Source organism: Prionailurus bengalensis, chromosome A1 (genome assembly GCF_016509475.1).
Source record: "Prionailurus bengalensis isolate Pbe53 chromosome A1, Fcat_Pben_1.1_paternal_pri, whole genome shotgun sequence".
Lineage (NCBI taxonomy): Eukaryota > Metazoa > Chordata > Mammalia > Carnivora > Felidae > Prionailurus > Prionailurus bengalensis.
Window position 1 is genome coordinate 94,790,068 of NC_057343.1, and position 288,358 is coordinate 95,078,425.

The window sequence follows — 288,358 nt, forward strand, 5'->3', positions numbered from 1 at the left end:
TGGTCATCTGGATGGCAGTGAAATGTCTGTCATGTCTTTCGTGAATTTTCTAACCGGACTGGTTATTGCTTTTACTGTTGAGTTTTGAGAGTTCTTTATGTATTCTAGATATTAGCCCTTTGTCAAGTTCAAGTACCTTTTAGCACGTTACTCATGAAATACAAGATGACATTTTCACTGTGGCAGTGATAGAATAGTAACAAGCAGAAAAATAGGAAAGTACCGCTCTAATTCCCACTTTCTAATCCCACTCATGCTCCTCAGGGCAACCATTTTTAACAATTTTAGTTCAGATCTCTTTTTTAAGCTTCACATGCACAAAATCGGCTTGATTGCTATACATTTTTCTGCAACTTACTTTTCTGACTTCACATCTTGCCATGACAGAAAATACATAATTGTGTGACCGTTTGGCCAATCATTCAGCTTTCCCATTCTCCTGTAATCCAGAAGAAACAACAAACAACACACCGCATCTCCAGAAATCTGGAAGTTTAGAACACTGCTTCTGTCAGTGTTTGAAATCTTAGGTTGGAACAGAAATGGGAGAACATTCGGATGAGGACTGCCATGCCAGCTGATGGGAAGAAAGTCTTACACCACCCGTGTGGAGACAAGAGACTCAATTTCCATTAATGGGCTAACTGGATTCCTTGTCTATTAGAACTACTGTTTCTTCTCCAGTAAAACCACAAAATTGGACACAAAGCTTTCTCGGTGCCTTGCCATTTAAAAACATTTTTTTTCATGTTTACTTATTTTTGAGAGGCCTAGCAGGGGAGGAGCAGAGAGAGAGGGAGATACAGAATCCGAAGCAGGCTCCAGGCTCTGAGCTGTCGGCACAGAGCCCGATGTGGGGCTTGAACACATGAACCGTGAGATCGTGACCTGAGCCGAAGCTGGACACTTAACGGACTCAGCCACCAGGTGCTCTGTGCCATGCCCCTTTTAACATACAGCCACTCAGTTCTCCATGGAGGGGAAGCAGGGTCTAGGGTCTAGTGCAGAATATCGATGGCTATGCTCCCTTTTTTTTTCTACCCATCCACAATAGAAACCGACTCCAGGGCAAAAAATGAGCCATTCTCTCTCACTGCCTGGGAAACATGTATTTCCAAGTGGAAATTTGAGACCCATGCAGTCTGTAATATAAGTGAAACTCGAGGAGAAAGATTTTTGTTCTCTGAGCTGCTCTGCTCTATGCATGGTAACCATACATAGAGGGCTCTAAAAACTTCAGTATCAGGAAGTGGTCCAAACACTGGGCATTCTTGCCCTGTGGCTTATTAATGCCTTCTGAAAACTTCCACCAAGGGAGAAAATCTGCAGGACAAGGTGGACTCCTATGAAAAGAGCAGAGTATCCACCAAAGAAGGTGCTTGCAAGCAAGCCTGATATTTCAAAGCTGTTCTCCTGGCCTTGCAGGGTGTTTAATTACAGACGAGCAGGGAGGTGAGACGGATGAGCCAGGGTTAACGGAGGCAAAAATGTCAAGCAGCCTGGGACTGAGCGCTGGACACTCTGGCAATCAACTCAGTCCTGCCCCTTTCCCCATTGCCTGACATTTTGTCATTTGCTGAGCGGATGATCACAACCTCTGTGATGGGTTGATCTGACCTTGACTGAGAAGGTTTGGTTTCCGTGATGTCATGAGGACAACTGCAAACGTCTGTCACCCGCACAGAGCCTTTTAAAGGACAAGGTGGGGCAAGAGTTGCTAACATCCTAGGAAAACGTGAGAAGCTCTTGTGTTCCATGTTGTGTGGTTAATAAGTCCTGAAATGCTAACTGTCGTGCTCCAACAGTCCTAAATAATGAACATAGGTTGTCTCGAGTTGGCTCGGTGTTTCTTCCTTCTATGTGGAACATACCACATTAAGCTCGCAGGGAAAGTTATTGGCAAACATCGCATCTATTTTTAACGAAAGGCAAGCTGCTGCAGATCAGGCCAGATGCTTGGCTAAAAACTGCCTGCCTGTGTTCCAATCGCTTAATATACAACCGCTTGCAATACTGAAGTCCTCAGTATTTGCTTGTTCTTCTGGCCTGCCCTCCAGCTATAGGCATGAATTTGCCTGTGTTGGATTTTTTTTTTTTTTTTAGATAATTCCCTTTTTAGATAATTATCCCTTAGAAAATTCCCAACCCAAACACTGAAGAAGTCAAGAGTTACTCAGGAACTGGCTGCTTTTGGAAGCTGATAGACAAAAAGTGTTGCTAGGGGGCAGCAATCGGACTTTTTGAGGGGGAAGAGCCGTTAGGTCAGAACATGTATTTGTTAAAAGGGTTTGGGGACTGGGTGGGGGGACATGGTGAGTGGACACGGTAGGTCTTTAAGAAGGGTGAGACAAGAGCTTGAAAACATCTGTCCCCTAACGTTTTAATTGAGCTTCCAGCTCATTTGGAAAATTCTGGATACAGAAAAAGTACTCCTATGAATGCCACCGCAATTTCCATCTCCAAAATGTAGAATAATTTCATGTTTAACTCGACGTCAGGAAAATGTTTGAATGTTTTTCCTTATCGTTTTCTAGCGCTAACTGATTTCAAATCATCAGTTAGTTCAGAATAAAAGAGGAAATGATCACATCTGATTATTCTTAAGAATTAATTGCAAAAACAGACTTTTTGTTGCTATTGTTGCCTGTAAAGTAATTCAATGGCATTCATTCTTAAGAATCTGATTTGTATTTCTCACATCCTTTTCCGCATTTTCTTTTGTTAAAAACTTACCTGCAGGCACCTGGGTGGCTCAGTCGGTTGAGCATCTGACTCTTGATTTCAGCTCAGGTCATGATCTCGCAGTTCATAGGTTCGAGCCCCGCATCAGGCTATGCCCTGACAGTGTAGAGCCTGCTTGGGATTCTCTCTCTTTTCACTTTTCTCTGCCACTCCCACATGCTCTCTCTCCCTCTCTCTCAAAATAAATAAATAATAATTTTAAAAAACGTACCTGTTCTTCAAGGTCTTGGCTCAAATGCCACTCTCTTTCCTCATACGTTTCTCCTTTCCCGTGGCACACAGATGATTTTGTCTTCGGTAGGTAATTTTAATTTTAATCTTACCTGCTGTAACGTAAGTTCTGTAAGACCTCATCTGTCTCATTTGCTGCTATGTCTCAGGGTCTAGAATAGGTGCCCAGAAAATAATTGTTTCCCTACTTCCTCGTCTTTGCCACTAAACTTTATTTAGAGTCGCCCTACAGACTGCTGAACCATTACAGCCCTGCTCAGCCAACCCATAAAAATCTCCAAACTGCAGCAGATATACCCCAGGTGTACTCAGGATGGTCCACTGGGGTAAGGGAACATGATGGTTAATTTCATGTGTCCAGCATGGCCAGACTCTTCTGCCCAGATGACTTGCTCAAATGTCAGTCTAGATGTTCCTATGAGGGTTTTGGGTTTTTTTTTTTTTTCTAAGTAGGCTTCATACCCATTGTGGAGTCCAACATGGGGCTTGATTTCAGCACCCTGGCTCAAGACCTGAGCTGAGATCAAGAGTCTGATGCTTAACCCCTGACCTGTGCCCTGTTATGAGGCTGCCCTGTTATGAGGGTATTTTTGAGATGTGAGCAACATCTAAATCAGTAGACTGTGACTAAAGCAGATTACCCTCCATTCCATGATGAAGGTTGGCCCCATCCAATCAGCTGAAGGCCTTACAAAATAAAAAAGAATGAAGAAAGAATTCTGCATCCACAATGCCTTTCAACTCAAGATTGTAATATCAATTCTTCCTTACTAGACTCTTGCCCTATGACATTCAGACCTGTCAGTCCCCCCAACTGTGTGGGCCAGAAACTAGGGTCTGACTTCTAAGTATTAAGTCTGGCTACATGTTGATATGTCATTAAAATGAGGACGTTTTTATTTTTTAACTAGAAATCTAACAATGTAGGATCTCCCCAGGAGTTATATGCAATGCTGTACCTCAGAAGAGGCTCCCAAAGACAATAGGAAAGTTTTTCTCTGCCATATAGTATTTATGATATTATTCACGCAGAGGTTGGGTCAAAGAGCATACTCTCTTTGAGTCTGTTCATAGTTTCTGCTGAGACTATTTCTTAAGGAAAATATGAGCTCCATAGATAACTGTCAGTTTTGTCCCAAATATATTATACTTACATTTTAAGGAATAAGTTCTTACTCTAGAAAAATGAACACATTAAAATGTGGTATAGTGAAAAGAGCTTGAGCCTTGAATTCAGAGCAGTCTGGATTGAAATTCCAGTTCACCATTTCCCTGCCATGTAATCTTGGGCACGATGTCTAACTTCTGTGAATCTAGGTACCCACATGATATTAAAACGTTTGGTTTCATTTTTGGGGGGACTCAGTGAGATAATATATGTACCATTCAGCTTAGACACAAAATGGCCTCCTCACTTCAACTAAAATTTTAACCCCCAAACATGATCTAGCCTTCTACATTCTTTATGTTTTTCTTCATTGCATTTCTTATTTATTTACTTTATTATCTGTCTCTTTGACTACATTGAATGTAAAATGGTGCAGCCACTTTGGAAAGAATTTGGCACTTCCACATATAGTTAAACATAGGATTAATTTATGACACAGAAATTCCACTCCTAGGTATATGCCCAAGAAAAATCAAAACATGTGGGGGCACCTGGGTGGCTCAGTCAGTTAAGCGTCTGCCTTTGGCTAGCGTCATGATCTCACAGTTCCTGAGTTCAAGCCCCACGTCGGGCTCTGTGCTGCTTCACATTCTGTGTCTCCCTCTCTCTCTGTTCCTCCCCCATTTGCACTCTGTCTCTCTCTCAAAAATAAATAAAAGATTTAAAAAAAGAAAGAAAGAAAAATGTGTCCACAAAAAAATTTGCACATGATTGTTTTCTGCAGCATTTTTTAGAATAATAAAAAAACAGTAAAAAATAGTATAATTTGGGTGCAAGCAACCCAAATGCCCATCAGTTGTATGGCTAAACAAAATATTGCATATCCACACAATGGAATATTAACCAGCAATAAAAATGATTGAAGTAATGGACATCTGGGTGGCTCAGTTGGTTAAGCGTCCGACTTCAGCTCAGGTCATGATCTCATGGTTCATGGGTTCAAGCCCCACGTCGGGCTCTTCACTGACTGTGTGGAGCCTGCTTGGGATGCTCTGTCCTCCTTTCTGTCTGTCCCTACCCTGCGCATGCTCTCTCTCTCTCTCTCTCTCTCTCAAAAATAAACATTAAAGGGGCGCCTGGGTGGCGCAGTCGGTTAAGCGTCCGACTTCAGCCAGGTCACGATCTCACGGTCCGTGAGTTCGAGCCCCGCGTCAGGCTCTGGGCTGATGGCTCAGAGCCTGGAGCCTGTTTCCGATTCTGTGTCTCCCTCTCTCTCTGCCCCTCCCCCGTTCATGCTCTGTCTCTCTCTGTCCCCAAAATAAATAAACGTTGAAAAAAAAATTAAAAAAAAAATTAAAGAAATGAATTAAATACTGGTACATGCTACAATACGAATTAGCCTTGAAAACATTATGCCACACGTATTAGAAAGAGTAAAATGAAAACACAGATGACACCAGATGCTGGCGAGGATGTGGAGCAAGAGTGACTCTCCTTCATTTGCTGGTGGGAGTGCAAAATGGTACGGCCACTTTGGAAGACAGTCAGGTAGGTGCTTCCAAAAGTAAATATACTCTTTTCATATGATCCAGTCATCATGCCCCTTGGTATTTGCCCAAAGGAGTCGAAAACATGTTCATACATGGACATGTTTTATTTATTTTTTAAAAATGTTTATTTATTTTTGAGAGAGAAAGACAGAGCCTGAGTGGGGGAGGGGCAGAGAGAGAGGGAGACACAGAATCCGAAGCAGGCTCCAGGCTCCGAGCTGTCAGCACAGAGCTCAATGTGGGGCTCGAACTCACAAACCGTGAGATCATGACCTGAGCTGAAGTCGGACGCTTAACCGACTGAGCCACCCAGGCGCCCCTATAGCAGCTTTACTAAGAACTGCTAGGACTTGTAAGCAACCAAGATGTTCTTCAGTGGTGAATGACAGATAAACTGTGTTACACCCAGACAATGGAATATTATTCAGCGTGTAAAAGAAATGAGCTCTCAAGTCATGAGAAGACATAGAAGAAACTTAAATGCATGTTACTAAAAGTGAAAGAAACCAATCTGAAAAGCCTATGTGCTATAGGATTCCAGGTATCTGATATTCTTTTTATTATTATTTTTTTTTTTAGAGAGAGAGGCAGAGTGAGTGGGGAAGAGGGGCAGAGAGAGAGAATCTTAAGCAGGCTCCATGCTCAGTACAGAGCCTGACAAGGAGCCCGATCCCACCATCTTGGGATCATGACCTGAGCTGAAATCAAGAGTCAGATGCTCAACCAACTGAGCCACCTTGGCGCTCCTGTATGGCATTCTTGAAAAAGCAAAACTATGAAGACAGTAAAAAGGTAAATGATTGCCAGTGGTCGGGGTGGGGAGAGGGATGAATAGGTCCAGCACAGAGGATTTTTAGGGTGCTGAATATACTTTGTATGATACTATGATGGATCCGTGTCTTCATACATTTGTCTAGACCCATAGACTGTACAACATCAAGTTTACCAGTTGTAAACTATGAGCTTTGAATGAAAAATGGCATGTCAGTGTAGGTTCATCAGTGGTAACAAATGTACCATCCTGGTGGCAGATGTTGATAACAGGGAAGGCTAGGCAGGTGGGTGAAAGGGGGTTATGGGAAATCTCTGTAGCTCCCTTTCAATTTTGCCATGAACCTAAAACTGTTCTGAAAAAATAAAGGTCTTCAAAAATTTATGCTACGTGAAATGAGCCAAGCACAAAAGGCCACATATTTGATAATTCCAATTATATGAAGAGTCTAGAATGGGAAAATCCATAGAGACATAAAATAGATTAGTGGTTGCTTAGGTCTTGGGGGGAATGAGGTAACTAAAGGGTTTGGGGTTTCTTTTGGGAATAATGAAAAAGTTCCAAAATGGACTGTGGTGATGGTTGCACATATCCGTGGATGAATGATAAGCTTTAAATTGGTGAACTATATGCCGTATGAATTGTGTGTAAATAAAGCTGTTAATAAAAACTATATGTCCCCTTGCTGATTTCATTGCAATAAAATGTAAAATAAGGTTACAATGTACATTCTCTTTTCTGTATGACTTAGGACTTGGTTACTCTTGAAGAAGACTAATTAAACTTTCAAAAATGTCTTGATGGTTTAATGGATCAGATAAGTTGATTCTTCCACAAAATATTTATGATCACAAAAATATAAACGTATGTGTCTGACTAAATTAAATTGTAATAAGTACTATCTTTTAAAAGGATCATGTCTTGTAAACACCAGACAATACTGCAATTCATTTTGAATTATTTCACTTTCTGCAAACTTTTAAAGACCATCTGTTCAAATTTTAATACCAATAGCAATTCTATTATTCCACACTGTTTCAACTTGAATATTCTTTCCAAGATCCTTAGGGCTTGGACAAATATTAAATTAACTTATGGATAAACTTCAGACAACTGAATACTGGATATCTGGTTATCTGGATACTTCTAAAGAGAGTAAAAGTTAGAAAGACAGAAATTACAAAAGCAGTATAAACAAGTAATAGGTATTTTGTCTTGGTAAAGGTGTTTATTATGATGACAAATGTGATATCGTACATTCACAGTCTTATATAAATCAGTGACACAGGTAATATGTCTCAATGCCAAAATTTAAGCTTTAAAATCTTCATCTCATTTATATGGATTTGTGTATGTTTAAACCCACTTGGAGAGTTATATTAGAAATGGGAAAACCGGGAATCTTGTGAATAATTAAGACGAAAATAGAATTAAGTGACGGGGAAATGGTCCTTGAATATTCAGTCTGTTCTCTAAAAAAAAAAAAAAAAAAAAGCAAAAAAAATGCTATGTCTTATTTGGTGGCTTTTATGGAGAACAGACCTTCTTATCTCATAGACAGAGCACTTCCAGAGAGGCTCATAAATCTTCGTCGTTTCGTGCTGACTTCTTGGTTCACTTTTTGACTAAAATCTCTTATTTCTGGAAAAAAGGTTAAAATGTATCACTTGTTACTTACTGTTTGATTTACTCGTTCCTTCTGATTATTTGTGTGGCTAAAATTCCAGTAATGTTTTTGTCTTAAATACCTATAATGTATATACTAATGCTATACAATGTTTCTTTTTTTTTTTTTTAAGTTTATTGTGAGAGAGAGCAAGTGCGTGAGAGAGGGGCAGAGAGAGAATCCGCGCTGACAGTGCAGAGCCTGATATGGGGCTCGAACTCACAAACTGTGAGATCATGACCTAAGTGGAAATGAAGAGTCAGATGCTTGACCGACTGAGACACATAGGCGTTCCCTAAAATGTTTCTTAATAGTTATTCTGGATATTGAATTTCTCAAATCTAGGCTCCAATTATGCATAATGAAAATGTTAAGGCATTATTTTGTCTAAGGGTGTTATTTTGTCTTTCGGGGCAAAGAGAACTACACTCACAGCATTCTGAGGTCCCGTATTCTGACTTTGGAATAGATATATGTCATTTATTTAAGGAACAAAGCGTTTTATTAAAAAAAACAGGTCTTGGTCTGGTCCTGAATAAAGATGCTATTTTGTCTATTTTGGGGGTTTCTCAGGAGGCTTCTAGGACATGCCAAATATTTGTTCCAGGAATTTATAAAATGCATATTACTATAAATGATTAAGAATATGTGTTATATGTGAATATGTGGAGCATGCACAGATATATTGGTAATTAGCTCTACATGACAGTGAGAGCCATCCTGTTGCCAATTTCACATTATGAGACAAAGAAATGCTCTCAAATAAAAAACACATTACCTCTATAGATTAATTATATGCAAGTAAAATATTATGGATGTAAGTATATTCTTTTAAAAAAATGTTTACTGATTTATTTTGAGAGAGAGTGAGAGAGCGTGTGTGCAAGTGGGAGAGGGGCAGAGAGAGAGAATTTCAAGCAGGCTCCTTGCTGTCAGTGCAGAGCTGGATGTGGGGCTCGATCCCACCAACTGTGAGATCATGACCTGAGCTGAAACCAGGAGCTGGATGCTTAACAGACTGAGCCACCCAGGGACCCTGAATGTAAATATATTTGTATTTTCAGGAGACCTATAGTCATATATATTAAAAGAAATTCCACTTTTTTCATTCTAATGATTCTGGAGAATATTAATATATTCTATAATATTAATTAATAGTTGATAATACTAGCTATTGCCCAGAGCCATTCAGTTGTGTCATCAATAAATAGTTCCTGCTTTTCCGTTCTCGTTGCCTAAAATCTCCTGCTACAAACCATGGATCAGAGATTCTAGGCAAAACTTCAAGAGATCTTCAGGAAAGAACTCTTGGCTATTTGAGTCCACAGGAAAAGAGTCATGGATCCAGACTTGCACAAAAAAGCTGGCTTCATTGTTACAAAGATACACCTGTCAGACTTCACAAAGACTGACCTACAACTTCCATAACCATCAACCAGAAGCACTCAACCTCATAGAAGTAGGCTCTTGAACTAAGATTACCACACAAGATTTAATCACCTAGGGCTAAAACAACCAATTTCATTATGATTGATATTTTATTTATAATAAGCACATTCAAATTTAGTTTTTTTCTTCTTAATAACACATTAATAGCCTTAGGAACCATTTCCTACAAATCCTATCACTAATGATTGGTGAGAGGTTTTCCACTATCACTCTTTGAGCTAATATGAATAGGAACTCAATCAGTGAAATTTATTAAGTGCCTCTTTGCACATGATATTTTTCTTTTCCTTTTTAAAAAATTTTAATTTTATTTTTTGAGAGAAAGACACACACAGAGCACAAGTGGGGAGGTGGCAGACAGAGAGAGGGATACACAGAATTTGAAGCAGGCTCCAGGCTCTGAGCTGTCAGCACAGAGTCTGATATGGGGCTTGAACCCATGAACCGTGAGATCATGACCTGAGCAGAAGTTGGACGCTTAACTGACTGAGCCACCCAGGTGCCCCTGTTCTGCTTGTTTAAACAAGGAAACTATGATTGTTAATTTTACGTGTAAAATTGGCTAAGCTATAGTACCCATTTATTCAAACAGTAATCTACGTGCTGCTGTGAAGATATTTTGAACATGTGATTACTATCTACAATCACTTGACTTTGAGTAAAGGAAATTATGCTTGATAGTATGATAGGCCTCATTTAATCAGTTGAAGATCTTAAGAGCAAAATCTGAGGTTTCCCAGGAAGAAGAAATTCTTCCTCAAGACTGCAGTATCAGCTCCTGTCTGAGTTACAAGCAGGTCTGGCTGCCCTACAAATTCTAGACTTGCCAGTCCCCCTAATCATGTGAGCCAATTTCTTAAAATGAATTTCTTTGTATCCATATCTATCTTCTTTCCATCCATCCATCCATCCATCCATCCATCCAACCATCCATTCTATTGGTTTTATTTCTCTGGAAAACCCCGACTGATCCAAGAATGGATTTGTATAGAAGTTAGCTAAAATTAGAAGTACTGTCCATGCCTGTAGAAAAGAGGTTTTCTCTACGGAAAGCTGACTAAAGCCATTTAAAAATCAAATCTATTAACTTGATCCCATAGGACCACCACGTTGTACAATAAGGACCCAAAGTGATAAGCCTACACCAAGGCCTTTTTCAAAAAAAATAAATAAATAAAGCTTTTTGTTCTTTAAATAAATTATATGTATATATTGGTTTCAGGGTCAGAATATGAGATCTCAAAACGCCTTGAGTTAGCACAGTGGAGCTCTCTTTGCCCCAAATGTTCAGCTTAATTGCCGACCAGACATCTTATCCAGTGAGAGATGAGGCTGTCTAATGTATCACCTGCCAAGGAGTGAACCTTATTTTCCATATCAGACCCTTCTTCCAATATTGAATGCTCCAGAGAAACAAGGATTCCAAAGTCAGCAAGACAGTATAGAAAAAATGCATTTGTTTTAAAAAGCATAACCATATGGAGCGCCTGGGTGGCTCAGTTGGTTACGCAGCTGACTTCAGCTCAGGTCATGGTCTCACCGTCCGTGAGTTCGAGCTCCATGTTGGGTTCTCTGCTGACAGCTCAGAGCCTGGAGCCTGCTTTGGATTCTGTGTTTCCCTCTCTCTTGGCCCCTCCCCCGTTCACACTCTGTCTCTCTCTCTCTTTCTCAAAAATTACACATTAAAAAATTTAAAATCATAACTGTACATGACCACAATACAAGTTTGTCTTCTTCAGGAGACCACATTTATTTTTGCTGCAACCACCAACCCCCGTTAAAATGCTATTTCCTCTGTTCTCAGTGGAAGAAGCTTTTTCAAATTCATATTCATGTGTATTCAAAGCCTTCATATAAAAAATATCTAGAAACCTTTTCTCACAACAGTGCTGTGCAGTTAGTTAATTCCACGAAATACACAAAAGAAAGGGAGCAATGGGAGTTTGAATGACTTACCCAGTTTCAAAGGATTTTTACCTCTCAGAGCTCCTCTCAGTACCCCGGTAGAACAAGACTTCATTTCTAGCCTGTTGCTTTCTTTCTGTTGTTATTTGCATTTAGCACACTTATGTTCAATGGGGCACCTGGCTGGGCTCTGTTGGTTGAGACTCCGACTTTGGCTCAGCTCGTTTTCTCACGGTTTGTGAGTTTGAGCCCCACATGGGGCTCTCTGCTGTCAGCGCAGAGCCCACTTTCCAATCCTCTGTCTCCCTCTCTCTTCCCCTCCCTCCTTCTCTCTCTCAAAAATAAATAGACATAAAAAAAATACAAATGTTCAAGCAGTGAAGAAAAGTTTAGAAGACAATTAGCATGTTCATTTGCTAATGTGCCTCCCATCGAGTCATTTCCAGATCTGTATAAGCATTTTTTTAAGTTTATTTATTCATTTTGAGAGAGATAGAAACAGTACCAGTGGGGGACAGGCAGAGAGAGGGAGAGAGAGAGAATCTGTTGGTGCAGAGCCCAATGTGGGGCTGGAACTCACAAATTGTGAGAACATGACCTGAGCCGAAACCAAGAGTCAGACGCTTAACCAACTGAGCCACCCAGGTGCCCCAATCTGTATGAACATTTTGAAACAAAATCAGAGAAATGGCTTCTCTGCTTTATCATTCCCTAGGTTTTGATGCCTTGAACATCAACCACAGAAGTTTCTCTATTTAGAACATACTTTATCCTTTCCAAGGTATACAAATGTTACATTAAACATTCTACATCCTATCATAAGAAAAAAATCACTAAATCAAATACATGAATAAAAGCATGAATAAAAGCAAGTTGCCAACAATATTTATGTTAGTATATAATGGATATGTTGGTATGTGTATTTTTTTAAGTAGGAAAAAATCTTGAAGAATACAGAAGAGTTATCAGTGGTTATCTCAAAGGAAGTTGCTAAAATTAAGGTTAAGGGTAAAAGAGAATTTCTTTTTCAATTCTACATCAAAAACAGTTGGGAGATAACTAATTAATACTCTTCAAAAGAGTCAAGGTCACATGAAGGGTAAGGAAAGACCAAAATACTGTTCCAGATTGAGGGAGAGATAGGAGCAGTGGTAACTGAAGGTAACATGGTATTCTAGATTGAATCCTGAAACAGAAAAGACTTTAGTACAGTCTGTAGTTTAATTAATAGTATTGCAGTAAGGTTTATTTCTTAGTCGTGATTGAGTGCATCATGGTTAGGTAAGATGTTTGAAGCCAGATGAAGGATAGAGGGGAATTCTCTGCAACTCTTATGTAAATACAAACTTATTTCAAATTAAAGACTTTGGTTCAAAAGGGAAAAGGGAGAGGGGGGCCTGGGTGGCTCTGTCAGTTAGCCTCCAGCTTTGGCTCAGGTCATGATCTCACTGTTCGTGAGTTCGATCCCAGTGTCAGGCTCTGTGCTGCCAGCCTGCTTTGGATTCTGTGTGTGTCTCTCTCTCTCTGCCCCTCCCCTGCTCACAGTCTGTCTCTCTCTCTTTCAAAAATAAATAAACACTTAAAAAAGTGTCTTCTTTAAGGGAAAAGGGGGAGCTCGTAAAAAGCCACACCTTCCAAATCCCACCTCATACTTAATGAATCAGATCAAGCATGGAAGTCTGCACATTGAATATGCTCCTGGGTAATCGTGTTGCATGCCAGAGTTTTGAGAACCCCTGTTCCGTGTATTTTGAAAATTGTTTTAAACATTGAGAACCACATTTGAAAAAAAAACTCACAAGAACATATTTATGCATTACTTGTATAACTAACAAGAATAGTAGAACAACGTAAGTGAGTGGTTCTCAATCTTGGCTGTAAGAGTCACCTGAGGAGGGGGCGCCTGGCTGGCTCAGTTGGTCGAGCATGTGACTGATGATCTTGGGGTCATGAGTTCAAGCCCCATATAAAGTGTGGAGCCTACTTAAAAAAAACAAGGCCAAGAATCACCTGAGGGGTTTAAAAACAACAACAACAACAACAACACCCCAATGAACAGGGCACACCCCAAATCAATCATGTCAGAATCTCTGGGATGGGACCCAGGCATGAGTAGTGTTAAACGTTCTCCAGGTGATTCTTTTTCATGTTTATGTATTCATTTTTGAGAGAGAAAGAGAGAGAAAGGAAGCGCGTGGAAAGGGGACGGGCAGAGAGAGAGGGACACAGAGAATCCCAAGCAGGCTTTGCTCTGTCAATCAATGCAGAGCTCGAGGTGGGGTGCAATCTCAGGACTGTGCGATCATGACCTGAGAAGCTGCAACCAAGAGTCAGAGGCTTAATGACTAAGCCACCCAGGCGCCCCTCCCTAGGAGATTCTAATATGAAATCAAGGGTAATAACCACTGACTTAAACATTCAAATCCAAACAAAGGACAAAGGCAAGAAGAAAATATAGCCCACATAGTTGGCAGACCTTATCTTAAACAAATGGGAGATACTTTTTTTTTTTTTTTACTTCTTACTGCACTTAAAAAAAAAAAAAAAAAAACTTCCCCAATTCTCAGTTTCTTGTGCATTACTTTATATTCAGAAAAAGATTATTTTTAAAAAGAATGATTCCTTGTTCATAACAAAAAGAAAGTTCTCTCAGTTTCCATAAAGGCTTCCATTCTGTTGAGGCCAAGGACAAAGCACTAACGAGTCTTCTAAAGACTGGTTGGTGGAGGCATCTGCTCGGTAATTCTAGAAGGACAAAATTGCCCAACCCACCTATTTACACGACTGCAGCAGAAATACTCATGAATTAACTTAATCCAACACCCAGCCGGGTGACTGGACCAAGAGTTGGCATCTGACTCAAGGTAGCTTTGAGAAAACCTCCCTGGGATTTTTGGCATATGAGAGAAAATATAGCTAATCTCTCTTTGGGAGCCTGAACCATCAGATATTAAACTTGCTGAAATAAAGTGAGTACTTTGCTTTTTGCCAGTTACTGCTAAGTACAATAATACATCCATGTTCCCTTTGGCGTACGAAGATCAGAGAATTATGAAGTATGTATCCCATAAATTCATTGTCAACAGAGATTCCCTTCTGGGCAAGAGAGTAGAAGTGGAGGCTGAGGAGAATAAATTTCTTTCTTTTTTTTTCTTATTTTGTATATGTATTTCAACGTTTTTTAGAAAATTTTCAAAGACATAGGATCAGTTTGCTGCTGAAATAATTAAAACTCCATGAGCGTCAGTGACTTTGATCATTATACTTCCTGGAATTCTGTTGGAAGCTTTGAAATGTTCCCCACAAAAAGACAACGGCCTTCATTTGTTACAGAAATCCTTTTCTTGAAATCATTACAACTTAGAGTTGATGAAAAGAAGCTCAGAGGGAGAAGAGACATTAAAGTTGGGGTGTTTTACATCTGGCTGGCTCTGCTGGAAGAGCATGTGACCTTGATCTCAGGGTCGTGAGTTCGAGGTCCACACTGGGTATAGAGATTACTAAAAAAAATAAGAAAGAGAGAAAGAGAGAGAGAGAGAGAGAGAGAAGGAAAGAAAGGGAGGGAGAGAGAGAGAGAGAGAGAGAGGGAGAGAGAGAAGGGAAGGGAAGGGAAGGGAAGGGAAGGGAAGGGAAGGGAAGGAAGTCGGGATGCTTTAGGGAGATTTTCTCATTCTGTGGTCCAATGACTCCCAAGGATATATACAGACAGAATTCACGGAGTCCATAAACCTGGACAGGAATAACTGTCCCTTTATTTTCAGTAACACCAATCTGAAATTAGAATCTCCTTCAGTTAAGAGTGTAGACAGCAAACCACAGTATTAGACAAGAGAGTCTGTATCTCCAGTGGGAATCACAGATCTATTCATACCCATTACACTTGTTGCAGTATCTCAAAATACTATTACTGTCCATCGCTACTTCAAAATTAGAGCAGGTCATGGGCCTGCTAGACTGTAATTAATAAATTAATAAAGAAGCATGTATTATCATATTACAAATTTGACTTAATATTTGAGTATCTATTTATTAGTGATTGTTTTTATTTGTAGCTTTCTGGGTGGTGTCTTTAATGCATTTAAAACATTATTCTTGTTTGTTTGTTTCACTATAGCTGACACACAATGTGACATGAGTTTCAGGTGTACAACATTGCAACTGGACGTTATGCTGTGCTCACCACAAGCGTAGCCACCACCTGTCACCATTCAGCGTTATCACAATACCATTGACCATATTCCCTGTGCTGTGCCTTTAATTCCCATGACTTATTCATTCCATAACTGGAAGCCTGTATCTCATGCTCCCCTTCGCTTATTTTGCCCATTCCCTGACCCCCCGTCCCCCCATCTCTCCTTCCCTCTGGAAACCATCAGTTTATTCTCTGAATGCATGGGTCTATTTCTCCTTTTCATTTGTTTGTTACAACAGTATTCTTAAAAGGGGTGTGTAGGCATCACCAGATGTCCATGAGAGGTTCATGGCACAAAATAAGCTAAGAAGCTCTGCCTTAGAGCAAAACGAAACTAAACATTTAACAAATAAAAGCAATAATGGTCTTTTAGTCTCACTAAAAGAAAAGAGATGCACATCAAACAAATCTTTTTCATTTTGCAGAGACCTGGAACAAAGGAAAGAATTTTACCACAGTCGTCTGGAGATACACCATCTTCGTAAAGCTCTGGGAGATCTCTGGTTTAGAAAGGGGACCTAAGGGAAAACCAATTTCAACAACAAGGCTGGTATTTTTCCTCTTAATCCAGCAAGCACTATTGGACAAATTTTTGATTTATGATGCTTCTGTTCTTTCAAACCATGGAGAGGATGCTTTGCAATTCCAGTTGGATTTTTCCAAACAATGGACTCAAACTCCATCTTATCTTTCTGAATCTTAAAAAGGGGAACCAGGATCCACACGGTCAAAGTGATGTGACAGGTGCAAGTACTCAGTTTGGGAGTTCAAGCAAGATCATTGCCTAGAATCACCATGTTGAGGTTTATGGCCACGTCACAGCTCGCATGAAAGATCTGTAGAGGGACAACGTTAGAGGACCCAGTAGTAAGTCATTAGCACCTGTATGTCAGTACATCTCTTTGGCTTGAAAGAGTTCATGGAAGGATGGCAGCGAGGGAAATCAAGGACAACAGAATTTGGGGAGAGGATATTGGAGGAGGCAGGTGGGGAGAAGCGGCAATATCATGTGATGCCCTCAGCGTCCCCAGAGCATATTGTGCAATCGCTTTGCCTGCCCCTCGAGTAGGACACATGGTCTGTTCTTATGCTGAGTTGCACAATGAGAGATTTCAACACTTTGTTTTTACCTTCTCCAGGAGGACACTGTGTATGATGGCAAGGGCCCCAGGCCCCACCAAAGACTCTCAGAGTGTGCCCTGTGGACAGGAAGTACCATCTGGGAAACTTAGAAATTCAGATTCTCAGACCCAAACCTAGATCTACTGAATTGGACTCTCTGGGCTGGGGGCCCAGACGTCTCTATTTTAATAAAGCTTCCAGGTGATTTTTAGACACACCAAGCTTTGAGAAGCCCTGGCCTAGGCAAGAAGATGCTGCTGCATCACCTGGAAGCAGCAGTGTGATGTGGGTGTTTACTAAGTGGCCGCAGCTCTACAACCAAGGGCACCAAAGCCATGTTCTCACTGGACACAGGCCAAGGGGGGAAAATCCATTCGTTTTTCTTGAGCTGGCCCATACTACATTCATGCCAATGAGTTTGCAAAACATGACACACCCCCACTGTGACTAACTGTTTTGAAACTGTGGGCAGGAGGAAATGCTGAGCAGTTCAGAGAATTAAGGCAGAACAAGTTGTTTGCAAAGTCTGAAGCCTTTTTCTGCTCATTCGACTGGCTTCCTATAATATGTTGAGAGTCGGGACTGGCTATCACTCATGCTTTTATGACCAGCAACTGGCTCAGGGCCTCGTTGGCTAAAGCTGCTCAGTGATTGCTTGAAAAATGAATAAGTGAGCGAATGAATGAATAAATGGAATTAAATGGACTTTTTGTCTTTACCTTTGTGTGTTAGTGTTATATTGCCCCCAAAACAAATTACCACTAACTTAGTGGCTCAAACAACAAAATGCATTATCTTACATTTCTCCATGTCAGAAGCCCAGCATGGGCCTCACTGGGCTGAAATCAAGGAGTCAATAGGACCACATTTCTTTCTGGAGCCTCCAGGGGACAATTCGTTTCCTGGATCCTGCGGGTTGTTGGCAGAATTCAGTTCTTTCTGGTTGTGGGACCATGCTCCCGTTTCCTTGCTGGCTGGCTGGCTGTCAGTTGAGGCCTCACCGAGGTTCTAGACGCAGCCTGGATTCCTTGGCTCATGGCTTCCTTCCTCCAGCTTCAAGCCAGCAATAGGGGGTCGAGTGCTTCTCAGGCACTGAATCTCTCCTCCTTATTCCACCACATCCTTCTGACTGACTCTTCTGCCTTCTTCCGCTTTTAAGAACTTATATGGGTAGATGGGTATTACTCAGATAAACCAGGATAATTTCCCCATATCAAGGCTTATAATCTTCATCACATCTGCAAAATCCCTTCTCCCATGTTAGGTAACATACTTACAAATTCTAGAAATTAGGACATGTGCAGTTTTGGTGCACCATTATTCTGCCTACCACACTTTATTGGAAAACATATATTAAATGCATCTGGGGGTGCCTGGCTGGCCCAGTCGATAGAGCATCCAACTCTTGATCTCAGCGTCATGAGTTCAAGCCCCATGTTGGTTGTGGAACTTACTTTAAAAAAAAGAGGGGGGGCATTTGAATACCAGGAATTTGATGGGGAACAAGTATGATATTCTTGCAGCATGCATTAGCACAAAGTGTAAACACCTAGAATTGGCCTTTTGTGAGATGAGGAGTTTAGAGAAACATGTAGCTCTCCATCAACACCATTTTTAACCACTCACTCCTGCACCCTCTCCCCTCCCCCTTCCATACAGTGTCAGACAGCACCTGAGTTCTTAATCCTTCCTCCTCTCTCCTTTTCCTGAGTCCCAATAAAAACACAGCAGGAATAGTTAATGATTACTGACCTCTTTACTTGTAGGCCGAGTATTTTCACAGAAACCATCTCATTGAATTATATGATCTCGATTAAGTAATTGTATTCTCATTTTACAAGAAAAGGAGGCTTAGAAAGTTTACCTTATTCAAGATAGTAGTAGAGCTTAGATTCTAGCACAAGCCCTTCTTTTTAATCGTGACAGACACTACCTCCTTGTGACATTCCATTTTCACATGTCATCCACTGCAAGAAATAAACAGTGAAGCTAATTCAAATTCAAATATTCATTTAGCAAAGCTATTTTTTCACTGGCTGATATATGAAGAAGTCTGTAAAAGTCAGGGTTCTCAGAAAAACAGAACCTATAGGAGACAAATAGATAGAGGTAAAGAGAGAGAATTCATTATAGGAATGAGCTCGTGCAATTATGGTGTACGAGATGCACGATATGCAATCTGCAAACTGGAGAACCAGGAATACCAGTGGTGTCATTCAGTCCAAATCAAAGGCCTGAGATTCAGAGGGGCTGATGACACAAACCCCAGACAGAGTCTGAAGGCCTGCGCTCTGGAAGAACCAGGAGTGCCGATATCTGAGGGCAGCAGAAGATGAATGAATGTCCCAGCTCAAGCAAAATGAGCCAGTTTGCCCCTCGCCCACCATTTTGTTCTATCCAGTCCCTCAGTGGATTGGATGAGGCCTGCCCACACTGTTGAAGGCTCTCTTTATGCAGTCTTCCAACGCAAATGTGACTCTCTTCCCAAAACACCCTCACAGACACACCCAGATATAATGTTTCACCATCTGGGCATGCCTTAGCCCAGTCAAGTGGGGACTTTCATAACAATTTCTCAAGCTGTAAAAACCCCAGTGGTAAAAATCCAGGCATCTTGTGATAGACCAGGAGAGGAAATCAAAATATCTGGTTTTACTCAGTATGCAAACATTTATAAATCCTGGCAGAGTCAGAGTTTAGGAGAAAAGCACCAGACAATTCTTCTCCATCCTTTCTATGCCAGAAAGACAAAGTGCTAGTTGTACAGAGTTGTTAGGGAAAGGTCTCAAGAAACTGATGATTGCTATAGACCCAATACTGGTACAAAGTCCCTCACTTTGAGATTGCAATTCTATCCTTACCAGAATTGTATCCAAATTGGTCAAAATGCTCCCTCAAGGTGGGAGCCCACAAATGGGAATGAGAACCTATTGGGTAATGAGTTGTTTCGCCCCTCTTTTGAATATTTAACCATTCCTGTCTAGTTCCTTTTTAAAAATTGTTTTAAATGTTTTATTTATTTTTGAGAGAGAGAGAGAGAGAGAGAGAGAGAGAGAGAACAAGTGGGGGAGGGGCAGAGAGAGAGAGAGACAGAATCCACAAAGCAGGCTCCAGGCTCTGAGCTGTCAGCACAGAGCCCGATGTGAGGCTCAAACCTGTGAACCACAAGATCATGACTTGAGCTGAAGCTGGATGCTTAACCGACTGAGCCACCCAGGCACCCTCCTCTTTTTTTTTAAATGTTTTATTTATTTTTGAAAGAGAGCATTCGTGTCTAGTTCCATTAATTCAGTGACTCCTTATTCGTAAACATAGACTATTTTGCTGTTCGCAGACACCATGCTAGGAACAGAGGTAAAAGGAAGGGATACAAAGTTCAACCACAGATTGAGACACGCTCACCAGCCACTGATCTCATAAGGATAGTCTCATTTTTATTCTTATCCTGGATGCTACCTCGATCAAGAAACCCCCAAGGAAACATGGATTTATTTCTGAATACCTTGTTTGTTTGGAGGCCAAGTCTTGTCCCTGAGGTTCATTTTTTACAACTGTCCCATACGGGACAGAGAAGCTCACTCCACCTTTGCTTCACCATGTTTTATTCAGGAAAAGGAACTATGTTCCCGGAGAAGAGGGAACAGACTAGTCTCAGCACCCTGCTCCTGCCTGCCACCAAAGACTGTTGGCCCTTAGATTCCCCACTAGTTTTCCTGAAAGACGAGCAGGGATATCTAACTTTCCTGATACTTAAGACTTTTATTGAAGCCATAAATAACTACTTATTGTACCATGTGTTTACCATGTATATAATTTGCCAGGAGCAATAATCCCATAGCTGTGGTGAGTGTTTGCAGTTTAAAAAAATTACTTTTTTTGCATTAGCAGCACTGACCCTGTGAAAAATAATATAGATGGGCTTTTCTTCATCCATCTCTTCTCTTTCAGCACTGACTGACCTCTAAGAGACCAAGAGGACATAGGATGCTGTTGGATGCATTTTTTATAACTCCCAACTCCAAGCTCCACCTGCTCTAGAATGTGTTTTTCCCGGATGCATTATGTGCTTCTGGAATTAGTATTGCTAATTTCAAGCCCCTGCTTCATAACACTTCCTGTCCCGTTTGCCTCTCTGTTCAGAACTTAGCTTACTAACTCGATAGATAAGGAGCCAGCTAAAGGGCAAGGTCATGTCTTATTTATATCTGTATTCCTCGTGTCTAGGTTACTGCCTGGCTATACTAATAAACAATGCTGAAAACTACATCAATGATAATAGCATCATCATAATAACATACAGTTATATAGTGTTTACAGGGGTGCTAAGCAATTATTTATGCGATTTATAGAAACTAATTCATCTCCTCTTATGACAACTATATGAGACTGGCACTATTATCACACTCATTTTACAGATGAGTAAATTAAATCTGTGTGTTGAACTCATGGGGCAGCTGGGTAGCTCAGTTGGTTAAGTGTGGGACTTCAGCTCAGGTCATTATCTCGTGCTTTGTGGGTTCGAGCCCCGAGTCAGGCTCTCTGCTGGATTCTGTGTTTCCCTCTGTCTCTCTCTGTCCCTCCCCCACTCACACTCTGTCTCTCTCTCCCTCAAAAAAATAAATAAAAATTTTTTTTAATATTTTTAAAAATCTGTGTGTTGAACTCATGAATGAAAGAAGGGAAAGTTATCACATCCTTGAGACAAACCCTCCAACAGTGGGAATATGGAGTCTAGAAAGTACTTGAGAGTGAGGGGATGGGAGAGTACATGTCTTCAATCCCTGCAGTGACATAGTGCTCAAACAGTTTTCCAGGGATTTCCCTTTATCCATGGTCTTGCTGCAGACAACTCTGCTCCATCATTTTTCTGATTTTAAGGAGGTCCAGGAGCCATGGAGGTTGTAAATGCATTAGCTCAGGGAAGTGTTGTGGAGAGCTTACAACCAGCAATCCAAGGACCCAAAGGGAAGCCACCCTAGCCAGCTCTCAGGGTCGGTGGGGCGGTGCTACGCCAGCTTACTCCACTTGTCCACAGGGCCTCTGTATTAGTCCGCTCTGTTACTTAACAAATTACCACAAATTAGCAGCTTAAAACACACCCATGTATTACCTCATGGTTTTGGGGAGTCAGGAGCCTAGGGATGGCTTATCTGGATCTCACAAGACTAGAGTCAGAGCGTCGGGCAGCCTGCGTTCTCATCTGGAGGCCCGACAGGGGAAGACTCCGCCTTTCTGCTCACTCAGGTGGTTGCAGAATTTAGTTCCTTGCAGCTGTAGGCCCAAGGGCCCGGCTGCTTGCTGGCTGTTGGCTGGCACCTGCCCTCAGCCCCTTGCCACGTGGGCGTCCCACTAAAGTCCCATGCCTCTTCCAAGTCAGTTCAGAATTTCTAGAGTGAATATGCAAGCAAGATGAAATCTTGTATATCCTGCTATAACCCGTGAAGGGACATCCCATGGTCTTTGTCATGTTCTATCGCTAGAGGTCACAGGTCCAACCCGCACTCAAGCCAAGGACCTGAGTAACAGAAGATGGGATTGTCAGGCACCACCTGACAGCCTGTTTGCTACGGGACCCTCTGGAAGGAGGTTCCATGAGGTTAGGCAGAACTGTTAAGGGCCCTGCACTCACCCAGCAGGTGAGCGGGTGGGATCAGGGGCCCTGTCCAACGTACTCATAGAGGCATCTTGAGTCTAAAACAGTGCCCCTTCCTTGATTCATGTCTGTCCATGAATGGCTGAGCGAGTAACTTCTGGTATCACGACTGTCGTAAACAGAATAAACATGATGGGCAGGCGTGAGGCTGCAAAACACGCTTGCCCTTAGTGTGATGTGCAAAAGATGGTTCCTTGCCACTCTTCACTCCTAGTTAACTCATCTGTTTTCTGCGACAGAAAGTCTGGAAAGACATTGCTTAGAAAAGTGAGCCAGGAGATAAGGGAGGAGGACAAAGACCTGGTGTGAGGACACACTCTATGGTGGACAGAACCCCAGTCTGCCCGCAGAGGGGACTGGCTCCCAGGTGCCTGGGGGGTTGTAGTCCACTCTGCTCTTCAGGAATTTTGGAGGTGCTGCAAAAAATGTTAACAAGGGTGCTATGCAGTTCTTTTTTAAAGTACTTTTTCTAAAAGTTTATTTATTTATTTTGAGAGAGAGAGTTCAAGTGGGGAAGGGGGAGAGAGAGAGAGAGAGAGAGAGAGAGAGAGAGAATCCCAGGAAGGCTCCACACTGACAGCAGAGAGCCCGATGTAGGGCTCGAACTCATGAACCAAGATCATGACCCGGGCTGAAGTCGGACATTCAACCCACTGAGACACCCAGGTGCCCCAGAACGAGGAGCTCTTTAAGAGGTAAAAGAAAACACAAGACTTTTCCCACAGGGCCACCCAAGGTCTGTGAGGAGAAATACAGGGTTCAGAACTCAGCACATTTTTGAAACTCCAGCTGCAAAGAAACTTTCAGGCAGGATAAAGGATCTATTCACAGGCTGAGATTTCACAAAAATGTATGAACCAGAACACATTGTGTAAGTAATAGATAGGCCCTGCAATCAGGCCAGGAAAACCTCTCAGAGGGAGGGATTTATTCCCAAGAAGAAAGACGGTGGCCACATGAAACAAAAAAAGGCAAAAAAACCAGGGAGTAGTCAGTTGCCTTTTCACCCAGGATGTGGAGCCGCTTTTCATGCCCGGGGTTTCTAACATGCAGTCCTCATCTTCCCTGTCACGGGCACATCACACGAAATTATTAGAGGCTCCTGGGACTTGAGGGACCCACCATTTATCCAGAGGTCTGACGGCAGCTTTTTTATCTTGTTCTTTTTCCCCCTGCCCCTGCCTCGTGGCTGAGGAGGAGATATGTTACTCATTTCTAGCATGCTGCCATTACTCCTGGATGAACGTGTTGGATGTGGTCCTCAAAGACTGGCCTGTCTGGCCTAGGTTTATGATTATAGACGATATCCAAATACAAGTTCCATTTGAACTTTGGATACATGGGGATAGAAGAACTTTTCTCAAGAAACAGAATGTACAACGGCCAACGCTTCACAAACTAACTGGGGACAGTCTGAATTCCGGCAGCTAGCCGCAAAGGTACACAGTCACCGGGAGAATTTACCCTGCGCTCTAGGAAGGAAAGCCTTTGAGATGCTGGCTGTGCTGAATTCTTTGGGTACGCCATGAGCAGAAAGAATATATAATGAGCTTAATGGACTTAAATATTAACTGGCATTTTAGCAGAGTGTCATGCACGTCAGAGATGCTCAGAAAGGCCTGGGAGTGAGGGGGAAGATGGTGGTCAATGCTTGAAGTTAGAGCCTTAAAAAAAAAAAAAAAAAGTTTATTTATTTGTGAGAGAGAGAGAAAGAGACACGGAATCCCAAGCAGATCCCACTCTTAGCACAGAGGCAGACTCAGGGCTCTAACTCACAAACCGTGAAATCATGACCTAAGCTGAAGTCAGATGCTTAACCAACTGAGCCACCCAGGTGCCCCAAAGTTAGAGCCTTCTGGTGACACAGTGATGACAGTAAGGAAGCAGAGGAAAAGCGGGAAAGAGGAAAGAATGTAAGTGGGCATCACTTTAGGACTTAAGCACAGGACAGAGCTACCACAAAGAGGAAATGCTATTTTTGTGCTTAAGAAGTACAAGTGAGGAGGGGCACCTGGGTGGCTCAGTCGGTTGAGCGTCCGACCTCGGCTCAGGTCATGATCTCGAGGTTGTTGAGCGTCTGACTTCGGCTCAGGTCATGATCTCGAGGTTGTGAGTTCGAGCCCCACGTTGGGCTCTGTGCTGACACTTCGGAGCCTGGAGCCTGCTTCTGATTCTGCCTCCCTATCTCTCTGCTCCTCCCCTGTTCACTCTCTCTCTCTCTCTCTCCTTCTCTTTCAAAAATTAATAAACATTAAAAAAAATTTTTAAAAAAGGAAGTACAAGTGAGGAGAAGGTCAAAGGAGGGGAAATAAGCTTATTTGGGACTTGAGCAGGCTAAGAAAGAGATTTCTCTTTTGTCATTTAAGATAATCCAATGTATCGATCTCTTACCAAGATTACATAAAACTTCACTAAAATCTGTCCTCTAAGCTGACAAAATAACCAAGACTTTTCTGGACTCCCCTCTCCCAACCATTTGTCTTTGTTTGCTTGTTTGTTTGTTTTGTCACAGGAAGAATTTGGGTGGCCAGATTGAGGGGATGGTAAATGAGAAGACAGACGATTAAAGTCAGACAATCCTAGCTCTCTCAAACACACCAGCCTGTGCACGGCATTGGGTGTCACTGTCCATGGGCGATGAACTATTTAGCCCCTGTCCCCTTACTCAGATGGGAGGCATGCACTCTATAACAACTTTATGTGACTGTTGCTCACTGTGCCCCAGACTGGGGGGCGGGAGGGGGGATGCCTATACAACATAAATTCATCATCTCCCAGTTCTGGAAGCTCAAAGTTCGAGATCAGGTGTGAGCAAGGTTGGTTTCTCCTGAGGCCTCTCTCAGGTGTGCCGTGACCCTCTTCTGCCTGTGTGTGTGTCCATGTCCTAATCTTTTCTTCTAAGACACAACTCATACGAGACCTCATTTTACCTTAATTACCTAAGGACCCTGTCTCCATGTACAGTCACAATCTGAGGTATGGGTGGCGGGGCGGGGGGGGGGGGGGGAGGTCATTCGGCCCCTGGTCATTTGGAGGTGGAGACTAGTATGGGTTTTGAGTTTTGAAAAGTGCTTCTTCTTCCTTGTTTCCTTCCATTATCCTCGGAACACAGCCAGCAGCCAAGAGCTCTGTAGATGTGTGAGCGTTCTCGGTCTTCCTGGAGGCCAGGAGTGATTTCCAAGTTTGAGAACCCACTGCTAAATTAGGAATTGACCTCTTGTCCTGTGTGGAAGTTCAGAAATAGCCAGCAGGGTCCCAGAGAAGTGTTTCCCTCCTTCCCTTCTATGCTAAACTACACTTTCTAAGCAAATAGTGTTCCTACACAGGACCCTGTACAGCTGTCTCTTCGATGTACATCTGTCCTTTCTCTGAGAAACACAAAATCTTCAGAAATGGTATCTCGGTTTCCTAAAAGATGATGCACCAGCCATTGGCGATATCTGAGACAATATTACGAGGCACAAAAGCAGAGTATTAAGTTACATCGAGTGCAAGAGTGAAAAAGTTCCTTTCCATCATTTTTTTTTCAGTTCTTTGGATTAAATAAAAAAGAAAGTGTCAGGTCGGGGCGGTTTTACCTTTAACATCTGACCGAAATCGTTCTTTTGGACCAACAGAACAGACCTCAGGACAGAGACTTTTGCAGGCAAAAACATCCAGGAGGAATTAATAATGCTGGTTGCTCTCCATTACGTTTATTGTTCCATTTAAATTCTACCACTCTATCACCAGGGAGGTGATAAGTGTCCATTTATCTTCTGAAATTGATCTCTTAAAAACTGAGTTAAGAAAACGTTAAGGGAATAATGGCATAGGCAAAAATGTGCAAGCAAGTTGCAAATGACTGAAATTTGGGGACACCTGCTTTATTTCATTTAATTCTTCTAACAACCCTATAAGGTAGGTTCCATTGAACACATGGGGGGTTTTTTTCCACACGCTTTTTTAAAAGTTTTTAATTCCAATCAATTAACGTAGTGTTATATTAGTTTCAGGTGTATGATATGGTGATTCAACACTTCCATACATCACCCAGTGCTCATCATGACAGGTACACCCTTAATCCCCATCACCTATTTCACCCCTCCCCCACCCACCTTCCCTCCTGCAACCATTGGTTTGTTCTCTAGAGTTAAGAGTTTGTTCCTTGGTTTCTCTCTCTCTCTCCACCACCCCCCCAACCCCTCTACCTTTGCTCATTTGTTTTGTTTCTTAAATTCCACATATGAGTGAAATCAGATGGTATTTGTCTTTCCCTGACTGGCTCTAGTTCCATCCATGTCATTGCAAATGGCAAGATTTCATTCTTTTTTTATGGCTGAATTTTTTATGTTCATCAATCAATGGACACTTGAGTTGCTTCCATATGTTGGCTATTATAAATAATGTTGCTATAAACACCCAGGTGCATGTACCCTTTTGAATTAGTGTTTTTGTATTCTTTGGGTAAATACCTGGTAGTGTGATTGCTGGATCATAAAGAGGTTCTATTTGTAACTTTTTGAGGAAGCCCCATACTGTTTTCCACAGTGGCTGCACCAGTTTGCATTCCCACCAACAGTGCAAGAAGGTTCTTTTTTCTCCACATCCTTGCCAACACCTGCTGTTTCTTGTGCTGTTGATTTTTGACATTCTGACAGATGTAAGGTGATATCTCATTGTGGTTTTAATTTGCATTTCCCTGATGACAAGACGGTGATCATCTTTTCAGGTATGTCTTTGGAGAAACATCTGTGCATGTCTTCTGTCCATTTTTTAATTGGATTATTTGTCTTTTGGGTGTTGAATTGTGTAAGTTCTTTATGTATTTTGGATACTAGCCCTTTATCAATTATGTCATTTGCAAATATCTTCTCCCAATCCATTGGTTGCCCTTTAGCGTTGTTGATGAAGGGCAACAGTAAAGAAGAAACTGAGGCTCAAGAGTTGTTTGTTCATCTGGTTTCCCATCTGGTTATCTGCAGAACCAGAATCAACCTGTGGGTGTGTTTGACTGCAAACCTTAAGCTCTTAGCTGCAAAACAATACCACTTGTTCATTGGGCCCATAGCAGCTTTTTGAGTAAAAGAAGGCAAGTGCTTGAAGGAAAATACTTCAGATATGAGAATGTGACTAAGGAGGGCTAACACTGCTTGGTATGTGAAAAATCATTTCTTTTCTTTTTTTTTTATGTTCGTGCATTTTTTATAGAGAGAGAAAGAGAGAGGGCAAGCAGGGGAGGGGCAGAGAGTGAGGGAGAGAGGATCCAAAGCAGGCTGTGTGATGACAGCAGAGAGCCCAAAACAGGGCTCAAACTCTCCTACCACGAGGTCATGACCTAAGCAGACGCTTCAGCAACTGAGTCACCCAGGTGCCCTGAAAAATCATTTCTTTAGTCAATCAATAAACTCATAGTGAGGGCCTGCTATCTGTCAGCCAATAAACTTGGTGCTGCATTACAGCACTGTGATTTTTCTGGGAGTAACCAAAGATGTTAGTTCCCAGACAAGAAAAACAAAACTCAAAGCAAAACAGAACACAAAAACAGGGAGGTTTCTTTTTCCATGGAGATCACCAAGTGCCTTGAGAATGAAATAAATATCAAGGGAACACCAAGACCTGTCTGCAGCAAAGTGTACTGACTTTTCGCTCTGGCTCAGAATGTAAATATTAATGAACTTCTTTATAAAGGAATATTGCACCATAACTATTTTTCAAGCATGGGACTTTAAAGAAAAAGGTAGGAGGTTTGCTCATATCCAATCTCTGAGTTTCCGAGTATGAGTTTCTTAGCATTGGCAACGCTTCCAGGCGATTTTGCCAGAGAAGTAAGTCATTGTGGTCTTTTAAAGAGTTTACCTAGGAGGATTGCCAAGACAGAAAATTCAAACTGTAATGGGGACCAGCATCCAAACCCCTCATGCTTCCTGCACCCCCACCCACCACATCTTGTCATCCATTATAAAAAGAGGTGATCTAAGAACTCAAACCTGCTGGTTAGCAACTGACCACACGAGAATGAACAATTCCTAATTCCCTAAAGCACCAGATCAGCAGCAGGAAGAAGGGAATCAAATGCTTCTCTGCAAACCCTGTCTCTTTAGGGAAACTTCCATTGGTAGCCGTGTCCACAAGGCATCCACACAAGTCCAGCATTTAGTGGCCACAGGTTGGTTGCCCCTCTGATTTTGGGAACCTTGGAGACCTTCTCCTTTCTCACCTGGATCAAAGAAACAGTAGAATTTGCTCCTGAACAGAAGCCCTCTCTGTGTGGTCATTTTGGGAGTTTACTTCTACATCTTCTTTTTTTTTTTTTTTTTTAAGTTGTTAAAAAAATATCTATTTATTTTTGAGAGAGAGAGAGCTTGCATGAGTAGGGTAGGGGCAGAGAGAGAATGAGAGAGAGAATCCCAAACAGGCTCCCAGCTATCCACACAGAACCTGACTCTAGGCTTAAATCCATGAACCATGAGATCATGGCCTGAGCCGAAATCAAGAGTACGACTTTTAACCAATTAAGCCACCCAGGCGCCCCCTACATCTTCCTTTTATGTGAAGGGTTCCCAACTTTTTTGCATGTACCTGAAAACTTTTGGTTAAACATTCCCTGAGAGTCGGTCTCTATCCTGCAGTATCTTGGTACAGACTGCCACTCTTCAGGGGCAGAATTTTCTCTGCCTAAGCAAACATGATTATTTGGGTTTCTATCACACCATACTGTCCACTCGAATGGTAGATCCAGGCTATTTAATCATAAGAAGCTATTTTTAATACTCTCCAAAAAATGTTGGGAACCACCATATGATCACATTTGTGATCTACCATCGGTTGAGATAATATAGAATGACCAAAAATATGAAATAAAGAGTCTTTCTAAATGATTTTGACAGGTATTAAGCACAAAGTAACTACATACATTTTAAACAATAAAGCATAGGGGTGTCTGGGTGGCTCACTTGTTAAGCATCCGGCTCTTGATTTCAGCTCAGGTCATGATCTCACAGTTCATGGGATCAAGCCCCGCATCAGGCTCTGCACTGACACTGAAGAGCCTGCTTGGGATTCTCTCTCTCCCTCTCTCTCTTCCCTTTCTGTGCTCATGCACTCTCTCCCTCTCTCAATAAATAAATAAGCTTAAAAAAAATAAAGCATGTATGTCTAAGGCAAATTATTTATTCATTCTGATGAACAAATAGATTCTCAGGAAAAAAGCCTTCCAAAGAAATCTCCTGTCTACAGATTGAAAGCCATTATATTATGTTATGAACTCCTTGAGAAAAAAAGCTATGTTTTGTTCAGCTTTATATAACCTGATGCCTAACCCAGTGCCTAGCCCACAGCAGGTGCTTGGATAGGAAATAGATATTTGGGAGGTGTCTTGTTTTAGCTAGCACTGGTGACATTCCTTGAGCGCTTACCATGTACCAGGCACTGTTCTAAGCATGGTACATGTATTAAGTCATGTAACCATCAAATAACCCTGGGGGGTAGATATTATTACCACCCATATTTTACAGATGACAAAATGGAGGCTCAGAGATCTTCAGTAATTTATTCAAGGTCACGCTGCAAAGCATTTCTAAAACCAGGATACAAGGTAAGGTTTTATTATTTTTCATGCCTTTAAATGTAACTTTATGGAGTCCACAGCTATGGGGATGCCATGGGCCTTGGGCGCTGCTGACCAGCCATATTAATAGAATGCTCTTTGGACACATTCACGCCATAAGAGGAAGAATGAGTGCTCTTCATGAAGAGGCATTCATTTCCTTGTTTCTAGGCTACTAAGAAACAGTTTCACAAGCTTGTATCACAGGGTGTACATCCTGCCCATCCCTGCCTGATGTATTTCATACAGTAAGCCCTCACCTGGTTTCTAAGGGATTATAGGCATGAATGATAGAATGACTGAATATCTATTCCTAGAGGAAGACTTTCAAGGACATGGATTACTTTTTGGGCTGGGAGGTTTGTGATAACACTGTAAGCCCTTCCATGAACGAAGAACCTAAGTCTTTAGTTCTCATTCTAGATTTAGAACCCATACGTAAAGACAAAGACCTAAGGCAGAGAGAGGCGAGGAGGCAGAGGCCGGCTGCATACGATTAGCCTGACCCGACCGTGTCCCCTCAGCTCTGTGCACACAGAGCTGCAAAGAGCAAGAAACGTGGCCGTGCCCTGCCATCCAAGACCTCACAATGGATTAGAGCAGGTGGAACATGAACATTAGTAAACACAATACAAGCCAAGACATGACCTGTGCTTAAAAATAAGTAAATAAATAAAAGAACACAGAGAAGGATTTGAACCACGGACAAGGGCCAGAAGACTTCCAGCTAGGGGAAGCAGGAAATGCCAACTTCTGAACTAGCTGTGTTTTGATTAATAGAGATTAGAGGGGAAGGGCTTTCTACATAAGGGGAACTCTCTGTGGATGTGGCAGGGGAGGGCGGGAGAAAGGAACTGGCAGTGCATTCTAGTTGATTAAAGAGTAGTTGTACACTGACCAACTCTGGGCTAATCTTGATTTGGCTAGTACATTACTATATTTAAAAAAAAAAAAAAAAGTTTTCTCTGAACATCCGGAGCAAAGACATGGGCACTGTGTCCATCGTTATGGTCCTCCGCTGTCTGACTCTCCTAGCCATTCACATACTCATGTTACCTGCTGTCTCTGCAGCTTCAGGATGGGGACCCCTCCACTAGGGCAGAGGGTGTCTTGGGGCCTGTTGGGAAACTCAGGAATTGGTAGGTATTTTTAACTTGGAATGAAGGCAGGGAAGGAGTTGGGGGAGGGAGTGCGTGCAGGGAGGTTGAATTTGATAGGGAAAAAAACCGCACCTTTATTTTCATTGACTTCCAACTGAAATTGACCATTTAATGCCATTGTGAATGTGGGCAAAACTCCCATAAAACTATAAGCAGTATGTATTACTTCCTCACCAATAAAACTCACAGATTATTTCATTTCACATTACAGTTGCAGACATCTTAAGCCATCATTTATGCTTGTTGGCACTTTGAAATTATGTAGTAACAAGATTTATGCTAGATCTTGTTATGTCATGAGTTAAGAAAGAAGAACATATACTATGATCACAAATTGTGTAGGTATTTTGATATAATTTCCAGATAATCAGTTTACTTTGTATGTGTTTTCCTATGCGTTTTGTTTTATGCATTGAAAAACATTACTCTCGGAAGGAGTCCATAGTTTTTACCAGACCACCAAAAAGATTCATAACACACAATTAGTTAAAAACCTTTACTGAAGGTAGCTTGGGGTCATACAGTAGAGAGCTTTAAATATCTTCTTCAGCAGTGTGAATTTAATCTTATAGGTAAATGGGAGCCACTGAAGGGTTTTGTTTTCAATGTCAATTATTATTTCATCAAAAAGTAATTAAAAACAATTTGATTGTAGCATAATCATTTTTAATCAGTTGTATTGAGATATAATTCAGTGCATCCCTTTAGTGAGTTTTAAAGTGAGTTGTTTTTTTTTTCAATAAATGTTTATTCACTTTTGAGAGAGAGAGCAGGAGCAGGGGAGGGGTAGAGAGAGATGGGACAGAGGATCTGAAGCAGGCTCTGCACAGAGCCCGATGTGGGGCTTGAACTCATGAACCTCAAGATCATGACCTGAACTGAAGTTGGACACTCAACCAACAGAGTTGCCCAGGTGCTCCAAATTCAGTGAGTTTGGACATATGTGTGTATGTGTGTGTGTGTGTGTGTACGCATGTAACTACCACTACAATCAAGATCAACTTGGGTAGTAGGAAATAAAATCCCAGAATTGTACGTCCTGTTTTCTCATCCTCAAAGGACCCCCACTCTGGGCTCCCAAGGGTACCAGCACTTCACTGAGGGCCCCAGAACCCAAGCTCTGAGGAGGAAGCACAGTCTCAAAGGAGTTCAAACAGACAAAGGAATGGCATCTTGAAAATCAGGGACTTCGTTATAGATAGGACACATGAATGGTCTAAATGCCAGTCCTCAAATATCTACTTATGTAATGATTTATGGAACCACAAGATCACAACCTTTTACCGGTAAAGAAAGGGACAGCTTCTGCTCATCCATTCTTATCGGCCGATGTCATGGCTGCCATTAACTGTACTGGCACAGGAGTAATGGTATTTCTTCCATCGGCCACAACTTAAGCTATATCTTGTCGAAACTTCTAAAAACTACACACACTCATATAAAATTTTTTTTACAGTTATACCCCCTGAGATTCTGGGAAATCGTCCCAATTTGGTTTGTCAGGTCCTACAAATATTTACCAAGATGGCACAGGACCAAAAGTCATGAAACTGTTTGCATGAGAGCTTGCCTCTTCAGCTGTGGGAGGGCGGGCCTCCACCACCCTAAAATAATTCAGCCTTTTCTCTTTTAAAGACAGAGAAGCTGGCGGGGGGGGGGGGGGGGGGGGGTGGGGATCACTCACTCTCAAACAACTCTTCTAGTCTTCTTAAGGAATCTTATTATTGAGACCCTCCCAACATATCTTTAGGGTGTGAAATAAACTCAGAAAGAGGTGATTTTCTAGGAGAGTACATGTGGAGGTCTTTCCAGGTGTATTATACAAGTCTTCTGTCATGTACTCCCTTAATAGTCCCATAAGACAGGCAGGTTACACTCAATAAACATATTTTTTCTCATATAAAATCTATGCGAGAATGTTCATAAGCCTTCCATTGCACAATAATGTAACAACAATGATATAACAACATAATGACGATATAATGACAACAAAATAATGATGATAACGATAGAAGTGCTTTTCTTAACGTGGATGGTGCATTTTCCAGCATTTTTTTTGAGTTTGTTTATTTATTTTGGGAGAGAGAGGGGGAGAGAGAAAACCCCAAGCAGGCTTCACATTCAGCGCAGGGCCTGACATGGAGCTGGATCCCAGGACCTCGAGATCACGACCTGAGCCGATATCAAGAGTTGGACGCTCCACCGACTGAGCCACCCAGGCGCCCCTTTTTTTCACATTCTCATTAAGCTATTCTCTTTAGTGTTTTTTCCTAACAGCAGGTTTTCTAGATAATTTAACAAGAATTGCAGAGACTGGTCATAGGATTACTGCAGCGTCTGCTTCAGCTTTGGTTAATTAGGACACAGAACAAGAACGCTCATGGCTCGAGCTTTATCTCCCACTATCCCTCTAAAATGTGTTTTGTTTCCCTTTCCCCTTCACAAAATCCAGCATGTTCCATGACTTTTCTGCCCACTCTTAGGAAATACGCTGTCCTAGGTCACTTTACGTCACAAAACAGCTTTCATTGGACAATGAGAATGTCGATCCTATGTAACACACAGAACTCTTTCTGTGCTCTAGAGGATCTTTCCCCTCTCCTAGCAAGGGCAGACTTCAAGGAGCAGATGTGGGCATTTGTTCTCTCTCTGCCTGCTAAACATGGGTCCTCGGCCCCTGGGGTTAAAGGGAAGAAGGCAAAGGAGTACAAAAAGTTCTTCCTTGATTCCTGCCATTCTAAAGGGCTTTGTACTATCTGGCACAGCAGCAGTCTACATGGGATTCTCCCATGAGGACTACAGTGGGTGCCTTAGAAGTGCCCTTGATGGGTCCCTCCCACTACCCTGCTGGACAAACCAGTTCTCATCCAGTTCCTTTGGCAGCTTGTGTTTTGATCTGCCTCATTATCTCCTTTGTTCCCTGACAGCTACCCTACCTCAGAGCGTCCAGTCCAAATCTCCTATTTAACAAACTATAACATTCGCTGTTACATTAATGCTTTTATAGTATGGCTCCTTGTCACTTGGGTGGGTCTGAGCACAGAATGACATTTCCTTTCAGCCAGTAAAATTGTATATAAAAAACGTTGGCTGGGGCACCTGGGTGTCTCAGTTGGTTGAGCATCTGACTTCGGCTCAGGTTGTGATCTCAGTTCATGATCTCACAGCTTATGACTTCAGGCCCCCCATCAGGCTCTGTGCTGATAGCCCGGAGCCTGGAACTTGCTTCGGATCCTGCGTCTCCCTCTTTCTCTGCCCCTCCCCTGCTCACGCTGTTTTTCTGTCTCTTGAAAAATAAATGAATGTTAAAAACAAACAAACAAACAAACACAAGGCTGGCCTTGTTACAGTATCTGGAAATTTTCTTAGAATTACTACTTTTTTTTAAATGTTTACTTAGTTTTGAGAGAAAAAGAGAGAATGCAAGTGGGGAGAGGCAGAGAGAGAGAAGAGAAAGAGTTCCAAGCTAGCCCTGTGCCATCAGCACAGAGCCTGATGCGGGGCTCGAACCCACAAACTGTGAGATCATGACCTGAGCCAAAATCAAGAGCTGGACACTTAACCGACTAAGCCACCCAGGTGTGCCTAGAATTAACTAATTTTCAATCAAGGTTTTGCTTTGACTTCAATTAGAAACGGGTTATATGAGTTCATTTTGAGATGGGTTATAATATCTCTGGCACAGACATTGATTCTTTTTCCAATTTGTTCCACATTTTAGGTGTTCTTCTCTAAATAGGCATTCTCAACTTGGATCATCCTGGGCCTAGGCTTGAAATCAATTCTGTCTCTCCTCGCTGATGGAAATTTTCACATTGAGTTCATCATATTTTATATTTTTCAATGTAAAAATACAGAAGAGAGGGGCGCCTGGGTGGCTTAGTCGGTTAAGCGTCCGACTTCAGCTCAGGTCATGATCTCACGGTCCGTGAGTTTGAGCCCCGCATCAGGTTCTGTGCTGATGGCTCAGAGCCTGGAGCCTGTTTCGGATTCTGTGTCTCCCTCTCTCTCTGCCCCTCCCCTGCTCATGCTGTCTCTCTCTGTCTCTCAAAAATAAATAAACATTTAAAAATTTTTAAAAGAAAATACAGAAGAGAGTATGAATTCCAGTGCCCAATCCTGAGAAGAAATGCATTCTAGCTGAAGATCACTATACCATTCTTAGTCAAGATTATCTGTGCATCTTCAAGGCTCATCGGAGCTGTATGTTTTTAAATAAGAGTAGTATATGAGTTTTTAGACGTTCCAATCCATTTTCCTGTCTCTCACCCTGCCCTCAGCATCGTGTCAGCAACCACTGTGGTAAGTGCATCAGCTGGACTGTGGCTAAGGTGAGGAGGGTGTGGCCTCTAGGATGTAAAATTTATTTACCTTTTAATTTTTTTAATGTTTACTTATTTTTAGAGAGAGAGAGAGAATGGGGGAGGGGCAGAAAGAGAGGAAGACACAGAATCTGAAGCAGGCTCCAGGCTCTGAGCTGTCAGCACAGAGCCCGATGCGGGGCTCAAACTCACAAATGGAGATATTATGACCTGAGCCGAAGTTGGACGCTTAACTGACTGAGCTGCCCAGGTGCCCCTAGGATATACAATGTAAGGAGGTGCTCACTCCGGTGGTCCTGCAAGATCCGTGCCCTTGGGCCTTGCTTACCTTACTCTAGTGCTGTCTCTGTGTGTCAGACCTGCATTTATTCAATAACATTCCTGAGGACCTTCTGTGGTCCAAATACTGTTCCTGATGCTGGACATCCAGAAAAGAAGCAATGGGAGAGAAGTTTCTGCCCTCAGTGGGCAGCAGCAGGCGCCATGCAGAAAGATAAGGCAGAGAAAGGGAACAAGGAAATGCCAGACTGAGGCAGGGAGCGTCACCGGAAACAGGGGCATCCTTAGTGACAAAGCAACATTTGAGTGATGGCCTGAAGGATGTGACATGTTTTGGACCACGTGATGACAGGTTCAAAATATCTTATGAATTTGTTGCCAACAGTTTATGATGCCTCCTTCCCGTAAATATCCGGCTTCTCTTGACAAACCCAAAGATCTTGCAACACGGGAGTCCTATTCCTGGGTGACACAAGTGACATGGAGCAGAGAGGTCCTGGCTACTTTAAACCAAGCCAGGGCCTTTATATTGGGCAAGAGTGCCGTGGTTCCCCGAGTCTCCACGTGCCTGCCTTCCTCACTTGTATCACATACCTGTCCCCTGCAGACACTGGACGTTGCAAACCTTGCCTCAAATCCTTGAGAGAGATTCTCAAACCTGCCACCCTCCAAGCGGTAACTTGGAGGCTTGGTGGCTACTGAAATGAGAAGTGAGCTCACCGGATCACAGTGAAGTCACTCCACTTACTGAGGCAAGGAGGGCCTTGACATTGGACTCCAGCGATGAGTGGTGTTTACCTACTGCTTGTGGCTGGGGGAGACCCAGATACCAATGGGCCATTCTCTTGCACAATGACTGATATTCCCAGAACTGTGGTAAACTCCGCAGTCCTAATCTAGACACGCGCTAACTTTCCACCGGTCTTGTTTTTTTGGGTTTTTTTTGGTTTTTTTGGAGCAAAAGGAAAAAAATAAGTAAATGAATTCTGGGATGTGCAAGGCATGATTTTCTGCCCTAGCGGTATTTCAAGAAAACAAGCAGTCATGGGTCTTAGGGACCCCACCTACCCGCTGGCTTGTGTCAAGGACAGAAATTTTTCACGTGGGTGAGATGCCCATATCCTTCACTGAAACCACCCCGAGGAAGAAATCCGTGGTGACAGCACTGCAGAGATGAGGTGATGACCGAGTGCCATTCCCAGCTCACCAGGGGAGGGAAAGGTGTGTTGCCATAGTAACTAACCATCTCTCCTAATCTGAACTGGTTCAGAGGTGTTTTTGTGTCTGCAACTCTGCCTAAATCATAAGAGGGTTTTAAACTGAAGCCAGGTAGGTAGGAATGAGCTAAGACTTCTCGTCTCCACGTGTGTAAAAATCTCAAGTGTGAAACTGCATGAAACTGGTTTTGTTGTAAAAGGAACAGAGCTGGGGCACTGGGACTTTGAAGCAGATGCGCCACAAGTGACAAACGGGGTGGGAATCTGGATGTATTCCCATCCACTGACTGTATTTGCAATGGATTTAAAAACCTCAAACCCTCCCTAGTGTATGGAGTACATTATGTCTCTGCGTTATTTCACAATCCGATGGGGAAAAAAAAGAAAGAAATAGGACAGCATATTTTCAAATCTTAAATTCAGGTGAGGTGCAGGAAAACTGAATTTTGATGTTAGTAGAAATAAAAACCACAGGTTAAAACATTAGAACTATTTGTTTTTGGTTTTGTTTTTGTTTCCCAGAGGGAGTGTGCTAGCTGGAGAAGAGGGGCAGAGGGAGAGAGAGAAAAATTTTTTCTAATGTTTATTTTTGAGAGAGAGAGAGAAAGATAATGAGCGAGGGAGGTGTAGAGAGAGAAGGGGATAGAGGTTCCGAAGCAGGCTCTATGCAGATAGCCTGATTTGGGGCTTGAACTCACAAATTGTGAGATCATGACCTGAGCCAAAGTCAGATGCTTAATCAGCTGAGCCACCCAGGTGCCCAGAGAAGGGGAGAATCGTAAGTAGGCTCCACGCTCCAGGCTCAGCTTGGAGCCTGACATGGGGCTCGATCCCATGACCCTGGGATCGTGACCTGAGCCAAAATCAAGAGTCCAACGCTTAACTGACCCAGCCACCCAGGTGCCCCTAGAACCATTTTTAAAACAAGTTTGCAAATAACTCCTCGGCCATTCCTACAGCTTGAATGCTAAACTCACATGAATTGAAGGGAAGTTTATTTTAAGGTGACCCCTAGAAAGCTTGTGAAATGGGAGAAATTTCTCTTTGGTGTGCAAAATCTCTGTATTTTCCTTCACCTTTGGCAGGTTCCTCTCCGCCCTGCTCACCACACTGTTCTCGTGATCACACTCTCTCATGCTTCTGGCTCCCTGTATCAAAATATGGGCCAACAGGGAGACATGAGAAACTTCTCTTATCTTTTTAAAGAAGTTCTGGTTCTAAAGATTGCTTCTGATTTTAAGAGTGTGAGGGAAAGAAGGTCAAGGGAAGAAAGACTTTGTCCCCTTTGCACATTCTTATGACCTGTTTCTCCTCTTGAGCAAATTTTTCAAAGGATGCTGATCATTTCTGCAATGAAACGTTTTTGTGGTTTGCTTTTGGAAATCAAACATTAAGTAGCAGCATCTGGCCTGCAGCCTGTTCTATTAACTCACACCTGCTTGTTACATCCATCGTATCAGTACAGGAACTTGACAAATGTGTTCTTGTGACATCCTGAATAAATATATGCTTTAAGGGGTGCCTGGGTGTCTCAGTCAGTTAAGCATCCGACCCTTGGTTTCGGCTCAGGTCACCATGTCACGGTTCCGTGAGTTCGAGCCCTGCATCGGGCTCTGTGCTGGCAGTGTAGAGCCTGCTTGGGATTCTGTCTCCCTCTCTCTCTCTGCCCCTCCCTCCCTCACACTATCTCTGTCTCTCTCAAAATAAGTAAATAAACTTAAAAAAAAAAGTATGTTTTAATTATGTAGTAAACTTGAACTTGCAAAGAAAAGACAAAAGAAACCTTATTTCATCTTTTAATTTTTATTTATTTGTTACTATTTTTTAAGATTTTATTTTTAAATAATCTCTATACCCATTGCGGGGCTCAAACTTACAGCGCACAGATAAAGAGTCACATGCTCTAGTGAGTGAGCCCATCAGGCGCCCCCAAGAACCCCTATTTTAATTTTTCCATTAAAAAAAAAAGCCTTATCAGAGTTCTTTTTTAACCTGTATACCTTTTCATTCTTTTTCATTTCGCCTGAAAACAAGTTTGCAAAACAAGTTTAGGGGCCCACACACATAGCTTGAATACTAAACTCATATCAATGGCAGGACAACTTAATTTTAGTGTGACCTTCCACTTTAAGAAAGCCACATGTGAGAGAGCTTAATTTATTTTAAAATATCACTTAAGATGAATAAACCCATTGGGGCACGTGGGTGGCTCAGTTGGTTAAGTCTCCGACTCTTCAGCTCAGGTCACGATCTCATGGTTTGTGGGATCGAGCCCCAAGTCGGGCCCTGTGCTGACAGTGCTGAGCCTGCTTGGGATTCTCTGTCTCCCTCCCCAGCTCATTCTCAATCTCTCTGTTTTAAAAAAAAAAAAAAAAAAAAAAAAAAGCAATAAAGCGATTTAACAAGAAACAAATTTTAAAGATTGAGGAAATAACTTTGGGGGAGAGTCCCCTTCCAGTGTCCTGGAAATCACAATGACAACAGCGGGGAATTCTGCTTTTGCTGAGGTTTATCCTATTCACTTGTTTCCCTCCATGAATCATTACTAAGGGGCAGCAGTGTCTCAGGATGGCCCAAAAGCAGGTGACCCAGGACAACCCCTGTCCTCGAGGCTGTGCATTATGTGAGAAAACGACCACCTTTCCTCCACCTTCTGTGCCCGCACCCCTCCCCCTCCACTTCCTGCAGAGGGAGAAGCTTCTCTCCTCACTGCTGGTTCCATCCACTTGCTTTCTTCAACTCTCTCTCCTCCTTTTGAATCTCTTCCCTACTCCTGTTCCCTTCCTTTCCAGCCAAAACCTGTGCATATCTCCCCTATTCTGAAAAACCCCTCTTTGCAATATGCTGTCACCTCAAGTTACTACTGTCCACGCTCTGTCCCTACCAATCACCTTGAACAAATACCCTGAGGCTTCTCAAACACGATTGTGCATGTGAATCACCTGGGAAACAGTGTTAGAACACATATTCTGAGGGTACCCGGGTGGATCAGTCAGTTAAATAGCAGACTCTTGATTTCCCCACAGATCATGATCTCATGGTTTCTGGGTTCCCGCCCCATGATGGGCTCTGCACTGACAGTACAAAGGCTGCTTGGGATTCTCTCTCTCCCTCTCTGTGCCTCCCTGGCTCATGCCCACACACTCTCTTTCTCAAAATAAATACATAAACTTTAAAAAAAAAAAAAAAAAAAAGAAGGGCAGGCAGCTTCCATATGTGTCTCTTACATGTCTCTATCTCTGCCAATCTGTGACCAAAATAAGATGGTCGTAAATTAGACATATGAAGTCTGAGAACACGGTGGTGCTGGGACAACTGGCTAGTTATCTGCAAGATATAAACAGTGAAAGTTAAGGGGTGCCTGGGTGGCTCGGTTGGTTAAGCGTCTGACTCTTGATTTCGGCTCATGTCGTGACCTCACGGTTGGTGGCCATCAAGCCCCCCACCGGGCTCTGTGCTGACAGTCCAGAGCCTGTTCAGGATTCTCTCTCTCCCTCTCTGTCTCTGCCCCTCCCCTGTATGCAAGTGTGTGCGCACACCCTCTCAAAATAAATAAACATTAAAAGAAAATTATATAGATATGTATGTATATATATTTACACATATGTATCAACATAGAGGTATTAACATATACATATGCATGGAAAGAGAGCGAGAGAGCCAAGTAGTAGCTAAGGTGCCCACTGGGGTTGAACTGGCTTTGGACCTCGTGACAGCTGGATTGGATTCACACCAACGCACTTTGAGAATTGACTCCTCCCCGGAGCTTTACTTCTTCGTCTCTCCAGCTGCCTCTGCACTTCTGTGCCCGGGTGCACTGGTCTTGTTTCATTTCCTAGAACTAGGACTTCAATGTAAAACTTACTCCTTCACAATAACTCTGTTCCCTGTCAGCCTTTTGTGAGTTTTTGCTGACTTTATTCAAGGCTTCAGGGGCACTGTGATGATCCCTTAGATTCCCTCAGTCTTTTTGCTGCCTGATTTCCAGAAAGCCTTGGTGCCGGCCAACATCCAGCCCTGTGCATGTCTCTGTCATGAGATGTTGTATGTATATGTATGGATGTGTATATGTATGTACACATAAATGTGTATATAGTATATTATGTATTATATACTATATTTTATATTATAGATATACTAGATTCTGTCTCCCTGAATATTGAAAACTCTAGGAAAATATTCTTCAAAAAGTTAACAGTGGCTATCTCTATATAGTAGAGGCTCCAATGACTTTTATATTGGTCTTCATGCTTTTCTGAATTTTCTGAAATTGTTGCAAGTGTGTACTACTATTATAATAAGAGAGAAAAATAAGATTTTTTTTTAATTTTATTTTTTCTTATTTATTGTTATTTATTTTATAGAGAGAGTGCATGCGCGCAAGCGGGGAGAGGGGCAGAAAGAGAGAGGGAGAAAATCCTGAGCAGGCTCTGTGCTTTGTGCGTGTGGAGCCCGACACAGGGCTTGAACTCACGGACCTTGAGATCATGACCTGAGCCAAAATCAAGAGTCGGGTGCTCAACCAGCTGAGCCACCCGGGCATCCCTGGCTATTGTTTTCAATTTTAAAGGAGAGAGGCATACTAGTGATAACAACGTAATATTTCTCCGGGCCTGTCCACACCCCCTCTGCAGAATCTCAGCTCAAATTCATCCCACACTGAGGAGTATGCAGGCGGTGTTCCACGTGGGACCTGAAACCACTATCTTGGCTACCATGTGGGTCTCCTATTTGCTGCCTCTTCTGCGGGGATGTCCCCTGCCAGTATCCCCAAGGGAAGCCCTCCTCACACGGTCCTGAAAGAGCTCTGCACTGTTGCTGGGTTCCTGCCAGCCTCTCAGCCAAGGGACTGAAGGTCTCACAAGGCCACTATCCCCTATCTTTGCCCAAATTGACCTTCTCTGTTGACTTGCCCTTTGTGCAGAGGACAGTGCGACCTTCCAGAGCTGAGAGTGACTTCTCCCCTTTCTCTACCTCTGATAGAAAGGAAGTGAAAGATAAATAAACAGGATTAATGTCCAAACCAATCCTGCGGTTCTCCCTCCTCCTCGTGTCAAAGAGAACAAAAGATCCTTGTGTTCCTGCCTTCCTGGAAATGTCACTGCAGAGCCCTTAAGAGGCTACCTGTGGGAGCTAAGAGCTGGGGGGGACCACACAGGCAGAGATGAAAGAAAGCTGTCTGGCTCCCGGTCAGCTACTTTGGTGGAGTTGGGGGGGGTGGGTTGGGACCAGACTGAAGTACCCCAAGTAGGCACACCGAATTGACTATGACAATTGTCTCGACAGTTCCAGTTCATCGGAGGAGATGTGCCAGGATAGCCTCCCATCCCTAGAACCCAAGCTTGCTATGTATGGTCAGCCCCTTTCGGCGGACTCCCAATGAGGGTGTCCGGGCAGAAGAACACTACCAACGCCAGAAATTATGGCCTCATATCATGGTCTCTGCATGACTAAACAACCTCAGGATGGTGAATGCAGGTATCTGGGCTCAAGCCTCGGAAAGCTTACACTAAAAAACCACTGGATACGTCTGTTACCAAAAAGAAAAACGTAACACTTCAGTATCTACTACAAACTGGCCAGCCACAGGCTGGACCTGCTGGCTTACAGCTACATTTTATTTAAACTACTCATTATTGGCCTGCTTGGGCTTAAAATTAAAAAAAAAATTTTTTTTAGCGTCTATTTATTGTTGAGAGACAGCAAGACACAGAGCATGAGCAGGGGAAGGGCCAAGAGATGGAGAGACACAGAATCCGAAGCAGGCTCCCGGCTCTGAGCTGTCAGCACAGAGCCCGACGCAGGGCTCGAACTCACAAACCATGAGATCGTCACCTGAGCTGAAGTCGGATGCTTAACTGACTGAGCCACCCAGACGCCCCTAAATTTCTTTTTTTTATATTATTTACCAATATTTAAAAATCAGGAGAATTGGGCACCTGGGTAGCTGAGTTGGTTAAGCGTCTCTTTTTTAAAATGTTTATTTATATCTGAGAGAGAGAGAGAGAGGCAGTGCACAAGCAAAGGAGGGGCAGAGAGACAGAGAGAGAATCAGAAGCAGGTTCCAGGTTGTCAGCACAGAGCCTGATGCGGGACTTGAACTCACAAACTGTGAGATCATGACCTGTGCCGAAGTCAGCCATTTAACTGACTGAGCCACCCAAGTACCTGATGCATCTGACTCTTGATTTCGGCTCAGGTCCTGATCTCAGAGTTCGTGGGATGGAGCCCCACAGGAGGCTCTCCGCTGATGGTGAGGAGCCTGCTTGGGATTCTCTCTCTCCCTTTTTCTCTGCCCCTTCCCTGCTGGTGCACGCACTCTCTCCCTGTCTCTAAATAAATAAATGAACATTGAAAAAAAATAAAAGGAGAATTAAAGAGAAATGAAAACATAGTCCCCACAAAGACCGGTGCGTGAATATTTACAGTAGCTTTGTCTTTGCCAAAACAAAGACACCCGAATCCATCGACAAAGAACCCGAATCCATCGACAGGTGGATGGATCAACAAATCGTGGTATATTCATCCCAGAAAGCACTACCTGACATTTTTTTTAAATGAATTATACACACATTATGATTTGAATCTCAAGGCCATTACGCTGAGTGAAAGGCACCAGAAAATAAAAGCATATACCACATGATTCCATTTGTATGGTATTCTAGAAAATGCAAGCCAGTGTGTTTTGACAGAAAGCTGATCAGTGACTTAAGGGTGGAGGGGAGGGAGGAAAGGACTGGAAAATGCACAGGGAAAACTTCCAGGGCAATGGAAATGTTTTTCTTTCTTTCTTTCTTTCTTTCTTTCTTTCTTTCTTTCCTTATTTCTTTCTTCCTCTCTCTAAATGTTTTTTTAACATACATTTAAAAAAATTTTTTTTAACGTTTATTTATTTTTGAGAGAGAGGGAGAGACAGAGTGCAAGCGGAGGAGGGGCAGAGCGAGAGGGAGACAGAATTTGAAGCAGGCTCCAGGCTCCGAGCAGTCAGCAAAGAGCAAGCAGTCAGCATAGAGCCCGACAGGAGGCTCAAACCCACAAACTGCAAGATTATGACCTGAGCTGAAGTTGGACCCTTAACTGACTGAGCCACCCAGGCGCCCTTTTATTCATTTTTGAGAGACACAGAGAGACAGAGAAGCAGTGGGGTAGGGACAGAGAGAGAGGGAGACACAGAATCTGAAGCAGGCTCCAGGCTCTGAGCTGTCAGCACAGAGCCTGACACAGATATCAAACTCATGAACTGCTAGCTCATGACCTGAGCTCAAGCCAGACACCTAACTGACTAAGCCACCCAAGCAACCCAGAAATGTTCTGTTTCTTAATTGTAGTGATGGTTGTATACATACATCAAAATTCATCCCTGGCTGGCTCAGTCAGTTGAGCATGTGACTCTTGATCTTGGGGTTGTAAGTTTGAGGCCCACATTGGGTATAAAGATTGCTTAAAAAAAAAAATCTTAGGGGCGCCTGGGTGGCGCAGTCGGTTAAGCGTCCGACTTCAGCCAGGTCACGATCTCGCGGTCCGTGAGTTCGAGCCCCACGTCAGGCTCTGGGCTGATGGCTCAGAGCCCGGAGCCTGTTTCCGATTCTGTGTCTCCCTCTCTCTCTGCCCCTCCCCCGTTTATGCTCTGTCTCTCTCTGTCCCAAAAATAAATAAAAAACGTTGAAAAAAAAACTTAAAAAAAAAAAAATCTTAAAAAAAAAAACTCGGAAGATGGCGGCGTAGGAGGATGCTGAGCTCACCGCGTCCTGCAGATCACTTAGATTCCACCCACACCTGCCTAAATAACCCAGAAAATCGCCAGAAGACTAGTGGAACGGAGTCTCCGGAGCCAAGCACAGACGAGAGGCCCACGGAAGAGGGTAGGAAGGGCGGAAAGGCGGTGCACACTACACGGACTGGCGGGAGGGAGCCGGGGAGGAGGGGCGGCGGTGGGCAAAGCAGAGCCCCCGACTCTGGCTTACAAGAGCGGAGGGGCTGGATGGAGTGTGTTCTGACAGCAAGCAGGACTTGACATCTGGAAGGTTATAAGTTAACAGCTCTGCTCAGAGAGCGGGAAGGCTAGAGGACAATGGGAGGGAGAGTTGTTGAGCCCCGGATGACAGAGCACAGCTTGGTAGGGAACAAAGGCGCTTGCCAGCGCCATCTCCCTCGCCCATCCGCCAGCCAAAATCCCAAAGGGAACCGGTTCCTGCCAGGGAACTGGCTTACACCGCGCAACCACCGAACGCTGTGCTTCTGCGGATCTGACTCCCTCCTGGTGCTGCAGGGCCCCTCCTGAAGCGGATCACCGAAGGATAAGCGAGCTGAGCCTGCCCCTCCCGCCCCCGGGCACCTTGCCGATCCACCCCAGCTAATACCCCAGATCCCCAGCACCACAAGCCTGGCAATGTGCAAGTAGCCCAGACAGGCCACACCACCCCACAGTGAGGTAGAGAAAGAGAAAGAACACACCAGTCTGACTGTGGCCCCAGCGGTGGGCTGGGGACAGATATCAGGTCTGACTGCGGCCCCGCCCACCAACGCAAGTTACTCAAGACAGCACAGGGGAAGTGCCCTGCAGGTCTGCACCACTCCAGGGACTATCCAAAATGATGAAACGGAAGAATTCCCCTCAAAAAAACCTCCAGGAAATAATGACAGCTAGCGAACTGATGAAAAACAATTTAAACGATATAACAGAAAGTGAATTTAGAATAATAGTCATAAAATTAATTGCTGGGCTTGAAAATAGTATAAAGGACAGCAGAGAATCTATTGCTACAGAGATCAAGGGACCAAGGAACAGCCAGGAGGAGCTAAAAAATGCTATTAACGAGCTGCAAAATAAAATGGAGACGACCACAGCTCGGATTGAAGAGGCAGAGGAGAGAATAGGTGAACTAGAAGATAAAGTTATGGAAAAAGAGAAGCTGAGAAAAAGAGAGATAAAAAAAATCCAGGAGTATGAGGGGAAAATTAGATAACTAAGTGATGCACTAAAGAGAAATAATCTACGCATAATTGGTATTCCAGAGGAGGAAGACAGAGGGAAAGGTGCTGAAAGTATACTCGAAGAAATAATAGCTGAGAACTTCCCTGATCTGGGGAAGGAAAAAGGCATTGAAATCCAAGAGGCACAGAGAACTCCCTTCAGACGTAACTTGAATCGATCTTCTGCACGACATATCATAGTGAAACTGGCAAAATACAAGGATAAAGAAAAAATTCTGAAAGCAGTTAGGGATAAACACGCTCTAACATATAAAGGGAGACCTATAAGACTCGTGACGGATCTCTCTACTGAAACTTGGCAGGCCAGAAAGGAATGGCAGGAAATCTTCAATGTGATGAACAGAAAAAATATGCAGCCGAGAATCCTTTATCCAGCAAGTCTGTCATTTAGAATAGAAGGAGAGATAAAGGTCTTCCCAAACAAACAAAAACTGAAGGAATTCATCACCACTAAACCAGCCCTACAAGAGATCCTAAGGGGGATCCTGTGAGACAAAGTACCAGAGTCATCGCTACAAGCATGAAACCTACAGTCATCACAATGACTCTAAACCCATATCTTTCTATAATAACACTGAACGTAAATGGACTAAATGCGCCAGCCAAAAGACATAGGGTATCAGAATGGATAAAAAAACAAGACCCATCTATTTGCTGTCTACAAGAGACTCATTTTAGACTTGAGGACACCTTCAGATTTAAAGTGAGGGGATAGAGAACTATTTATCATGCCACTGGAAGTCAAAAGAAAGCTGGAGTAGCCATACTTATATCAGAAAACCTAGACTTTAAATTAAAGGCTGTAACAAGAGGGGCGCCTGGGTGGCTCAGTCCGTTAAGCGTCCGACTTCGGCTCAGGCCACGATCTCGCAGTCCGTGAGTTCGAGCCCCGCGTTGGGCTCTGCGCTGACAGCTCAGAGCCTGGAGCCTGTTTCAGATTCTGTGTCTCCCTCTCTCTCTGGCCTTCCCCCATTCATGCTCTGTCTCTCTCTCTCTCAAAAATAAATAAAAAAACGTTAAAAAAAATTAAAAAAAAAAGGCTGTAACAAGAGATGAAGAAGGGCATTATATAATAATCACAGGGTCTATCCATCAGGAAGAGCTAACAATTATAAATGTCTATGTGCCAAATACAGGAGCCCCCAAATATATAAAACAATTACTCACAAACATAAGCAACCTTATGGATAAGAATGTGGTAATTGCAGGGGACTTTAACACTCCACTTAAGAAATGGATAGATCATCTAGACACATGGTCAATAAAGAAACAAGGGCCCTGAATGATACATTGGATCAGATGGACTTGACAGATATATTGAGAACTCTGCATCCCAAAGCAACAGAATATACTTTCTTCTCGAGTGCACATGGAACATTCTCCAAGATAGATCACATACTGGGTCACAAAACAGCCCTTCATAAGTATACAAGAATTGAAATCATACCATGCATACTTTCAGACCACAGTGCTATGAAGCTTGAAATCAACCATAGGAAAAAGTCTGGAAAACCTCCAAAAACATGGAGGTTAAAGAACACCCTACTAAAGAATGAATGGGTCAACCAGGCAATTAGAGAAGAAATTAAAAAATATATGGAAACAAATGAAAATGAAAATACAACAATCCAAATGCTTTGGGATGCAGTGAAGGCAGTCCTGAGAGGAAAATACATTGCAATCCAGGCTTATCTCAAGAAACAAGAAAAATCCCAAATACAAAATCTAACAGCACACCTAAAGGAAATAGAAGCAGAACAGCAAAGGCAGCCTAAGTCCAGCAGAAGAAGAGAAATAATAAAGATCAGAACAGAAATAAACAATATAGAATCTAAAAAAAACTGTACAGCAGATCAACGAAACCAAGAGTTCGTTTTTTGAAAAAATAAATAAAATTGATAAACCTCTAGCCAGACTTCTCAAAAAGAAAAGGAAGATGACCCAAATAGATAAAATCATGAATGAAAATGGAATTATTATAACCAATCCCTCAGAGATACAAGCAATTATCAGGGAATACTATGAAAAATTATATGCCAACAAACTGGACAACCTGGAGAAATGGACAAATTCCTAAACACCCACACGCTTCCAAAACTCAATCAGGAGGAAATAGAAAGCTTGAACAGACCCATAACCAGCGAAGAAATTGAATCAGTCATCAAAAATCTCCCAACAAATAAGAGTCCAGGACCAGATGGCTTCCCAGGGGAGTTCTACCAGACGTTTAAAGCAGAGATAATACCTATCCTTCTCAAGCTATTCCAAGAAATAGAAAGGGAAGGAAAACTTGCAGACTCATTCTATGAAGCCAGTATTACTTTGATTCCTAAACCAGACAGAGGCCCAGTAAAAAAAGAGAACTACAGGCCAATATCCCTGATGAATATGGATGCAAAAATTCTCAATAAGATACTAGCAAATCGAATTCAACAGCATATAAAAAGAATTATTCACCATGATCAAGTGGGATTCATTCCTGGGCTGCAGGGCTGGTTCAACATTCGCAAATCAATCAACGTGATACATCACATTAATAAAAGAAAAGATAAGAACCATAGGATCCTGTCAATCGATGCAGAAAAGGCCTTTGACAAAATTCCGCAACCTTTCTTAATAAAAACACTCGAGAAAGTCGGGATAGAAGGAACATGCTTAAAGATCATAAAAGCCATTTATGAAAAGCCCACAGCTAACATCATCCTCAACGGGGAAAAACTGAGAGCTTTTTCCCTGAGATCAGGAACATGACAGGGATGTCCACTCTCACCGCTGTTGTTTAACATAGTGTTGGAAGTGCTAGCATCAGCAATCAGACAACAAAAGGAAATCAAAGGCATCAAAATTGGCAAAGATGAAGTCAAGCTTTCGCTTTTTGCAGATGACATGATATTATACATGGAAAATCCGATAGACTCCACCAGAAGTCTGCTAGAACTGATACATGAATTTAGCAAAGTTGCAGGATACAAAATCAATGTCCAGAAATCAGTTGCATTCTTATACACTAATAATGAAGCAACAGAAAGACAAATAAAGAAACGGATCCCATTCACAATTGCACCAAGAAGCATAAAATACCTAGGAATAAATCTAACCAAAGATGTAAAAGATCTGTATGCTGAAAACTATAGAAAGCTTATGAAGGAAATTGAAGAAGGTATAAAGAAAATGGAAAAACATTCCGTGTTCATGGATTGAAAGAATAAATATTGTCAAAATGTCAATAGTACCCAAAGCTATCTACACATTCAATGCAATCCCAATCAAAATTGCACCAGCATTCTTCTCGAAACTAGAACAAGCAATCCTAAAATTCATATGGAACCACAAAAGGCCCCGAATAGCCAAAGTAATTTTGAAGAAGACCAAAGCAGGAGGCATCACAATCCCAGACTTTAGCCTCTACTACAAAGCTGTCATCATCAAGACAGCATGGTATTGGCACAAAAACAGACACACAGACCAATGGAATAGAATAGAAACCCCAGAACTAGACCCACAAACGTATGGCCAACTCATCTTTGACAAAGCAGGAAAGAACATCCAATGGAAAAAAGACAGTCTCTTTAACAGATGGTGCTGGGAGAACTGGACAGCAACATGCAGAAGATTGAAACTAGACCACTTTCTCACACCATTCACAAAAATAAACTCAAAATGGATAAAGGACCTGAATGTGAGACAGGAAACCATCAAAACCCTAGAGGAGAAAGCAGGAAAAGACTTCTCTGACCTCAGCCGTAGCAATTTCTTACTTGACACATCCCCAAAGGCAAGGGAATTAAAAGCAAAAATGAACTACTGGGACCTTATGAAGATAAAAAGTTTCTGCACAGCTAAGGAAACAACCAACAAAACTAAAAGGCAACCAACGGAATGGGAAAAGATATTTGCAAATGACATATCGGACAAAGGGCTAGTATCCAAAATCTATAAAGAGCTCACCAAACTCCACACCCGAAAAACAAATAACCCAGTGAAGAAATGGGCAGAAAACATGAATAGACACTTCTCTGAAGAAGACATCCGGATGGCCAACAGGCACATGAAAAGATGCTCAACGTCGCTCCTCATCAGGGAAATACAAATCAAAACCACACTCAAATATTACCTCACGCCAGTCAGAGTGGCCAAAATGAACAAATCAGGAGACTATAGATGCTGGAGAGAGAGGATGTGGAGAAACGGGAACCCTCTTACATTGTTAGTGGGAATGTAAACTGGTGCAGCCACTCTGGAAAACAGTGTGGAGGTTCCTCAAAAAATTAAAAATAAAGCTACCCTACAACCCAGCAATAGCACTGCTAGGAATTTACCCAAGGGATACTGGAGTACTGATGCATAGGGGCACTTGTACCCCAATGTTTATAGCAGCATTCTCAACAATGGCCAAATTGTGGAAAAAGCCTAAATGTCCATCAAGTGATGAATGGATAAAGAAATTGTGGTTTATATACACAATGGAGTACTATGTGGCAATGAGAAAGAATGAAATATGGCCCTTTGTAGCAACATGGATGGAACTGGAAAGTCTTACACTAAGTGAAATAAGCCATACAGAGAAAGACAGATACCATATGGTTTCACTCTTATGTGGATCCTGAGAAACTTAACAGAAACCCATAGGGGAGGGGAAGGAAAAAACAAAGAAAAAAAGAGGCTAGAGTGGGAGAGAGAGCCGAAGCACAAGAGACTCTTAAAAACTGAGAACAAACTGAGGGTTGATGGGGGGGGGGGGGGCAGGTGATGGGCATTAAAGAGGGCATCTTTTGGGATGAACCCTGGGTGTTGTATGGAAACTAACTTGACAATAAATTTCATATAATAATAAAAAAACTTATCAAGTTGAACCGTTAAATGCACTTTATTATACATAAAGTCTACCTCAATAAGATAGAAAAATTAAAATTGGCAACATTTTTAAATGACTTGAGATGTTTAGTTTTCCCTGAAGATCAAAATGTCTGGCATTATTTGATCTGTATTTTCACAAGCCCCAAATCACAGGAAATAGGTATTAGCTGCCCTTTAGAAGAAGTATACCTTTTCCACTTTGCCGAAGGGTCCTGCACTTACGACTCATTTCCCAACGCCCGTTATATGTTCCTTGTCATTCATTTAACACCTGTGCGTCTATTGAGACCCTTCATTCTAGGTATTGGAGATAAATCAGCAACTGAACAGGCAAAAATGCCTAACCATCGTGAAGTTACGTGAAGTCTCCATTTAGCGGGTTTGGAGAAAGAGAGACAAACAATGTAATGAGTAAAATACATAGTTTGCTGGATGGCATAAGTACAAAGTAAAAAGATGAAATCCAGAAAGAAATGTAGATGTTAACTAGGGAGTCAGGGAAGCCCTGGGTCACAGGTGACTTTAGTTTCTTTCAGTTTAGAATTTGCTTTTTTTTTTATTTCAAGGTTTTTTTTTTAATTTTTTTTAATGTTTATTTATTTCTGAGACAGAGAGAGACAGGGCATGAGTGGGGGAGGGGCAGAGAGAGAGGGAGACACAGAATCCAAAGCAGGCTCCAGGCTCTGAACTGTCAGCACAGAGCCCGACGAGGGGCTCAAACTCACGAACCGTGAAATCATGACCTGAGCCGAAGTTGGTCGCTCAACCAACTGAGCCACCCAGGTGCCCCTAATTTCAAGTTTTTATTTAAATTCTAGCCAGTTAACATATACAGTACAACTGGTTTCAGGTTTAGAATTTAATGAGTCATCACTTACATACAACACCCAGTGCTCGTCATAACAAGTGCCCTCCTAATACCTTACACCCATGTAGGCCAACCCCCCATCAACCCTCAGGTTGTTCTCTACAGTTAAGAGTCTCTTATGATTTTCTTCCCTCTTTTTCCCCCTTTCTTCTGTGTTCATCTGTGTTGTTTCTTAAATTCCACATGTGAGTGAAATCATGGTAATCACCTTTCTCTGACTTACTTTGCTTCGCGTTATACACTCTAGCTCCATCCACATCAATGCAAATGGCAAGATTTCATTCTTTTTGATGATATATTCCATTATATTTATATATACCACATCTTTTTTATCCATTCATTAGTCGATGGACATTCGGTCCCTCTCCACAGTTTGGCTATGGTTGATAATACTGCTATAAACATTGGGGTGCATGCGCCCCTTGAAGTCAGTATTTTTGTATTCTTTAGGTAAATCCCTAGTAGTGCAATTGCTGTAGGGTAGTTCTATTTTTAACTTTCTGGGGAACCTCCATCCTGTTTTTTCCAGAGTGACTGCACCAGTTTGCATTCCCACCAGCAGAGCATGAAGATTCCTGTTTCTCCGCATCCTCGCCAACATCCGTGGCTTCCTGAGTTGTTAGTTTTAGCCATTCTTACTGGTGTGAGGTGGTATCTCATTGTGGTTTTGATTTATATTTCTTTGATGATGAGTGATGTTGAGCATCTTTTCATGTGTCTGTTAGCCATCTGGATGTCTTCTTTGGAAAATGAGACGTGACTTTTGAGAAAAAAAACCTGAATGAATAAGGGAGCGAGCCATATATGCAGCTCAGGGAAGAGCATTCTAGCCAGAGGCAACTGCCCAGGGGGAGATCCCAAACAAGGGAGTTGACCTGGCATCCTCAATGAACAGCAATTCTCGTTTGGAGCAGAATACACAAGAGATCAGAGAGATAGCAGGGAAGAGAAAGAAAAGGGTCTTGCAGACTACTGACAGGAATCTATCATTTACTGGGTGACACGGAAAGCCTCTGTAGTGTCTTATTAATTATAATCAGGCTGGAGTTACTGATTTTATTATGGTAGAGCTAAGAAGGAAGGGAAATAGTTTTCATAACCATGTCATCACCGTGGTCCCTGTACCCATCTGAGTTTGCAATTCCTGTCATAGTTAATCTGATTACCTAATACAGCACAAAATCTCTGGCTTCCTCCACCCTGATAGGCAAAGTCAGTCACGTGACTAGCTCTCAGGAATATGCCACTTTGGGTGGCCTTTCTCTAACCTTTGGGGCTTCACCCACACACTGGTTCTCCCACACCTTATACCACACCCTTCTCTCCTTTTCTTTGTCATCCCCTGGGCTCCTCCTCAATCCCCTTAGCCAAAGTCTCCACTCTGGTAACTCCCTCCAGGAACATACTCTAGGTTCTCAATCTGGAGCTGCCTTACTCTAGAACCCACATCACTCACAATGAGATTTAAGTTCCCTTGAAAAGGAATTTACAACATCCTGAAATTTACTCAGCAACCACACCTCACAGGTAAACTCTGTCAATGGAGCTCATATCAGAAATGACCTGTGATATTAGAGAAAGCGGCTTGGTAGCCAGGGAGCAGAGATGTAAGGGCACTGGCCCCAGGGTCCCAAACAGACCAGGTTTAGCCACTGGCCCCTGACAAAATCCAAAGGCAGAGAGATGAGGGGTGGTGAAACAAGAAAGGAATGTACTTCAGCGAGGCCAACAGTGGGAAGATGAAAATACTTCCAGGTTTATATAAGGAGAATGTGGGGCAAAGGTGGCTGGGTACCTGCAGATGGGCAGTGAAGGGCAAATTGATCACTGTCTCGGAGTCAACCTTAGGTGGGGTCTTGCAGGCTCAGGGCAGCCCTTATTACTGAAGGGGTTAGTTTCAGTTCCATCACGGGATGCTTTCCCTCAGGATTTTCCACCTGAGCCCAGAGACAAGTTGGAAGGAGAAACCAGCTAGAAAGTTTGAGATCAAAATGAAGGCAGCTGAGGTCATCTTTCAGTTTCACTGCTAAATCCAAAGCAAACGTCTCTGAAATTATTTCACCAATTAGGAAAAGAAGTCAATACTCACTCAGGAAGCTGAACTTTGCCTATGATTTGGCAAAAGAAAGAAACGTGGCCAAAAGTAATCTGGCAGAATGCAATTCGAAAGGACAAATTAGGGGCGTCTGCATGGCTCGGTGGGTTAAGCATCTGACTCTTGATTTCAGCTTAGGTCATGATCTCATGGTTCATGAGATTGAGCCCTGCACTGGGGTTTGCACTGATAGGGCAGAGCCTCCTTGGGATTCTCTCTCCCTCTCTCTTTGCCCCTCCCCTGCTCACATTCTCTAGGGTGGGGTTGGGGGGGGGGGAGGAAGGAAAATAAAAAAGAAAAGAAAAGAAAAGAAAAGAAAAGAAAAGAAAAGAAAAGAAAAGAAGAGAAAGGAAAAGAAAAGAAAAGAAAAGAAAAGAAAAGAAAAGAAAAGAAAAGAAAAGAAAAGAAAAGACAAATTTGACCAAGGTAAGTCAGTCAATGTAAATCTTCTCCTAAATTAATATCCCTTCACAATGACATCACACAATGACATACACAAAGGTATACAAATATTTGATGGAACCAGCTGACACAGGGATCCACATTTCCACCTTGGCAATAGAACTTTCTGGAGCTCAGAGTTTTTTCAAAATATTTGGACCATGAGAGTGCATAAAATGAGTTAGAAGATTATAGCTACAAGATAGAATGGACATACTTCTTCCAGTCTTTGCCTCTAGGTATAGCTAAAGCCCTGTACATTATACAGAAAAAAAGCATAAGAATACTTGGAGAGATTGAGAGAAGAAAAGAGATCAGCCAGAGACTTTGAAACCTTAGAAAAAAACATGGCAGTGCATTTTCTGGATTTTCTTTTGCATTGCATACTCTGGACTGGGTGCCGGAAGAGCCTGGAACCCAGAAACACCAACAGGCACAGACAAAGAAAAAAATAAAGCCCAGGGAAAGCCTTTATTCTCTAGCCAAAGGACCAAGAAAGGGCCAGCCTGGCAAGATGGAAAAAATTTTTTTTATTTTTTTTAAAGTTTATTTATTTTTGTGATAGAGAGAGACAGAGTGTAAGCAGGGGAAGGCAGAGAGAGAGGGAAACACAGAATCTGAAGCAGGCTCCAGACTCCAGGCTGTCAGCACAGGACCCAATCCAGGGCTTCAACCCACGAACCAAGAGATCACGACCTGAGCCAAAGCCAGATCCTCAACCGACTGAGCCACCCAGATGGAAAATTTCCCGCAAGATGGAAAATTTTTGACAATGACCACCCAACTTCAGCCAAACACCATGGAGAAAACTGGAGTCCCACCCAATCCTGTCAGCAAAGTCCAAATGGGGAGCCTAGACTTCCATCCTCACCCAGCTGTAATGAGGTGCCCTCTCCCTGTCCTGAAGACATCAAAAGAGGCTGAACTAAGAACCTAGATCTCTAACCCGACCCAGCACCTCCTTCCTTCTTCTGCTGGTGTGATGGGCAGTACCCCCTTGCCCTGCTGGTATGATGTCAGAAGAGGTATGCCAAAGCAGAAGATTTAAATATGATCCAGAGTCTCATAATACCTCAAAAGTCCAAAATACTCACTAAGAAAATGACCCTTTGTACCAAAATAAGGAAGATCTCAACTTGAATGAGAAAAAACAATAAACAGATGCCAATACTGAGATGATACAAATGCTTCTTGAATTATATGACAAGGATTTTAAAACAGCTATCATAAAATTGCATCAGTAAGAGGGGACCTTGGTGGCTCAGTCGGTTAAGCATCTGACTTCGGCTCAGGTCATGATCTCACCACTTGTGGGTTCGAGCCCTGCATGGGGCTCTGTGCTGACAGTTCGGAGCCTGGACCCTGCTTAGGATTCTGTCCTTCTCTCTCTCTGCCCCTCCCCCACTCCCACTCTGTCTGTCTCTCTCTCAAAATAAACATAATAAAAAGAAATTTTTTATAAAGTTGTGTCAATGAGGAGCACCTGGGTGACTCTGTCAGTTAAGCACCCGACTTTGGCTCAGGTTATGATCTCGTGGTTCAAGAGTTCGAGCCCATGTCCAGCTATGTGCTAACAGCTCAGAGCCAGGAGCCTGCTTTGGATTCTGTGTCTCCCTCTCTCTCTGCCCTTCCCCTGCTTGCACTTTCTCTGTCTCTCAAAAATAAATAAATATTAAAAAAATAAATAAATTGCATCAATGAGGTTCACAAACATACCTGAAACAAATGGAAAAAAGAGAACGTCTCAGGGGGAAAAAGATATAAAGAAAAACCATGTAGATATTTTACAGATACAAATACAATAACTAAAATTAAAAACTCAATGTATGGGCTCAACAGCACAATGAAGAAGAAAGAGGAAAGAATCAGTAAACTTGAAGACAGAACAATAGAATTACCTAATGTGATCTGCAGAGAGAAAATAAACTGGAAAACAAACAAACAAACAAAAAAGAGTCCCAGGGACCATGTGATTACAACAAAATTTCTAACATTTGAAGAGATAATAGCTGAAAAATGTCCCCGATTTGGCAAGACAGAGAAGCACATCTATGTGTAAGCAGTCAAGAAGCTACATGAATTCCAAGTAGAATAAACCTAAAGAAAACCCCAACAACAGGGGCGCCTGGGAGGCTCAGTTGGTAAGTGTCCGACTTTGGCTCAGGTCATGATCTTGCAGACCATGAGTTCAAGCCCCACGTCGGGCTCTGTGCTGACAGCTCAGAGCCTGGAGCCTGCTTTGGATTCTGTGTGTGTGTCTCTCTCTGCCCCTCCCACACTTATGCTCTGTCTCTCTCTGTCTCTCTCTCAAAAACGAATAAATGTTAAAAAAAAAAATTTAAGAAAACCCCAACAACACATCATAATCAAACTTCTAAAACCTAAAGACAAGGAGAAATCTTGAAATCCACCAGAAAGAAGCATCACCTCACCAATAAAAGAAAAACAATTTGACTGATGTTAGATTTCCCATCAGAACCCTGGAGGCCCGAAGGAAGGGGCTAATATTTCTCAAGTGCTGAAAGAACTGTCAACCCAGACTCCTATACTCAGGAAAATATTCTTCAGAAATGATGCAGAAATCAAGACATTGTCAGATGAAGGAAAAGGATGAGGATCTGTCACCCGCAGAACTGCCCTTAAAAAGTGGCGACAGGGGCGCCTGGGTGGCTCAGTCGGTTAAGCCGCCGACTTCGGCTCAGGTCATGATCTCGCGGTCTGTGAGTTCGAGCCCCACATCGGGCTCTGTGCTGACCGCTCAGAGCCTGGAGCCTGTTTCAGATTCTGTGTCTCCCTCTTTCTGACCCTCCCCCATTCATGCTCTGTCTCTCTCTGTCTCAAAAATAAAATAAACCTTAAAAAAAAAAATTAAAAGAAAATAAAAAAATTTTAAAAAGTGGCGACAGGAAGTTCCTGAAACAGAAAGGAAATGAAAGAAGGAGGAATCTTGGAAGATCAGGGAAGAAGGAAGAGCAAAAGAAAGGGTACAAATATGGGTATTTACAATACATTCTCCTTCTCTTGAGTTCCTCAATTATGTTTGACATAATTATGACAAAAATTAGGACATTGTGTTTCATTGTTCACAGAGGAAGTATTTAAGGCAATTATATTATAAAGGGAAGAAACTAGAAGGACTCAAAGGGAAGTAAAATTTCTACACTTCTATAGAACTGATAAAATGTTGTCACTAGTAGACTAAGATTATTTACGCATCTGTAATGTTATAACTAGAACAATCATGAAAAAAATTTGTAATAGGAATATACTCCAAAAATGCTAGATGAATCCAAATGGATTTCCAAAAAATGCTGACAGGCAAGGAAGGCAAGACAAATGAAACAGAAATGAAAAAACCACAGGGAAAAAAACAATATACAAAAAACAAAATGGTTTAAGCCCTAGCATACCAATACATTTTTTTAATGTTTATGTATGGACAGAGTGCTATCCCACATTCCTCAGAATCCTATGATTTTGTGTCTAAACCTTCACTTGTCCAAATGAAGGCTTACATTCTTCGATACACCCAGAATGGTTAAAGACACATTTTTTCCCCATAATTTTCCATTCCTTTGCCTATTACATGCGTGAAGATGTTCTTCAAAGCCACAGACCTTGGAAAATGGAGCAATAGTTAGTCAGGTAGGGTTTTAGTTAACTAAAGCCATGATATAATATTTAGCACTTCCTCAAATCAAAGCTCTCCATATATTTCAGAATTAAATTAAGCCTTTTTTTTCCTGCCCTACCTCTGCCCCTTAACCAAATGTGAGGACGATGTGATAATATTACCAAGAAGAGGCACATTGTGGTTGGAAAGGAATGAAAGAAACTGATCTAAATCCACCTGCAGCACAAAACTTTTCTTTCCCTTTCTTATGTCATCCCTGAGGTTTGTGAGCTAATTCTCTAAGACTCATTTCACGTAAAAGGGAATTATTATCTATCCTAAGGATTAAACAGGTTTGGTAAACGTGAAGGTATCCAACAAAGAGCAATGTAAACAGAGGGTGTTAATAGTAGTTTTCTTTCTTCCACCTCAGTGTTCTGTTGGGCAGACAAATCTAGAAATGTTTAGAATGAAACGTGACTTTATGTTTTCACATTTTCTTTTTAATTTTTTAGGAACCTAAGTAAAATTCTGATCCATGGATCACTTAGAGAAGAAATTAGCATATAGTGTTTAGTCTTGTTGATGCTGTCATTCATCTGTATGGTGACCATTTAAATTTTTTAAAAATATTTAGTTATTTTTGAGAGAGAGACAGACAGACTGTGAGGGAGGGGTAGAGAGAGAGAGAGGGAGACAGAATCTGAAGCAGGCTCCAGGCTCCGTGCTGTCAGCAGAGACTCTGACGCGGGGCTCGAAGCCATGAACCACGAGATCATGACCTGAGCCAAAGTCGGACGCTCAACCGACTGAGCCACCCAGGCGCCCCTGTATGGTGACCATTTAATCTCTTCTATCTGGAATAATTTTGAGAATGAAAGAGAAGAGTATTAATATATTACTCTAGGACATCAGGACTATCATAGAAAAATCAGGATGTATAGTCACACATCAGAAATTGAGCTGTCCCCCAAGAGATAAATCACAAGACATCAGAGTAGCTGAAACAGAGAGCCCAAAACAAAGACTCCCCAAATTCACTCAAGGTCATGCATTTATGGGAAAAGTCCAGAATTTTTCAGTAGAGCCCATTTACTCTTTGGAATGTGATTGGTTTGTTTTGAATAATTAAGAGATAATTTTTAAATAAAATGTATTAACCATGAAAAATATGAATGTACAATATAGGGATTTGAGGAAAGTCCAAAAATTACACCCTTCTTCTCCTTGAGTTGTTTTGAAATAAAGTTACCCAAAAAAGGGGGCATCTGGGTGGCTCAGCCGGTTGAGCATCCGACTTCGGCTCAGGTCATGATCTCACAGTCTGTGAGTTTGAGCCCCACATCGGGCTCACTGCTGTCAGTGTGGGGCCTGTTTTGGATGTGATCCCAATATCACCTTTATTACTAATAAAGCTGATGCTGGCGCTGATGATGCCTAAGGGGGCTTGTATCTATGGATAAGGAGGCTTCCAGATACCAGAACCAGAATTAGATGGCTCCTCTCCCGACAGCACTGGACAGGGCTGTCCTCTGTACAAGGAAGAGGAAGGTGCATGTTCTCTTTGGCAGCTCACCCTCAGGAGGAGGGGAAAATGAATAATCTACGCTATGCAGGCCCATTTTCTCCTTCCGAACTCATGAATCTGATTAAGTGAGGGAGTGGAGAGTTACCTAATGACTGTCTTTCACAAGGAAGACACATCAGGAGTGTTTCCCAAACATAGTCTCTAGTTTTGTGCTCTATGAGCCATTAATCCTGAGGTGCAGCCACCTGCTTGGGGGAAAATAGCAGCAGTCCCGTGAGTGACTCAATACCAATGCCTTCCGCTTTGAATAGCATGCTGGGACCACCTATGGGCAGTTTTGATTTAGCCTCCAGAAGGCTCATAAATGCATCAGAACAATACATTGGGTAGATTAAGGCCAAAGCCACTTTCTACCCAATTCTACCAGGTAACAACCTGTTCTGTTTCCCATCACAAATTCTGAGCAGCCTCATTGTCCAACATAGTCTGTTAGCGGTTCACAATGATAGGAAATGACAACGTGAGTATAGTCCAACCAAAAATGGTCAACATATTGGTATGAGTATAAACTCCCTTCCAGTAACAGTTCTCAAAGAACAACTGAGGTCTACACACGAAGCCCTACTTACAAGGCAAATAGAAAGCCACTGTGGTTCAAAGGAATTAAAAGTCCAGAATCAATTTCCCTTGCCTTTCAGTGTGAAAGTTCAAAGACATTAAAGTTCACAATATACCCCTTCCAATTTCTTATTTTATTCAGTCTTGAGAAATGGATTCTCCATCTTCAGTAAAGTTATGACTCTTCCAGCAGCTATAGCTTAGGCTGCTCCCTGCCATAATTAATGTAGTTTGTAAGAAGGGGTACCACTTAACGCTAAATCTCTCACAAACCACCCTTGAAAATGTCTAGAGTTAATCATTAGTAGGACACATAAGATTACCCTAGCATTGGCCCCACATCTACCAAATTTAGAAAATGATTCAATCCCCAGTCCCCATGGCAGTTAGCCCAGAGCCAAATTACATTCCCTGGACTCAGTACTTAGTTTAAACCAAAGAGAGTTGGCAAGGATCACTGTAGAAATTCAGTGGCACTGAAAAAGAGGAGGATACCTCCTTGGGTTGAGCTACAACAATGTGCCAGAATTTCTTCCACTTGTCGAAAATCTGTGCTCTGTGATCTTCAAATCAGTTGGGAAATGTCTCTTGGCAGGAAATTAGTTTTGCAACTCATGAATTTTCTAGATTGGGAGAAAAATCCACTTGCGCAGACTGTCTTTTGTCACAGGAGGGCATTTAAGATATTGCCGCTTTCAGCAAAGTCTAGAAATGTGACCTGGTGGCATCCTCAGTCTTATTTAAGATGTCTTTCTTTCCTATCCAATATATTGAAAACTTTCTAAACTTTCATTCCTCCTATAAACTCCATGTTTCTCGTGTTAAAAGATATTTTGAAAAGAAGCAAATACACGACTGACATACAGATATAAAATGAACAGGTCTTAAAGATTTTATATAACTCCTAGATTAAATGGAAGAGGCAGACAACTGGCTGAGAGAAAGAAGTCAAGGAAGCACAATTTTTTTACAGAGTAAGTAGTGTTAAAATGAGTATACAAACGGATACAAACCTGGCTTTTGCGTAGGATCCTTTCCATGACCGTAGACAGGAATTCTTTGGTACTGCCCTCCACTATTTGCAACTTACAAAGTTGTAAAATAGCCACTGGAGAATGTGTGGTAGCTGGATCGTGACAAAGTTACATGGGTTTCATAGTTTGGAGCATACATTTTTCCTCACTAGAACCCCATGTGAATTGAAGGCCAGCCCCAGCCAGTTACATAGCATTTACATTCTTTTTTTTTTTAATTTTTTTAACATTCATTTATTTTTGAGAGACAGAGGAATGGGAGAAGGGAAGAGAGAGAGGGAGGCAAAGAATCCGAAGCAGGCTCCAGGCTCTGAGTGGTCAGTACAGAGCCCGACTGGGGGCTGGAACCCACGAACTGCGAGATCATGACCTGAGCCGAAGTCAGACGCTCAACAGACATAGCCACCCAGGCACCCCAGCATTTGCATTCTTATAAGAGCGGACCTCTTCTGTCTTTGGCCATCGAGGCTGTTTGTACCACCTCTTGCTGTTGGTCCGCTAGTCCCCAGAACCTTGCCTTCTAATTTGAGCCACATTAAGATCACATAGGGAAATTCTTGCATCTGTGCTCCAGGCCTGTGAATCCAAGGTTAGCCCCTTCACAGATCACTCCTTGGGCCTGGATGCAGAATGGAATTGAGACAGCGCGGCCGGTGCTCCCTAGGAAGGTCTGGCACAGTTGAGACCCTCTGTGGCACGTGCGCGCACACACACGCACAATTCGGCTGCGTCGCACTTCAAAGCAGCTGAAGAACGCTGCTTTAAAAGTATGGCCAAAGAATCGTCTTCCTAAAATTGGATGGCTGCCTCCGCTCCTCCAGCTTTTAATCCCTCTGAGACCTACTGATATTGCCAGAAGCCCAGGAGGCCAGAGCACACGTGCCTGTTTAACCCAAGGACCAGCTACAGCCTGCACAGTCAAGCCACCGTCTGGGGACAGTACCTTTGCTGAGGACAATAAGGTCAGTGCCTGCCTGCTCACCAGCCCCCTCGTGGCTGTCTGCTGAGGCCAACTGTGGCCCTCATATGTTTGCTGGGTTCTCCTCCATTAAAGACAACCACTGGCCTGCGAATAGAGCCTCATATGCAGCAGTAACCAGCAAGTTCAAAATACACAAGGATTGGGGAGCCTGGGTGGCTCAGTCAGTTAAGCGTCTGACAGCATGGAGCCTACTTGGGATTCTCTTCCCCTCTCTCTCTGCCCCTCCCCCCACTCCTGCTTGCAAGAGCGTTAGCACTCTCTCCCTTCCTCTCTCTCAAAATAAATAAACATTAAAAAAAAAAAAAAAAAAACAGGGGCGCCTGGGTGGCTCAGTCGGTTAAGAATCCGACTTTGGCTCAGGTCATGATCTCACAGTCCATGGGTTCAAGCCCCGCATAGGGCTCTGTGCTGACAGCTCAGAGCCTGGAGACTGCTTCGGATTCTTTGTCTCCCTCTCTCTCTGCCCTTTTCCCACTACTGTTTCTCAAAAATAAATAAATGTTGGGGCACCTGGGTGGCGCAGTCGGTTAAGCGTCCGACTTCAGCCAGGTCACGATCTCGCGGTCCGTGAGTTCGAGCCCCGCGTCGGGCTGTGGGCTGATGGCTCAGAGCCTGGAGCCTGTTTCCGATTCTGTGTCTCCCTCTCTCTGCCCCTCCCCCGTTCATGCTCTGTCTCTCTCTGTCCCAAAAATAAAATAAAACGTTGGAAAAAAAAAATTAAAAAAAAAATAAATAAATGTTAAAAAATTTTAATAAAAAAATAAAAATAAAATACACAAGAGAAAGAGATGCTCACTTATGTGTAGCAGTTAAAAGTTAATTGTACAATTTTTCAGACTTACTGTATGAAACCACCGTGGTCAAAAATCTGTGCAACCCAGCTTCACCTAAAACTTCTAATACTGCCACTTTGCCACCCAAGTCAATTCTCCTTCTTATCTATTATTCCAGGTGTGCTGCAAACATGTTTTTGCATTCAACTCGCCCTCTCCAAACTGCAGTCTCATGAGGACCAGGCAAGAAAGGAGTCTCTTCAGCCCAGTTTCTGCCATACCCTTTGGTTGGGGAGGTACTTCCTGAGAGGCCAGAAGTATCAGAGCTAAATGCGATTTCCTCATATCCTTCACTGGAAATACAATGGGAAATAACTACTCATGCAACACAAAGTAATACCATCAGCTAATGATGCATTTCTGTTTTATGTATCACCAAGGTTACCAAAAAAAAAAAAAAAATTCTGCCCGGTAAGCCATTTATTCCATCAAGGGTAAAGATGCATCCTAATTAGTAGGAAGTAATAAGTTAGAAAGAGCAACAAAGTGAGTTTTAGGATCAGTGAAGGCTAGTAGGCATCGGAATAACAGCTAAGATTTGGGTGTAGTTACTATGTGCCAGTATTGTCTTATTTAATCCTCATAAGAGCCTCATGGGGGCAGACACTATTAGTGCTGTTATCCCCATTTTATAGAAGGAAATGAAATAGAGTGGGATTAGTAACTTGCCCAAGGCCAGGTGGGCATTAGATAGTGGAGCCACCTGTCTGAGTCTAAATCCTGGCTCTTGCATCATGAGAGCTCATTTGGAAAGCACAGGAAACATACAGAAGCAGGAAAGAAAAAACATCACTTGTCATCCTACCACTGAAAATCATCACAGATTCGATGCTGTTCCTTCTGGTAATAAGAATAACAAATTTTCTATGAGATGTTTAATCATCAGTCTCGTTGAAGCAACAGTTTTTATAGGAACCACATGGAACTGCTAATAAATATAACTCTGAAAGTTCTGTCCAACATTTTGGAACAGTTCTACGATGAGTCCTTTGAATCACCAGGTTTTGGTGGGGAATCCCGGCGGATTTTTCCCTTGAGTTGCTCCTCAATGGGTAAATCCGTGCCTTCATTTCCGTGACTTGCCCCATTTCTATGTGGGCTTTTCAGAAGGTCACCCGTTCATTTGTCAGTACCGAGTGCATCTCCTGAGACCATGGATACTGTAACACGATTCCGCTGAATTCTTGCAGGAAAGGATCCCAGACCCCTTGCGACACCATATGGCATACAACCACATGTCATCACAAACGCAGATTTCTGAGCAGCCAGTAGCCTCAGAGGACAAAGCTCTCCCAAGGCCTTGGCACTCTTGCAACACTGGCCACTGATAGAATGGGCATCTTCATGTGAGAGAACTACCCCAGAGGGCATCTGATGCTTGAAAATGCAAATGTGGCTCAAAAGCTTGTGCAACACGCCCAGCAAACCCAGAGGATGAAATGCAGACTAACTATATTTTACAGGGACTAAGTTGAAAGCGTTATGCTGGGTTATTTCCCCCTTAAGTGCACATAGAAGGAAATCTGCATGGTACCTTACCTGTAAGGGCCTCCAAAGTCCCATACATGATTGGAAATGGTTTTGTATAGAAATAATCTTGTGGTTGGGCATACGTTTTCCCAAACTGGGAGGCAGTGGGAGGGACCTACTCAAATCTTAAAGGCTTGGGAGTTTGGTGAAGAATTTTAATGTGGAGTTTCCATTGTAAAGAAGAGTATAAAAACCATCTTACTGGTTATAAAGAAATAATCCATCTGTAGTGATAATTCACACCTGAAAAACTTTTGTAGAAGACTTTCGTTCTTTTTTTGTTTTTGTCTCCTTTTTTCCCTTTGTTCATTTGTTTTATCGCTTAAAGTCCACATACGAGTGAAACCATATGGTATTTGTCTTTCTCTGAATGGTTTATTTTACTTAGTGTTATACTGTCTAGCTCCTTCCATGTTTTAAAAATGGCAAGATTTCATTCTTTTTGATAGCTGAATGATATATATAATAATATATAATATATAATATATATATATTGGACACTTGAGCTGCTTCCATAATTTGGCTATTGTAAATAATGCTGCAATAAACAGGGGTGCATATATTCCTTTGAATTAGTGTTCTTGTATTCTTTGGGTAAATACCCAGTAGTACAATTGCTGGGTCATAGGGTTGTTGTTTTTTCAATTTTTTTAAGGAACCTCCATACTGTCTTCCACAGTGGCTGCACCAGTGTGCATTCCCACCAACAGTGCAAAAGGGTGGCATTTTCTCCACACCCTTGCCAACACCTCGTGTTTCTTACGTTTTTGATTTGAGCCATTCTGACAGGTGTGAGGTGATATCTGATTGTGGTTTTGATTTGCATTTCCCTGGTGTTAAGTGACAATAAACATCTGTTCGTGTGTCTGTTGGCCACCTGGATGTCTTCTTTGGAGAAATGTCTTCTGCACATTTTTAACTGGATTATTTGGGGGATTTTTGGGGGTTGAGTTTTATAAGTTCTTGGTATATTTTGGATACTAACAACTTTTGTTTCTTAAAGTAGTGTTTCTCCCACTGAGGTAAGTGGGTCTAGTCTTGGGATTTTATGAGAATTTTTTCCCCTTGGCAAGGTTAATATTATTTTAAAATTTTTTTAATTTAAAAACTTTTAAAAATTTAAATTAAAACTTACATTAAAATTATTTTTAAATTACAAAATAATTTAATAAAGTTAATATAATTCTTAAATTTGAGAAACATCAGTGTCATACATTACACAAATTTTTTAAACTACAATATCTAACTATAATCTGGGATTAGTCCCCCTTTACCTCAGTTTTTCTGTTAAATGAGAACTAATTCCCCTGAGTGAGATGTAAATTCAGGTGAAATTAATATGCTATTGCTCTTTCAGTGGAAAGATGTGGAATTAGTGAAGGGTGTTAGTCGTTTTAGGCATAAATGTAGTCTTTTTTTTTTTACTTTATTTGTTTTTATTTAATTTATTTTTTTAATTTATATCCAAGTTAGTTAGCCTATAGTGCAAAATGATTTTAGGAGTAGATTCCTTAATGCCCCTTACCCATTTACCCCACCCCGCCTCCCACACTCCCTCCATTAACCCTCTGTTTGTTCTCCATATTTAAGAGACTCTTATGTTTTGTCCCCTTCCCTCTTTTTATATTATTTTTGCTTCCCTTCCCTTGTGTTCATCTGTTCTGTGTCTTAAAGTCCTCCTATGGGTGAAGTCATATGATATGCGGCTTTCTCTGACTAATTTCATTTACCATAATCCCCTCCAGTTCCAGCTACATAGTTGCAAATGGTAAGATTTCATTCTTTTTGATTGCCAAGTAATATTCCATTGTATATATATACCACATCTTCTTTATCCATTCATCTCTCGATGGACATTTGGGCTTTTTCCATACTTTGGCTATTGTTGATAGTGCTGCTATAAACATGGGGGTGCATGTGTCCCTTCGAAACAGCACACCTGTATCCCTTGGATAACTACCTAGTAGTGCAATTGCTGGGTCGTAGGGTAGTTCTAGTTTTAATTTTTTGAGGAACCTCCATCCTGTTTTCCAGTAAATGTAGTTCTTGAGTAGGAATGCACAGCCCTACAGAGAATTGAACAATTCAATCTTTTAGAAAAAAATTTTTTAATGTTTATTTTTTTTGAGAGGGAGAGGCAAAGCACAAGCAGGGGAGGAGCAGAGAGAGAGGGAGACACAGAACCGGAAGCAGGCTCCAGGCTCTGACCTGTCAGCACAGAGCCCGATGTGGGGCTCGAATCCACGAACCATGAGATCATGACCTGAGCTGAAGTCAGATGCTTAACCAACTGAACCACCCAGGCACTCCTTCCTTCTTCTTCTTTTTTTTTTTTTAAGATTTTTCTTATCTTTAAGTAATCTCTACACCCAATGTGGGGCTTGAACTTACAACCCTAAGAGTCACATGCTCTACTGAACGAGCCAGCCAGGTGCCCCACAAATAATTCACTCTTACCCAGAAGCCTTGTGGGGAGAGGGAGACATGGAATACATGCTCAGAGCCAGTGGGTCAGCTCCTCTGCAGGGGCAGAACATCCTGGGCTTGAGCAACACAGGACCTTGCCAAGTGTACCAGTGGGGCTTCTGTTTTAGCCAACTGAGCAGAGGAAACCTCTAAGGCAAGGACTGTTGCAAGGAGTGGGTGAACATGCACGTGAAAATTCCGAGCACAGTGCGTGGCACAAAGCAGAGGCTCGTTAAGTGTTCATTCGGAATCTTGAATTCAATTCTGGAGATTTATACAGAACACTTGGCTTGACAGGACCATTGTTTTGATTTACATTCCCGATAAGCTTTTATACTGTATTGAACCTAGCTTGGGTATAGTCGAATGAATGTGTTCACATTTGACAAGCCTGTGGTGGCTATCTACCATATGCTAGACACATGTGCTAGGTGATTTTCCAGATGAAACCTCAGTCCTTTCCAAACCTCCAGTCTTCTAGGGTCAACTTGTCTATTAACACCCAAGTGAATAATTGCAGTCCCATGTCATGCTACTCTGGAAACCCACAATCCAGTCTCTGGGAGGAAACACCCATTCTTCTAGAATTTTCTGTTCAGTTCACTTTATGTTGAAATGAAGATCCAGCCTCTTCTACACCATGTTTCAAAACACACCATAAATAGGGCTCTTGTGCCCATAAAGTGAATTCAACTGCTTCTCTAGAAATCTCCCTCTGCCTTAGGATTTTTATCCCAAACTCCAAGAGCATTTTTCCATTAAAAAAAATTTTTTTTGATGTTTATTTATTTTGAGAGAGAGAGAGACAGCATGAGCAGGGGTGGGGCAGAGAGAGGAGAGGCAGAATCCCAAGCAAGCTCCATGCTCCCAGCACAGAACCTGACACGGGGCTTGAACCCACAAACCATGAGATCATGACCTTAGTTGAAACCAAGAGTCAGACGCTTAACCGAATGAGCTACCCAAGTACCCCCTTACTTTAAAAAAAAAAAAAAATTAATGTTTAGCATTTTTCCATTTTTAACTCTACCTTTAATTCCCATCCCCAAGGAAGCTGCCCTGGCTAGAAAGAGAGAAGACCTTAAGGGCTCAGGTCAACCTCCATAATATTGACCGTACCTAGATTCAGACTACCAGATACCCAGATTTATTCTGATGCTTCTCAATGCCTAAGTAGAAGTTAAGGATTATCAGAAAAGAGGAAGTTGCCTTACATTTAAGCTTTCATGAAGTTTTTCTATTTTAAAGTCGTAATTCAGTTGTTCCACTTTGGAAAACAAAGTATTATTTGGGTAACCGCTCAAGCCATGCTAATTTTGGCTGCTTATAGAGGTCACCTGATCGACTCAGTTAAAAACAAAGGAAGAAAATAAATTAACATAGCTTTAGTCATTATTCCCGGTATATCACCACACAGTTACAATTAAACATTCTTATAAACAACGTTTTATTTTGGTTTTGTTTTGTTTTTTCCTATAAACTTTTTTCTAAAATTTATTTATTTTTGAGAGAGAGAATGTGAGTGGGAGAGGGGCAGAGAGAGAGAGTGTGTTAGGGTACCCTCCCTAAGGAAAGGAAATAAAAAAACAAACCTCAAGGCAACCTTGCTATTTGTGTACTTGACAACAGCCCTCGCGACCTTGTAACATGAGACCACTTAATCAGACTACATGTTTGTGTGTTATTGTACGTGGGAGACAAAGAAGTAAACAATGGCCACATGGCGTTAAGGGCTCAGTTCTTTGGGTACAAACCCATCTGGGTGGTACCAGCAGGAATTAAGTTGCTTCCTGGAAAGAAAAGCCTCGGTGTCACGACTCTCTGTGCAAGAATCCTGCTACAAGAGGGAGAGAGAGAATCCTAAGCAGGCTCCACACTGTCAGCACAAAGCTGGACATGAGGCTCCAACTCATGAGCTATGAGATCGTGACCTGAGCCAAACCAAGGATCAGACACTTAACTGACTGAGCCACCCAGGGGCCCCAAAATTACTTTTATTTTTTAATTAAAAAGTTTTTTTAATGTTTATTTATTTTTGAGAGAGACAGAGACAGAGCTTGAGCGGGGGGGGGGGGGGGGGGGGGGGGGCAGAGAAAGAGGGAGACACAGAATCCGAAGCAGGCTCCAGGCTCTGAGCTGTCAGCACAGAGCCCGACGTGAGCTCGAGCCCACCAACAGTGAAATCATGACCTGAGCCAAAGTCGGACACCCAACCGACTGAGCCACCCAGGCGCCCCCAAAATTACTTTTTTTTTTAAACGTTTATTTTTTTGGGGGACAGAGAGAGACAGAGCATGAACGGGGGAGGGCCAGAGAGAGAGGGAGACACAGAATCAGAAACAGGCTCCAGGCTCTGAGCCATCAGCCCAGAGCCAACGCGGGGCTCGAACTCACAGGCGCGAGATCGTGACCTGGCTGAAGTCGGACGCTTAACCGACTGCGCCACCCAGGCGCCCCAAAATTACTTTTAAGAGCAGTATAGTGAGGGGTTAAATTTTGGCAAGCAGGGAAATACACACCTATAGAAGGAATGCGGAACAATACGGGCCTGCTGTTATGTGAACATGGGCTTGTGACTTGCTTCTGGATTGTGTTCAGCTGCATGTAACAGAAGCCTGACTACGATGGCTTAATCAAAAAAGGACTGAATTCTTTCCACATGGCAAGAAGTTCAGACATAAGCAGACTAAATCCACATGAGTCAGGGCAGCCAACCCATTGGGCTCCTTTTCACTTTTCCTTCCCCGGCTCCACTGTGTGTTTTTAGTCCCTGTGATTACAAGACAACAGCTCCACCTCCCCCGGTGCTCATCCACATTTCGGGCAGAAATACAAGGAAGGGTTAGGACTAGAAGAGAAAGTCAAAAAAGGGCATGCAAAGAGTTCCCTTTTCATAAAGAATTTTCCTAAAGACCCAGCCAGTATTTAATTTCTGCTTCCCTCTCGTGGGTCAGAAGTTAAACTGTGCTATGTGGTCAAGTCTAGCTGCAAAGAAATCCGGGAAGCCAAGTTTTTTCTATCGGAGCCCATCAGTCTACCCAAACACAACTGGAGTTCCACAGTTAGGGGGAAGGGGAAGGGCTGGTGGGAGAGCAATGAGCAGTATCCACCATAACATCATCGGAGGTTCAAAGCATGTTATATTGCAAGCAGTTTACATGGCAGTGAAGATTATGTATTATGGAAAACAGATGACACAAGTGATGACAAGATGGTTCTCTAGATCAGTGCATCTCAAACTTTAGTGTGCACACTGACGACTTGAGGAATCTTGTTAAAATGTGTAGTTGGGGGGCACCCGGGTGGCTCAGGTGGTTAAGCATCCCACTCTTGATTTTCAGCTCAGACCATGATCTCATGGTTCATGAGATTGAGCCCCACGTCGGGCTCTGCACTTGTCAGCAGAGAGACTACTTGGGATTCTCTCTCTCTCTCTGACCCTCCCCCACATGCAAGTGTACACTCTCTCTCATTCTCTCTCTCTCTCAAAATAAATAAAAATTTTTTAAAATGCCTATTTTGATTCAAGGCAGTCTGGGGCATTTTGCATTTCTAGCAAGTTCTCAGGGCATGTCAATGCTGTTGATCCATGGGTATTTGTAGCAGGGATGTAAAAGATGCATACGGAACATATGGATAAAATGGTTGATTTGTTAAATAACATTTCTAAGCCAGTGCATTATTCTACATAGTATTAATTTAAAATATACACAGCAGATTTAATAAGTGACATTGTATAAGTAAGCATTTAAAATTGTCTTCTGCTTCAGTAAAAATGTATATACTCAAGATGGCCCCTTGAAACTTAAAAAAAAAAATCAATTTCAATGACAAATTAGGAAAACAACCTTTTATTTGGAGTTGAAGGTTGAAGCTACAATTGTTAGCTTTCTAACTGGGGCATATTGAGTGGTTTTAGAATCAAATACTCTCCTGGATTCCATACTTTACTCCTGGGGCTACTGTTTGAGTCACACTCAGCAAGACAAGCTATTTTATAACATAGGTAGTAAGGGGGGAAAAAATAGTAAGAGATATGGTTCTCAGGTCAGACAAATCTGAGTTCTGATCCCAATTGTATAAATGATCTATTTCTACATATTAAATTACTTCAAAATTTAGTGGCTTAACACAACTGTAATCATTTATTCTTGCATGTATTTCTGTGGGTCAGGAATTTAGGTGTGGCTTGGCTGGGCAGTTCTGGTTTGGGGTCTCTCGTGAAGTTACTGTCAGATGTCCACATTTGGGGCTGACGTCATCTGAAGGCTTGACCCTGGTTGCAAATCCACTTCCAAGGTGTTCATTTGGTTGGTGCTGGCTCTTCATGGGAGATCTCAGTTCCTTTTCACAGAACTGCTTGACCACAGCATAGCAACTGGTTTCATCCAAAGTGAGTAATTCAAAAGATCAATGTTGAGGGGTGCCTGGGTGGCTTAGTTGGCTAAGCTTTCTGATCTTGATCTCAGCTCATGTCATGATCTCATGGGTTTGTGAGTTCAAGCCCCACGACTGAGCTCTGCAGAGACTGTGGAGAGACTCCTTGGAATTCTGTCTCTTCCTCTCTCTGCCCCTTCCCTTCTTGCTCTCTCTCCAAATAAACCTAAAAAAAATTTTTTTTATTAAAAAAAAAAAGATCAAGGTTGAAGCTGTACTTGGTAGCTGGGACACAATGGGAAGTTACTCAAATAAGAGGGCTGAGAGCTACCAGCAGAAAGGAGGAGGGCAAGGGGCAAAAGCAGGGAAGGAATGTGTTTTGTTTTGTAGAATCAGCAGGAGACATCCAATCAGGTATTTCACCATTTAGCCCTTTCCATGAGCCAGTCTGAGCCAGATTGGATTGAGGATCTCTACAGAAGTCCCCTTCATTTGTCCTGAAGTTACCTTTAGCTCATTACAATAAGATCTCCTCCTATGGGCACTTTGTAGCCATTTTTTGAACACTTGATGTATGTATATACTAACATGTTGATCTTCTAGGCATATGCAATTGAACCAAAGAGTCTATGCAAGCTCCCTGCCCCCTGCCCCTAATACACTGAATAAAAGCTTCCTGTACAAACCCCAAGGCTGGGCAGTGTTTTGAGAGCTGTCTCCTACTTGTAACAATACAAAGTTCTTTGTTTTCAATACGATGGTGACGAACCCCTTGAGTTCAGTTAGCCTCTGAAGTCATACACAATCGTTTGTACCATGCTCTATTGATTGTAATCAGATCAACTCTGATTTTATTTATTTAGAAAGAGAGCAGGAGAATGCGAGTGGGAGAAGGAAAGAGAGAGAGAATCTTAAGTAGGCTCCTCGCTCAGGGCAGAGCCCGACTCAGGGTTTGATCTCATGACCAGGCCATGAGATCATGACTTAAGTTGAAATCAAGAGTCAGATGCTTAACCAGCTGAGCCCCCCAGGTGCCCCAGAATCAGCTCTGATTTGAATATGAGGGTAAACTACACAAGGTTGGGAATGTCCCAAGGTAAAGATCATTGAGAGCCTTCTTAGACACCTGCCGTCATAGTTCAGCTCTGACACTTATTTTGGGAAGGTCCCATAGACCCTCCCTGCACTAATGTCCTTATCTATGAAACCTGGAATTCATAATAGTCTCTGATTCATGAAGTTGTTTGAAGATAATATAGGTCAAGTGCTTTTCACTTAGTAAGGACTCATTATGCATTAGCCATAATCATAATAACGATGTTATCAACATTGTTAGATGATGCCTGTGATATTGTGATTTATAAGAAATATAAACTTGGTCTCCCTCTTCTACACACAGCTCCTAAAATTCTAGTAATTTCCTAAGTAATCTGAGAAGTGAGGGCATCTTTTGTTCTTTTATACTGGTTCCTGAAATAGCTCCAGAGCATAAAGGTAAAAGGAGTGTCTTTTGTGATTCACAAAGATCCCCTTTCAACAGTGTCTGAGTTTATGTTACTGAAAAGGATTTTGGAGAGCCCTTCGATGAGAGAGAGAGAGAAAGAGAGAGAGAGAGAGAGGGTTGGTTGCTAGGGAAACCAACTGTGTGAATAGAGAGGTTGAACTTTCAGCCTGCCCTCCAACCTCCAGGAAGGGAGACAGGTTGAAGGTTGATTAAGTCACCAATGGCCAAAGATTCCATCAATGGTGCTTAAATAAGGAAGCCCCCATAAAAATCCCTAAAGTATGAAGCTTGGAGTTCAGAAAGATTCTGGGCTGGTGAGCATGTGGAGGTGCTGGGTGGGTGGTAGGACTCAAGGGGACATGGAAACTCTCTGTCCCGTTTCCACAGACCTTGCCCTATGCATCTCTTACACTCAGTCATTCCTGAGGTGTATCCCTTGTGTAGTAAACCAGTAGCCTAGTAAGTAAACTGTTTTCCTGAGTCCTGTGAGCCATTCTAGCAAATTACCACACCCGAGGAGGAGGTCGTGGGGCCCTCCAATTTACAGCCAATCAGAAGCTTAGCCTTGCAGTTGGTGTCTGAAGTGAGGTGGCAGTCTTGTGGGCCTGGTCCCTTTAATTTGTGGGATCTCTCCAAGTAGATAGTGTCAGAAGGAAGTTGAATGTAGGACACCAGCTGGTGTTGGAGAATTGGTCAGTGGGAGAGAAAACTCCACACATTTGGGGACTAGAAGTGAAGTAGTGAGAGTATTGAGTGTGGAGAAGGGAAACAATGGAGTTTTTTCCTTTCAACAGCTAACAACCTTCCCATACAAAAACCGTATCTATCAGTCAAGATCCACATCGTATAGGTAGTCATGTAGAAGGGTGACAGAAAGCCACTCATTCTTTGATAGATTCAGAGAGTATTAGAACTTCCCATCGCTTCCATGCCTCCCCTTGCCTACAGATCACACATTTCATCTGTCTTTATTATTTTTTTAATGTTTATTTTTTAGAGAGAGACAGACAGAGTGTGAGCAGGGGAGGGGTAGAGAGAGAGGGAGACACAGAATCTGAAGCGTCAGCACAGAGCCTGACGCGGGGCTCGAACTCAAGAACCATGAGATTATGACCTGAGCTGAAGTCAGACACTCAACCGACTGAACAACCCAGGCGCCCCTTCGGCTGTCTTTATTGAACAACTCACATTTGTTATTCCATACTTTATGTCTTTGTAGATGCTCTTCCCGCCGCCTAGAATACTTTCTGTCTCCCCAAAACTTCACCTAACAGCAACTCATTCTTCTTTTTTCAATAAATATATTGATTTGTTTTCCTCTACATTCTCTTTCTTTCTCTTTCTTCTTTCTTCCCCCCATATATGTACTTACCCTCTTCTCCCTCCCCCCTTCTTTTTTTTTTCACTCATTCAACAAATATTTACTGAATGTCACCCATATGCCAGGAAACACATTGGTCAACAAGATAAAGTCCCTGCATCCCTGGAACTCAAGGTTTGATGAGGAAGATAGATAATAAGTATCCTCCCCCAAAATAAATACAGAAACATATAAAACATCATGTGATGATAAGGGCTATGAAGAGATACTTAGTGGGATACAGACAAACAGTTGTGAGGGGCGCCAGGGTGGCTCATTTGGTTAAGCGTCAGACTTCGGCTCAGGTCATGATCTCATGGTTTATGAGTTTGAGCCCCACATAGAGCTCTGTGCTGACAGCTCAGAGCCTGGAGGCTGCTTGAGATTCTCTCTCTCTCTCTCTCTCTCTCTCTCTCTCTCTCTCTCCCTCTCTCCCTCTCTCTCTGCCCCTCCTCCACTTGTGCTGTCTCTCTCTGTCTCTCAAAAATAAATAAATGTAAAAACAAACAAACAAAAGACTTAAACAGTTGTGGACATGCGGAGCTATTTTAAGTCAGAGTAACTTAAATAATTTAAATACATTGATGTTCTATGCTCATATATGGTGAAAACCTCACAGTCAGAAATAAAATTATTCAGTGCTGTATCTCCAGTACTTAATAGGTCTGAATCCAAGGAGATATTTGGTCAGTATTTGTTGAATAAAAAAAGAAAAAAATAATAAATGTGTGAATAAATGAATGAACACATGAATTTTAGATGAGGAGATGACAGCCCAGAGGTTTGACTTGCCCAAGACCAAACAGAGAGCAAGAAATAGAAATCTTAACTCCAAGAAGGCCTGTTTCAAGGACAATGCTGTTTTTATTGTGTCATATTATGCATGCCTAAAACATCTTTGTTTTAATAATGCCCCATCTGTTCCTCTTTCAGTGTTGACTAGACTCAGCTACTTGAATGGAATTCTGAGAGTTTGCTTTTCTAGTTTTTTATTTAGTCTTCATGGAAACCATCACTGTTTGCTCTTGAATAGACAAAGAGCTTCACCATATATTTGTCCACCTGGGCAAGCAGTTGGTTGGTTATAAATCACATGGATTCGGAATGCACCACAGATCAGGAACCAGAAAAGAGTTTCCACTGAGATCCCCAAAGATTCTTAAAAAACATTTTTTTAACGTTCATTTACTTTTGAGAGAGAAAGAAACAAAGGCATGAGTGGGGGAGGGGCAGAGAGAGAGGGACACACAGAATCCAAAGCAGGGTCCAGGCTCTGAGCTGTCAGCACAGAGCCCTACATGGGGCTCCAACTCATGGACGTCGACGTCATGACCTGAGCCGAAGTCGAACCCTTAACCAACTAAGCCACCCAGGTGCCCCGAGATCCCCTAAGATTCTTTTATAGAGGAAAATAAATCTGGGACAAGACTTCTAAAATTTTTTGGCTCAGGAAAACCGTCTTAAAAAAATACTGAACATCCCAAACAGCTTTTGCGTGTGTATTATATCTATTGATATTTGGTGTGTTAGAAATTAAAACTGTAACTTAAAAAACATTTATTCATTTATTTTAAAATAACAATCAATGATGGATTACATGTTAGCCTAAATAACAAATTTATGAGAAGTAACTGCATTTTTCAAAACAAAAAAGATACTTAATGAGGAGAGTGGCATTGTTTTACATTTTGAAAATCTCTTTAATGTCTAGCTTAATAGAAGCAAGCTGGATCCTCCTATCTGCTTCTGTATTCAGTTTGTTGTGATACCATTCATCGTTTAACCTCTGTGGAACTGCAGTGCACATCCATAAGAGAATGAGTAATAACATCTTAGTATTATAACAAAAGTAGTTTTGATTTGTGGACTGCATGCAAAGTCTTGGGAGACCCTGGGGGTCCCTTGCACCATACTTTGAGAACCGCTAGTTTTAAGAGCCATCCGGGCACCCGGGTGGCTCAGTCGGTTGAGCGTCCGACTCGGCTCAGGTCATGATCTCGTGGTCTGTGAGTTTGGCCCCACGTCTGGCTCTGTGCTGACAGCTGGCAGCCTGGAGCCTGCTTCCCATTCTGTGTCTCCCTCTCTCTCTGCCCCTCCCCCGCTCATGCTCTGCCTCTCTCTCTCTCTCTCTCTCTGTCAAAAATAAATAAACATTTAAGAGCCATAAATTTATATTAAGAAACAAACAAGGAGAGTCTCCTGGGTGGCTTAGTTGGTTGAGCGTCCGACTGTTGATTTCAGCTCAGTCATGACCCCAGGGTTGTGGGATGGAGTCCCGAGCTGATCAAGTTCAGCACAGAGCCTGCTTGGGATTTTCTCTCTCTCTGCCCCTCTCCTCCACTTGTGCTCTCTCTCTTAAAAAAAACAAAAACAAAAACAAAAAAACTCCAAGAAAATGAAATCAAACTACACTTTGAGTTTTTATTCTAAAAATCTATGTTTTCATATTTCTGTAGTAGTCTTCAACTTTTAGGGCACGTGCTCGAGAATCATGTAGGCCTATTTAAAATGCTGGTCCTGGGTTTCCATACCCAAAATTGCTGATGTATTAAGTTTCCGCTAAGACCTAGGACTGTGCACTTTTAACAAGTCTCCATACCAGTTCCTCTGCCTCTGAGCTAATACTAATCCATCGTGGATAGTTTGAGGAAAATTGTTCTAGAGAAAAAAAAAAAAAAAAGTAATAACTTGGATATTTTGCAAAACTAAAACAGGATGAAATTTTAAAATTTTAAGTGAAAGCACATATCTGACCTGAAAGCAGGAAGAGACCAAGGGAGACCTTGTGTGTGTGTGTGTGTGTGTATGTGTGTGTGTGTGTGTGAAAGTCATGGGCCCATTCTGTAGTTATTGCACCAAGAATGTGTATTTTTGGTAGCACATAGCATGTGGAATTTTCCTGTTCATTAGATTTCACTATAGTCTGAAGTCCTTCATAAGCTCATCCAAACACAGTTCCTCAAACTATTAAGATATTTACTTTATACCATGAAAGAAAAAAACACATTTTTTTCCTCGAAGGAGCTAAAGACATCATTAAAACATCATTAAAACAAACAAACAAAAAACACATTAAAAAACAGGAAACGTAAAATAAGGACTTGAAAATCAGTGAACATTAAGGCAGCTGCCTTTGGCTAAAAACAGTGATGGAAATTAAATTCACCATTTCATCCATTCACTTATCAAATAGTCATAAAGCTTGTAGGCTGGGTTTTGGGAATACCAAAATGTTTCCCCTGTAGACTCTTCCATTTCTGCCACTGGTATCACAATCTACCTTGTTTTTTAGGCAGGAAAACTGTGAGCCACTGGACTTCTTCCTTTTTTACATCACACTTCTCATCTGTCAACCAGTGCTACTGACTAACTCCAGAAGTATCTCAAACCCGTGACCCTTCTCTCACCTCATCACTTCCACTTTAACCAAACGATCACCACCTTTTGCCTGGACTCCTGCAACTGTTCCTAACTGTCGTAACTATTCATTCATTCATTCATTCATTCATTCAAGCATTCATGCATTCATGCATTCAAGTATTCATTCATTTAAGATTTATGAGTACCTGCTAAGTACCAGGAACTTTTCAACATAGTTGAAAGCAGACCTGGGAAACAAAACAGACAGAACTTCTGCCTTTATGGAACTTTCATTTAGTGAGGGGAGAGAGCCAAAAAACTAGTTATACAAATATATGTAGGTATACCAAATAGATGATTGGTAGAGTACCAGAGTTTCAAGAGAGAAGTCAGAAACATTACTTTTCAGTCATCTGGTAATTCCAGGAAGAGGTCAAGGACTCACCTGATCCCAGGGCCTTTGCACATACCATTCCCACTACATAGGACCCTCTTTGCATTTTTCAAGGCTGATGCCATCTCACACTTCACCTGATACATCATCTCCCTAGAGAGGCCATCCCTGACTACCTGGTTTAAATTGGGAAAAATAATTTCCATTCAATGACCTGTTTGTCTTCCTTCTTGGCGCATACAACAACTTGAAAATACATACTTACCTACTTACTATTTCTCCCAATATTAAACTGTAAATTGCATCTTTGTTTTGTTTATCATTGACTATTTAGGGCCCATCATATCATGGACATGTGTATTAGTCATGTTTCTACCAGAGAATAGAATCAATAGGAGAGTATAGATCATATATATGAGATTTATTGCAAGGAATTTATTTATATAAGATATATGCAAGAAGCAAATATGTAAGTAAACTACTACAAAATAACAAAGCAACTATGATGTCCTAAAGGCTGCAGTCAGTACCATGGTATCCTGAATAGGACAAAAAAGTCACTGAAGCTGAAGTGTTAATTCTTACATAATTAGCTACGAGATTAGCAATAATACCCATTAGTATCAGGGGAAGCTGAAATTCATTTATTCCTAAAATCAGCTAGATACATACAGCTTGCTCCGGAACCTTTTCTTTTTCTTTTTCTTTTTTCTTAAAAAAATTTTTTTTTAATTTTTTTCAGACAGAGTGAGAGCCTGAGCAGGGGAGGGGCAGAGAGAGAGACACAATCTGAAGCAGGCTCCAGGCTCTGAGCTGTCAGCACACAGATTTACCTTATTTTAGTGACTACGTAATATTCGTGATAAGCAAAGTACTGTAATTTATTTAACCACTCCCTTGCTTAGAAGCATTTAGATTGGTTGGCTGTTTTCTGCTATTGCTAGCAGTGCTGCCGTGTATGAAGGACGCGTTTGGCTGAAAGTAATAGAAACTCTGATTCAATCTGCTTGAACCATTAAGAAATTTTTAGCTCACAGAACTAGAACTTGAGAGATAAAGAGGCTTTGTTGCTGATATATTCACATCTGGGCTCAACAAAGCCACCATTTAGCCAGGTGCTTTCCATCCTTCTTCCCTGCCGTTCTCAGAATCCATTCCATCCCAAGGCTGGCTCACCTCTACACATAAAATGACTGAAAGAACTGCACGCTTTTTTTTTTTTTTTTTTTTTTTGTATTTGTTAATGTTTACTTATTTTTGAGAGAGAGAGAGAGAGAGCGCTAGTGGGGGAGAGGCAGAGACAGGGAGGCAGAGGGAGGGGCAGAGACGACCTGAGCTCAAGTCAGACGCTTAACCAACTGAACCACCCAGGCACCCCTGCATGCTTTTTTATTTGCAAAGCCAAATGGACAAAGAGATTTGGCGCCTTCAGTTCTCAAGGGTAGAAAAAAACTTTCCCAGAAGTCTTCGCTAAAGGTAACTCACATCTGATTGGCTAAATTTGGGCCACATGCCCATTTCTGAACCAATCAATGGCAATGGGGTTGGGATTACTCTTAGACCATTCAGACACCCTGTTTGTCTTGGGGTCAGTTCCCCAAATTGCTCTGCTGCTTTCAACAGTAGAGAGATGGGATGGATATTGCAAAAATGGAATCAAAATGTCCAAATTTTCAAGCTGTTATCTCACTGAACTATATACACCTTTGAGAATTCGTACAATTAGAATCTCTTTAGGATAGATTCCTATTAGTACAGTTGGTGACTCAAAAGGTATGCATATTTAATGTGTTGATAGATTCAGCCAAATTGCCCCCAAAACAAGAACCACAATAAAAACAAAAAAACGAAAACGGAAAAAACGGAATCCATTTGAAAGAACAAGTGAATACCTCTTACGCCATGCATGTGCCAAAATGGCCTGTCTTAAATCTCGCTCAAGTGATGTCTTTCTGACCTCAAGATCATAAAATTAATTCTCTATGATCTCTTACTGTTGTAAATAACAGTAATATGTCTTCTAATAGGGGCTCATCCTTGCATTCCTTAGATAAACTGTACTTGCTAATACAATGATGCATTTTATTTGCTAATATTTCATTTGTGCTTTTTACAGCTGGGTACCCAACTGAGGCTGGCCTACAGTTTTGTTTGTTTTTCTTTGGTGGTGGTGGTGGTATTCCAGCCTAACAGAATGAAGTAGGGAACTTTTCACCTTTGTCTGGATCACTTTCTATAACCTGAATTACCTGTTCCTTGAAGGTTTGGGATAATCTGGCCACAGAATAATGTGGCTTGGTGACACTTTTGTGGATAAATGTTTGGCCCTAGCAATGTTTTTTGCTATTTTTTCTGTAAATACTAGTGTATTCAGATTTTCTATTTCTCTACCCTTTCTACTGTTTTCTGTAGAGAAACACTACATTTAAAGTATTAATGTCATAAAATTATATGTAATACTCTCCTAATACATAAAAGATCCTTAATATTTAGTATATATATGTAAAGTCCCATACTTTATTTCTATACTTTCTCCTTTCCTCTTTATCAGATTTTTCAAAATTGGATTCTTCAACTTTTTTCTCTTACTCATTTGCTTACTTATTACAAAACAAAAATAAAGCCTTACATATTTTCCCCCAAGAAGCACCTGGGCCTGGTTTTATCTGACCATTTTATCCAATAAAGGTGAATGTGTCACCAATAATATAGGACAATGCCTGTTATATTGTCACTTGAGAGGTGTTAAGTGACAATATGTATAAGGCTTGCAGCATTTCTGATAATTATTTTCTTAATCTTTTATAAATTAAGCTTTGAGTTTCTGAAGCACATTATGTTAAACCCCTATCACCTACAATAAACTAAATTCAAGATATTAAAATGTTTATCAAAATCATATTTTCCTGATGGCTTTACCTAATCAGATATCTAAAAAGTTTTAATATATTAAAAATAACGGGGGGGGGGGGGGCACCTTAGTGGGTTAGTTGGTTGAGCATCTGATTTAGGCTCAGGTCATGATCTCCTAGTTTCTAAGTTCGAGCCCTGCACAGAGCCCACTTCAGACCCTCTGTCCAACTCTCTCTCTCTCTCTGCCCCTCCCTTTCTCTCTCTCAAGTATAAATAAACATTAAAAAATAATGATAATCAAAACATTGGTAAGAAAGGTGACACTGTAGAAGAAATGAGAATGTCACAGTGGAGGGAAGTTCTATTAGGCTATAAAATTGGAATAAAATCCTCCAGTCATGAAGGTGGGCAAGAGAATCCTGAAGAAAGAGAAAACACATTAGAAAGGAGAATAGGGACAAATGGGTAGCTCAGTTGGTTAGGCGTCCAACTGTTGATTTCAGCTCAGGTCATGATCTCACGGTTTGTGAGATTGAGCCCTGCATCAAACCTTGTGTCAAGCTCCCCTGGGCATGGAACTTGCTTAAGATTCTCTGTCTCCCTCTCCTTCTTCTCTCCCCCTGCTAGCATGTGCTCTCTCACTCTCTCTTTCAAAAGAAAGAAAGAAAGAAAGAAAGAAAAAGAAAGAAGAGAAAGAAAGAAAGAAAGAAAGAAAGAAAGAAAGAAAGGAAAGAAAGGAAGAGAAAAGAAAGGAAAAAGAAAAAAGAAAGGAGAAAAATATGCTAGAACTCATCAAACAGAAGTATAGGATGAGATACTCAACAGGAAAGGAGGAAGCTTAGGAATTAACTGTTTCATCTGTGAGCACTCAAGGGTCTGGAATCTGTTCTCATATAACACACACTTCTCATTTCATCTGACCCATGTATTTTCCCCATTCAAAAAAAGCATTCATCCCCAGCATCTATTTAGACTTCAATATCTCTCAACAAGTCCTAGAGGCACAATTTGACAGAATCTGCTCAGACCTCTCCAAAATGCTTCATCTTGTATATTATTCCCACCTCAGTCTGGTCATTTGACTCTTCCACTTACCTGAGAAGAATAATAGGTTGTGTTAAAGGTAAGTCTATGAATAAATATATACATGTGTTAATATTTGCTAATATCTACTAAAGACTACTTATTTATTTTATTTTTTATCAATTCTTTACTTAAATCTTTCTTTGAAGACTTGATTTTTTTAGAAACTTCCTACCTCTGGCAGCCCTCTCTCTTCTTTCCCTCCCATCTTCCCTCCTCTGAGGTAGACATCAGAACTTCTGGACTGTGCTAGGTTATAAGCAAATTCTTCATCTAGATCTTCTTACCCAGAGTTAATCTTCAACTCTGCCCATTCTTCTGTAAAACTCACTTATTGAAGTTTTAAAGGTTCTATGATTATCTTCTTGATTTCTAAGATTGTTTTCATAATTGCGTATATTGTTACATAGGAATATATACCTGTACTCCTCTTTTTTTTTTTTTTTTTTTTTAAGAAGACTTCTCGGGGCGCCTGGGTGGCGCAGTCGGCTAAGCGTCCGACTTCAGCCAGGTCACGATCTCGCGGTCCATGGGTTCGAGCCCCGCGTCGGGCTCTGGGCTAATGGCTCAGAGCCTAGAGCCTGTTTCCGATTCTGTGTCTCCCTCTCTCTCTGCCCCTCCCCCGTTCATGCTCTGTCTCTCTCTGTCCCAAAAATAAATAAACGTTGAAAAAAAAATTAAAAAAAAAAAAAAAAAGAAGACTTCTCAACGTTTATTTTTTTATTTTTGGGACAGAGACAGACAGAGCATGAACGGGGGAGGGGCAGAGAGAGAGGAGACACAGAATCGGAAACAGGCTCCAGGCTGTGAGCCATTAGCCCAGAGCCCGACGCGGGGCTCGAACCCATGGACCGCGAGATCGTGACCTGGCTGAAGTCGGACGCTTAGCCGACTGCGCCACCCAGGCGCCCCCCTGTACTCCTCTTTTATTACCCAAAGATATTCATTAGACCTGAGGATGCATGGGTGGCTCAGTCGGTTAAACATCTATCTACATCTTGGTTTGGGCTCAGGTCATGATCTCACAACTCATGAGTTCGAACCCCTCATCGGGCTCTGGACTGACAGGGAGGGGCCCGCTTGGGATTCTCTCTCTCCCTCTCTCTCTCTGTGCCTCCCCTGTTCTCTCTCTCTCAAAAATAAATTAAATAAACTTGAAAAAAGAACTATCTTGGAGTCTTTTCTTCAAGTGTTGATTCGTTGTTGGGGTTGATGCTTTTCTCTCCCAGTATTACTCTAATGGTGACTCTTGGTTGTGTGCTTATCTTGTATCTGTGGTTCTGTGTATACATGTCTGTGGATTCAGCTTCTGTTTCCTACATCTTGTCTCCAGGGATCGTGGGGTGGGGCAGTACATGTAGCTGGAGGAGGTGTTCCAACAGTCTCTTCTGTGTGAGTCCTTCCTACCCCTCCCAAGAGTCATCAGCTCTCTAGGGCACTGCTCTGCTGTTTCAGACTAGGGTCCACTGTGGGGATCAAGAGCTGCTCCCTCTGCTTTATATTAAGTGGGGAAAAGGGGGAAGGGCCAACCTGCTCAGCTGCTTTGCACAGGATTCCCTAATTAAAAATAAAAATTTTTTTAATGTTTATTTTTGAGAGAGAGAGAGAGAGCATGAGCGGGGGAGAGACAAAAAGAGAAAGAGACCCAAAATCCGAAGCAGGCTCCAGGCTCTAAGCTGTCCGCACAGAGCCCAAGGCGAGGCTCAAACTCATAAGCTGAGAGACCATGACCTGAGCTGAAGTTGGACGCTTAACCGACTGAGCCACCCAGGCACCCCAGGATCCCCTAGTAACTATGACCCCCCCTTTGCTCCATTGAATCTGCTGAATGGGCTTGCAGGTTCCTGGAATTACAGTTGGGTCTCACAAAATTACTTATAATAGATTTCCATTAAACCACAACTCTTATTTTAGATTATTTACATACAGCATAAAATGAAGCACATTTATATCCACACTGTTATGATTTGATCTCCATTAAGAGAACTATGAGAGATTTCTTGAAGCCTATGTAAAAATGCTTTTGCTTTACGATCTGCATAAACTGTTTTAAGAAACATCTAAAGAAATATGAAATGGGGCGCCTGGATGGCTCAGTAAGTTAGGTGTCCGACTTTGGCCTGGGGTCATGATCTCATAGTTTGTGGGTTTGAGCCCCGTACTGGGCTCTGGGCTGACAGCTCAGAGCCTGGAGCCTGCTTCAGATTCTGTGTCTCCCTCTCTCTCTGCCCCTGCCCCGCTCATGCTCTGTCTCTCTTTCTCTCAAAAATAAACAAACATTAAAAACTTTTTTTAAAAAAAGAAAAAGAAATATGAAATTCTTGACTTGCTGTTTTTAAAATGCAGCACTACCCATTAATCATATTCCTGGTGGTATTTATTGATCTAATAGAGACGATGGAATCATAGTTTTGAAAAAGGCAAAGAGGTAAACAAAGCAGAAGCGTTAAGTGCAAAGTCAGACCTCATGTTAAGAATCTTTTAGTGGGAAATTATTACCATCGTCATCAGAAGAGAAACTAAGTGCCTCCTTTTACAGAAGAGATCTTAAATATCTCTATATTGTTTGGGGAGATTCAAGGAGAAAGAGAAAAAAAAGAAGACATCAGCTCAATATAACTTATGTTTTTAAAGGAACCCAGACCATTGAGATGATATTTTTAAATTTTTTTTTAAATTTGGAAAGCAAGTCTTTTGCTGTTATATTTAATGTTATAGCTAGAATATTACATTTAGGTGTGGTTGCCAGTATCCTGTATATACAGGACATGCCCCATATTTGTGTTGTACTGTGCCCGTGTACTGACTTTGTCATGACCCCTTAAGTGCCCTGTATTCAGCTTTTTAAAAGAAATTACAAAAATCAGCAGCTAGAGCTATCTTTCTGCCCCAGTAAATAGTACTCACATCACTTACATGGCAATACCAGCTGCAAACCATACTCCACAAACATCTCAACCATCTCTTATGGCCTCTCCTGCAGGTTTGGCTGCAGGGAGATCAAAGAGAGGAACTGAGAATGAAAAGTATTTCTTTTTCATACTCAAGAAAAGACTACTCTTCGACCAAATTCCCAAGCTGTGAACAAGTAAGCATTGTTAATTCGAGTTAACTTCGTATGAGTGCACATGCTCTGAAAATCAGCCAAACAGTTGTAGCCTCACTCCTGTGGCCTGTTTCTGGAAAGCAGCCAGTTAACAGCCTTACTCCAAGTGTCTAAAAGCGAGCAAATCAGTAACAGCCCAAGCTTCTGAAAGACATTTGGTGATAAACCTCCAGTCCTGAATGTCAGCAAGCTGCGACAATGCACGCTTCGAGACAACAGCCATTCAAAAAAATACCCCACTCTAGCAGCCAAGCTCCTGAAGGTCATGGTTAGCTGGTGGAGAGCAGCCTTTCTCCAGTGAACACACTAACACAGCTGAAAATCTTTCAATCTGTACACACTCCACTTCTGAAAACCCACCGATCCCCGAATGTCAAGCTTCTCAAAACCTTACATAAGATCAACTCTGGCTTTCTCAAGAAAACAATGTCTTACAAACACAGCTGACTCTTGAACAATCCAGGGGTGAGTGGCGCTGACCCTGCGGTCGAAAATCTGTACATAACTTTTGAATCCTCAATACTTTAATGGCTAATAGCCTACTGTTGACCAGAAGCCTTATGGCTATCATATATGATAAATAAGCACCTATTCTTATGGTATGTATTCTATATACTATAATCTTACAAGAAAATAAGCTAGAGAAAAAATATTATTAAGAACACCATAAGGGGGCGCCTGGCTGGCTCAGTCGGAAGAGCGTGGGACTCTTGACCTCAGGGTTGTGAATTCAAGCCCCACATTGGGGGTAGAGGTTACTTACAAATAAAATCTTTAAAAAAAAAAAAAAGAAGAAGAAAACCATAAGGAAGAGATAATACATTTACAGTACCATACTGTATTTATCTTTAAAAATCTGCATGTAAGTGGACACGTGCAGTTCCAACCCATGTTGTTCAAGAGTCAGCTGTATAGATTTCCCCTGTAGGCAAACAGAACGTTTACCTTTTCTGCATCAGAGTTCAACTGAGTTCAATTCATTGCTAGTTGGCAAGTTTGCACTCTTTGTTCCTGGTTACAGGTCATGATGAGGTGATTTGTGAGTGATGGATGGCAGAAACATGGTCAGAAGACTACCAAATTCAATCTTCAAATTCTGCAGTGACTGATAAAGCAAATTGGTAATTTTGTAATTTGCACAGAATTAAAACCCCAAATGTGAGAATAAAAAAGTTTTATGACCAATTTCTGAACAGTGGACATTTATTAAATGAGAAAACGAAAATCCTTTGAAGCTTTTTGTATAAGATACAATTGTTCACTCACTATAAATACTGTCAGATACAAAGCAACATATCCTAGCAGCTGAGCACAAGAGATGTATGACTTCCTCAGTCAGTATGAAAGAAAAGGATAAAGTAAGTTTTTTTAAATGATTTAGAGAGATTCAGATGAAGAATAATCACAGCAGAGGCTGTAATGGCCTTCCATGGTCTATATCTTCATTCAGCTCAAATGTTTAAATGTACTGCTATCAGAAATATTTTCTCATTTCAAAATTGCAAGCAAATACTAAACAAACATCAAATCAAGGGCCAGGACAAAATCTACAGCAATGCTAAAAAGTGTAAAAACCACATTCATTAATGCAAGTAACCACAATCAGAAAACGCTTTTCTCTTGATTGGGCAATATTTTCGTGAAAGAGGATTGCTTACAAGGCCATTGTCCATGAAATCCCTTCCAGATGAGACTTCAGAAACATTAGGAAATTGTAGCAAAGACTCTCTTATAAGCCAGAGTTAATGAGATACATTGAATTGGAGGTAGACCATGCAGTTGTTTGTGTAAAGGTGCTGAAAAGTCAAAGTTGATGCAAAGCATACAATGATTCCATAAAGTGTTGGCTGTCCTGCCGTAGTCTGCCTAATGCTGCTCAGATAGCATATGATGTTCTTTCTTTGGACACTGTCATGACACTTATGAAACTGTTCTCCTACTTCAGCATGTATACTAACGCCATCAGCATCAATACCCTCTTTGTACTGAGCAATTAAAAACGTCATGATTTTGTTGGCATTATTCAGTTCTAACAAAACACATTTGAAGGAATTCTCAGTTTATCACTTAAAGCATAAAATCATACTTTAATTACGAAGAAAAGGACCCCTTAATTCTTGTTGAGGTTGTTTTTTTTTTTTTTTAATGTTTATTTATTTTTGAGAGAGACAGACTGCGAGCGGGAGAGGGGCACAGAGAGAAGGAAACAGAATTGGAAGCAGGCTCCAGGCAACAAGCCGTCAGCACAGAGCCCAGCGAGGGGCCTGAACCCACCAACCCTGAGATCATGACCTGAGCGGAAGTCGGAGGCTTAACTGACTGAGCCCCCCCAGGTACCCCTCTTATTGAGTTTTAATAGAGTAGTCTCCCCACCCTTATCCATACGGGATACATCCTACGACCTCCCATCGGAAACCGCAAATAGGACCGAAGCCTACATATACTATGTTTTTCCAATACGTATGAACCTACGATAAAGTTTAATTTAGAAGTTAGGCACGGTAAGAGAGTAACAACAATAACAAATAATAAAAGGGAACAATCATAGCAGTATACGTAATAAAAGTTATGTGAACGTGGTCTCTGGCTCTCAAAACATCTTGTCGCACTGTACTCACCCCTCCTATGATGATGTGAGATGATAAAATGCCCGTGTGAGGGATCACGGAAGGGGCGTGTCGCAGACTTTGTGACGTCACCGAATGGGATAAGTGAGGGGCGTGTCGCAGACTTTGTGACTTCACTGACGTGGCGTCAGGCTGCGGATTGACCTTCTGATGCCCCTGCTTCTGGTCGGGGTTGACTTCCTGGAACTGGAACTGCGGAAAAGCCAAATTCCAGAGAATGGGGAACTAGTGTAATTTATTCTGTAAAAGCTCCCTATTTCTTAGTCATTGTCTTCAATCAGTTTGGTAAGAGGATTATGCAAAGTGAAAGAAGAGCTACAAGGTTTTCAACGGTACTCCACTGTTTAAAGGAATTTGCTGAGTGTGTTAAGGAAAAAGTTGGCATCAACTTTATCCCTTTTGTTAGCAAGACTGCTGGTGAAAAGGTCAACCGTACTTTTGAACAGGAAGAGAAATTCCAACTTGAGGTAGATAATAACTACAGCACTTGTAACTAGGTTTTGAAGTCAATATTATCCTTTGAGGAATTTGTTTTTTTGTTGTTTTGTTTTGTTTTTTTTACTGGATGTTGCTAAATAGTCTTCTAGCATGGGAATAAGTAGAATCACCTACATTATCGAAGAAGGAACTAAAAAAGGACAACAATGGGCATCCGGGTGGCCCTGTCAGTAAGCAATGGACTCTTGATTATGGCTCAAGTCATGATCTCATGGTTCTTGAGATCTAGCCCACCCGGCTCTGAACTGACAGCCCAGAACCTGGTTGGGATTCTCTCTCCGCCCCTCCCCTCCTTGTGCTATGCTTAAAAAAAAAAAAAAAAAAAAAGCAAGTTATGGGGGCACCTGGCTGGCTCAGTCAGTAGAGCATGTGGCTCTTTATTGCAAGGTTGTGAGTTCAAGCCCATGTTGGGTGTGGAGCCTACTGAAACAAACAAACACATAAATAAATAAATAAATAAATAAATAAATAAATAAATGAAAGACAAGTTATGCCATGAAAGATGGTATGTGCTTCAACCAATCAAATTTGAAGAGCAATCATCAGAACTTTAGCTTTATGCTGGTACATGTTTAGCATACTGTCTTATAATGATAATATTGAGCATGTTTTCTCATTAATGGATGTTAAGTAGGTGGACAAAATAATAATAAACTGAATGTGACCACTGTAGATGATATGTTACAGTGTAAGTGGAACATAGACTGTGACCACAGGAACTTTATAAGCAAATTTGGCAAAGCAAGGAAGTATTAAGGAGAGCCAATCATCCGGGAAATAAAATTAAGGAAAGTGGTATATAATTTAGGTGGTTAAAATTTATTTCAGATAAATAACAAATACTGTTATAGTAAAATATGTCCCATGCCATATTTTTCATTTAATCTAAATGTATATATACATAAAGGCAATTAGATATAAATCAAATTTAAATGGGGATTTATTTACATGACCGTGAGATCGTGACCTGAGCTGAAGTCGGACGCTTAACTGACTGAGCCACCCGAGCACCCCTGCAACCACAATTTTAGAACATTTTCAGCACTTTAAAAGAAACCTCCACCCTCGAGCTATTTGCTTTTGTCCCCCCTCCTCTTCTTTTTCCACTGCTCCCAGCCCCCAACAATCAACCAGCCCTGGGCACCACTAATCTATTTTCTGTCTCTATAGATTTGTCAATTCTGGACATTTCATATGAATGGAATCACATAATAAGCCATCTTTTGTAACTGGATTCTTTCACTTCTTTTCTTTTTCTTTTTTCTTTTTTTAAGTTTACTTATTTATTTTTTGAGAGAGGAATAGAGTGCACGCTCATAGGAAGGGGCAGAAAGAAAGGGAGAGAGTGAATCCCAGGTAGACTCCACAGCATGGAGTCCAACTCAGGGCTTGAACCTACGAACCATGAGATCATGACTTGAGCCAAAATTAAGAGTTGGATGCTCAAATGACTGAGCCACCCAAAGCACTCCAGTTAGCATAATATTTTCAAGGTCATCCATGCTGCAGCAAGTATAAGTACTTTATTCCTTTGTAGGGCTAAATAATATTCCATTGTATGGATATATCCCATTTTGTTTATCCGTTCATCACCTGATGGGTATTTGGGTTGTTTCCATCTAGCTTGTTACTTAGGAGTAGATGTCTTGGGTCAAATGGAAACTAAATTATTTGAGAAGCTGCCAGACTGCTTTCCTAAGTGGCTGCATCATTTCACATTCCCACCAGCAGTGTATGAGGGTTCTGATTTAGCCACATCTTCACTTGTCATTATCAGACTTTTTTTTTTAACTTTATTTATGTATTTTGAGAGAAAGAGAGAGCAATAGAGCACGAGCCAGGGAGGGGCAGAGAAAAAAGGGGGGAGAGAATCCCAAGCCGGCTCTGTGATGTCAGTGCAGAGCTTTACCCGGGGCTTGATCCCACAAACCATGAGATCATGACCCCGAGCTGAGATCAAGAGTCAGATGCTTAACCAGCTGAGTCCCCCAGGCCCCCCTGATTTTTTGATTCTAGCCATTCTAGCAAGTGTAAAATGGTATTTCATTGTGGCTTTGATTTGAATTTCTCTGATGATTGATGATGTCCAGCATCCTTTCATGTTTATTGGTCATTTGTAGATCTTCTTTGGAGAAATGTCTATTCAGATCATTTCCTCATTTAAAAAAATGTGTGATTTGTCTGTTTATTATGAAGTTGTAAGAGCTCTTTATGTAATCCAGCTACACGTCTCTCATCAGATGTATTATTTCCAAATATTTTCTTCCATTCTGTATGTGGTCTTTTGACTTTCTTGATTGTGTCCCTAGAAGCATAGAAGTCTTTAATTTTTTATTAAACCCAATGTTTGGATGTTTTTTCATTTGTTGCATGTGCTTTTGGTGTCGTACCTAAGAATGCATTGCCAAATTCAAGGTACTACAGATTTACCCCTCAGTTTTTTTCTAAGAATTTTATAGTTTCAGCTCTTACATTTAAGTCTTTGATCCACTTTGAGCTAATTTTTATATATTGTGTGAGGTAAGCATTCAATTTCATTCCTTTTTAAAAAAAAAATCTGTTTAATGTTTATTTATTTTTGAGAGATAGAGCATAGGTGGGGGAGGCAGAGAAAGAGGGAGACAAAAGGATCTGAAGTGGGCACTGCGCTTCAGATGCGGGGCTCAAAGTCACAAACTGTGAGCTGAAGTTGGACCATGAGCCACCCAGGTGCCCCTCAGTTTCACTCCTTTGCTTGTGGCTATGTCGTTTTTCAGTACCATTTGTTGAAAAGATCCCTCTTTTCTCATTGAATAGTCTTGGCACCATTGTTAAACATCCGACCAGCATCTCTGAAGTATAGGGGAAGAATTTGTAGCCAAATAAGGATTGGCTCTTAGAGAGAGATTGCCTTGAAACGATCTGTGGATCTCCATTTGAGAAGATGACCAAAAGGCTTCCAAGTGGGCCAGGAAGTACTGCCAGACACCCTGGGGCAGCTGAACCGGATACATCCTCCTCTTTCCATGAGGAACACTAGCCTTTACTGATGAGAAGAAAGGGAGCAGGAAGTTCCTCACTGACACTTGACCCAGGAACGAGTTACAGCTTGTCTGCCTGTCCCCTGCAGATCTACCCCTGCATCTGCGGTATCACTCACAGCTTCCCCTCTGCTTAACGCACCTCCATAGCTTGAGCAACCCTTGGGGGCAGTTAGAGCCAAGAGCAAACGAAGAAATGTTCTTAGCATCTTGATGAGCACTGAGAAATGTACAGAATTGTTAAATCACTATATATTGTACACTGTATTTACTAACATAACACTGTCTATTCATTATTCTTGAATTTAAAAGAAGCAAGAAAGAAATGGTCCTAGGCAACCCAACAGCCAAAAAAAAACAAAACAAAACAAAAACAAAAACAAAAAAAACCTAATAAAGAGCAACCAGAACATCCAGAATTGGTTAGCTTCTACTGTACTAGTTGGCAGAGGAGACAGAAGACGACTATAATAATGAATAAACAAGTAATAAATACATAAGCATGTACTCAAGAACTCTTTGGACCTAGCCAGCATTATTCTGAAGCTAAATTATTCAGTGAAAACATAAAAAAGGGAGAGACGATGAAATTGAGAATCTAATTAATGGTGTGATGATCAAACAGAAGAAATATCTGAAGAAGAGAAAGAAGAAGAGAAACAAGGAGGAGGAGGAAGACGAAGAGGAGGAAGAAGAGGAGAGAAGAAAGGAGGGGGGAGGGGAAAGGGAGGGGGGAAGGAGAAGGTGGAGGAAAAACATCTCAAAACAAAGAACAAAAGTTCTGATTTAAATAAACTGAAGTCATCACCTTGAAAAGATTTAGCAAGTTCCAGGCAGGAATAAAAAATAAATAATACGTCTATTCCTAGATATCTCCTGGTTAGTTTTCTGAATTGCAAGGATAAAGGGAAATCTTACAGGCTTCCAGACAAAGGACAAAGTATCTGATTGGCCCTAGACTAGGACTCCATGGCAACAATGGAAGGCAGGAGACTGTGGAATATCTATTACACATTCAAAGAAAGGAATGTAATCAGAAAACCCTGCTCTCAGCCAAGATGCCCTTCGCCTCCCAGAGTAAAAATAAACCTACTGATGAATATGGGATGATTGAGATGATTTATCCCACATGTATCCTAGCTGAGGAAAACACTAAGGAAGAGTGTTGAACACTTCCTTGAACACTAAAGGAAGTTGAAGAAAATATGTAAGACCGATATGCAACGCGCTCTCCAACACACATCGTTAAATCTAAATACATGGCAGTGGAAAGCTTGGGAATGTGTAATCTAAGTGTCAAAGAGTCTCAAAACTGAAGAGTTGAAGACTTATATGGCAAAGGAAAATGTAATAATAGTTCAGAAGTAAAGTTACCAGAGGATCTCAGCAAGCAGGAATTAAGAGTGGGAGAGGGGGAAGGATTAGCATTCGAAAGCTCTCCTTTAGAAAGGAAGGAAGCAAAAACATCATGAGGACTGGTAGAAAGACAGTAGAATCCTGTATCTTGTTTTCACACAACAGTAGAAAAATACTGATTTTATGATGAGCGAGAGAAATCAGAAAAAATAACCTCCAGTAGAATGGAAAAGTAAAAACCGCTAAAATGAAGGTACTTCACCAGAAGAACTTGGAAAGGACCTCAGTTTTATGCCCAAGGGCTCAGTTTCCTGGCCCTCGGCATCTGAACAGCTCAGCCAGCAGCCAGGATTCTTAATTGGACCCTTGCTCAAGTGTGTGAGAAAAGCTTTCTGGAGAGACGGGCGCACAATTTGGAGGCAGGCGAACTGTCTGGATCATAAATCTGACACTTTGCAGCTTGCTCTGAGCCTTTGATGTCCTTATCTGTAACATGAGGATTAAAAACACCCCTCATGGGGGTGTTGCAAACAGTACAGAATAACATTGTGAATACGCTGTGCCCAGCCTAAGTAGACACATTTACAGCAGTGATGGTTACTTTTATTACCGTTCTTATTATTTCTTGGGATAACCCCAGCCCACAAATGCTCTGCAGTCCTGGAGCCCAGGGGCATGGTTTCAGCTCTGCAACCCATTTTACCTCTTTTCTATGTGATTTTGCTCAGCAATCCCAAAAGCACCCTCTAGAACTCTCATCCTGAGACCCAAGGTAGACTAGACTGACCTTTTGGATCTGTTTACTCAAATCTTTGAACTATCTTGAGATGAATTTGTTTATCAGTATCTTTACAAAGGGAGTAAAAAGATTCTTTTCTGGGGCACCTGGGTGAGCGTCCGGCTTCGGTTCAGGTCATGATCTCGCAGTTTGTGAGTTCGAGCCCCGCGTTGGGCTCTGTGCTGACAGCTCAGAGCCTCGAGCCTGCTTCTGATTCTGTGCCTCCCTCTCTCTCTGCTCCTCCTCCACTCCTGCTCTGTCTCTGTCTCTCTCAAAAATAAATAAACATTAAAAAAAAAAAAAGATTCTTTTCTGGCAATTTTGGGAAAAAATGTGTGAAAATTGCTTCCTGAAATAAAAAAGTCAGCCATTTTGGATTTTGAAGTTTAAAAAATTGAATTTAGGTTTGGACCGTCCCAGACTAACATTGAAACCTATAAATTAAAGGCAAATTACTTTCTCCCAGTTGAGACCCATTGCAAATTCCTGCCAATATCTGATGTGGGTAAAGAAAGAGTATTTGATCAGAATCAAATGTAGTTTGTTTTTTGTTTTCTCTCTTTCTTTTTTTATTTTTATTTATTTATTTATTTATTTATTTATTTTTTTGGTTAAAGTAGACTTCATGCCCAGCATGGAGCCCAACATGGGGCTTGAACTCAAGTTCCCTTAGATCAAGATCAAGACCTGAGCTGAAATCAAGAGTCAGAGGCCCAACTGACTGAGCCATTCAGGTGCCCCAGGAATCAAAAGCAGTTTAATTGCATTGATCTTAAAATATTGTAGATGGGAAAAAATCTTGAGGTTCTTGCACATAATGGCTGAATTAACATATACAGACAAATTTATATCTTGGAAGAAGAAATAGCATAGAAAAATATGTAGAACTAGATTTCCATGCAGCATTAAAAACAACCTTAATGACTCACACAGAGATGGTTTTTTTCTGAAACTAACATGACAGTTCTTCCCATTGTGTGCCCAAGAAGTAGACTTTGTTATGTTCCCTTCATAACAATTTATTTAAATTAAGTGAAATCTGCTTCTGTATGGGATATAAGTTGTTTTGTTTTTGGTTTTGGTTTTGTTTTTTAAGTTGAACTCAAGAGAAACAGAGAGTGGAATAATGGTTGCCAGGGCCTTGGGAGTAAGGAAATAGGGAGAGGCTGGTAAAGGGTATTAGCTTTTAATTATAGGATGAATAAAGTCTGAGGATATAATGTGTATCATGCTGATTATCGTTGATAATACTGAACAGTATAATTGAAATTCACTAAGACGGTAGATCTTTATTTTGTCTTAAGTTTATTTTTGAGAGACAGAGACAGAGCATGAGTGCAGAAGGGGCAGAGAGAGAGAGGAAGACACAGAATATGAAGCAACCTCCAGGCTCTGAGCTGTCAGCACAGAGCCTGAGGCGGGGCTTGAACTCATGAACTGCGAGATCATGACCTGAGCTGAAGTCAGATGCTTAACTGACTGAGCCACCCGGGCGCTCCAAGAGGGTAGATCTTTAAAGTTTATTTTTTTATTTTGAGAAAAAGAGAGAGAAAGTGTGCATGCACAAGTGCGGGAGGGGAAGAGAGAGAGAATCCCAAGCAGATTCCACGCTGTCAGCACAGAGCCTGAATGGGGGGGGGGGGGGGCTCCATCCCAGAGATCATCCCAGAGAACCCTGAGATCATGATGTGAGCCGAAATCAAGAGTCGGATGCTTAACCGACTGAGTCACACAGGTGTCCCTAGGAGGGTAGATCTTTAGTGTTCTCACTCCTCCTCCACCAATCTCAACCAAGAAAAGGCATAGATGTGAAGTGATGGATGCGTTAATTAAATCATGATGGAAATTCCTTCAGTGTATACGTGTATCAAATCAGCACGTTGTACACTTTAAGTATATTACAGTTGTATTCCTCAATTATACCTCAGTAAAATTGAAACAAGTTATTAATAGAATGGAAAAAATGGATTAAATGAATCTGCACATTCTTATCTGGGCAAATCACACAGGATAGACTGTCCCTGTAAAGCATTTTTCATTCCTTCAGGGGCTGCATGGATTTTCCTACCTCAGTCATGTTTCCCTTCGGGCTCTATTCTGATGGTGGTGCCATTCAGTCTGATAAGAGAATTAATCGAAGGCAGGTCAATTCACACATTCTATTTTCCTAAGAAACTCCCCCAAATCAAACTTAATTTTATCTTCCCAGGATATGTTTCTTCCTGACTTGTCAGACCCTTCTCCCCGGAGCCTGGTAGAGCGTTCAGTTGTCTCTGATTACTTGCTTCCTCCAGCCAGTCCACAACCAAGTCCTGAGCCTTCAGCCTGAACAATGGCTCCTCTGTCCCTTGCATCCTGTCCATTTTGGTGGCCAACTCTTGATCCAGACCTCCCCATCAGGGCCCTCTAAAATGACATTTCTGCCTTCACTTCTGTCCTTCCCACAACCCAACTCACACCAAGAACCAGGTCAAATTTCCTGGTACCCAGCTCTGATCACATAACTGTTCCATTTGAATCACTCTCCATTGCTTTCAGTATTACGCCCGAAGTCCTCAGCCTCTGCCCACTGCTTTTTCCCTCTGCCTTCCACTCCCACCCTGCCCTGTAGTCAAATTGTATCCACAATTTTCCTAAAAATGTCTCCTCGAACATATGCAACTCAGAAGGTTGTGAGCCTTGGCTATGGGGTAGCTTTTCTTCTCCCTACTATACACTGTCCTCCGTGTCTAACTGTAAAAATCCTTCCTATCCTTTGGGCAAAAGACCTCTCCATTCTGAATTTCCACAGTGCCTGGCTCATATCTTTCATGACATAGTTATTAGTTTGCTATCCTGTATGTGTGTGTGTGTGTGTGTGTGTGTGTGTGTGTATGTGTTACATATTTCTCTTCAGGATGGGGGCTGTGTTCTATTTGGACTTCCTGCAACTCCCCACACAAAGTCTGGCACCTAAGAGGCGCCGATAGATGGCCATTGAATAAATGAATAAGTGAATTCATTTGTTGGATTGGATTTTGCCAAAGCAGACTTGCTTTGTGCAATTTATTTAATCAGAAGTTTAGTTTCCTATAGGGTTCCTTGAAATTCGAGCAAAGCTTACTGCATTATAAAGTTTTCATTTATAAATAAGCAGAGTTTTTACATACAGGTGGTAGCTCTATAATTTTTTTTTCTATTGATGGCAATCTGAACAGCCACCTTAGGGGTACCTATGATGATATATGTCCTACTGGCCAGGAGATGATTAGAGTGGTGTGAGCACACGTTAGTCCAGGGTTTGGTGAGTGCCTGTGACTTCCAGGCTGTGTTCTGGAGAGAAAATGTCTGATGTGGAGGACAGAGCATTTCCCAGCAGACCATGATGCCAACCATCTGGGGCAGGTGGCATTTGTGTCTTCCAACATGTCCAGAGATATTTGTTTGTACTGCACTGTCCTTATTTATACACACGAATGGGAAGGATACTTACTGATTCTTCAATTAGTGGAAGTCGTTAATCCTTTCAGTACTTCAATCCCTTTGGCCAAAGAACTTTGTCTGCTCCTGCCACATTACAGGCGCCTGACCCTTTCTGGTTAGCACGTTAATGGCTGAACATGGTCACTGCTGCCCAACCTGGGAAGAGCAAACCTCCCTTGTTTGCTGCTCTCGTTGCTGGGGTGATAGCACATTGTCCTGGAACAAAGAGAAAGAACTCAAAGGGATTATCTTATCTTGTTTTGAGATGATATGATGCCTTTCAGGGGAACTGTACCTTTCAAATGCTCTGGCAGTCCTCTGCACAGTCTGTTGTCGTTGTCCATACCACAACTTGTAGATAGTTTATCAGGGGCATCACTGTGATGGGGGTAACAGGGAGGGGGAGACGTAACTCTGGTAGAGACGGAGAGAATTGGATGGACCATTGTCCTTGGATAATTAGGCTTAAGTGACTCTTATACAATTTTTTTCTTTTAATGTTTTTAGTTATTTTTGAGAGTGTGCACATGCGAGCGGTGGAGGGGCAGGGACAAAGGATCTGAATCAGGATCTGTGTTGATAGCAGCTAGCCTGATGCGAGGCTTGAACTCACAAACTGCAAGATCATGACCTGAGCCAGAGTCAGATGCTTAACCGACTGAGCCACCCAGGTGTCCCCAGACTTAAGTGACTCTTGAGTTGATTCTCTGGTAAGCACTGATTGCCATAATGCTCGTGTCACCACCCACTCACACCTCTGGCTCTTAATAAAACATGCTTCCCAGAAGTGAATCCTTTCTCCCCAGTTTAATAAAACTGGGCATGGCATGGGACCAAAAAAAAAAAAATATCCTACAGAGAAGGATTTGTGTCATGGATTCCATCCAGGGTTTCTGGAATCATAGACACCAGAGATCAAAGGGACTCTTTAAAGACCTCTTTAAATCCTGTGGATTAAAAAATAAAAACAGCAGTGGGGTCTCTTTCCAGACCAAACAAAACCATTATTAGAATTCCTAGATATAGAGTAAAAATTCAAAGCCAAGCTGGTTTGATTGTTGGAGGAGTTGGGTGTTGTATGTGTGGGGGCATGTGTGTGATGGGAGGATGTGCTTTATTCCAGACTATCAGTCTATCCTTTGCCCCTCATTAAATCTTTGAGTCTGGGGAAAATATAGATACCCTAGGGTTCTGTGGAGCTCAGTATGAAAAAACTCCTTTCAATGAAAGATGGGGAAACCAAGGCCCAAAGAAATTAGAAGCCTAATATTCCAGTATAAGCTGATAGCAGAGCAGAGTTAGAACCCAGGTCTCCAAAGTGTTCGTTCTGTTCCTCCTAGAATAGGTCTGTTATTGGCAGAGGCTGGGAAACAAAGTCAAGGGAAACTCACTCAGACTGAACTTCAGAAGAGTTACTAAGAAATAGTTTAGGCCTGGGGCGCCTGGGTGGCTCACCCCGTTAAGCAACCAGCTCTTGATTTCACCTCACGTCGTGATCTAATGGTTTGTGAGATCAATTCTCTCTCTCTTCCTCTCTCTGCCCCAACCCCACTTGTGCACACACACTCTCTCTCCCAAAATAAACAAATAAACTTAAAAAAATGGTTGAGGCATATGTGTTCTAGCACAAGTCTCAAAGATAGTGATGTGAGCAGGTGTTTCTCTAAGTGTGTTCTGTATATCTTCTGCACCAGAATACCCTGGGGTTGCTGGGGAAATAGTTCCAAGTGTAGTGGTCCTGACTCCTGCCCCGAAGGATTGGATTCTCTAGGGATATGGGTCCAGGACACTACATACATTTTTCCACAAGCTTCCCCAGTGGATTCTGACACTTGACTACTGCATAATCCATCCCTTCAAGAGCCACCTTCATACCAATGGGGGCAGAGTGCAGCACATAGTGGGATGTGTCACCTGCACGCCACTTCTTGTAGCTGCTGCTACTTGGTTTCTGACTTTTTTCAGAGACATAAAGAGATAGATAGATCATGTAAGCAGGTGGAGGGGGAGAGGGAGAGAGAGAGAATCCCAGTCGGACTCTGTGCTCCTCACAGAGCCCGACACAGGGCTTGATCCCATGACCCTGGGATCATGATCTGAGCTGAAATCAAGAGTCAGATGCTCAACCAACTGAGCCTCCCAGGCACCTCTCCTATTTCTGACTTTTAAAGGACCTTTGGAGGCACCTGGGTGGCTCAGTTGGTGTGTCTGACTTCCGCTCAGGTCATGATCTCACGTTTGTGAGCTCGAGCCCCACATCTGGTTCTGTGCTGACAGCTCAGAGCCTGGAGCCTGCTTTGGATTCTGTGTCTCTCCCTGTCTCTGCCCCTCCCATGCTCATGCTCTGTCTCTGTCTCTCAATAATAAATAAATGTTAAAAAAAATTAAAAACAAATAAAAGTACCTTTGGTAATCCGGGAGGGAGGCAGAGTGGTCCCAAATTTCCTGTTCTCACAGTTCTCACAGTTGCTTTAGCTGGATGAGCTTCGTAACTGTTTCCACACTTCCTCCAATAGTGTCCTTGAAGAAACAGTGATCTGACCTTCAGCTGATGAGGTCCTTTTTGGTGAAGTAAGGTTGTTGGTACAAGAAGGCATTTTCCAGCTCTTGCTACCACTGTTTTCTGCTGCTGTGGCATGGCTGGCTTCCAGCACTCCCCCTCTTTGTGCAGTGAATCAGGAAACCAAGTGAGAAGGACATTCCCATATGGGTGCTCAGGATACAGGAAATGATTGGCTCTTTCAAATTGATATTTAAATCACAGATGGTGGTTCCTGGCTGGCTCAGTTGGTTAAGCATCTGACTCTTGATCTGGGTTCAGGTCCTGATCTCACAGTCCAAGGGTTCAGGCCCTGCATTGGGCTCAGGGTTGACAGCACAGAGCATGCTTGGGATCCTCTCTCTCTGCCACTCCCCAGCTCGCTTGCTTTCTCTCTCTCAAAATAAAAAATAAACATTAAAAATCAATCAATCAATCAATCAATCAATCACATATGGAAACAGCACTAACAGACCACCCACTATTAGCAACCAAGAACATGCTAACTACCAACCTGCTGTGGTTTTGTGACTACACTCTAGGCTGGCATCCCCCACCCTGGCTTCTCTCCAGTGGGCTCTAGGAATGAGAAAAGGAGGAAAGGGAGCGAAAAAAATGGGACAGCAGCTGTTGTCACCAAGCGTGAGGAGAACACATGTAAGGCAACAAACTTTTGCCTCAAAGGCTCATAGCATGGCAGTTGGCGTGTGAATGCGCCAAGGTTCAGAATCCAGAATCATACAGAATAATTCTGAATCATCCCACAATACTGGAATTATAGGAAGAATCAGGAGACCCCGTTGTAACGTAATATGATTTCCTGTTTCATGAGGCTTCAGCTACCATCTTCCCTATGGATTGCACTGTTGCAAAAAAAATGGGAACATGCAATCTTTTCTAATTTTTTTCATTTAACATCACTTTTCATGTTGTCTTTGAGCAGACAGTGAATTATATACCTGCCTGAGTTGGAGCTTACTTTTTCTGTGGAGTGATATGTACTTGTTTCTTTTTATATGTATATAATTTTATGTATGTATGTATGTATGTATGTATTTTTGAGAGAGAGCACAGACAGCAGAGGAGCAGAGGGAGAAGGAGAGACAGAATCTTAAGCAGACTCCATGCTCAGCACAGAGCCCATCATGGGGCTTGATCTCAGAATCATGAGATCATGAACTGAGCCAAAATCGAGTCAGATGCTTAACTGCCTGAGCTATGCAAGAGCCTATGTCAGTTTCTTATAGGATGATTTCCCCAAGTGTGATATACACCCATTGATATATGTGAAATTACTTTATTTTTTTATTTAAAAAAATGTTTGTTTATTTATCTATTTTGAGAGAGAGAGAGAACAAGCAGAGGAGGGGCAAAGAGAGGGAGAGACAGAATCCCAAGCAGGCTCTGAACTGTGAGCGCATAGCTAAACGTGGGGCTCAATCTCACCAACTGGGAGATCATGACCTGTGCCGAAATCAAGAGTCAAGTGCTTAAATGACTGAGCCACCCAGGCGCCCCATGTATAATTATTTTAAGTGGTACATGGACAATTTTTAATAGTTGAGTGCTTATTTTAATGCATGTTGGAAAAATACATAATTGGAAATCAAACCCATGATTTCATGGAGTGTTTGCTTAGGACAAGGCTAAAGTAGCAAAAAATCAAAGAAACATAAATATTTAATAATAACGTGGTGAGAGGTAGGACATTCACATTTCAGCATGGAGGTGTTTTTCCCCACCCCTCATTCTGCCAGCAGGAGGCGGGGAGTGGTCTGACTGGTCAGTTTGGGAAAAGGAACTGGCATGCTCACTTAGCCACTTTCTCAGTGTTAGAGACTTCCCTGCCTTGCAACAAGGGATTTATGATGAGGTGGGGGAGTGGTCTGCAGTTATTACTGCTGGGCCAGTGCCTAGGGGTGATTTACCATGTCAAACTGAAGAGTAAGATACCAGCAAACCCACCTGGCCATAGTTTGGAACCCATGTTTACCAATCAACATGCCAGTAACAAAATTGATATTTTCCAACTCTATGTGTCTGAGTCCTAAGAATATCTCTGGACTTGTTTGTTCCAAACTCAGGACCCCTGAAACTCCCACAATGTGTGCAGCTCTAAAAGGAATCTCAGAAATAGTGGAGTGTGAATGCTATGAGGGAAATAAATATGGAAGTCAGTCACTATCAGTATCTGCAATCCACTGACATGTTCTAGTTATTATGGCTGGGTAACAAATTACCCCAAGGTGTAATGGTATAAAGCCACTGTTTGCTATGCAAATGATTATGATGGTCATGAATTCCAACAGGGCACAGAGAGGGTGCTTTTTCTTTGCTCTATGATACCTGGAATCATCTGAGAGCTTAGTCTGTGATATATACAGCTGCTTGGCCAGGTGGCCTGCCTCCTTGGGGACACTGCTCAGGTAATAAGCCCACAGAAGCTCTGGCCAGCCTGCAACTGTAACCTTCCATCATCATGTTTCTATTAATATTCTTATGAAGAAGAGTCCAGACCCCACCAGTATGATCTTGGGCCCTAGTCCTTGCAAAGCAACCCCCAGGCATGTTTGAGACTGTGCAAGATGCCGTCTCTTGTGTGTGCAACAAGCCCCCCTGTTGCTTTCCTTGCCGCCTTGCCTAATGCTGTTGCCAACGATTTCCGGGGATGACTGGTCCTTGGGCTCATCACTGTGTCCCCAACTCTGGCCTCAAGGAGGAGACATCATGGCCCCTTTGTGGATCCAACTCAAACCTTCCCTTGATCCCTCACAATCCCACAAAGACTAAGCTGAAATGAAGACAGCATCTCTCAGGGGTTGGGCACAGTCTATACAACACACAGCCTCATAGTCCTGCTGGACATGGCTTCTCTGAGGCCTCAGATCTGCTCTGGGATTTCTCAAAGTGCTGCCTCCTGCCTCCACCTGGAGGGGATAGCCCTGCCCCTGCTACAAAACCCCAGATTTACACCACATTTTGCAACCATCTGCTGGGGAAAAGGAGAGACTTTTTCACCCCCTTCCAGTCTGTAGCCCACCTCCTCTTTCCTTCAACCAGAATCTGCCTCTTCCCAGAATGACACTCTCCTTCGGGGAAAGCCTGCCCCAACCTATCCTCCACCCCCTACATCTGGGTATGACTGGCCCTCTGGCTGCAGCAGGACACTCAAAACAGAAAACGATCCAACAGCAATGCTTACTGAAGTTGGACTCATTGGTTTTGAACAACACCGAGAGAGAATCGCGTGCAGGATTATTCCAAGCCAGTCCAGGGCCTTCCCAAGTCTCTTCTGCAGAGTGAGAGGACCCTGAAGCTATCTTGTGTCCTCCTACAAATCTCTGCAACTAGTCTTCTGTGGGCCAAAGTGTGACCACACACACGACCCATCCAGAGAGAAGATCCCTTTGTTCCAAAGTAACAACAAAGTCTGTGGAGAGACATACATCCAATTCATATGATCACCCAGAGCATTTGGCTTATTTATCTCAACATTGGTGTAGAGATAAACAATGACATCACAGTTTTCCCAAAAGGAAGGGGTGGGGCCCCTTGGTTCCTTGATTTATATTTATGTTACTCCAAGATAGAAAATATTTTCCAAGAACAAAGCATTAGTGTTTCCTAAAAGTAATTCAGAAGGTGCTTGCCAGCACTGTTGACAACAGCCAAAGTATGGAAAGAGCCCAAATGTCCATCAACAGATGAATGGATAAAGAAGATGTGGTATATATATACAATGGAGTATTACTCGCCAATCAAAAAGAATGAAATCTTGCCATTTGCAACCAAGTGAATGGAACTAGAGGGTATTATGCTAAGCGAAATTAGTCAGAGAAAGACAAAAATCATATGACTTCACCCATATGAGGACTTTAAGAGACAAACCAGATGAACATAAGGGAAGGGAAGCAAAAATAATATAAAAACAAGGAGGAGGACAAAACATAAGAGACTCTTAAATACAGAGAACATGGGGCGCCTGGGTGGCTCAGTCGGATTAGGCATCCGACTTCAGCTCAGGTCACAATCTCGCAGTCCATGAGTTTGAGCCCCGTGTCGGGCTCTGGGCTGATGGCTCAGAGCCTGGAGCCTGCTTAGGATTCTGTGTCTCCCTCTCTCTCTGCCCCTCCCCCATTCATGCTCTGTCTCTCTCTGTCTCAAAAATAAATAAACGTTAAAAAAAATACAGAGAACAAATTAAGTGTTGCTGGAGGGGTTGTGTGGGGGGGGATTGACTAAATGGGCAAGGGGCATTAAGGAGGACACTTGTTGGGATGAGCACTGGGTGTTATACACAGGGGATGAATCACTGGCATCTACTCCTGAAATCACTATTGCACTATATGCTAACTAACTTGGATGTAAATGAAAAAAATAAAAAAAAGAAGGTGCTTGCAACTCTCAATCATACTCCCCCACCTTTTTTTTTGTCATCCACGTTTCTAAAAATACTAGGGCATCCCACAACACTTACTTATCTCCTACCTGAGAAAAATGTGGAGGCTTCCCTGTGTCATGTATGTTTAAAGGAAGTACTTCACTTTTGTGTGTGTTGATGACAATGATGCACATTTGGAACCTTTGGTAAGTGCCTGTTGCCTGCCAAGGACCAAGAATGACTAATTTCTTTATTTTATTTTCTTTATTTATTTTTAAATTTACATCCAAGTTAGCATATAGTGCAACAATGATTTCAGGAGTAGATTCCTTCGTGCCCCTTACCCATTTGGCCCATCCCCCCTCCCACCACCCCTCCCGTAACCCTCTGTTTGTTCTCCATATTTAAGAGTCTCTTCTGTTTTGTCCCACTCCCTGTTTTTATATTATTCTTGTTTCCCTTCCCTTATGTTCATCTGTTTTGTCTCTTAATGTCCTCATATGAGTGAAGTCCTATGATATTTGTCTTTCTCTGACTAATTTCACTTAGCATAATACCATCTAGTTCCATTCACTTGGTTGCAAATGGCAAGATTTCATTCTATTTGATTGCCGAGTAAAACTCCATTGTATATACATATCACATCTTCTTTATTGTTCATCCATCGATGGACATTTGAGCTCTTTCCATACTTTGGATATTGTAGATAGTGCTGCTATAAACATTGGGGTGCACGTGTCCCTTTGAAACAGCACACCTGTATCCCTTGGATAAATACCTAGTAGTGCAATTGCTGGGTCGTAGGGTAGTTCTGTTTTTAGTTTTTTGAGGAACCTCCATACTGTTTTCCAGAATGGCTGCACCAGCTTGCATTCCCAAGAATGACTAATTTCTAAGCTGCCGTAATGTAAGACGCATATTTGCAGAAGGAGGCCAAACAAAGTGTATCTCTCAGCTAGCTCCACAGCTTGCAATGGGCTCACCTCATCCCTGAATGACACTGACCTCTGTATTCTTACACCACCTGTCTGTGCCCTTTTGCTCCAGACTTGAACTTATTTTGAATTAGAAAGCAAAGTGTTTTTAGCAGATTCTTGCCCTGGGGTCCAGTGGAGGGCAAATCAATGAATCTGATCCCAGCTTACAGAAAATCCCTTTTCGAGCTCAGCGTTGGCTTCAGCAGCCAGGATCTTATCCAACGTTGAAAGCGTTTTATTTTTCTGTAAGTCAAATTTAATTCCACCTCTTGGCCAATATCCTGCCAGGCTTTTCGTTTTTATTGGAGGGAGTGCCTTCCCCCTCTCACGATTATACTGGAATGCAAGTAGGTGCAGGCTGAGAAAATAAGTGTCTCTGGGATCCAGTTCATCTTTGTTGTGACTGATAGGCTTAGTGCTTAAATCTGTATGGTCCCTGGAAAGACCTGCTTTGTGCCACAGCTGGGGGCACTAGTTCCTAGAGTCTGACCTGCTTTTATTTAAAAAAAATTTTTTTTAACGTTTATTACTTTTGAGAGAGAGGGTTCTCTCAGAACTCATGGGAGAGGGTTCTGCTCCCATGGGAGCAGGGGAGGGGCAGAAAGAGAGGGAGATACAGAATCCAAAGCAGGCTCCAGGCTCTGAGCTGTCAGCATAGAGCCAGACACGGGGCTTGAACCCATGAACCACGAGATCATGACCTGAGCGAAGTCAGACACTCAACCGGTTGAGCCACCCAGGCGCCCCTAAGAGTCTGACCTTCTTAGGTGCACCAGAAATCTGCTCTTTTTGGAAATACTTCTTCTTCTTCTTCTTCTTCTTCTTCTTTTTTTATGAAATTTATTGTCAAACTGGTTTCCACACAATACCCAGTGCTCATCCCAGCAGGTGCCCTCCTCAATGCCCATCACCCACTTTCCTCTCCCTCCCACCAACCCTCAGTTTATTCTCAGTTTTTAAGAGTCTCTTATGGTTTGGCTCCCTCCCTCTCTAACTTTATGGAAATACTTCTGAGAAAGGAGTCACAGGTCCTACTAAAAAAAACCATGTCCTTTTCTATTCAGCTAGTATCCGCAAAGACTTCTAAGAGCCTGCCTACCCACCCCCCCACCCCCCTCCGGAACATCCACCATAATCTCCTCAATCAGTTTAGGCTTTAGGGGGAGAAAAAGACCAGGAGGAAAGGTTGTTCAGAAGCCACGTGCTGGGGCGCCTGGGTGGCTCAGCTGGTTGAGCATCCAACTTCAGCTCAGGTCATGATCTCACGGTTCATGAGTTCGAGCTCTACATCAGGCTTGCTGCTGTCAGTGTGGAGCCTGCTTAGGGTTCTCTCTCTCTCTCTCTCTCTCTCTGCACCTCCCCCACTCGCATGCTCTCTCTAAAAAATGAACATTTAAAAAAAAAAAAAAAAGAAGCTACTTCTTTACATCCCAAGACAAGAGTTTTCAAGGGCCACTACTCTCTTGGAATGAAGGAAGGAAAATACAAGCAGAAAAAAAGCCAGTGCCTGATATTCTTTCTGATTTCTGTAAAGCAGCCTAAGCAAGATACAAGCAAATATTCTTTAAAAAAAAATTGTCTTGCTCAGTACAAGGAGAATAAGCTGGGGCCCACAGAGTCAGGTTCTGTCCAGCCCTCGGGAGTCTATTATCTGGTAGTAGATCAAACACAAATTCCTGCGGCAGAACAGAACGTGCAAACAGCTGCAAGAAAGTGAAAATGAAATTCTATGGAATCCCAGAGATGGAGAGATTCCCTCCCATGGGGGTAGCTTATGAAAGACATGGTACTTGAGCTGGGCAAGTATCACCTTGAGAGGAGTTGCTATTTCTACCAGAAGGCAGGGTACTGGGGCAAGGTGTGTTTCAGGAAAGAGATGGGAGAACAGAACCAGTGAGGTAGGAAAGTGTGATTTGGCCAATGTCTAAGATCTGAATGGAAAACCTGGCTCTGTTGTGAGCTGGGGGGCAGGGGAGTGAAGTGTGGTCACAACAGGAGCTGGGATGTGGTTCTAACAGACTTTACTGTGGTTCCGGTCTGGGAATGAATGTTACAAGAGTGATCTGGTCAATTCACAATGGCGGCGAAAAGACTCCCAACTCCCTAGCCTTATTTTATGTAGACTGGGGAGTAGATGGAATGGGGTTGCTGCTAGGACAGCAGGATCTGCCAACTCCTGATAAGTCCTGAACAGAAACGCCTGTCGCCAACCTCTGAGTGACTTTTGGCAGTCCTTTTTAACGTAGGAGGTATTTGATACCTGGTTTTCAGCCTTAAGACTTCACTAGATTCTGGGACGATGGAAAATTACAAAATGTGGTAATTCTAGTGGAAAAATTTTGATATGGGCTTGATGGAGGATATTTAGATATTGGAGTTTTCTTTAAAAAAAATAAGTTTATTTACTTATTTTTGAGAGGGGGGAAGGGCGGAGGGAGAAGGATAGAGAGGATCCCCAGAAGGAAGCACAGAACCTGAGGTGGGGCTCAAACCCATGAACGGTGAGATCATGACCTGAGCCAAAACGAGGAGTTGGACACTTAACCAACTGAGCCACCCAGGCGCCCCTGGATGTTGGAGCTTTCTTTGGAAAATACCCGTGAGTCGATCTGCAAAGTCCTCTGTCTTTGGAGCGATGGAGTGTTTTATAAGTTTCACCAGCAAAAGAAGAGAAAGAAAAACAATTAGTCTTGCATTGTTTAAAATGGTGTTATCAGGGGTAAAAAAGGTGATGATTTAGTTGCCGTGATCTTTCATTCTGCACCCTTGGTTCCTTGATTTATATTTATGTTACTCCATATTCATTTATTCGTTAATTCAACACATACCTATCGGGCTCCTATGTAATGGACATCTGTTGATTTTCTGCTTACCTACCGTATATAGTCTCCTCTTTCTTCTTTCTTCTCATAGTGGAATTCTAATTTTTCTCGGTGACCCCAACCCCCACACCAGGCTGTTTGATTTGGTGGACCTTGTTCCAGCCTTGACTCCAGAGGCAAACACATGACTCAGGCCAGGGCAGAGATCACACCCTGCTGGCCGCAGCAAATGGGTCAGGGATGGGCGTGTGATGTAATCAGAGTCCATATACCTACATTCCTTAACTTCTATCGAGAGAAGATAGAAGTTATAACCCCTAATCCTACCAAAATTGAAATGGAAGTTGTGAATCTGGAGATATTAATGCCACAAGGGTAGACTTTAGAATCAAAAAATATGGAGAGCAAGATAGAGTCCTAAAAATCAGTTTGGATCCCTTGATACAGCCTTGCCTGAATTACATGAGCTTGTTTTGTTCAAGTTTGAGTTACATTTTGTCAATTGCATTTGAGCGAGTCTTTATCAATATAATGTGGAATCCTGGTCTGGTGCCATGTGGTAGAACTAACATAAAAGTGACATAACCCTAAGAATTATAACCTGTACCCTGTCACATAAGTAAGAATAAAGCACAACCCGGTCCCAACCTTTGCTACGACATGAGAACTAATTGGATCCACTTGGGGAAAAAAAGACTCTTAAGTGACCCATCCAGACTGAGTGCCTCATTAGTGTTTTTTTTTTAAACTACAACGTCTCAACCAGTTGACAGATTTCGGACAGAAGAGCCATAGAAACACCATTGCATGGGGCACCTTGTTGATTTTCTGTCCTTGCTCAATAGCTTTTCTCTTTTGCCAAAGTTCCAACATGTCCTGAGCAGAACCAATGTCTGTTTTTGTTTTTCCATTACCTAGCTGTGTGTCCTTGGGTAAACTATTTCATCTGCATTGTGCCTAAATGTCCTTACCTCTGAAGTGGGGTGGGGAGAAATAATATTGCTGTCTAACCTTAAAGGATTTCTCTGAAGTGACAACAACATATATCTATATATACAAAAAGCGATTTAAATTTTTAAGGTGCAGGGGCGCCTGGGTGGCTCAGTTAGTTAAGCGACCAACTTTGGCTCAGGTCATAGTCTCTGGGTTTGTGGGTTCGACCCCTGAGTGGGGAGGTGGGCTGACAGTTAACAGCCTGCTTTGGATTCTGTGTCTCCCTCTCTCTATGCCCCTCCCCCGCTCATTCTCTCTCTCTCTCTCTCTCTCTCTCTCAAAAATAAACATTAGAAAAAATAGAAAAAAATAAATAAAAGTGAAATAAAAATGAAAGGGTAAGAATGTATACTTAAATAGTCCAGGCAAACATTGTCTTTGTTTTGAAATGACTGGCCTTAGACCCAGTGGAATGTCGGCAAATGTCTAACAGGCTCTTTGAGGGAAGAAAACTACCCTGATTTATAGCATTGACAGATTCCCACAGTGTACATACTCCTGCTGTGATCAATTTTCATCTACCAATCAGCTTGCAGAATTCCTGGATATCAGCTCTCATGTGTGAACCTGCACTGGTATAGCATTGCTTGGGCATATTGGTTAACTTTCACCTCACTTGCCTCAGTTTCTCTATTTATAATAGGACTTGTTTGGATCAGTGGTCACTCAAGTACATTTCATCTTCATGATTGCATAATATCATAATTTTATATTTATCAGTTAGATGAACCACAGATGCATAAATTTACAATCATACAGCTTTTGCCGGAAGCTACATTGCAGTGATCTGTAGTGTAACGACACTTTTTCTCTTTGCTATGGCATGCCGAGGACGACTCTTGGCATTGAAGGTTAATCCACCATCCTCAATTGTATTTGATTAATTTCTAGTTCTATAATATTTCGACCCCTGCTGTGCAAGGAATTTTTCTGGTCGCACTTTTAAGTAAACATTATACATATCACTATAGTGTATGGATATATAAATATAAATATATTAGACCACCGCTTTTCGAGCTTGTATAAGGAAGGATGTCCCTCAGACCACTGATTTTGGTTTAACTCAGTGTTTGGAACCACGTTTCAGTAGCTCTGAGTTTCTCACAGCTTCTTCTTGTGAATTACTTGTCTTTTTGTGAATTACTTGAAAAAGAAACAAAATGCCCCCGCATTAAACAACTGGAGAGGCGTTTTTTCAAAGCTACCACCTCTTCTCGCATCTTCATTACCCAAAAAGCTCAGTGATAAAAAAAAAAAAACAAAACAAAACAAAACTCAATGACCACATCAGGAAAGCATTGACTCCCCCGTTGAGCGCACGAGGAATTCTAAACTGACCATGACTGGATCACTAATTTTCTCACGAACACGTGGACTTTCTTGCCTGTGGTAAGTAATCTCTGTGAGTCTCAAGCTTCCGAGAGCATTGGAGGCTTCACATGAATGCATGTGACCACTTCACAGGGTGGAAGCCCTAAAATGGAAAGCAGTGACATTGGGGGACAGCTCCTGCATGGTGGGGGTACTCTTCAGAGAGGGCAATTTGCCACAACCTTGTGCTGTCACCTCATTTCCTGGGGCCGAGTTATCTCGTTTGCTTTGTAATAAAGGAGTGTGTCAACTGATACTTGTGAAATGACATTATGCACACGGTTGTCATTGTGGAGCAGTTTGTAATTGTAGAAGGCTGGAAATCATGTCAAAGTCCAGTAAAAGGGGATTGGTGAACTAAACCAGGGTACGTTTGTGTGATGGAAATACCATGACCCGTGGCTACAAAAGAACGAAGGACATGTTTGTATTCCAGTGTGGAAAGCTCTTCTTGTAAGTGCACAACGTGGACTTCAGAATGTCACCCTACGTATAAATGATAAAAAATAAACAAATAAGCAAACACAGAAAGTGGTAATATAGGTTACCTCTAAAGAGGGAAACTCCATATATATTTTTTTAAGTTTATTTCTTTTTGAGAGAGAGAAAGAGCGCATGTGCAGATGTGCAAGTGGGAGAGGAGCCAAGAGAGACAGAGAGAGAGAGAATCCCAAGCAGGTCCCACACTGTCAGCACAGAGCCCGACATAGGGCTTGAACCCATGAACCAGGAGATCATAACCTGAGTGGAAATCAAGAGTTGGATGCTTAACCAACTGAGCCACCCAGGTGCCCACACCATATTCTTTTCATGTCTTTATGTTTTCCATGACAGTATGTCTCACCTATTTCAACATACACACGTATCTGTATGCATTTTTTCCTCACATTTGCTCTTTTTTTAAAAAGACATTAGAGCTTTCTGGAAAAAAAAAGAAAGAAAGAAAGATATTAGAGCTTTCTTTGGGGAATACCCATGAGTCTGTCAACTCCTCTGCCTTTGAAGTGATGTTTTTTAAAAATTCAAGTATAAGGGCACCTTATACTCAGTTGGTAGATCATGTGACTCTTGGTCTCAGTGTGAGTTTGAGCCCCACATTGTGTCTAGAGATTCCTTAAAAGTAAAAGCTTAAAAAAAAAAATTCAAGTATAATTAACATACAGTGTTATATTAGTTTCAGGTGTATAATACAATGATTCAACAATTCTATACATTACTCAGTGCCCATCACAATAAATGTACCTTTTTTTAAAACTCATTCCTTCATTGTCCTCTCCTCAGCAGCAACCTCCCCACTGTGTGCCACAATGAGTGTACGCTTAATCCCCTTAACCTATTCCATGATGGGGAATTTTGTAAGTTTCACCAGTAAAAATATTCATAATTATGGAAAAATATACATAATATTTATTATATTAACCAGCCACAAAGGTACAATTTAGTGGCATCAGATATATTCACAATGGTGTGTACCTATCACCAGTATCTACAAGCAAATCATTTTCTAAATATATAATTTTATTTTAATATAAATACATATTTATATAATATAAATGAATATATTAATGTTTAATTATATTATAATTACATTATATTAGAATATATGAATGTTATATGAATATTTATGTAATATAAATCAATATCTATTAATATAAATATTTTATTTTATTATTTTTTTAATGTTTATTTATTTTTGAGAGAGAGAGAGAGAGAGCATGAGCAGACAGGGGCAAAGAGAGAAGGAGACACAGAATGTGAAGCAGGCTCCAGGCTCTGAGCTGTCAACACAGAGCCTGATGTGGGGTTTGAACTCACGGACCACAAGATCATGGCCTGAGCTGAAGTCAGCTGCTTAACCGATGGAGCCACCCAGGCACCCAAATATATATTTTATACAAATACTTAAATATATATACGTATATTACTTTAGAGAGAGAGAAAGAGCACAAACAGTAGAGGGGCAGAGGGAGAGACAGAAAGAGGGAGAAAGAGAGAGAATCTTAAGCAGGCTCCACATTTAGCACAGACTCTGACACGAAGCTCCATCCCACGACCCTGGGATCATGACCTGAGCCAAAATCAAGAGTTGGTCCCTCAACTGACTGGGCTACTAAGGCGGCCCCAAGCACATCACTTTCATGACTCCCAACTCTGTACCCATGAAACACTAACTCCCTCTCCCCCCAGCCCCTTCCCTCCAGGAACCTCCAGTCTATTTTTTGTCTCTATGGATTGGCTAAGTCCTTATCTAAGAATGGAATCATACAATATTTGTTTTTTTCTGTGTCTGGCTTACTTCACTATTTTATACACTTTTTCTTTGCTTCTTTTTTTTTTCCACATATACTTTTTAAAGAAAACATCTACCAACTGGATACACAAAGTTGTGAAAGTCTAAAACATCCTTCATGTTTTTAGAAACAAAGAGAACAGAACTTGTGAAATATGTGGACCTGCCTGGGACAAAGTAGCACCAGTTTCTGGTGTTTCCTGGAACACCACCCCCCCCACCCCCCCCCCACCCCCCCCCACCCCCCGCTCCCCAACCTTGTAACTTTTAAAATGTTAACTAGTAGCCTAGCTTGCCAATGCCCTCCTATCTCAGAAAATGAACTCAAATAGCCATCACTTCTCACAAGCTTTGGCTCAGTAAGACAGGGTTCCTGGGGCGCCTGCGTGGCTCAATTAAGCGTCTGACTCTTGATTTAGGCTCAGGTCATGATCTCACGATTCTGAGATCAAATCCCACATCAGGCTCAGAGCAGAGTGTAGAGCCTGCTTAAGATTCTCTCTCTCTCTCTCTCTCTCTCTCTCTTTCTCTGCCCCTCCCTGGCTCATGTGCTCTCTCGCTCTCAAAATAAATAAAATAATCTTAAAAAAAAAAAAAAAAAAGACAAGCTTCTTTAATGGGGATCCAGGGACCTAGGAATCTAGACCCTAGGAGGGTCCAGGAATCTTTTCTGAAATTGTATGCAAATTTATGGTGTGCTGGGCTTTCTGGAGAGAACTTTATCATTCAGGTATCATTCAGGTTTTCAAAGTGGTCTGTGAATCAGTAAAAAATAAATAAATAAATAAATAAAGGCTGGGCACCATTGCTAAGTGGGATAATTAATGCTGTCCCCACCCATGAAATGTGCCTAAAAGCCTTTTCTTCATCAACTGGTTTGTCTAAGTACATAGTCAATGAACTCACACCAAAAGATAAGCCACTGACATGGGCCTAATGAAAGAAGTCTCTGGCTTCAAAATATGATTCTCAGAATTTACATACTTCACAGAAAATAATATAACACATGTGTTTTGGTAACACAAGGAAACGACCGCAGCATTGGGGTACATTAATGCAAAATTGTTATATGAGGAGATTGAGAGTTTTTAAATTAAGTCTGTTTATTTTGAGAGAGAGAGTGGGAAAGGGGGCGGAGAGGAAGGAAGAGAGCATCCCAGGCAGGATCTGCACCGATGCAGGGCTCGAACTCACAAGCCATGAGATCAAGACCTGAGCCAAGCCAGATGCTTAACCCAGTCACCCCAAGCCTTTTTTCATTCACTTCATACGTATTTATTGAGTACCTGCTCTGTGTCAGGTCTGACCTAAGGTCTGATAAAGCAGTAAATGAAATCCACCCATTGGGGCTTCCATCTTATTGGTAGGGAGTAAAAAAAGGAAGAACACTTTTCAGATAATCCTAAGTGGTTCAGTGAAATCATATGGAGAGTGGCTGGGTTTTGCTTTTTTCTTTTAAAGTTCATTTATTTTGAGAGAGAGAGAGAGAAGTACGAGCAAATGCACAAGTAGTGGAGGGGCAGAGAGAGAATCCCAGGCAAGCTGCGCACTTTCAGCGCAGAGCCTGATGGGGAGCTCAATTTCACGATCAAGAAGAGACCATGACCTGGGCTGAAATCAAGAGTCGGTCGCTTAACCAACTGAGCCATCCAGAGGCCCTAAGGAGTTTTAAAGGAAGTGGCTTGGGGTCAAATCCTAGCTGTGTAACATCTTGGCTGGATGAATTCGGCACATGTCTAAACTGTGCTGAACAATTCAAAATGTGGGGAACGGAGTCCCAGGGATTATGATAGAGCCTTACCCATTCCTGATTTAAATGATGAGATTTGGTCAAAATTTTGGACTTTCAGTTGACACTGTGATGGGGACCCTGGGAAGGGGTGAATCTAGTTTGCATGTGGGATGGACATAGCTGTCTGGGAAGACGGGGTAGACTGTGGTAGGGTGACCCCCAAACATCCACATCCTAACCCCCAGCACCTATAAATACATTATCTCACATGCCAAGAGACTTTACAGATGGAAGGATACAATCTAGAGATACAGATACTTTCTGGTTGTTTGAGTGAGGAAAGAGTAGCAAAGAATGGGTCAGAGTGCCTAGATACAGGACTCAGTCCGCCATTGCTGGCTTAAAGATGGACAAGGGGATCCTGAGCTGGGCATTCCGGCTAGTCTCTAGAAGCTGGGAGAAAACACTCAATAAAACAGACCCCACACAAAACTCACACAAAGGAAATGCAAGCCTGCCGTTATTATGGATTTTAAGGCCGTGAAAGTCAGACTTCCGACCCATGGAGCTGTAGGATAATAAACTGGTGTTGCTTTAAGCCACTAAGTCGGTAGTGAAATACATTCAAGCAGCAGTAGAAAGCCAGTATAGGACCTAATTCATGAAGAAACATTCCAGGAGTTTGTTAGTACGTCTGGACAACTGGTTAACAATGCCTACTACGTAGTAAGCACTCACTAAATGAGAGGAAGCAAGATGTAAATAATTCTATAGACGGTGATGTGGTGTAAACAACACAGTGACCAATATAGAACCATCTTCAAAGGACTTTTTTTAAGAGAGAGAGAATGAGTGTGCATGCACACATGAGTGAGTGGAGGAGAGGGAGAGAGAGGGAGATAGAATCTTAAGCAGGCTCCAGGCTCAGTGTGGAGCCCAACATGGGTCTTGATCTCACCATCCTGGGATCATGACCTGAGCCAAAATCCAGAGTCGGACACTCAAACGACTGAGCCACCCAGGCAACCCAAAGGACTTTACTTTCTAATTAAGCTTCTGGAGATAATGAATTCCAAGATTATGACAGATATTCCTAAAATGACTGCCTGAAGCAGGGGCAGAAAGCCGAAACGCATATGTGGTCTCTGCAAGTAACATCAACAGAGAGACAGGTAAGCCGGACACGGACTGGAGAGGTGGTCCCATCCAGGAGGCAGAGCTGAGTCCAGCTAACGGACATCCGTGAAAATGCCGAGAAGGAACTAGAAATGTTCAAGAAGCTAGAAATCTACACCTTCTTCTAGGGAATCTCGTTTTTAAATGCTGGAAACCAATTCGCACTTGAACACCTACAGAACACCCACAGACCCACCCACAATTCTCAGGCAAAACTGTTTATGTCAGTGAATCCCAAGAGAGCCAAGGGCCTCTGGGGTTGGGACTTCTGGGCAATTCATGAACAATTGTAAAACACAAAAAGGTGAGCTCTTTTGAACTCATTTTTTGGCACTCTCACAACCGTAAGGGTTAGACCATAAAAGTATCTTTTTTAAAAATTTAAGGGGCACCTGGGTGGCTCAGTCGGTTAAGCATCCGACTTTGGCTCAGGTCATGATCTCTCAGTTCGTGAATTTGAGCCCCGCATCAGGCTCTGTGCTGACAGCTCAGAGCCTGGAACCTGCTTCAAATTCTTTGTCTCCTCCTCTCTCTCAAAAAAAAATAAACACAGGGGCGCCTGGGTGGCTCAGTCGGTTGAGCAATCGAGTTCAGCTCAGGTCATGATCTCACAGCTCATGAGTTTGAGCCCCGCGTCGGGCTCTATGCTGACAGCTCAGAGCCTGGAGCCTGCTTCTGCTTCTGTCTCCCTCTCTCTCTGCCCCTAACCCACTCACATTCTGTCTCTCTCTCAAAAATAAATAAACATTACAAATAAATAAATAAACATTAAAAAAAATTAAAAATTTAGTTTTTATTTTTGAGCGAGAGAATACACGACCTGGGCAGAAGGGGAGAGACAGAGAGAGGGAGAGAGAGAATGAATCTCAAGCAGGTTCCACACTGTTAGTGCAGAGCCTGAGATGGGACTCGAACTCATGAACCATGAGATCATGACCTGAGCTGAAATCAAGAGTCGGACCCTTAACTGACTGGGCCACCCAGGCACCCCCATCAAAGTATCTTTTGTCGTGCTTTTGGTACTTCATGTAAATCTAAGAAAGTATGAATTGTAGGAAATTCTTATCAAGTTAAACAGAAAGACAACACTGAACTGTATTCAAATCCAGTTTTATTAAAATTATTTGGCGATTTCAGGAGCAGTACAAAGTCTTTGACTATGACCACTGCACACGTTAAGACAGGAGTTTAATGTGTTTTGGTCTGGTTTGTGTTTGGGTATGTGTACTTTTCTAAACCTTCTGTCCTTCCTTTCGTTACCAAATGACAAAGTTCCTTACGTTTTTCTCTGTCTACAATACCTTACTACGTATAGGACAGGAATTTGTAAAGTAAGACTGAAAAAATAAAATCCATAGATCCAAAAATTTCTCTGCAAATATTAAGAACATACAAAGGATACTAAAGGCATCTACATTTAGTCCTCCAAGTAGCAAGGCGAGCATTTGACGTCTGTGGTTTCTTGTTTTTATTTATTGCTAATTACAGTTCAGGGACCAAAGCGTTTCCAAAAGCATCCTTCATTGACATTCCCACTGTGGTTCCCCTGAATTTAGAGGATAAAACCAAGAGAGTACTTGATTTGGCCCTTACAATTACGATGCTTATTTTCTCTTTAGTGGGATTTTTCTTCTGCAGTAGCTCAGGGCACTATTTGCTTGCTCAATGCCTTACAATTAGTGTCTGCTTTGTAGTAGATCTGGGTATTGGCTTTGTAAAACGTGTGTGGTTGGACAGCAGATGGTGGGGAGGCCTCCCTGTCCAAGGCAAAACTTTTAGCAGACCTTAGAGTAAAACCTTAGAGGATTTGGTGCTTCTTAGTTGTTCTCCAGGGATCCTGAAACTGTCTGTAAGAAAGAAAGAAAGTTGTGTAAGAATCTTTTACACAAGACCTTTTCGGCTTGTTCCTAAGGAGTCCTGCTTTTTTAGCAGCGTACGTAAACTTGGCTTTGGCAGTGGAGCCCTGGAGTTTCATTCCTGTGATAAGACTATCACAGGGGATCAGAATGCAGAAAACCAAGCGGGGCAATCACCTGAGAAATTTCTGCCCTTGTTTCCCTCCAAGGCTGTGCTTTAAGATTTGTAAGGATGGCTTCCAGTATTGGATTTTCACGCACTGTCTATTTCTGGACATTCCTGTTATTAATTCAACATCATTCCCCCCTAAATGGCCAATTTATTTCACCACAGGTAGAACACTGCCATAAGGTGTCACTGGTGGCTGCCTTATTATATTCAGGAGGAAAAACACTTAGTCCTTGAGAGGAAACATGTCATTAGAGCCTACTCTCATTTTATTTGTGGTCTAAATAGTATCACTACTCTTTTGCAATCAAAACAGGCCAGTGTATTTATAGCACCGGAACAGGGCCCTGACTTTGTGAAGGTTAACTATGCTAATGACTTGTGTTGTCGTAGTCAATCAGGTCTATGAACATTAAGTCCCGGCAATAACAGTTAGATCAAATAATATAGTTTTTATTCTTATTTCTCTAATAAATGAAGAAACATTTTCTTTTCTTTTCTTTTTTTTTGAGAGCGCACCTGCATGCGTGAGCAGGGGAGGGGCACAGGGAGAGGGAGAGAGAACCCCAAGCAGGTTCCCCGCTCAGTGTGGAGCTCGATGCAGGGTTTGATCTCAAGACCGTGAGATCATGACCTGAGCCAAAATCAAGAGTCAGATGTTTCACCGACTGAGCCACCCAGGCACTCTGAAAAACCATTTTCTTTAGTAGTGAGCTTACATTTTTAAATTTGTCAATAAACAATTCTTTGCATCTAATTTACATTATTTTATTTAATTAATTTATTAAAAAATTTTTTCTATTTATTTTTGAGAGAGAGCGTGGGAGCAAGGGAGGGGCAGACAGGGAGACACAGAATCCGAGGCAGGCTCCAGGCTCCAAGCTGTCAGCACAGAGCCCAATGTGGGGCTCGAACTCAGGAACTGTGAGATCACGACCTGAGCCAAGTGGGATGCTTAACTGGCTGAGCTACCCAGGTGCCCCAAATCTATGTTATTTTAAATAAACTAAAAACATTGTCATATTGTCTCCAAAGAAGAAAAGAATTAGGATGTCAGGGGCCTTTGCACCAAGTTAAGGTTCATCTCATTCTTCACTTTGAGAAAACTTACTTACAGCAAGACATAGAAACAATATCTAGAACAAGCAACACGTACAGTGTGTAATGTTGCCAACAGACAAAGCACTTAAGCCAAGAAGAGAGAAATTATACTTACAAATGGAATCCTGATTCCAAATTTGCTGTGGAATGTCATGGTGACTTTGTTTTTATGTCCTGTTCTTTGATCAAAGGCGTGGCATGTATCAAAAGGCGGGCTGTACAAGTGAAGGCTGACGGCAGGCTCTGTATGGCTGATATTCTCTACTCGATGTAAACCAATGGAATCTATACAATACCCAAGAAGGAAAAGCAGATGAAGGAGCTTAAATGACAAGTGCAGGTGAAAATCTGTCATCCTCCTAAGACCGTAAATCAATTTGATAAGGCTGGAATTAACAGAAATTACTCACTAGGGACTTTCCAGTTTAAGATAATAAGTGACATGTACTCTACTTTCCTGAAATCCCTCTACAATTACACCTGAAGAATTTTAAAAAGGCATCAATCCACAAAGACAAAAAAAAAAAAAAAAGGGACAAGATAAAGCATCAATAAAAGTTTGAGAGCTTGAAAGAAGATGAATAGCTTTACCAAGGACAGAAAGAGAAATCCTTAGCTACCCATGGGGAGAGCCAAAAATTAACCTGACATCTATCCTGATATCATATCTATATCTACATATCTACATATCTATATACACACAATATATATATGTAAATGAACCTCATTGTTATCTTTAAAAAGAGTTTTTTTCATTTTTTAGAGAGACAGAGAATGAGTGGGGAAGGGGACAGAGAGGGAGACACAGAATCCGAAGCAGGCTCCAGGCGCTGAGCTGTCAGCACAGAGTCCGACGAGGGGCTTGAACTCATGGACTGCGAGATCATGACCTGAAGTTGGACGCTTAATCGACTGAGCCACCCAGGCGCCCCATAACCTCACTTATATCTTGATATCATAAATATGTATACATAAATATATAATCTGTATCTAAATCTGTATCTGGCTCAAAAGCTTAGGGACTGGCAGCACAGACACTTCTGGAAATGAGGATGAAGGCATGGCTAAAAATTCAAGACCTGGTTGAAAAGCCTATTTAAGTAGAGGCTCAGATCTCTTTTACCACTTTTCCCCCATTCCCCAGAGTAGAAGTCTGAGATCTCTAGTCTAGAAAGAAGGAGTAGAATACATGAACTCAGGACTGGTGAAAAACAAGTGACTTAACATACTGAATGGTGAGATCCCTGCTTTCTTCACCACCTAGCTGCAGGAATGCTGCCAGACAGGATTGTTTTCTCAGCCAGTGGAGGGTGGAAATTCGAAGCAGCTTCTCAGAGAATCTGATTGGCTCCAGAATAAAGCTCTTAAAGACACTGCCATTGGCTGTTCGTCAAGGAAAAAGCTCTGCCAGATTATTCTAGAGTGAAGGCCAGTTGACAGACACCATTCTTGTGTTCAGAGCTATCAGTTAACTTTTTTTTTTTTTTGTCCCTGGTTTTCAAATATTAGCCCACAGCCAAGGCCCCTAGATATTTGAGCAAGATCTCTAGTATTGGAGCATGTGGGTGGCTTAGTGGGTTAAGCATCCAACTTCCACTCAGGTCATGATCTCAGAGTTCATGAGTCTGAGCTCTGCATCGTAGGGCTCTATGCTAAAAACAGCTCAGAGCCTGAAGGTGCTTCAGATTCTCTGTCCTCCTCTCCCTCTGCCCCTCCCCGCTTGCTCTCTGTCTCTCAGAAATTAATTTAAAATGTTCAAAAAAAAAAAAAAAAGATCTCTAGTATTAAAAAGGGCCAGAGCAAACCTCCCAAAAAACAACCTGAACAAACACTACTCAGGAGAAGACTTTAAAAAAATCAGACAACCAGTTCAGGAGGTTTCCTAACTGAGCAACAGGAGTTTCAGAAATAGAACGAAACCAAACCCCAAAGAAATAACCTGAAAATATTTCCTGGATTAGAAGGACAGAGGTTTCCAGAATGAAAGAACCCACGGAGTACCCAACACAATGACTGGGAGTCGTGAAACAAGGGACATGACTGTAATGCTTGGGACAGGAAAAGATACCAAAAGAGAAGATTCCAAAGTTTCTAGAAAGAAAAAAATAGTTTCATGGAATGATTTAAGAATCAGAGTGGCAGCAGGCTTTCACAAAGACGACTGGAAACTAAAAGTCAAGGGATTACCTTTCATAGTTCTGGGAGAAGATTCTAGGCCCTAATTCCATATCAATCATGTTGTAACGATGGACTATAGAGACTTTCAGGTGAATGAGGTCTCAGAAATTTACTTTCCACGAACCCTTTCTCACCAAGGGAGATGAGATTGAGGAGATGTTCCACCAAAATAAGGGCATGAACCAAGAAGGAAGCAGACAGCATATTAGGAAATAAGGGTATCAGCAAAAGGAGGAAACAGAGGGAAAGACTGAATGATGTGAAGGTACTCCAGGATGACAGCTGAGCCCTGGCTCGGAAACAAACCAATTCAAACTGAAGCAAGTCTAGGGGCCCTGGGGGAGAGGAAGGAAGGTAGAGAGGAAGGATGGAAGGAAGGAGGAAAGGAAGGAAGGAAGGAAGGAGAAAAGGAAGGAAGGAGAAAGAGAAGACAAAAACAATTTAAAAATATGTTGAGAAGAAATTTATAGTTAGGATAGAGTTTAAAGAATAATCAAGGAAGGAATTCAGGGTAATTTGTGTCATTAATGTAGGCATCCAATTTGGTGCCTATTTTATGATTTGTGATTCATGATCTGGCTCCACGAGCTTGCGAGAGAAAACAGAAAAGCCTTTAAGCAGAAGACTGAAGTTCTCCTCCCGGCCAGATAATAGCCAAGACCGCCTTCCCCCAGCTCACAACTTCTGGGATCTTCAGCAGCTTTCCTCACTTCCAAAAATGGGACATAATTCTCACAGGTGCAACCTCTTTGGTTCTATAGCTTACTGCTCATAAGACGCTGGCTTAAGAACAATCTTGAACACAAGTTCCACCTTCTTAAGGAATGACTGTCCCTTATGCAAATTATTATTTGTTTCTACAGGTGCACATGCGTATGCTACCCAATGCAAGCTGTACAACCCTGCAAGCACAGACCCCACAAATCCTAGCCACCATCCTTTAGAGAAACCCTGGAAACTCCTGTCTAATACCTATTGTTAACAATCCCAGCATCCATCCATCCATCCATCCGTCCGTCCATCCATCTGCCTCTGCCTCCTTTCCTTTATGCCCATGGGGTACCATCTTTCACAATAACCTTGAATCCTTCCCGGTGGTAGTTATGGACGCCAGACATGTCTACCATGTGCCTTTACGATAAGTAATTTGGTCTCCTTGTCCCAGTTTTCTCTTTCCTCCACCCTGTGTTGCATACTGCTACGGAATCCATCAAGACACTCCTGACAGAATTCTACTGACCAAAGCGGGCTCTTACATCAGCAGGTCGTGGGAGGCCCAGGCCCTGATCTCACTTTACTCTCCTACTACTCCTGTCCAAGCCCACTGTCCCTTCTTCCCTCTGGCAAGACCATTCCTCAACAGTTTTCATTCTTTGCAATCATTGTGCCTCCCCTGCCCTCACACTGTTCCCTGTGCAGGAAACATCCTTCCCGCTGACCACTATTCACCTGCACCCCTTCTCCTGCGTCTGTAAAAATCAAAGGTTGAATTTTTGAGGCCTTTGCTCTTACGGGAAATTCATCCACAGACCCATTCAGCTTATCCCACCCAATATTTTACCAATTGGCAACATTTCCCATAAAAAGGGGAATTTCCCACTTTGGTGGAAAAAGAAATCAGAACAAAGGGCTGGAAACGGACGGCGGCCACTGCCCCTTGGACAGTGTGGCTTGCACACACCAGTACCCCAGCCTTATTCCTGCCCTGCGTCCACTCACTGCTTGGCTCTGGTAGGTTCTGCATCAAAGACCCTTGAAAAAAGCTTGCTTATTCTTTAAGATCTAATCTAGTTTTGTAGACTCTGTGACTCCAGCTGAAAGTATTTATTCTGAAAGGCTCTGGGCTTTATTGTGAGTGATAGAGGCAACAAAATCGCTCTGGGAAATCTGGTGTGCCTTATACATACAGCAAGCCTCAAATAAAAGCTTCCGGTCACCTAAGAAACGAACATCTCTGTGTTTTGTGAATGCGAGAGAAAAGTTCCCATACAATCTGACCTTTGTAACTGGCTTGCATTCTTAAACTAATGAACAAATTCTGGCCAAGTATTAAAGCCAAAATGGGACTTTAAGATATAAGAAGAAAGGAGGCGCCTGGGTGGCTCAGTTGGTTAAGCCACAGACTCTTGGTTTTGGCTCAGGTCACAGTTTCACGGTTCGTGAGTTCGAGCCCCACAACAGGTTCTGCGCTGACAGTGCTTGGGATTCTCTCTCTCCTTCTCTCAAAATAAATAAATACACTTAAAAAAAAAAAAGATACAAGAAGCACCTACATGACCAGAAAATCTCTGTCATATTTTACATCATTGGGATAGTATCCCAATTAAGAGTATGGTCTTTGGAATCGAATGGCTTGAGTTCAAATCCTGACTTGCACTAAGAGCTGAGGGACCTTGGCTGCATTACTTATTCTTTCTATGTGTTGGCAATCTCATCTATAAATGGGAATTAAAAATGATCTCCTATAATCATTAACAGGCTATTTGGAAAGTTACTATCCTCTTTAGAAATATGATGTTAGGGGCACCTGGGTGGCTCAGTCAGTTAAATGTCTGAACTCGGCTCAGGTCGTGATCTCGTGGTTTGTGAGGTCCACCCCGCGTCAGGCTCTGTGCTGACAGCTCAGTGCCTGGAGCCTGCTTCGGATTCTGTGTCTCCTTCTCTCTCTGTCCACACCCCCACCCTCTGCTCACACTGTCTCTCTCTCTCAAAATAAATAAATAAACAACATTAAAAAAAAATACAGATGTTAATCACAGACTGTTCTTGAAAAGCATTTGGCTCTGCCAAATCACCTTTAGGAAAAAGAATGAATTCTTGGTTAGAGAGCTAGAAATCACTGCTAAATAACGTGCTTTGTAAAAGCTCCCTTGAGAATACTCTTAAGTATGCTGTATACATTTTATAAACAACAAGGACTCACATTTCTAATTGTTTCCAGAACGTTTCTAACACAAACACTAATATTTTCCACATAGCCTCACTCCCTTATTAAAACAATCTACTTTTGTAAATTCATATTCGATTCTAACTGTCCTAAGACTTGGCAGGAAATGCCTTTTCAGTGGACGCTAATCTACGTGCATATATTTTGAATAAGTGATTCCAATTCAGACGCAAAACTTTAAAAACAAAACCAACTGCTTTTTAGGCCATTTTCCAAGTATCTGAAGTCACGACTCCATGATCCAAATTCGGCTGTACATGTGCAAGTAAGCAATATTGCAGATGGGGGTTCAAGGCTTTTCCCGCTCGCCCTTCAAGAAAGAAAGGTGTTGGATGTTACCGTTGATGTAGGCACACTGGTTTTCTCTCAAGATTCTTTCAGACTTCTTGATCATCTCGTTGGACTTTTTGTCAGGCCAGGCAAATAATGTCTCCTTTAGATTTCCCTGAAGCATCTTCAGAAAGCAGTGGGAGTCAGTGTGATCATGGATGCTGCTATATATACACAAAGAGACAACTGAGCTCAGTAAATGGTCCAGGCCCCACGCGTGCAGTAAGTCTGCCCAGAGCTTCCCGCCACATCCTATCATGAGGACAGGTCACAAACCACTTCAGCTGTATTTGTAAAGGTCATCAATTTACAATTAACATTGTTCAGGGCGACATATAAGATACAGTAAAACCTTGGATTGCAAGGAACTTGTTCTAGGAGTGCTCTGCAAGATGAGCGAACATTTTTCTTTTTTAATGTTTATTTTTGAGAGCCAGAGAGAGACACAGTGTGAGTGGGGAAGGGGCAGAGAGAGAAGGAGACACAGAATCTGAAGCAGGCTCCAGGTTCTGAGCTGTCAGCACAGAGCCTGACGCAGGGCTCGAACTCGTGAACCGTGAGATCATGACGTAAGCTGAAGTCGGAAGCTTAACCGACTGAGCCACCCAGGCGACCCAACGAGTGAACATTTCTAATAAATTTTAACTTGATAAACAAGAAATGTCTTGCAATACATTTCACATGATCACAACTGAGCCAATGGCTCTTGAAATTGGCTGTGATATACAAGTGCTTTGGATTATACGCATGTTTCCAAAATGAATTATATTCACAAACCAAGGTTTTACTGTACTATGGCTTTCGTATCAATGTACATATGGCATTTTTATCTTCTTTTATCTTCTCCAAGACATAGCTTTTAATAACTTGGTTAAGCTGGGCTACAACTTGATTATACAATTACATTAGGGAAAATCTGGAAAGAATAAAGATAATTATCTACAATAACTGTGTCTCACTTGTAAGATCATGTAGCATATAGTGTTTTTTTCTCACCCCAGGCCTTTTCTCTCTTTTCCTTCGAGGGACAAAAGATATGTATATGGATGTTAACACCCAGAAGTTATACTGTAATAATGTTAACATTTTGTAGGTTTAAAGTATTCCACCTGTGATTAACTCTCAATAACGGAGGGAGAAAGAAAGGACATTGGATTTGCAGGAAATATTTATTCATGTAATCGTAAACGGTATTTCAGTTTAATAAGTAGCATTAGCCGTAGGGTTGATTAAAAGATAGGAAGCCATATATGTCATTAGCATTTAATGCCTATGTTGAATCCATTAAACTGTAAGAATTCATAAAACTGTAAGAACTCATTTCCTAAACCCACAGAGCCTAGTCCCACTTTCGACATATAATCTACTTCCAAAATATATTGAAAGAATGGATGCAACCAACTCCATTCCATATGAGTAAATAAATGTCCTCGAGATAGACCTGACCCGCCCCCAAATCTCATAAATTCAGGTTTTCTTTCTCCCATCAAAAATGGGTCTGCAATTTTTGTTTGTACCATTCTCAAAAGCCTGAGAAGGATCTGTTTACAGAGATAGCAACTCACAAATGTATCAACTAAAGACAAATGAAGGAACCAAGTTTCAAAGAATTGGAATTAGTTTAAGCTGCCTTACCCTCTACATAAAAAATTAAAAAAGAAAACGAAAAAATTAACAGTCAACAATTAACTTGATGCAGAAAGAAATTTTCTGAACTGGTGAACTGCTTTTCTAGGTCCAGATGTGGACACTTTGGTCTTTGGTCCTGGAATTCATTGCATATCTCAAAGCACCACAAAGGTCAAGTTTTAGCAAAATTCCATATATACTTAACTCCACAGAAGACAGAGATGAAGTTAAACTGGTTACATACATCTTTTGATTTACGACTTATTTTGGGGGGCTGGTTTTGACACTCAGGGTGTATGCCTAACTCCCTGACCCTAATTCCCGTAAAAATTTTTATTGGGACGTTGTAAACAAAATAATTGTAACATGAGATGTGTTAGTGCTCCCAAGACCTGTGACCATTCTGGCACTGTACTTTCCTTACGCTGGAACAGAGAATTAATAAGTATCTGCAAATGAATAATTGTATTACCTGCCATGTCCTTCACCCCAACAGAGAATCATTAGATTAAATTTTCCATTTCCTTCATCCACAAGATTTCGGGTATACCTAAAAGGAAGGTATTCAGAAGTTTGAATCTGGTTGATGAAATATGCACTGGGAAAAAGAAGTGTGTCACAAAGTATGGCTGGTTGACAAATGCTAACATTTCCTCCTCCAAACAACTTAAAATGAAAACAAATAATTTTTCACAGTTCAACATTTTGGACATTTTTTGTATTTTGAACCACCATGTTTATAGATGTTCCGTTTTAATTAATGGCACAAAAAAGATAACGGGGAAAAAAAGGAAATTCTTTGATTCTCCACATGACAGCCTCGAGCTGATAAAAAGAGTCAGTTTCTCACAGAGGTATTTGCAGAGTGCATTGCTGCTGTATATGCAAAAAAGTTGCTATTGCTTTCTTTTTTCTCTTGTAAGCTAAACCATAAGAAAGAAACAAGGTTTCATTACACAGCTGTTTTTAGAATTCTCCATAATTTTTGCTATAGCCCAGACACAAACCACATTCAAAAGCACTCATGATTTAAAGTCCTCCACAAATAAGGTGGGGATTGATTTAAGTATACAACAAAGGAAATTTACATGAGCATAGTAAGTAACACTCTAAAATTTTTCCAGGAGAAACCAGCAACTGGCCCCCTCAAAAAAATCCCAAATCAAAACCACCACAAGCCCATCATCAGGGAAAAAAACCCAAAAAACCACAACAACCCACTTTCAAGTTTCTATTGATCAAAGGGGTACCATCCAGGGGTGGGTGGGTGGGTCAGTCAGTTAAGCCACAGACTTCCGCTTAGGTCAAGATCTTGCCCTCCAGGAGCTCAAGCCCCAGGCGGGACTCTGGGCTGACAGCTCAGAGCCTGGAGTCTGCTTCTCGATTCTGTCTCCGTCTCTCTCTCTCTCTGCCCCTCCCCTGCTCATGCTGTCTCAGTTTCTCAAAAGTAAATAAACATTTAAAAAAAAGGGGGGGGGGGTATCACCCATACCATCTAATTAGTAAAGTTTGATCGTTATGACATTTAGATTTATTTATTTATTTATTTATTTATTTTTCATTTAGATTTATTTTTTAAGAGAAGGAATCTTTACCCCTTATTTGGGGTACTGTTTGATCACAGAGTCATCTGTTCACTTATGTCCCTAATGCTCCTTTCTCCCCTTTCTTCCAGCAAGGCAGGAAGCCAGGTGCTGGCAGAGGGAGAGAGTGGATTAGTAAGTGCTATTCAGATGTCAGTCATCCTAAATTTGTAGCCCTTGAGGACCTACCAAGAGGCTGTGCACACAGCCTTTAATTCACAATAAACTACATTTTGTTACACACACACACACACACACACACACACACACACACACACACAGACTCTTTCTCCCTCTACCAGTCTTAGGGGACCCCCTCTTGCTTCTCTGGGACTGTTCCCAGAGAAATTACCGTCTGGCTCACATTAGAATATATTCTTAATTTTTTTTTTTTTTTGTAGTGTTTATTTTTGAGAGAGAGAGAGAGACAGAGCGCCAGCAGGGGGAGGGGCAGACAGAGAGGGAGACACAGAAACTGAAGCAGGCTCCAGGCTCTGAGCTGTCAGCACAGAGCTTGACGTGAACCTACGAACTGACATGAACCCATGACCCGAGCAGAAGTCCAGTGCTAACCCACTGAGCCACCCAGGCGCCCCACACTGGAACATATTCTGTCCTGGTTCTTCTGTACTGGCCTTCCCAAGGTCAGAGATCAGACAGAATCCTTTGCAGTGCTACGATACCTATTCCACACACACACAAATACTGCCCAAATGATTTCTGCTCTCCCACCTTTCTCCAAATGCCCACCCATTTATCTTCATTAGTTGCGCCCCGCATACCCATGCAATAGATCAATCCAAATGCTTGCATCTCAAGTGATTTAATTAGAGCTTGTCGGTCAAGATGAACTCAAAGCTTGGGGAAATGGCATTGTTCTATAGATAAAGAGCCCTCAGCCTACCCTGGTTGATGAATTTCACTTGATCAATAATCTACCCTGAAAGCAAACTATTATCACATCATCTGTCTGCAGTAAGTTTAGTAGTTGTTTGGAGGGAGGGCTCTGGGCTGTGGGACAACAACGCCCATTTGAATCCTGGAGCTGCTACCTGATAGAAGTATGACCTGACGCAGGTAATCCAACCTTTTTATTAATGCCTACCACTCATCATCTGCAAAAAAAAAAAAAAAAGGGTAAGAAATTGTACCTATCTCACAGGGCTGTCATGAGGTACATGAGTTAATACAAGCATAAGGTAAGGAGTATCTGGGCCATAATAAGCCCTTGCTTACTTGGAGCTAATGGCAAAATTAAAAAGTGGCCTCCGGTAGCTTTACCGGCAACCACTTCAGGATAGGAACCGAAGGAATTTCCTGGAGCCACTGCAAGCAGCGAATGGGATCTTACAAAGGCTTCACATTTTTATTTCAAGCCCTAAAATGCAGAGGAAACTGCCCTTGCTGACAAACACGCTATGTTTAGGTGAGGGGACTAACAAAAACTGTTCCCAAGGAACACAATCTCGGTTTATTCTGATCTTTCAGGGATCCTCCTCTCCCTACCCTCAGCCCGACTAACCAGAAAGACTGAATCGCGAGCTGCCCGTCGGCAAAGAAGCCCTCACCCTTCAGGGTGATTCAGGTTTACTTCTGGCCCCGGACGACTGGTAGGGAGATTCATTTGTATTGGTACCACCGAGCGAGGGCTGCCACGGGCCCCCTCGCTCCATCACATGTGGCAAAGGCAGCGGTCTTCAACTGACATTCCGGAGGGCCTCAGAACTGAGGATTCGAGAAAGCACAACTGCTTGGGGGGGGGGGGGGCTCAAAGAGAAGCAGCCCTTCAACGCACACCCCTGATCGTGGGTTGAAACAAACCCGCAGTCCGGGAAGTTAAATGGGTTTGGGAGGGGCGGCACAAGTTGAAAAACAGCAGCAGCTGGGAACCCCACGACGCTATTTTCTATCGGCAAATAAATAAATAAATAAATAAATAAAATGCGCGTTGGCAGGTGCCTGGCTGCAGGCGATCCAGTGATGGAGAACTGGCGGGGGGGAATCGAGTCCTCCAGCCGCCACCCCGTCTCCCGGGGGCACGCTCCGACATTCCGGCCAGTCGGTCCCCCCCGGGCGGCGGGCCCGGCGGAGAATGAGTGCTTGGGGCCACCGGGGGTCCTCCCACCCCGCGCCGCGGCGGCCAGGGCGAGCGACTGCGCTGGAGGGCAGGGCAGTGCTCCCAGGGCCCGGAGAAGGCGGTGCACCGGCACGAAGAGGACAAAACCCTCTGCGGCCGCGCGATGGCCTCCGCACCCGGAGCCTGCCGCAGTCTCCGGCCAGGCGGGGATGATCCACGTTTGGCCCAAAGCGCCGAGCCGCGGGCGAGCAGGCGTAGCGCGGGGGGTGCGGGAAAGGCTGACGAGCGGCGGGCCCGGAGCGGCCAGACCCTTCCTCCGCCGCGCCCTCGGATCCCTCTTCGGACCCGGATCCCGCGCCGGGGCTCCCGCGGCCAGGGCTAGGGCGCGCTCACCTGTACTGGTCGAACTTGGCGTACACTGCCCACTCGGCGGGGTCGCTCTCGTAGGCTTCCATGACGGCCTGCACCTCCTCCACGTTGACCTCCTCGCCGGCGAAAAGCTGGTGCAAGATGCGGATCAGATCCGCCAGGGTCCGCGGCTTTAGCACCTCGGTCTGCTCCATCCCTCGCCGAGCTGGCGGCGCGCGCGGCTCTCCGGTGCGGGAGCTGAGCGAACCGAGGAGCCGGCGGCGAGGGGCCTTAGCTGCTGGATGGACGGCTACACACGCTCGAGCGCCGCAGCCGAAGGAACGCCCCCCACCAAGACGGCAAGAGACCCCTCCCGACGTCCTCCAGCGGCGTGGCGGATCCGGGCTCGCAGGGGACGCGCCGCGCACACAAATCAGGACCAAATCGGCTGGCTTGGGCGGCCCCGGCCCTTTTTAAGCTCTCGGAGTCAGCGGGACTGTACCAACGGCTCTCGGAGGGTGGGGAGAGGCGGGGAGCGAGCTGGGCAGCCGGGCGGAGGCGGCGAGAGCTTGCGGACAAGGTCCACGCAGGCGGCCCCGCGCCCCCCGACAACGCAGCGCTCTTGGGAGCCCCCGTCTCGGCGTCCGCGCGTTCACGGTGGGCTTCGCGCGGGGTGTCCGCCACCTCCGCGCGGCGCATTGTGTCCGCCCATCCCATCCCCTCTGCCCGCGCCCCCTCCCTCCGCCCCCAGCTACTCTGGGAGGCTCCCCTCCGCCGCTGTGGTTGGCGACACTGGGACGTAGACAGAAGGGATCGGGAGGACGCTGGGGGGACCCGGCGGAGGGCGAAGGAAAGCGATCCTCGCTTCCAAACGGAGCTGAGGTTATGAAGAGCTTGCGAAGGTTGACGATGGAGTGCACTCTCTAGCTGGAGAGCTACTGTTTTGTCGATTGACACTGTCCATAATATGCTCCAGGCTAGGTGGGGGGAAAAATGGAAGTCTTTCTTGGAAAAAAAAAAAAAATTAAATGTACTATACTGAAAGTACATTTTTCACAAAGGACACTCGGGACTCTAGCAAGACTAGTGAAACGAAGGAAGGCCAGGTAACCCTGTCTGATTTTAAAATCAAACATTTCCTTTCAGATAATATATTCAGTGCAAAGACCTGATGTGTCAATTAATGGTGAAAAGAAATGCTCTTCCAGGCTCCTAATGCAATAATTTATAGGGTTCTAATTATACTATTAAACTCAAATCTAGGCGTGCGCATGAATGAGCCTACTGGTTAGGGAAACATTTTCTGTGCTGTGCAGGGCACTTGGCATGCTTTGTGAACAACACAAATTGAGTAGGAATGAAAATAAATGTGAGGGACGGGAGAAATGCAAGTCTAGATTCATTCTCATTATAAATGGACCCAGGGAAGAGTTCAAATTCAGTGTTATTAAAGGCGTAAATTTATGAAAGACTGCTCTTTGCATCAATGTATGTGTGTCTATTTTAAATTTACTTGTGCCGCCTAAGGTCTCACTTTGTAAGTTTTTCGAGAAAGAGAGAGAGAGAGAGAGAGACAGCACCAGTTGGGGAGGGGCACAGAGAGAGACAGAGGGAGAGGGAGAATCCCAAGCAGACTCCATGTCAACAGCTCAGAGATCAGGAGTCTGAAGCTTAACCTTCAGAGCCACTGAGGTGCCCCATAAGGTCTAATTTTGTTTTTTTAAGTTTATTTTTTGAGAGAGAGAGGGAGAGAGATAGCACCAGATGGTAAGGGGCAGAGAGAGAGAGAGAGAGAGAGAGAGAGAGAGAGAGAGAGAATCCCAAGCAGACTCTATGCTATCAGCTCAAAGATCGGAAGTCTGAAGCTTCACCTTCAGAGCCACTGAGGTGCCCCATAAGGTCTTATTTTAAACATCCCTGGTTAAACTGATTATACTGCAAGTATTCTAACAATGTTGTTAGGAAATAAAAATGACAGTTCAATCCCCATTGTTCAAAAAAAGGTAGAAGGCACTCCAGAACCCAACCTTTGGTGATATATGTTGCTGAGAGGTGGTTAGCTGGGGACAGAGTACGTGGTACAGTTTTTATTGTTTACTCAAAATTATTTTTTTTATTCTTGTCAGTGTTTTCTATTGGATCTCTTAATTGCTTCATTTCAGCTATCCTAATCTACGTTCACTGGCTCTTCTTCTGGACTTTCAAAGACTTCTAGAATCTACCTAATATACCCATATTCACACATTCATATTCATTGCCTCTCTTCTCTAAACCTTCCCGCAAACTCACAATTTCATTGGTCACTTCTGTGCGGATGCCTCCCACATCTCCCTAATTTTACATACTGAGAGCAATCTCTATTTAACACCTTTTGGCATCTATAATGCAAGATATTTGGAACTCCTTCCAAGCAAGCTTTTCAACTCCTGGAGTTTCTATTTCTTTTCTTCTTCTTCTTCTTCTTTTTTTTTTAAGTTTTTATTTATTTATTTTGAGATAGAGAGTGATGGAGGGGCAGAGAGAGAAGGAGAGAGAGAATCCCAAGCAGGCTCAGCACTGCCAGCACAGAGCCCTATGTGGGGCTCAAGCCATAAGACCTAACCTGAGCCGAAACCAAGAGTCAGATGCTTAACCGACTGAGCCACATAGGTGCCCCTGGAGTTTCTATTTCTGCAGTGAGGCTACCTTGACTCAAAAGCCACATCCACCACTGCCTACCCTTTCTTTGCTTCATTCTGAAATCCTTCAACCCAATGCCAAATTTTGTACCTCCATATCTTTTGTGATTTCCTGCTTTTCTATTCTTAACTGCTACTGCACTTGCTCAAGCTGAATAATTTTGGCTGGATAATTGTACTGACCTCCTAAACTGTATTCCTTAGTTCCAGCTCCACCCCCACCCCTCATGCCTTGTCAAAGCTTTTCTTCACAGCCACCAGATTCATTATCCTAAGGCAACAACTAAGGATGTTGTTTCCCAGATACTTTCAGTAACTCTTATTTCCAACACATATGGTTTGTCACGCTGGCATTCAAAGTTCTACACCTTTGGTTCTAAATAACATTTTTCATCTTTCACCTTTTGCCATTCTTCCCTCCGCCCCCCCAATATATCTTCCAGTGAAATGGGATTAGTGACTATTTCTGGTGCTTACCCAATCCATTCTTTTGCTTTAGCTTTTCCTTTTGACTAGATTCTGGAAGGCTGTTTCTATGTCCAAATCTTAAGGACTTAGCTCAAATGCCTTCCTTCAAATAAGCTGTAGTATTTCTCCCTGAACTGGTACAATAATCAGTATCTTTTTTAGGGCACTTAACTACGTCAGAGCATGTATCCCAGTTGCTATGTGCATCATCTTAACAGGGAGAACCTTTAGGACAGACTCTGTTTACGTTTTATTTTCATATCCCCCTCACTGCCCAGCACACATTGCATTGTGTATGCAGGAATGGCAAAGTTAGGAAAAGCATAGGTAATTGGCTAGGGCAATTGAATTTCTAGTTTTTCTTTAGGGATCCTGGGGTAGTGAATTCAAATCCAAGAGACTTGTTTCTTTCAAGTATTTTTGGATTCTTTGCAAAGGACACCTGAATTCTTCAAGGGGGTGGAGGAGGAGGAAAGAAGGAGAAGGAAAAAAGAGGAAGAGGGGGAGGAGGAGGACAGGAGGAGGAGGGGAAGGAGGAGAAAGTGATTGCCATTACAGGCTCTGTTAACATAAGTAGAATACCCAGGTCCAGGGATGTAGGTTCACTGCACTTTGCATCGCGAAGGGCAAGGATCACATTTTCAGACATCGACATAGGGTAGATATCCAGAGAAAGAAATGCGAATTACTACAGGTCTGGAAATAATGGTCTATCCATCCATTGAACACATTTTTAAAAGCATGTGCTATATACCAGGCACTCTTCACAAAACTAAGTCTTTGCCCTCACAGGGCTTATGCTCTAATAAGGTTGGGGGGGGGGAGGTAGACACTGCCAACAAATATAGTATATAAGGAGAAATGGATACATAATGTACACAGATATATAATGGAGAAAAATAAGGCAGAAGCGGGGTGGGATGTGCTGAGGAATTGTCATTTTAGGGGAGTTTAGGGGAACACTTCTTGATGAAGTATGTCAGCCGGGACTGAAGGAAGTCAGACTGCAGGTGTCTGGGGGAAGTTTCCAGGTAGAGGAAACAGTTAAGTGCACAAGCCCTGGGAGGAAACACTAAGTGTTTGAAGAACATGGATGTGGGTGGCAGGGTGTGGAAGTAGGGAGAACAATGGAAGCCATTCAGGGATTTTGGCCAGAGAGCAAGCAAATCAAGGGAAGCCAATTAGCTGGCTATTAACAGCAATGGGAGTGAGAGATAACTGTGGGCTGTGGCCAGAGCAGGGGCAGAAGTGGAGAAATGGTTGCACCAATGACATGTTTTGAAGATAAAGCTGTCAGGATTTGCAGAGATTTGGAAGTGGGTTGTTCAAGAGGGATCGAGAATGAGTCTCACTGGAAGGAATAGATGTGCTATTGACTAAGAGAAGATTTAGGAGGACTGGGGGTGAGGATGTGGAAAAAGATAATCTTCAGAGATCTAGATACTAAAACTGGGAACAAACAGTTGGAGGAGGCAGGGAGGACCACAGAAGACAGGTTTCTAAGGAACTGAGCATTGTCAAAATGAATAGGGCCTTCTTTGTGGCAACCACGACAGGTGATCAACTTAAGCTTCCAGTGTATCTGCTAGGAGGACACAGAAGGAACTGTGGATTTATAACCTGAGATTTTACCCACTCATAAGCATACATGGTTTACTTTTCATTATTATGAAAGAAAAAAGAGGTAAATCTAGTATCTGGTATAAATTCTTTTTGCTTTCCATCATTTCTAAAAATTCAGTGTAAAAATTTTCAAGATTTCAGTTTCCATCTAAAGACCTGCCTAATTAATTTTTTTTTTCAACGTTTATTTATTTTTGGGACAGAGAGAGACAGAGCATGAACGGGGGAGGGGCAGAGAGAGAGGGAGACACAGAATCGGAAACAGGCTCCAGGCTCCAAGCCATCAGCCCAGAGCCTGACGCGGGGCTCGAACTCACGGACCGCGAGATCGTGACCTGGCTGAAGTCGGACGCTTAACCGACTGCGCCACCCAGGCGCCCCAAAACCTGCCTAATTAGAACAAAAGTGCTGAGAATATACTGTCTTACTCTAGAGCTGAGGGCTTAATAGGCACTTGGTATGTGAATGAACCAAGGGAAGGTACAAATAAGAGTTTAGGCTAGGCTTTTGATAGGTTTTGCTTAACTGCCCCTTGAAAATGTAGTGTCCATTCATATTCTGTGCACCAAGAATAGGACAGGATTTATTTCCCCACAACTTTGCCAGTACTGACAACTACAGTGCTTTCTGTGATGGCCACTATGATAGGTGACAAGTGGCATCTCATAGTTTTTATTTGCAAAATAGAGTTTTGCACTTAAGCATCTATATTTTTAATGTTTGAAAAATTTTAACTCCAGTATAGTTAACATACAGTGTAATATTAGTTTCAGGTGTACAACATAGTGATTCAACTCTTCCATACATCACTGGATGCTTATCACAAGTGTCCTCCTTAATCCCCATCATCTATTTTATCCACTCCTCCACGTTGTATTCTTTCTTTTTAATTGCATTTTAAGGTTTTTTTGCCCATTTTCCAGGTGGTTCTTTTATTCTCATCAATTGAAATCAGTTCTTTATGCATACTGAGTATTAAAACCCTACACGTTGCAAATAATTTCCTTTACCTCCCCCCATACAAAAATATAAAATATATTTCCTTTAATGTTGCTTTGCTAAATTGAATATTTTAAAGCCACATTTAAAAAGTTCGTTCACTCAGGCCACTTGGGTGGCTCAGTCAGTTAAGTGCCCGATTCTTGATTTTGACTCAGGTCATGATATCAGGTTTTGTGGGATAGAGCCCTGCATCAGGCTCTGCACTGGGCTGTCCATAGGGCCTGCTTAAGATTCTCTCTCCCCCTGCCACTCCCCCACTTGTGTGCATGCACGGGCTCTCTCCCTCTCTCAAGAAAAATTCATTCAATATACAGTAAAGCCTTGGTTTGCAAGCATAATTTGTTCCAGAAACATGCTTATAATCCTAACCACTTGTCTATCAAAGCGAATTTCAAGAACCATTGGCTCAGTTGTGATCATGTGACATTTAGCGTTGCGTACTACGTATTGCAAGACATCACTCATTTATCAAGTTAAAATTTATTAGAGACATCCGCCTGTCTTGCGGAACACTCGCAGAACAAGTGACTCGCAATCCAAAATTGTATTGTATAATCAATTACTGATTATATATGTATAAGGAAACATAATGAATATTATGCATGGAGACCAAATAAAACGCCAAAAAGCATCCCTGTTTTCAGAGACATGACAATCATGAAAGGTGTTATAATATAGCTTATAAGTTGAAAGGTGCTTATAATATAGCATACAGTAAGTGCTGAAAGAGTGGGAGTTCGCTGTGAGTGTTCTTATGAGGGAGAGTATCCTGAATGATTTAGGCAGGCTTTGAGGAAAAGTTAAAATCTGAATTAGGCAGAGACGTAGGATTTTCAGAGGGGAAGGTGTCAGTATACTTCTAGAAGTGGACTGCATAAGTAGATGTAGGAAACAAAGCACAAGGCCTGTTCAGGAAACAGTGAGTAGTCCAGTATGGGTTGGATAATGTAGGGAAAGAGCAAGACACCTGCTGAACTATTTTGAATACTTTTCTTCCACCATGAGGTCTGTAATTGACTTCCCTACTGCCAGATGCTTACCCATTGTATTATGATCTTTGGAAAATGAAGAAGGTGCAGGAAAGGGGATTTTCATCTCCATAGTCCTTCAACACCGAGACCCCTCGGGCTCTAGGTTGAGCACAAATGAATCCAGCTGACTAGCGCCATACAATCTAAGGAGCAGTTTGCACTTGGTTTTCTAATCTGATTAGAGTAGATGTTTAAGGTCCCTTGAGGCTTAAAACTTCTACAAAATCATAGATTCCACGATGTAGCAAATCTTATTTTGACTACAGATAAAATTCTCAGCATACCTTATACCCTAAATGTGGGGGGGCTCATTACGAAATCCTTGGCACTGGGACCTTCAAAGACGGAAGCACAATATTCCATTACTATATATGTTGTGTGTGCTGTGGGTCATCTTCGCACAGCAAGGTAAGGCATGAAGTTACTGACACTGCTTTTCTCATAAAGATGCAAAACTTAAAGTACAACTGGAAGGTTTGGTGCTCCCCGCCCCAGACTCAGTTACAATTAAGGCAGTTTAAACTAGATAATTGTAAAAATACTTGTGAAGTGTGTTTTAGTTTCTAGCCACTCAATAGCTTATGAGATCCAGGCTTAAAGGTTAACTGTTGCAAAGTTAGCAAAGAATGACTAAATCCTTTGGGCAAGGATTTAAGAGATAATAATGTAAATATGGTTTGAAAAATATGTAAAGCCCCATATACTTTCAAGGTTATTAGGGATGAAAACAAATAAGGTATGTATATTTAGCTAACCTTAGATTTAATTGTTATTTAGATCAAAAAAGAATAATTAAGTTGATGTCACAAAGTCAAACTCAAGCAGTTTTCAATGCTGAGGTAGTAAATATTCTATCGAAACCTCAATGGCAAATTTAATGTAATTTAAACACATTTTTGCTACATACACGCATATAAATAAATATATCCACACCCTTCAGTAACTATAAGTGGATAAAGCTAGAGAATAGATCTTTTCCATATCCAACTTATTTGACTCAAAAATGATACCCTTCCCAGCTTTCAACATATATATAAATTTCTTCCCCAGTCTTACAAGATAAATTTGCATAATTCACCCTGTATTATTCCAGAGCTAACTCCTAGCTATATTAATTTAGTACACAGGGACATCAGTATAAGGAGACTTAAGAATTCATTCTTGGGCAGAAAAATGAGTACCGAAGAGTGATTGCATCACTGTAAACTGAATTGTTCCTTAGCATACCCTGATGCTAACACATGGCAGATCATTAACCATAAAGTACATTGTGGGATTTAAGGGACAGAAGTGTAGTTCAAAGTCTTTTGACAAAATCATAATTACTTTTGAAAATAAACACTCAGAATTCTCATCCATGTATTAGCTCCTGTTTGAACATTCCAATCCATTTATTGGAATGCTTTTTTGAAATGCTGCATTACCATTATAGTACAGAATGATAAAACACAGAATCTCACCTGTAAGAATTACCAGTCTTACAGCATCAGGAAAAATGGTACTTTTAGTCATAGAATGAAATACACAAAAAACCTAAGGCTATCCATTATTCTTTGAGCATTTTCAGGGTAGAAAATGGATTATAAAAAACTCAAAGATGTTCCTGGCTTTACTCATTAAATGCTTTTGACATTGTAAAAATAAGACATAAAATGACAACCACAATTACAACCATTAGGACTCACACTCCTTAAATGATAGGACTGAAGTGCTGTATGACTCAGTTGTCCAGAATGTGTAAAATTCCTTCCGTTTCCCACTAAAATAATTGTAAACCACGCACATTCTCTAAAGCAGCCTTCCAGTGTGTCAACATGCCTGCTCTCTTGGCTAGATGTTTGCTACAAAGTAGCAGGAGACGCTTTTTCCCTCCATTATCATCCGGAAAAAATGTAAAACCAAACTGCTGAAATCTTTCTGCCAGCTAGGCTGCCACCTACTGGACCATGTGAGATATAAAGCCAGCCAGTCTCTGTTCCTACTTCCTAACACGGTAGGTCTAAATGCACATGAGAAAAGGTATAACCCATACCTCAAACTGAACTTCCCTGAATGCACACAAAAAGAATCCCTTAGTAAACTGCCTTTTACAGTGGAAAAAATCAGCAGAGTGTTCATTCGACAAGTAAACAATTTCAGTCACTGAGAACTGGTAACGAAGAAGCTTTCTACAGTCTTAGTCTCCTTTTCAACACACTGGAGGCAGATTTGGAGCAAGAGCTGTAGTAATGGGTATACTCTAAAGTCAATCTCCTATGATGATTTGTGTATTAATACAAATCACATTTTTGTGAGCCCATCTACTCTATGGATTTCCTTAGGCATAAACAGAAGTCATGGTAGATACATGCTAACTAGATCACATACACAAGTCTCTTGTCACAAGTATCAAAACTTTTTCCAAGGCTGTTTCCTTTGTGAAGATTCATTTGGGTAGCAAGATCTTTTTCTCTGTACTTCATCCCCAGGCCTGAGATTTGCAGTAATGTAGGACCAGTTTACCATCACTGCCAAAACACTACAAAAAAAAAGAAAAAAAAAACAAGGCAGTAAATTAAACTCATTTTTGATATTCCTGGATAAAACTAAGAAAAAAGTTACATGTATTATAAATCTCCTCATACACGTAAGTTATCTATAAGACTATTTCTTTCCATAGGTCCAGGTTACTCTCAGACACATATCAGTAATCATAAATATTTAATAAAACCTAGTATTTTAGGCATGGCTGGGCTTGCATAGTACCTTGTCCCATCTCTGACTATAAGGTATGTACTGTTTTCCAGTAGTGGTGTTAGTATGCACACTTGAGTGATTAGGACCAGTAACCCCCGTAAGAATGTGGGATAAGAAAGTCATTCTTGGGTTGTCTTCCTTTTCAGTGTCTCGGGAGGCAGATCTGGATTTACTGTACTTCACAGTCATCTTCTGTTTGTATTATGCGTTTCCTAATTCCCCCATCACTATAATTTGAGATCCAACTATGTTCAAAGTAATCTCTCCTTTCACACCGACTAAGAATGGCCTATCATCTCTTCAAATGTTGTCAGTTAATGATCACATAATATATACAGATGTGCAGACTCCATCAAGAAAACAAAGCGCTGGGGCGCCTGGTAGGCCCAGTCGGTTAGGTATCTGCCTTCAGCTCAGGTCATGATCTCACAGTGCTGAGTTCTCAGGCTCCGTGCTGTCAGTGCAGAGCCTGCTTCAGATCCTCTGTCCCCCTCGCTCTTTGCCCCTGTCCCCGTGCACAAGCGCACAGGCCCACGTGTGCTCCCTCTTAAAAATAAACAAACTTAAAAAAAAATTATCAGGGGCGCCTGAGTGGCTCAGTCAGTTAAGCGTCCGACTTCGGCTCAGGTCATGATCTCGCGGGTCCGTGAGTTCGAGCCCCGCGTCGGGCTCTGGGCTGACAGCTCAGAGCCTGGAGCCTGTTTCGGATTCTGTGTCTTCCTCTCTCTGACCCTCCCCCGTTCATGCTCTGTCTCTCTCTGTCTCAAAAATAAATAAACATTAAAAAAAAAATTAAGGGGTGCCTGGGTGGCTCAGTTGGTTAAACCTGACTTCAGCTCAGGTCATGATCTCGGAGTTCATGAGTTCAAGCCCCACGTCAGGCTCTGTGCTGACAGCTCAGAGCCTGGAGTCTGCTTCAGAGTCTGTGTCTCCCTCTCTCTCTGCCCCTCCCTTGCTAGTACTCTGTCTCTGTCTCTTTCTCTCAAAAATAAATAAAGACATGCAAAAAGTAAAAAAATATATATGCCATGCTTTAAAAAAAGGATTAAAAAATTATTAAAGAAAAAAGAAAGAAAGAAAACAAAGCACTGATGTTTTACCTCATAGAGGGTTCCAACCTCCTGGTCTGGGGAGGGAGCAAAGGACTGATTCACATAAATAAACTGCAAGAGAGAAGAAAAAAGGTGACTCATGTTCAGTGGTATCCTGATTAATCTATACTTTTCTGTGCTCCAATCAATCAGCTATTTCAAGGTGTCTTCACAAGTGAAAAAAGCTTCCTTAAACTCCTTCTAATACTAATAAGTTAGTCAACCCAATGAAAGCTTTATAAAGATCAATCACCTCTTTCCTCTGGGTGAACACACATAACAAAATTTCTGGTCCTACAACAGTGGCTCCCAACTTTTTATAACCGAGAAACTTTTAAATACTGTCTTTACAAATAGCATTTGAAGGTTTATTCAAGGAATTGCTGGAAATATAAATTTTCCCATTTACTCATAATTAAAGACAGGCTTTCTCCTAAGGAAATTCCACACAGATACAGCCCCAAATGAAGAAATCTAGTATTTGAGCTACTTTGTGCATTTTGGGATGGGAGTATAAATGCCACACATGTTTGGACTTAAAAACATTTTTTTTTTTTTTTTACCTTTATCACCTTTGAAGACTCTCAAAAGTACTGAACATCAGTGGAGTACCACTACTGTTAAGTCACACTTCCAGCCATATGAGATTAAAAAAAAGTAACGTAACTGAAACCTAGTATCCTTACAGCCTGTTCTTTAAAGGATTCACTGTTCAATGCTTCAGTGGTCTGTTCTTACTAAAACATTTCTAGTACTTAAAACATTTCTGAAGATAACTGAAACAAAAGGCCTCGGTGTCAAAGTGGGTTTTGATAATTTTCTTTTTAGAAAACAAACAACATTATTTGCAGGTAACATATTCAATTTTCCTTTGTAATCAAACTTGAAGACTAAAATTTCCTGGGCTTAGCATAGTCTTAACTGGAAAAAAAAAAGACAACCAAACATCAGATCCTATGTGGATCACCAGCTATAGCAAGAATAAATGTTCCTTCCATTTCTCCCTTAGGCAATACAGTGTGGTAACTAAGAACAGAGGCTCTACAGAGATGGATCTAGGTTTGAATCTTGGCTCCAAATACAAATAACCTTTCTCACCCTGTGAGACAACCTTTATCTGCAAATGTGGAAAATAACAGTACTTGTGCTTCATGGGACTGTTGGAAAAGATAAAATGAGATAAGACACATCACCTATCAGTGCCTGGTACATATACATATACATATACACATACACATACACATACTGTGCTGACAGCACAGAGCCTGCTTGGGATTCTATCTCTCTCCTTCTCTCTCTACCCCTAACCCTGGCTTGTGCACTCTCTCTCTCAAAATAAATAAACTTAAAAAAATTCCACAGAAGTAAAATGTGAAAAATGCAATCTTTTGGGGGCACCTGGGTGGCTCAGTTGGTTAAGCATCCGACTTTGGCTCCGGTCATGATCTCGCAGTTCATGAGTTAGAGCTCTGCATCAGGCTCCGTGCTCACAGCTTGGAGCCTGGAGCCTGCTTTGGATTCTGTGTCTCCCTCTCTCTCTGCTCCTCCCCTGCTTGCACTCTGTCTCTGTCTCTCTCTCAAAAATAAACAAACATTAAAAAAAAAAAACAAAACTTAAAATGCAATCTTTTGTTAAATGCTACATCTTCAGAAGATACATTTTTTTTCAAGAAACATTTAAGATTGTATTTATTTTATTTGAGAGAGAGAGAGAGAGAGAGAGAGAGCGCACGTGAGCACACAGAGGAGGGGGGCAGAGGGACAGAGAGAGAGAATCCCAAGCAGGCTCCATACCCAGCACAGAGTGTGATGCAGGGCCTGGGGTCATGACCTGAGCTGAAATCAAGAATCAGATGCTCAACTGACTAAGCTGGCCAGATGCCCTGGGAAGGTTAAAAATTGATTTTGTTTTTAAATCACTAGTCTTTCATTGTTATGAAGTTTTTTTTCTAGTAGCTTCCGCAGGAAGGGTTCATGGGGACAATTCCAAATTCTTGCACATTGCTAATAGTTTGTGCCTATTAAAAGTCAGTTTTGTTGCATATAAAATCCTCATCTCCCATTTTCTTTCTTTGTAACTTTGCTGTCAAAGCTTGATGATAAACTAACTTTCTTTCAAAGTCATGTCCTCTTTTTCTCCCCTGTATGTGCAAAGGAGTTTTTTCTTTTAGTTTCAAGTGTAGTACAATCTTACCAGAATGTTTCTTGGGTACTTGTTATTCTTTGTTGATATTCTCAGGCACTTTTTCACTATGTAGTTTCAAATCTTTTTTTTTTTTTTTTTAATTTTTTTTTTTCAATGTTTATTTATTTTTGGGACAGAGAGAGACAGAGCATGAACGGGGGAGGGGCAGAGAGAGAGGGAGACACAGAATCGGAAACAGGCTCCAGGCTCTGAGCCATCAGCCCAGAGCCTGACGCGGGGCTCGAACTCACAGACAGCGAGATCGTGACCTGGCTGAAGTCGGACGCTTAACCGACTGCGCCACCCAGGCGCCCCTCAAATCTTTTTAAGACATTTTCCTTGGGGCACCTGGGTGGCTCACTCAATTAAGTGTCTGACTTCGGCTCAGGTCATGGTCTCATGGGTTCAGGCCCAGTGTCAGGCTCTGTGCCAACAGTTCAAGCCTGAAGGCTGCTTTGGATTCTGTTTCTCCCTCTCTCTCTGTCCCTACCTTGCTCGTGCTCTCTCTCTCTCAAAAATAAGTAAAAACATTAATAAAAAAATTTATGGTTTCAAATTATTGTTTTGATTTATAGTTTTAAATTATTTGTTTTGTTCCTTTGCTTTGTTTTCTCAGGGACCCCTGTTAACCATATGTTCACTCTCCTTTGCTCATACTCACCATTTGCCACCTTTTCTTATTTAATTTTTTTTTATGTTTGAGAGAGAGAGAGAGAGAGAGAGAACGCAAGTAGGGGAGGGGGAGAGAGGGAGACACAAAATCTGAAGCAGGCCCCAGGCTCTGAGCTGTCAGCACAGAACCTGATGCGGGGCTCAAACTCATGAACCACGAGACCCTCAACTGACTGAACCACCTAGGTGCCCTTGCCACCTTTTCTGAAATCTTTTCTACCTTCCATTTTTTTTCTTTGTTTAAAAAATTGGTTTTTGCCTTCTACTTTTCCTAAAGCATTATCTGTTATTTGCTTTTATGTTTCTTCTACTTAAATCTCCATTTCTGAAATAACTTTTCTTTATAAATCTTTTCCTTAGCTCTGTCACTTCACTTGAGTTTTACTGATGCTGATTATGGTTTTCTTAATGTCTTTTAGCTCGTTTTGAAATAAGTTAGTTATTGACTTCTATCACAGGCACATCTTTCTGGCAAGCCTTGGTCTTCAGGAATGTCATTATTTTCTTGTAACATTGTATGGGACTTGAGCTTTGTACTTCTCTATTGCTTACTTTTATATATAATTTGTTTTCTTCAACTTTGAGCTTTCCACTGTTCCTCTCCACTTTGATCTGGTCTTTCTCTCTTCTCTCAGGTTGTTACCCTGCTCAATTTTGTTTCACTTCCAGAAGCTCTTTCTCAGTAGAGGAGCCCCACTGAGTCTGTTTTGACAGCTCTTTGGAGCTAGACTGTTCCAGCCTCTTCAGTCCTCCTTAGCACTGATACATATGTAATCACCTGCTACTGGAGAGGACCCTCTCAGGTTCAGCTACCATTCTTAAACTGACCTGCTCCACTTTCCAGGGAATACTTGTTGGCTATTTTCAGGTTCTCCTTTTCCCAGTGCTGTCAGATACCAATCTGTTGCTTCCATGCTTCTCCCGGCATATTTGCTGATACCATGCATTTTAGGGTTCATAAGGATACTCTGTCATCCTGTTTTTTTTTTTAATGTTTAAAAATGTTTTTATTTATTTTTGAGAGAGCGAGCGAGCATGAATGGGGGAAGGGCAGAAAGAGAGGGAGACACAGAATCCGAAGCAGGGTCTAGGCTCTAAGCTGTCAGCACGGAGCCTGACATGGGGTTCGAACTCACGAACCGTGAGATCAAGACCTGAGCCAAAGTCAGATGCTCAACCAACTAAGCCACCTAAGCGTCCCCAATTTTTTTTTTTTTTTTTTTTTTTTACTGTTTGTTTATTTTTGAGAGAGAGAGGCAGGCAGAGCATGAGTCAGGGAGGGACAGACCTGAGCTGAAGTTGGAAGCTTAACCGACTAAGCCACCCAGGTGCGTCATCCAATTTTGTTATAAATACTGATCAACGTTTTTTGGTTTTGGTATCTGGTCGACTCTGTTTTTGTGGGAATTCGGAAACTTGATGACACCTCTGACACCACTTTGCTTAAAATAACATCCATTTTACTTAAAATAATGTGGGGTACACCCGGATGAAAGTCAGATGTGAGTTCTACTTTAATTGAGGAAAGTGACAAAATGATTCTACTTTTTTTTTTCCTACTGCTGAAATGGGAAGAACTAATCAGATTCACTACAAAGGTTTAAAGTCGAACCATATGAAACTGCTATTTTTACATGTTACAGTGGTTGACTGATGACAATTTTATGTGGTTCAACCTAATACATACTGATATCTATCAGGTCCTTTCAGATTACTGGATATAGGCAATACAAAGAGTCAAGAGTCTAACATTAACATAGAACACAGCACCATTTCATTTTGTATTCATTAATTTCTAATAGTAATGCCTTATTTGGTACTCCTCTGGGTTTCTATTTCACCATCCCTTCAGGCTGCACCCTTAGTAGAGACAGCCTCTGCTCATTTCTTTTATGTATTAGGTCCTCATTCCCCTAATTTTTCCATTTAGACTTGGAGTCTAGGCAAGGTCCTCTGCTACCATATGCATGTGGATGACACTATAATCTTGTGCCCATCTCTGGCACTTATTTAATTAAATTCCATATGGCGTTCTTATAAAACAGATGCTTTATGCACTCTCATTGGTCACAAAGGCAACTTCCTCTGGAAGAATCCTTGGTTTTATGCTATTCCTGTCTCAAATAACTTCTAGTGATTGACCTACCTTGCACTTACTTTTGTGCCTATAAACCTTTCATGAGAGCCACTTCTAGCCAAACTCTTAGATCTGTTTCTTCCTCTTTAATGGCAGAAATATATTCCAACACATTCCACTTTAGTAAATTAATTCACTCATCTTACGCATTCTCACTCCTAAGTTTATAAGCAACTCTATCCCTCCCCAACACTAATACATACAAACTCTTAATTTGTATTTTAAAAATACTTAGTGATTCTTCAAATTACCTATCCACTCATACACTATCTGTATTAATACTAAGATTGTGATATGCAGATAAAGGGATCTTATACACTACTATGTGACAAAAAAATACCAGATGCCTGGAGACATTTAAATTTCTGTAGTCAAATACTAAGTTAAAAACCAGTGGCATTTAAAATATTAATCCTTACAAATACTACCACAAAGTACTGTATTATGAAATAGGTATCTCTCTTAGTTCTTCGATGATATGTGGCAAAAATATATTGCTTACCTCAAGAATACTGGGAAGAAAGGAACATTGATAACAAAACAAATTAAAAAAAAACAAACCCAGAATTTTTCTGTACTAATGTTCTATGAGAGATCTTTCTGCATGGGCATTCAGTGACTGAGAAAACCCACCAATATAGTAGGTACAAAAGTGGTTCACAATGTAAAAGCAAATCTAAAATTCATTTCATTTTGGGGTTCCCCAGAGAATTTAATAAAGTACAGAAATTCCACCAACATCTTAGTATACAACAATTATTTGTGGTTGCCTAGGAACTAATGTGAATTTATGTAGGCAAATGATCACTGTTGCTTTCATACCAACTGTTCAGAGGCCACAAGCTTAAGGAATTTTTTGATGAAGTCAATGAGTCCTTGAATGGTTCGGGTTCGCTCTACAGCCCACTTCTTTGTTTTCATTATAGGGGTGTCTCCCACAGCCTTCAAGAGGACATCAACTGTCAAAGAAAAAAAAATACTGGCAATTATACTGAGCATCCAAAGAGAATGTGATATAAAAGACTTCAGAAAACTTAAACCTTTAATCTACACACATTTGTGTATTTATGATACTGGAGGGATGTCCAAGACATAGAAATGTTAGGCGATATTCTTTTTCATCATACTTTTGTGGATTCTTTCCCGTGATTCTACAGTCCCACAAAGGTTTCCCCATGAAACTGACCTTTAAAATGTATTTGGACATGACGGGCAATTCCAAAGAGAATAAATGTAAATATTTGGTCAATAAAGATACGAAAAAATCTTTATGATAATGTCACGGCCTTTTTCATCGACCAAACTAGTAAAATTACAGTAACTGTGTAGACATTCTTACTGTTGGGAAAACAAAATGGTACGTATACCTTTTCTGGAAAGTATTACGGTAGTACAAATCAAAGTGCTTAAGATATGTTTTGACTCAGCAACACTTCTAGGAATCTAATCTAAGAAAATATAAGATGTGAAAAGAGTCACTTAGAAGGATTTCACCTTTGCTGAAGAATTCATTTTTATAGAAACAAACAAAAAACCCTGGTAAACCTAAATATGTAGCAAGGATATTTAGAAGAGATTGGCTAAATAAAGGATATTACACTCTCTGATAAAATTTAAATAATATAGTAAAGTATACACATTGTCAACTCCTTGGATTCAAAATCCTGGCTCTGCTACTTGCTAGGTATATATATATCTGGATAAGCTTTTATTTATTTATTTATTTTGAGAGAGAGAAGGTGAGAGAGAGAGAACACACAGGGAAGGGGCAGAGACTGAGAGGGAGAGAGAGAATCCAAGGCAGGCACCACACTGTCAACACAGAGCCTGACACAGGGCTTGAACCCACAAACTGTGAGATCATTACCTGAGCTGAGATCAAGAGTCAGACGCTCAATCTACTGAGTCACTCAGGCGCCCCATGGATAAGCTTTTTAATCTCTCTGTGCCACAGTTTCTCCATTTGTAAAACGATATCATCATCTACCTCATAAGGTTGGCAGGATTAAATGAGTTAATATGTGTAAAGTACTCAGAGCAATATCAGCTCATACTTACTGAACCTTAGGATTAAGCAGCCATTAGAGAAACATATCATAAAAGCTTATTTAACAGTATGACTTATCAAAATGCACTAAATATAAAACAGCATGTATAACAGGATATTGATTTCATTAAAACCATCACACATATTCACGTAAATGTGAAATATGCACCAAAATGCTACTTCTCAGTAGTGACATTATAGATGATCATTTGATTTGATTTGTGCTTTTTGTAACCACCAACTTTTCCACAATAAACTTAATAAAGGAAAGTAATAGTATTAAAACGAAGGTACTAGATAATTTCAGAGAGAGAAATCGTTTCAATAATCCAAAACACAACAGTGCTAATAATGCAAAGACTATGAACCTTTTTCCTAAAGTTACTTTGCTTACAACAAAAAAACAAAACACAAACAAAACCCAGACATCTACAATCAAAAGTAACACTGGAAGCAAAGTAGTGTACTGCTGCCCCCTAAAGTTAGCTCTCTTCTATTACATCCTTCTTGTCTCATTCTTTGGTATTAAAAATGGATGGAGATTTCCACCAGGTCACTGAAATCAATTTCTCAAGCTTACCCCTGGAATGAAGACACCTAGAACACAGAACACATACAACTTATCTTCCTGATAAAGTTTATCTTCCTTTTTCCATATAATAATTATGGCTTCAGTTACCTAAATAGGGATGAATTGGGAGGTAACAGAAGATTTTGGTGGATTCACCTTCCACACCTCCCCTAATTCCGTGGGGACTATCAATAACTCAGTTGTAATTGGGAATTTCAGTAAAGTGAAGCAGAAAATATTGTGAGTTACATATGCTGCTGAAGGAACAAGAGTGGGAGGGCAAGAAGCTAGAGAAGGGAAAGTTACTTATTGTAGTTATACCTTAACTTTTTCTTTTTTAAAATTCTAAATGTGATTTGCCTAGAGTTCTCAACCCTAGCTATATATTAGAATCAACTAGGAGAACATTTACAAGAATACAGATATCTAATATCAATTAAATGAGAATCTTTTGAAAGCAGGACATTGGTATGTTCAAAAGCTCTCCCAGGACATCCTAATGAGTTCCTAAGGACAAACAACCTTGGTGAGCTTCAAGAATCTTTATTCTTCTGTAGACTAAAACAAAGTGGATCATATGAAATACTGAAGCTTCTTTCACCAGAAGAGATCCTCAAAAAAAGGACAACTTCAGGGTAGAAATTCAACAGCTAGCAGCTAAGTTTTACATCACAGAGGCAAACTCCAATGTTTCCAAGAGCCAGAAAATGAAAACAGGATCTTCCAAAGGTGGTTTAAAGAAAAACAAAACAAAACAAAAACCACCCACCCAACTACGTAGACCAAAGAAAACATGCCATATAACCCCGAGTCCATATCTGGGTTGTGAGCCATTGCTTTTTTTCGCCTCTGTTTTACTCAGCTATCTTCAGGATCAAGTAGTAAGCTTTTGACTAAGGTTGTTAAAGCCAAAAAACAAAAGAACCTTTGAAAAGTCTGTTCCTGCTTACAGTAAAAATGAAGGAAAAAAAATAGCAAGAATCCATAAAAACCACGGAATTCTTTAGAAATAAAGATTCTACCAGTAATCTACACAAATAATCTTAGGTTTCTGTTTCTCTGCTAATGTATCATGCGGAAATAACAGAACAAGTTTTCCACAAATGTAACGGCGATCTGACTTAAAAGGGAGACAGTGCTGGGAGAGTCAATTCTCCAAAAGCAACAGCAACTGAATGAAGTTCTATTGAGAGGCTGTGAGATCAGGAAGTAGAAAACATACCATACCCGTATTTAAAATTCTGGAGTGAGAAAAACGGTCTAAGGCCCAGGGTCAAACGATCCGAATCGTAATTGCTGATTTAAGTCCTTTTTCATCTGCAATTCTACATACAGTGCTCGAGGACAAGTGATTTCGTTAGGATTTTCCGTATTTTACAATGACAAGCCAATTCTCAAGCAATGAAGGGTTGAGGGTTCAAGCAATGAAATGACTCGCTTATAAAGGTTCCAAAATGGGCTGGAGGGGGGGGGAGGCGGGGGAGGCGATGCTTATGCCTTTGATTTTCTTTGAACATTCTTTATCCTTGATCAAATTTTAGTTTTTTGGTACAAGGAGTGAATTCGCGCGCCGTTGGTACAAAATATAGCGAACCGGCCGGAAGGCGTGGATTCGAATCCAGGCTTGCTACCGACCATCCCTATCACCGTCCATTCCTATCACCATAAGTCGTTAATCAAATAATTAGGTCCCATACATACTAAAAGCCTGGAGCCACCGAGATCCCACTCGGCTCCCATCTTCAACGACCTCGCAGTCTGGACAACTGAAAGGAAGAGTCGAAGGCAGTGTAGTAAGTACCGTGGCAGCCAAGAACCGGTACCACACTGCTAAGGTGCGTCCAGACATGGCTTTCTAGAGAAGGACTCGACTCAAAGGTCTCGAAAGCCGAAAACTACACTTCCTCTCTCCTGACAGGTCAAAAGCCACGCCTGGGACCAGCCCTCCTTTAAATTTTGCTTCTTTATTGGCCGCCAGGGACCTAGTCGGACGCACTCTAAGCCTCCCGCCACTGCCTAGAAAGAAACTGCTCTCAAAATTACTTTTTTTCTTGGTGTCGCCGGCAGGTTCCTCTGTTCCCGGGGAGACTGCAGCGGAAGAAGGAGGCTCCGGAGTGGCTGTTTCTGGGGAGACCTCCGTAGGTCCTTCGCCATCAGTAGTACTTGAAGGAGGGAGCTGCAGCGCAGACTCCGACTCCTCAGCCATCTTGCTCAGTGGAAGGCGAGGGCGGAAGTGGTGGCTCAGCGCGTGCAGTGGGCGGGCTTTACGCCGAGGGCGTCGCTACGGAGACGCCAGAGTAGGCGGGGACGACCCAACCCAACGGGGCTAGTTGGAGTTGCCGGTTGGTCCTCTGTGTGGAACCTGTCGCAGAGTCCTGACTCCTAATACCGCAACTACGGTTTTCTCACAGCAACAGCCCCCGGAAGGAGTCACTGAACCACGTACCCGCGCCCCGCCAAGCGCGCAAGCGCCTGTCCGACAAGCGGGCTCGGGGCTGGAGATGTTTCCGCTTCCCTTCACGCCGGCCCCGCCCCGGCCCCGCCCAGACCCCGCCCCGCGGCTCGGGAGTGCGCGCGCGCGCGTGCGGGAGGGGGCGGGTGGGGAAGGATCGCCGGCGAGATCCCGAGGCGAGGCTCGCGCGCCCGCCCCCGCCCTGGCCCCCAGCGCCCACCCGGTCGGCCCGGCTCAGCCATGATCAAGGCGATCCTCATCTTCAACAACCACGGGAAGCCGCGGCTCTCCAAGTTCTACCAGCCCTACGTGAGTATCCCGCCGCCGCCGATCCGCGAGAGGGGGAGTCGTTGGCGGCTGGCAGCGCCCTCAGGGCGACCCCCTCAGGCGCGCCTCGGCCCGTCGCGCGCCCCGGCCGCCTCGCGCTTCCCGGGCTGTCAGCTTCCCGCCGGGCGTGAGCTAGGTGCTCACCTCCCTCCGCGCTCCCGTGCTCCGACGGGGCTCTGCCCAGGCGGCTCCTCCGCCCGTCTGTGGGCTGGGTGTCTCCCCGGCGGCGCGGGCGAGGCCCGGGGGACTGCCCGGCGCCGGGCCCTCGGCGGTGGGGCGGCCGCAGCCCACCTGTGCCCTCGAGCCCACCCGGCGGAGCCCCGGCCTTCCTGCCGCCCGCGGCTTCGGTGCGCGCCGAGCCCCACCTCCCCGACTCGCAGCCTTTCCTGGTCGACTTCTTTCTCTCCTCCTGTGCACAGAGAGGCTTCTGTTTTCCCCCCGTAATCCTCTGGTCGCGCAGGAACTTGGGCTTCCTGAGATCAGCCGGGCGCTCGCTCTGTGCGGTCTCTCCCTTGTGTTGCCATACAGCCAACGGCCGCCCGGTGTGACTTTCAGGTGTCTCCTTATTAAAGAAGAGAAGAGAAGTGAGGACCTAACCTTTCGCTCGGGCTTCTCCCCTAGTGGCTGTAAATTAGGTCCTGCAATAACCGGCGACGTTTGGCCGCTGAGAACGGTTGACTCTCTCTACCTGAAAGTTACGATGTCAGCCTGCTGGTCTGGCAGTTCCCGGCCGAAGGGAATTTGCCCTCGTTTGTAGCTTTTCTCCCATTTAGGAGGAATAGTCATATTCCTGAAACTCTTTGACAAGTGTAAATGTTGTTGAAGAAAACGCAGGAGGTTTTAAAGGAGTAAGGATAAGTAATTTATCAATGATTGAGGAAGGGTTACAGACGTATGTGCCCATCTGGGGGCAAAATTCACCCCCAGGTAAAACATAACATTGAGCTGTCAGGGTAAGGATTAATGTAGGGGTACAACTATTGGGGCGCTTTGCTTATAGTCAGAAATGGACTTTCAACTAAAGATTGAACTTGTGCCAAGGCTAACACTTCTCTGCAGATAAAGCCCAGATGGAAAGGATTGCTGCCGTTAAAAATTAAATGTGAAAATGTCACTTTGCTGAAAATGATAATGCAGTCTGTGGAGGTGTTAGTCGAAGTGAGAAATCTTGAGCTTATTCCTCATTTTCTTAAGTGGTTTTGCTTTTGCTAGCGAGAAAGAATATTTTCTCCTTTTCCTGTTTGGTTTTAGTGTAGTATAATTCAAATACTCGTGCTCTAGTCGCGAACTCAACATTGTTTGTTAACCCAGAATAAAGTGGTAGTCGATCCTTCTGACTGGGGGAAAAAAAAATGTCCTTAACTTCACATTGTTACCCATCTTTTTCTTAACCATATTGCGTTGGCTGTCCATTTGCAGCATAGAAAAGCTACGTTGCAATAGAGAAACAGAAATCAAAGATGTGTTTTTTCATACTTACACTTAATAATCATTATTCAAAACAGTTAGGTTTCTTGCAAATCCGTAATGTCAGTGTAACCACTCATGTGGTGCAGTATTTAAGCATCTGCAGAAAAATGTATTTAATTTGGAAATCCAAGAATACATGTTTCTCTGATCCAAAAATGGATCAGAAATACTTTTTGCTTTTGCTTAGGGGTAACAGTGAAGGTTAATGTGGGAAGAGACACTTCTGGCAGCAGTGGCAACTCTGGTGCCATTTTTGGCCATTGCATTAGTGACAGTGTTACTGGGGGAAGGGAGCTAAGAGGTGTGCACAGAAGGGCCTAGCGCTCGCTGGACATGTAGAAGTGGGGATGCCAGGAGCTGCTTCTGTGCATCAGTCTTTTAGAAATTGGGTTCTGCCAACTATGTTTTTGTCTTTCAAGAATAATGTAGCATGGGGGCACCTGGGCAGCTCAGTCAGTTAAGCGTGTGGCTTCAGCCCAGGTCATGATCTCGCGGTCAGCAGATTCGAGCCCGTGTCAGGCTCTGTGCTGGCAGCTCAGAGCCTGGATGGAGCCTGCTTTGGATTCTGTGTCTCCGTCTCTATCCCTCCCCCACTTGTGTGCGCGCTCTCTCTCTCTCTCTCTCTCTCTCAAAAATAAACATTAAAAAAGAAAAGAATGATGTAACATAATTATTTGCTTCTACTAGATCATAACCTGTTTGAGGGCAGACATCTTTTTTATGCGTTTATTCCATTAGCCAGTTTGTCAGCATATATTCATTTCATGCCTACCATGTCCAGGTGGTGTTTTAAAATCTGGAAATGAGCAACTTCTCTTTTGGCAGGGGGCAGACAAAGCCAATACATAGAGTACATACTGTGTCAGATGGTAGTAAGTGCTGTGGAAAAAATCAAGCAGGGAAGGGTGATAGGGGTGATAGGGAACACAAGGATGACTGTTTAAAATAGGGTAGTTGTGGAACTTCTCACTGAGAGGGTGATGTTTGAGCAAAGCCTTGAAGGAGTTAAGAAGGCCAGCCTTGTGGGTATCTGAGGAAAGATCATTCCTGGCAGCGGAAGCAGCAGATGCAAAGGCCCTGAGGATGGAATGCCTATTTGAAGATCCAGAACACCAGGAAAACTGGTGTGGCCCAAGCAGACTGTGCAAGGAAAGAGTCCTTGGAAACAAGGTGTATTTTTGTAGGGCTTCCGAGTTTATTCTTTTCTCACTGCCTGGAATGTCCTTCTCTTCTATTGCCAGATGTCCAGACTTGATCTCTTGTTCCCCATTTAAGTCAAACATCACTTAAACATTTCCTGAACCTTTTTTATCTTGCTGGATGACTCCGCGTGGTTTTTAGGATTTTATTTTTATCTTAATGGTATAATATTTAGTTTCACAGACTGTAATTCCTTGGGGGCATCCTATAGGTTCCTTGAGCGAAGGGATCAGGTTTGAGATATATTTGTGTCACCCCCAGCAATCACCATTGAATTTTGAATATAGAAAGTTCTCAAAAATCTTTGTTTAACGGATTCATTAGATTCTCCTAGCTTAATATGGAGTCTGGATTAGAAGTGACTTCCTAGGGCTCCTTCCAACTTTTAACATTTTGTCCTTCATTAACTAGAGGTTTTAAGAATTCATGCCTTCAGGGCCACCTGGGTGACTCGTTTAAGCCTCTGACTTTGGCTCTGGTCATGATCTCACAGTTCGGGAGTTTGAGCCCTACGTTGGACTCTGTGTTGACAGCTCAGAGTCCGGAGCCTGCTTTGGATTCTGTGTCTCCCTCTCTCCCTGTCCCTTCCCCACTCACGCTCTGTATCTCTCTCTCAAAAATAAATAAACATTAAAAAAAAACAAACGAAAAGAATTCATGCCTTCAGGATAAAAGCAATGGTGGAATAGCTGTTACTTCAACTATTTCTGTTTTAAGTTGAAGAAGTTTCTGAGCTGTGTATATTCAATAAGATTGACAGTTTTGAGTTTAATTTATTAAGCAGTACCTACGAGTGTGGTCCTGATAAGATGCAGAGATTTGAGTCCAACAGTAAAGGGGTTTAGCAGTGAGCAGTTTGAAAACTGTTGAACCATTTGCCAACCAGTTTCCCTTACTGCACTGAATTTCCATTCCCTGTTTATCGTTCCTCATGATACAACAATTTATTTGTTCATCTTTACCCTTTAGTAGTGCAGACTTCCGTTTCCTGCTGTAGTAGATTTTTAGATTTGATTGTTCCTTCACAGTGCTGTGAGGTTTGATGTATATGAAGTCACACACCTGTTTTGCTAAACTGAAGTTTTTGATTCATTCTGCTGGAATCACATATTAAGAATTCAAGGGTGGACTCAGAATGTCATCATTTCTTGTTTTTGCCCTCTGTATCCTTGAGCTATGACTGCAGAAGTTCAAACGTTTTCCTTGGTTTAATTGTTTCTTTAATTGATGTTTAGCCCCAGCAACTTGGCAACAATAAACTTTAGTCTTTTAATATTTGCCTGGCGGTATTTGTGTATTACTATAAATGACTAATGGGATGTATAGTTCATAAGCCAGATATATTTTTACATAGCCATCAAACAAATAAAACCCTTGGGTTTTCATTCCTGTGTTATTAATAAACCCTGACATATCGCTTTAAGTAAAGTAAAAGTGGGGTTTTTTTTGTATGAATTATAGTGGTTGTTTCCGCAGATACAAAAGATTGTGCATGTAGAGCATGCACTGTTCATACTGAGTTACAAACCGTTGTGTAGGTGAGTTGCCTTAATTGTCATATGAACTAAATCTGATTATTATTGTCTGTCAACTAAATGCAGGCCCTAGAAGGAACCTAAGATTGTTCTTTCCTTTGTTGAATTGGTTTACATGAAAAGTAAAAATTATAAGTATGTGTAAATTTTTCTGTTTAAATTTTTTAGAAAATATTTATTTATTTTTGAGAGCACACAAGGGTGTGTGTCAGCACACGTGCACGAGTGCGGTACAGGCAGAGAGAGAGAGAGAGAGAGAGAGAGAGAGAGAATCCCAAGCAGGCTCTGCACTGTTGTGTGGATTCCGATGCAGGCCTGCATCTCGCGGTTTGTGACATTGTGACCTGAGCTGAAATCAAGAGTCAGACGCTTAACCGGACTGAGTCACACAGGCTCTCCCTCCTTTTTAAATTTTTAGAAAGATGCATCAATGTTTACCGATACCTTAGTGACTCTTAAGACAGTGTGGCAGATGGGATAGTTAAACTTCTTTTTATGATCAAAATATAATTTTCAACGGTTGTAAGGATTAAGGTGTTAATACATAATAATGTATACCATTGGAGCTCTTTTTATTCGGAAAAGAATTCCAAATGACTTGATTTCTTTCCATATTAATTGGGATGCTTTGGCTATATAATTAGGGTTTTATGTAGCCTGACTTAAATTTGCTTGTAAAGAATCATGTTAGGTTACATAATAGGAAGCGCAAAATAGTAGACAGATTCCAAAGTTATTTGTTTCGGCAAATTGATGACTTCATCGTAGATCCAGTTTCTCTCTCTTTGTCTGTCTTGCCTCTTCACAAAATTGATACCCAAAGGTTGGTTTCCTCATTGAAATCAGTGGTAATCAGTGTAGTCCACAAGGACAGTGTGATCTATTCCTGCAGTCTTAGAGTATGTCTTCCCCTTCAGTCTGGTTAGTTCCACCCAAGATAAATAACAGCTCATACTATCAAGATCCACCCTTGGAGCTGAGGATAAGGGTAGAAACATGAATGAAATGAGTATTCTGTTGGACACGTGTAAGAGAAGAGTGGATGTTGGGTAGGCAAACAAGTGTCACTATTCCCACTTGATTAGTGGACGTTATTTCTTTTGAATAAATACTATTATTTCTTTCCCTGTAATTTTACATTGCTTCTGAGGTTGTTAATATCGGGAAACACATATTGATAATATGTGATTCTGAACACTGTACCATAAAAGATCTGAGTTCAAGGTATTCCTTATATCAAAGTATCATTGAAAAATTCAAATTCTAATATCATCGTTTTTGTAGGTAGTATCCTTGAAATCTTCCTTTAAAAAATTAATATTAAATCTGTTGAAAATTCAGAAGAAGGAAATAAAATGCTCAAAATTACAGTGATTTTTCAGGGGAGCCTGGGTGGCTCAGTCAGTTAAGTGTCCGAATTCAGCTCAGGTCATGATCTCACAGTTCATAGGTTCAAGCCCTATATCGGGCTCTGTGGTGACAGCTCAGAGCCTGGAGCCTGCTTCAAATACTGTGTATCCCTCTCTCTCTGCCCCTCCCCAACTAGTGCTCTGTCTCTGTCTCTCAAAAAATAAAATAAAAACTTTAAAAAAAATTAAAAAAAATACAGTGGTTTTCAGTTTTCATGAGAAGGTTGTAAACAATATTATAGGGCATTCCTCTGCCTGTCAGAAAAGTGGAATGCTCTGTATAGGGTGGTTGTGTTATGTTTCTTTAGTAAAGTTGTTGATTATTAAATTACTTATTTTGATTTTTAAATATATCTCCTTTTTGTGATTCCATGGAAAATATTTAAGTGTTAAGATCACTGAGGTCATCCTTGATTTCACCATTCATAGTTAACTGTTAACGTTTATTGTATTTCCTCCCATAACGTAATAGCGAAAAATATGTACCTTTTAGACATTAATAACATAAAATGAATGCATTGAAGCTATTGGTGGATTTGTCGAATGTTTGTGGCCTTAAGATAACCAAATATATTAATGTCTGGCTGTCGTTAAAATGTTTAAAAATAACATTAATGTAAATCGCACTTTAATAATTTGCGTGCATTTTTTTCCTCCGTGTATATCTTTTTTCACAAATTGAACTTATCCCTTCCATTTCTTATCCCAAAGGGAAATCTTTGCTAATTTTTTTAGAAAGTCCAAGAATTCTTTTGTGTCGTTAGCACTTGGAATTGTCTTTGTACTTGTGGGTTATGGATTTCTTCACTGCTGCTGCTGAGCAAGGTGATTCTGGGTTGTCGTCTACCCAGATGAGCCAGTCTTCTTCCAGCCTCTGGTCACATAAAACTCTTACATTGGGATAAATTATACATGGGCTTTCCTTGCCCATTCTGCCTTATCAGCCTTCCCTTACCACATCCTTTGAACTGAAGTACAGATATGCATGCACGTTTTTTCACAGAAAGATCAGGCAAGGTAGAAGGATATTGCAGTGTAGGAGGAATAAAGGCCTGCGTTCTAGCTAATGGGTGTGAAATTCTTAAGACCCTGAGGGGAGGTACTTCGTGACAGTGCTTTGAGAGGAGGAACGGTCTTTTTGGAGACTACCTGACCTGTCCATTGCACTCTGCTTTCTCTCTTTCCCAGCCCATGTTCCTTCCACAAATATCTGCTTTTTGTTTGTATAGCCCTGTCCTAAACAGCAGGTAACGTTGTCATGACTAAGACAGATACCATCCTTGTGCTATGAGTTTTACGTTCTAGTGATAGGGAATAGACAATAAACAAATCATGTGGGATTGTGATCAGTCTGTGAAGAAAAATCAAACAATGAAAAGGGAGAAAGAGTGATGGGGGAGAGATTATTAGATAAGATCATCAAGGAAAGCCTCTTTCAGGACGTGACATTTGAGAAGAGAACCGAATGAGGTAAGGGAGTATATGAGAACAGCTGAGGAAAGACTGTTTCAGGCAGAAAATGGTGCAGGATCTCTCACATGGGACCAAAGTTGGTGCCGAGGAATAAATAGCAAGAAGGAGAGCTGAGTGATCCCAGGGAAGAGTGGCAGGAGATGAGGCTGAGACAAAGGCAGGGGCAGATCACGCCTGTATACCAAATCCTACAGCCCCTTTCCCCCCAAACTCTTTTAGTCTCATGACGTCACCCCCAACACGCTGTCCACAAGAAGAGATATTTCTCCTTGAATCCTACTTGTAGTTTGCACGATTGAGCAGTGCCTCTGGCCTCTACAGGATAGGCAGTGATGCTTTCTTCTGCTCAATTATTCTTTTCTCTACCCAGTCTACAATAGGCTCCAGAGAGGTGGGAGTGCCAACCCAATGAGTGCCCCAATTCTGTGCAGCCTCTATACTGCTGAGATCTGTGATCAAGCTGGCTCCATTTCCTAAGTCACCTGTGAACTCAAAAAAAGCATTTATTTTTCTCAGACATCTCACAACTTTAATTATAGGTGAGCAAAGTTTAGGTGAAGCCCAGTAGACCACCTCTATTATTGTGCTGAGAAGCATTTACATCTTTCCTGCCTTGTTTGAAGCCTGGTGTAATTCAAGAGTCACTAGCTGTCAGTCATTGTTGTCTTTGTTACCCAGGCGAAAAGGGCTCTTTTTCAATGTGCCAGACCCATTGAATTGTTTTGATTTCTGTATGCTAACTAAGCAGGGAAGATTGCCAGTTCGTCCCACCGCAAATATATTCTATTTCCTGTCATTAATATATTTTAGTGTGATGGTTATAAGTTTTTTAAGATGGAAAAATATACGGGGGCGCCTGGATGGCTCAGTTGGTTGAGCACCCAAACTCTTGATTTTGGCTCAGGTCATTATTCCAGGGTCATGGGACTGAGCCCTGTGTTGGGCTCCATACTGAGCACGGAGCCTGCTTAAGATTCTCTCTGTCCCTCTGCCCTCTCCCCTGTGCGCCACCCCCCCAATTAAAAAAAAAGATTGAAAAATATACATAAAATTCACCATTTTAAGCATACAGTTTTGTGGCATTATGTCCATTCACATTGTTGTAGAATGGACACCACCATCCATCCCTGGAACTTCTTCATCTTTAGGAATTGAAACTTCGTACACGTTAAACTCTAACTCCTCATTCTCCTCTTTTCCCAGCCACTGACAACCACCATTCTGTTTTTTGTCTCTGAATTTGACTACTCTAAGAACCTCATGAAAGAGGAATCATGTAATATTTGTCCTTTTGGACTGGCTTATTTCACTAGTATAATGTCTTCAAGGTTCACCTGTGTTGTAGCCTGTGCCAAAATTTCCTTATTTTTTAAAACTAGATAATCCATTATACTTCTTTTACTTCTTTTTCTACCCAGTGGAATCATGTGACTGGATCATGTGACAATTCTGTGTTTCATGTTTTTGAAGATTTGCTGTACCATTTTCCACAGTAGCTGTACCATTTTACATTCCCATCAGCAGTGCACAAGAGTTCTAATTTGTCTGCATCCTTGCTGATGCTTGTTATTTTCTGTTTTTTCATTACATTTATCCATACAGCTATGAAGTGGTATCTCCTTGTGGTTTTGTTTTACATTTGTGTAATTACAGCGATGTTAAGCATGTTTATCATGTGCTCACTGACTATTTATATATCTTTGGAGAAATGTGTATCAAGTCCTTTTCCCATTTTTTAACCTGGTTGGTTGTTTTCTTGTTGTTGAGTTTGAGGAGTTCTTTATGTATTCCGGATATCAGTTCCTTATCAGATACATAATTTGCACATATTATCTCCCAATCCATGCACAGCCTTTTCACCCAAACTGCAGTATCTTTTTTCAAAGGGATAATGTCCTTTGATGCACAAACGCTATTAATTTGGTAAGGTCCAACTTATCTTTTATTTGGTCTCCTGTGCTTTTAGTGTCATATCCAGAAAATGATTTGTAATGACTTCATAATAGTTCATTGTATAATGTATCATAATTTATCTACCACAGCCTACTACTGTGGACTTTTGTTTTGAATAAGGTTTTATTTTATTTTATTTTTTTAAGATTAAATAAGGAAATACTGTACTTATAAAGGCCGACACATAATACAGAAAAGTAATAAATAACAACAAAGTTAGTACTAACAATTATTTTTATTATTACTAGTACTTGCTACTTCCTACCATTGGTTGGAAGATTATATAGCTAAAGAACTGTAGAATATTCCAGAGATTGTTCTGAGATATTTTTTTGCATTTCCGCAGAATGAATTGTCTTTTTGTAGGCTTTGTTTTAGAATGAACTTCTTTCTTATTACAGAGTCCTCCAAAATTATTCCAGAGAGCAGTTGTGTAAGAAGACTTTTTAGGAGAAAGTTAGTTATAAAACTTGCCCCAGCTTTTAATTTTTTATTTTTAATTTTTTATTTTTTTTAAAGAATGTCCTAATCTTTAAAATATAAAATTCACATGCTGTAAAACTCACCCATTGAAAGTGTACAGTTCAACACAATTTATAGTATTCACAGTTGTGTGTGACTGGCACCATAATCTAAATTTGGAACATTTCCATCAAACCAGATGAAACCTAGTACCCGTTGACAGTTCCTTCCCACTCCCTTCTACCCCCCAGTCCCTGGCAACCACTAATCCATTTTCTGTGTCTACAAGTTTGTCATTTCTAGATTTCTCATTTAATGAAATTATGAAATACGTAGTCTTTTGTGACTGGCTTTTTTCACTTACCATGATGCTTTTAAGATTCACTGTTATGGCATGTGTTAGTACTGCATTCCTTTTAATGGCCAAATAATACCCCATTGTATTGCTGTACCACCTTTGTTTATCTCTTTATCAGGTGATGGGTGTCTAGGTTGTTTCCACTTTGACTACTATGAATAATGCTATGAACATTCATGTACAAATTTTTGCATGGCCATTTGTTTTCATTTCTCTTGGCATATATCTAGATGTGGAATTGCTAGGTCATATGATAACTCTATTTTTAATTGTTTCGAGAACTGCCAGAGTGTTTTCCAAATTTTCTGTTCCATTTTACGTTCTCATCAGAAGTGTACGAATGGTTCCAATTTTTCCATATCCTCATTAACTAATTCTTGTTATTGTCCCTTTTTGATTGTGGCCATCCTGGTGGATGTCCAGTGCATCTATTGTGATTTTGATTTGTATTTTCCTAATGACAAATGATGTTGAGCATCTTTTCATGTGATTACTATTTGCATATCTTCTTTGAAAAAAAGTCTTTTAAAATTGTTTGCCCATTTGTAAGTTGGGTTGTGTTTTTATCACTGAGTTGTAAGAGTCCTTTATATATTCTGAATGCAAGTGCCATATCAGATATATGATTTGCAGATAATTGCTTCTCTTCTGGTTGTTGTCGTTTTCCTGCTGATACCGTTTGTAGCTCAAAGATTTTTAATTTCAATGTCCAGTTTACCTATTTTCTTTGCTTGTGCTTTTGGTGTTACATTTAAGAAAGATTTGTCTAATCCAAGATCATGAAGATTAATACCTGGGTTTTCTTCCAAGAGTTCTGTAGTTTTAGTTTTTACATTTAGGTCTCGGATCCATTTTGAGTTAGTTTTATATATGACATGAGGTGGGGATCTAACTTCATTCTTTTTGCACATGACTATCTAGTTTTCTCAGTATCATTTGTTGAAAAGACTGTTCTTTACTCATTGAAGTGTCTTGGTCTCTGACTCCAACTCCCCCTCCCCCCTCCCCTGGCCAATTTTGCCTTGTTCTTGAGTTCTCCGACCTTTTAGCAGCCACCAAGATTCAGACTCTCTCTGTAAATATTTTAAACTGAGTCTGTCACCTTCTCAGCTATGTGTTATTTAAATTAAAAAAAAAAAAAAAAAAAAAAAACAAACACAAAGAACTAGGATCTCTGCTACCAAAACTGGGTAATGTCTTACTATAGTGGAAGGGAAGTTTCAGAGTGTCAATTAACAGCTGCCATTTATTGAGCACTTTCCTTGTTGTGCTAAGTGGTTTTCATACATTTTTATACGTCGTGAGGGAAGATGCCAGAGGGTTTTTGGGCAAGAACTAATACTCCTCCCTCCTTGTTTGGGATTTAAGTGTTGTACCATCCCAATGGCTCATTCTTTATGCACTCGGGCTAACGTAAGGCCTGCTCACATACACCAAGTCTCCAGCCAGACTTCCTATTTGGGAGAGGCCTGGCAGAAAAACCACACTCCCTGAATTTTCTTTGCTGGGATCTTTTCTTTTTCATGGTTTCTAAATGTTGGGCTGCTCTGAGGCTTAGTCTTCCGACCTCCCTTACTTTTAAAATTATTTCTTTATTATTTTTTTATTTTTGAGAGAGAGACAGAGCTCAAGTTGGGAAGGGGGAGAGAGAGAGAGAGAGACAGAGACAGAGACAGAGACAGAGACAGAGACACATAAAATCTGAAGCAGGCTCCAGGCTCTGAGCTGTCAGCACAGAGCCCTATGCGGGGTTCAAACCCACAAACTGTGATGTCATGACCTGAGCTGAAGCTTAACCCACTGAGCCACCCAGGTGCCCCAATACCTCTCTTGCCTTTAATGAACAGTGAACTAATTATGATTCCTTATATATGCTCCTTGTTTTCCTGATCCCCAGTGTTTGTCCATTTTTTTTTTTCTGCTTTGAATGTCTTGCAACTTCACATTCTCTATTCTCTGAATTTCTAAATTTTACTTACTAAGTTTTTTTGTAGATACCTGTCTCTTTTTTTTTTTGAAGATGATGATCTTGCTACTGAAAATCATTGTTCCCCTTCACCTCTTGTAGCTTGTTGTGTGTACTGTTCTTATGTCAGGAAATGATCTCTAACTTTTATTATAAAGACGTCTATTTCTTTTGGGGAATGTTAAAAAAAATAAGATACAGAACACTAAATAAAAATTTTAGATGGTTATATTCATTTTATTTCTTGTTTTAAGCTCTCTGAGAAAAAGATCTGTTTCTTGGTAATCTTTGATATTCTAGCATCTAGCAGAGTGAGTGAATGCGTTTTAAGAAAAAGTTCTCCGAGTGTGTGTAGGAGGGAGGGATGAGGATTATGACATATTTACTGTTTGATTAGAGGCATGTTTTGGTTTTAAAATTGCCATTATGACAAAATCACAGGAACAGGAAAGGAGCGTTGAGAAAGAGAATGTTTTATTAGTAGGTTACTGAATCTTTAAAATTTAGTTTTGATTAATTCATTAAGAAGTATTTAATAAAAGTTGTTGCCTTTATGCAACTCTTATTATCTTTAGACTGATGTAATCTAGGCGTTGTGACCAACTAAAATGTATCTGTTGACTTCTGTGATGGAGCTACAGTGTTAGGAAATCTGATCAGCCTGAAGCAAGCTCCAGGCTTCTTTATGAAAGCCATTAAATTAAATTGATTATTAAATAAAGGGAAATTATCTTATGTCAGCAGAGACTTGATTTGTTTAATCTTAGACTTTGGATGTTTGATTAAAATTTTAAGGCATTCTTTCCAGTATTGATTTTCTCAGATGAGTATTGCTGGCATTTTAAGAAAGGTAATTACGAGTGGCATTCTTAAAGTTTATATGAGGAATTTTTTTCACTGATAAAATAATAAAACATCCTTAAGGTTTAGCTTATGTAATCTGTAATTTGTTTATAAACAAAACATAATGCAAAAAGATAATTTTCGTGTTCTTTTCAAAAAGAAAACTCCTATAAGGTCTTTACACCCATCATTAGAATTCAAGAGCTTATTTCACAGACAATCCCAGACACAGATATTTTAAAATAAGTCATTGTTAATCAATACTTATTATGTGCCAGGCATTGTTTTTAAGAGCTTTATGTGTATTAACTCAATCCTCCCAACAACTCTATGAGGTGGATATTGTTTGTTATTCATGCTACAAATGTTGCCTTATTCAGGCTCAGAGAGGTTAAGTAACTTGTTCAAAGTCACACAGTTAATAAAGAGCGTGTCCAGGAATAAACCCATGTAGTCTGCCTGCAGACTTCATACTCTCTTTCCTTCCTTCTTTATTTTTACCTTGTTTAACAAAGTTATACATACACATGGGTTAAAGAATCTAATGGTTCTTCTATAAGGTTTATTATAAAAAGTAATATTCTTTGATTTCCCCCTTCCTACAGGTAAGTACTTTGAGCTGCTTACTCAGTATTTATGTGCATGTCTCTAAATAACACGCTTGTTTTCCTGCCTGATATTTCAGTTGTCGGCATAATCTATTGACTTCTGCTATTGAAAATGCTTATTTAGCTCCCCACCCGTCCTGCCCAGTGTCTGTATCCTTGCCAGTCTTCTCAGTGTTATTTCATAATATTGCTTAGAGCAGTATTCCGTGTTTTCTTTAATTTACTGTGTAAAATGCTTTTCTCACCTGAACCGTGTGGTAGATTGTGCTTTTTTTTTCTCTCCTGACAGTTTATTTTCCTTGTAAATAAACAATTGCCTTTTCCTTTGATGGGGTTTTTTTTTTTTTTTTCTTACCACTAATTCACGTCTTTGTCAGTTGTGTCAGTCATATGCTTCTATTGGTTTCACGTTCCTGGAGAAATAGCTTCTGGAGCCTTTTGCAGACTAGACCCAGTTTAGACCTGTTGGATGGCAGATGTGTCTGTTATCTTTTGCCTGTTTTTACATTGGACCTCCTGTTGCTTGATGGCATGGTTTAGTACCTTACCACGGTGAAACATGTCTTCCAGCAGCTTGTTGAGAAAGGCCATACGGAGATTTTTTGAGACCTTGCTTGTCTGCAAAGAGTCTTACTCCTAACTTCACATTGTCTGCCTACAGAATTCTAGGTTGGAAATAACTTTTCCCCGGTATTTTGATGGCATCACTCCATTACCTTTTAGTTTCCAGTATTGCTATCAAAAAGCTTAAAGCAATTTTGATTACTTTTTCTTTGTGTATGGTCGATTTTTACTGTCCAGAAAGTATGTACACTCTCATTTTTCTGCATTTTCTAAAGTGTCACAGACCTTTTGTCTGAGGCTGTTTTTACCAGCTGTGCTGAGTACTTGATGAGCCTTTTATTTTGGAAATTCTTTTTCTCTCTGCTTGAAAAATTTCTCTGTTTTCTCTGTTCTCTTTTTGAATCTGCTTTTATTCAGCATCCCTCTGGACTGTTCTGTTTTTCTTATTCTTTCTCTTCTGTTTTCTATCATTTTGTCCTTTGGCTCTATTTTCTGGTTGATTCTTTTTTTTCTCAGCTTTATTTTCCAGTCTTTCCCCTGAATTAAAAGATTTATCCTTATATTTTTAATTTCCATGAGCTTCTTCTAAAATTTCTGAATGTTGGCATCTTATAGTATGCTGTTCTTGTTTCACAGGTGCGTTTTTTTTATTTCTCTGGTATTAATTATAAGTATTTTACAATTTTCTTTGCCCTATGTGGTGTGTTTTCTCTGAGTTGCTTTCACTCACTATTTTGTCCTTAGTTTTTATGTTAGAACTGTCTTCCGATGTCCAGTAATGCTTGGTAGACTGACCCTGTCTAAGGGTGGCATACTGAAAGCTATAATTTAGAAGCTCTGAATTCATGATCAGAGGTTGCCCATATGAGCTGTTCTTGAGTTGATCTGAGTTGGCAGTTTAGTTGGTTTAAAAATGACAGTTGCTGTAACAATTCCCCAAATCTTAGTGGCTTTAACACAATAAAAGTGCATTTTTCACATAAAGTCCAGTATTGGTGAACCTGATCAGCTAGAAACTTCTGTGTTTGTTCTTTGTTTTTGAGGAAGGGCTTATCAAAGGAAACTCTGCTTCTAGTTAACATGGGAGATTGTGCAGGAATTTTATGGGTGAAGCTTGGACAGCATATTTTTAACAACCAGCTCACCTGGGAGGAAAAAGTGGTAGCATTTGCTGCGTGGGGTCAGTACTCCCATAAGGGCCAGGTTTCAGGCTGTCAACATGGTGTCACATAATGCAGAGTTGGGAAGAGACGGGACAGTTGTGTTTCACTTGTGGCAGCTCTGGCAAACCACTGGCAGCCACATTTCACTGGCCAGAACCAGTTTGTGTGGGTCAACCTTAATTCAAGAGAGTATGAAAATCATTGTTGACTTGTGTGTCTGGGAAGTAAAGGAGCTATATTTTGGTGAACAGGTAACTGTTTCCGCCATTGTTAGAGCTTCCAGTGTCATTCTCTTTAGATTTAGGTAGAGTTTCTGGAGAAGTTTGGGCCAGGCTCCTGCCTAGAGGGTGAAGAAGGCCTGGCCCAGGTATTCTGGGACCTGATTGAAAAAAGGGCTAGCATCAGGTATGTGTACATCTTCCTCAACTCCCTGTTTTCAGTATGATGCCTGTATTTGCTTTTTACTGCTGCTCTAACAAATGACCACAAACTTAGTGGCTTAAAACAATACAAACTTCTTACCATGCAGTTCGGTGAGCTATAAGTCTGACGTGGGATTTACTGGGCTAAAATCAGGGTATCGTCAGAACTGCATCCCCTTCTGAAGACTAGAGGAGAATCCATTTCTTTGCCTTTCCCAGCCCCCAGAGGCTGCCTCTGTTCCTCAGCTCATGACCCCCTTCCTCCATCATCATAGCCAACTGAATAGCATCTCTTTGACTACTCTCTAGTCACATCTCCCTCTGACCACAGCGCAGGAAAACGGTTCTCTGATTTTAAGGAGCCATGTGATTAGATTAGGTAATGAGATAATCTGGATATTCTCCCCAACTCAAGGTCTGTACTTTAATCAAACCTGTAAAGTCCTCTTTGTCATGTAAGGGGATATATTCATAGTTTCCAGGGATTAGGAAGTTGTCATCTTTGGTGAGCAATGCATTATTCTGCCTACCATAGTACCACTTGTTCTCCAAAGACCCTTTGCTTTATCTGCTCCTTGAAATAAGTTTACAGACTTTTCTTCAGGATGAAAAAGGGAATTTAGGGTCCTTCTACTTCTTAAGCTCATTATTTTACACTCCTCTTTTCATCTTCCCTTTCAGAAGTACCTAAAAGCACCAATTCTTGAGGCTTTGGCTAATTTTGTGATACATATTGGGTTAGCTCTTGGGTTTCTCTGTAACCAATTTGGGATTAAGTTTTCTGAGGTTTACTTAATGCTTGACCACTCATTTAGCCCCTTGCTAAATTTTGTTGCCCTTGCCTTCCTTTCCTATTTTCCTCATCCTTGTGATTTATGCCTTTAAAAAAAGGTGTCGGGGGGGGGGGAGATTTTGATATTGTTTGAGCTGAGATTTGGCAAGGCAACAAAATAGATGTTTTTGTGCATTTAGTCTCTTAATTAGAACAGAGCTCATACCTTTAACTACTATACCATCCTGCATTTACTTTATTCCCCCCACCTTTTTTTGAGTATGTAACGTAACCCATGTATCTGATAATATAAATGGATGTGGATCCCATCTTCTACATTAGATATTCATTTATTCAGTGTACTCTTACTGGTGACTCTGTGCCAGCCACTCTTAAGCATTTCAGATTTAAAGAGATTTGTAGGGGTCAGAGTCTAATAGAACTCAGCTGCAAAGGAAATTTGAGCACACCATTAAAAGTATGCTGTAGGGGTCATCTGGGTGGCTCAGTCAGTTAAGCGTCGGACTCTGATTTTGGCTCAGGTCATTTTGGCTCAGGTCATGTTCTCATGGTTTGAGAGATCAAGCTCAGTGTTGGGCTCTGCACTGACAGAGTGGAACCTGCTTGGGATTCTCGTTCTCATTCTCTCTCTCTCTCAAAATAAATAGGTAAACTTATTAAAAAGTATATCATAGGAATAGAAACAGTACAAAGGAAGCACTGGGGAATAAGGAACTAATTTTTCTTGGGAAAGTAAGAAAAGACTTCACAGAAGTTATCACATTTGATCTGAGTCTTCAAACGGTGTTGTTAGAGAATGGGAGAGAGTAGGAAAATGGAAGGGAGTGAATGGTGAGAAGTTCAGTGTGGTTGAAGGTGGGTTGTGTAGGGAGGAGAAATAGATGATGAAAGCTCAGAGTAGATCTGGATTCGATTTTGGAAGGCTTTGTGTATGGCGTGGTAGGGAGTTTGGATGTTAGGTCAGATGGAAACTGGACAACTTTAAGAAAAGGATGGAACAAATACTGTTTATTAGGAAGCAATTCTAGTGGCATATGTGGGGTGGTTTGGAGTGGAGAGGCAGGTGGCAGGGCGAATGTTTAAGGTTTTTTTTTGTTTTTGTTTTTTTAATTTTATTTTGAGAGAGAGGGAGAGAGAGAATCCCAAACAGGCTCCACATCATCAGCGCAGAGCCGACATGGGGCTGGATCTCAGGAAGTGTAAAATCATGATGTGAGCCAAAACCAAGAGTGGGACACTTGACCAATTGAGCCACCCAGGTGCTTCTAGGTGGTTCTTAGAGTATCCTGGGTAAGAAGAATGTGAGTTGAGACAATATCTTCGAATCCAGGTTTACTGTTGTTTCTGTGGTTGAATTAACAGGATTTAGTGACTGAAAGACTTGGGAGGTGAAAGAAAAGGAATCATCAAGATTTTTGACTTAAGAGACTAAATGAATGGTAATGCTATTAACTGAAATTAGAAATATAGGAGGGGCGCCTGGGTGGCTCAGTTGGTTAAGCCTGCGACTTCGGCTCAGGTCATGATCTTGTGGTTCATGAGTTCGAGCCCCATGTTGGGATCTGTGCTGATAGCTCAGAGCCTGGGGCCTGCTTTGGATTTTGTGTCTCCCTCTGTCTCTGCCTCACACTCTGTCTGTCTCTTTCTCTCTCCAAAATAAATAAACATTAAAAAAAATTTAAATAAGTTAATAAAAAAAAGAAATATAGGAATTAAAATGGGTTTTGTTAAGAGGTACAGACTTCTAGGTAAAATAAATGCATTGTGAAAAATGATGAGAAAAATGAGTTGAAAAATACAGCTGAGGGAATATAGGCAATAACATCGTAAGGATGTTGAATGGTGACAGATGGAGATTGCACTTAAGTGTGAACATTAAGCAGTGCATAGACCTGTCGAATCACTATGTCCTCCGTCTGAAACTAATATAACAATGTATGTTAGTTGTGAAAGTCTTTCACAAGTTTTAATATCACTTTATGGACTATAAATGGAGATGTCTGTTTGCAAGCTGGAAACATCTGTCTGTCACCAACTCAGAAAAGAAGATAGGCTTCTTTTAAGCACTGGGGATGTAGGAGAATTAAAGATTAGGGAGATCTCTAAAAAAAAAAAAAAAAAAATTAAAAAAAGACGTTTGTCAAGCAAAAAAAGATTGGGGAGATTAACAAGGTTGAAGCTACATGAATAAGTCAAGTCATTCAAGGAACACCGTTTAGCTCTACATGAAGAGTAGGAGGAGGTGATGGAGATGATAAAGGAAGAGGGTAGCAGTCTTCTACAGTGGTTTTTCTTCCTCCCTCACTCTTTTCGATATTTTTCTGAAATATTGAATAGATGAAACATAAATGTGCCTATTAAATATCCACAGGGTACAAGAAATGCTACTCTAATTGCTGTGTGTTCACTATCCTCTTTCAAGAAAAATTACCAGTATCCTTGAAGTCTCTCTGTACCTCTCCCATTCTATCCTGTTACCCCTGTACTTAGATAACCACCACCTTGAATTTTTAAAATCATTCTCCTATTTTTGTTTTACCACGTTTTTGCCCTCAAACAGTTCACTGGTTAGTTTTACATGTTTTTGAGCTTTTAAAAAACAGAATCATAGTATTCATAGTCTTCTGTGACTTGAATTTTTTTTTTTTTAATTCAACATTTCTAACATCATTACTGGTGTTTGGTCATTCATTTTCATTGCTGTGTAGTATTCTGTGCAAGACTAAAACACAGTTTATTTCTACATTTTGCACTGATGGACATTTTACTTTGTAATTGTTTTTGCTATTACAAACAGTGCTGCTGCTCTAAGCATTCTTATAGATGTCTTTTTGAAACTCCTTAGGGTATAACTAGGAGTTGGGTCTGTTCATGTTCAACTTTACGAGGTAGTGCTGGTCTGTTTCCAGAAGTGGTTGTATCAGCTTACAGTTCTTTTAGCAGTATTGGTGCTTTGTTGCTCCGTATTCTTGCCCACACTTCATATTGTTAGACATATTTATATATCTTCCCTGACAGCATGAGTACTTAATGTTGTCATTATAGGTTTAATTATAAGTTTTTTTTTCCTTTTTCCCCTGTATGAAGTTGAATATCTTTCACAGTTTATTTACCATTTTAGTTTCCTTTTTTTTGATGGTTTCCTAAGTCTTCTGTTTTGCTAAGTCATTTTTATGTTGAGATGTTTTTCTTATTGACATCTAAGTGTTTTTTATATATACTGGGTATTATTCCTTTGCCGTTTTTATGTATTGTGGCTATGTTCTTTGTGTTTGTAGCTCTCCTTTCTTTTTCTGGTGTCTTCTGAACATTAGGCATGCTTGCTTTTGATATCAAATATCAAATTTGTCAGTCTTTTTTTTTTTTTTTTTTCTTTCTTGTTACCCCCCCTCTTCCCTTCCCTGACCGGTCTTTTTCTTATGGTTAGCCTTAATTTGTGTCTTACTTAAAAGTTCGGCACTATTACAAAGTCATATAGGTATTTTCTGATTACGTCTTCAAAGCTTTTGTAGCTTGAGCATTGACATTCATTTTTAACCAAGCTGGGAGTGATTCTTTTTAGCGTAATGTAAGAGGTCAAAGTTTATTATAATAAAACAATGAAAACAACAACTGACTCTGGCACAATTCATGGAAATATCTTTCTCTGTTGATCTACAGTGCCTACTTTGTTTTAAATTAAATTACCTTATATTTGCGTGGGTGTGTTTAAGGTTCAGTTCCATTAGTCACTTTCCCTATTTCTGTACCAATATCATGTTATCTTAATTACTGTGGCTTTATAATAATTCTTACCTGCTCAGCAGGTCCTCTTAACAAATTATTGTGGTTTTATAATAATTCTTACCTGCTCAGCATGTCCTCTTAACATTCTACTTGAGAGTGTCTTATCATTCTTGTCTTCTGATCTAATATATATGTTTTGGAATCAGATTCAGGTTTTCAAGTTTCCCTCAGTCTCTCTCTGTCTCTTCCCCTTCCCCCCCCCCCCCCCCCATCTTTGTCTCTCTCGGGATTTTCATTAGAATTACCTTGACCCTTTGGAGCATTTTGGAGATATAGAACATCTTCTTTTTTTTTTTTTAATTTTTTTTTTCAACGTTTTTACTTATTTTTGGGACAGAGAGAGACAGAGCATGAACAGGGGAGGGGCAGAGAGAGAGGGAGACACAGAATCGGAAACAGGCTCCAGGCTCTGAGCCATCAGCCCAGAGCCTGACGCGGGGCTCGAACTCACGGACCGCGAGATCGTGACCTGGCTGAAGTCGGACGCTTAACTGACTGCGCCACCCAGGCACCCCTAGAACATCTTCTTAATGTTGAATCATTCATTCTGTAATCACTGTACATTTCTCCATTTATTTGGCTCCTTTTTAATTTTTTTCAGTAAAGTTTTATATTTTCTCCATAGTAGTCTTGCATGTTTTGTTTCATTTATTCCTACACACAGCATATTTTTTTGATGGTATTGTATGTGGTATCTTTTTTAATTATACTTTCCAACTGATAGTTGGAGAAATTTAGAATTGCAATAGAATTTTATGTGCTGGCTATGTCTTGTTATATCTATTAGTTTCAACACTTTTGTGTAAGCTGCGTTAGATTTTTTACATGGAAAATCTTGTGGTCTTTGAATGACAGTTTTCTTTCTTTCTTTCAAATTCTTTTATCTTTTATTTTTCATGTTTTTTCTGATACTGATGACAGCTGGTATGGTGCTGAATAGGAAAACCATTGTTAGTTATCTTGCTTCTGATCTTAAAAGAGAGACTCTGTAAACATTTTCTTTGTGACTATGTTTGCAAAAGGTGTTTGATAGGATAGTCTTAATTAGAGGAAGTTCTCTCTCTTTTTTTTTTAATTTACTAAGAGTTTTCTTTTTAATTCAAGAGTTGATGTTATTTTATCAGATGCTTTTTCTTCACCCATTGAAATGACCTATTTTTTCTCCCTAAATCTGTTAATATAGAAAATTACATCAATATGTTTTCTAATATTAAATCAACCTTGCATCACCAGGCAGGATAAACACGTTTATTTGGGTCATGTTATGTTAGTTTTTTTAAATATTAATTTTTGTATCTCTGGTCTTCAGTGAGATTGGCCTGCAGTGTTCATTTCTCATACATTCCTTGTCTCATTTTGTGTCATGTTAACCTCATAAAATGAATTGAGGATGTTAATTCTTTGTGCTCTGGAGAGTTGTGTTAAATTGGGATGATCTGTCTCTTGAATCATTGGTCAAACTTGATGTTAAAGTCATCAGGGCTTGATTTATTTTTGGTAGAGATCTTTTAAATTACTGTTTATTCTCTTTATGATAATAGGATTAATAAAGTTTTTCTATTTCTCCTTTGGAGTGTTTTACTAATTTTTTGAAGGCATTTTTTGCCACTTCATCTTACATTTTTAAATTTATTGGCTTAAGATCTTCATCATACTAATTTATTATCTATTAAATTTCTGCAGCATCTGTAACTAGGTCTCCCTTTTGGATTATATTTTGCTAGTGTATAGAAATACAGCTGATTTTTGAGTGTTAATTTTGTATCTTGAACTTTGGTAGATTTGTTTATTAACTTTAATAGTTTTTTATAGATTCTTTTGAGTTTTGTAGACATATGATAAGTCTATCACAGATGTCATCTGTGAATAGAAATTCTACTTCTTTCCAATTTGAACGCCTGTTTGTGATTTTTAAAAAACATTCTTTTGGGGCGCCTGGGTGGCTCGGTCAGTTGAGCGTCCGACTTCGGCTCAGGTCACGATCTCGCGGTCTGTGAGTTTGAGCCCCGCGTCGGGCTCCGTGCTGACAGCTCGGAGCCTGGAGCCTGTTTCGGATTCTGTGTCTCCCTCTCTCTCTGTCCCTCCCCTGTTCATGCTCTGTCTCTCTCAGTCTCAAAAATAAATAAACGTTAAAAAAATAACAAAAAAAACCCATTCTTTTAATATTTTTTTAAAAATTTATTTAAGTAATCTCTACACCCAATGTGGGGCTCAAACTCACGACCCCAAGATCAATAGTCACATGCTCTTCTGCCCCCCGTCGGGCTCTGTGCTGACAGCTCAGAGCCTGGAACCTGCTTCGGATTCTGTGTCTCCCTCTCTCTCTCTGCCCCTCCCCTGCTCATGCTCTGTCTCTCAGAAATGAATAAATGTTAAAAAAGAATTGTAAAAAGTCATATGCTCTTCTTACTGAGCCAGCCAGGCGCCCTAAAACATCATTTTAGTTATTGATTATATTATCCAATTGCAATGTGGCTAAAGAATACAGTCTTTATAAAACCAATCCTTTGAAACATGATAATCATTCACTTGATTTTCTTTATAGTTTTATTTTTATTACCTATATGTGGGTCACTAAATAAAATATTATTATTTAGTTTTGCATTTTTTTGGAATTTATATTAGTGGAATGATTACATGTCATTCTGGTATTTGCTTTCTTCCCCCTGCTATAGACTGAATTCTGTCCCCCCACCTCCCAAATTCATATGTTGAGGCCCTAACCCCCAATTTGATGGTGTTTGGCATTGGGTCTTTGGGAGATACTTAGGTCTAGATTAAGTCATGAGGTGAGGCCCTCGTGATACTAGTGCGCTTATGAGACCCCAGAGAGCTCGTTCCTGTTCTCTTTCCCTATCATGTGAGGCCCCTATGAAAAGAAACTGTCTTCAAGCCAGGAAGAGAGCACTCACCAGAAATCAACTATGCCAGCATTTTTTGTTTGTTTTAATGCTGGCACTTTGATCTTGAATCACTAGTTTCCACAATAATGAAAAAATAAATTTCTGTTAAAGCCACTGAGTCTGTGGTATTTTGTTATGGTAACCCGAGCTCAGATAAAGGGAAGGCCCTTTTCCACATTAAGTTTTTGACAATCCTTCATATGATGGGTATAATTTATTTCTTTACGTTTTGCTTCTTGGGGCGCCTGGGGGTCTTTGTTGGTTAAGTGCCGACTTCGGCTCAGGTCATGATCTCATGGTTCCTGGGTCCGAGCCCCACGTCAGACTCTGTGCTGACAGCTCGGAGCCTGGAGCCTGCTTCGGATTCTGTGTTTCCCTCTCTCTCTCTGCTCCTCGCCTACTCGCACTCTGCCTTTCTCTCTGTTTCTCAAAAATAAATAAACATTAAAAAAAAAATTTTTTTTTTTAAATAAAAAAAGAAGTGTTCTTGTTACGGAATTCCATTGTGTGAACGTACCATAATTTATCCATTCTGGAATTGGTGGACATTTGGGTAATTTCAGGGTTTTTTTTTGGTCATTACAGTGCTTTGATGAACATCTACATGTCTTTTGCTACACAGGTTAAGAGTTTATTGTGTATATGTAATTGCCAACACTGCTTTGTTTTTGATCTTCAAAAACAATGATTTCATATGGTTTAGTATAGTATCTAGGAGTGGAAATGCTGGACTATAAAACTGTTTTCTCAAGTGATTATGCCATTTACCCTCCCACTTGGTGTGATGAGTTTCTTTGGTCCCACATTTGGTACTGACAGACTTTTATGCTTGGCTACTGTGGTGCATGTGGAGTTATTTCTTTGTACTTTAATTTGTATTTCACTTTGTTACATTTTAACTTCTTTTCATTTATTTATGGACCATCATATTTCCTTTCCTGTGAAGTTCCTATTTGTGATTTTCCCCCGTTTTCTATTGCAGTGTTTGAGAGCTGGCTCTTTTTTACTGGGATGTGAATTGCTTGGTGAATTTAAAATCTTTTGAGCCAAATCTTGGTTTTAGGCTGTGCTTACATGACTAATATGGATGAATTCATCTCAGTTTGCATTTAAACAATTGGAAGCTCTAAACTACTGTTTTTCTTCCAATAAAATATAGATCAGGTACATGAATTATTTATAATTTTCCCTCTCTGTTTCAGTTTACTCATTTGTTAAACAATGGGCTTTGACTGGTTAATACCTAGTATCCCTTTTACTAGTGTCTTTAATTCATCTAATATTTTTCTTCTTGGTTTTTGAAACTTAGAAATGTTAGTTTTATTATAGTACCAAACTGTAAAATGTTGGTTTTGTTTTGTTTTTTTCCTTTTTGTTTTTCATCAGAAAATGGTGGATTTTGTTTCTGTGAGATGTGATGTTAGCTCTCCAAGGACCGCTCCTTAGGTTAATGTCCCTGAGAGATATTACTGCCTTTTACTTTTTTTTTTTAATTCTTAAAATGCTGTTAAACCTAGAAATTTAATCCTAACATGTATGAATTATTCTTTCTCAGAGTGAAGATACACAACAGCAAATCATCAGGGAGACATTCCATTTGGTATCTAAGAGAGATGAAAATGTTTGTAATTTCCTAGAAGGAGGATTGTAAGTAAAGCATTTCATGAACATTTCTAATCTTTGGCTATATGATTAAAATATATGCTGTTTAATTGGTTAATGGTAAAAATTTCCTACTTTTTATGAATTGGATTAGGAGATTACCACCTATGTTAGCTGTAAATCTAACTTGAATTTTTTGAAGATATGCAGTCTTTGTTGTTTTTTTAAAAATTTTTGTGGAGTCATTTTATATAAAGGTCATGGCAACAATTCACACATTGCAGGGACATGTAAAATTATAAACTAAGTTTCCCTTTCCTGACTTTAGTCTTTCTCGATTTCTTGTGTATCCTTCTAGAAAATTAAGTTTTTTATGACTAACATATAAAAGTAAAATCTTATGGGATGCGTGGGTGGCTCAGTTGGTTAAGCATCCAGCTTCTGTTCAGGTCATGATCTTGTGGTCCGTGAATTCGAGCCCACTTTGGGCTCTGTGCTGACAGCTCAGAGCCTGGAGCCTGCTTTAGATTCTGTGTCTCCCTGTCTCTCTGCCCCTCCCCTGCTCACACTCTGTCTCTCTCTCTCAAAAATAAAGAAACATTAAAAAACAAACAAAAAAAACCCCCCAAAACTTTTACTTATGGGATCACACTAGGTATGCTTGTTTGCATGTTACTTGTTTTCACTTAATATTTTGAAAAGCATATAAGCACATTTAGAACAGCCTAGGTAAATGGACCTATTCAGAGAAATTTAGATTACATTTTTTATCTTATTATTGTAAACAAGCCTGAAGTCTGCTTTTTGCATATATATCAGTGTGAATGTATATGTATCTATATATAGGCATATGTATATAGATAGAATTCAGCTAATACAGTTTTCTGTTTTTTAAAATGAATAAATAAAAATCAGTTATAATTATCTTGCCAACTATTATAAATACTTTTAAATTAATAAATTCCATGAAAGCAGTGTGTTCTCAAAATAGCTTTATAAATGTTCCCTCTAGTGTCTGTATAATCAATTTCTTAATATTTCCTCATTGACAATTCAAACACTAAACTAGCTGAGCCCCATTATGAATAATCAGAGATTAGTCAGAGAAACCCACACTTTTCTGTATTTTAATGTGTATGATTTATATTATGAAAAAGAGTTTGGATAATAAAAAATTCATTTTTTGTTGATCATAAATTATTTTTTAATCATGTAGAAAGTTTACTTGAATTTCTTAAAAGGGTATATCATGCTCCAGTTAAATTTTGAAAATACACATTTACAATTTATAAACTTACTCCCCCCCCCCCCCCCCCCCCCCGAGAGAGTGAGGGAGCTTGAGCAGGGGAGGGGCAGAGAGAGAGGGAGAGGGAGCATCCCAAGCAGGCTCCGTCTGTCAACGTAGAGCCCAGCATGGGGCTGGATCCCAGGAGGCATGAGACCATGACCCGAGCCAAAATCAAGAGTCAGACACTCAATGTATCACTCAGCTTAACCAGCTGAGCTACCCAGCAGCCCTCTCAGCCTCTTAATGTCACTCTTAAGAATCCATCTTAAGTAGCAAATCCATCAATATGGTATCCCCCTATTTTGAATCTCTTTGTAGTGTTTTCTACTCTGATCATTTTTTCTTATTTGTTTATTGTTTCTTACCCCCTCAGTACCTGGCAAATGGTAGGTACTCAGTAGATAGCTTAATGAATTAATGAACTAAAATTAAGCACCAGCTTCTTTTACTTATTATCTCTGAAGAAAACAGCCACGATAATTTACTTAGTCTCCCAAGTTCACTTGAATGCTATGCCCAGACATTTTATAAAGGGTTTTAAACACATTGTCAGTTTGCTTGAGCTAATGAAAATGTGTTTCATTTTATCCCTATACCATTCCATTTTTTGGTTTTGTTTTGTCATTTAGGTTAATTGGAGGATCTGACAACAAACTGATTTATAGACATTATGCAACATTATACTTTGTCTTCTGTGTGGATTCTTCAGAAAGTGAACTTGGCATTTTAGATCTAATTCAAGTAAGTTAACACTTACTGTCTTAATACCATTTTTGGCATTTATATATTTTAAAACTTGTATGCTCTAAATTTTCTAAAATGATGTTCTGTTTGGTAAGAAATAAATTGTTGCATAGTAGATATTAGATGAGTGAAATGGGGACTAAGGGTGCTAAAACACATGGGTAAATTTAATCAGATTAAGACTAATCACAATTAATTTAATCATGCCCTTTTTTCCTATTAACGTAAGTCATGCAAGAAGCCCACGATTCCGGATCTCTTACCATGTGTATCCAGATCTGATCCCCAAACCCACCCCTCCCTGCCTCCTGAAAATCTTTCTTAATGTCCCTGGAACTCAAGGTCAGTCATAAGCACATTCCCCTGTATCTTCAACCTCTTTGTTAATGTTGCCTTCACTTTTTTCCTGTAATAAATTACATCTGGCTTCCCTGCTGACACTACCTGTAACCATCTCAAGTAATAACAGTCCTGCTCTCTTCTCTTCATACTGCTGAGCCTGCTAGTGTTTTCTTTGCTTCTTGTTGCTTTTTCCAGACCATTCTCTTGTTTAAAATGCCTCCAAACTTTATTTCTTGTTTGTAAACTATACCACCTTCTCTGCCCATCCTGCTTGAGTAACCTCTCATCCCCACCTCCTATTTGTTGGGGATTTTATCAAAAACTTTCAAAGGTCTGAGATTCTACCCTACTTGCAAGCTAACAAGTTCACTACCACAGTGTCGTGGATGCCGGCAGAGGACAGGAGACTTCTGGATTAGAAACAAAGGACTTATTCCGAACAGCACAAACAGTAGACATAGTAACAGCATTTGCTTACACTGGATCCCCACGCCAATCTCCAGAGTTGCCAAAGGGTGACGTTAAGAGGGCCAGATGATACCTGTACAAACAGTGGATTGAGTTATAGAAGAGGAACTGGAATCTTTTATACTGGACACTAATCATGTCGGCCCATGTCCTGGCGGAAAAGAATATCTTCCATGGGTATAGATAAACCTACCTGTTGCTTTGGAGAGAAATACTCTCTATTTTCTGGGGCTGTTTTCTTATACAGGCTTGCTTAAAAAGATAGTCCGCAAAAATAGCAGTCTGTACCTCTGCTTGTATTATATGCAGAAATGGCAGACCCATGGGGTCTCCTAAAAATTTTACTCTTAGCTCACTGGCAGTCACTGGTACTACTTGTGTTCTAATTCTTGGTGATTTCAGTATTCAGTATTCATGTGGATAATTCTCCCAGTACCCTGGTGTCTTCAGACTAGTATTCCCGTTCATTGAACTTTTGCCCTCTGCTGCACCTGGTGTTCATTTCTAGACCTTGTTTTTGTCCAAACTGCCATTCTCCATAATCTCCATTTCAGTTTCCCCTCTGTCTACCACCTTTCTCCATATCGCAGTTTCTATTAATGCAATAATTCCTTGAGCCTGTTGGGACCTTCAGTCTTTTGAATCTTAGCTTTTTTTTTTTTTTTTTTTTTTTTACTGTCCATCTTCTTGATGTCTTATATTCCTTACCCCGCTTCAATTCCATGGTCAGTCATGATAAATCATAGTCTGGTATACACTTAGCTCCTTCTTTGTATACAAATGTCTGAATGTACTTGTAGAAAAAAAACAAACATAGCCATTCCACAGGTCTCACTTTTTTTTTTTCGAGAAAGAACAGAATATGGGTATAGTTTTTAGAAATACAGAGGTATATATATGAGAAGAAAGATCTAAAAGAGTAAAAAGTGGTTTATTCCCCACTGAAAGTACCCATCAGGTGCCTAGTACAATAAAGTTCAGAATGGTGGATCCCTGGGGCACCTGGGTGTCTCCGTCAGTTAAGTGTCTGTCTCCGGCTAGGGCATGATCTCACGGTTCATGAATTCCAGCCCTGCTTTGGGCTCTGTGCTGACAGCTTGGAGCCTGGAGCCTGCTTCAGATTCTGTCTCTCCCTCTCTCTTCTCCCTCCCTCCCTCCCTCCCTCCCTCCCTCCCTCCCTCCCTCCCTCTGTCTCTGTCTCTGTCTCTGTCTCTCTCTCTGTCTCCCCTTCCCCTGCTTGCACTCTGTGTCTCTCTCCCTCTCAAAAATAAATAAACATTAAAAAAAATTTTTTTTTAAAAAGAATGGTGGCTCCTCACCTGTATCCCCACTGAAAGCAGAAGTCAGTGCTGGAGTGGGGGCTAGACCCCACAGCTGCTCTTACTTTCATTTCATTTCATTTTTTTAATTTACATCCAAGTTAGTTAGCATATAGTGTGACAGTGATTTCAGGAGTAGATTCCTTAGTGCCCCTTACCCATTTAGCCCACCCTCCCTCTCCCACATCCCCTCCAGCAACACTCAGTTTGTTCTCAATATTTATGAGTCTCTTATGTGTCATACCCCCTCCCTGTTTTTATATTATTTTTGTTTCCCTTCCCTTACGTTCATCTGTTCTGTGTCTTAAAGTCCTCATAAGCAAAGTCATATGATAATTGTCTTTCTCTGACTGACTAATTTCACTTAGCCTAATACCCTCCAGTTCCATCCACGTAGTTGCAAGTGGCAAGATTTCATTCTTTTTGATCACCGAGTAATACTCCATTGTATCTATGTACCACATCTTCTTTATCCATTCATCCATCGATGGACATTTGGGCTCTTTCCATACTTTGGCTATTGTTGATAGTGCTGCTATAAACATTGGGGTGCATGTGCCCCTTTGAAACAGCACACCTGTATCCCTTGGATAAATACCTAGTAGTGCAATTGCTGGATTGTAGGGTAGTTCTAATTTTAATTTTTTTTTTTTTTTTTTTAATTTTTTTTTTTTTTAAATTTTTTTTTCAACGTTTATTTATTTTTGGGACAGAGAGAGACAGAGCATGAACGGGGGAGGGGCAGAGAGAGAGGGAGACACAGAATCGGAAACAGGCTCCAGGCTCTGAGCCATCAGCCCAGAGCCTGACGCGGGGCTCGAACTCACGGACCGCGAGATCGTGACCTGGCTGAAGTCGGACGCTTAACCGACTGCGCCACCCAGGCGCCCCTAATTTTAATTTTTTGAGGAACCTCCATGCTGTTTTCCAGAGTGGCTTGCACCAGTTTGCATTCCCACCAGTAGTGCAAAAGGGTTCCTCTTTGTCCACATCCTCATCAACATCTGTTGTTGCCTGAGTTGTTAATGGTAGCCATTCTGACAGATGTGAGGTGGTATCTTATTGTGGTTTTGATTTCTGTTTCCCTGATGATGAGTGATGTTGAGCATTTTTTATGTGTCGGTTGGCCATCTGGATGTTGTCTTCTTTGGAGAAGTGTCTATTCATGTCTTTTGCCCATTTCTTCGCTGGATTATTTGTTTTTTGGGTGTTGAGTTTGATGAGTTCTTTATAGATTTTGGATACTACTCCTTTGATATGTCGTTTGCAAATATCTGTTCCCATTCCGTCAGTTGCCTTTTAGTTTTGCTGATTGTTTCCTTCGTTGTGCAGAAGCTTTTTATTTTGGTGAGGTCCCAATAGTTCATGTTTGCTTTGGTTTCCCTTGCCTCTGGAGACATGTTGAGTAAGAAGTTGCTGCAGCCAAGATCAAAGAGGTTTTTGCCTGCTTTCTCCTTGAGGATTTTGATGGCTTCCTGTCTTATATTTAGGTCTTTCATCCATTTTGAGTTTATTTTTGTGCATGGTGTAAGAAAGTGGTCCAGGTTCATTTTTCTGCATGTTGCTGTCCAGTTTTCCCAGCATCACTTGCTGAAGTGACTGTCTTGATTCCATTGGATATTCTTTCCTGCTTTGTCAAAGATTAGTTGGCCATATGTTTGTGGGTCCATTTCTGGGTTCTCTATTCTGTTCCACTGATCTGAGTGTCTGTTGTTGTGCCAGTACCATACTGTCTTGATGATTACAGTTTTGAAGGGCAGCTTGAAGTCCGGGATTGTGATGCCTCCAGCTTTGTTTTTCTTTTTCAAGATTGCTGTGGCTATTCGGGGTCTTTTCTGGTTCCATACAAATTTTAGGATTGTTTTTCTAGCTCTGTGAAGCTACAGGTCTCACTTTAAATTTATGATCTCCAACCTCGGTGAGTCCTTAATGCTACCCAGTAATCATATTTCCCTGATCCCTCCATCTCCCAGACTCCTGGTCAACTGGTAGGTTCTCCTTTGTCAAAGCTCTGGCACTTCTGGCATCTTGCTTCCTCCTTCACTGAGAGAACTGAAGCCATAAGAAGAGAACTTCCATAGACTCCACATCTGGGTCCATGCACTCTGCTTTCTCTCCTGTGAGGGAGGAACTCCCCATGCTCCTGCCTAAGACCAGCTCACCCACTTACGAAGCAGTCTCCTCCCCATGGCTCTAGCACTTCTCCCTCTCTCTCCTGAATCCTTTTCCCTCTCTCTCCCCAGTCATTCCCACCAGCTCTAGTACGTTCTCCCATCTTGAAAGAAGTCCTACCCCTACTTCCCCCTTCAGCCACTGCCCCCTGTCTTTCCCTCCCTTTCTGTCAGAATGCCTTAAACAAGGTGTCAGCACACACGGTTTCAAATTTTTCTTCTCTTCTTCACTCTTTTTAAACATACTCCATTCAGGTTTTCAGCTCTGTTGTTGCTAAATCCAGAGGTTCTCATCAGTCCTCCTTTATTTGATTAAGATTCTTTACTTGCTAACCTGCCTTCTGGGACACTGCACTTGCCTGCTTTTCACCTGCCCCTTAGAAGTGCTTCATTTCAGTCGCCTGGTCTCTCTGACCTCTTCTTTGGCAAGTCCCGTAGGAGACAGAGAATGTGACCACACACTATCTGCACGGCCACCACGCCGGTCCAGGCCTCCGTTGGCTCTTGCCTAGACTGTTAACATAGGTTCCTGATGTTCTTCCTGCTTCCACTGTCTTTTCTGTTTCATCTTTTCTTAGCAAAACAGCTGGCGATACTGTTGAAATAGGTCACCTCTTACATTCTGAATTCTCCGGTGGCTTTCCTTCTAGCTTCGAGTAAAATCCAGATTCCTTACGATTGACCCATGAGGCCCCACAGGCTCTGACTCCTCTCCCTGTACCCTTCTGCTTCTCTTACTTCATCTTCTCTCTTTCTCCCTTTTGCTCCAGCCCCTGTGGCCAGCTTGCTGTTTCTCAAATAACACCAGCCGTGCCTCCACCTCAGAGCCTTTGTGTTTGTTCTTTTTTTTTTTCTTTTTAATTTTTAAAAAATGTTTGCTTACTTATTTTGGGGCAGAGCATGAGCAGGGGAGGGGCATAAGGAGTTTGCTAGAAAAATGAAATTTAGTTGCTACGTGCTAGTGATATTTTATTTTGTTTATTTATTTTTTTTTATCTGAGCACTGATTCCATTGGCGAAAGTCATGAAGCTGTGTATACACTTGAGATTTTCGTACCTTTTGTTTGTGATAGTTAAAACTAACTCTGGCACAATAAACAAATGTAACTGCTACAAATAATTGTGCTGGAGTAAGATTATCATGAAGGAGTGCTCTGAACATACATTTTCTTTCTCTTTCTTGGCCCCAGACAGGGCAAAAACATAGGGGCATGGTGTAGGCACATGGTAGTCAATTGGAGAAAGCTGCATGTAAAAAAGAAGTTTTTTTGTGCCAAATAGGTTTCATGGTTTTGCAGTCAGCACAAAGGGGGCATGCTTAGAGATCTAGTTAGTATGATAGGGTAATGAGAAATTAACCAAAGCAGAAAACTTTGGCAATAATTCTGAGTTCCAAAGTTTAAGAACAGTAAAAGTGGCCAGATTAAGGCTTTTGGTATCAAATATTGTTAATAATGGAAGAAAAAAAAGGACAAGTGATAAATGGAGCATTTCATATGCCAAATTACTCTTGATCCATAATTTTAAACTAGGTTTTGAGAAAGAGGTGGGTGTCTGAGTTCCATGAAGCCACAAAGTGATCATAGCAGACATTCTTGCTCTTTTTTTTTTTTCCATTTTTTAAAAATTTGTTTTTGAGAGAGAGAGAGCACAAGCAGGGGTGGGACAGAAAGAGGGGGAGACACAGAATCCAAAGTAGACTCGACTGTCAGCACAGAGCCCTATGTGGGGCTCGAACCCACGAACTGTGAGATCATGACCTGAGCTGAAGTCTGACGGTCAACTGACTGAGCCACCCAGTAGCCCCTGCTCTTTTGTTTTTTAATTGGTGGTGAGGAAATGATGCCTTTAAGATATATATGTTTGTAATATGAGGTAGAATAGAAATTTTTATAATATTTAAAGCTGTAAGAGGAAACTTCAAAGAAATTTTGAGTTTGAGGTGAATATGCCTCACGAACCCTTAGATAGATACTTAATTTCCTCCTGGGGCCTCCGTGAGAAACACTGCTAAGTTTTATTGTGTTTTGTTTTCCCAAAGGCTTTTCTAGTAAAGAAAGAGAAGCAAACTTACTTATGTATGAATTAGGTAACAGTTAAGGGTTAATCAGAACCCAGTATTGCATTGCCTTTTAACTTTGTTCATTAACACATTTCTTGGTTTATCCCATATAGGTAGTAGTTAATTCATTGCACTATTATTTCATAGAAACTTTGTGTTTTTTTAGAAAATGATTTGTTAACATGAAACTGTGTTTTCTATTTCTCTCTCACTTGTCCACAACTGAAGGGAGTGGTAGACATACACACTACATTCCAAAACACTTTTTTATTTCCTTGAGCTAGCTAATGTTACAAGAGGAAAAAAAGGAGAAAAGCAATCTGTTTCAAATTTACTCTGTAAGAGAAAGATTGCAGTTGAGAAAGACTAAAACAAATATGAATTTTCCTAGAGACCAATCAGAAGTATTTTATATTTGTGTCCTGGGATTTAAGCCATCATCATTATTTCTTTGTTTCTGTGACTGATCTTAATGGTTACGATAGTTTAGTGGTTATATCTCAGAAGAGAATTATACGGGGAGTTGTCAAAGAACAAATATCCTGCATCAAATCTGAAATAAATTCTATCACACCTTTCTGGAAAGTGGAAACTGGGTCTGTGTTTTGTAAGATATTTTAGCCATTACTGTTCAAATGTTGATAATTTGTCTTGATACTAGGTAAGACACAGAAAAGAAGATTTCAGGAGTATTGTGTCACTTTCCTATTACTAATGTAGGTTAGAGCTGTTATTCTAAGAGAGTCCAATTGAGTTATCAAATGTTGATCTGTCATGTCATAAAAAAAGTTCTGTAACTTCCCTTACAGGCACAATTAAATTTACCGCTTACCACCAACATGTTGGAGGTTCTGTGGTTGCTGTCTTTCCCCTGCGATTACCAGGGATCGTTAAATACTTCAGAGGGAGTGCTGAGCATGCACAAGGCAGTCACTTTAAAAATGTTGGTTGAATGAACAAAGGTGGAAGGGAATAGCTTATAGCTTCTTCTGTTTCATGAAACAGCTAATCAGAAGCTTAGTTAGAGCTGATTTTCTTGCTTCGTCCATCCTCTCTCTAGCTTCAAGAAAGTCAAGTGTAATGTCAAAAGTAGAAATGGAAAATTATAAATCAAGAGAGTTTAGATCAAAACTTCTCGGTCTTGTATATTCTTTAAAGAATTGATCAGGAAAACAAAACATCTATCTATCTGTCTGTCTATCTATCTATCTATCTATCTATCTATTTTAAACAAGTTTATTGATTTATTTTGAGAGAGAGAGCCCAAGCAGGGGAGGGGCAGAGAGGGATGGGGGACAGAGGATCCCAAGCAGGCTCTGTGCTGATAGCAGACAGCCCAATGTGGGGCTCGAACTCATGAACCGTGAGACCATGACCTGAGCCGAAATCGGAAGCTTAACTGACTGAGCCCCCCAGATGTCCCAAACGTCATCATATAATTCAGAAACATGCTAAATCTTGCTTTTTTTTCAATGTTGAAAATGATACCATTCAAATGATCATTGGGAGCATGTATTTTTATGCAGAGGTTTTGTGTTTCTGAGGTATGCATATGCTGTCCCAGATTTGACTTTTTATCTTTTGTGAAATCTGAGAGAAGGCATCATCACTAAATTCCCTGTGGAATTTAGGCCACTGTATCACCAAATTGAGTACCATCAGCCTCTGTTTTCTTTTGTTTCTTTTTTTAATTCTTTGTAAGTAAGTTGGGGAAATGGTGATCCTTTTTTGTTTCTGATACGTACTATTTGAGTGTGATATTGACTGCCATATAAGCAAATTTCAGACTTGATACCTGGCTTTTTTTAGTCTTTCTGTTGTAGCATGTCTTCATTGGCAGTGTTAAAATATTTACAGAGTGAGAATGAGAGGTTCATTAAATATTGACAGTGGTTGGTTGAGTTATTTATAAGCAGCCATATTGTCCTCAATTAATTTATTATGCCAAGCTGATAATAAATGGAGGCATAAAAGTTCACTAGATAATTCCAAATTCTGTTACAGTTTTCTGTACCGCATGTAGCAATTACATCAGCATCAGGTCTTGTTTGGTTGTAGTCAGGACAAAATTGAGTACTAATGTTGTAGGATTTTCTACCTCAATACTCGGGATTCGTTGTCTTGCCACTTTGCAGGATGAAAGAGGTGGACAAAAATTGAGGAGCAGGCAAAAGTTATTAGAGTGCAAGAAAAGAAGAGTATTAGGAGAGCTCTCTTTACAGAGAGGGGGGCATTAGAAAATGAATACCCAGAACATAAGGCCAGGGTCCTTGTTTTATAAGGTTCTGATCAGCCCCCCTTCGTGCCTTCCCCCTAGTTCCTTCTCAGGTTCTACCCTTATTGGCTTGATAGCTCTAGGTGCTGGGTTGTCCATTCCTGATTGGCTCAACTCCATTGTGTGAGGGGTCAGACTGGTCGTACTGTCCCTCGTATAACATAAGTTTCATGGTTTACTTTTTTTAGTTAGGTACCTTGATTGTCAAATTCCTGAGGGGAACCTGAGGTGGGGAGTAGGTGGGCTCTGTTACATTCTTAAGAGGAACCTTACACCCAAGGGGGTTTGCTGTGGTTAGATACTCCTAGTACTGTTACAAAATACGTGTTTTTCCCCACCCAGGGACCTCAGGTCCTAATCTTTCCCTCTCTGCTTACTGAATCCTATCTTCTCCTATCATATTACTGTTTCTTTTTGATTCTTTTATGTTTATAAATAATCAATAATTTATGCTTCTGATAGCGTGGGGTTGAATGTGTGATTAAAAGATAAGTGTAGATTTTGTTATATAAAAATATAAGGGTGAAAATAAGGTGAATGATAATAGCTGCTTTTTATTGCCACTGTTGAATAGACATATTTAATTCAGCATGACAAATATTTATTAAGCTCCTACTATATATGGGATGCTGTACTGGATGTCATTGGGAGCATGTATTTTTATGCAGAGGTTTTGTGTTTCTGAGGTATGCATATGCTGATCCCACAATGCTAGGATCATGACCTGAGCTGAAATCGAGTCAGATGCTCAACCAACTGAGCCACCCAGGTGCCCCAAGGGTGCCTATTTTAATTTGCTGCCTATAAACTTCATGAGGTTGTTAGAAAGATCAGTGAATTAAAGCAAGCTAGTTATGGTTAACATCATTCAGCCTCTGCCCCTGTACTGGCTGTCTAACTTTGTTCAAGTTACTTAACCTCTTTGACCTTCATTGACCTTATCTACAAAATGGAGTGATAATAATAATGCCAACCTATAGAGTAGGTATAAGCATCAAAAAAGATACATGAAGCTTATGGCTAAATGACTGACGTGTAGTAGACAGTGGTTTTTAGCTAACTTTACCATTAAAGCGTATATTTATAAGGAAGGCATACAAAGTATTATTCCATTAGTATGCAAATTGAATTGGATAAGGAAGTTCTATTTTATCTTATTTTTATGAGAATTTGTTAATCTTTTTATCCTCTATGTTGTGTGCTTAGAATGAATTTTATATGGTGATAGAGTTAGCCACTAAGAAATTGACCTAATTGGAGGAACTTGTAAGTCAAGAATACTTAAGTGAAGAAAGATCCTGTGATCTTCCCTTTATCACATAGGAAATTGTGCTAGGTGGGTGCTGCTGGACATAGAATGGTGTGCCAGTGGAAGCCTCACTGCCTACCACCCCATATCATTGTTCTCTTTTATTATAAGGCTATGCTTGAAAGCACCTTGTTAAGTAGCCTACTGCATCAACTTTGGGCTCTCTAGGTTATTTTTAAGAATTATCTAGGAAGATCAGCTGACCAGTACTTAGGGACTATGGGAAGTTGCAGCTCCCCTGGGCGGCGGGTGCCGGGAGATAAACCGGTGGTCCATGGGAGGATGAGTTCTGGTGCAGTTCCTCTTCTGACGAAAGAGGGAGCCCTGGCCCAGTTGGCTTATTTTGCCAGCAATCCAGAGTGATTACTTGGGATCATTTCAGGAAAATTTACACTTGCTACATCATACTTTAACCTGAGTATTAAAAGTTTCTGTTTTCAGTAAGATTCATTTCTCATATACATGTAAGAAACCAAAAATGTTTCTATAAACAATTCGTTTTCTATCTTATTTTTACTGAGAAGTCTATTTTCCAATAATTGGAAATATATTCACTTTTCACTTATTTACACTGCTGCTTCGTGATAAATCTTGGTATTGAATTTGAAGATTCTTTTCTAATTTACCTGTTAACTTTTCAGCCACCCTCTAGGGAGGCATCATAGAGTCAGGTTGGTGTTTGGAGTCAAATGGCATGGATTTGAATATTGCCTCTTGCCATCTAACAGTTATATAACTTTGAGCAAATTACTTAACCGTATCCACTTATCCATTCCCAATTCTCTCGTCTGTAGGTGCTGATAGGCATACCTACCTTATCAACATTGTTGTAAGAATGAGAACTAATGTTTATAGTTGGCATAGGGCCTAGAACATGGTAGATATGTTATTATGTAATTTCTAGTGGTGAAGAAAGTATTTAAAAAAATTTTTTTTAATGTTTGTTTATTTTTGAGAGAGAAAGTGTGAGTGGGGGAGGGGCAGAGAGAGAGGGCGACAGAAGATCTGATGTGGGCTCCCTGCTGACAGCCGCGAGCCCGAAGTGGGGCTCAAACTCACCATGAGATCATGACCTGAGCTGACGTCAGATGCTCAGCCAACTGAGCCACTCAGGCACACCTGTAAAGAAAGTATTTTGGAACTCAGGTGCTTAAAGTCAGAATTTTGGAACTAGAAAAAAATAAAATTTATTTTTTTCTCCTTTTAAAGTAGGTTTGAGAGAGAGAGAAAAACTCAACTTATCTTGGTGTTTTTCTTTGACTTAAGGTGAATTCCTAATTTGCCAGGGTAGGATGGTTGGTTTTCAGGGAGGAATTGGTAATACAGGAGGAGACTCATTAAGCTTGGGTTTTCAAATTTTCTTCTTCTTTAAAGTTTTCAAAAACATATGTTGAAATTATTTCATACTTACAAAAGAGTGACAAATACAATACAAAGAATTCTTGCATATCATACCTTCACCCAGATTCTCTAAATTTAACATCTTCTATAACCACAGTATAATGACTAAAATCGGGAAATCAACATCGATATAATACTATTATTTAATCTGCAGACCTCATTCAAAACTTGCCAGTTGTCCCGTGTATTGTCATTTTTCTCATTCAGAGTTTAATTCAAGTCACGTACTGCATTTAGTTTTCACGTCTCCTGAGTCTCCCTGACTCTGTAATAGTTCATCTTTGTCTTTCATGCATTCCATGTCTTTCATATCTGGAGCCTTTGAAGAGTACAAGCCCATTATTTTATAGAATATTCCTCAGTTTGAGTATACCACAGAAGCGCTGTTAACATCCTTTGCAGTGCATCGTATCAAGAGGGACACAATCTCATTTTGTCTCACTATAATATTTATTCCGACCCCTTGGTTAAGACCGTGCCTGCCAGGTTCGTCTACTGTAAACTTCTGTTATCTCTTTGTGCTTGAAAGTATCTTATGGGGAATAATTTTGAGATGATGTAAATATCCTTTATCTAATCATCTTTTTGGTCATTAATTTCAGTTTGTTTCAGTGATTCTTGCCTGAAGAATTAGTGTTGTGGCGTTTTCCAAATGGTGATTTTCCAGTATGCCCTCTGTATTGACTAGTTAAAATTATATAAGGAAAATCTTTCTAGGTTTTGCATTTATTTTATTTTGTTCTAAGTCGTATCAATTGTACCATATACATGGAAGAACATTTTTTAATTATATGTGGGAGAATATTTTTCAAGATCAGATATGATTTTTAGATCAGCTTTTGCTTGTAAGTTTAAATATAATTTTAATAATCTCTCACGAGTCGCTTTTGTGCACAGAAGGAAATGATTCAGAGGCTATTTTCATTTTCAAAATTAGTATTTTGGGCACCTGGGTGGCTCAGTTGGTTGATTGTCCAACTTTGGCTCAGGTCTATGAGTTTGTGAGGTTGGCTCACAGTTTGTGAATTTGAGCCCTGCATCAGGCTTTCTGCTGTCAGCACGGAGCCTGCTTAGAATCCTCTGTCCCTCTGTCTCTGCCCCTCCCCTGCTTGTGTGCGTATATGCTCTCTTTCTCTTAAAAATAAACATTAAAAAAAACAAAATTAATATTTGGTTGAAAACCCTGATTCTTCCTTAGACTTCTAAATCCAACATACAAATCATATTAAGTCATTTTAATGGAGGGGCTCCAATATAATTAAGTTTCCTATGGTACAAGAAGTCCGCTTTGCACAATTCTGTGTTCATGTGGGTGGTAGAAGTATTGAAAGTTAGTTTTTGCTTTATACTATTCTGTATTTTCTAAATTTTCTAAGTAACTACTTACTACATTAAAATCAAGTACTATTTCCTATTGTTGGAGGCAGTATGCCTAGTGAATAAGAATTTGGGTTCTGCAGTGAGACTTTCTTCTACTTACCCGTATTAGTAGTTAGTTGACTTTTTGCTAATTTAGAACCTTTCTTGCTGTAAGTGGCCGATAATAAAAGTATCTGCCTTATGACTTACCATGAAGGAGTAAATAAAATAATATATTTAAAGCGCCTAGAACCATAGCAATGACATAATAACATGTACTCAATAGATTTTGGCTATTATCATTAATCTTTTTTTTTTTTTTAAGAAAAACAGAAATAAGTCACATAGAAAGAATCCTTGATGTGAACTCTTTTAGAATCATTTTGATGTGAGAGTAGAAGACAGCTTGCCCTCTCATCAACTTTTAATTTTTACATGCTGCGTTTGAGAGTTTAATCTGTGTAAAGTACTGGTACGAGGTAAATGCACAATAAATGGCTCTGTGTTTACTAAGACTGTCCTCATCGGCATGTTAGCGTCCGGGTCAGGTTTGGTGGAAATTTGGTCCAGAACCCAGTCATATTCCAAGTCGAGTGCCATTTACACACCTTAAGCACCGTATTTTGAAGATCCTGAATCTCCATGCAGTAGTACGTACTGGAGAGTGTCCCTAAGCTGTATTCATCGTGTTCTTCAAAGGCCGTTGATCTGGTTTTAAGTTCAGTTTGCCTTCCCCAGCTCTTCTGGTACATTTTTTTTTAATGTTTTTATTTATTTATTATTGAGACAGAGAAAGAGCATGAGCAGGGGAGGGGCAGAGAGAGAGGGAGACACAGAATCCAAAGCAGGCTCCAGGCTCTAAGCTGTCAGCACAGAGCCCGACGCGGGGCTCAAACTCATGGAGTGTGAGATCATGACCTGAGCTGAAGTTGGATGCTCAGCCAACTGAGCCACCCAGGCGCCCCTCTTCTGGTACATTTTTAGTGGCGTTTTTTGGATTCTTGGCTTGAGCTAAACCAGTATCTCTCTAGAACATCTTGCTGCTGACTAAAAACAATTTTTTTCTTTTTAGATCTCTTGCCATATTATTAGTATTCTTAAATTTGTGCCTCCTATTTTGGGGTTTAAGACTTTTTCTATCTTATGATATGTCAACTTAACATTTACATATTTCATTTAATGTTATAGATTTCCTGCTGAAATCTGATAGAAGTCCTCAAACTCAGAAAAAAATAATTATATTTTACCTAGAAACAAAACTCTAAAGGGAGGGTGGGGGGCTCCTGGGTGACTCAATTAGTTAAGTGTCTGACTTCAGCTCAGGTCATGATCTTATGGTCTATGAGTTTGAGCCCCTCGTCAGGCTCTGTGCTGACAGCTCAGAGACTGGAGCCTGCTTTGGATTCTGTGACTCCTTCTCTCTCTGCCTCTCCCCCACACATGCTGTGTCTCTTAAAAAATATATATTTTTTTAAATAAAGTGGGGGGTGGGTCTGCCATGTAAGTGATACTGCTTAAGGATATTTTGTGGCTTCTGTTTTACCTAAGGCATATTTTTATTTCTCCATATGTGTATATTATAATACTAGCCAACATACATATTCTTGAAGGGAGACATTATTCTAAACCCTTTATGTGTATTCATTTTTTTTGATGTTTTATTTTATTTTTGAGAGAGAGACAACACAAGTGGGGTAGCGGCAGAGAGAGAGGGAGACACAGAATTTGAAGCAGGCTCCAGGCTCTGAGCTATCAGCACAGAGCCTAATGCGGGGCTCGAACTCATGAGCTGTGAGATCATGACCTGAGCCAAAGTTGGATGCTCAACTGACTGAGCCACCCAGGTGCCTCGATTTTTTATTGTTTTATGTGCTTGAATTCTCTCATGAGAGTCTCAACTTAATACCCTGCTTATCTATTCCCAAGATAGCTTCAATTTGATTTCTTTGGCCTTTGTCCTCCAAGAGTTCATTTTCTTGTCATTGAGTGTGGCTTTATTTTCATCAATATATGTTTAATTTTTTTTTTTTTTAAATTTTTTTTTTCAACGTTTATTTATTTTTGGGACAGAGAGAGACAGAGCATGAACGGGGGAGGGGCAGAGAGAGAGGGAGACACAGAATCGGAAACAGGCTCCAGGCTCTGAGCCATCAGCCCAGAGCCTGACGCGGGGCTTGAACTCACGGACCGCGAGATCGTGACCTGGCTGAAGTCGGACGCTTAACCGACTGCGCCACCCAGGCGCCCCTAATTTTTTTTTTAATGTTTATTTTTGAGAGAGGGAGAGACAGAGACAGCATGAGTGGGGGAGGGGCAGAGAGAGAGAGGGAGACAGAATCTGAAGCAGGCTCCAGGCTCTGAGCTGTCAGCACTGAGCCGATAGGGGGCTCAAATTCACAGACTGTGATATCATGACCTGAGCCAAAGTTGGATGCTTAACCTCCTGAGCCCCCCAGGCACCCCTATATATATTCATCACTAAAACGACTGTATGGCATAAGTACCATTATTATGTCCAGATGAAGAAACCAAGATTTAGAGCTAAATAACTTGCCCTAGATTTCATAGAGGCTAAGCTGGAATTTTAATAGAGACATGCTTGCCAAAGCTTATGCTCTTATGTTCTAAGCACTGTTAAATACTTAGCTGCCTCATAACAGATTCCAGTTACCTTTGTGGCCGAGACCCAGGTTTGTAATTAAAGATAAAGGAAACACAAGAAAATTTTGTTACAAGGGCACTGGGAAGGGAGAGTATTTCTGTGTGGATGTGAATCTGTTTTTTTTGTTTCTTTTTGGAAAATTAGATAATTAAAATGAAGGAAAACTTAAAATATGATTCTCTTAGTAAATTAATATTTTCCCCATTAACCTTTGAATTTTTGTAGGGCAGAGATTATTGAGTTGCTGCTTAGTAGATAACCGTTCTATTTAAATTGACCTTAAAACTTGTATCATTTTTATTTTTTTTATTTGTATTATTTTTGTTAAGCTTATTTATTTTGAGAGAGAAAGAGAGAGAGAAGGAAGTGGGAGAGGGACAGAGAGAGAGGGAGAAAGAATCCCAAGCAGATTCCACCATGGCAGCACGGAGCCTGACGTGGGGCTCGATCTCTTGAACCGTGAGATCATGACCTGAGCCAAAATCGAGAGTCAGACACAAATGACTGAGCCACCTAGGCACCCCAGAATTTTTATCATTTTGAAAATGATACATAAAAGTGGTGCCTGGGCTCAGTTGGTTAAGTGTGTGGCTTGATTTCAGCTCAGATCATGATCTCACGGTTTGAGAGGTCCAGCCCTGCATTGGGCTCTGCGCTGACAGTGCAGAACCTGCTTGGGCTCCTCTCTCTGCCCTTCCCCCACTTGTGCTCACTTTCTCCCTCTTCCTCTATCTCAAATAAACTTAAAAAAAAAAAAAAAAAAAAAAAAAGAAACGTAAGAGAGTGGTATTTACCATGTCACTTTTAGTACTTGGTTCTTTTTATCTCCTTGTGAAATATAATGCAATCGCAACTTTGTTACTATTTTTTATTCTGGCTAGAACCCCAAAGGCCCATTAATTTGTTGTTCTTAATTTCTTTACTTCATTTTGTAGATTATTAGTTTTGTCTTGGCCTTGTCCATATGACACATCAGTGTGTGTATCTACATACAAAGCTCCAGATTTCTAACTACATTAAGAATTTCTGCTAAATCAAAATAAGATTAATGGAAACTTTTTTTTTAAGATTTATTTTTTAAGTAATCTCTACACACAACATGGTGCTCAGACTCGCAACCCCGAAGAGTCGCGTGCTCTATGACTGAACCAGCCAGGCACCCAGTGGAAGAGGGTTTTTTTGAAGAGGGTTTTTGATTTGTTTAGACCAGACTTAGCATTTAAATGTCTTAAATCTTAAGAATTCTTTTCCTAAATTAAGAACCTGTAGTTATAATGACATTTTACTGCAGGACACTTTTTTTTTGTATTTATATTTTTCAAAGGTGGTATTGTTCTGGTTTAAATATAGGCAACATTTTTCTTTCTATATTAATAAGCATATCACAAAGGCCTGCCAGCCTCAGCAGGTAGTCACCTTGCTTTTATATCAGTGTTCACCTGCAGAATAGACTTTTCTATTTCTATTTCAATTTTATAATCCTTGCATGTTTTGAACAGCCAGATGAACAGTACTGGTTTCCTTTTATTAGATGTGTTACGCACTTTATCAAAATTATCAAACTAGATCTGTGAGGTAATCCAAAAAGGTAGGTAGTTTTATCACTGTTTTCTAGTTCTGAGGTTTGGGGGAGTAAGTGATGCTGAAGCTCACATAGCAAGGTAGCAACAGAGGTGGTTTCCTCACCACTAGACCCTACTGTCTCTTTGACAGCCCATAGTTTTTTGCTACTCCATGGTTTGCCAGTGGCTCACTTAAAGCTACCAGGAAAATTGTTTTTCACTTTGCCCAACATAGTCTGCACATTGATTCAGTGGGTTCCACTGATCTTTTATAAGTGTACATAAATGGAGGGGAAGTATTTAGACAGCATTTTCACCAGGATAGTCATCTTCTGATGGCTAAAAACCAATGGCTTATAGTATATGGGTAATGAAACCAGGTGATTTGGAAAAAGTAAGCATGGAAAAATAAAGACATATTAGAAACTTTTGACTCTGATGGGTAGGTCTAATAATGATTTTATTTATTATTTTTTAAATTTTTAGTAGGTCCCACCCCCACTTGGGGCTTGAACTCATGACCTTGAGATGAAGAGTCGCATGCTTTACCAACTGAGCCAGGTATCCCTAATAATGATTTTAAATTAAAGAAGATTAAATTAAACCACACCATACACAAAAATCTGTTCCACTAGATTTAGTTGAAACATGAAAGATAAAACAGTGAAGTTTTTGTTTTCTTCTGGGAGAATATCTTCTTGATGTTACTATAGGCCAAGATTTCTTAAATTGGACATAAAAAAAGATTAACCTTAGAGACGATGATAAATTGGAAAATATTGAAAGTGAAAACTTCCAAGAACGTTGGTAGAATAAAAAGGCAAGCCACAGAGTAGGAGAAGATATCTGTAATATGTATAGATGACAAGACTGTATCTAGGATAATTTAAGAATTTTTAGACACTAGCAAGAAAGACCAATACAAAAATGAGCAGAAATCTTGAACAGGGGCGCCTGGGTGGCGCAGTCGGTTAAGCGTCTGACTTCAGCCAGGTCATGATCTCGTGGTCTGTGAGTTCGAGCCCCGCGTCAGGCTCTGGGCTGATGGCTCGGAGCCTGGAGCCTGTTTCCGATTCTGTGTCTCCCTCTCTCTCTGCCCCTCCCCCGTTCATGCTCTGTCTCTCTCTGTCCCAAAAATAAATAAAAACGTTGAAAAAAAAAAAAAAAAAAGAAATCTTGAACAGACATCACAAAGAAAGATATCTAAATGGCTGATAAATATGAAACAACGCTCAGTGTCATTACAACTATCAGGGAAATACAAATTGATGTTACAATGACTTACTGCCACATACCCATGAGATTGGTTAAAATTAAGAGATGGACAACATAACGCTCTGACAAGGGTGTGTGATTGTGGGAACTCTCATATACTGCTCTTTGGGGTATCCATCTTTAGAATTGCTTTGGAAGTCTGTTTGAAGCCGTCTGCTACCCTGTGACCCCACAGTTCTCCTCTGTGTGTGCCCTCAGTGGGTATGTGTGCATCCATTCAGTAATAGACACGAATAAGAATATTCCTAGCAGTGCTAACTGTAATGGCTCCATACTGGAAACAACCCAAACTGTCAACAGCGAAATGGATAAATACGTTGTGGTATATTCATACAATGGCATACAGTAGATGAGAATGAATGAGCTATTAGGTAATAGTTGAATCTCACAAAAATATTGATGAATAAAAGGCACCACTCACAAAAGATTGCATACTGTATGATCTCATATAGTTCAGAAATAGGCAAAACGGATCTGTCGTATTAGAAAGAAAGTGGTTACCTTTGATGGTGATGATGACTTACTGAAGTATGAGAGGCTTCTGCAGTGCAGGTAATATTTCAACACCTGATTTGGGTGTTGGTTACACAGGTATATTTACTTTGTGAAAATTCATCAGGTTATATACATTGTTGTGATTTGTGTACTTCTGTGTATGTATGTTATGCTTCAGGAAAAATTTCCTGGAGCCGGGGAGCAGAAGTGAAATGGCTTTACTTACTATAACTTATTTAAATATGATGTTATAAATTGGAATTCAGACCATTTCCAACTTAAAGGTACGGTTTCAGAAGTAATATTTTCTACTTTATCAATGGGAAAAGTTTTTTTCTTCTCACATTCTTCTAAGAAGTTCAAGTTTGTTGGGGCGCCTGTGTGGCGCAGTCGGTTAAGCGTCCGACTTCAGCCAGGTCACGATCTCGCGGTCCGTGAGTTCGAGCCCCGCATCAGGCTCTGGGCTGATGGCTCAGAGCCTGGAGCCTGTTTCCGATTCTGTGTCTCCCTCTCTCTCTGCCCCTCCCCCGTTCATGCTCTGTCTCTCTCTGTCCCAAAAATAAATAAACGTTGAAAAAAAAATTAAAAAAAAATAAATAAAAAAGAAGTTCAAGTTTGTTAAGCTTGTTCAACTCTTTGTTCAAGCAGCATTATCCCATTCAGTGCTTATAAGCGAGAATCTGCTATAAAAAGAAGGAAAATGAATCTGAATTAGTTTCAAGTAGAGTGAATAAAGTCATTCCAGGTACCATGTCACTAAGACCTTGAGGAGAAATTAAGATAAAGTTGGGAGTTTGAGTGGATATTCTTTGTTTCCTACCTACCTCAAAAAAATTGAAATTGACTGGAAACTTTGAGGCTGACCCCTGTATGCCCCCACACTTGGTCATCTGAATAATTTGCCTTCTCACAAATGAAATTGTCGAGTAAAACTGCATATTCTTTGTTACTTATAGACCTCTTACTTCTAGTGACTTTGGTCTAAGCCAGGGGCCAATAAACTATAGCAGGTCAAGTCCAGCTTGCTGCACCTTTTTGTTTTTTTAATTTTTTTTTTTCAACATTTATTTATTTTTGGGACAGAGAGAGACAGAGCATGAACGGGGGAGGGGCAGAGAGAGAGGGAGACACAGAATCGGAAACAAGCTCCAGGCTCTGAGCCATCAGCCCAGAGCCTGACGCGGGGCTCGAACTCACGGAGCGCGAGATCGTGACCTGGCTGAAGTCGGACGCTTAACCGACTGCGCCACCCAGGCGCCCCTTGCTGCAACTTTTTGTAAAGTTTTGTTGGAGCAGAGCCATGCTCATTAAAACAGTTTTTTTTTTTTTTTAAGTTTTTTTTTTTTTTTTTTCAACGTTTATTTATTTTTGGGACAGAGAGAGACAGAGCATGAACGGGGGAGGGGCAGAGAGAGAGGGAGACACAGAATCGGAAATAGGCTCCAGGCTCTGAGCCATCAGCCCAGAGCCTGACGCGGGGCTCGAACTCCCGGACCGCGAGATTGTGACCTGGCTGAAGTCGGACGCTTAACCGACTGTGCCACCCAGGCGCCCCCAGTTTTTTTTTTTTTAATGTTTATTTATTTTGAGAGACAAGAGTATGAGCGGGGGGGGGGGGGGTGCAGAGAGAGAGGGAGACACAGAATCTGAAGCAGACTTTTGTTAGCACAGAGCCCTACAGGGGGCTCGAACTCATGAGCCATGAGATCATGACCTGAGCCGAAGTCTGACGCTTAACCAACTGAGCCAGCCAGGCACCCCCATGCTCATTGTTTATATATCTGTATAGTTGCTTTTTGTTGCACCATATGGCCCACAAAGCTAAAATATTCACTCTATGGTCCTTTGTGGAGAAAGTTTGCCAACTCTTGGTCTGAGAGATATTGATTATAGTCCTACAGTTCCTTGTTTGTAATGTTTCACCTATCTTACCATCTGCATGGATGGAAGGAACCTTGGGTTAGAGATCTGTATAAATTGGCCTGAGATGTGAGTAGTTTAGCAAGACGCTTGCTGTTTGCATTTTACTCCTTGTCCTATAGGATCACCTGTGAATAAAGTAACCATATGTTTCCGTTTGTAAGTCCTTCTTTATATCTTTTGTTCCAGGCTGTTAAGAAATTATGATAACATTGCATACTATTATAGCTTAATAATCATAAAATTTTAGCTGCTCCTTTTTACTCCTCATGCACCCAGTTTGTATGATAAATTTTGTGGTCATCCTGTCTGTGACAGTAACCTTTGAGAAGGGTGGTGGGAATAGAGATAGAAACAGAGTGGCAACCTATCCAAGGGAATTTAAGAAATTAATTTTTGAAAGTTTGTGTCAAAGGTCTTCAAGACCATCTCATTGATTTGCTAGGATTCACAGGACTCCAAAGTTGCTGTGCTCATGGTTAGGGTTTAGTACAGTGGTAAGAAACAGGAAAAGCACATGAGGGGATGTCTGGAGAAAACCAGGCGCAAGCTTCGATGTGTCCCTTCCCACTGGAGTCACACAGGATATGTTTTAATTCCCCCAGAAACGGTATGTGTAATGTGTTTGCAATCAGGGACAGTCACTCCTAGCCTGTGTGTCAGGATTTTTGTTGGGGGTCAGTCACATAGGCATGTGGCACCATCGTGACTTGACCTTGCTTACTTAAACTCTAGAACCTCAGAGGTAAGGAGTTGTTCATCATAAATCACATTGTTAGCATAAACTGTTTGTTCAGACTGGTATACAGTGCAGCCCAAGGACTCAGGCATGCCAGAACATACTTATCAGAACTGTACAGGGGCTCAGAGCTCAGTTCCCAGGAGCTAGTCAAGGGCTGGTCTGGTAAACAGGCCATTTTGGGGGATGTGTAGGTTTTGAGCCTCACAGGCCTGCTGCGTTAACCCATCTCCCCCGGAAGGCCCTACAAGGTATTCAAACCAGAGCTTGAACTCAGGTAAGTCTGATTCCAAAGTCTTTTTTGCTTTTTCCATAGATAATTTTGAGTGATCTTTTATCCTGAATTAATTGCTTATTACAAACTGGATGCATTAGATGTGGTAGATACTTGGACTATGTCCATCTATCGTGATAAATCTTTCCAGTAAGCTTTCTTTTTTCCTCACATGAAGATAGGGAGCCTGATTTGATTTTTTTTTTCAGCGCTTTTTAAGTAATGGTGCTAAGAATTTCTAGTTTTAGTTATTTTCAGCAAAGTTTATTTTGTTTTGTATGTTAATGTATTGAAACATAGTTATGAGCAATAGTGTATAATTATTCCTGTTGCACTTAATGCAGTATTTAATTTAAAACAAATGTGATAGCGGAGTTTAGAAAAGTGTTTGTTCACAGTTAAGAATTGTCTTCCTTTGTAGATGATAGGTTTGAATGAATTTATACAGTTCTCAAGAGCTCTTAACCTTTTTTTCTTTTCTTTTTCTTCAGGTGTTTGTGGAAACGTTAGACAAGTGTTTTGAAAATGTCTGTGAACTGGATTTAATTTTCCATGTAGACAAGGTACTCTTTCTGTATTGTTAAATCTTCTGAGCTCTGTATCTAAGAAAAATGTTATTTTGTATTTGTCAAAGTAAAAATGGATTTAGTGAATAATACTATTTTTATTCCTTATTTATTTAGTATAACTAATAAATTATGTTTACTATGAACCAGGCACTGCGCTTGGTGCCAAAGATTCAGACCCTGGCCAGAGGAATCCACATCTAGAGGAGGAGACCGTGGCATTCATTAAGTAGCAGTGTGTTGAGTGTTAATGGGAATACAGCTGTCCCACCTGCCCCTGCCCAGGGGGATGTGAGTGGAGGAGATTACATTAAAGTTGGATTTTTAAGGATTAGTAGATATTTCACTGACCGAAGTAGAGAGGATGGCTCTAGAGGCAGAGATATAAAATACAGGCCTTTGGTGTGTGTGTTGTGGGGGGTGGGGGTGGGGTGGTATTGATTGAGAGGCCTAATTTAAGTGTCTTCAGTGCACGGATTTTGGACTTTGTTCTGACGCACTTTAATTTTTTTAATAAAAATATGTATTGGCATTTATTGTTGCCTTGTTTGTACATTGGTTTTTGTTTTGTTTTGGCAAGATCAGTTTTTTCTACATTACGAAGATTGGATTGGATCGGATTGGTGGTAGATGGGAGATTAAAGGCAGGGAAATCCGCTAGAAATCTTTTTGAGGAGTTCCAGAAAGAAGTAAGACAGTACAGTAGGGATGCAGGAGGGTGAATGGATAAGACATGATGGTCTGCTAAAAAGCTCCACTTACCTACAGATTCCATACATGAGAGGGGGGAAGGATTGCTGAACTTTGTAGCCAGTATTTATTACCTGGTGCTGGTGATAGGGAATTTGGGAGGAAGAGAGTACACTTTTACCACACACAGGTTTTTTTCTTTATTAAGCTTATATAATGTAGCAAGGTTTTTTGTTTTGTTTTGGTTTGGTTTTAGTGTTTGTTTCTTTTTGAAAGAGACAGATTGCAAGTGGGTGAGGGGCAGAGAGAGGGGAAACAGAATCCAAAGCTCACCGACTGAGCCACACAGGCATCAGTAACAAGTTGTTTTGAATAATTAATCCATTAAATAAAATAGTCTGAAATAATATGCTGAAAATTTTAGCAGAAAAGGTGATTTTTAAAAATCAGCTTTATCGAGGTATAATTTACACACACCAAAATTCAGTTTTTAAAATTTTTTTTTATTTATTCTTTTTAACATTTATTTATTTTTGAGAGAGAGAGACAGAGCACGAGCTGGGGAGGGGCAGAGAGAGAGGGAGACACCGAATCTGAAACAGGCTCCAGGTTCCATGCTGACAGCACAGAGCCAGAAGTGGGGCTCAAACCGACAAACTGCAAGATTGTGACCTGAGCCAAAGTCGAACACTCAACCAACTGGGCCATCCAGGTGCCCCCAAAATTCGGCAGTTTTAAGCATACATTTAGTTAGTCCCAGAAGATGTATATAGTTACGTGACTGCTACCACATTCACGATATAGCACAATGAAGGAATGCATTTTATTATTTCTGAATAATCAAAGAATACTTTTATTATTAGCCAGTTTTCTAGGTCATATTTCTTATTTACTAAATGACTTGATTTTGGGCAGAAGACTTAAACTTGATATTTTTAAGAGTCAGTTTTTAGTTTTTCTCTAATTACGGTACCTTGCACTTTTTCACAATTACAAAGGCTTCTGTTATTTTTAGGCATTAGGGTTTGCAATATTCAAAATTATGTTTTGGTACATGATTAAAATGCTTAAATATGATTAAAATGCTTAAAAAAGACTGTTCAAAATCATTAGTTTGTGTAATACATCTAGCAGTTTAAGAAAATTGAGGAATCTCTTAGAAACATTGTAGTAAAAGTTCTCACGTTTGTACTAGAGAATAAAAGAGATCTGTAAGAGGGAAATTAAGCTCCACTTATCTACAGATTCCGTACATGGTACACATTGTTTTTTAAAATTTCCTCTTTTTTTTTAATGTTTATTTTTGAGAGAGAGAAACAGAGCGCAAGGGGGGTAGGGGCAGAGAGAGAGGGAGACGCAGAATCCGAAGCAGGCTCCAGGCTCCGAGCTGTCAGCCCAGAGTCCATCTTGGGGCTTGAATTCACGAATCGTGAGATCATGACCTGAGCCAAAGTCGATGATCAACCAACTGAGCCACCCAGGCGCCCCTTAAAACTTCTAATTTACATTGATTGATATACATTCACTTAAGAAAAATCAGAAAATACAGATTAGTGGAAAATAAGTAGAAGCCATTCAACTTCAGAGGTTGCCTTATGTTAAAAGAAAAGCTGAGGCATATTAAGAGTTTTATCAGGGGCGCCTGGGTGGCTCAGTCGGTTGGGCGTCCGACTCCGGCTCAGGTCATGATCTCGTGGTCCGTGAGTTCGAGCCCCGCGTCGGGCTCTGTGTTGACAGCTCAGAGCCTGGAGCCTGTTTCAGATTCTGTGTCTTCCTCTCTCTCTGACCTTCCCCCATTCATGCTCTGTCTCTCTCTGTCTCAAAAATGAATAAACGTTAAAAAAAATTAAAAAAAAAAGTTTTATCAGTTTATTTGAACAATACTGATTCAAATTGGGCGGTGCCAAACCAGGAATGTTTAGGAGTATTCCAACAGGAACGAGGGGAGAGGCTTCTATAGAGAAAAGGCAGAAGCAAAGCAAGGGAATTAACTGACTGATTATAACTCAAGCAGTTGTATTATTTGAGAAAGTCGAGTTTGCTGTGATGGGTTGTCTTTAGGCTTTGATTTCTTAACCTTGAGACATTTACAGGCTTAGGTTTTAGTTTGCTTACTTAGGCTGTTAGATATTAGAACCACCTCACTCTAATTGTTTAATGAACATTAGTGTTAACATTTTAGAGTGTTAGAGTTCTAGATTGTTTTGTACAAGCAAGTACAGAAACAAATACGTCTTTTTTTTTTTTAATTTCTTTTTTAACGTTTATTTATTTTTGAGACAGAGAGAGACAGAGCATGAACGGGGAGGGTCAGAGAGAGGGAGACACAGAATCCGAAACAGGCTCCAGGCTCTGAGCCATCAGCACAGAGCCTGACGCGGGGCTTGAACTCACAAACCGCGAGATCATGACCTGAGCCAAAGTCGGCTGCTTAACCGACTAAGCCACCCAGGCGCTCCAACAAATACGTCTTTAAGACCAACAAAAATGGAATCCTGCAGTATATAGTATGTGTAGCCTATACCTTCGTACAACAGTGTATCACTATTTTAGAACCTGCCAAAATTAACTAGATCTGTTCTTTCTGGGCTAAGCTCTTGTTTTAATTTTTTTCAGTGCAATGAGATAAAAGCTTCAGGATAGCAGGACCTTTCCTATCCCTCCCTTCTCTGTCTAAAACAATGCTAGTCTTGTTTTGAGCCCTTCTATGAAAGTAGGATTGTTTTCAACTCTTAAGCAGCCCTGGACCTTCCCCAGCCAGGGATCTCCTAACCAGCTCAGCTCATTTTTTCTTAGGGGCAGGTACGAAATTTTGCACGCAGCCCTCAGCCTCCTTTTGGACCACAGCTGGTTCAGTGAAAGGGGGAAGTTGTAAAGATTACCCCTTCTGTTTTCAATCGGGACGGGCTAGTTTATGCTACAGTTTAAGAAATAGCAGAATACCTCTCATTCATGCAGTATGTTTATCTTGTTCCATATACCTTAATTCTGGGATCCACAGTAACAAAGCTGTCACTGTCTGGAGCATCGTCAGTTTCTATGTCAGAGAGAAGAGCTTTCGTGGGCAAATTTATCTGCTTTTCAAAGTGTCACAGGTGATAGCTTTACCAAATGTTTTGCTACTGCATACATCGATCACTCATTTTCTAGCCTCAGTATACCACTTTCCATGTGGCCCAATGCCCAGCCCTTAAGCTAGTGTCTTTTCCTTTACTGTCTTTATTGTATCTTATTATGAATCTTTAAGTACTTATTTCTGTATCAGCCACATAAACTAACATTGTAGACACCCTGAGGTAGAGATAGCCCCCCGCTACCCAGAATTGGTCTGGATGTGAAGACTAAAGATGGCACACACACACCCACCAAGACTTTCTGATCTGAAACAGTTTCTCACTCACATAGGAAGGTTTTACAAGTAATAGTAAAGTCATTTATTTGATTAAGAGAAAATAGAAAGAAATCATAATCATTATTATAAACAGTAGAATCTTTTGTTTAAAAGAGGAGGGGGAGAATATAAGTAAAATTTGATCAAACCAACCAACTTTGTGATGAAAAATAAAAGTAACTTAAATGAAATTTTAAAGTAGGTATTTAGTACACTAAGTGTGAACTAAATGAATTAAAAGACAGAGATGATGGGTTTAAAAGGTACAGTTTGTATAGGAAAGGCAGGTAAATTCTTGACCAGTTTTCATAACCATTTGGTTCCCTAATACCCACCAAAAATGATTGTCTGTCTTTCTTTCTTTCTTTCTTTCTCTCTCTCTCTCTCTCTCTCTCTCTCTTTCTTTCTTTCTTTTTCTTTTAAGTACCCTGTAACGTAGGACTTTGAACAGAATTTGTTTTATTTTTTTATTTATTTTTTTCTAACGTTTATTTATTTTTGAGGAGGGGCAGAGAGAGGGAGACACAGAATCTGAAACAGGCTCCAGGCTCTGAGCTGTCCGCACAGAGCCCGACGCAGGGCTCGAACTCACAGCTTGCGAGATCACGACCTGAGCCAAAGTTGGACGCTTAACTGACTGAGCCACCCAGGCGCCCCAGAATTGATTTGTTTTAATCCACTGGAGATATTACTTTTTTGGATGCTCAGATTGACCTTTCTTGACCCATGGGAGCCTCTTCAGGTCGTCTTCTGGGTCCTTTTGCTGTTCCCTCCTCTCCATGGACTCTGATAGCTGTTTTGTGTTCTGGCACAACTAGATGTTAGACTCGCTTTCTTCATTTCTTCCTCTACAGACATATTGTCAGCCATTGCATGTAGGATCCCTGATTCCTTTTAGTGGGAAATGGTGTATGGAAACCACAGTCTGGAGGTGCTCATAATTATGAGGCTGGTCATTGTTTCTAGGCCTTTTCTATGGAGAGAGCATGTTTTCTGTCCAGCCCTTGAGTCACCTATTTCTTCAAGGAATGCTGGTTCCTTTTAGGGGACAGTGATATTTAGAAATGACAGTCTTGGCATCATGTAACTCCTGGTTCTCTGAACCAAGCAGGGAAATAGATGTAGGTATGTGTGCATGCACACATGCACCCTAACCTATTTCTAAATATTTATGTGTATCAAAAATCACTGAGTTCTTCTTAATGCCTCAGAGTCTAGTGCAACGCTACAGAAGTTATTCCAGCCTTCTCCTTTTCTGTATTTGCAGCTTGCTACTCTGACAGTGAAAGATTATGCCGATTATTCTCATACTTAGTATTCCCATTATTTATTATGCATTTACTTACTTGCTCATTTCTTCCTTTCTGTAACCAAATTCCTGGCCGGGCTGTTGGAAAGCTAAACTCCAGACATGCCAGTCTCCACTCTTCCCTGCGAGGACCAGCCAAAAGGTTGGCCCCAGACCCACCAGCCCCTATCCCATCAACTGAGCGAGTTGTTAGAAAGTCAATTCTGATAAAATTTGTAATGAATAAAGTATTACAAAAAAGAGTCTAGATGATTGGAAAACAACTCCATAGAATTTCTAGAAGAGGCAGAACTGTCAAAAATTTCAGTGGATGGGTATATAAAGGTAGATTACACATATCTGAGTAAATGGAAAAATAGAACACGTTGTCCAAAATGCAGCATAAAAAACTTCTTAAGAAAGAGTGAAAATATGGAAGACAGTTTATAGGTCAGGGAAGATAGAACAAGAAAGGTCTAATGGACATTTATTCTCAGTTTCAGAAGAATAAATTCTTATTTATTTCATAACATCTGAAATTATGGGAATTTGCCAGAATTGAGGAAAGATACCAATCCACACGTTGAAGAATCACAAGTAGAATAAATAAAAATAAATCTACATTTAGACTAATTATAGTACAGTTGAAGAACAGAGAAAGAGCTCTTAAAATCATCCAGAAATAAACATTACCTTCACAAGAGCAGCAGTTAAATTGGGAAATGACTTCTCAACGGCAGTCACAGAAGTTAGAAGGCGATGTATTGAGAAAATAGCTGTCCAACTGTAATTCTAAAGCTGGCAAAAATATCTTACAAGAAAATAAAATAAAGACTTTGTCAAAGAAAACTAATGAGGGAGTTTGCTTCAAGCCTTTCTCAAAAGAAATTCTAAAAGAAGGTACTTGACACAGAAGGAAGTGTCAGATACCAGGAGTGAGTTATAGAAGGAAGAAGAACAAAGAAAGTTGCAAATGTGTGGGTGAGGGTAAAAGAACATTGACTGTTAAAGTACTTGTGGAATTAATATGAAAAGAGTTTGTAGCATTAAAATACAAGTCGCCAAGAAAACATAAGCCAGGAAGGGGGGAAAAGGGAGTTGGAATAGTTTAAGATCTTTTAATGAGCAGCTCAGACTTTTATAATAAGCAGTTTTTAAAAAGGATATCTTGATATTCAGACCAGAATATAGAACAGAAAGTAGAACAGCTTTGCAGTTTTTCAGACTTGAATATTTTGAATTTTCAGATTTTGAAATATTCAGTGTTAGTATAACATGCATCATGTACCAAAATAGGTTTACTCTTATCCGTTACTTTGAATTACTATATCCCTGTTGCTTTCCATTTGTTAATTGGTCAGCAGTTAACAAATGTCTTCATTATTATTAATAAGTTACATGCTTTTCATTTCTACTTTTGTCTTGAAAATTGTACCAAAATTTTGATAAGCTAACAAAATATACTCCTAATTCCTTTCAGAATTATTTCCCAAATTGTCATACTTTAGAATGATAAGTCATTATGATAACAGAGTATGAAAGACATCAGTAGTTTGGGGGAGGATAGTATTGTTTAGCAACAGCATCTGCTTAACTGACTCAGTCTCAGGATAATATTAATCAGATGACTATAAAACTGATTATTTTCTTAGCAAATACTTTATTTTTTTTAAATGTTTATTCTGTGTGTGTGTGTGTGTGTGTGTGTGTGTGTGAGAGAGAGAGAGAGAGAGAGAGAGAGAGAGAGAGAGAGCATGCATGTGAGCAGGGGAGGCGTAGAAGATGAGGGAAAGAGACAATACCAAGCAGGCTCCACGCTCAGCACAGAGCCCAGTGTGGCACTCAATCTCACTACCTGAGCTGAAATCAAGAGTCGGACATTCAACCTACTGAACCCCCCCGGGTGCCCCAGCAAATACTTTCGTAAGGTTAATAACATCAACTGTAAGTTTTGATTTGTATAACACTTTGGTATGTCAGATAGCCTGTTGGAGAATAATTATAGCAAGATTTAAAAATACTTTTATTTTTATTTATTTATTTTCTTAATGTTTATTTTTGAGAGAAACAGACAGAACGGGGGAGGGGTAGAGAGGCTGAAGCAGGCTCCAGGCTCTGAGCTATTAGCACAGAGCCTGACTCAGAACTCAAACTCAGGAACAGTCAGATCATGACCTGAGCCAAAGTCAGACACTTAACCAACTGAGCTACCCAGGCTCCCCCAGTCACTTCTTTCATTTTTTTTTTTTTAATGTTTATTTATTTTTTGAGGGAGAGAGGGAGAGACAGAGCATGAGTGGGGGAGGGGCAGAGAGAGGGGGAGACACAGAATCCGAAGCAGGCTCCTGGCTCTGAGCTGTCAGCACAGAGCCCAATGGGGGCCTCAAACTCATGGACCACAAGGTCATGACCTGAGCTGAAGTCAGACGCTTATCCAACTGAGCCATCCAGGAGCCCCTTAAAATAACTTTTAAATTGGGGTGCCTGAGAGACGCAGTTGGTTGAGCATCTGATTCTTGACTTGGACTGAGGTCATGATCACATGGTCGTGGGATCGAACCCCCACATTGGGCTCTGCGCTAACAGCATGGAGCCTGCTTGGGATTCTCTCTCTCTTTCTTTCTCTGCCCCTCCCCCACTTGCTCTCTCTCTCCCTCCCTCTTTCTCAAAATAAAAACTTAAAAAAATATTTTTAGATTTAATTAAATTGTGATAAATCCATTTTGAGAGGGTATATCTCTGAAGCTAAGCTTTTTTTTTCTCTTAGAATCATTTCTAATGAATCTCTTTATCATAGATCCAGTTAATCAGGAAATCCTAATGCATTTACTTTCAAAATACATCCAGAATTAAACGTTTTTCTAATGTTGACAGTACACCAGTAAACCCCCAAAACATTCATTTTTTTACTTAAATTTTTTCGTTGTAGCTTTTATTTTATTTAGCAACCCTCATGGGGCTAAAATTGAGAAAATACCATATTTCGTTGCCTCTAAAATTGCAGATTTCTCTCACATTTTAACACTTTTGAGATTGGGATGCATGTTATATTCTACAGCTTGTCATAATTTAATTGGCAGTGTTTTTCCTTTTCAGTAGTATGTAACATAATGGTTTTTTAAATAATCAGTTGTAGCTTAGATTTGAAGAAATACCAAAATATGAAGAGCGATCTATTTACAACAGTTAGAATTACAAATATAGGTGTTAATAGATTACTTTAGTGTTTAAAATTTTTATTAGCAAATGTATGTATTTAAGTTTTATTATCAAATCAGTAACAACAGTATGACCCACAGAAGTACATAAATTGAAATTTTCTAACAATTTAAAATCGGTCATTTCATCATAATTGGCTATTCTGTCATAATAGTTAAAAAGTCATGACTTACAGTATTACAGTTTTTAGAGTAGACCAGTAACTCTGCTTTACTCCCCCTCCATCCATACTTTTAAAACTCCTGTTCAGTTTCCTTTTGCCTCAAGCAAGAGAAGGAGGAGGTGTTCCTTGCAAAACACATTAAAAATATATATATTTTTTGAGCCCTTAACCCTCTGCAGGGTGATGAGAAGACGGTGCTCTTATCCTTGTCTTCCTGTAGCTTGTCGTTTTCGAGCAGACACCTATCTGTGTCTCTGTTTCTCTGACAGACATAAAACCATTAAAGAACATTACAGTGTTATGTATAGCAAACGATTTTATTATTTTAAAATTACATGAATAATACTTACCTTTCTTTAGAAACAAAGAACAATACTAAAGACTATATGCTTAAACATTAAAGTTCTTCTTTTCTTGTCCCCTTCCTCGTATCCACTCAACCTCATCCCACGCTGTTTCCCTACAGTCATTTCTCTTCCTAGTTTGGCTAGGTAGGCTTCCAGACTTTTTTCCTATCTATTTTCAAAGATAGGCATAGTTCTCTTGGTCTAGTGAGTGATCAGGTTGGTTTTTATTTTACACAGTGTTTCTGTGCCTTGCTTTATTAACTTCATGTGTCTTTAGAGTCTCCCGTCAATACGTACATATCCACTTTATTCTTAGGTGAAGAATTAAACAAAATGACCTGCCGTATTTTACTTGACCACCCCTATCATCAAATGTTAATGCAAAGTGAAAAATACTTGGTGCAGAGGACTTCATTTCTAACAGAAGTTAGAGCAAGTAACTTTGATACTCTGCAAACAAGTGACAGTCTGTAGAAAGGAATCTGTATAACTGGACCTCCTTGCCTTTTGTCATCTTTTGTTATATGCTTCATTCCATCCGGTGAAGGGCTGGGAACTGTTACAAGTGAAATGTGTTTGATTTAATCTTCATTTTAGTCTCCAGTGATTATGTGCACTTTCCTCAAACCAGGATGCTGCTGTCAGTGAACTCTTTACATAAATATTTAATAAATGTGTGAGAAGCACCGGGTGATGTGTGGAAGTGCTGAATCACTAACTTGTACACCTGAAATTAATATTACACTGTATATTAACTGGGATTTAAATCAACACTTAAGAAAATATTTAATAAACACGGTTTACTGATGGAGTGGTAAAAATTGCTAAAGAAAAACACATGGCTTGTTCTTCAACTTTTGAATTTTAAGATAATTGAGATAAATAATTTTGAAGAAAATTTGTGTGTAACATTCATTAGATACCCACAATGTACATTATATTTTATAAATAATAATAGAATAATATAGACACTGTTTATGTATTTTTTAGTTTTGTTTATTTTTGAGAGAGTATGATTGGGGGAGGGATAGAGGAAGAGGGGACAGAGGATCTGAAGCGGCCTCTGCACTGACAGCAGAGAGCCCGATACGGGGCTCTAACGCATGAACCGTGAGGTCGTGACCTGAGCCAACGTCAGACACTTAACCCACTGAGCCACCCAGGCGCCCCTAGAGTACATTTAATCTTAAATAAGTTAAAGTAGTTTTAAGCAAAAGTCTCCAAGTTCTGCACTGACACTTACAATGAGATAGAATTTTTACTATTTAAACGCATGGAAAAAGTGACACGCTTCTCTTATCACTTACAAATATCCAACACCTTTGGGCTGCCTCTTAAATTGACCAAATATGTGCATGGCTATAACCTTTAATATTATTTCTCTGAATTACTATGTGACACTCTTTTATTTTTAGCAAGCTTTTGTTTGTTCGTTTTTGTTTTAGTATATGCACATGCTAAAAGTTTTCAGAACAAATAAAAACTATAAAGCGAAAGACAAGTCTCTATTCTTCCTCAGTCCTCCATTTCCATTCTGTAGGTAACTACTATCCTTTAAAAATATTTGCAGAAAATTAAAACCACAGTGAAATACCACTATATACCTGTTATTAGAATGGCCCAAATCCTGAACACTGACAGCACCTAGTGGTGATAAAGAACTCTCTCATTTATTGCTGGTGGGAATGCAAAATGGGAAAGCCACTTTGGAAGACAGCATGGTGGTTTCTGAGAAAACTAAACATGTTCATACCATACAATCCAGCGATCATGCCCCTTGGTGTTTACCCAAAGGGGTTGCAAACTTAAGTCCACAAAAAAACCAGAACACATATGCGTATAGCAGCTTATTTCATAATTGCCAAAACTTGGAAGCAACCAAGATCTCCTTCAGTAGGTAAATGGATAAAAAGTATTTGCATGTCTTTCCAGGCATTTTCTGGGTATATCCAAGTAGGTGTGTACATGTAATTTTCTTGTATACCTCAGTGGGATCATATTATAGGTATTATTCTATCCCATCCATCTTTTCATTTAATAATCTGTATTACTAAGGAATCTGTAGATGTCTCTCATTAACAGGGTAGATTTCCAAGAAACAGACTCTTAACTCTAGAGAACAAACTGATGGTTACCAGAGGGGCGGGGGTGGGGGGATGGGTTAAATAGGGGACTGGAATTAAGCAGTGTATGTGTTGTGATGAGCACCTGGTGACGTCTGGAAGTGTTGAATCACTATATTATACACCTGGAATTAATATTACACTAACTGGAATTTGAATACAATTTTTAAAAAAATGGTATAGATTTACCATTTTACAGTTTTGGTTTTTTGTCTTTTTACTGTTACCAACAAAGTTGCTTGATCATTCTTGCACATATATCTGTATCTTTTATTATTATCTTTTATTATTTTCTTAACTCACATCCTTAACTCACATCCTTAAGTCCATTCCTTATTCTCTTGCAGAACTGTGACTATAATGTATATTATATGATTGTATAAATTAGACTTAGATTTACACACACATAACAAGTATATGCATAAAAAGTTTTCAAGAAGGGTGTACAGGTTTTCCCTTGCTATCCAAAAAGTAGAGTGTTCCTATAAACCACTTCATAAGCCGAAGTGGCTTAAAGCACTGAAGCAGTACCATTTCATAGAAGTTGAAAATTCTCTTTGGATTTCTTGCAGTTAACAAAAACAGATATGAGCATAGGTCTTTTGTAAAAGTGAAGGGACTCAAAGGAAACTTTGCGGGAAGTGGGAGAAACCTGTATAAGATGCAATTAACTGTGACTATCTTTGGATAGAGGGACCTACAGAGGTTGAGGGTAGTGGAGACTGTTACTGTTCATACTTAAGTTTCGGTATAGCTTGAACTTTTAACAATTTCCTTATATTGTGATTTAAAAAAATTAAAATGAAATTAGAAATTCTGGTTTATGTCCATAAGAAGCTATGCGGTTGGATAGATAGGGTATATGTAGTTAAATCCAAACAAAGAAGCAAAAATACATCATTAATGTGGTATTTGCTACTTTTAAAAACACTTAAATACCTATAAATATTCAGGAAAAGGGGCTAAAAACCTATCAAACTCTTATTATAGGTGAACATCAAAGGATTTCAGTAGATGAGCTATGTTTCAAGCATATTGTCACCCTTTTATTTCCATTAAGTCTGTTTCAAGTAAAATTTAAAGACAAAATACTGGAATCTGTCATCCGTATGTGTTAAAGCTAAGCTAAAGCTTTTATCATCTTCTTTCTCTTACTAAGTCTGCCAGAAATTCCTCCCAATCAATTCTTGAAACGTGGAAGTTTTCAGTCACTGGACAGTTTCTAAGTGATCCCTCCATACCTTACTTGAAAACCATAACCTTGAAAATACTGAACTGGCCTCCCAATTAATACTTCTCATTCCCATATGGTTAATCTCCTGGGACTTATACACATAGTACCTCCTTACCTAGAGTACATTCTTTAGGCACTTACTATATTTCTAATAAGTGACATTGTGTTTAAGGATTTAGCTCACAGGCTCTTGTTTATTTATTTTATTTTCTCTGGATTTCTGAATTTGCTTTCATAGGAGTTATTTTTACTTTGAGGACAGATTTACATCCTAGACCTTATTAAATTATCATACATTCTTAGAATTTCTTGGGTATGACCCACATTTGCGGGCTCCTCATATTTTGATACCTTTAAACTTGGTAGACATTTCTATAATACCGAAATCGACAATTTCTACTAATCTGCTTGTGCTTCTGAGCTGTTTCTGGAAAGGCAGGAGTAAGTGTATGTAGGGGTGAGCCCCCCCAGAAAGCCTGAGCAAAGTCAGGTTGGTGGAGTTGCTACACTTTAATCAGCACTACAGTTTGTGCTTTCTCATGAGAATTTGTTTTAAAAAGAAGAGGGAGGGGCACCCGGGTGGCTCACTTGGTTAAACATATGACTCTTGATTTTGGCTCAGGTCACAATCTTACGGTTGGTGAGTTCGAGCCCCATGTCGGGCTCTGCACTGACAGCATGGAGCCACTTGGGATTCTCTCTCTGCCCTCTCTCTCCCTGCCCTTCCCCTGCTTGTGTTCTGTCTCTCAAAATAAATAAACTTAAAGAAAAAATAATAAAAAGAAGAGGGGAAATTCTGTTAAAACAGAAGTTTTAATGAATCTTTTGTTGGCCATGGCCTTTCTTTCTGAATACTTTTCCTCTGGATAGTACCTGTTAGCTATTGTGAGGACATTATATTTTATCACCTAATCACCTTCTTGGCCTTAATTGAATCTTCATAGAATATGGCTAAAAATTAATTTGGTGTATCAGTTTCATGTATTCTTGTTAACAGAAGAAAGCAAGGATTGGGACTTAGGTTTGAATTGTTTGTTTGCTACGTATTAGTTTACGTGTCTTGAGGAAGCTGGTTTATTCTCTCAACTGTAACAAAGGTTAATATGAGAATTAAATTAGATACTGTTAAGTGCAACACCAAAACATAGTTTTAATAAATGGTATCTAGTTGCAGAAGAGGTAGCAGTCAGAAGTAATGATAGTTAGCCCTAGTAGTTAAAACAGTTGTGACTTCTGGTTTTGTTTTGTTTGTAGGAAAAGTGATTTCTCTAATTCTTTCTTCAAGAATTGTACATCAGGTGTCCATCTTTCCAAAATGGAAAATTAGTAAATAATGATAGGATTTAAAAATCATGAATAGATTTGTATACAGTCTTATAAAAGAATGAGAAATAATATAGGGGCGTCTGGGTGACTGAGTTGGTTAAGCATCCGACTTCAGCTCATGGTCTGTGGGTTCAAGCCCTGTGTTGAACTGCGTGCTGACAGCTCGGAGGCTGGACCCTGCTCCAGATTCTGTATCTCCCGCTCTCTCTGCCCCTCCCCTGCTCTCTCTCTCTCTCTCTCTCTCTCTCTCTAAAATAAACTTAAAAAAAAAAAAAAAAAAAAAGAAGAATGGAGACTCCGAAATTAGACTGGTATAAATACTGACTCTACCACTTATTACTTGTATGCCCTTTCATACATGTGTAACTACTACCTTATCTGTAAAATAGAGATAAAAACAGTATAGACACCTCATAGGGTTATCGTAAGAATAATTCAGGCAGAGTATGTAGCATAGGACCTAAAAGGTATTATAAAGTAATTTTATTTAAAAAAAAAACTTCTTTTGGTTAAATATATATTATTCAATTTTATTTATTTCTTTTTTTAATTTTTTATTAAAAAAATTTTTTTTTAATGTTTATTTATTTTTGAGACAGAGAGACACAGAGCATGAACAGGGGAGGGGCAGAGAGAGAGGGAGACACAGAATCTGAAACGGGCTCCAGGCTCTGAGCTGTCAGCACAGAGCCCAACGCGGGGCTCAAACTCGCGGACGGTGAGATCATGACCTGAGCCGAAGTCGGATGCTTAACCGACTGAACCACCCAGGCGCCCCTTGTTTCTTTTTTTTTTAAATCAAATCAAGAGTTGGATGCTTAACCGACTGAGCCACCCAGGCACCCCCAAGTTATTATTTGTTGTTGTTGTTGTTGTTCACATTTCATACTTATAAAATAGCCACAGCAGTTTTGAAACAAAAAGTACTGGAATCATGAAACATTTTTGTAGTGAGTTTTCCTTACGGCCATGTATTATTTTTTACTTTAGGTTCACAATATTCTTGCAGAAATGGTGATGGGGGGGATGGTGTTGGAGACCAACATGAATGAGATCGTTACACAAATTGACGCCCAGAATAAACTGGAGAAGTCTGAGGTAAGAATGGAAAGTGCTCTAGGTAATGAAGGTAGAAAGCATGATCACGAATTATGCATGATGTGTAGCTTTCACCGTTTGTCCTTCAGTATCACCCTTTAAGGACAGCTGAGAGGCTTCTTCAGGTTATAAAAAATGGAATATACATATCTTAGTATGTTCAATGTTCTGTGACTATTATCCACCTGATAGTGTTGTCTATTCTCTTTTAGTCACAGTTGTAACTGCCTTGGGTAATAAACAGTTCAGATTCTTGTTGCTTGAAAATTAAAGAGATTAGATATTCAAATAATGAAATCAGAATTTGCCCTACAAAACCTAGTTCAGTAATTATCAAGGAAATCCAAGAACTGATATTTTTAAAGACTTATAAATTTAGTGTCACAGAACTATTTCTGGGACAGGAGAGGAGAGGAAATGGGATTCTCATGAGGAATAGAGCATTTCATTTGTTATGGTTTCAGTTGGGGCTTAGCAAGCCTGAGTGAACACTGAAAAAAATTCATTGCCTTAATTGTTTAATTCTGGATCCTTCTCAGAGGTCACTTACAAGTTGGCTAAGGCACATATTTTGTACACTGATACATGCATTCATGGCTTTTACTGCATTCTAGATGAGAAAGATTTGGTTAGTCATACATGCCTAACTTTGTTCTGTTAGATTAGGTGCATGAGAATCAACCAGCACTTTAGCATTGTATACAGTCCTGCTTGAGAAGTTTAGTGATTCTTTCCTGAAGTACTGTAGCTGAGCCACTCAAGTTCACATGATTTTGGTTGTTTCTTGTTATAATAGTGGAAGTTTAGAAAGATGAATAGTCTTGATATCTCATTCAACACTGTATTTGCTACCTTTGATATTTATAGTCATAACTCAGGTTAGAAAAACAAATTGTATATTTATAATTATTAGTTCAAGTTCAGGTGTTTGGTTGATTTAAAGTAAATATTACTATAAAAGCAGCAAGGTATTAAAAATATGCTAGCATTAATTTACATCAGGTGAGTTCTAAAGAGTTTTTATCTTGTTGGTACTTTAAAGGATCAGTTTAACATAATAATGCTATGCTCATTGGAATAGAATGAAACATAGGATGATGGATAAATCCAGCATCTGAGAATTAGAAATCGTTGAAGCTTTGTTGAACATTTTCCAGTGTTTTCCAATAGCTCTGGATTTCTCTTTATCTCAATTTACCATCCCTATGATTGCCCAAAAGAGATACTTGTAATGGTGAAGAGCTTAAAATTATGATTCTTTTCAATGACTATGTATAGGCTGTGTGTTCTACGGCCATTTTTAAAATACTGGTTTTTGAAAAGGGAAAACAAACTAGATTAATACAGAAAGCTTTGTTTTAGGACAAGGTAAAGAGCCAGAATATTATTGACTATAGTTGGTTTGTCTTATTGTTTAGTATAGTAAGAGATTTACTATAACCTCTGAGCTGTAAAGTCTTAAGTGATAACTTGAAATTTATGTAATCTGTTAAAACTTACTTTACAAAAATGTATGGATATAGATTTTAAATGCCAAGAGACAGTGACACAATCCATTAATAATCTGTCAGAAATGAATGGAAATGTGGTAATTGATGATTTCTGTGTGATTATCTGTAAAAATATATTGACCTTTTGTCTGGAATATTCACATTCCAGGTATTTCTTTAACTTCTTTTCATGGATGGTGTCCTCCTTTTTTTTTTTTTTTTTTTTTTTTTTGGCCTTGGTTTGCTGTTTATAATACTGACAGAAGTCATGAAGGACCTGTTATAATTGCATAATGGATATTTGTTTTCTGATTGTCCAGTACAACTGTTAATGAGGCAGTTTTTTTTATCTGTGAAAAGCAGTAAAATACAAAATTTACATTTTCAATGGAAATCATTATAAGAATACTGTAACTTACAAAAAAGTCTTTTCACAGAACCATTTCTATTTAAAATGGTTTTAAGTACTGGTGAAAAAAGTACTGATATTTTTCATCCACTGATCATCTTTTAACTCGCACAGTCTGCTGTTATCTGGTACAAATTAGGAGAAAAAGAAAATCTGGGAGTAAACCACAACATTGTTTTTTATCAAGTATATCTCTAGATGTGATGTCTGCTAATGTTTTAAAGTAGGATTTTGAATTCAAGTGAGGCCATTTAGTCCTGATCATATTTTCAGAAAAATAATGTTGACTTGGTGTAATTTTTCCGTAGTTTTCATACGTATGTTTTGAAGACTACCACCTTTATTCCAGACACATTGAAATGTAGGAAGTTTTCATATGGGTTCCATTTCCCTGTTTCTCTTAACTGGGCATTTATACCAAATATATGAATGATTATAGAATCATCCAGAATTATTTGAGGACACACTATAAGCTTTTTTTTTTATCTGATTCTTACTAACTTTTAGTTAAAATGCAAGCAAACACTTGCCAAGAAAGAATCAAATTCCAGAATATCATGGTTGATGAAAAGACCTGGGGGGTATCATTTTTAAGATTAATTTAAGTGATATTTAGAATATCATTTATCTTTTAGAAATCAGCCTAGGTATATTTAAGGTTAAACCTCTTGAGATGCAACATGGGTATATCTAGGTGCCTTTACCTTGTCAGAAATTGAAGAGTTTATTATTTTGGCTTAAAGGTAGTATATTTCCAGTGACAGTTGGAAGTGAACCACCTCAGTTCCCAGTGTAAGCGAAGATCAGCCAGATCTTTAAGGACAGTAGAAACAACCATATGCTCTGAATGTATTTTCATCTATCCTGATTTGACAGAAAAATGGTTTACTAACAATGGGGTCTGGGAAAAGGTTTAAGCTGGGAGGTTGATGGGTTTGGGAGAAGGTGTCAGAGGCACTCAGGAATCTGCCTGAGGAATACAGGACTCCCTGGGGGTGGGGGTAGAGGGGTGGAGTCGGGGAGACTTGTTAGCTTTTACGTATTTCATGTTATTTTTAAGATGAATAAATGGGATAAATGGGTCTGAATATAGTCACTACTTTTTTAAAGTCAGTCTTCTTTTTTTTCCGAACATCCTGATCTTTCTAGCTCTTTCCATTCTTCTCTCTTACAGACCTTTATCTTTCAATCTCCCAGACAGGACAGGTAGACAAGGTATTGCTGACTTTGAGAAAAATGTACTTTAACAAAGGGAAAGCAAAATGATGTCAAAGGCAATTAAATATTTAGGCCAGACTCAAAAATTCTTTGTGTTAATGAACCCATGTAGTCCCTGTAGCCAATTTTCCATTCTAGTTTCTCCTTGTAGTTTCTTCATCTTTTATTGGACTTACTGTATTTTACTAGTATCTCATCGATGTCATGTTTGTTGTGTTTTGTCTGCCTGCATTGTGAAAGGAAAGTAAATTTTTTGTTCTTTTTTTTTTAACATCGTCATTTAACTGACAAATTACATTTGTAGAAATGACAGTTTACTTTTATATAAAAATTTAGAGTTTATTTCGAGAATCATATGGTAGAATCAATCTTAATTTAACTCTCACAGCTAGTTTTTTCTCCATCTTTCAAATTAGAATTCTAACATAAAATTGCCTGCTGAATTTTGGAAGCTGTGCTTTGAAAACTAAAGGCTTCATGAACCTTTAAAGTTTTGCATACAAAGTGAGAAGCAGTGAAGGCTTAGAATAGTGACTTAAATAGTACTTTCTCTCTCCCCATAATGGTTTTCAGTTCCAAAGTCTTAACAGAATTGCTTTTATGTTTTTGACCAACAAGTACATATTAAAAGTGGCCAACAAAAAGTATCAGATAACAAGTCTCCTAAAATTGCACTAAATGTTCTAAAAATTGGAATTAAATATTTTGACCAAAATAAAATGGCTTTCCAGCATAGCAACCTTCTGACATCCCAAACATATTAGAATAAGACTCAGTAGACTCCTAGCTTCATAAAACTCTATATTCTCTGACATTTCCTGTGCATTTTTTCACACCCTAAATTAACTGTGTAAAGAATTTTTTAGAAATTTCAATCTAAATGATGATGAACAGCTTTTTCTGTACAAAAATCAAAATGCTTATAGGCCTCCATTAAAAAATTTCAAAGTGAAGGGGCGCCTGGGTGGCTCAGTCGGTTAAGTGTCCAACTTCAGCTCAGGTCATGATCTCGCACTCCGTGAGTTCAAGCCCCGCATCGGGCTCTGTGCTGACAGCTCAGAGCCTGGAGCCTGTTTCAGATTCTGTGTCTCCCTCTCTCTCTGACCCTCCCCTGTTCATGCTCTGACTCTCTCTGTCTCAAAAATAAATAAATGTTAAAAAAAAAAAAAAATTTCAAAGTGAAAATACTATATTGAGTCCCATAGAGGGAAAAAAAAATTTGAATTCACAAAATGCTACTGAGAATTTGGCATTGTTTTTCAGCCGTGAATTTATTACTTTCTGGATGGGTTTGAGAAGCTGCAGCATACAGGTGGCTTATCTTATCCCAAGATTGCGGGTTGTGTCATGAAGCTAGGAGTACGACGTTTGGTCCTTAGATCTGTATTACTTTATCCCTGGAATAGAAAATCCATAATGGTCTCATTTACTCCACTGATCCACGTCACTGCCAATTTCTACGTTCTAGTCTTTAATGTATGTCAGATTGTTATTTTCTAGCCAAGAACTGCTTGGGTCTGTTAACTTCCATCACGAGAACTAGTAATTAGATTTCTTCTCTTTTGAAATCAAGTTTCTATTTTCAAAGAGCAGAGAGTAAGAAAAGTGGCCCTGAGACACAGTGATGTTGGAAGGTCAGGTTGTGAGTTGGTTCCTGCTTCTTACCTTGACATGCAGTTATTCTATTCTTCTACAAAATTACAGTGAGGACCCCCTGAGGTCATTGGCACAGTCAGAACTAGTTCTGTTAAATCTGCGAATTGGGCACGAATCTGCTATATTTATTTCACACAGGCAAATCCTGTGCTTGAAATGAAAATATACCTGAAGATTATATAAAACGGATTATATGATTGGGAAGGTTTATAAATTTTTAAATATTCTAATTATGATAAAACTTTTTGATAAAATGTTCCAGTTCTTGCTCCCTAAAGGACTGTCATTAGCAGCATTTCTAACCTGTTTGTTTCTAATTGTAATATTAAAGCACTGCCTTTAAAGCAAAGAACAAGCCTGTTACAAGATCCCAGATTAAGTTATTCTACCTTACGTTCAGAAAGTAAAATACTGACATTTCCTATTTTGCTCAAAACGTGCATTCAAGAACTGCCATTATTTTGTTAATGATTTTGAGTCTGAAACCATTTAATACTGTGTTTATTAATGTTGATGTTCTTTCACTTTGCTGTTAGGTCAAAATTATGAATGTGCATATAGCAGCTGCCAGCAGGAAGGGTGGGTAAAGGTTTCAGTAGGTACAAATTAATCCCCCTACCATCTTACTTGGCATTTCAAGCTGGGAAAAATATTTCAAGATGGTAGGATAGTATTTTATGTCTTCGATGAAATAAATATCTAGATTCTTTCCTTTTCCCTTCGAGAAAGTCAATTGCTTTATTGCATGAGGAGAAGGGAGCCTTTGAAATATATTTTAGCAATGCTGCTTTTTCACTTTTGCTTGCACATATTTTGTTTATTTTTGGGTCTGGCAATTTAAAAACAAAATCAAAAACAAATCATATCCATCCATTACTATCTTTGTGATTCAAGTGCTTGAAATTTTCGAGAGTATGTCTGTATAAGTCTTCTATCTGTTTGGCCTCATTTTGGTATACTTGCAGACTTCATTTTGTTTTCTTTCTCTTAATTCTGTTAATTTATTTAATCCCATGGGAGAGAAAACATGACCATCCTTTTATATACTGTACTTCATTCTCTCATCCAATTCATACTCTTAACTGCTTTGGAGTCACATATTTATTTTTGTTAGTGGAGTCGCTGCAGTCGGCCTGCCATGGTGGTGCTCGAGTACAATAACATAGACAGAAACAAGTTATTTCTCCAGTAGGGTTTCATTCTTTTTATTTCTGCTTTGTGTCAGCTGCGTAATCTCAGATCTTTAAGAGAGCTATGTTGTGCTGTCAGAGTATCTTAATTTTACATTTTACATTGTACACACTACTAACAAGTCAGGTAAGCCTAATTTCTGTAAATTTTAGTGTCCAAAAAAAACCAAACAAACTAGTACACATTATCTTGTTGCTTTGAATGTATGTTACTGAAGGAAAAATAATCTTAACTAAGATAAAATTTACTTTATACCTCTCTGTTGGCAAACTAATCTCCTGATGGCAAATTACCTCATTTATATTTTTTTGTTTAATAAAAATGTTTCAGACTTCACTGTCGTGGAAGTCTGAAAAAGAAATTTGTTTTACAGCACTTCTGGTATTGACCACCTGAATAGTCTTTTTTTTTTTAAAGCCCTTCATTTTTATATAGAGATATTGAAAGCTCATTTAAGCATCTGTTTACTGATCAGCAGTCCTACTTACATTTTTCTTATATTTCATATTCTGCAGAATCTGATTTCTTAAAATGTTAGTTTAATTAAAACTTAATTGAAGTACACATTACAGATTTTTTTTATTATTTCCTACCATTTAAATTCATGACGTACTACACAAAAGTGTTGAACATGCTTGAGAAATAATTTGATTCTCTTAATTCATTTGCGTGTTCTGAATAGTTACCATCCTTTGCATGTCTACGGCTTGCTGCTTATGTTTAGAGGAATTGTAGTTTGTTGTACTTAGAAACTTCTTTTGGTTTTACATAATAAGAACTTGGCACATATATGCTATTTAAATCAATTGCTATATTGACTTTATGTATTCTCATTAGCAGCTAACAGTCGACACCATCTTTGGTCACAAAGAAACGACTTAATCTAAAGAAATTTAACAGGACGCATTTTTATTCTCATTTTCTTTGCTCAGGTTCAGTCTAGAGCTGTTCATGGTACAGGGTGGTATGGAAAAGAAGGCTTTCTGACAATGACATTTAATACTGACAAAAATTATTTTCACTCTTTATAAAAGTTAAAACCATAGCATCCAGTAAAACACACACACACACACATCTACTTTCTCTCTCTGTGTCAGTAATAAAGTCCTCTAATAATTCCTGCCTTTTAAAATATTTGTATTCAAATATCTTATCAATACTTTTTCATAATCTACTCATCATTTGTACCCTGTGTAGACACATCTAAGTAAAAATGGTGGCAAGTGGTTTTTAATTAGAAAGATACGAGCTCCAGATGGCTGTAATTCTGTAAAATAATTTTTGTTCCTTGGCAGACAACAGATTTTGGGCGAAAGGAAGAGAGCCTATAAGATGGATCCTTCTTTGGTCCTAAACCATTCTAAATTTTGGTAGCTAGACGTTGAACTTGAGATAATCAGGTTAAAGACCCTTTTGAATAAATATGCAATATTTATTCATATCTCCAACATCTTTTGGGGGTACACAAATTAACTGCATTGCTTCAGGTAGGTATAAATGTAGAGGTCAATGAAAAACAACTAACCTCTATTCACTTACAAAAATTGAATACTCCAGCCCTATTCATTTTTAATTGGATATGGAGTGTTTCATTTATATCACCCTATCACCCTTATCATTGCCTGTGTGGACCATAGCTATTATTAATATTATTTTACTGATTTTTCTATTATTTCCAATTCTGACTTGATAATCCATGGCTTTTATTTCATTGCTTAACAATGTTTGTATCCTTTATTCAGCAAATAGTTTACACTGGCCTATTTTGTATCAGTCAAGATTTTTCTCAGGTAACAGCTTTATTATTACTCTTATTTTAATTAACAAAAGAGGTAGGATTACATATGAGAAAAAGACCTAAAAGTTCAAAAAGGGACTTAAAACTAGTGTTTCTAATTACACAGACATTGTCTCCTATGTGTAATTGAAGCAAAGTGGAAGATTTGTTTCTGTTACCTAATTGTCTGCTTTTGTGCAAGATGATGTGTGCCACTGAATTCAGACGTGTTTGTTGGCTTTCTTATGTCACCTGAATAAAAATGGATGAAATCTAAATATAAATTAAATCCCAAAAATATGAAGACTCTTGTAGCTATTTGAGAAAGATGATACATTTGCATTTTTCTTTTAAATTTTAAGCATACTTTCTTTCAAAATTATTTCACAGATTATAAATTTCCCTATTAAGAATAAAGCCAAATATCGTACACTAATGCTACTAGAAGCTTTAAAATTCAGTTATTTATAGAAATACTGCCTTTTGTATTTATGCTATTCTGTCTCTAAATTTGTATATTGTAAACTGAACATATGTCATTGAATCTACTTTATATGACAAAGTATTTTTAATCATTATATTGTCTCTAATGCATCGAAGGGTTGGAAAGATCCTCTTTGTTGCAGTTTCATTTTCAGGCAGAACTGTTCTCTTTGGACTGAGGCTTTACTTGAAAAGCCTGATTTTTTTTTCAATGTTTTAGAACTTTCCTAGAAAATTTTAGAAGAGCCTCCACAATTACAAGAATTTTTTAAAAAAAAATTTGTCGTTTTGAAATGTTTTAAGGAGTTGGCTCTAAGTAAAGAAACTAAGCAAGCATGATCTATTACTTTCAGTTTTTATTTCATAGCACAGTTTGATAATAAATGCTATTTCAAAAGCAAAAAGAAAACAAAAACCAATAACAACAACAAAAAACAAACCCAAATCCATCATGTTGTTGCAAGAGATGTTTAAAAAGGAACTAATGTAAAATATGCCTCATGCTTCTATTATAAGTCAGTAAGTCAGGATATAGGTGAAGATGTAGTTTTTGTCATCTGCATATTGTATGTGGTATCTAAGCACAGGTTAATTTATTTGTATGTAAATCTTTCCGTTGTTATCATTGCATGTATTCGCTGTACTTTTTAATGTGTCAACTGTTTTCTCTTTATAGATTAGAATTTCAAAGTAACCATCCCATACCAATTCCAACTACCATCTGGTCTCTAAGCTTGTTATATGAAAATCTTTTATCATTGTCCTCCATTTTTAGTGTTTTTTGATGAGCTACACCTGAGTTGTACATTTTCTTTTTCTTTTATTTGCTTCTGTATACAGGCTGGCTTAGCGGGAGCTCCAGCCCGTGCTGTATCAGCTGTAAAGAATATGAATCTTCCTGAGATCCCAAGAAATATTAACATTGGTGACATCAGTATAAAAGTGCCAAACCTGCCCTCTTTTAAATAAAAAAAAATTAAAAAGGCCACTCCCAGGTAAAATCCAGGGGGAAAAGTCATCTAAGTTTACCATGCAGTTGTTTACCAAAAATAGAGGAGGAGAGTCTTAACTTTTGCTCTTGGATTGAAGTCAAGGTACTGTAGAGAAGTTGTGTAAAACCCGTACGGAAGTTCAATGTTGCTTTTCCTGCTCAGTGATTTTGAAGAAATGGGGTAGTTCCAGTGTGATACTTCACTTTCTTTTCTAAACTGCATTCCCGTGCCCACCTAAGGCATGCCTCTATGTATTGGCTACTACAGTATTTCAAAAGGTGTGTGAGACATTTCTTTCAACTATGTACAATCCAACTGTTGGTGTTTTGTATGGATCACAAGTGCAGCATTCCATAGTTCTTTCTGTTATTTGTCACACTTGTTATTTAAAGAACCAAGTATGTATTGCATGAAAACATTATGATCTTTTTCTCTTAGTTTAAATAAACTCCAAGGTAACTGGACTTCTAAAGCACCTTTCTGTTTGCCTGATATCTACTTTAGCAATAATTTTTTTACGACCCTCTGACTCAACAAAGTAAATAAAAGTATATTTTATCACTGTTAAGCAGCTGTTGATGTTGATTTATTTAATTGAATAAATATTCAAAAACTGGTGAAATCATTCTAAAACTCCGTTATTTCAGAAGCCAAGTGTATGAGGTCACACACTGTGTAGAGAACTGAGGTGGGAGATGACAGATTTTTTTCTAAAATCCGTACTGAGAAATTGCAACATCTGGTTTTATACAGATAGGTTTAAGTCTTTCATCCGGTCCCTTCTCCCTTCTTGCTCAGATGACAAAAAACAGTTGTGGCAAAAACCTCGTTGCTTTTGAACACAAACCCCTGTGGGGCTCCACTTGACTGTTGCACCCCAAAGTCAAGCTGTTTTCTTTTTTTTTTTTTTTTTAATGTTTATTCATTTTTGAGAGCGAGAGAGATAGAGCACAAGCCGGGGAGGGGCAGAGAGAGAGGGAGACACAGAATCCAAAGCAGCCTCCAGGCTCCCAGCTGTCAGCACAGAGCCCAGAGCCCGAGGCGGGGCTCGAACTCACCTGAGCCGAAGTCGGACGCCTAACGGACTGAGCCACCCAGGCGCCCTAAGCTCATTGTTTTCTTAAGTTTCATCACTCATGTTCTGATTTCTCACTATTGGTCCACACTTTCTTATTTGCTCTTCTCTTCTGGACCATGAATTGGGTTCCTCTAACAGTTAGGCCGAAGTTTGTTTTTCTTGTTTTTTGTTTTCGTGATTTTTACAATTCTAGTCCTTCTCAGATGTTCTCTTCGACACATTTCCTTAGATTTGTGGCACGTGTGAATTTTATCCCACGAGCTCTGGGATGTAAGAAAAGTCATTTTTTTTTTTGACGGAACTGTCAAAATGAGAACCATCTGTAATGTTGCTGCAAATTGATCCCTAGAATATACTGTTAAGTGAGAAAAGCAAGATGGAAAAACATATTAGTCAACAGTTGGGCAAAACCAGCTGACACAAGGCTAATTTTATAATAAACGGTTGGATGTCTTGTGTAGCTTATTGATACTGCATTGAGTGTGAAAAACAACCGTCATATGGGTGTTTTTTTTGCTTGTTTACCTTTGTGATTGCGTGGCTGACTGGAGCCGCCCAGCATCGGGAGAGAGTTTTGTGCCACATATCCCTAGCCTGGGGAAAGGTAAATATTCAAAATGTGAAGTACAGTTTCTACTGCATGCATATTGCTTTTGCACCATCATGAAGTCAAACGGTTGTTAAGTTTGCACCATTGTAAGTTGGAGACTCCCTGTATAATGAGTTTAACATTTGAATCAGTAGGCGGAGTAAAGCAGATTTGGCCTTCCAAATGTGGGTGGGCCTTACCCAATCAGTTGAAGGTCTGAGTAGAATAAAAGGGCTCATTCTCATCCAAATAAGAGAGATTTCCTTCTACCTGACTGCTTTCAAATTGGAATCTCAGCTTTCTCCTGCCTTCAGACAAACTGAAACACCAGCTTATCCTGGGTCTCAAGTCTGCAAGCCTTCAGACCAGAATTACAGCATTGGCCCTCCTGGTTCTCGGGCATTCAGATTCGGACTGGAACTTCACCTTCGGCTCTCTTAAGTCTCCAGATTGCTGACTCACTCTGTAGATCTTGGGACTTGCCAGCCTTCATAATCACGTGGGCTAATCCTTTGTACTAAATCTCTTTACTTAAATAAAGTCATGGTGTTGGTGATATTTTTTAAATAACGTAAGAGATTTATTATAAAACTCAGTTCAATTCTGAAGGCAGGAAAAAGCCAATGTCCCAGTTTGAAGACAGGCAGGAGGAATTTTCTCATACTTGGATGAGGGTCAGCCTTTTTATTTGATTCATGTCTTTGACTGATTGGGTGAGGCCCACCCTCATTAGGGAGACCTGTCTGCTTCACTCAGTATAGTGATTTTAATGTTAATTTCATGCAAAAACCCTCAGAAACATTCTCAATGTTTAAGCAAATGTCTGGGTACCCCTGTGGCCCAGCCAACCATCACAGTAGGCTACCAATTATCTAAGAAAAAGAGAATGAGTGTGTTTGTGTGTGTGTGTGCATGTGTTTATGTATTTTTCATTTCTCTTTTTTTTTTTTTGAGAGAGAGAGGCAGAGTGTGAGTCGGGGAGTGGCAGAGACAAAGGGAGACACAGTTGAAGCGGGCTCCAGGTTCTGAGGTGTCAGTACGGAGCTCAACGCGCTGGAACCCACAAGCTGTGAGATGGTGACTGGAGCCGAAATTGGACACTCGACCAAATGAGCCACCCACGCGCTCCTGTATTTATAGTTAAAAAAAAACTTTTTTTTAACGTTTGTTTATTATTGAGAGACAGAGAGAGACAGAGCATGAGCATGGGAGAGGCAGAGAGGGAGACACAGAATCTGAAGCAACCTCCAGGCTCTGAGCTGTCAGCACAGAGCCCAACACAGGGCTCGAACTCACAAACCGCGAGATCATGACCTGAGCCGAAGTCGGAAGTTTAACCAACTGAGCCACCCAGGTGCCCTGCTCCTGTATTTACATTTTTAAATGGAAGGATACACTCTATAGTTTTTTAAATCTGTCTGTAGTGAGAGGGAGGACACAGAGCAGAAGTTGGGGGCTAGAAGCTGGACTTCTCATGATGTTCTAGGGTACATTTTTGGGGGCGAAGTACTCATTCCCTCCTCTGCTGGCAGTGTTGGTGGCTGAGCACATTGAGCAGAGTTGCTGTTTGAGAACTGCCACCAGCCGAAGAGAGTTAACTCACTTAAGTAATGACTTCTCTCCAAAGACCTACATCAAGGTTATCAAAGTCCAGCCCCCTTGGCTAAGGCAGGACAACTGTGGAAGGCCATCCCAGCCCCAGGGCTACCCATGACATCAGTTGAGGCCTTTGTTGTGAGTGCCTTGCTTGCTTAACTACGTTTCTCTGCCTCATCCTTCTTCCTACAGACGCTTACAGGCTTTGATCCCAGTGGCGTACCACAGTGAATGTCTTGGATACAGATCTCCATCTGAGACTTATTCAGGGCAGCCCATCTAAGGCAGCTGTATAGGCCAAGAATGGTCTCAGGAGGCAGATCCTAAAATAATGGTTTGGAGCTGGATCACCCACTGACAGGCTGGCAACGGAGGACCCTATTATTGGGGGCACATGGAACGTGGATCACCACCAGCATGCTGTAGCAAGGTAATCGTTGAAACTTCCACTGGAATGAGTGGATACTAGAAATGCTCTGGTAGGGACAATGTCTTAGGCATTTGAGAAGTTCAAGAGAAGTAGTAATTACAAAGAGTACGGAATTGGAGGGTGGCTGCTGGGGGCAGTCCGTGCGTTAGAGAAACCTGAGGGTGATTAGTCACCAATTAGAGGCTGTGTATGAAAGCCACAGGGCCTTCTTGATAGCATTTATATAAAAAGAGTGGGAGGGTGGAAGATGCCAAGGATCAGGGCCAGGACGTGACCCTAGGGTTGGCAGAACTCAAGAGAAGATTGGATTCAAGCAGCATCGTGTCTGCTAAGCCAAGGTCAGGGAGATGATTGGAAAGAAGGAGGACCTGAAACCTGGGATGAGGACATCTGGGCTTAACACCCATGAAAATCTTGGATATGGGCCTGCGGAAGCAGCCCGCTTCTTCCGTTACGCTACCATTCACTGCCTTCCTGTTCCATGCTGAAAGAGGATGTGTTAACTCCTGCCTCGCAGGATAACATGTACCCTCCTCGGGATTGCCTCCCCTGCTCTGACACTAAGCCAGGAGGTAAGGAGAAGACACAACACAGGATCAAGTGCCAGCCTGCCAAAGTTGCTGCAGAACGTTGCCCAAATAAACTCGGAGGAGCCAGGAAGAGTATATACAAGCCAGGATCCTGAGGATTCTGGGTCAAGGGAGGAAGGAACATAAAGTTGGGTGAGAGAGTTTATTTATATGTAGGCACTTGGCAATGATAAAAAGATTTAGCTCTGGCAGAGACCTGAGGAGACCGTGCCAGTACATGGCTAGGGTAGTTCTTGGAAGCTTGGAGAAAGCCTTAGCCACCTAGCTGGGCCCAGCTAAGTATCACAGAACTTCCAAGGCGAACAAGGAGAAGAAGGGATCAGAAAGCTCAGAGAAGGGGCGCCTGGGTGGCTTGGTCACTTAAGCATCTGACTTGGGCTCAGGTCATGATCCCATGGTTCATGAGTTCGAGCGCCGTTTTGGATTCTGTGTTTCCCTCTCTCTCTGTCCCTCCCCTTCCTTGTGGTCTCTCTCTGTCTCAAACATTAAAAAAAAAAAAAAAAAAAAAAAAAGCTCAGAGAAGTGTGTGTGTGTTAGACTGAAAATACTGTGTAATGTGAGACAGCACAGAGGTTCCTCCATTTACCAAAGCAGTAAGGAGTGTGCTGTGTAAAGGGACACCATCCTCAGTCCATAGAGTAAGAGCTATGGTAGAAAGGAAGACTTAAGTGGGCACTTTGCAATTGCCCCCATACTCTCAGCCAAGATAGTCAGTAAATAGTGATATCGCATCTTGGGTAGAAGCGAGGGATTAAGTGCCACACTTGAAGACCTAAATGATGCAAGAACGGTGGCCTCTGCATACCCACTTAATTGTCTAGTGTGTTCCCTGCAGGTGGGTCTTGGAGGATGACAGAGAGGCCCTGCAAACTTGATCGAGTTGTAGGTCCAGCTGTAGCTGCGGCACCAGACACGGCATCTTTGTTAAGGGAGGTGAGCAAGGGCTCACATGGATGGAGTGCGGCCACTGATCTGGTAAACGCCTTCTTTTTTGTCCCTGTTCAGAGGGACAGAAAGTTGATGTTATGGCTACACAACACAGTGTGCTCTAAATATTTAACTCGCCTGCCCTCAATGATAATACAGTCCCGGGGCCCCTGGGTGGCTCAGTCAGTTGGGCATCCAACTTTGGCTCAGGTCATGATCTCATGGTCCATGAGTTCGAGCCCCGCGTCGGGCTCTGTGCTGACAGCTCGGAGCCTGGAGCCTGCTTCGGCTTCTGTGTCTCCCTCTCTGCCCCTGCCCCCTCTCAAAAGTAAATAAACATTAAAAATTTTAATAATAATAATAATACAGTCCCAAGGGGTCTGGACTATGTGACATAGGATCACATTGGTTCATGGATAACACTCGGTTACGTGAGTTGGATGAATGAGGAGTTGCAAGCATGGTGAAGGCCTTGTTAAGACACATGCCCTCCACGGTAGGAGATAAGCCTACCGTAACATTTTTAGGGAGCCAGTGATCTAGGGTATTCCAGGGTGTCCCTTTCAAAGTAAAAAACAGTATTTCACAACTCTTACTCCGTGGCAAGCACAGTCGTTGGTAGGCATCTTCAGACTCTGGAGGTGGCATATTCCAGACTGGGAACACTGTTTCGGTTCATTTACACAAATAGCATCTCATCTAGTTTTGAGAGCGGCCCAGAACACAAGAGGGATCTGGGTCCAGGTTGCAACGCAAGTGATCTTGCCTCTTGGACCATGCTGCCTGACATACCCAGTGATATTTGAGCTGTCAGCAATGGAAAAAGATGCCATGCAGTGTCTATGGCACGGCCCAGTTGGAGAGTTGACAACATAAACTTCCTATGAGTCTGCAACCATCCCTTGCCACCTGCAGTGTGAAATTATACATCATTGAAACCCAATTCCTTGGATGCCCCTGGGCTCTGGTTGAGACAAGCACGTGATCTTGGAAATGATCACGCATCCCGAACGGAGCTGGGATCTGCCAGGCACAGAACCATAAGGTTCGGTGGACCCAGCAACAGTGTGTAGGAAGGTGCAAGTGATACATGGGAAAGAATGGGATCAGAGGGCACAGATCAGCTGCACAAATCCTGACACCTGTTTCCCTTTCTGCTGTTGACCAGTGCCTCTCCTTTGGCTCTGGGGAAGGATCATGGTGAGGAGAAATCCTTCCCTGGTGCAGAGCTTTGAGTGGTATACCCGGACATGTACTGTGTGCAAAGTGGCCCAAGACTCAAAGGTAATAGCTGATGGTATGGCCGGTTAGGCAAAGGCCTGGAAAGAGAGAGATTGGAAGATCAGGGGTAAGGAGATGTGGGGAGAGGCATGTGAATAGACCCATAGGAATGAGCATGAAAATACGAAGATTATTGAATCACGTGTTCTATGTATCGCAGAAGAGACACTATACTACCAAACAGAATGACTCAGGAAAGTGTCCGTGTGCTTCTGTAATAGGCCACTGCAGTGTGGATACAGTGGGAGCTTGAACAGAGTAGCGAAAGGTGGTGGTTACACATGGGTCCAACAGTGTGAGCTCCTTCTCACCAAGGCTGATTTAGCTCCAGCTTGTGTCGAATGTTCTGTCTGCCAGTAACAGACCAACACTTAGCCCCTGATAACAGCACCTTCCTTTGTGGAAACCAAGCAGCCACTCGGTGACAAGTAACTTTGGACCCCTTCCATCTTAGAAAAGGGTGTGAGTTATCCTGACTAGAACTGACACATATTCTGGTTCTGAGTTTACCTTTTCTGGCTGCATCGTCTCTACCAACATCACAATGCAAGGATTTGCAGAGCATTTGACAGACCTACATAGGATCCTACATACCATCATAAAGAACCAAAGAATCCCCTTTACAACAAAGGAGACACAGCAATAAACACAGAACAATGAGATTGACTGATCCTGTCATTGGCTGCCAAACTCAAAAGCTGCTGGGCTCATAGAGTGATGGAATATCCTTTTTCTTTTTATTTTTTAGTTTTGGAATATCCTCTTTAAAAGGCACACCTGAAGCAACAGGCAGGCGAGGACACCCTGAAAAGATGGCACCGCATTCTCCAGGGTGTGACATATACTCTGAACCAACAATCATTATGTGGTGTTGTGTTGTCAGTAGGTATACTACATGGGTCCAGGTACCAAGGGATAGAAGTAAGCATAGCACTCCCAGTGACCCACCAGGGGAATCTGTTTCCTGTTCTCGCGACTCTAGGATCTGTGGATACAGAGGCCTTGGTTCCCACCAGCGGCACAACAAGAGTTTTAAACGTTATAGCTGCCTTCCATTCATTTCAGGCTCCTCCTATCAAAAGACCAGTTGGCAAAGAAAAGAGCCTCTGTCCACCACTCCTCCATGGCTCCTTGACATCTGACCAAAAAAAGTCCTTCACAGCACCAAAAGGAACTTCATCCAGTGAAAATCACAGCTATCCTGTGGAGATAGATTTCATTAGGACCCTGCTGCTGGGTTCCCAGCGGCTGACAACACAGCTTACTCGATGCAACTCTGAAATCAGATATTAAAATATGTTGGGGGAGGAGTGTGGAGAGAGAGAGAGAGAGAGGGAGATCTCAAATTGAAGAGAGGGAAACTGGTTATTGCAGGTGAAGCAGAAGTGAGGGTACCTAGTAGGCTCCCACCCATGCAGTATCACAGAATTGGGATAATATTATTTCTGTGTCCAAATTCCCTTCTTTAGTGGATTGGTCCCTAAGAATTGATAAGGAGTGATGTTAGCATCATGGAGGTGTAGGATTCTCCTCCTCCCCCCCCCCCCTTTTAAAACTACTAATTGGAAATTTATGCATGAACAAGAGGGGCTCCCTGGGAGCTATTGGACCCAGCACCCTACACCAAGGAACCTGAGAGGACTCTTACCTACCTGTGCTTTCAAAAGTAAACACCGGGTAAAGGCTGTGGACCCAAGGTGGTCCTGCAGACCTCTGCTTGCCCCAGTAAGGGAAAAAAAACCTGAAGAGCACTGGCCTATTCAGATACACATGGGCAAGAAAGAATTTGTAGAAATCCAGCCTGCTTGTGGGGAGATGCCAACACACCTTTGGAACGAGAAGGATGAGTTTGTACTCAGTGGAAAGAGAGAAGCTCTTGCTAGAGCCCTTCCATCCAGGGCAACACTCCATGGGGCTAAACTGTCAGGTGTGGGCAACCACTCCTGTGGAGGAGGCAGAGAGCTGTGAGTGAGTGCCTGACTACCCCAATTAATTCAGTTCTGTGGGTCATGGCTCAAGAAACCCATTTCCCTCCAGCAGCACCCAGGGTAGGACATCCATGACTGGGGGAAGGAGGGGAAAGGGTAGGAAACAGACAAGAATATCAAAGGGCATTAAAGGAACGTGGTTCCTTCTGACTGCTTCAGGACTTCACCAGGAAGTCAGCCCCCAAGACTTCAGGAACATCCCACTTGAGAACCCCAACCCCCTCACCTTGAGTGCTAGACCTGCACCTCCCCCACCCTGTGGCCCCCCACTTTGTGAGTCGTCCCAAGTGCACGGGTGAGAGCAGGTCCGGTTATTGGAGAACTCTCAGAAAAACGGGTCTGTGGGCAAAGGAGAAACCACAAACGGCAACTGTAAGAGTCACTTTATGGAAAATGAGAGAGGGTTCGAGCAGCAGCCTCGTGAGTTACAAGCCTAGGAAAAGATGGAAAAGCTTAAGAACTCTGCCACAAGAAGGAGTGAGGATAGTGGAGCCAGGTCTACCCATTCAAAGGCTGAGGAAACCCCAGATTTAGTAACTCCAGTGATCACTACCCCCATCTGAAGCAATCAATAAAGATTTAAGAAGATGAATGGGAAGACAGCAATGCAAAAATATAAGGAATGTGAAAAATAAAGAAAATACGTCACCCCCCAAAAGATATAATTTCCCAATAACCCAATTGTTATAATTTCCAACAACTCAACAGAATACTGTGATCTGACTGGTAAAGGAACAATTCAGGATAGCTATTTTGAAGATATTCAGTGATATTAGGGGAAAACCATACATGAACAACAAAAATGAATTCTTTACTAAAGATATGGACATTCTAGAAGAGAACCAAACAAATTCTGAGGCTAGATTAATTCAGTGAGTGAGGTGAAGAATATAGTAGAGAGCATTTGTAGCAGAATCACACAAATGGAAGATAGAATTAGTGACTTAGAGGACTGAAATTTAGAAATAATTCAGAAGTGAACAAAGAAAAAGGAATAAAAAAGAGCAAAGCCTGAGTGACCTATGGGACTCAGTCACAAGGGCAATCATTAGAATAATTGGGATTCCAGAAGGCGAAGAGAGGGAGAAGGAGACAAAGAGTTTATTTAAAGAAATAATAGCTGAAAACTTCCTAAACCTGAGGAAACACTTGGACATCCAAGTTCATGAGAAAATAGATCACCAATTTACATAACAATCAACAACTAATTAGACATCCATCCGTGAACGAAAGGTAGACATAAACAGAAGGAAAAATAAACAATGGGATGTACAAAACAACCAGAAAGCAATAGATAAGATGACCATAGTAAGTCCTTACAAATCAATAATTACTCTAAATTTAAATGGATTGAATTCACACAATCACATCCAGGCACAGAATGAATGGATGGATAAAAAAACAGGACCCAACAATGTGATGCCTATAAGAGATTCACTTCAGCTCTAAGGACACAGGCTCAAAGTGAAGGGATGGAAAAAGATATCCCATGCATGTAGAAACCAAAAGAAAGCAGGATAGCTATCCTAATGTCAGAAAAAATAGACTTTAAACCAAACATGGAAACAGGAAACAGAGGTCATTCATTATATAATGATAAAGGTGTCAACACACCAAGAAGATAGAGCAGTCGTAAATATGTACTCATCCAACATTGGTGCACCTAACTACTTTAAGCAATTACTAATAGATCTGAAGGGAGAAAGAGACAACAATATAATAATAGTAGGGGACTTCATGGGGCACCTGGGTGGCTCAGTCGCTTGAGCATCCAACTTTGACTCAGATCATGATCTCATGTGTCGGGCTTGTGCTAACAGCTCAGAGCCTGGAGTCTGCTTCAGATTCTGTGACTCCCTCTCTCTCTGCCCCTCCCCTGCTCGTGCTCCATCTCTCTCTCTCTCAAAACTAAATAAACATTAAAAAAAATAATAGTAGGGGACTTCAATACCCCACTTTCAGCAAAGGATAGATCATTCAGATAGAAAATCAACAAGGAAACATTGGAATTGGATCACACTTTAGACCAAATGGACTTAACAGACCTATGTAGAACATGCTATCCAATAACAGCAGAATACACATTCTTCTCACGAGAACGTGGAACATTCTCCAGGATAGATCATATAAGATAAAAGACAGATCTTAGCAAATTTAAGGAGATTGAAATAATACTAGCTATCTCTTCCAACCACAATGGTGTGAAACTAGATACCAGTAAATAACAAGAAGAAAGCTGGAAAATCTACAAATATGTGTAAGTAACACACTTCTGAACAACCAGTGGGTCAAAGGAGAAATCAAAAAGGAAATAAATAAATATCTTGAAATAAATGAAAATGGAGGGGCGCCTGGGTGGCTCAGTTGGTTAAGCGACCGACTTTGGCTTGGGTCATGATCTTGCAATCGATCCCCGCGCCGGGCTCTGTGCTGACAGCTCAGAGCCTGGAGCTTACTTCGGATTCTGTGTTTCCCCCTCTGTCTACCCCTCCCCTGCTCATGTTCTGTGTCTCTCTGTCTCTCAATAATAAATAAACGTTAAAAAAAAATTAAAGAAAAACAAAGAAATAAATGAAAATGGAAACACAACAGACTAAAATTTATGGGATGTTGCGAAAGTTCTGAGAGAGAAGTTCACAGCAATAAATGCATCCATTAAAAATGTTAGAGTTTTGGGGCATCTAGGTGGTTCGGTCAGTTAAGCATCCAACTCTTGGTTTCAGCTCGGGTCACGATCTCAGGATTTGTGAGTTTGAGCCCTGCATCAGGTTCCATGCTGTCTCAGACCCTGCTTGGGATTCTCTCTTTCTCCCTCTCTCTTTCTACCCCTCCCCCCCCAAAAATAAACAAATAAACTTAAAAAAATTTAGAAAGATATCAAACAACCTAATTTACATCTGAAGGAATTAGAAAAAGAGAAGCCCAAAATTAGTAGAAAGAAGGAAATAATAAAGACTGGTGAATAAGTGAAAGATAAGAAAAACAAAAAACCCAACAAAACTGGGTTGGCTTTTCAAAAAGACAAAACGGACAAACCTTTAGTTAGACTAACCAAGGAAAAATAGAACATTCAAATCAGAAACAAAAGAGGAGACATTATAACTGCAGAAATACATAGGATCATGAGACTACTATGAACAACTATATGCCAACAAATTAGACAACCTAGATAAGTTCCTAGAAACATGGAACACTGAATTGGGACAAAATAGAAAATATGAATAGACCAATAGTAAGTAAAGAGATTGAATCAATAATCAAAAACTTTCCAACACAGAGGGCTGGACGGCTTTACTGGTGAATAACACCAAACATTTAAAGAATTAATGGCAATCTTTTGCAAAATCTTCCAAAAAACTGAAGAGGAGGGAACTAAACCTGTTAGGCAAGCCCAATATTACCCTGATATCAAAGTCAGATAAGGACACTACAAAGGAAAGAAAACTGTAGATCAGTATCCCTGATAAATATAGACGCAAAAATTCTCAGAAAATATTAGCAAACTGAATGCAAGAACATTATGCATCATGATCAAGTGATATGTGTCCCTAGGATGTGAGGAGGGTTCAACATATGCAAATCAATAAATGTTTTACACCACATTAATAGAATGAAAGATGAAAATCATGTCATCTCACAATAGACACAGAAGAAACATTTGACAAATTACAATATTCTTTCATGATAAATATCCTCAATAGATGGGGTATAGAAGTAACATACATAAAGGCCATGTATGACAGACTCACAACTAACATTATACTCAATGGAGGAAAATAGAAAGCTGTTTCCTCTAAGATCAAAAACTAGACAAATATGCCCATTGTCATCATTCTTACTCAACATAGTACCGCAAGTCCTTGCCAGAGTAATTAGACAAGACAAAAATTTAAATAAAAGGCATCCAATTGGGAAAGGAAGAAGTAAAATTGATATTATTTGCAGATGATATGATTTTACATAGGGAAATCCCAAAGACTCAACCAAAAACTACTGGCACTAATCAGCAAATTTAGCAAGATTGAAGGATATAAAATCAACATACAGAAATCAGTTGCATCTCTACACACTAACAATTGAAATGCTTAAAAAAGCAACAAAGAAAAATATCCTAGTCACAGTAACCTCAAAACCAACAAAATAAGAATAAATTTAACTAGGGAAGTGAAAGATCTATACAATGAAAACTGTAGGACTTCGCTGAAAGAAATCAAAGAAGGCACAAATGGAAAGTCATTGTGTGTTCATCGATGGGAAGAATTAATATAGTTACAATGTCCAAACTACCCAAAGCCCCATTACCCATACTACCTTATTGTTTATTTTTACCTTTGCTAGAGTATTGTGCACTTTCATTTACTTTTATGTAAGTAATTAGCATCTTTTCATTTCAGCTTGAGGAACTTCTTTGAGCATTTCTTGCAAGGCAGGTCTAGTGGTGGTGAACTCCGAAAGTTTTGTCTGAGAAAACCTTTGTTTCTCCTTCATATTTGAAGGATAACGTGGCCATAAAAGTATTGTGGGCTGGCAGTTTTTATTTTTTAGCACGTAAAAATGTCATTCTATTCTCTCCCGGCTTGTAGCGTTTCTGCTGAGAAATCTGATACTCTAATGGGGGTTTCTTTGTCAGTTGTGTTCTTTTTTCCCCTGGCTGCCTTTATGATTCTTTATCATTGATTTTTGACAGTTTCATTGTAATGTGTCTTGGAGAAGATTTTTTGCACTGAGATAAGTTTGTTCTATAGGGTTCTTGGACTTGTATTTCCCGTTCCTTCCCCAGGGTTGGGAAATTCTCAGCTAGTATTTCTCTAAATATACTCTCTGCTCCCTTTACCCTCTCTTCTCTTTCAGGTAGACCAGTTATTGTTATATATGTACTTCTTATCTTATCCAATAGCTCTCATAGGATGCCTTCACGTTTTAAAAATCTTAGTTCTCTCTCTTCTTCTAACTGGATTATTTCTAAATATTTATCCTCCAGATCATTAATTCTTTCTTCAGTCTAATCTGTACTATTTCCTAGGCTCTAATGCATTCTTCATTGGATTCACTGAATTCTGTAGCTCCAGAATTTCTGTCGGGTTCTTTTTAAATTTTTCCATTTCTTTGGTGCAGAACTCCTCTGAAGAACTCCTTAATTTTATTCCTGAGTTTCTTGAACTGCCTTTCTGAGTTTTCTTGTAATCTGTTGAATCTCTTCGTAACAGCTATTTTGAATTCTTTATCACTTAGATCGCTGTTCAATGTCTTTGGGTTTGATTGCCGGAGAATTATCACTTTCTTTTTGTGATACCATATTACCATGATGTTTCATAGTGTTTGATGAAACGTGCCTCTGTTGTTGCATCTGAAGTAGCACACACTTGTCTTGTTCTTTTTGACAGTTCTACAGACTAGCAGTTAGAAACTTGGTTTTCCACAAGGTGGCAGTATATCTCAAATTTTTGGTTTCTCTTCCCCTGAACTGGCTCTGGGGCAGCACTGGGGAGGGCACACTTTAAAAAGCTGGTATAAAGAAAGGTGGTTGGGTGGGGGGGAAAGGGTGTGAACTTAGTACCTGGGTATTTGTGGGTGCCCACTGCCTGAAAGAGGGATCCTTGAGTGGGGGTACTCCCAGAGTTTTATGGGCAGACCTTCCACTGAGATCTTAAAGCAGACAGCATGAAACTCCTACCTTCAAAGCCTTGGTTATTCTAGTCTGCCTCTTTCCTTTTCTCTCCTTCTCTCCACCCCCCACTCGCCACCCCCTAGTAATGGAGGTCCCTCCTCAGAAACCATACTCCTGGAAGAAAACTGGTCCCTCTGTCTGAGACCTGCTCAGCCGGGTGGTCAGTTAGTCACACATCTTCTGCTTTCTACTTCTTCTGTGTGGGAGGTCACTGTCGTTGCTGCTGGCAAAACCCCAGGGCACTGCAGCGCCACCCTGGGGAATGGGACTGACTCCTTAATATCCTCCTTCCCCTCTGTCTCCATACTCATCTGTGTCCTGCTCCGATGGCGTGCCTGCTTCTCCATCAGGCTGCTAGAACTCCACGAATTTTCTACATCCCTTGCATGTCTGCTCTGTTTTGTATTCTCCACTTTTGCTTCCGCCATTCGCCCTTATTGTGTCAAGTGAGGGTGCGGAGACTCAGTGACTCCCTTGAATCCACAGCCCCCTTCAGAGTTCAGGCCTACTAACTTTCTGAATCACAGTTGGTAGAAATCTCCTGTGTACTCTGGTGTAATGTCCAGAGGTACTTCTGTTTCATTATGAATGACAAATTAGTTGCAAATAAAAGGAAAAAGGAAAAAGGTATAATTTATGCTGCCATGATGCTGACATCATCCTACCCAAAGCCATCTATAGGGTCAACGCAATCCCTACCAAAATTCCAATGGCATTTTTCACAGAAATAGAAAAAAAACTTAAAATTTGTACAGAACCACAAAAGACCCCAAAGCAATCCAAAAAGCAATCATGAAAAAGAAAACAAAGCCAGAGGCACCGCACTTTTAGGTTTCAAACTATACTACAAAGCTATAGTCATTAAAACAGTATGGTACTCGCATAAAAATAGACACATAGACCAATGGAACAGAATAGAAAGCTCAGAATTAACCCCCTGCATATATCCTCAACTAATAATTGACTAGGAACCAAGAATGCCTAATGGGGAAAGAATTGTCTTTTCAACAAATGGTGCTGGGAAAACTGGGTAGACACATGCAGAAAAATGAAATTGAACCCCTATCTTACACCACTCACAAAAATCAACTTGAAGTGAGTCTGGAAAACAATAAGGAATTTCCCCAAAAAGTTAAAACTAGAACTACCTATGATCCAGCAACTGCACTACTAGGTATTTACCCAAAGAATACAAAAATACTATTTCAAAGAGATACATGCACCATGATGTTTACAGCAGCATTATTTACAATAGCCAATTATATGGAGACAGCCCAAGTGTCCATCAACTGATGAATGGATAAAGCAGATGTGGTATACATGTATACAATGGGATATTACTCAGCCATAAGAAACGAATGAAATCTTGTCATTTTCAAAAAATGGATGGAGCTAGGGAATGATATGCTAAGCTAAATAAGTCAGTCAGAGTAAGACTAATACCATATGATTTCATTCATATGAGGAATTTAAGAAATAAAACAAATGAGAAAAGGGGAAGAAGAGGCAGAGGCAGACCAAGAAAAAGACTCTTAACTATAGAGAACAAATTGATGGTTACCCATGGAGAGGTGGATAGGGAGATAGGTTAAATAGGTGATAGGGATTAAGGAGGGCACTGGTGATGAGCACAAGGTGATGTATGGAAGTGTTGAATCATTATTTTGTACACCTGAAACTATGCTGTATGTTAACTAACTGGAATTTAAATAAAAACTTAAAAAAAATTAACCTGAAGTAGATCAAAGACTTAAAGATATGACCTGATACCATAAAACTCCTAGAGAAAAACACAGGAACAAAGCTCCTTGACATTGCTCTTGGCAATTATTTTTTGGATTGATACCAAGAGTGCAAACAACCAAAAGTAAAAATCAACAAGTAGGACTAATGCTTCTCCACAGCAAAAGAAACAATCAACAAAATGAAAAAGGCAACCTACAGAGTGAGAGAAAATATTTGCAAACCATATATGAGACAAGGGGTTAATATCCAATATATATAAAGAATTCACAACTCAATAACAAAAAAAAAACCTGATTTAAAAATGGACATTGGAACTAAATAGATAGTTTTCTAAAGAAGACATCCAGATGGCCAACAGGTACATGAAAAGAGGCTCAACATTACTAATCATCAAATGCAAATCAAAGCCGCAATAAGATATCACATTACACCTGTTAAAATGGCTGTCATCAAGAAAACAGAAGATAACAAGAACTGCCGAGGATGTAGAGAAAAGGGTACTCTGTGCACTGTTGGTAGGAACACACATTTTTTTACACCACCACAGAAAACAATAGGGTGGTTCCTCAAAAAAATAAGAACAAATCTATCATATGATCCAATAATTCCACATCTGGATATATACCTTAATAAAATAAAAACACAATATTTAAGAAACATAAGCAGTATTATGTTTATTGCAGTCTTTTGCACAACAGTCAACAGTCAAGATATAGAAACAATTTAAATGCCCATAAAGGAAGAATGGATAAGAAGATATATATAGATATATGTCATGAAATATTTGTGACAATATGAATGGACCTTGAGAGCATCATGCTAAGTGTGATAAGTCAGACAGGGAAAGAATTCTGTATGTTATCACTTATATATGGAATCTAAAAAAAGCTGAACTCATGAAAACAGAGTAGAATGGTGGTTACAAGGGGCTGGTGGATAAGGGAATGGGAGAGATGTTTAATGGTACAGACTTGAAACTAGTATAAAATAAGTTCTGTACAAAATTAATACCCAGATATAAGTGGTGGTTTTTTTTTTTTAATTTTTTAACATTTATTTATTTCTGAGAGCCAGAGAGAGACTGAGTACAAGCCGGGCAGGGGCAGAGAGAGAGGGAGACACAGAATCCGAAGCAGGCTCCAGGCTCTGATCTGTCAGCACAGATCCCGACACAGGACTCAAACCCACAAACCGTGAAATCATAAACTGAGCTGAAGTCAGATGCTTAACTGACTGAGCCACCCAGGTGCCCCTAAATCAGTGGTGTTTCTATACACTAATAATGAAGTAGCAGAAAGAGAAATTAAGAAAACAATTCCATTTACAATTGCACCAAAAATAACAAAATACTTAAGAATATACTTAACCAAAGAAGTGAAAGACTTGTACTCTGAAAACTATAAAACACTGATGAAAGAAATTGAAGACAACACAAACAAATGGAAAGATAGTCCATGATCATGGATTGGAGGAATTCATATCGTTAAAATATCCACACTACCTAAAGCGACCTACAAATTCAACAATATCCCTATGAAAATGCCAATAGCATTCTTAACAGAATTAGAGCAAACAATACTAAAATTTGTACAAACTACAAAGACCCAAAATAGCCAAAGCAAACTTGAGAAAGAAGAACAATGCTGTGTATCACAATTCCAGACTTCAAAGCTGTATTACAAAGCTGTAATCATGAAGACAGTACGGTACTGGCACAAAAATAGACACATAAATCAATGGAACAGAATACATCCCAGAAATAAACACATGCTTATATGGTCAATTAATCTATGGCAAAGGAGTCAAGAATATACAATGGGGAAAATACAGTATTTTCAAAAAATGGTGCTGGAAAAAACTGGACAGCTACCTGCAAAAGAATAAAACTGGACCACTTTCTAACACCATACACAAAAATAAACTCAAAATAGATTGAAGATTTAAATGTGAGATCTGAAACCATAAAAATTGTAGAGGAGAACACAGGCAGTAATTTCTTTGGCATTGGCAACATTTGTCCAGAAATGTCTCCTCAGGCAAGGAAGCAAAAACAAAAATAAACCATTAGGACTACATCAAAATTAAAAGTTTTGCACAGTGAAGGAAACCATCAACAAAACTAAAAAGCAACCTACTGAATGAGAGAAGATATTTGCTAATAATCTGTCCAATAAGGGATTGATACCCAGAATATATAAAGAACTTCTACAACTCAACACAAAGAAAACCAAATAGTCCGCTTAAAAAATGGGCAGAGGACCTGAATAGACATTTTTCCAAAGAAGACATACAGATGGCCAATATACACATGAAAAGATGCTCAACATTACTCATCATCAGGGGTAGATGCAAAGTAAAACCGCAATGAAGTATTACCTCACACTTGTCAGAATGGCTAAAATAAAAAAAGATAATCATAAGTGTTGGCAAAGATGTGGAGAAAAAGGAATCTGTTGGTGGGAATGTAAACTGGCACAGCTGTGGAAAGCAATATAGAGTTCCTCAAAAAATTAAAAATAGTAATACCATAAGATCCAACAATTCTACTACTGGATATTTACCCAAAGAAATGAAACACTAATTTGTAAAGATATACACACCCCTGTTTATTATAGCATTATTTACAGTAGCTAAGATATGGAACCAACCCAAGTGTCCATCAATAGATAAGTAAATGGAGAAGTTGTAGTTTAAATATACAATGGAATACTACACAGCCATAAAAAGAATTATATTTTTGCCACTTGGGACAAGATGGATGGACTTAGAGTGTATTATGCTAAGTAAATAAGTCAGAGTAGGAAAGACAAATACCATATGATTCCACTCATATGTGAACTCTAGAAAGCAAAACAAATGAATAAACAAACAAAAAGCAGAATCAAGTCTATGAATACAGAGATCAAACTGATGGTTGCCAGAGGGGAGGTCAGTGGAGGGGGGAGGGGTTGGAGGATGGACAAAATGGGTGGAGAAGAGTGGGAGATACAGGTTTCCATTTATGGAATGAATAAGTCATGGGAATAAAAGGAACAGCGTGGGAATGATGGTCAATGATACCGTAATAGCATTGTATGGTGACAAATGGGGGCTACACTTGGAGTGAACACACCATATACAGAGAAGTTGAATCACTGTTGTATACCTGAAACTAACGTAACACTGTATCAAATATGCTTAAATAAAAATTTTTTTAAAAAAGGACACTTGGGTGGTGGAGAAAAAAGAAAAAGAATCCTGGAAATCTATGTATAGTATGGTGATTACAGATAACAAGATTGTATTACAAAAATCAAACTTGGGGCATCTGTGTGGCTCGGTTGGTTAAGTGTCCAACTTTGGCTCAGGTCATGATCTTGCGGTTTGTGAGTTCAAGCCCCACGTCAGGCTCTGTGCTGACAGCTCGGAGCCTGGAGCCTGCTTCAGATTCTGTGTCTCCTTCTCTCTCTGCCCCTTACTGTCTTGCTCTCTCTCTCTCAAAAATAAGTAAACATTTAAAAAAATCAGAAAATCAAACTTGCCAAGAGCCCAGATTTTAGTTATTTCCACCACAGAAAACAAATGATATGTGATATGGTAGAGGTGCTAACAACATTGACAATCATCCTGCATTATGTACATGTATAAAATCAACATGTACACCTTAAATTTACACAACGGTATATGTGAAATATATTTCGGTTAAAAAAATTGATAGGACTGGGAAAAGGAAAAAGAAACTCACAGACGTCTCTATTTCAGCTGTCCATATTTCAACCAGCCATTGCTTTCACCTTGAGCCCACGCACTGCATGCTCCAGGACTGATTACCTGCATGGCCTCTGGAGTCAAATTGTCCCATTTCTAATCCTCGCATGGCCCCTTGTTAATCCAAACCCTCAGTCCCTGTGAGCCTCAATTTTCTCGTGTGTAAGTGGGAACGCCGATGGTACTTACCTCATTGAATTACTGTGATGGCTACATGAACTAATCCGTGTGTCATGCCCAGGTCACATCAGTGCATAATGAAATCGTTGCTTTTTTTTTTTAATTATTAAATTTATTTGCCTTTGCTCCAGAGGGAACTATATACAAATATAGACTGGTTAGTAAAGAGTATTTTTCACTTGCAGTGGTTTGCTCTACTTGGCACATTGCCCTTCTGGAACCCTGTCTCTCAGTCAACCTTCCTTCACCATTCAAGCTCCTCACCACTGCTCCAACCCAGCCCCCAACCCCTACCCTGGGGTGGGAGAGGGGCTACATATTGCAACACAGAAATCAGAGTGCTTTCCACTGTAAAGCTATCTTAGTTTCAGAAGTCAGGAATTCTAATTATTATGTTTAAAACCCTCTTTGTAAATGTATCTCCCACTTCCTGCAGTTTATTTATAGGTGCTTTCATGTTCCTGTGAAACTACAAGAGACAATAATACCCAAACCACAAAACCATTCATTCTGGAATTAACAATGCATGTGACTCTTCTTTTCCAAAGGCACCCCCACCCCATCACCACCAAATATGAAGGCTAAAATGGATTATTTTCACACTCCACCCTTTGACACTAAGCACCACCCATACCCCAGTGAGCTGGCCCCATGCATGTGGCCTGGGCCTCCCTCAGAGAATTGTCCTGTGTTGGCTTTAATTAGATGTTATTTCCTAAATATATGGTATTTTTTATACCAGTTATTTGTGGAAACAGCAGAAGCTGGTTACTGACTATGCCTTCTACCCTTAAGCTGCCTTCTTAGTGCCCTGCGAGAGAACATACAGAATCAGGGATGCTGGGAAAAATTATTTTTAGGGTGAAGGAAGCTCCTAAATGGCCTGATAATGCAGAAAGTCATCATCTTCTCAGTTTTCAAAGGGACCAGTGCTACCTGTGTCCTATTTGAATGAATTCCAAATGTACTTCACATCTGACTGAAGGAAAATCTAATAACCTAAACCAGTAGATTTTATTTTTTTTACATTTTTAAAAAATGTTTACTTATTTTTTTTGAGACAGGCAGAGCGTGAGTGGGGGAGAGGCAGAGAGAGAGAGGGAAACACAGAATCCGAAGCAGGCTCCAGGCTCTGAGCTGTCAGCACAGAGCCCAACGCGGGGCTTAAACCCACGGACTGTGAGATCATGACCTGAGCTGAAGTTGGAGTCTTAACCAATTGAGCCAGCCAGCAGGTGCCCCAATTTATTTATTTTTGAGAGAGAGAGAGTGCGTGCATGCGAGAGTTAGTGGGGGGAGGGCGGGAGGTAGGGAGAGAATCCCAAGCAGGCTCCATTCAGTCAGTGCAGAGCCTGATGTGGGGCTTGAACTCACAAACTGTGAGATGGTTACCTGAGTCCGAAATCCAGAGTCAGATGCTCAACCAGCTGAGCCACCCAAGTGCCCCAGTACTTTTGGAAGTTTGAAACAAAGAGTCTGCAGGTCAGGGTATGTAGTTCACCGAAAGTAGCAGCCTGAAATAAGCCACTGTGTGTCGACAGTATCCCTTGAACGCCTCACCAATCACTGCTCTCCGATTCATTAATAAACTTTTTTTTAATATACGTATTTTTTATTTTAGAGAGAGTGCATGCGCGAAAGCGGAGGAGAGGGGCAGAGAGGGTGAGAGAGAGGAATCTTAAGCAGGCTCCATGCTCAGTGTGGAGCCCGACACAGAGCTAGATCCCATGACCCGGGGATCATGACCTTGAGCAGAAATCAAGAGTTGGACGCTCAACCGACTGAGCCACACAGGCACCCCTCAGATTCATTAATAAACTTTTAAAAAATACAGCTGTCACCTATCACAAGCTGCTGTGATCTGAACGTTTGTGTCCTCCCCAAATTCATATGTTGAAATCTAATCCCCATGGTGATGTCATGAAAAGAAGTGATGAGGTCACAAGGGTAGAACCTTCATGAATGGGATTAGTGCCTTTGTATAAGAGACCCCAGACAGCTTGCTAGCCTCTTCCGCCATGGGAAGCCACAAGAAGTCTGTGACCCAGAAGAGGGCCCTCGCTTGCCCACTCCGGCACCCGGTTCTTGGACCTCCAGCCTCCAGAACTGTGAGAACTGTGAGAAATAAATTTCTGTTGTTTAAGTGACCCAGTCTGTGGTATTTGTTACAGCAGTCCAAATGGACTAAAACACAAACCTAGTTCCCAAGAGCTTGTGAATGTTTTATGCTGGGTAGGAAAGGCATAATTGTGGACCACAGGACATAGTAAGGGAGGACAAACCTGGGGAAGCCAGAGAGATGGAAAAAGTCAGTCTGGACACAGCTGACCAAGAGAAGATGCAACTAGAACTTGGTTTCTCCACCTTGGCACTGCTGACATTGGGGCTGGATAATTTAGTGTTGTACGGCCTGTCCTTTGCCTTGTAGAATCGTTAGCCATAGTATCCCCAGCCTCTGCACATTTGGTGCTAGTAAGTAGCCTGTGTCCCACTTGTAACAGAGAATGTCTCCAGACATCGCCTAACATCCCCTGGGCTGCAAAGTCACCCTCAGCTGAGAACCATTGAAGTAGAGGATTCAGAGTTTCAGAGGAAAACTTTGCACTGTTATCTGTTTAGGCCCCTGATGGCAGTGCCACCAACTATGAGCTACTATGAAGCATTTGTCATGTTCTGTCAAGAGTTTGACTTTATTTTTTTTTAATGCTTATTTATTTTTGAGAAAGACAGAGCATGAACGGGGGAGGGGCAGAGAGAAAGGGAGACAGAGGATCCCAAGGAGGCCCCAGGCTCCAAGCTGTCAGCACAGAGCCCAACACAGGGCTTAAACCCACAAACCAAGAGATCATGACCTGAGCCAAAGTCGGACGTTTAACTGACTGAGACATCCAGGTGCCCCAAGAGTTTGACACTTAAAACCCATCTCAACTTGGGGCGCCTGGGTGGCTCAGTCAATCAAGCGTCTGACTTCGGCTCAGGTCATGATCTCCCGTTTGTGGGTTCGACCCCTGCTGTGCTGACAGCTCAGAGCCTGGACCCTGCTTTGGATTCTGTGTCTGCCTCTTTCTCTGCCCCTCCCCTGTTCCTGCTCTATCTCTCTCTGTCTCAAAATAAATAAAACATTAAAAAAAAAATTTTTTTTAAAACCCATCTCAACTTGATCCCGTCTATCCACTGTAGGGCCCTGAGCTCCAGCATTTTTCAAGATACTCATCAGGAGATTATGGAATCAATTTAGTGCGTCCTAACTAGCATTAAAAAGGAAGGGAGAAAGAAAGAAAGAAAGAAAGAAAGGGAAAGAAAGAGAATAAAACATTACAGAAAATATCAGAGTATACTTTGTAAAAATAAATGATTTGTAAAACTTTCAATTATGTTTTCCTGTGTGTACCACTGTGTTTGCTTGCTCATATTGGATATCGATATGAGATATTTTTCCTTTTTATTTTTTAATGTTTATTTTATTTTTGAGAGAGCACAAGTGAGGGAGGGACAGAGAGAGAGAGGGAGACAGAGGATCTGAAGCTGGCTGTGTGCTGACAGCCGTGAGCCTGATGTAGGGCTCGAACTCACCAAATGTGAGGTCATGACCTGAGCCGAAGTCAGACACTTAACTGACTGAGCCACTCAGGTGCCCCAGCAAATGGTTTTCTTACCAAGAGTTGGCAATTAAAAGAGTTTGAGAATCTCTATTCTATTTTAACATATCCTATGCACATTTACTTCACTTCTTTTTTTTTTTAATGTTTATTTTTGATTGAGAGATACAGAGTACGAGCAGGGGAGGGGCAGAGAGAGAGGGAGACACAGAATCTGAAGCAGGCTCCAGGCTCCGAGCTGTCAGCAGAGCCTGATGCGGGGCTTGAACTCACAAACTGTGAGATCATGACCTGAGCCAAAGTCGGACGCTTAACTGACTGAGCCACCCAGGTGCCCCAATTTACTTCACTTCTTTTTTTTTTTTTTTAATTTTTTTTTTCAACGTTTATTTATTTTTGGGACAGAGAGAGACAGAGCATGAACGGGGGTGGGGCAGAGAGAGAGGGAGACACAGAATCGGAAACAGGCTCCAGGCTCTGAGCCATCAGCCCAGAGCCTGATGCGGGGCTCGAACTCACGGACCGCGAGATCGTGACCTGGCTGAAGTCGGACGCTTAACCGACTGCGCCACCCAGGCACCCCCCAATTTACTTCACTTCTAATGTGTGATGTATTTATTCATTTTTCATTGCTGCTCTAACAAATTACCACAAACTTAGTGACTTAGACCACTTTCTTCTTTTACAGTTATGGAGGTCAGAAATCTGAAATCAGTTTCACTGCCCTACAGTCAATGTGCTGACAGGGCAAGGACCCCAATCTGATAGCTAGCTGCAAGGAACTGAATTCTACCCATAACCAGTGAGCTTACAGGAGGTTTGTAAGCCTCAGAGGAGGTAGCAGATGAGATGTTGTTTGCAGCCTTGCGAGACTCTCAACAGAAAGAAGACTTAGTCAAGATGTGCCTGGAGTCCAGACCCTTAGAAACTGTGAGTTAATAAATTGGTGTTTTAAGTCCCCAAGATTGTGGTCATTTGTTATGTAGCCTCAGGAAACTAATACAGACATTCAAGGGAATCACTAGTGCAAAAATCTAAACTATGCTGATGTAGTACCTGGATAGCAATATTAAAAGTAAGTGATTTTACGGGGCATCTGGGTGGCTCAGTCGGTTGAGTGTCCGACTTCGACTCAGGTCATGATCTCACAGCTTATGGGTTTGAGCCCCACATCGGGCTTTGTGCCTTCAGTGTGGAGCCTGCTTGAGATTTTTCTCCCTCTCTCTCTGTTCATCCCGTTTGTGATCTCTGTCTCTCTCTCAGAATAAATAAACTTAAAAAAAAAAAAAGCAAGTGATTTTATGCAATAACATGGAGAAATCTCCAAGTATTTTTGCTAAGTGACATAAACCACATCCAAAAGGCTGCATACTATAAGATTCCATTTATGTGACATCTTGGAGATGACAAAACTATAGGGATGAAGAACAGGTCAGTGGTTAACAAAGGCTGGGGGGGCTGTTGACTACAAAGGGCAACAGGACGGCATCTGGGCGGCACGTGGACTGTTCCCTATTGTGACTGTGGTCAAAGGTACACTTCTCTATATGTTTGTCAAAGGCCATGGAACCGTATACCACACAGATAGTGACTTTTCCTTTGCACAAATTTAAACATAAATTTTAAAATTGAGTGACTTTGAAAGAATTACAGATTCCTTACTTGGAATTCCTTGCCCTAAGGTTTTCCCTCAGCTGGGCAGTAAGAAAGGCTGAAGTTAAGAATTCCTTGTCCCAAGATTTCAGCCACCACTGTGGGGCTCAGCTGGGAGTCATAGAGAAGGTGGCCTCCTGGGCTTGCCCTCTAAACACATCTGTCCATCTCATGGAGTCAGGGTCCAGTGATAATGATGAATTCCAATATATGGCCTGGTGAATTTGCTGAATTTCAAAGATAAGCAAAACTGTTAGGAAACGTGAATTATGTAGAAGGGCGGAAGTCAGGTTGGCTTTATATTTCTCCACAGTTGCAATGTCTAAAAATGTGTGGCAATGGATTAGAATTGGAGACATTAGTATGAACATTTAGTTTCCTCTAGATACAGATGGACATGTATAGTACTATTTCTAGATGCGTATATACATTAGTTGGCATGCCCACATACTTCTTTAGTCTGTCTGCTAAGAGGGTCCAGAAGAAGCAAAAGGAAAGAAGTGCCACACCCTGGTGGCAGTGAATATACCCAGCACCCAGATCTTGGATTCTAAACACCATTCTTCAATAAAAGGGAACAGGGCTCACTGGAGAAAGGGCTGGTCTTAGGGCTGGGGTTGGGAATATACAAAATGAGCCTGGAACATGTTGTGGTGCCAGGAAGTAAGGAAGGGCTCAAAAAAGATGGTGGGTGCATGTCAAGGGGACTCAAGAGCCAACTTAAAGGGGTGCCTGCGTGGCTCAGTCATTTAAGCATTTGACTCTTGATATTAGCTCAGGTCATGATTCCAGGATAGAGATTAAGCCCCACTCTCTCGCTCTCAAAATAAATAAAATAGAAAAACTTAAAAAAGAAAGAGCTGACTGAAAGAACTCACAGTGGCCAAACCTGAAACAATCTGAGCAACGAAATAAATAACTAAGTATTGGATTATAACCCAAAGTAGAAAATAAATATCTGAGGGGCGCCTGGGTGGCTCAGTTGGTTAAGCGTCCGACTTCAGCTCAGGTCACGATCTCACGGTCCGTGAGTTCGAGCCCGGCGTCGGGCTCTGGGCTGATGGCTCAGAGCCTGGAGCCTGCTTCCGATTCTGTGTCTCCTTCTCTCTCTGCCCCTCCCCGTTCATGCTCTGTCTCTCTCTGTCTCAAAAATAAATAAAAACGTTAAAAAAATTAAAAAAAAAAAAAAAGAAAATAAATATCTGAGTCCACCTTGACACAATGAGTGGGTAAATAAAGAAATAAGAGTAGAGAAATCTGCTGTACAAAAGAAATTCACACAATTCATGTAGGGTCCTCTGCTCTTGAATCAATACTCTCAAAATGTCCTATCCCTTCAGCGTGGGCTGTGCATAGCAACCTCCATCCAGAGTACAGCATGGAAAGAGGGACACAGTTGGAGACCTCCCAATAAACACTGCCACTGCTATGTAATCAAGCTTGATGTCAGTGGACAGCATGAAACCTGCATGTGCTGTGGTGAGGATGGGACTTAGCCCTGGTGGTGTCCCTCTCAAGAACCCTGAACCTGACCATGAGGAAAACATCAGACAAACCCAAACCGAGGGCAGTCTAGAAAGTAGCCTGACCCATACTCCTTCGAACTGCCAAGGTCAAAAACAAGAAAAATATGAGGACCTGTCCTGGTCCAGAGGAGCCTAAGGAGAAAGGATGTTTCAATATAATATATCCTGGATGAGGTCCTGGGACAGAAGCGGGTATCAGGTAAAAACTAAGAAAATTCAAATAAAGTATGTACTTTAGTTAATAATAATGTATTGACTCACTAGTTTTGGCAATTGTGCATACTAATGTAAGATATTGACACTGGGGACAACTTGACACTGGGTATAGAACCCTCTGTACTGGGTTGCCTGGGTGGCTCAGTCAGTTGACTGTCCGACTCTTGATTTCAGCTCAGTCATGATCCCAGGGTTGTGAGATTGAGCCCCTGCATCGGGCACCAGGCTGGGCATTCTCTTTATCCCCTTCCCTCTGCCCCTCCCCAACTCACACACACACTCTCATTCTCACTTAAAAAAACACACCCTCTGTAGTACTCTTACAACTTTTCTGTAAATCTAAAACTACTTTAAATTTTATTTTTTAATTGAGCTCTTTGTCTTTTTTAAAAATTTATTTTAGAGAGAGAGAGAGCACAAGTGGAGGAGGTGGCAGAGGGAGAGAGGGAGAGAGAGAAAGAATCTGAAATGGGTTCCACACTCAGCACTGAGCCTGACACACGGGACTGGAACTCATGGACAGTGAGATCATGACCTGATCTGAAGTTGGGCGCTTAATCGACTGAGCCACCCAGGAGCCCCAGAGCTCAGTTCTTTGTAGCCAAGAAAGCATATCAAAAAGCAAGCGATGAAACTAATCCAGAGTAGAGATGGGCATCATGTGAGAGGTGAGTATGGCTTACTACAAATAATTGCTATTTCAGGTGAACGTAACTGCAGTATGTGATGAGTAAATGGAAAGATGGCAAAACTTGAGAAGAACCACTCTACTTATTTTCCCCTGTCGCTCAAAGCAGAAAAGGCAACCAGATCTCTCAATTTCTAAATCTTCATGTTAACTGGAAATAGTTTCTAAGGCTTTATAATTGTAGCATTGGAAGGAATATCCAAAATTGCCGAGTCCTGTCCCATCACCTTGCAGATGGGGAACGGAGCATCTGTGTGCTTGGTTTTTAAGGAAACCATACAAGCCTACTTCTGCTTATAAAACAAATAAATCAGGAAGTGGATACTAATTTCACAAAATGAGCCAATGCAGTATTCCTTTCAATGTGCTCCCCATATGCTTTTAAAGTGCAATCCAGCTTATAAAAATGGAATCCACACGCACACACATGACCTTTAGGAATTCATCTAAATTTAGCAGATACACATTCCCAGAATGTCTAATGTGTGCAAGGCTTTGTACGGGGCACCACTGGCATCATTGAGAGAGACACCCCTGCCTCACTGTGAAGTGTTACATGACCTTGAAGAAAACTTCATTTATCCTGGAAACATACAAAACAGGTTGTGACCATTTTCAGAAATCTTCAGAGTCCAACTACAAGGAACAAAAACCATGGTCACACCCATTTCCTGATGCCCTCCTCCTCCTCTTCAGTTCTCTCTCCGTCATTGCTCTTCTGTGTGCCAGGCCAAGAGCCCACAAACATCTGATTAAAGCGAGTCAAGAGTTCCCTGGGAGGGACGGGAACTTGTCCCTGTCCTCCTCGTTTAAATACACTTGCATTTGGAGGAAGTAATGCTGAGTCTGCTCCACCCTGGTGTGACTGGGGCCCCGTGTCCCTGGCAGGCCCCGTGTCCCCATATGTCCCTTGGCAAATTCTGCCTCTTCTGGGAAGACCCATTGCTGCCTGCGTTTCAGCCTCACCCATTCCCTCCCCTTCCTGCCAGTCAGACCCAGTTTCCTCAGCACGCAGAGAACACCCCATCGGCGGTTGCTAGAAAGGGTCAGCGCCCAGCCAACAGTTATGGGTCTGGCCCACATCCATGTGCCCTCAGCAAACTGGAAACCTCCATAGGCTTGAGCGGAAGTTAATGGAACACACACTAACCACCCTAACATTTCACAACAAGGAAGGGCTCACAGAAAACAAAATTAAAATGTTAAACTGAATTAAAAATGTCCACATGGAGACTTAAAAAAAGAAATTGGGAGAATAACATTGACAACACAAGTGGAAAGCCCACACGTCTGTTCCGGTTCTTTTAGAAAGAGCCCGCAATCTGAGAGGGATGCTCACATCCAAATATTCTTTTTTTTTTTAATGCTTATTTGTTTTGAGAGAGAGAGGGCATGAGCATGAGTGGGCAAGAGGCAGAGAGAGAGAATCCCAAGCAGTCTCTGCACTGTCAGCGCAGAACCCAACGCAGGGCTCGATCTCACCAACTGTGGGATCATGACTTGAGCTGAAATCAAGAGTTGGATGCTCAACCGACTGAGCCACCCAGGTGTCCCTCATAGCCAAATATTCTGAGCAACTTGCAAACTAGAGCCGGGGAAGGAGGGGCAGAAAAAGATGTGAACTATCAGCCTGAGTATTTCACGGCTGTCCATCTCACAAATGAGCTTCCAAGACTGATAGGAATCTTTTTTCTTTTTTCTTTTTTCTTTTTTTTTTTTTTTACAATTTTATTGTGAAGAAATATACATAACATTTATCCTTGTAATATTTGTAAGCATATACTCAGTGGCATTAATTACATTCAAAATTCTTTGTACCCATTACTATGAGTTACCCCAAATTGAAAATAACCTCTGTACTCATGAAGAGTATGAGTTACATCCAGATTGAAAATGTCCACTGCACTCTTGAAGGAATAACTCCACCTTCCCCACCCCTGACTTTAGTCCTTGGTAATCTCTCCTTTCTTTTTTTTTCCTTTACTTTTTAAATTTACATCCAAGTTAGTTAGCATATAGTGCAACAATGATTTCAGGAGTAGATTCCTTAGTGCCCCTTACCCATTTAGCCCATCCCCCCCTCCCAAAACCCCTCCAGCAACTCTCTGTTTGTTCTCTATATTTAAGAGTCTCTTATGTTTTTGTCCCCTTCCCTGTTTTTATATTGTTTTTGCTTCCCTTCCCTTAATGTTCATCTGTTTTGTCTCTTAAAGTCCTCATATGAGTGAAGTCATATGATTTTTGTCTTTCTCTGACTAATTTCACTTAGCATAATACCCTCCAGTTTTATCCACGTAGTTGCAAATGTCAAGATTTCCTTCTTTTTGATTGCTGAGTAATACTCCATTGTATATATATACCACATCTTCTATATCCATTCATCCATTGATGGACATTTGGGCTCTTTCCATACTTTGGCTATTGTGGATAGTGCTGCTATAAACATTGGGGTGCATGTGCCCCTTTGACACAGCACACCTGTATCCCTTGGGTAAATACCTAGTAGTACAATTGCTGGATTGTAGTGTAGTTCTATTTTAGTTTTTTGAGGAACCTTCATACTGTTTTCCAGAGTGGCTGCACCAGCTTGCATTCCCACCAACAATGCAAAAGAGATCCTCTTTCTCCACATCCTCACCAACATCTGTTGCCTGAGTTGTTAATGTGAGCCATCCTGACAGGTGTGAGGTGGTATCTCCATGTGGCTTTGATTTGTGTTTCTCTGATGATGAGTGATGTTGAGCATTTTTCATGTGTTGGTTGGCCCTCCGGATGTCTTCTTTGGAGAAGTGTCTATTCATGTCTTTTGCCCATTTCTTCACTGGATTGTTTTTTTGTGTGTGTTGAGTTTGATAAGTTCTTTATAGATCTTGGATACTAACCCTTTATCTGATATGTCGTTTGCAAATATCCTCTCCCATCCTGTCAGTGGTCTTTTAGTTTTGCTGATTGTTTCCTTTGCTGTACAGAAGCTTTTTATTTTGATGAGGTCCCAATAGTTCATTTTTGCTTTGGTTTCCCTTGCCTCTGGAGATGTGTTGAGTAAGAAGTTGCTGCAGCCAAGATCAAAGAGGTTTTTGCCTGCTTTTTCCTTGAGGATTTTGATGGTTTCCTGTCTTACGTTTAGGTCTTTCATCCATTTTGAGTTTATTTTCGTGTATGGTGTAAGAAAGTGGTCCAGGTTCATTCTTCTGCATGTTGCTGTCCAGTTTTCCCAGCATCATTTGCTGAAGAGACTGTCTTGATTCCATTGGATATTCTTTCCTGCTTTGTCAAAGATTAGTTGGCCATATGTTTGTGGGTTCATTTCTGGGTTCTCTATTCTGTTCCATTGATCTGAGTGTCTGTTTTTGTGCCACTGATCGGAATCTTTAATCCAAGTTTAGTCACCTGAGCTGGCTCTTAAAATAACAACTTATATGCATCATATTGTACTTAAATTTTTAAGTTTTGACTGTTTAATGTAAAGTTCTCTTTCAAATGACATAATCTTCTCTTTGCAAGTAACGTGCAAGAAATTGCAAGAGGCTGAGTCTCAGGCTTCTGCTTCTTCTGTCAGTGCCTAGTGCACCTAAGCAGCTAATAGTAGGTGCACAATATGAAATGGAATTTGAGTTCCTCACAAAACTAACATCGCCCTCAGTAAAAATCTGCAATCCCCCTGTTAAAGCAGGTGCATTCCGGGGGGCACCTGGGTGGCTCAGTCGGTTAAGCATCCGACTTCAGCTCAGGTCATGATCTCACAGCTCGTGGGTTTGAGCCCCACACTGGGGTTTGCGGTGACATCTGGGAGCCTAGAGCCTGCTTCAGATTCTGTGTCTCCCTCTCTCTCTCTGCCCACCTCCGCTGCTCATGCTCTTTCTCCTTAACTCTCCAGAAAACTACTTCTCTCTCACCTTCTTACACATCCCTGGAAGTGAGACACTGTGAGCACCTCCTCCCCACCCCTGTGATCTTCCAGTCAGTCCAGACAATCAGCTTGTGTGCAAAGGTATGGTCAAACTGATTGGAAAATACTGAACTGCTTTCATCCCTGTTGGTCAACAGACACTGCTCTGAGCCACCAAATGTTCTCCCTCTGCCATCCGTGCTCCACCCCTGGGACTCCCAGACCTCCTCACCAACTGTACCAGTTTGCTAGGATGGCTGTAACTCAAGTCCACACACTGGGAGGCTTATACAACAGAAATGTGAGGTCTTACAATTCTGAGGGTAGACATCTGAAATGCAGGTGTTCCCTCTGAAGCTGTTTTTAGGGAAGGATCTATTCCAGACCTCTCCTCTAGCTTCTGGTAGTTTCCTGACAGTCTTTGGTGTTTGTTGGGCTTGTAACCTGATCAGAGATAATCACCTTGGTCTCCACCTCCATGTTCACATGGTGTTCTTCCCGTGTGAGTCTCTGGGTCCAAATTCCCCCTTTTTATAAGCACAATAGTCATTTGGATTAGGGGTCCACCTACTCCAGTACGATGTCCTCTTAATACATCCACAGTGATCCTATTCCAAATAAGGTCACATTCTGAGGTTCTGAGTTAGGATTTCAACATATGACCCATCCTCCCCAAATTGATGTGTTGAAATTCTACCCATAACATACAATTTTACCCATAACATCATCTACCAACTTGGGCAAACAGGAGGTCTCCAGGATTCACTCCAGCCCCTCATCGATTCTGATTTGTCCATTCATGTGATGTAGCACTTGGGAAATACTTTAAATATTACGTTACTCCCATAAAGTTCATTCAGTGCTAATTGGTTGACTGACTTCCCAAGGTATATATAAAGATTTGTATATTAGTGATTCTGAGCCAGCTGCATGCTTAGAATTCCACCTTTATGTTTTACAAGCTGGTGAATCAGGAGGCACCAAATGGATCTACCTAGATCCCCTCCCCTGGTGTCTAAGGAAAACCAGACCCTCAGAAGCTATTGGCAGAATGCTGAAGGAGGTTCTTAGAGGCTGGAGGCCTTTGACATCCAGCCATGAAGGTCTCTGAATTCGTGATCTGTTGGGATGAGCCAAGGTGGAATGAAGGTGTCTTTCAATGATAGGAGGAAGACCTTCAAGGGACTGAAGAACTTTCTTGCAGAACAGAGGAGTCCATGGTAACCTCGAGCAAACTGAGGATCTCAACTACAGAGCCATGCATAGGGTTCTCATTTCCTCCCATTAACTTTTTCTTCTCCTGTTTGTCAAGGGATTTCCAGCCATGGCCACATTTCAACGAATTGTCACAAAGCATGGCTCGGATCGTGTTTCAGCTTTCTTCTCTCCCTCCAGGACAGAATAACAGTTCCAGTGTTTGAATATCACTTCACAACTTTAACACTCACCACCACCACCCCCTCCTGCCTGTTGGGGGGAAAATTTCCTTTCAGAATAAGGTTGGATCTAGGCCACATGGCGGATAGAACACCATCTACCCTTTGGGGTGGGGAGTGCAGGGCAGAAGATGGAGGCGCCCTTGGGCATTTCAGTCAGGGACTTGAGCAATTCTTTAAGCCATTAGTTTTCAATGGTCTCCTTTCCAAGTTCAACAATAGCAGCTTCCTTCTTTTTTCAAAATCCATTTTGAATAAAGAGTGCTATGCCATAAAATAAACAACTTTAAAAATTTCTGATACAGGAAAACACTCTCCTTCTCAGAGCCGAGAACTCTGCAGTTCCAAGGAGTTTGGGCCTTACTTGGACACCCACAGTTGTCTCCCCATGGCAAGGACAGCCTGGATTCAAGTGGCCTCTTTCTCAGCCCCAGGCTCTTGCTCCTGCCCCCCCACCTGAAGCTGGCCCTCCTCTTGTTTTCTCTCTCCTGCCCATTGGGGGACAAAATGTCCTTTCAAAATAATATCTCTGACCACAGAATCCTGAAAGGAGCTACGGCCACAGGAGGAGAGAGCACGGGGAGTCCCAAGTCAGGAGACATCTGAGTGTAAACATCTGGACAGCTGTCTCGGGCTCTGTGCAATGGCAGCCTGATGTTTTGACAAGCCCTCTTGATCTCTTATTACGCCCTCTGAGCCTCATGCTGAATTCTGTGGTGAGGCTTCTGTTTCTGTCATGTTGGAGGCTTGGAGGGGAGAGCAGAAGGAGACAAAGAGATCACAGAGCTTATGGCTGCTGTAGCTTTAGGCCATTCTAATGAATGCTGCCATCCTTCTCTTGGGTCCCAGCTCATCACTAGAGTATGGGTTCCTCACCTTCTGGCTGAGGGTAGCTGCAGGTTCTAACCAACCCCCATTGTCCCAGTGCATCAACACCCCATAGTATCTGGGGGCAGCCTGGAGGTATTTGGTAGTGTAACAATCTTGGACACTGAAAGGCTGATGATCCTGCTCTTTTTTCCAACAGTGAGACTGTGAAAGGTGATATAAAATGGAGTCGCTCATGCTGGGGTGGGGTGGGGGTTTAAAATGGAGCCAGGAGGCTACTAAGGAGTTGGGCCTTCCATATGTCCTCGCCAGGTGGAACCATGAATTTTTGAACTAGGCCAAACCACAAATACTCCAAGAACTCTGAAGACTTGCAAGTTGCTACAGTAACAGGCCTTTGCGTAGAGAGAGCCTTAGCAACCAGTTCTGTTTAGCTCTGATTTGTTTTCTTCTGCCAACACCCATCAAAATGTTTTGTAAACAACTTAAAATTTTTTTGTCTTTAAGAGCCCCTGATTTTTGCTCCCTAGTGGGATATTGTCTGGGTTGCTGCCCAAATCTGTGGACACTGAATTGCAATTCTCTGATCACAAATAAACGCTTTTGCCTAATCTTTGCCTCCTGACAATTTTTGGTTGACAGAACCCTAGCGCTATTCCAACATCAGCTACTCCAGCACTTCTGCCTTTAGGTGGAAAGGCTCTCCATGACTTAAAGAGGGAGAAGCAGACACACTTAATCTATAGCTGGTGATTCAGCTACATTATTGTGTATGTAGGTGCAAATCAACTCCTGAACTATGAGTGATGCTTGACAATAAGCCCATTGCCAAGAAGCTCCATTGGGCACATCGCATTGGTCTGGTAATATTTGGAATTGTAAACTGTACTGCTTGGTATAATAGACTTCAGTTTTCATTTGGCCCAGTCCACCATAGCTGCAAAGAATTCCTCAGGAAGGCACATCTGGAAGTGCTCTTGTAGGTGTGTTGGAGGTTGGATGTCTGACTGACATGGGAGCAATCCAATGGGAGCAATACCTCTCTATTGGACACCAGATACCAGAAAAAAGTTGGGGACATAGAAACGTTTTTGGTCTCTATCTTCTTGAGTTCCTCACCTTCAAAGAAGAAACACAGGCATGCTTAGTAGTTCCAGCCTTCTGACTTGGGAAGAAAATGATATAAGTACTTTCTTGAATTTTTAATTGTTTGGTCATAGTGAAAGGCAAGGTTTTAAGGCAAATTTGTATTCATTAAACCTCTGACTACAAGGGGGAGTAGGGAAGGGGCAAGATCAGAATCTAAATGTTCCCCATATGGGACTTGCTTTCTATACAGCAACAGTCTTGAGGTCTTGGACTATCCATAGCTATTCTTGCACATGCCTGGCTGTTTTACTGCATGGGAAAATTTGGTCCTGACACATTTTGTCCTAAACTAAGAAATAAAGCTTCTTTTGTGGGTTCTTTAAGAGGCAGGAGGTTATGTGCTATGGCTTTATTAGAGAGTGCAATCAAAGGAGTCGGGGAAAGAGCGGAGATGGGGAGTTGGGAGAGCCAACGTGTCTTTTGAGAGAAGAGTAGAAGAATTTATATTTGGGCTGTCAAATAAGATCTTGCCCACCTCTGTCCCCATTCTGGATTGTACAAGTTGTGGGCACTGAGTGGTCCCATGCCTCACCAACCTTGAGGAAGTTGAGGCCCAGGTCAAGGGGATCATGTTGCAAGAGGTGAGGACTGTCAGGCTGTTGGAGGCTCCATGGAGCTGGTTGTTGCAGAGGAGGTTGGATGGGAACAAGTGACCTCTGACTCCAGTGTCTTCTAGGCTCAAGAGCAAGAGTGGGATTTGACCTTACACCACAGGTGGCTCTGTGTCCCATTCACATGTTTGCATCTTCTCATCTCTTTACCCTCCTCCTTGGTTTGGACTAACCCATCAGCATGGTAGACACCGATGTGCATGATGGAGAGATCCTTCTTCAAGGCAGGATTTGCTTACCAGCCTTGGGAAGTGCAATCAGCAGACAGCCTCCAGCTTCTTGTTTAGGCTCTGCCTCTGTTGCAGAGTTTCTTTGCCTGAGGTCACTCCCAGCCTGGGGCAGTCTGCATTTGGTGACTGAACATGGGCTGGCCATTTATTTCAAGGAGATAAAGTCCTACACATTTGTCTTGGGTCAGCTCCAGAGGTCTCCCCTGGGTTGGTCTATGTCACGGTTTGACTTTTCCCTCTGTCAGTCCTTCCATCCTGTCACAGGAGTTGATACCTAATAGAAATCTACCTAATACCCAAAACGCCATCTCAGCTTCTGCCCCTGGAGAACCCACGTTGCCACAACCAGCTGACAATATCAACACTATCACATGCCCACCATGTGTCAAGTATGTTTAATGAATTGGAAAAGTTAAGTCATTCAAGAATGTACAGTTTGTCTTCTACCTCCCACCTGTGGCCCCCACCAGCCTCAAGGGACCTACGGGCCAGAGAACCCGGGGACAGAAAGCTTTGGAATTCCTGCTACTAAGTGCCCAAAGCAGTGCATTGGGAACATTACCATACATGTGACCTCATGATATATCCAAAGGCTAGGACATATAGGTACATTTATGTTCAATATTTGGTGGCTATAAACGACCTGAACCCTTGTATTTGCTCTCTAGATTACTTACCACTGTCCTGGTTTCCATATTTATTAGTCCATGGGGGAAGCAGAGAGCCCTGTATCCTTCTTTTCTGCTTCTCCCCCACCCCCGGTCTTCTAGGGTGGTCCCATCTAGCATCACGATAGCATTCTGTTTGCTCATGTCATAAACTATGGGGTGACATCATAGGGGGCATGCCCTGTGCAGCATTACAGCCTCCATTATTCCATGAATGAGACTCACAGAACATGTAGTGTGTACTTATGTGGTCTCACACCTATGCGCTCCAGCACACCCTCGAGACAAGGCTCATCTCTCTTTCCATCAAGTTGTACCTGGAATCTCTTTGGCAGTCTTCTCTCCCAGTGAAAATAATGTATACTTCTTTTTTTTTTCAGTTCTTTTTTAATGTTTATTTATTTTTAAAAGAGAGACAGAGTGTGAGTGGAGAGGGGCAGAGAAATATAAGGAGACACAGAATCTGAAGCAGGCTTAAGGCTCTGAACCTGACAGCAGAGACCCTGATGTGGAGCTCGAACTCATGGACAGCGAGATCATGCCTTGAGCCAAAGTCAGAGCTTAACTGACTGAGCCACCCAGGCGCCCCAAAATATACTTCTTTAGAGAGAAATGGAAAAGGTAATTGAGAACTGAACATCTGTTGGAACCATCTTCTCTCAAATTCCATGTTATTTGATCCAGACATAGCGTAATGATGCATGGTTACTGATAGGAAGCTCCGTTTGCTCCATGCTATAGTTCAGGACTGATGTAGTATGCCTACTCTCAGTATTGGAAATTCTTTCCATGTCCTGTCCTAACCACTGATTCATTTTGTGGAGCTGGGAATTATTGGGAGATTGCCAACTTAACTCAGTGAATTAACAAAAAACTAGGTTAAAGAGATCCAGAGGAAGTCAAAGGACAGGCACAGGTCAGGTAGGTGCTTGTGGCAGAAACAGCTGAAGGTCACCAACTATCCATGACTTCCTAGATTTCCCGGTGTCCCTTGCAGTTGAGGCATGTGTCTAGGCCTGGCCAACAGCCCAGCAGAAGTCATGCATGGCATTTCTATGCTGAGGCGTTTAACAGCTGGTGTGCCTCCACTGTAATCTCTTTCTCCTACTCCAGTGAACTTGGAGAACATAGCTTGCAAGCAGTGAAGCAATGAAATGGATAAAGACCACATAAGCCACAATAGGTCTCTTTTCTCTCCCTGTAATCTTTGGTTCCTAGAGCCTCCCCAGGCTTTCTCTTCTCCCTGCCCTCCTGCCCCCATTCCTCAAATTACATCTTTCCCTGGTAAGGAGGCTAGGAGTAGCACTTGACAGAGACATGCGTGTGAGTAATATGAAGCTCAGGGTCATGCTGTGGAATTTGTCTATGAGACAATAATTTCCTGTTCTCCAGTGTCGCGTGTGTCTCTGTGGGGCCCGTGATGCACAAGAGGAAACCCATCATGCTTTTCTTATTGCTAATTCTACAACTAGTCCTTGAACTAGGAATCATGTAACTTTAATTTTTCTCCAGGAGAATGCCCATGTGGTTGGATTTTGTACCATACTCAGTATTGGTTCTCTGTTATCTCTAATTAATGATAGAAAATATTCACATTTCAACGATTTTCAGGACCGTTTATTTACTCTTTTTTTTAAGCTAACCAAATTTTATTTCCATTTTGTAATATTTATTACAACTGAGAAAATACTCAGTCCTTCTAAATCAAGATCAAAGTAAACATATAATAAAGCACTGTATATAGGCCTTGTCAAGAAAGTTTTTGCTTAATCCACTGACTCTGAAAAATTAACTTTCCTTACTCTTTTACTTGTATCCCAGATTGAGATTTTGCCACAACGTGGCAGAAGTAGAGACCTTTTCCTAGACATTTGAACAAATAAAAGCCTGTGGGCCAGCCACAGATTTTGTTTTAAATAAAAAATGGATCTAAGTCTGTGCTCTGTTTTCAACAGTGAATTCCTTCATGGCTCCTTATGTGTTCTTCTGGCTGTTACTGCCATTGCTGACTTCACAAACAGGACATCAGGATTCCAAGGACACTGTATTTTCTGGACCTGTCAGGAGACTCTGCCCTGGCCTGCCATCCTGATGGCATCCCTACCAATTATTGTCCTGTTTTCTCATCCACTCCCTGTCCCCCTTTCCCAGATGTTCATGTATTAATTCTTACCAGATCCTTGCTATTACTGCTCTTTGGGGCCCTTTCAGAATAAGGAGTGGGCAAGTTTACAATTTAAACCTTATGAGTTTGCATTTTCAAGTTTTGAACTTAAACCTTTTGGTGATTACTCTTGTCCAAATCAGCTTCCTGCCCTCATGAAAAAAAAAATTGTCTCCAAAAACATTTGACATCTAGTAGCTATTGCAGAAGAACATATTGTTGGTGATTTAAGTGTAAAGGAACCAGAAACATATGGATTACATTTCCTTTTAAATGAACATGGTCTTCAAAATGAAGAGAGTCAATGAATTATTTGGCAACATCCGGTTTAGAGGTGGTCAATATTAAAGTATGTGAAAGGTAAGTCAGAGCACGAGGCCTGTTTCCAGGATTTCCCATCCTTGAGTGGCAGGGAGCTGCTATTCTTGGTTCCGTTGAGGCCACTCCCCAGCTGTGAGGCCTGTGGTGCAACACAACCACTGGCCTGGGTTGAGAGACCACTACTGTCCAAAAACATTACTTAGTGATGGTTCACTGCTCAAATGCATTTAACTAACACTCATAAATAAATGGCTCATAAATGCAAGACATAGCACTAATGGGGGATTTATACACTTGAAGCCATTGCAATATATTAGTTATGAGTCCAGTCTTTGTAAACAGAACGGTCTGGTTTCAGATCCTAGGTAAGTGACCTTGGGCAAATCCCTGTGCTTTTCTGGGTCTATGTCCTCATCCGTATGAGCATTAAATAAGACAATGAACATAAAATGCCAGGTTCAGACCCTAAAAGATTCATTACTATGCAGATTTATTTGACTTCTCAGGATGGAGAAGAATGCGTTTTTGTCACTGCAGCAGGAAGAATGATTACAGCCTTGTATCAGACCCAATCTGACCCAGGTATGTGTTTCCAAGTTTTGCCCAATGTGTAGAGATTGGTCAGAGATCTGATTAAACATTCATCTCTGAACTGTCTTTGTATTTCATATGTTTGGTATATTAGCGAAAATGAAAATCTAATTTGAAATTTGAAATTACTATACGAATTATTGAATAGCTTTCAATAATTGTGCAGAACAGTGAGCTAGCTAGGGTGGGGAATACAGATTTGGGGATAAGTTAGCCAAGACCTGTAATCGACAGACAGAATTCAAGAAAGTACTGTAATAGCAAGCAGCCTTATATTATGGATACCCTGCGAATGCAAATCCGTCTTCTACTTCTAAACCTGTGTGGGGTTGGCAGCTTTTTTGGAATCGGGTCCCGCTGTATTCCTGAGTCATTCTTAAAGAAGCCCAGGTCTCTGGGAAGAGGGACCGTACATAGCTGGAGCAAGAGCATTCTCACATCCTTTTTTTTTCTTGGTTACATTAATAACCTACGTGGCTCTTTCAACAGCCACTGCAGACTTGACATGTGTAACAGGCAATGCACTTCTTTAGGCTTCCCAACCAGCTTCCTTCTACTGTCTTCCTTCTCTTGGTTGTTATGCTACCCTCTCCCGTTGAACCAAGTAGGTTGCCTTGGAACTATCTTGGACCCAGTCTTCTACTTCATCTCCCATTCTACTAAATCACCACATCCTGTCGGCTTTTTAAAAACACACTTTTGGGGCGCCTGGGTGGCTCAGTCGGTTAGGTGGCCGACTTCGGCTCAGGTCATGATCTCGTGGTCCGTGAGTTCGAGCCCCGCGTCAGGCTCTGTGCTGACAGTTCAGAGCCTGGAGCCTGTTTCAGATTCTGTCTCCCTCTCTCTGACCCTCCCCCATTCATGCTCTGTCTCTGTCTCAAAAATAAATAAACGTTAAAAAAATTTATTAAAAACACACTTTAATTGACATATAATTCACATTGTACACTTTGTCCATTCCAGGGGTACAATTCACTGGTTTCTAGGATAGTCACAGATATGTGCAGCTATCATCAGAGTCAATTTTAGAACATTTTCATCACCTCCAAAACAAATTTTGTCCCCTTTGGCTGTCACCCCTGTGCCCTCCCATTGTCCACCCCTGACGCCAGCCCTCAGCAACCTCTGCTTTACATTGTGGCTCCATAGATTTGCCTGTTCTGGAATTCCACGTGAATAAAAATCTTGCAAGATGTTTTTTTTGGTGACTGGCTTCTTTCACGTAGCCTAATGTTTTCAAGATTAATCCATGCTGTTGCCTACATCGGTATATCACTCCTGTCGATGGCCAAATATTTAATTATACTGACATATCACATTTTGTTTCTCCATTCATGGACCTCTGGTGCATTTCCACTTTTTGGCTGTCATAGATAATGCTGCTACCTTTGTGTCCAAGTTTTTTGTGTGAACATACATTTTCCTTTCCCTTAGGCATATACCTGGGAGTAGGATTTCTGGGTCGTGGTAACTCTAAGCTTAATCCTTTGGAGGAACTGCCAGACTGGTTTCCAAAGTGGCTGCACCATTTGCCATTCCTACCAGCAGCATACAGGGTTTCAACTTCTCCACATTCTCTCCCACAGTTGTTATTGCCTCCCATTTTGATTCTAGCTATCTTGTCGACTTTAGAAAAATCCTTTATCTCTGAAAAAAAAAAAAAAAAAGCAACATCTCCCTTACCTAGAACTTTTTGTCTTTTCCCAGCACTGCCACCCTGTTTTAGCACTTCATCACCCCATACAGAGTTCTGGAGTCTAGGCCTTTTTTTTTTTTTTTAATTTCTCCCCTTTCCAAATCACACTGCCCACTGCTGCCAAACTCTATGAGGTGTGCAAAACTATGAAACAGGAAATGTGCATTCTTCTCTGCTTCATCTTCCTCAGATCCCATCAGTGGCTTCTCTGTTTCTTTTTCTTTTTTTTTTTTAACATTTATTTATTTTTTAGAGACAGAGAGAGCATGATGAGCAGGGGAGGGGCAGAGAGAGAGGGAGACACAGAATCTGAAGCAGGCTCCAGGCTCCGAGGCATCAGCACAGAGCCTGACGCTGGGCTCGAACTCACGAACCACGAGATCATGACCTAAGCCAAAGTCGGACGCTTAACCGACTGAGCCACCCAGGCGCCCCATTGGCTTCTCTGTTTCTATTACACTAGGAGCCCCAGAAAATCCAGCCTCTTCCCGTCTGCCTCACCACAATCCTTCTCCTCCCTGACCAGATATTCAGACAGCCCTGACCCTGCCATCAGAACTGCTGCTGCTGCTTGGTTGTGGCCCATTGTCTTCAGACTCTTACTGTGAATGGCCCTTCTTCTCTTTCCCTGGACCAACAAACACCAGAGCTTCCAAGAAGACTTCTCAGACTCTTTATCCCTTCCTTCCTCTGTCCACAAAGTGGGTGTGGCCAGTCATGTGTCCAAGATGTCTGCCAATCTTGTACTTTCTGCCTGGAATGCAAATCTGGGCCAAGTGATATTAGGATTGAAAAGCAGTGACAGTGGTTTCCTCCAAAGACTCTTCATTTTTTCCTATTATTCTGATCCCTGATTTGACCTTGAACTCCTGTTTCTTCCATGACCTGATTCTTTAACTCTTTTCTTGAATCTGTAAGCTGTTCCCTTAAATTACCAATACATTCTTTTGTATTTGTTTATGTGCCTGTATTAGCGAAAGTCAGCCTTTACTGATTAACCTTGATCATCCTAACAGCACGACGATACTATTATGAATGATTCAGGCACTGTGCAAAACTTTCCACCTAGATTATTTCAATTCATCTTTGTGGTCACCCTGTGAAGTAAGTAGCATTTTCTTTCTCCTTTATGCATGAGGAAACTGTATCTCTGAGGAGGCAAGAATCTGTCCCGGGTGACACAGCTGATTAATGGAGGCACAAGGTTGATGCTAGGTTCCTGAGTATGTGCCCTTAGCTAATATGCAGCTAGGCCTCCCTGGCATCTGTCTGGCAGCCAGTGAGGGCTCTTCTCCCCTGGATGCCTTGTATACTCTTTGGTATTGAGGATAGGTCACGTTTCTCTCATGGCACTTAATCACATTCTGCTTGTCTTATAACTCTTTGTGTACATGCTTAAACCTCCATAGCCCAGAATCTAGTATATATAAAAAGTAACCAATAAATATTTATGTGTAGGTAAGGAAATGTACAGTTGCTTCTAAAGAAGACCAAATGAAATTTTTAATTCTTCTAAATATTGTTTTAATGTTTGTTTATTTATTTTGAAAGAATGAGAGACAGAGAGAAAGAATCCCAAGCAGGCTCCACGATCAGCATGGAGTCCAAATCGGGGCTTGATCTCACAACCGTGAGATCATGACCTGAGTCAGAATCGAGAGTTGGACACTTAACTGACTTAGCCACCCAGGCACCCCAAAATTCTCAATCGTAATTGAAGAAATGATCCATTCTATCAGGCCAATAGAGGGACCTCACCCTGGCAAGATGGCAGCAGCTACCCTTTTCCCATGAACACATTTATAATTTCTTCTTTACAAAGCCTGTCATGTTATTACAAACTACTGATCTCCTTTCCAGTGCTTTACACGCAAACCTTTAATAGTGGATTGTGGTTTCGGTCACCAAGGCTACTTTAATTAAATTCAGTAGTTAGCCAATACTTGGTGGAAAAATTTCTCCCAAGTTATATCATTGGCCAGTGGAGCAAACTGCCTTTTGCCAGGGTCTCTTTGCTGATATATTTTCTCCTTTGTGTTCTTTTAACTTTTTTTTTTCTTTTCATCTTGCTTCTCTAAGACTTTCATTATGGCACAGCTGAACCAGTTGCCTGTCTCCTTGTAATCTTGACATTACGTCTGGGAAGGAATTTGAGAAGAAACAGTTTCCCAAGTAGTGGCTATCAGTAAGGGTGAGGACAGAGGGAGGGGAGCAGCCATGATGGGGTGGACTGATGCCAGAATGGCTAGCTGGTCCTGAGTAGAATTAAGCAGGGTGGCACAGGCCAGCACAAATGACGTCAGTAATAACATTGTCATGTTCCCACAGACTATATGAGTTGCCCAATCGAGGCAAGTTTTTGAAACTTTCACAGAAAAGATGCAAAATCTAAAACATTATTTATATTTCATTTAAATGTTCCTCCCCAACATTAATAAATAAGCAGAATGGCTCTTAAAACAGCCATGCCGTATGATGGAAATATCACGGGCCCACAGAACCTAGATTTAAACCTGGGCTCTTCCATTTCTCGGCTCTGTGTTCTTGAGCAAATGGCTGAAGCTCGCCGAGCCTGGGTTTCCATGTTTGTACAATGGAGATAAAAACAACTGCTTGCAGGGCCTTAAGGAGTAGGTGAGATGTGTGTGTATAAAGTACTTGCTCCCATGAGTGGCTCATAGGAGTCGCTCAACATATGCTAGCAATAGATGTGGCCTCCTACCTCCAGTGTGCTGCCGAATCGCCAGCCTCTTCATCACGATAGCTGAAACGAACGTGATGGAGTTACTCTGTCCCATTCACAAAGAGAGTGAAAGAAGTTAAAAGAATCAGTAGAAAGGCTTCTACAACAAAGAACATTTTTCTTTTAAGATGGTATAGTTCTCTCATGTACAGTGTTCCCGGCACTGCAAAAGTACCTGAGCGTCTCTTTTGTAAGATTGGAGGTAGCTGCAACCTTCAAATAGAGCTGCAGACTAAGTTAAGTACCTCAAGGCGAATGGAGGCTGCCCAGTTTGTAAGTACGTTATGACCTCAATACAGTTCTAACAATGTTAATGCTTGCTAACTCAAGCCCATCTGAGCACTCAGGAAAGCCAACTTGAATCCCAGAAAGAAAAAAGAATGTTTGAAGCAATGGTGAATTTATATTGTGCTGAAATAAAGTGTCGGGGTAGAATGAACCTCACTATCTACACCACAGAGCTTTAATAACCCGCAATAGAAATCAACGATCAGCCTTATAATGAGTTATAAAGCTGCTGAATAAAAGCTGGAAAATTGGTTACATACCCATAACCAAAAAAAAAAAAAAAAACCCACAAGAATCATAGACCTTTGATTTTTATCTGGAAAGACAGATTTTATTTGGATTTGAACATTTAAATTATATGCAATAATTACATCTTCCCCAGCCCCCTAGTTTTGGGAAATGACTCCTGGCCTTAGCAATAACATTTTTGGAAGCTGACTATGCTAGTGGACGTAGCTTCCATGAAAATGGAGTTGGAGCAGAGAGGAAAAAGCAGAACTTTAAAGATTGTTGATCAAATTTGCAACTGTCTTTAAACACTAACTTGTAATTTATCACATAGTTCCAGACAATGAGCCTCTCTGCCTAAACAAACTTTGTATGCAAGAACCAAAACAGTTAAAAAAAATTTTTTTTTAATGTTTATTTATTTTCGAGAGACAGCAACAGAGAAGGAGCAGGGGAGGGGCAGAGAAAGGGAGACACAGAATCCGAAGCAGGCTCCAGGCTCTGAACTGTCAGCACAGAGCCTGACATGGGGCTCGAACTCACGAACTGCAAGATCATGACCTGAACCGAAGTTGGATGCTTAACTGACTGATCCACCTAGGCGCCTCAAAACAGTTTTTTTTTTAACTTAGCTATTTCTGTGAGGATGTTGGTTACATTTTCAGCCTCCTTAGGCAGAATGGACAGCATATGACCAAACTTTGTCGACTTTGACTTGGAAGATAAGGATAGATGGTCTTGATTTTGCATATTTAGAAGGCAGAGCAGTGATACATCAGGAAAAGCATAGGATCAGGAGATCTAGTTATAATTAATTAGCTATGAAGGCTTAGACAAATCACTTCATCTGGAATCTCGATGTTCTCATATTTAAAATTAGGGATTGGGATGCCTGGGTGGCTCAGTTGGTTAAGTGTCCAACTCTTGATTTCAGCTCAGGTCATGATCTCACGGTCGTGTGATTGAGCCCCACGTCGGGCTCCACACTGAGCGTGGATCCTGCTTAAGATTCTCTCTCTCCCTCTGCCTTTCTCCCCCACTCGTGCTCTTTCTCTCAAAGAAAATTTTAAAAATAGATTTAAAAAAATTAGGGATTGATTTGTAAGTGTCTTCAAGAATTGAAGTTCTTTACTTCCGAGATCAGTTACGGGATTATGCTCTGAAGCCATATGCTGTAGCTAAGCCATGTCTTTATCTTACTTAACCCCTGAGCAGTACTTAACACAACTGATCATCCCCTCCCCTGAAAACAGCACCTCCCCTTGGGTTCCAGGACTCTACTCATCTGTTTTCCACTTACTTCACTTGCCTCCCCTCTTCTGTGTTCATTGTTGAATGCTCCTCATCTTCCTAAAGTCTAAATGTTGGAATGCAACATCCCCTGTCCATGCATGCATCTTTCCTAAATTATTTCACCCAGTTCTATGGCTAAAGCCATAAAATATCCCAACTATTGACAGTAACTCCCAGGTTTATATGTATAGTCCCAATGTCTCCCCCGAATTCCAGAAAACCTACTCAGTGTCTCCATTTGAGTACCTACTAGGTGTATCAAAATCGGTGATCTAACACAGAGCTCCTAATTTCCCTCCATGTGCCTAATCCTTGCCAAGAATTCCAGATGTCAGTAAATGGCACTTCCATGTACCCTGTTTGGCAGGTCAAAGCTTTGGAGTCAGTCTTGGCTCTTTTCTTTGCTTTTCTTTTCTCTTTTCTTTTCTTTTCTTTTCCCTTCTTCTCTTCTCTTCTCTTTATTATTTTTTAATTATTAATTAATTAATTAATTAACTTTTATTCTTATTTAGAGAGAGAGAGTGAGCAAGAATGGGGTAGAGGGGCAGAGGGAAAGAAAGAATCTTAAAAAAAATTTTTTTTTTGTAATGTTTATTTATTTCTGAGAGAGAGAGAGAGACAGAGCGTGAGTGGGTTAGGGGCAGAGAGAGAGAGGGAGACACAGAAAATGAAGCAGGCTCTAGGCTCTGAGTTGTCAGCACAGAGCCTGATGCGAGGCTTGAACTCATAAGCCATGAGATCATGACCTGAGCAAAATTTAGACGCTCAACCGAGCCACCCAGGTGCCCCCAGCCAATGTTTTTTATATACAGTTTTACTGGCTGAAAGGAAATGTCATTCTGTGCTCAGATCCACCCAAGTGACAAGGAGCCATACTATAAAATTAGCACCCTGGCTTTCCACCCCTGACTGGGGGCTTGAACCCATGAACTGTGAGATCATGACCAGAGCCCTTAACTGATTGAGGCACCAAAACACCCTGAGAAAAAGAGACAGAGAGACAATCTTAAGCACACTTCATGCTCAGTGCAGAGCCTGGTGCAGGGCTCAATCCCATGACATGGGATCATGACCTGAGCTAAAATCAACAGTCAGATGCTCAACTGACTGAGCCACCCAGGTGCCCCGTGGCTCTTCCCTTTCACTCAAATGCCATATGTCTTGTATTAGCAGATCCTCTTACCTCCACTTTCTTTTTTTTTTTTTTAAATATATAAATTTATTGTCAAATTGGTTTCCATACAACACCCAGTGGTCATCCCAAAAGATGCCCTCTTCAATACCCATCACCCACCCTCCCCTCCCTCCCACCCCCCATCAGCCCTCAGTTTGTTCTCAGTTTTTAACAGTCTCTTATGCTTTGGCTCTCTCCCATTCTAACCTCTCTTTTTTTTTTTTTCCCTTCCCCTCCCCCATGGGTTCCTGTTAAGTTTCTCAGGATCCACATAAGAGTGAAAACATATGGTATCTGTCTTTCTCTGTATGGCTTATTTCACTCAGTATAACACTCTCCAGTTCTGTCCACGTTGCTATAAAGGGCCGTATTTCATTCTTTCTCATTGCCACATAGTACTCCATTGTGTATATAAACCACAATTTCTTTATCCATTCATCAGTTGATGGACATTTAGGCTCTTTCCATAATTTGGCTATTGCTGAGAGTGCTGCTATAAACATTGGGGTACAAGTGGCCCTATGCATCAGTACTCCTGTATCCCTTGGGTACATTCCTAGCAGTGATACTGCTGGGCCATAGGGTAGGTCTATTTTTAATTTTTTGAGGAACCTCGACACTGTTTTCCAGAGTGGCTGCACCAGTTTGCATTCCCACCAATAGTGCAAGAGGGTTCCCGTTTCTCCACATCCTCGCCAGCATCTATAGTCTCCTGATTTGTTCATTTTGGCCACTCTGACTGGCGTGAGGTGATATCTGAGTGTGGTTTTGATTTTATTTCCCTGATGAGGAGCGACGTTGAGCATCTTTTCATGTGCCTGTTGGCCATCCGGATGTCTTCTTTAGAGAAGCGTCTATTCATGTTTTCTGCCCATTTCTTCACTGGGTTATTTGTTTTTTGGGTGTGGAGTTTGGTGAGCTCTTTATAGATTTTGGATACTAGCCCTTTGTCCGATATGTCATTTGCAAATATCTTTTCCCATTCCACTGGTTGCCTTTTAGTTTTGTTGATTGTTTCCTTTGCTGTGCAGAAGCTTTTTATCTTCATGAGGTCCCAATAGTTCATTTTTGCTTTTAATTCCCTTGCCTCTGGGGATATGCCAAGTAAGAAATTGCTACGGCTGAGGACAGAGAGGTCTTTTCCTGTTTTCTCCTCTAGGGTTTTGATGGTTTCCTGTCTCACATTCAGGTCCTTTATCCATTTTGAGTTTATTTTTGTGAATGGTGTGAGAAAGTGGTCTAATTTCAATCTTCTGCATGTTGCTGACCAGTTCTCCCAGCACCATTTGTTAAAGAGACTGTCTTTTTTCCATTGGATATTCTTTCCTGCTTTGTCAAAGATTAGTTGGCCATACTTTTGTGGGTCTAGTTCTGGGGTTTCTATTCTATCCCATTGATCTATGTGTCTGTTTTTGTGCCAATACCATGCTGTCTTGATGATTACAGCTTTGTAGTAGAGGCTAAAGTCTGGGGTTGTGATGCCTCCTGCTTTGGTCTTCTTCTTCAAAATTACTTTGGCTATTTAGGGCCTTTTGTGGTTCCATATGAATTTTAGGATTGCTTAATTCTAGCTTTGAGAAGAATTCTGGTGCAATTTTGATTGGGATTGCACTGAATGTGTAGATAGCTTTGAGTAGTATTGACATTTTGACAATATTTATTCTTCCAACCCATGAGCACAGAATGTTTTTCCATTTCTTTATATCTTCTTCAATTTCTTTCATAAGATTTCTATAGTTTTCAGCATACAGATCTTGTACATCTTTGGTTAGATTTATTCCTAGGTATTTCATGCTTCTTGGTGCAATTGTGAATGAGATCAGTTTCTTTATTTGTCTTTCTGTTGCTTCATTATTAGTGTATAAGAATGCAACTGATTTCTGTACATTGATTTTGTATCCTGCGACTTTGCCGAATTCATGTATCAGTTCTAGCAGACTTTTGGTTCTTACCTCTACTTTCAAAACGTATCCTCAGTCCAACTCCTTCTCAATACCTTCAACTGATACCACACTTGTCCAAGATACCATTGTATGTTGCCTTGAGACGGTCTCTTAACTGGAGTGATCCTTTTGAAATACAACCTGACTATATCCCTCCTCTGCTCACAACTTTTCAATGGCTTCCCAGCACAAGGAGAAGAGACTTGGAAATCCTTACCTTGCACTGGGTGCCCAGGCTCTGGCAGTGCTCTGCTCCATCCGCCTCCTTGCTGTTTCCTAAATTTAGTAAGCACACTCTCACCCCAGGGTCCTCACTCTTCCTTCTGCCTGTAATGCTTTCCCTCCAGATCTGTGCCTGTGCATAGATCTCTCCCTCACTTGTCTCAAAAGTCACTTGTCCACTTCTCTAGCCATTCTGGATAAAATTGTGGCTACCCCACTTCCGCCATTCTCTTCCTTTATTGGCTTCATATTCATTTAAAACCTTTATTTCTACCCAATATTATGGATTTGTTTGCTTGCTGGTTGTCTGTCTTCCTTGACTAGAATGTTGTCTTCTTGAGGGCTGAGACTTGGGCTGTTTCATTCACTGCTGCATCCCCAACAGCTACAACAGTGGCTGGCACTCAGTAGGAGCTCAATACATGTTTGTCAAATGACTTATGAAGGTATCGGACTGTTTGCATCTAACTTAACTTGTCCCAAAGTGTTCGCGAGCAGAACGTTTGATGGCATTACTTCTCAGTGTCCCAGTTTCCCTCCCACCTTTTTATAATCTGCTGCTCTTCATGAACTATGGTTATAATGGTAAGAATCCCAGGGTTCCCAGGGAAAGCAAGATAGATAAACTTGTTATGACAGTGAGATTAATTTTATGCACGATGCTGCATTAATAGGCCCTATCTGTGGCAATAAAGAATGGGACCCAGACGCATGGGTGTCTCATTATTATGATTCATCCACCAACCAGCTGTGTGATGAGGGTGAGTCACCTGGTTTCCCATCCCCTGATCTGTCCTGAGGTCCTGAAGATAACTTCATGTGGCTGCTGGAGAGCAGATTACGTAAATTTGTGACACTTATTTCTATCACCACTGAGATTTTTTTTTTTCTTGCTTTTGGATTTTGGGCTGAGTGAGAGATATACTTGGTTGAAGTCATATAGTAGTTGATTGGGATTTGGGAATCTTATATTCCTTCATTAACTACATAAAAGCTTATTGGGCATATACTACGCCAAGCTGTGAAATAAGAACTGTAAATAAAGTGGTGAATAAGCCAGTCTTTAACTTTGCCTACATGGAGTAAACAGTCCAGTGGGTAAGATAGCCCTCAAACAAGCGATCACGGGCCAGGAGACCACTTAAGAGCCTGAATCAATGCTCCAGGTCAACAATAACATTACCGTGGCCCAGGAGTGTATACAGCTACTGAGGAGAGAGAAAGTTGGAGAGATGTTTTGGAGGCAAAACTGATAAGCCTTGGCAATCGACTGAATGTGAGGAGTGCAGAAGGGAAAACGTGAGTAACTCCCCAAGTCTGGTGGTTGACTGGCTGTGAGAAATGAGGACAAGGGAGGAAACATGGCTGACTCCTAACCTTCTGGCTTGAACAACTGGGGTGGAAAGGCAGGGTGCCAATTCCCAAGAATTGGAATTCCCTGGAAGTGGAGCAGATGTGGGCATGACAGGTCAGGAGAGAAAACGAGGAGCCCGTGAGACAGAGAAGATGTCAAGGAGCAGGTGGGTTCATGGGAAAAGACTGCAGACACAAATGTAGGATTTGTCAGCATATGTGACATATGGGCCTACAGGACAGGGTCCCCAACACTCGGGGCAAGGGCACACAGTCAGAAGAGGACAGGGCCCACGGACAAGCCTTGAAGAATTCTTATATTTAATATTTGAGCAAAAGGGAAGATTGAGCCAAGGGATCTAAAAAGATGGGCCAGAGAGGAAGACCCCAAGGAGAGCTGGGTCCCAGAGGTCCAGCAGAAGAGAGCAGTCAACTGTGATAAACACGACAGAGAGGCCACGTAAGGCCAGAACTTCAGATTCCACCCTGTCCTCACAACAGTGCAGTTCAAGGAGATGATAGGTTGCAGTGCTTTGAAGAGCGAGTGACAAGAAAGAGTGCATGAAGGCGAGAAAACAGGGTAAAAGCACATAACTTTTTAGAGGAGTTCTGTAAGGCAGAGGAGACAGAATCATAAACAGAAGGGCACAGGAAGTCATGGGAATATCTTTTTTTTTTTTTTTAAGTGCAGGCTTAAGCACGTTTAAATGGGAAGAGAAATGATCAGCAGAAGGGGAGAGGAAAGAGAGTGGGAGCAAGTGTAAGAAAGAACAAGATAAGAATAGCACAAGATTTCCAAGAAAGAATAATAGAATAACATTCGGAACGTAAGTGGAGGAACTGAGTCTAAATCAGAAGCAAATGTTATTTGTTGCATCCAAGGGAAAGGGGAAAAGATGGGTGTGGCTGTAGATAAGTCTGGCTGGTATGGAAACTTGAAGTGGCTCCCAGCTGATGACTTCTATTTTCTCTGTAGAGCAGGAGGCAAAAGGGAGGAGAAGGATCATGAGTGAGGACAGTGGAGAATGTGTGGAGATAGTCGTGGTAGATAGTGAAAAAGCAAGACAGCGAAGTTGGTAGGACTAAGGACCCAGCAGAGGCTGGTCACCATGACTGGGGAGTGTTACCAGCCTGCTAGGTCATGTGACCTCCTGGCATCCTGAGCCAGGCGTGGAGACAGCCAGTAGCTGGATTCAGGATGCTTTGTGAACTTGCCAAGTGGTACAAGGTATTCACATGGGAGCTCAGGGGTGTACAGAGCATGGTGGGCAGTTTGAAGAAATACCCCAAAATATTATGGCTGATTTGCATTTGCTTTTTCACACTTTTCTCTATTTTACTTTTACAACAAACAAGGTTGTAACAGACCTTCGCTGTTGGCATACCCAGCATCCATCCCCCTTCCTCCAGAAATAGCCCCAGCGTTTTACTTGATGATTTTCCCCGATCAGCTCTCAGCCCAGATGGTCTGGGTGGGGCCACAGGATGGGCACAAGGGCCCTGTGGTCTGTCCTGGCCTGTCAAATGTCTGTGTCTCCCTGGCCACTGTAACATACTCTGGTGTAACAGCCTATGTCCCCAGCTGGCCTGGTCAGAGTAAATATCAGGCTATAAATATCAGGGAAAATGTAAGGCTGAAACTACTGTCACCATCTGGCAACCATGAGGAAGAGCCAACTAAGAACCGACGAAAGAGCAAACATGGCTGAGGAGAGAGAGAGAGAAATCTGCTCCCTAATGACACGGGACCCTGGACCTAGCAATACTGGCAGTGACACCATGGCCTTTCTAGTTCTGCGAGCCAGTAACTTTCCCTTTTTCACTTGAGCTGGTTTGGAATGGGTTTTCAAAAGGTGTTTTACCTGGTGCAGAATTTTCATTTTCTTTTTTTTATTATTTATTTATTTTTTAATGTTTATTTTTGAGAGACAGGGAGAGGGACAGAACAGGAGACAGGGAGAGGGAGGGGAAGACAGAGAAGGAGACACAGAAGCCAAAGCAGGCTCCAGGCTCTGAGCTGTCAGCACAGAGCCCGACGTGGGTTTCGAACTCACGGACCATGAGATCATGACCTGAGCCGAAGTCAGACGCTTAACTGACTGAGCTGTTGGTGGTTGTCCTCAAATGGCCACTGATCCTTAGCTATCAGTTCATGTGTAAGCATAAGGCTCTACATTGCCAGTTGGAGTTTTATGTGTGGTGGGTGGAAAAGTCCTGGAGAGGCTGCTCTCGGGGTCCTTCATTGAGGGATCACAGTACATTGGCTGCTCTTTCTGTCCAGGGTCTCATGACAGAAGACTTTTCTGTGGAGCTGTTTAGTTTCTCAACAGAAAACTCACCTCTGATCTGGGATCTCTGCCATCCTGCTAGAATTCTGAGAGGAAGGCAGCATGAGGGGCAGTCCTTCCATTTAGTGTGTGGAATTTAACTAAGCCATCCATTAGTTCATTTAGCAAACACTTGTTGAATATCTATTATGTGACAGGCACTATTTAGGGGAACTTGGGAATTCATCAGTAAACAACACAGGGAAGGATCCTTGCCCTCATGGGACATAGAGTCCAGCAGCCTGAAGACAGCCATAGCCTGAAGATAGAAATAAACAAATTATATAGCATCTTGGTAGGTGATAAGTGCTGTAGAAAAAGGAAAATAATAGAGCAGGTTGAGGGGGATTAGGAATATTACCTGGTTGCAGTTTTATTTTTCATCCTTTCTTTCTTTCTTTCTTTCTTTCTTTCTTTCTTTCGAGAGCAAGAGCGCACATGAGCAGGGAAGGGGCAGAGAGAGGGAGAGAGAGAATTCCAAGTAGGCTCCACACTGTCAGTGCAGAGCCAGACATGGGCTCGATCTCACACACCATGAGATCATGACCTGAGCCCAAATCAAGAATCAGATGCTTAACCATCTGAGCCACCCAGGTGCCCCCACATGGTTGTAATTTTTAAAAAGGTGGTCGGGGTAGGCCTTTTTAAGAAATTTGGCTATTTACTTATTTTAATTTTTTTCAACTTTATTTATTTCTTTTGAGAGAGACAGAGACAGCGCGAGTCAGGGAGGGGCAGAGAGAGAGGGAGCGAGCAAATCCCAAGCACGCTCCGGGCTGCCAGCACAGAGCCTAGTGCAGAGGGCCAACAGTCAGACATTTAACTGACTGAGCCACCCAAGCACCCCAAGAAATTGGTTTTTAAACAAAAAAGAAACCTGGTGGAAATGGGGTTAGGCATATGGATATCTGGTCTATTCTTATCTACAATACTTCTGACACCAAATGTGTCCTCACACCAATCAGTTCTCCAATCCTCTGGACACCAACTGTGTGCCCTACAATTCTGTTCAGTCCTGACACTAACTGCCCAGAGTAGGCACAGACCTCAAAGGTTAAGGACTCAGCCTCAGTAAGACAGCCCTGCTTCAGGAACCACTCACCAGTCCTGGGCCTTCTGTACCTCTGATGACCAGCTATACATCAGAGTTTCCCATAATCCCCACTCAGGTTTGATCATTTGCTAGAATGGCTGACAGAACTCAGGGAAAACAGTTTAGTTGCTATTACCAGATTATTACAAAAGGATACACATGAAGAGCCAGGTACCTATGGAAAGGTTCTGAGCACAGGAGCTTCTGTCCTTGTGGAGTTGGGATGCACCACCCTCCTGGCATGTGGATGAGTCCAGCAACCAGGAAATTCCTCAAACCCCATCATTTAGGGGGTTTTATGGAGATTCCATTATATAGGCACAATTAGTTAAGTCATTGGCCATTGGTGATTAACTCAACCTCTAACCCTTTTCTATTCTCCAGAGGTTGAGGGATGGGACTGAAAGTCCAACCTTCTAATGCATGGTTGGTTCCTCTGGCAACCAGCCTCCATCTAGAAGCTATGGGAGGGAAGGGCCCAGCCCTACAAAAGATACTCTTATCTGTGCAGAGATTCCAAGAGTTTTAGGAGCTGTGTGCCAGGAATCAGGGAGGAAGACCAAATATATATTTATCACAGGATATCTGGGGCAAGGTTGGAGCAGTCTAGTTGAAAGGAACAGTGAGTCATTTATCGAAGAGATACAGGTGTGCTGTTTCGAAGGGACACATGCACCCCCATGTTTATAGCAGCACTATCCACAATAGCCAAAGTATGGAGAGAGCCCAAATATCCATCGATGGATGAATGGATAAAGAAGATGTAATATATATACAATGGAGTATTACTCGGCAATCAAAAAGAAGGAAATCTTGCCATTTGTAACTACATGGATGGAACTGGAGGGTATTATGCTAAGTGAAATTAGTCAGTCAGAGAAAGACAAAAATCATATGATTTCACTCATATGAGGACTTTAAGAGACAAAACAGAGGAACATAAGGGAAGGGAAACAGAAATAATATAAAAACAGGGAGGGGGACAAAACAAAAGAGATTCATAAATATGGGGGAACTGAGGGTTACGGGAGGGGTTGTGGGAAGGGGGGATGGGCTAAATGGGTAAGGGGCACTAAGGAATCTACTCCTGAAATCATTGTTGCACTATATGCTAACTAATTTGGATGTAAATTAAAAAAAATAAAAATAAAATAAAATAAAATAAATAAATATTCCAATTAAAGTTAGGAACAAGGCAATGGTGCCTTTATTGTTGCTACTCTCTGACATTGTTCTGTATGGCTAACCAACCTAATAAAGCCAGAAAAAAGGTTTTTTTAATATATAATCTAAGAACACTTAAAAAATAGTTTTAACATTCATAACATGAATGATTAACAGGTTAAAAAAAAAAAAAGGAACAGCCAGTGCAAGGGCCCTGAGGTAGAAGCAGATCTGTCATGTTAGAGGACTAGAGGAATAGCAAGGTTAATACAGCAGTAAGAGAGTGATTGAGGAGGACACAGAAGGAGAAGGGGTTGCAGAGGTGCAAGGAGGGCTTTCTGGGTAATGGGAAGCTTTTACTGAGAATAGAGGGGCACCATTACAAAGTGTGAACCAAAGAGTGACACGATCTGACTCGGGGTTTCAAAGAATGGCTCGTGCACTTGAGAGAATAGATCACAGGGAGCAGCATCCAAAGTGAGAAGACCAGTTGGGAGGCTATTCCAAGTCATCTAGGAGAGAGAGACATAGAGATGGTAACTTGTACCAGTGTGGCAACAATAAAGGTGGTGAAAAGTAGTTGGATTCTGGATTTATTTTCAAAGTAGAGTCAACAGGAGTTTCAGATAGAATCGGTGTCAAGTGTAGGAGAGACAGAGGTATCAAGGAGGACTCCCAGGTCTGGGGATCGTTCAACGGAAGGAAGAAACTGCCGTGCGCTAAAATGAGAGGAGTGTCTGGAGTTCAGCTGGGATGTGTTCCAGCTTCCTCCTTTCCTTCCCGTGGCTTACCTCGCCCTCTGCTGGGTGCAGTTCAGTTCTTCCAAAGAACGAACCTGCTGTTCGTTACCCGTATGTGTAGAGATGGGGTGGGAGCTGTAACAAGTGAGCAAAAGGGTGTGTGAGAGCTTGAACTGTTCCCTATGTGTTCAGCCAAGTCCCCTGATTTTATTCCCACATCTTGTTGCTGCCTTCCATGAAAACAGATACCTTCACGTTCTCAGCCTCTCTGGGGTTCCGTGGAGGTTGATTCCCTTGCCATTCACCTCCGCAGACACCTGGGCTTTAACTTCCTCAGGTTTTCAAAGTGTTCCAAAAATGTGTTGGAATTTCTTATGCATTCTTGCCTGTTCCCATCCTTGAGTAAGCATGCGCGTGACCGTGTTTGGAGAACAAGAGCGTATAATGCTTGTGATCAATTTGTGATGTTGAGCTAGAAATATGCAGTAGGAAAAAACCCCACCTTTTTAAAAAGTCTACACGATTTCATATCATCTCATTTTCCCCTCTAACCTCACCTTGATATTTTAATGATCAGCAGTGACACATTACCTGCAAAAGACCTTACAACACACTGAGACCCTGCAGTTCAAAACCCTGGCTTTCCGCATGATGACGGAATCGAGAAACCATGATTTCTGGGACTTCTGTCATTCTCAGGAAGCCCTTCCATTATGAGGCCCAGCTCTGGCTTGGAATTTGAAAATAAAGCACGGCATAGTTAAGAAGGGAGTAATGAGATTAAGTTCTGAGAATGCATTATTCAGAACAGATAAACAACATCTTCTAAAATATTCCATTCCAGCAAAAGGAAACTGAGTCATACTCCTGTGGTTTGGAACATAAATAATGAATTATTAAAAACTGAAAATGTCTTGGGGCGCCTGGGTGGCTCAGTCGGTTGAGCGTCCGACTTCGGCTCAGGTCATGATCTTGCGGTTTGTGGGTTCAAACAAACCCGCTGTGCTGACAGCTCAGAGCCTGGAGCCTGCTTTGGATTCTGTGTCTCCCTCTGTCTCTGCCCCTCCCCCACTCATGCTCTGTCTCTGTCTCTGTCAAAAATAAATAAACGTTAAAAAAAATTAAATAAAAAACTGAAAATGTCTTCCTATTCTCGGTTCCCTCAACCCTTATTCTTCATGGATTTAAATATTATGAAAGGCCATCTGTACAGATGTTCCTGGCTTTTGTGTTTTTCCCCTTAGAATCCAGTACTTGACATTTCTGATCAATTGGTACAAACTTCCCACTCACTTCCAGCCACAAAACATTTATCCTGAGCACCTTTGAAGATTGCTTGTTTCACCCCAGTTTGCCAAAGGGAATAAAATCCCAAGGTCTGCTAGAACTATTTAATCTACCAAAGAGAACAGTCATAACTTCATCAGACGGTGAACTTCAATTTTTCAGGAAAAAGTAAAAAGTGTATTTTATTATTTTCTCGGTGGAAGAGACACATGACCTTATATTCAAGTATCAAGTAAAAGCAATGAGTTGATCCACATATATGAGTGAGCAATTGTATTGTAGGTTGCTTAAATTCAATTTACATTTTCAAATCATTTGATAGTGACACCTACGTGCTTCCTGGGCATATGTTTGTACATTTGGTTTCGATACCAGTGAGAAGAAAATTTGCTCTCTCGTCCATACTAAGGTTTGTCCTCAAATGTCCAGTGGTCCTTGGCCAGCTTGCTGTCTGATGGTTTTCGCTGTCAGACGACATGGGAGCTGAGCTGTCCTTGTTTTTAAAAAAAATGTTTATTCATTTTTGAGAGACCGAGAGTATGAGTACGAAGGGGCAAAGAGAGCGAGCGACAGAGAATCTGAAGCAGGTTATGCTCTGACAGCAGAGAGCCTGATAAGGGGCTCAAACTCGTGAACCATGAGATCATGACCTGAGCTGAAGTCAGACGTTCAACCGGTTGAGCCACCCAGGTGCCTCCTAAGCTGCCCTTTGTAAGGATGGGGTCTCCCAGAGTCTGTTTCTGGAGACTTGTTTTCTGTAGACATTCAGTTTCTCCAGAGAAAAATCCTTCAGTCTCCTTCCTTTTTGGAGATACACGTGCCCAAGTGACAGAGTAGCCTGAAAGGAAAAAGAACTTCAGTTGACTATCTACTCTTTTCGGTAAATTTGTAGCCTAAGATTGGGATAGGGGGTGGGGAGCAGGTAAGGCAAGGCAGGACAGAGGAGTCGTGCATCTCTCTTTGTGAGTGCCTTTAGAATGCCCTATCAGCCAATTTCACCAGGTTGAACCTTCAACTTTTCTCCGACTGTCTACTTCTAGAAAGAACCAATGTACTTAGCATTCACACTCTTTAAATGCCTATAAGAGTTCTTTAAATGAACTCTTTAAATGAAGAATAAAGCTAACATCTGTTATTGGCTAGAAATGAAGAAATGAATTCTTTAAATGAAGAATATAGCTAACATCTGTTATTGGCTAGGCATCATTTTAAGGCTTTTGTATCCTGGAGGAAAGGCCATGTGAGCCCACAGCGAGAGATGCCTGTCTGTATGCCAGCAAGAGAACACTCAGCAGACACCAAGTCTGCCAGCACCTTGATCTTGGCCTTCCAGCTCCCAGAACCGTGAGAAATACATTTCTGTGGTTTAAGCCACCTGGTCTGTGGTATTTTGTTCTGGCAGCTGGAGATGAGTTAGACACTAGCCCAATGACCATGTAACTGGAAAGCCACAGTCTGAGGAATGAAACCTGGTCCACTCTAATGTCAGCACCTGCTCTCCTTACTACTGCACAAGATGGCCTCTCTGAGGTATAAATAAAACGTTAGAACACCAATAAATGAATGTGGGGGGCACCTGTGTGTCTCACTCGCTTGAGCGTTGGACATCGGTTGGTTTGTGAGGACCACCACCTCAGCAAACAACCCCAATGGTAGATTATTTCCTGACTTTGGAATCTGTGACATGATGGTAGGTTGTCTAATGACATTGAGATGTGTATAGGCAGGGCACGGCCTCACAGCACTAGTTACAGGAACTCTTGGTTCCAAAGAGCAGTGACTCCTTTTGACATGACCATGGCCTTCAACATCAGCTCCATGGAAAAATAACTTTCTGGGGGCTCCTGGGTGGCTCAGTTAGTTAAGCGTCCAACTTTGGCTCAGGTCATGATCTCTCAGTTTGGGGGTTCAAGCCCCACGTTGGGCTCTGTGCTGACAGCTCAGAGCCTGGACCCTGCTTCAGATTCTGTGTCTCCTCTCTCTGCTCCTCCCCTGTTCATTCTCTGTCTCTCTCTCTTTCTCAAAAATAAACATTAAAAAAAAAAAGAAAGAAAAAGAAAAATAGCTTTCTGTTTCTGGTTCTTCCATCCTGGGCAGGAGGGACTTAGGGAGAAGTAGTAAAGTAGAGATTCCAGAAGAGGCTAGATTCCTGGCCCACAACAGCTGGTTTTCATTAATTTTGTTTTAGATTTTCTTTTTCCATTCTGCTTTGTTTTCTTCTTGTATTAAGGACTTACCTGTTGTATGTCTCACTATCTTCAAACTCATAATATTAGAGGAATGGATATTTTATCAAAGCACCTGCATGTGGATTCAATTTGTGATTTAGTTCTCTCTTCCCCAGAGAGAAAAGTGCCAGAACATCAATCCAGTCACGAGGGTAGCTTATGTGTGGCATTTGGGGATCAAGCAGGGTGGCATCCTATAGACTTGAGGTATAGCTCCTTGGAGTAACTGCCTGTGCTGGAGAGTGGAGAGTCCTTTGGTGAACGTCAGGGCATTCTTTCAGAAACCCCTGGAAGGAAACTCCTCGATCTTAGGGCTGAATTAACCCTTGAGGAGAAGCTGTTTTGGATCTGGCCTGCCAAAGCCTAAAAACGAGCATCAGCAGCACCAAGCTGCGAGTTAACTGTCTGCCAGAACAAAGTCACAGCTCTCTGCAAGTCTGGATCTTCCCTGAGGCTGACACCGAATGCCAAGATGAGATTAAACGTGCAAGGATTTTACGAGGGGAAATGCCTGTGGGGAAGGAAATAGGCAGAAAGCCAGGCAAGAACGGAGTGTCATCAGACCTCAGTGTAAATCTAACCCCAAGTAAAGAGAGAGGGGGAGACGTTGGATGGAAGCGCTCTGACCTGCCCTGAAGTTTATGGCAAGGTTGACAAAGCTGCTGGGGAGCCCTTGAGCCCAGAGATTTCCACCAGAGAGTTCTGTGTCTCCCTGCCTCGCTCAGCGGGGATCAACCCATAGGAGGCATGGCCACCTTTCGGTGATGGCTTTGTAAGCACAGCAGCTGGGGCCCTCCTTCAATTGTATGCCCCGAAGTTCAGCGAGGTGCCTTCTCATGGCTTCCAAAGACCCCCTGTGCAGATCTACTGTTCCACATTGTTTTGGGGAGCAGCCCCTGTCGTGGGCACCCGGGGCATTTTCCTCACCCCCTCCACAGGCTCTGAGCCATGTATCAGGTAGTCTTCCTGTGGTGTCTGCACCTGTTCCCTCTGAGAGCTTCTGAGACCGTTGCTTTGCAATGCCAGTGGGCGCTTTCATTAGTATGTTTAGGAGTTGGAAGTCTGGCTCACACGTACCCATCCCAATATTTCTATAATCAGGGGCTTTTGGATTCCTTCCACTGCAGCAATGATTCTCAACACGAGGACTCACCTGAGGACTTTTAAAAACACAAATGCTTGGGTCCCACCTCAGACTAATTACAAAAATATTTGTGGGCATGCAGGCCTCAGAGTCATTTTTAGTTTGAAAACGTTGAGGTGATTCTTTTTTTAAAAAGTTTTTGATGTTTATTTATTTTTGAGAGAGGGAGAGACAGAGCACGAACAGGGGAAGCGCAGAGAGAGAGGGAGACACAGGATCCGAAGCAGGCTCCAGGCTCTGAGCTGTCAGCACAGAGCCTGACGAGGGGCTCACATTCATGAACTGTGAGATCATGACCTGAGCTGAAGTCGGACGCTTAACCAGTGAGCCACATAGGCGCCCAACTTTGAAGTGATTCTAATGCACACCCAGGGTTGGAACCACTGCTCTAATTCTGGCACATCAGGCTCACTGACTGTAGGTTAGTCAGTGAGTTAAACTGCTGAGTTTAGGATCCAATTAATTCCAGTCCAGATCTCCAAGCTAACATATTTTAAATATGGAGTCTTCAATGAGTTCACCAATATCAAGAAATTTGACCTGATTCAATCTTATGCAGTAAAACCTTGGTTTGTGCTTATAATTTGTTCTGGAAACACGCTTGTAATCCAAAGCACTTGTATATCAAAGGGAATTTCCTCATAAGAAATAACGGGAACTCAGATAAGTGGTTCCACAACCCCAAAATATTCATATAAAAAGGATTACAATACTGTAATATAATACAAAATAATAAATATAAAGTATTGTAGGCTATAATAAAATACAAGATATAAAGAAAAATAAACAGATTAACCTGCACTTACCTTTGAAAACCTTCGTGGCTGGTGTGAGAAAGACAAAAGAGACAAGGGTTATTATGTAGGATGACTTTCACTATCACTAACGGATGTCGACTACAATACAGTATTAATAAACTCTTGTCATCTACTGTATTTAATGTAACTGGCAGTAAGACAGAAAAGGAAAGGGTCTATATCTGCAGGCAGCCTGACTTATACTGAAGCAAAGCATTCCTAAACTTACTCTTATAGGGAAAAGCAAAGAACTGTCCATAGGTGCTTTGAAGTGACAAAAAATACATTAGTTCCAGTTGAGGGCACCTTGCAACGTTCTGAAAAATCGCTGATTTCTGCCAAACACTGTGGCCTGCGACCAAGCATCCAAACATGAGAGACCATCACCCACAATCCCACAGAAATAGAGAGAGAGAGAGAGAGAGAGAGAGAGAACCATTGGGTCAGATGTGATCATATAATGTTAGGCATCACGTACTACTCGTATTGCAAGACATTGCTCGTTTATCAAGTTAAAATGTATTAGAAATGTTTGTTCATCTTGCAGAACACTTGCAGAACAAGTTACTTGCAATCCAAGGTTTTACTGTGTTTGGTGTAACACCCTTAGAATCTATTCCCATATATGCTCCCCAAGCTTCTGGGAGAATTGGAAGAACCCAGATGTGTAGGCTCTCTTCCTGGAGAAGGAATAGAGCACTTCTTCTTCTGGGCTATTTTAGGGTCTCATTTTAAGCCTTAGGGCAATGAGAAGTGAGTGAGTGAAGCCTGAGAATAAGTATCTCTTTATAAGGCACCTGCTCCAGATGAGGCACAAAGGTGTTTCTGCAAGAAGACACTGTTTCCTCAGACAGAGTGGAGGGTTGCTTCCCCTGGTAGAGAAGGGTCTGAGGGAACTGTTGGCTTGAAATTCTCAGCTCTGTTTTTGTCCAAATATCCTCATGCCCCTTCTCAGCCTCCTACTCTTTTCCAAACGGTGCCATTACCTTAGCATTTATAGACCTGGTGGGGTTGCCCATTTAACTGATGTAGCAACCAGGGCCCTAATCCAAACTATGCTGGTCTCCCATATGACCATAAGATGGTCACAGGATATGAGATGAGATAAGGGACTTCTTTAAAGTAACTGTAGAAGTTTTCTGAATGTTCACTTATACCTTGGAATGGGAATTTAAAGCCTTATACTTATCTTTCGCTTTTTGGCTCTCCCTGGGGCATTCGGAAGAAGCCATAATAATCCATAACCCTCATAATCACCAGCTCAGTCAACAGCTCAGTCCTACAGCCTCTCCATCTCTCAATGCCTTGCTTTCTCCCTGTAATCCATCCTGTGCTGCCATTGGTGAAGATCTGGGTAAGCACCATCCCATAAAGGAGGATATTCATGTGCTCTTGAAATATGTGAGCTGCCCAATCCCATAGTCACATTTTGAGAGTCTGTTTCCTGGGATGTATATTCCTGACTAGATGATTGTATCAGGTCCCAACAGAAAACACATTGCACAATCCAAGGGTTTAACTGGAGGGAATTTAGCAAAGCGGCTGTTTCTGGAGTTGTGGACATGATAAAGGGAAGCAAAAAGGAATCATCACACACCCAGGGATTAGCAACCACGAGAAGTCGTTACCACACTTGGATCCCAAGTGGCAAGAGGAAATGGTTGTACCAGTCCCTGGAGAGAGCTGGATTGTGCAAGAGAACCCGTCCACAGGAGCTGAGACTACAGACAGGCTCAGCGCCTGCCAGAATCATAGAGCTGAGTGAGGTCCAGAAGGAGTCAGGGGGAAGAAGTACCTCAATCTCTCTCTGCCTTTTGATCTCTTGATGACGCCTCCCACTGGTCAAACTCATCTGGACTCAGAGGTCAAGAGAGGCTGGCTAATGCAGTTAGCAAAGATCAGCCTCCTACAGCAGAGCACAAGGCAAAAATTGAATTAGGTGATGGGAAACTGAGAATAATTTGCCCGAGATACCAATCTGTGTCCAAAAAGCTGCTGCAGGAGCGAAACAGATCATTTTGAAATCTCTGCTGATCGTAGCCTTTGCTACCTATGAATTTATCTTTGGCCACCTATGAGATGCTTCCAGGATATGGGAATTAAAATAAATATTTTATCATTCTTGATCTTATTTTGATACTGTCCCTCCACAGAGAAGCTTCTTAGTGAGGTCGTAATAGAACCAGGAAGGAAAATGAGATGATCTAACTCTTAGCCTACTGTTCGGTTCTCTATCTTAACTCCAGAACATTCCCTGTCTTGCTTTTGCATGGTGAACCTGACTGACACAAATGCTGAAGCTTCACTTGATGCTGGCTAAGAGCCTTCTGGCCTCTGAGCAGGCTGAGTGAGATGCCGATTATAGGGCAGGGCTCCGTAAAACTCTCGCCTTCTCAGGGCATAGGAAATGGGGTGGAGTGGTGGTAATTTCAGACAGAACCCTGGAGAAGTGAAGCTGTAGTTGGCAGCTCTGAGCCTCATTTTGGGGGTGAACTTCGTTGCTTTCCTATGGCTCATAAACTGTGTGACAAACGATAACCACACTGTGAGTGATTTCTGTGCATTCTTAGATAAAAATAACGTTTGGCATTACACAGCATTTTTTTCTGAAGTTTAGCTTCGTGGCAGCTTCCTCTTTGTAAGCATTTTATGTAAATCCTGAGGCAAGAATGACTGCACTAAACTTTTTTTTTTTCCCAAGCATGGCAAAACGGCTAATTGTCTTCAATATCTGTTTGTTCCTCCTTTTAATAATAGAAATCTTTCCATAGGATTAGAGAGACAAATCTCGTTTTCCTTAGAGCTAGATAGATACGGCCATATGATTTCCTAATCGTTGGAATATGAACAAAAAAGACATGTGCAACCCATCTGTGTCCTAAAAGAAAACACTAGCCCTCCACTTTCTCTCTCTTCCCTCCACGGGGCCAGGTTGCAGCTGTATCGGTGGGCCGGTGCTGAGCGCGTGCACAAGGACGACCCGCTTGGGGGACAGGTGATGTCATGGCCAAGAGCCACCTGCCCATCTTGGATCCTCCACGTAGCTCTGGACGATCCTGTGAAAAAGTAAACTTCTGTTTTGCTGGAGCCACTGCTCTTTTGTGATCCCTTTGTTACAGCAGCTTAGCCGAACCCTTAACTAACGCTTCAGGCTCGTCTGGAAATAACAGATGACAACTGGCCATTTTGCACAAACATGTCTGAGAAGTTCTCCTGTGATCCTTGACTTCCCATCTCAGTAAACAGGTGTCCAAACGCAGTATTTTATTGAAAAGCACCTTTATTGGATCTTATGTAATTAAATGGCTAGCTGGAAGAAAGGAAAAGAATTGAGCAGAAATTTAAAAAAAAAATTTTTTTTAATGTTTATTTACTTTTGAGGAAGAGAGAGAGAGACCAAGTGTAAGTGGGGGAGGAGCAGAGACAGGGTGAAACACAGAATCTGAAGCAGGCTCCAGGCTCCAGACTGTCAGCACAGAACCTGAAGGGGGGCTCGAACTCATGAACCATGAGATAATGACCTGAGCCAAAGTCAGGTGTCCCTACTGAGCCACCCAGGTGCCCCTGAGCACAAGTTTGAATGTACATTTTTTAATAGATTGGTTTTCTCCTTCATGTGTTTTTCTTCCTCTCCTTTTTTTTTTTCTAGTGACAGTTTTCCCTACTTCTAGTTCCCACGCCAGACTGTGTTCAAGATACTCCATAGAAAAAAACATTCATGACTTCATCTTTCTCTTATTTACAGTTCGTTCTCAATTATTATATATGAACTGCCAAAGTCAGGCAGCATGTTTTCCCATTTAGGAGAGAGGGTTGATTTACACAGTCGATCTTTATTTTAAATACATTAACTTAGCGAAAGTACCAAAGATATATACCATATGACAGAGTAAGAGAACTTAACTCTTTGGGGAACTGTTTGGGTCCCACGTTCATTCCACAAACATTTATTGAACATATTAGGCTGTGAGGGTGCTGTGCTCAGTGTTTCATTAACACTCAGTTCGTGCCAAACGCCTTTCGCGTATGGTAGTGTATCCGCCTTTCGCAGATGGTTCGTGTGTCTAGTGTAAGACTGCTAAGTGATGGGGGTAGAGGCCCTCTGTAAAACAGCCTTTCAAGAGAGCACCTGGTACACCCTTCCCGGCTTGCCACTACAATACCCAATCAGCTAGAACTCCACTATCCACTCCTTAGATCAGACACAGTGGTGCCCGTGGTAGTGGGGCAGAGAGTGGAGACTATTTCGAGCTCGCGGAACACAGCCCTGACTGAGAGCCACCGTCACCATCCTTAAGTGT

General features: G+C 41.2%; 3 protein-coding genes and 1 long non-coding RNA gene across 10 annotated transcripts; 1 reads left to right on the top strand and 3 right to left on the bottom strand.

Moving 5' to 3' along the window:
• Nucleotides 1-115,968: 115,968 nt before the first annotated feature.
• On the bottom strand, nucleotides 115,969-129,789 carry CDO1 (cysteine dioxygenase type 1). The gene is made up of 5 exons (XM_043559447.1): nucleotides 129,138-129,789; nucleotides 125,557-125,634; nucleotides 123,465-123,619; nucleotides 118,116-118,285; nucleotides 115,969-116,721 (listed from the first exon to the last, which is right to left on the bottom strand). The coding sequence occupies exons 1-5, from the start codon at nucleotides 129,305-129,307 to the stop codon at nucleotides 116,692-116,694; spliced, it is 603 nt and encodes a 200-aa protein (XP_043415382.1). The 5' UTR covers nucleotides 129,308-129,789; the 3' UTR covers nucleotides 115,969-116,691.
• Nucleotides 129,790-136,639: 6,850 nt separating this feature from the next.
• ATG12 (autophagy related 12) lies at nucleotides 136,640-149,825 on the bottom strand. 3 transcript variants are annotated; one of them, XM_043564667.1, is made up of 4 exons: nucleotides 149,377-149,825; nucleotides 145,538-145,674; nucleotides 139,731-139,793; nucleotides 136,640-138,412 (listed from the first exon to the last, which is right to left on the bottom strand). In XM_043564667.1, exons 1-4 carry the CDS (start codon nucleotides 149,537-149,539, stop codon nucleotides 138,353-138,355), a joined length of 423 nt encoding a protein of 140 aa, XP_043420602.1. In that variant the 5' UTR covers nucleotides 149,540-149,825; the 3' UTR covers nucleotides 136,640-138,352. The 3 variants fall into 3 exon arrangements, with proteins under 3 accessions (XP_043420602.1, XP_043421232.1, XP_043422022.1); XM_043565297.1 differs by lacking the exon at nucleotides 149,377-149,825 and adding an exon at nucleotides 149,035-149,312; XM_043566087.1 differs by lacking the exons at nucleotides 136,640-138,412; nucleotides 145,538-145,674 and having other exon boundaries at nucleotides 139,732-139,793; nucleotides 149,377-149,792.
• Nucleotides 149,826-149,879: 54 nt separating this feature from the next.
• Nucleotides 149,880-223,516, top strand: AP3S1 (adaptor related protein complex 3 subunit sigma 1). 5 transcript variants are annotated; one of them, XR_006294576.1, is made up of 8 exons: nucleotides 149,904-150,094; nucleotides 174,576-174,667; nucleotides 176,540-176,651; nucleotides 198,779-198,850; nucleotides 213,625-213,732; nucleotides 216,806-216,846; nucleotides 221,439-221,486; nucleotides 222,797-222,922. XR_006294576.1 is itself a non-coding variant. In XM_043562293.1 (7 exons), exons 1-6 carry the CDS (start codon nucleotides 150,026-150,028, stop codon nucleotides 216,839-216,841), a joined length of 489 nt encoding a protein of 162 aa, XP_043418228.1. In that variant the 5' UTR covers nucleotides 149,905-150,025; the 3' UTR covers nucleotides 216,842-216,846; nucleotides 222,797-222,922. The 5 variants fall into 5 exon arrangements, 4 of the variants coding, with proteins under 4 accessions (XP_043416632.1, XP_043419416.1, XP_043417399.1 ...); XM_043562293.1 differs by lacking the exon at nucleotides 221,439-221,486 and having other exon boundaries at nucleotides 149,905-150,094; XM_043560697.1 differs by lacking the exons at nucleotides 216,806-216,846; nucleotides 221,439-221,486 and having other exon boundaries at nucleotides 149,880-150,094; nucleotides 222,797-223,516.
• An 18,863-nt stretch (nucleotides 223,517-242,379) lies between these two features.
• On the bottom strand, nucleotides 242,380-259,425 carry LOC122475195. The gene is made up of 3 exons (XR_006295159.1): nucleotides 259,271-259,425; nucleotides 248,030-248,247; nucleotides 242,380-242,905 (listed from the first exon to the last, which is right to left on the bottom strand). It is a non-coding gene; the product is annotated as an uncharacterized LOC122475195 (long non-coding RNA).
• Nucleotides 259,426-288,358: the final 28,933 nt, after the last annotated feature.

Excerpts from the sequence above, each read along its gene's own strand:
- CDO1 (XM_043559447.1), bottom strand. The coding sequence starts at position 129,307 with ATGGAGCAGACCGAGGTGCTAAAGCCGCGGACCCTGGCGGATCTGATC. Across the intron at positions 125,635-129,137 it reads GCCAAGTTCGACCAGTACAG|GTATACCCGAAATCTTGTGG; the intron begins GTGAGCGCGCCC and ends CCTTCCTTTTAG. Across the intron at positions 118,286-123,464 it reads CCAGTGTGCCTACATCAACG|ATTCCATTGGTTTACATCGA; the intron begins GTAACATCCAAC and ends GGTATTGTATAG.
- ATG12 (XM_043564667.1), bottom strand. The coding sequence starts at position 149,539 with ATGGCTGAGGAGTCGGAGTCTGCGCTGCAGCTCCCTCCTTCAAGTACT. Across the intron at positions 145,675-149,376 it reads CGGCGACACCAAGAAAAAAA|TTGATGTCCTCTTGAAGGCT; the intron begins GTAATTTTGAGA and ends TTTCTTTGACAG. Across the intron at positions 139,794-145,537 it reads TTGTGGCCTCTGAACAGTTG|TTTATTTATGTGAATCAGTC; the intron begins GTATGAAAGCAA and ends TCTCTCTTGCAG.
- AP3S1 (XM_043560697.1), top strand. The coding sequence starts at position 150,026 with ATGATCAAGGCGATCCTCATCTTCAACAACCACGGGAAGCCGCGGCTC. Across the intron at positions 176,652-198,778 it reads GCATTTTAGATCTAATTCAA|GTGTTTGTGGAAACGTTAGA; the intron begins GTAAGTTAACAC and ends CTTTTTCTTCAG. Across the intron at positions 198,851-213,624 it reads TAATTTTCCATGTAGACAAG|GTTCACAATATTCTTGCAGA; the intron begins GTACTCTTTCTG and ends TTTTTACTTTAG.